Here is a 225,996-nt window from a genome sequence, read left to right on the forward strand (position 1 = left end):
CAGTCAAATGCAAATGTTGCAGCTACACTGCCACTCCTCCACCTCTAGCAATGCTACCCAGGTATTTGTTTACCAGAAATAAATAATCAAACTATCTGAATAAAAAAAATGTTATGTGTGCTTTTTTCTTTTCTTTTAGTAATTATTATTTTTTTTTTTTTGGAATGCTGGTGTGTGTAAAAGTCTTAGACCATTTCACTTTCAGAAGGCCTTCTGTGTGTTCCTGATATGTCTGTCAGCAGTTGGTGTGGAAAAAACACACTTTGATGAACAAATGAACTCCACTTCTTGTTAAATGCATGGAAAACACTTTGACAATGACAACTCAGGTTGTCAGAATGCATTAAGGGCAAACTTTGTGTGACAGAAGGCAGAACAATTAAAAAAAAATAAAAAATCTACAGACTTTCTTTCTTGTTTAGCCCAAGGAGAATACTGACAATTCAAACTGCCATGCTGCATTCCTCCTACTGTAATGTAGGTGTTTTAAAGGTGGGAGTGGAACCTTGTTTAACCTTAGAGGAGATTCCTCTGTCATTCTGAAAATCCCTGTCCTTCTTTACTCAATCAAGTGCAGTGAATCTGTGCATGGTGGAAAAGAAACTCACCAGGTCCAGTGCAGGTCCTCCCCTGATAGGCTGAAGGTAAACGAGACAACCACAGAGCTCTCTAGTGGCCAAATCATGTAACCGCACTGTTATATAAATACTGAAAAGATGGCCAGCACAATGAGATACCTTTGATGAAAAAACATAATTTGAATAAACACCACTCTGTGAATAAGTTGCTTCACATTTCCCATCAAATAAAGCATAGAAAACATTTCAGGTGTTGTGGGGAGAAAGGCTTTATGATTAAATTAAGATTGGTTGGTTGGGTAGACAGTAAAGTCAAAACAGTACAACAGCACAGTTTTTATTTTTTTAAATTCAACATACAGCATGAAAATCACATTTCATTGGTTTAGTTTGCTTTGGAATATCAGTGGTGCAAGCAGAACATTTTGAGCGACGCTTCTTTCTGATCATGTGGACAGTGTTTTCGGAGTGGGACTAAATGCAACGCTAATGTTGCTTTTCCACCAGTGAAGTTCTCGTTCTTGAATTTGCCTCATGTTGCCTACAGATCAGCCCACACACTGTGTCTCAATTCAGAGGCTGCATCCTTGGAAGACTGTCCCATTTCCAAGGCTCATATGCAGCTGAGAAATGCAGGCTTCTTTTCCCGTGTGTGAGAAACCATTGGCTTCTCTTGGCCCAAACTATCCCACGATTTCTTGCCAGCTGGTGACCACTGGAACTTTTCGAATTTATGGCTCCCCAAATAACGCAGTGGCCGAGAATTACACTTCTAAATGTATGTACTTGGTTTCAACTCAGTCAAATAATTAACAATAAATGATAACATTTTAAAACTATGCTCTTTTGATTGTCAAGGTTGCCAGGTGACAGTAACAGCACTTTGTGGTGTGAAAGTAAGGGCAGGAACAACTGCCGAAGCAAACAGGAAGTCCTCCATTGACCAGACAGTCTTATTAAACAATGCTTGGTCCAGCCTTCGTGGTCAACGTTTGCTGACTGTGTCCTTCAGAGAATGTGGGGCCCTGAATTGAGACCGCTACAGTTCCACTAATTTGCAAGAGAGCCTTTGCATCACCATAGCAACTGATTTATTTAATTTTATTTGTTCACATAAACTGTAGGTCGAGGAAAAAACAACCAAGATAGTGGCTGGTATTGTTTACCTGCAAACTATTAGCGTCTTATCATTATTGCTTCTCAGTGCTTCAGTTACATGAGTCAATTGTGGAAGTACATGCAAGACAAATGGCATGTTTTTTTATATCTACTTTTTTTCCAAAGTTTTTTACCTTTTTAATAAATAACACCCACCGACAACATTGTTACGAGTCTGACTTCGGGTCTACCTCACAGCTAGAAGGTCCTGGGTTCACTTCTTGGCCTGAAATCTTTCGTGGAAGTGTGGAGTTTCCATGTTCTCCCTGTGCATTTGGGGTTTTCTCAGGGTACTCCAGCTTCCTCCAACAGTCCAAAAACATGTTGAGGTTAACTGATGACTCTAAATTGTCCGTAGGTGTAAATGTGAGTGTGCTTGTTCGTCACTATGTGTAGCCCTACAGTTGACTGGCAGCCTGTCCAGGGTGTCCCCTGCCTTCACCCTAAGTCAGCTGGGATAGACTCCAGCACACCCACCACCCTACAGAGGTTTAAGTGTTGTATAGATAATGGATGGATGGATGATTCAATCCGTCTGTACAGATGATAGTGCAGCTGTGTGTTCTCCTGCCACACAGGGGTGAGCTGCTGTACAGTGTTATAGTGAAAGGTAGGAATGCTTTCTCTTTATGTTGGAGAACAAACTCTGCTGTCTCTGCAGTGTGTCTGCTGGAATGGATTGTCCATGATGTAAAACAGTATTTCACTGTATCAATATTATTTTTGGGCCTTCCACTGACTTAGAAAAACACTGTTGTTACCTCCATGATACAAATCAAGACAATATAGTGTGCTCTAGTAACCTTTACTGAATCATACAACAGAGCAATTACACTGAGTTTCATTTAGCCTTAGACCCCCATGAAGTTTCTTTATTGACCGTGGTTTGTCCCTGGACCCCAGTTTGAGAGCAACTACGTTTGACAGCTGAATCTCCACTGGAGTTACAGCAGAATTCCACATCGCTATTTTCTTGCCATAAATCGTACCACTTTACTTCGCAATATCTATAAATAAAAGATTTCTTTGGAGAGGAATATTTTATGGCAATTTCACAGAGGAACTGGAGCGCTGTTAAAAAGCTCTAACAATCCCTCTGAAGATTTGCCAACAGACTTTGGGCATGTTTAAATATGATAGCGCACCACATTGAATAATTAAACACAGCTTAATGAGAAGGGAGAGAAAATTGTGTTTTCATTTATTTTGACAAAATCCTATTCAATGATAATTGGATCATATAAGCAGTGATTAGCCCATACTTGAAATGGATTGTGCCAGGTTTTTTTTTTTTTTTTGTTCACTTGCCAGGACTGTGTCAAATATTATCAGGGAAAACTTGTCTTGTTCTGCAGGCGTTCACACCTACACCTGCCAAGTGAAATAGCTGCTGACCATGGAGCACAGCGTCACTGCAGCCTCACTGGGGACCTCTGTTGCATTTCATTTCTCATCTCTCTGTCCCATCATTTTCTGTCATCACTCTACTGTCGACTCACTGATAGCATTCTCACTTTATAGGTGGACAAATCAGTGGATGCAGTTGTAATTAGTTTGTAATCGTTTCAGGGCAGAAACCAACCCAGACGAGCTGTATTCTGTCTTTCAGCTTTACAGAACATATGACTGAAATTTTTGACCGAAAAGGGTTGAAGATGAATCATTGGAATAATGGCACAAAGATTAAATGTTGGCTTTCATTCTGTGCTTTCCCCTGCCATGGTTACATGGGCCAAGATGGCCAGGAACAGAACAGCACCCCCCGCAGGTCCTACTGGCTCAACACAGAACTTTGAGGTTGTTCATTGTTGTTTGTGCTGCTTCCAGAGTGGCACCACCTTTGGATGTGCAGACTGATAATAAGACAATGTGCATGCATGTAAGTGCTGAATAAAACCATAAGGTGGAGTTAGAGAGCATGTGACTGAGCTGAATTACAGCAAACCCACCACTGTATCCTCTGCATTCACCATGCAGATATTCCAGGTACAAGTAATTTACATAAATGTGGATCTGTCTGCAATTATCTAAATATACCTATTCATTCACTGAAGTTAACCTCCCTGTCTTCACTGCTACATTTAAATCAGGCCAGTAAACCTCGGTTTTCTATTTTTGATATGTAGTAGATGGGGTTAAAATTGTCATTTTCAACATTTAGGTTTCCAATAGACTATTTTACTTTATTATTATTACCAAGTAACATGTGACTCTTTTAAACACCATGTCAGCAACCAGCTAATCTATTACAGTATAATTAAAATAACTCAGATGTGTGTTTTGAACCTTTAAATTTTGAATAAATCTCATTCCCATTAAAAATAATCATCGCTGTCTGTTTCCATAGATTTTTAATGCAGTTATGACACATATTTTTCATGTTTTATCCAGATAAACGTTGTGACACTCTGACACATCGACAGTCAAGTCTCTTGTGTCTGGACTTCAAGCAACTGACTGAGTTTGTCTCAGGGCTGCTCTGTTTTTATCATAGCTACATCTCCTCTTAATCCCTCATGGCCAGTCCTATCATGGTTGCCTTGACAGTGCAGACACTTCGCCTGCTCTCTCTGCAACCGATAAGTCTCAGTACTACTATCCTCTTTTCTCACCACACAAAGAAATTGGATTCACAGATACAAAGGTAACATGTACATGAGCAACATTGCAATGTTTCATGTACATGCCTGCTGCTATTAGCACTAACATAACATTTCAAAGCACCTCCTGTTTCTGCGCCTTAATACTAAATTTATTATTCTTGAAAGCTATGTGTTGATAGCGTGATGAAGATTTTCCTTACTTCAGCTCTACAGTTTTAGTTATGATGAATATTCTTCACTTGCTGGCATATCATTTACAGAACTGCAGGCTTGATTGTTGCATTTGGAGAATATGACATACTGTGAGACCCTCTGAATATACGTGCTTCAATATATACAGAGTGTAACCCGATATTTAAAATGTGATAATATATGATGTTGAGTGCAGAAACAGTGATATGTAGCCCTCAGATCCCACTCCAGCTAAAATTACTCCGTCCATGAAATAGAGGTATCCATGGTTACTTCAGGAGCCATGTTAAAGGGTGCCTCAGTTTATTCTCTAGCAGTTTCCACCTTTTCCCTCATTCATCATTTGAAAGAAATCACTGTGCCACCTCAAGGTTTCCGACAGCTACAATTTGGTTTTGCAAATGAGATCTGCAATGAATAATCTCAATAATATTGATGAAGATAGACTGGCTATTAAATATCTCTGAATTATGAATGCAAAGCATATTACATCTGCAGTTACCTGCTTGACTTTGAGAGATTGAAATGCAGAGCTTATGTAGTTCAGTGCTACAGAGGCTGCAGGGTGAAATATTGTATAGGAGCATCCCCAATACGACATGTTTGCAGTCTTCAGAACAACCTGTTACCTTGACAACGCAATTTTATCATTCAAGCCCATTGCTACCTTCTCTCACAGCAGGAATCAAATGTGCCTTAAATGTATACTGCTGCAGGGTTTTACACCTCAGTTCAAGGTAGAAATGAGACATCGGATGGGTTGTGATGTGCAGAACATTTTGAATTATGATTTCACGCTAACGCTGCACAGTGGACAATTTAAGATGATTTTCTTGCCATTGTAATGTTAGGAAGGTGCTATTGGTCTAAAATACTCACCAAAAAGCAGAACTGATGACATGATTAAGCTAGATGCAGGAAGATAACATTATTAAGACTGAAAATGCTGTTGCTTTTTATAGTTGCTCAGCGACATGACGGACATTTAGAGCAGTCAAGATATTCTTGGTATGACATGGCATTATGAGGGATAAACTGCAAGGGATGAGTTCATCAATTCAATCTGCCATCATGTAATTCTCCAAATACCAGTGACCTCAGGATGGTTACTATTTCCAGTGACTTACTTATGCAGTTATATGCCTAATTGTCAGGCCATATTTGCAAGTTAGTCATTCTGACAATTGTTATGCAAGCTACCAGCAAGCTTTTCATGAAGCAAGCCCATCTGCTGTTGTGTCTTTGTCACTGTATTCCAAAGCACCTAGAAAGGACTTCAATTCAATTTAATCTCTTGCTCTATAAATGTTCTTTCATTTTTTTTTATTTTATTGTAATTTTTTTTTTTTTTTAGAACATTTAAGCTCATGAGTGCAGAAGCTGTTGTCAAATATTTTCTTTAAGGGAACAATTTCTTCTCCAGACTATTTTAACAATACACCAAAATTGTTCATTATAATTAAATATTTAATTATATTTCTTTCTTATTATTTACAGGCACCGGTTTCCTACATGCATTAAAAGCCCTCTTCACACCACAAGAATAGCATTTTTGTGGAAAAAATATTGAATACATTTTTTAAATGTCAGTTTCTTGGCATTAATAGGTTCAATTTAAACATGCCAATTCTAAAAAAATATTACACCTTAGGAACCATTGTATATTAAATGTGGAACATAAAAGAAAAAATACTGTGGACATGATCTCAGTAAAGCTACAGTCCTCTGTGTGTGTGATGTCACCTTCCTTGCTTGTGTAGCTGCAGAGCTCAGAAGATTAGGAGTGTATTTGCTGGATAATGAACAAGGTCAAACAGCGTAGGAGGAATGGCTGTGTGCTGGATGGCTCATGGATGTCATTACATAAAAGTCATGTTGCAGAACTTGAACTGTACCCATTAACTTAACTGCAGTTCTATGTCGAAGTGATTGGGACTGTGCTCAGAGCTCATACAGAGTTTGCATTCAGTTATTTGAATTATATGATTTAGGAGTGCATATATTTGTGAATGGGTACATTTGCTTGTACATCAATAATCCTGTGCCAGCCGGGTTCAAGTGAAACCCATTCCAATGTACTGATTAATTTGATTAATGACAGTGTATTTAGGGCTACATTTATAATACCAATATTGGCTTGCATTGAATATTAGGCATTAAACAGGCATATTATCCACCCCCGGCACACTGGAAGACCACGGCTCCAGAGAATTTGAAAGTGCAATCTATAATATTCAACATGATTAAACGGTAAGGGTCTTTTAGTCCCAAAATTGCTGTGTTACTGTATAACACTGCCATAAGGAGCCTTTACCAATGAAAGGTTTTCATTACGCTGCAGGGTGTCAGTCGAGAATTTGAATGGTCTGAGACGGACTAAATGCCTGTTCAGAGGCTTTTCCACTGTAAAAGAGAAACTTGCTGGATCGCTATGTTACCACTACGGCGGCACTGATGACATTGCCAGTTTATTGGTTTGTTGGTTCACCATGCACCTGATTTCAACAACTACTGAATCCGATTCATCGCCTTAGAGAATGAATGGTATGGGTTAGCATCACTGACTGTCTACAAAAAAATGAATGAAGCCAACATAGTAACCTGCATTTTTCCCAACAGCCAGAAGAGGGCAGCTCCTCTGGTTGCAAAAAGAAGTCGATTATAGAAAAGTCTATGAGAAAATTATCCAATTTCTGCCTTGATCTGTTACTTCAGTAAACATTTTCCTAATGACTTTATATTCTCAATCACTAGTTTCTGGATTTTGTGAGTGCATAATGATGTTAATTTGGCAAATGATCGTCCCATTTATAGTTAAATACTCTTTGCTTCAAATTAACACCCCATAAACCATTAAGTGACTGATCCATCTTGTGACTCTCAGATTTTTCATCAAGCATCATCATCATGCCAAAATGTGTAATTTCAGCTTCTTACCAAATACCTGCAAAATTAATGTCATTGTCATCAATCTCAGCTGTAGAAAATATCAGCATGTTGATCCCCTCAACTTAAATGATGAACATAGATAGAAAATACTGGTTACCTGCTAAACATTTGCATGTTAGTTGTCAGTGTAATATGTATATAAAGATGGACAACAGGACAGCTTTCAAAAAGTGACATGAAATGCTTCTTATCACATTGATGCTTGTTAAGGCATTTGTTTGGCATGATTGATAGCTGCTCTGAACACCTGTGCAGGTACCTGTTCACCACTGCTCAGGAATTGTACATAAGAACGTCTCTCTTCCATAAACATGTTATTATCACTATCTGTTTCAAAATGAGTTGCTCAGCAATAAACCTTACTAGCCGATATTCTGAGATATCTGGGGGATCTATTGTACATTTATTCTGTGGTTTCAAGGCTAACATAATAATGCTATTGTAGCTAGCAAGATAATTGCACAAGCAATCTGTTGGAAAAAAAAGACTGGTAAGTTGCTAGTCAGGTACTAATTATTTTTACCTGTAAAACGATAATGTAAAAACGCAAATTACTTATTCTAAAAAACTTTGGTCACATGAGAAGAACAAGATTCAATGACAAGAAATTATTTTTGTGGTACATTTGCATGCAGGGGGTTAGGACTGCCATTAAAATAAATAATTCACTGAAAAACAACAGTACGTCTGCATTTTTGTACCATCCAAATCTTTAACAAAACTTGCAATTCTTAGCATATAGGTTGTGGAAGGTGAGAAGAAAGCTATGCAAAATCCATAGCTCAGAAATTGTCAATCTAGATCTAGTGAGTCAGAAAATGCTTGCAAATGACGTCACCAGTGCTCACTTTTGTAAAATGGGAGATAGTGGCCATACATTGTCTTTCTCACAAACCTATTTACCTAATTAGATAATTAAATCTCTTTCCAGGTTAAGACACTGCTCGCCAGTGGATGGGATACTTGCATCTCCATTACTGTGTAAAAGCAGTGTTGGTCAGGTTATTCTTAGCTTGACTCCAATTAATTAATCAGCCAAAATGAGAAAACCTGCGTGGGTGCGTGTAAAAACAGTGAATTAGCCTCCACCTAAAAAATCTCATAATCTCAGTTTATACTGCAGAGACTGGCTGTGTTTAAAATGTGATCACAGAGGAGACAAACATCTGAAGCTGTTCCTTGAATGCTTAACTGAATCAAACAAAATCTTCATGTCTGTAGATGGACTCTGGCCAAAGCCGCTGCCACTATAAACAAAACAAGCTTTTTACACCGAAGAGCAGAATGAGGTACTAAATGTAGTGTTCAGTGTCTAACACCCTGCCCTCCGTAAACAAACCCGGCTATCAAACAAATTCATGTAAACCAGGTGTGAAATTTAAGCCACTTTTCACCACAAAGTTGTTGCACCTTTAGCTGATTCCTCATTGAGTGAGAATTTTGTCCATGTAAACATAGCGATTGTTAACATTTAATGTGCGCTCAGATTCAGCTCTTCAGAAATCAGTCTATTCATAGAATGTGTTGGTTGCAATTATGTAAACACTCAACCTTTCACTCAAGTGAGACAGAGCAGAGGGACGAGGTGGAGAATAAAAGGAACAGAAGACAAGTGATGTTAAAATGAACATTTATAATGACTCTTTGTTGCCGTCGCAAAAATAATCTTTAAAAAACAATTCAATTATTAACACTGAAATGCTGACTTCACTGGTAGTCCACGAGTCATAAAACACAACTCACTGAATTTCTTTTACAAACACAGTACTACAGTTACATTAAATAGTCATTACCGTTAAATCTATTAATGAATAATGTTCAAATAAACTAATAATAAAAACAATGACACTTTTAAAATCCTCTCATTCCCTCACCAAAGTAGCTGTTGTCTTTTTATCAACAGTGTATCATTTAGAAAATATACTGCTTCTGAGATGTTTCTCTGACAAAAGCAGAAAACAGACTGGCAGCATAACAATAATGGTACATGAGCTCAAACGTTGTACAATTAGGGTGATGTTTTTCAAGGGGAGTGGAAATGGGACGTAACCATTCCAGTGATCTAACATTTAGTTATGCAGGCTGGCAGCCTTTTGGCTCAGTATGGAATTATTTGGCACTCTTGCTGACAAATATTTGCCATAAAAAGCTTTCACACTTTTTCTAAAATGGCACAAGAAGGCAATTTTCCTTTCTGAACATATTCAGAGGACTTTTTCATTTTAAAAGACATATAAATGCTGTCCTAGAAAGCCCTTTAGGTAGTTAACACTGTGGACTTTCACAGATTCTCCTCGCTCATCACAAATGAAAGACAGAACTGTTATCATTAATATCAAAGAGAAATCCACCCAATCAACAAAACATCACTTTGCTTAGGTTGGAATAATTGATTTTATGCTGTCAGTCCATTTTTTTCTGAGATGGAAAGAACAGAGGTTAAGCAACATAAAACCGAACCCCGAAAGAAAATTTTACAATGACATGAAAATGTTTGCAAGGTACTGGCATGCTTTCTTCAGTTTACACTTAAGCAAGCGTTCAACCCTGCAGAATTGTCCAGATAACCAGGAAACAAAAGAACAGTCTGGCAGAGTTTGACAGTAAAAGTGGTGTAAAATATCCAACACATATATGAGTTCTTGGGGATGGAGAAGGTCAACAAAGTTCATGGGAGGTTCAGAGGGTCAAAGACAAAAATGGCCTCATGTCTGGTTGGCAAAGAATCCTGTATTTTCTCAGACGAAAGGGCTCAGAAATACCTTAATCCATTTAAAGGGTGGACACAGTAGCAAGTGCTCGGTGTAATGGAACACAAATCGTGATATTGTGTAGGCTGAGAGAGTGAGACTCAGGTAGAAGAGGTTTTAAGAGAGGAGCGAGCAGCCTTAGCCAGTTTGTAGAGTTTAAAACCAGTCCTAGCCTTCTTGTGAAAGGGCTCCGTGGGGGTGGATGAACGTCCAGAATACATTTGGAGTGAAAATCAAAACAAACATGACAACTTTTGGAATGATACTGCACTTCGTTTGGCGTTTCGATGTGAAGCACTAAATGCAACGACAGGGGTGTGCAACACAAAATAATGAGACAGAAACATCGCTCCTATAACTAGACCTTAACCATTCAACGGTTTCCTCTGTGATTTTCATGTTGAGGTGGCAGAGGCAATCATCAATTTGCTGGTGCCGATTATGTCTCTCAGATCTGACTGTTGTATCAGCCAGATGGTGAGCTTGCATCCTTCAGTCCCTTCAGTCCAGTGCTTGGATCCCAATTTGCTGGAGAAATGAAAACCACTTTAAATTTGGATTTTAAAAGCAAAAGAGGATGCAAAAGGACAAAGATGTACAGATCTGTCCTAATTTCACATATTGGTTCAAAACAGAGCACGCAGTGATTGACACAGACCTCTGCTGAGGGGAATGTGAAGGAGAAGCCTTCGAGTGAGGAAACAGGTGCTACTTTTCTATTTTGTCTGAGACTCCAGCCCTTTCCATCATTCATGAGACCCAACAGGATCAGAAAATAAATAAATAAAAGTCACATTGGAGCAACAGCAAAAATGGCAATAAAATAAACTCAAACTGTTGAAAGCCAACATGGTTTGCTTCATTTCACACCCAAAATGACCCACTGATCAGTAAAGTGCATTTATGCAACACCAAACAAACACGATAATGTTGACAGCGAATCGGAAGTTGTGTTAAAACATATCTGGTTCATGACTATGGCCGTGTGAGGCCTACCTGACTATAGGTGAAATCTGTTATTGACATAGATATTAACTCTACATGTATTTGACATTCCTGCCCTGAATTTACATTAAAGACCGATAAACATTCGACAGAACTTAAAAAAAAAATAAGTAAATGGGTACATTCATAGATTAGATCTGGGCTTTCAAGCTGTGACATAAAAAATCTAAAACCATTATGAGACAGGTTATATGAGGTTTAACCTGTTTGAAAAGAAATGCATGCCTGATATCCTAAAAACACAAGGAGCCAATGCACTGGATAACATTTTCACGTTTGCTTGTTTCACATTTTTAATACTCCTCACTGTACCTATAAATCTAAATATCTTCTCTGATGATGCTAAGAGAAATGAACTTGATTGATGAGAAATTTGATCTCAGATGTGTGTTTGTGTCTGTGTCTTTTTTTTTTGTTTGTTTTCGGGCCAACATGACAATAATGAGCTCCCTCCCAACTCACAACATAAAAAACAACTTTTTTTAACATGAGGCGAGTAAACTTAAGTGCTTTACATTTGACTGCATGCAGCGTTATGTCTTTGAATGTTGCGAGACACCTCGCAAGTTTTTGTAATTTTTTTCCTCCATAATTTACTTTGATACCATGCAATAGAAGACGTGCAAAAAGATAACACCTAACTCCACAAACACATTTTTGATTGTTAATGGCTATGTTATGAATGCTTATAACATGTTATGCTTAGTCCATGCTGGCCTATAGAGACATTTGTGAGAAAACAGCAGTACTTAAGCCACAGGTCAAACAAACACACAAGGGATGCATGGAGTGTAAAACAACATGGATCCATAAAAATCACAATCTTTAACTCTTACTCTATGTACCTATGGGATAAAACAATGCACAAAAAGTTCTTTGTCCTTTGTTTTCTTAAGTAATGTATTTGATTATCTTTTCTTAACTTAAAAGACAGTGTTTGATTGGCACTTGATCAGCACTTCTAAACAAGTTATTGATATCTAACATTTGATCGCACATCTACAATTTCAGAAGCTGCGGAGGTCTAGTTTGGCACAGGTTGTACTATGGAGTCTATTATTACTTTTACTATCTTACCAATACTGTATAGTATTCTATACACCTCGTTTTATGCTCCAGCCTTTTAGAGCATGTTTCTAATCAACAGACCAGACATCTTTTCAACTAAAATATTTTGTATAGTTTACTTATCAAATAGCAGCATTTTCATAACTTACAAAAAGTACATGTAAACCTATTCATTCAAAATCTTAGTAATTTCAAAGGTTCATACAACAGACATAAAACACAAAACAGGACAACATGCTACTATATTGCTTCCAATATTCTTTACATTTTCTTACTGTCAAACTAAATCATCAATGACAGAAATATGGACACCACCAGTCGATGATGAGTCATCATAATGCACAAACAAATCGCGAAGCTAATCTTAATCAGGCTTAGTTGGCACTCTCATCATCCACACAAATATAACATAGTTTCACATTGTATCGACAACGCTGGACTGCATTTGGACTACAAACTAGAATAGCTACAATAAAGTACATATAGATCATATGACATGACATATTGTATTCCACAGAAATGAATTCTAGTCATTTTCAGATAACAGGATATGCATAAAGGATGTCATTGTTTCGGCTTGAGGTCACAAACAATTTCCCACCTTACTCTCGCTATCTTATGCATTCTGTCCTTACTATGCTGTTTGGAGGCTGAAACTTGAGCTCAGCCAGTGTATGAATATTTATTCAACCAAGATTTGCCTTCTTTTGGAAAAACTACATCACTTTTTCTTCCCTTAAAAGGCCATAGATCGCTTTCTAAACCTGTCTTAATCCTACTTGTTCTTCTTATAGAGGGAATCTGATACTTTGAGCTAACTTTGCTGGTTGGTCTTGGTGGGTGTCACAGTTTTGGAGGCAGGTGTTTTCTGTGCATTTTAGCCTTGTGAACTCTACGGCCTGGGAAAATATTTTCATACCCTTATGACCTATAGTGCATAACTCCCACCACCAGCACATCCAACACACCGCCCATGAGAAGACAAGACAGGAGGAAGGAGAAAGAGGGGGAGAGCACAGTGTAGGAAGAAGCACAGACAGAGATTAGGACACAGGAGGAAAATCAGAATGGTGAGAAACAGCAACATGCAGGGGAATAAAATGTTGAGAGAAAGAGGAAAGTTAATGAGGGGCAAAGAGAAATAGCATTTGGCACTATGTATTGAACAGAGAGCTTTGACGGAAAGCTCCCTGCAGTCAAGCAGTCCAGTTGCATTGATAAAACATCCCCTTGTTTTGTGCTTGTATCTTATTATATGCTAAAATATTGGGCAGTAAAAGGTCATCTTATGCTATGATTTTACTGGTGGCCGGATTGTAGTTATGGATGACTGCGAAGCCTTCCAGACACGCAGTGAAAGGAAAGTTTTCAGATAGGAAAAAAGGCTCACTGTTGCAATTGCCACGCATAATGTTCAGACACAACGAGTTGCTTGAAACACTTTCAAATCCATTTACTTTCAAACATGAATTATGAAAATGAAAAGGCTATTCATCAAATTTTCCAAAAAATGGGAGTGGTTCTGATTTTCTTGGACACTACTCAGCACCAACCCTCACAGCCGTGTATTCAGGAAGCTGATCATAGAGCTTGGGTTGATGGGGACAATTAAAAGATGTCTTTAGAGCAGGGGGAAGTGGACATAGCAGGACTGGAGAATACAGTGCAGGAAAATGTGGTGAGAATAATTTGTAGTTTGCTGATCAGAAAATGTCTGCTAATTTAAGTGCAGTGCATTGGTAAACAGAAACATCACAAGACGCTGGAGTATAAATGCTCTTGTGGCGATATCCCTCCTGTCAGTATTGGTAGGTCTTGTGTATGTGACATAGATGTGCACATTGAAATATACTCACATCCCAAGCAGGGACAGACACGCTTTACATTGTGTTCTTAATGTCTCACAGTGCAGTCTTCAGAGACCCAGTGTACTCAGGATGAACACTATGGATAGCAGCACAGAAGGAAGCCAAGGTAATCTTCAAGTGCTTAGAAATGCTCTAGACAATTAGCCTGCCTGCATTAGACAAACAACTGCCCATAAAAGACAATGATGCCAAAACATTTTATGTTTTATTATGTGCTCCACCCGAGGTTATTGAGCTTTAACGTGTTTTGGGAGCGATAACAGGCTGCCTGGTAGAACTGCAGAATGTTTTTATTTAACTTTTTATTTTTTGTCTTGATGCAAATTGGGAAGGACGGCTCACAGAAAAAGTGAGTCCAAGCCTTCTTGTCAAGTGTCATTCTACTTCCCTTTCATTAGTGTATGTCTCTTGACTATTTGGTACCCTTAATGTAAAGGCAATAGTTTCTTTGTTCACAGATATTGGTTCATACAGCTTTTCTTATCAAAATGCTTTTGTAGTGCTTTGTTCCCTTTGCGAACTGAACTGGTTAGACACTGCTTCAAAGTAGTCTGAGCTTTAACGTTATACTTGGGAGATACAAAATATCTGACTAAGGCAAAAATGATATCAGGTAATATCTATTCGAGGATGGCCAATTTTTTGTTTCAAAAAAAAAAAAAAAGAAAGGCCTGCATTGGGAGCAAGAATGGACTTGAAATATTAAGACTGGATTGCTTTGTCATCACAAAATGCTGAAATCAATCATTTGTCATTAGGTGAGAGAGGCTGGGTTAGATCCAATGGGCTACTAATGGCTGGACGCCACATCAGCTATTTTAAATCAAGTATTAGTCGCCAGAGAGATTTTGATTTCATGGTAAAGGAGATATAAACCTAATCCTATAGCACCAAGAAAGGGTTAAACAAGAACATATTTCTGTGTGTTTGGAGCTGTGACTGAATATGCAAATATGTTTCAGTGTTTGTGCGTTTGTGGGAGCATCATCTATGTGTGTTTATGTAAAATATATTTATACATTCCTGTGTGTCTCCTCTATCCTCTCACATTGATTATTTAACCCCTGAACTGTACTTGCAGACAGCAACAGTGAAGTTCAGACTGGGTTTGAGTTATACATTTCTTTCACTGCAACACAATATTTGATCCCTGTAAATAAAAAATAGCATTAGGCTAATATTGTTTTTACATTCAGATCAACCTGCATTCACAGGTTTAAATAATCTATTTGTGTTTGAATGAGACCATGTCAATAAATAAAGGATGAAAATATAAAATACCCAAATTTAGAAACTTCAATTATGATATGAGCCAGAATTCAACATATGTCAACAAAGATGTGATTTTTTCTTTTTTTTTTTTTTAAAGAAATTATACTCAGATTGCTTCCCCATAAACTGAGATGACCTCAGGTGCTTGTCATGAAACCTCCCCCTGTTAACAATGCCTTCTGCATCGTATACAAAGAGCAAGGTTTGTAAAACAGCTCTATTAGCTGGCTGGAACTTCGTCTGACATGCTCAGCTCACCGGGAGCTGAGGTTTGCAACTGAAATTAAAACCAACAAAACCAAACACAAAAAAGGAAAATAAAACAGCTATGAGGTTTTGGAGGAGGGTGAAACCCTGCGGCCTCACCCTTAAATCTGCAGCTTGGCAGTGGACCAGTTCAGCTTACTCTGATCACCATCGTCAAAAGGACTCGACACAAACTTTTAAAAAACATCAGGACATCAGTCCTAAAAACACATTCACATTTCACACACACTTATCTTGGTTGTCTCCCCCACCTCCTCCTTTGTGATTCTCTCATTTGATACTGAAATATTGAACAGATATTTGGACGTTTCTTTTTTTCTATTCATCGTGACTCTCAATTCCCTTCTAACTCTGTCTTCATCCTTTCCTTCCTTGCTCTTCTTTTTCCTTTTAGCCCACCTTTTGTGGGTTGGTAGCACGCACGCCCTGCTCGTAAGTGATCCGCTGGCTGATCAGATACTGCGCTGCTTGCGTAGCGGCCGGCGACCCTGTTATGGTAACTTTACGGTTCCGAGTACCAGGAATGAACTCTCCCTTTTTGGAGATCTGGATGCGGGCTCCTGTTAGCTCCTGGTACTCTACCAGCGTTTTCCCTCCTTTTCCCAAAATGGCTCCCACCAGATTCTCGGGCACAGCTATCTCAACCACGTCCTTGGCCCCATCTGCCAGCTTCTCTGTTGCCAATAGGGAGGAGGCCATCAGTGGAGATGAAGCATTTAGGTAACCGTTGGAAGCCCCGGTAGCAGCTGCTAGAGACCCCAGGGAGAACCCACCGAGGCCGGTAGCGGGGTGGCCAGCACTGCTGGAGGCATCGCTTGCGTAGGAGGCCAGCAGGTTAGCCGCTGCAGCAGCAGCTGGGTTAGCACTAGCTGCTACTGCAGCAAGGACCCCAGAAGCCGCTGCAGGGTTGAGGCCCAGGCCCAGCGTGTTAGTGTTGTAGCCGTAACTGGCCAATGTGTTGAGGGCTGAGGTGATGGCCAGCAGATCATTGCCGGAGAAGCTGGACATGGCGGCAGGGAAGGCGCCCATTCCTGTCAATCCGGCCTGACCCAGAAGGCTGGATGCAGTGGCAGCTGCTGCAGCTGCATTGGGCAGCACCTCGGCCGTGTTAGCGTAGGGGGAGCCGGTGGGGTTGGAGTTGGCCACTGGGCCCGAGACGTTGGAATAGCTGATGTTGAGGCAGCTGCTGCTCTGGGGGTCCTCTTGGATTTTCTGCACTATGATTTCCACAGCCTTACGGTTCTGCTCTGGCTCCCCACTGATGGTTACCACTCGCTCCTGCAGGTTGATGCCCTCTGGCTTCTGAGAGAGCTGCACCCAAGCCCCTGACTGCTCCATCACTGCTTTCACTGTTGCTCCACCCTTGCCAATGATCAGCCCAGCTGTGCTATTGGGCACGATCAATTTGGCCTGTCGAGAAATAGAAAGATTGTGGTAGCAATAAAAGGTAACATGGTAAAAGGTAACATGAGAAAGATTTAAAAGCATAAATGGTCAACAGAAAGATGGATATCTCTCTCTGAGTCAGAGTACTATACCAGCCCCTGCTTTACTCAGCGATTTGTTAATCCCAGGGGTTTAGGCTGCAGCTGCCACACGGCTCTGTCTAGCTATGAAAGACTGTCGGTAAAAATAACCACATCCCCTCACATTTTCCTGACCCTACCAGACTATGGGTCATGGCTCAGAGAACAAGTAAGACTGGCAACTAATAAACAAAGTGTCCTGGAAATGAACTGTTCCCACCACGTAGGACCACACACCCCAGTGACGCCACTGAATACACAAAGTCTCACCTGTTTGACTCGGTCAGGGTTGACCGTGGTCTGTGGCTGCAGTATGCTGACTGGCTCTGGTTTCTGGGCGCTCTGGGGCATCTCGCGGACTTTCTCCGCAATGAAATTGTGGACACCATTGAGGGCTTCGACCGTACCCTGTATCAGACAGACTCGCTCTGTTGTTCCTTTGATGAGAGAGGAAGAAGAGGACAAACACAAGAGATGGGTTACTCTAATGTGCTCTGAGTGGGTACTTGGCAAGCAGATTTGAGGGATTTGCTGGGGGCTGGGCTAAAATCTACATTTATATTAAGATGCCTTGGCAATGAAGAACGTTCCTTGACATTTCACAAAGAGACCCAATTACCAAGCTATTCCTCGCTTCCTCCATTTACACAATCAACAGAGAAACAGCTGAAAGACTGAACCGTGCTTGGTTAGCGAGCCACAGGGGGGGAGAAGGATTCCTCTTCAATGATGTAACACTTTCAGTGCTGTAATACTGAGCCTGTCCTTGCCTTGCAGCTCTAATAGACTAAACACACATTTATTCTTCCCCTAGGCTTCTTTCTACGCCCACATTGATGAACCAACCGGCATTCCGTTGCCATGGTAAAGGGGCCAAGCCGTGGAAACAGGTGATGCAACAGCGAGTCCTTTATACTTGCTTGCAAGATTTTTAAAACACTCACCCTTTTGTATGAACCTTCCTGCCTTGCACTCTTGCAACATTTGACTATTCTTTGGTCAAATCTGAAATGTCTCTTGATATTCTTTGTTGGCCTGACATATGGCTTAAATCTCAGCATTAAACAAGACTAAAAGGCACCATTTTCCCATTGATTGGGTAAAATTTTAAATGGAAAGACCAGCTGAGGAGGTGATCTCGTGTCTAAACATTTCTTCTACTTCATCGCTAGCATTTCCATCTTTAATTCAGTTCTCAGATTTCAAGACTGGGGACACAAACATCTGCATCTGTCCTCTAGCCCTTTACCAGCACTCAGGAAATGCTAAAATGAATTGAGTGAAAATTAGTTTGAAATCAGATCTGATTGGCTCTGTGCCATAGATATGTTGAATAATGGATTTAGACAGTCAATAGGTCAGTTTACACATATCAGGAAAAGCAATAGAAAACCCTAACTAGGCAAAATGAAGGGAAGGGGCACCTACACTGCGTTTGACCTTATTGGCTTAGTTTCCTTGTTAAGTTCCTGATAATAGACATTCAGTACTACATTGTGCATAAAGAGCATCAAATAAAACCGTTTCTGCACATTTACATTTTCAGCTGTCACATTATTTTATACTAGAAGAGACTAAAATAAATCCAAATCGCACTGAAAAACAAGCAGACGATAAATGAAATCTCTTTGGACAGAAGCACATTTGCCGTGTCTTGGTGCTGTGCTCCACAAGCCTGTCATTCGTCAAGTGGCAGTGTGACAGCCTGTGAATACAACCACTTAACCTATTGTAGATTTTGATGTCAGCACCTGCATTTTTTGCAGAACATTACCAACATTTACAAAAAAAATATTAGACACAATTCATCCTATAAACACATGCATAAAGCTTTTGAGATAGGGTCTGTGTGTAAATTAATCAGATACAATAACAAGTGAGTATTATTTCCTATTATGGCTAATCACTGTTATTTCCCACTGTGTCTAATTATGGTATGTATGCTGGACAAGTTAGTCAAAGGATATTAATTCAGAAATTGCTCTTGCATATGCAGCCAAGACCCAAATAACACAGACAATATATACAATACTTAATTATACTGCAGTATATATAAAAAAAGCAGTGACTTTCATTAATGCACGTGATCTGATTTATTATAATTTTCTTAGACTGAGCAACCTCTTTTCTTGCCCTACACAGACGCAAAAACATATAAACTAGGCCAACTTGAGTGACGTAACCCATCCTTAGAAAACATACTGGCCTCAGTAGTCTTCCACATTGCTTTATCTTCACTTTTCCAACATGGATTGCTGAGTAAGGAGTTCCCTCTGCTTTGCACAGTAATATCCAGTTAAACATCCTCGTTAGCAGCTACAAGAATTTCAAAGACTGATAAAAAGTGTTTCTTCAAGGTCACTAGGATAGTTTATTCTAAAGGAGACACCATGTGTTACTTCAACATTTGTCGCTGATGAGACACCATAAAGAGGATATAAAACTATCTGAATGTTTCTCCACTCTTTCCACTTCCTGAACTGCTTGCGTCAGCTTTTGCCTTGCGTCTCTGTTTGAGGGTTGACGAATTTCATAATAAAAGCTGTGCGCTTTGAGTCACAGTAAGAGTGAGCTTGTCTTTTTCTTGGCAGCAGGGGAGCGAATTGTGTCAGTGCCCCAGAGAGCACACATCTCAGCCTTCAGCTTTCCCCACAAGACCAATGACTCCCAGGTCTTCTATCTTGATCCCGAAGTAAGAAAACTTCAACACTTCTCTCCAGTTGACAGAGCCTCCCTGTGATGAGGATCTGTCTCTGCTTTAGCTTGTCCAAATCCTTTGTCTGACTTATTTAGACTGTTAGCATGCCACACTTTAAGTATCACCCATAATTACTGTCATCACATCAGCAGATTTTCTAAGTAATTATTCGCACTACAAACTGAGTTGAAACATTTTTGTTAGAAATCTCAGTTCTGATAATATTCATCCTGTCATGTTGTTGCCATATGGTTTGCTTGTGGAACATGTAAACGCTGATTTTAATTAACTGTGGGAATTGTTTGTAGAGAATCAAAAGAAATCTGTTGGAAAACTTTTACATCAGAACACAACTTCCCACCAATCCGCGTGGTCATTGTGAAAGAAAAGCGACAGAAAACAAACCAAACTTATCATAGTATTTTCCTTGAATTTAGCACAGAGAAACAAGACCTTCACTTACAGGCTGTTTTGCTTTATGTGCCTGGTTCTAGCAGGCTTGAAGACAAATAGTGCTTTTTACTAGTAAACTGTAACTGTAGGCACAAATAGGATTCTGTTAAATATAGCAGTAGTGGAGGATCTAATGTCTGTGTTGCAATAAAATACACCTGGAATTTTACTGTTAAACAGTAAGGATATAAAAGTTTTTGATCAAAGACAGTTAAGTTGAACATAATCTTTCGTCAAGCACTATAATTTACAGGCTTTTGTAAGATAAGCTTGGCGAGATCCTATATTTTTATCATTATCAACAAATTTCTTGAAAAGACTTTCTGACTGTGCCTTATGTTGGTGGCCCCTACATCTTATAAACAGATTATATATATAGTTAGACTTGTGTTTAAGAGTTCACTAGCACCCATAAAACAGCTTGATGCTATGGTCTTTCAGCAAATGTCACCAAAATGAGTGAAAATGGTTTATTAATTCAAATTAGCTGCCCTCACAGGACTTAAAGCCACACTGTATGTGAGATTAAGTAAAAAAGAACCAAACTTTTGTTAAACAAATATTAAACCACTACAAAAGAGTGTTAAATTAGGTTGATAAGTATTAAAAATACATTTCAGAAAAGTTGATCAAATACATCAAACAAATCAAAGGATAGAGAGCTTTGAAAGTTGTGATAAGAAGCAGACACAACTAAAACTAAATGTAAAATGAAAAACAGCACATCATAAGACACTGTTAACTGATCGCATGTGTCAATAACTTGGTATGCAGTGAGTGAGGCAGTGCAATATTTTCTGTAAGTTCAGCTCCATGTCAATCCAGTGACAAATGATAACATCTGCAGACTAAAACTGCTCAATTTGTGACTGTAATGTTCTGTCTGTTATAAAAGTAAATGGAGAAGCTACACAATACGAATACAAATTGTAGCGGGTGGGAATGGCTCCAGGGACATTTTGTGACACAAATCCCAACTACTTTACTCTGTGATTGGAATGTAATCTATGCTACAGTTATTGATCCTCACCGGTGCGTGTCTTGTCTAATTTTCTGTTGTTACAAAATGGCTGCGTAGAACATTCATTTTTGTTTATCTCACTAAAAAGTGTAGAGTCAACATGAGAGATAGCGCATACCTGGCTGCAGCTCTAGTACACAACATGGATTTGCAACACAGCTTGCAGTAATTAAAAGTCAATCAGGCATTTGGTTTTCTTTTTTGCAAAGAACAAGCAAATGGGTTTAAATTAGAACACTGTGCTAACAATTATCAACTAACATCAGCAAAAGAGCACTGCAAAAAAAAGTCTTGTAACATAGCGCCACAGAATAATGATTCAAGTGCACAAAGTTGAAAAGGTCAGGCACAAGCAGGTTGCAGGAGGTCAGGAGTAGGCTCAAAGCTAAATGCTAAATGAAGGAGCTGTTGCATAAGTGAATGAAATCACTGTATTATGGAATTGCTTTCAGTCTCTGGGATTTTGGTCAATAGAAGTGGCTGACACAGCTGCTAATGGTAGCTAGTAAGTAGCAGAAGTAGTAGAAGTCTACTTCTAGTCATGTGCTAACACAATGTAGCATTAGAACACAGGAGTGATGGTTGCTAGAAATGGGCCTCTGTGCCCCTATGTAGATATTCCATAAAAATCAGCCGTTTCCAGCTAGAATAGTCATTTACCACATTAACAATGTCTAGTTTGCATTTCTGAATAATTTAATGTTATCTTCATTGTAAAAAACTGCTTTTCTTTCCAAAATAAGGACACAAATGACCCCAAACTTTTGAATAGTAATATATATATATACACACACACACACACACACACACACACACACACACACACACACACACACATATATACTACTGTATATATGTGTGTGTGTGTGTATATATATATATACACACACACACACACACACACACAGACACACACACATATATACAGTAGTATATATATGTGTGTATATATATATATATATATATATATATATATATATATATATATATATATATATATATATATATATATATATATACACACACACATATATACTACTGTATATATGTGTGTGTGTCTGTGTGTGTGTGTGTGTGTGGGAAGACTATAGGCCGCTATATCAGCTGCATTTTTTACTGCCTAAAATATGTATCAGCATCAATATTGGTCAGCTCCTAGTATGGGTCAAGCTCCAACAATACTACAGTAGCTATATTTCAACTTGAAAGGGTCCTCATTAGAGCCACAAAGAACAGTTCAAACTCAAGAATTCCAGCTTGCAGTGCAGGTTTTGTGCTAAACAATTTTCCAAGCTCAAGTAGAAATATCTGTGACAACACTATTTTCACAGGTAGTATTAAACACAATACGTAAACTGTCTTCTGTGTGTAAAACTGGGGGAGTGTGCCTTTAATCAACTGACCTTTACCAGTCCCCCCAAAAAATGTAGCAGTTGCTCACTTGTGTAATACAATGACACATCCAATATTGTTCTTGCAGATCTGGTCAGGAGAGACTCCTGTTCTCTAACACAACACATCAGCTCCATAAAGCAGAACAGTAGAGACAGAATACTGCATTTGAACAACTGCTTCTGATCAAAGTTGGTCTGTTGTTTACTAGAGACACAGACATCAGACTTGGGAAGTAAGTCTGTGCCCTAAACAGAAGTGAAACTGTCCAAAAAGCAATGCTAGTGTACAATGCATATGGAGATTCAGTTGGGAAACAACAAAGTTTATGTAGGTTCTCTGTGCACTCCTTTCTAAAGAAAATATTTCACCTTATACACGACGGAAAAGTGGTGTTTTCCAGCATGAGTTCACTATTGTGATTTATATTGTATGATCTGATAATGGAAAACATACGCCTCGTGTTTCTATGACATCACAACAACCTCATCTGTTTCGTGCTGTACAAAGTAACTCAATCCATGTACTTGGCTGGAGGCCAGCTGCTCAGAGGGTTTGAAGTTTTGTTTCTAAGTTTGTGTTCAAATCGTGAACTCCCACAACTCTCTTTGCAGCTGCTTAAATATGCGGATGTGAGTAAGTAGGTGTAAGTAGGCGTGTGTATGTGCTGAATGCACAGTACAAGTGGGCGAATACGTAGCGTACTGCATGTATGGGGGCTGCAGTAGTTCAGCCTTGCAACAGTTAGATGGGGTCAAACCAGATAATAAAAACAGGAAAACTTAGTGCCCATGTGTTTAGAAGCCAGCACGCAAACTAAATTTTAAGAGAAGTATGATGTCATCGAATCTGGCCGAACTTTCCCTTCTACCAGGAACCAAAGCTGAGTGAAACAGTGAGTGGGGAGGAGGAAAGAGGAAACTTGGCGTGTGTGGGAGCAGCTTGAGTACAGCTGGGAGAGGGGTCATGTCCACAGAGAGAGATTGAAGCGGGCTATTTCTGGGCCTGCCCCCCTGTCCCCTCGCTCACATACAATCATGCATCATCCACACCCTTCACTATCTCCCCTCATCCATCTCAGTCTGCCACAGCAGGGCCCGGTTGTACAGTTTCCCATCAAGACCTTTAAATTCATGGTTTCATGTCTTCCACTAATGGATGGGTGATGTAAGGAGGGTGGAAGTCTCAGACTGAGCCACCTCACACAGGATTGCAGAAGAAAATGGCTGCATTGGTTGTTGTCCCTTGATTTCTCTAGTGTGCAATTGTGCTGTCGTGAGTGTGCTCAGTCTGCTGCAGGATGAGAGATAAGGGCGTGAACTGTGTGTAAAGGCGTTAGCATGCTATATTAGCCCAAATCGCAGCTGATTCAACACTAAAGGAAAGCAAAACAGATGTAGCTGAAGTTTGACTCGCAGAATTGCTCGCCGCTAACATTCGGGACAAGCTTTTTTACAAACTTCATCGGGTTGCCCACACTTAATACAGCAAGATGTAGCCTCCGCTGACCCCTCAGAAAGCGGCACTCTCAGCTATTGTGCAGCGTACAGTAGCAGTCGTTTCATTTTACTTGTGTGGGCCAGAACAACCACCCAATCAAATCCTTGCCAGCACTCTCTCCCTGAACTCTTCTTCTCACTCATCACGATAATGAGTAGGGGGATGGGCAGAGCAGGTGGTGGCCTATGAACACATCCACGATCCAAAGTGAGAAATAAGAACACATATCACTCCTTTTATTTGTTCCAATGCCAGTGAACTAGCCATAATTCATTCCCTCAAACATAGCTGGCCACCCGTGTGGACAATCTTGAGCCGTGCCCTCTGAACATGTGTCCTTTCATAATGCAGTTTAATGAAACATGGTGGGAAAAAAACACAGGCAAAATATTTGCTAGAACATCCTTCTTTTCCTCTCCTTCAGCACTCAGTAAGTCTCTGGCATGTTGCAGTCAGTCCAATATGTCACATCTAACTCCCAAAACAACAGGCCGTCTTCAAAGTGTATGTATTTTACCTATAGGTAGTGAAATATGTTGTCCTTTACAGCTGATACTCCAAAGGTCACAGGACAAACTGACTATTTAAAGTAGTCAATATGGTGGAAAATGCCATTCTGGATGGACTATAATTTGAAAACATCTGGAGTATTTCTTACATTCATAACCTGTGCTATAAATTACAGCTGTATGTTTCTATATAGACATACAGTCACACAAACACACACACACACACACACACACACACACACACACACACACACACACACACACACACACGTGTGTGTGTGTGTATATATATATATACACATATATACACACACACACACACAGACACACACACAGACACAATATATATATGTGTGTGTGTATACTATATATATATATATATATATATATATATATATATATATATATATATATATATATATATATATATATATATATATATATATATATATATATATATATATAGTAAAAAAGGACACTACAACACAGGCATTATTTGTTTGCATCAGTTATCACAAAAAACATCTGGACCTAATAAGCAGCGAGACGCTCAGCACCTGTTATTTTTCAGCAGGTTGAAGCCTCCTCTGAGGCATGAAGGACAAACACCCAGACTCCTCTACGACTCAGCCGTTTTGTATTTGGAGGATAAGATGGTTCAGCTTTGACCTCCATATGATAGGGGTCACTGAGCTGCACGAACATACTCTTCCTGTTGCCAGTTTTGAGTGACATTCTCCGGCACAATCAGTGCTCTGGATGTACGTCCTCTGCAACACAGGATTTGTACTTGATTTTTGGAGAGGGGAATATAATGGCAGCCCTGAACAATTTTTACTAGAAATGTGAGACAGTTGTAATATTGCACTGACTTAAATACTATCACCCTTCAATGAAGGGTGTTAACAAAGGCACTTTACTGAGCGTGAAATCACTAAGCATCCTGGTAGCCTGATGGTTGGGGCATGTGCAACATGCCACCGTCTGCAGATAAACCTCTGGAAAAGGAACCTTTGTTGTATGTCATACTCCTCACACTCTCTGCACACATTTTCTGCTGAATTTTTAAATCCATTATGAAAAGTGAAAATGCCAAGATGTAATCTTACAAATAAATAAATTGAAATTGCTGCAGACTTGTGTGCAGCTTTAACATCTACATGCATGTTTAGTCCCTCAAGGATGTAAAAATAATTAAGTTTAGAGTGTTCGTGATTGCTGTGTGATTAAAACTGACTGCAATTATTTCTGTTGAGCCAAATGAAGAGGAAATATCAAGCGCTGTCTTCCAGCATGGCATCACTCCTTCAGCTGGGTGATGAGGTGGACGACTCCTCTCATGTACAGACGACTCTATGCTCATCAGTTTTAATTACCGAGCGTTCATTCTTACCTGGGTAGAAGTCTTTGGATTTGGACAGCTTAATGGTGGCACCCGTCTCTTTCTGCAGTTGTACGATGGTCTGGCCGCCCTTGCCAATTATAGAGCCGGCTGCATAGCTGGGGATCAGCACCTTCAAGAAGTACTCACCCTCCTCTGGGGAAGAGACACACAAAGTGGGAAAGGGTCACATCTTGTAAAGCAGCTCTGCACGTCATCATACACACCATACTGTTACCCAACACCCAATAACCCCAACAAGCTCACAAAAAGATCACAATGGGATCGGTAGCTTTGACATATATGCGGAAAGGTAATAATAACACAATTGTGTGTCTGTATTCTGCTGGTGAAGGAAAGGTATCTAGAAAAAAATTGCCTTTTGAGTAGGAGTCTTTGTAGCTTTCACTGCATTCACATTTTATCAGAGATTGGTGACATGTTCTGTGTCCTGTCCCAGATTTCTTGTAGAGTAAATGATGACCTCCTTTCCAGTTTGCAGAGGTCTAATTTTAACTGTTTTCAAGGAGTTTTAGCAACCACCTACTAAATACACAGCTAAGCCCAGCGTTAATAATCAGTCCTCACACATGAATGAAAGGAAAGTAGAATTGATAGTTCAGTCTGAATGTAAAAAAAAAAAAAAAAAAAAAAAAAAAAAAAAAAAAAAAGCATCCTGAGAAAGAAAGTGACACTCACAGGACTAAATGCAAACACATGAACTCATTCTCCATGCAGTTCATGAATGCCAATACAGAGTGATCCTTCGTAATTAACAGACGTGTGGAGAACATATGGGAACCAATCCCACAGATTTGTTCATAGGGTATACTGCCAAGATGGGCTAAATCTCCTCCATTTTGGAGGGGGCTTCGGTGGCTTACAGTGGCTTGTAGCAGTCAGTGATTGACAACACGTCAGTTTAATGAATTAACAGCCAAACATGTTTCTCCCTTTCAGCTGGGAAAGTTATTTTTCCTACAATCCTAATCAAGAATCAATCAACATCAAAGCTGGAAAAGTGTCTGTCCAAGAACACCCTGATCACATGGAGTGCATAATCTACTAAAGAGCAATCAACCACATATTGAGCTTGGGACCAAATACTATTAAAGAACCTGCCAATGACAGATCAAAATGATTGTATTTATAGATATGTGGCAACTGGGATTACTCACTCAATTCTAGATATTATATAGATGACGTCATGTTTAACACTTGGTAAAGGCGCATATTTAGTGTACTAAAGCACTGATACAAATACTCTCCCCTGCATGCTGATGTGGATGCAATGACGTCATGTTCGATCCTTTCCAGCTACTTCAAGGGTGACGTCACTGGAGCAGGTACAGATGTAAAAAGGCACTGTCCATCTTAGTATGACAAGATTTGTGATCTATTTTCAAGTGTGTCCTGAGACAGATTATTCATCTCAGCTGTCAGAGCCACAGTCTGTCACCGTGTCACTGCATCCTGGTGGAGGGTATCGAATGTGGGTGCTTTGACCGGTATGGTGGGGAACGGAGGATGGATGGATGGAGGTGGATCGCCCTGCACTGAGACCAACTTGTTGCCTCAGTCATGCACTCATTAGATTCAGACGTGAATGAACATGGCACTGTGACATTAAGGAATTTCACAGCCTACATGTTAGTTCTTCTCCTTATTGCATTAATATGCCCCTCATGTTCCATTCAGACACAGGCTTGTTTTTCGTGCATATCACCCATAACCAATTGTTCTGACAAATATACAGACAATGACATGACTGTTAATGCAATTTCACTTTCGATTAAGATTAATTAGCCCTACTCACGGAGACAATCCAAAATCCCATGATGCATTATTCGTACATTAACATGAACTCACACACACGGACACCATCAAAAGCTAGTAAATATGGCAGGTGTTGTTCACTGTGTCATTTTTTTTGAGAACAAAGAAATAGGAGGTAAATCTTTATGCAGACATCCCATGACTCGTTCTCGTCATCCCTGGCCATTTTCCGATATTTGGACTTTTGTACGATATTTTAGTCAGCTCCCTGCTTTTCTCTCAACGAATAACAATAAAATGACCTTGGTGAAAAAATAACGATCATTCATGACTGACTCAGTCGCCGTAAAGCTTTGAGACCTCACTCCAATCGCAAAATATCAAGATACCGTAGCCGCACAAAGAATTTCATTTGAATGATGCTGATTGCAGGATCCTAACATCCAAAGACCTGTTGTTGACAGACAAGCCCAAACCCACTGCGTAACTTTCTGCTCATCTTCAGCCAGAGTAAACCCAGCAGGGGAGGAAGCCACTAAGATTCCCTCCATCACCCTCACAGCCACGTTTGCTGTCATTAGTCAATAATTAATTCCGTCCTAGTGTCTGAGATCACAGTAACAGGTTTTAATGGCGTCATGTGGTAGAGTAAACATGGCAATCTGTTGCTGCAATCCGCCAGGGAACGGGATCACTGGGGCACATTGGGAAGCGGAGCCAGTGGGGTGTTAGTTCAAACCCCTGCTTCCAATACTGGAAGGATGGCTTGGAGGAGAGACATGGACTCAGAGCCAAATGTGTTTAGTTAAGTCACTCGAGGGGGGTGGGTCAGGAGGAAATGCCTTGTGACCGTCCTCCCTCCTTCTCACTACCCCACCAAGTACCCATTCTGCATTTCAATGGACTAACCTGCTCCTGACAGGCAGCAAGGACGATGGAACAAAAACGAGCAACGATGAACAAATGAGCTTCAGATGTATGAAATTGCATATAGCCTAGCATGATGGATAAATTCAACAAGTCAGACATAAAGAGTTTGAGGCTTACCCATTCTGAGATCTGCTGCTTCTCAAGTCCTCTGTCAGATCGCCATCAATGCCGCGGCACAATCTCTAAAGGGGATCTTAACATTAGCCTAGGCATAGGTGCAATGGTAGTGTTGAGGAATGCGGCCAGTCGACCTTTTTCACCGAGGTCTAATTCATCAGTGGGTGCAGAAAAAGAGATTTCACCGCAGCATCCGAGCCATGCCTGCAGCTGGCCAGAGCCTCAATTGTCTGAGAAAATGCTAATGCAGGCTCTCAGTGTTTTCAGTGAAAGACGGCACGCATTGTTCAAGCCTGCATCGGTTTGAAGGGGGGGGTCTTCCCTGCCGCATCACCCTTTTCACTGCTCTCATCCATATTCATCGAGTGGCCTGTCCGTCTGCAGCAGCACGCAGGACTGACACCTCGCTCGGCCAATGGGCAGCCTCCTCCCTCCAGAACGTCATGTCCCCACCCCCTGATACCGGTCCCAAAAAATTGAATTTTCTCTCCTACTCCGCCTCTTTTGACGCAGCACTATAAAGTATGGCAGTCCATTCACTCACTTTTTTTGTAGAAAGTGACAAAGGTGAAGTGGCTGAGGGAGCGGGTTTCGGCGGTGAATGAGGAAGCATGTGGAGTGACCTTCAACAGTGGCTGAAGAGGTGTATGGATAACATAAGCAGATGATGAAGGAGGTGGAGGAGGAGTGATCTGAGACAGCGTGCCTTACGCCACCCACCCTCCTTTCCTCCTTTCCCCCACCCCCAATCCCTTAGACGGCCATGTTTGAGAGGGCGGAGGGGCTCATCAACCATTGCAAATGGCAGTGCCGCAGAATGGTGGAGGGGGGTGATGAAGCCAATCACTACGCCTATAAATCTTACACCGAGAGGTATCTTAAGTGACTGAATGTGTGTAAAAACTGCAATGTGCATGCGTGTCGGCGTGCAGACACGGGAGGTCCAGCTTCATTTAACAGTGCTTTCCAGGGAACCTACCAAAAAACAGAGCTGTTTTTTTTTTCTTGGCTGCTGATTTTCACCCACAAACCAGACCTGAACATTGTGGCCCATTTGGTGTTGGAGAAAATGCCTTGCAGAAAATTTTAGCAGTCTCATTTACTGAGAGATGCTCTAGTATATAGACACAGCTTCCCTGTAGACTCCACTCCCTCTCACGGTCTATCTATCTCTCCCTTTCTCTCCGCTTTGCTCTGTCTTCATTTCTATCGCTGTCTCTCATTCTCTCTTTCACTGCCACCTGGCAAATTCACAGTCCGCTCACGTCACATCGCTCTGCAAGGGCACCTGTGTCCTTCCCACCAAAAATAAAAAAAAAAAAAAAAACACAGCTCACATTCCTGTGCCAACCTTTCCATTAGCAACATTACGAGATCATACCTAATCCCTCAGCCACACAACCTTTTGGAAGGCACATGCTTGCCAGCAACATGGGCTCAGAGTACGGGTAATTAGAAAGAGAAATGAATGAAAGATGTTCATTTTGAGGAGAGAAGGGCAACGCTGATAAAAGAGGAGTAATTTCCCTCATTCAGTGTCCACAGCACTTAATGCACAACGAGGGGCTCAGCTTTGAAAGAGCACAGGCTTTCTTCTCTTTGTTGTAACTGCCAGTCATGTTAATGATCAGTTCGGTAGGAATAACGTGATCAATATCAGACGTAGTCAAGGGGTTGGTGATTATAGGGACGGCTGAGGATGATCAGACTGTCTACCACTGGTGCCAGAGAGGCTGTGGGTTTGCATTGTTACATGTAATGAACATGCAATGGAAGGCGATGCTGAAACACATTACATAGAGCACAAGGCGACAAGATATTCATGAAACATTTGTTTTCTGTAGGTCATTACAAATGTGCACTTCAGGTGAATATAGACTCATGACTGTGTTGTAGAGCTCAGCCTGCAGGACCGTGGTAAAATTAGCCTCAAAGTATATTAAACTGTTAGTCAGAATCACCCCCAGACTGTCTGACATTTCGCCTGTGTAACTTTCATTTAAAGAACGCCATTGCTTTTGAGATTATGCTAAGCTAAAATGTATCACAGAAACTGCATTTTGCTGTGAATGAATAGAGCGACTCAATCATAAATTTGGAGAGCAATAAAGGGCCTGTAGACAGTCACTGCAGTGCTACAAGTCACTAAATGAATTCTACTTCATTGAGATTTCATGATTAAACAGTGTAATTCACTTCTGTTGCTCTGAGGTGCCTTGAAAAATCAGAAAGTAGCATATTAAAAATCTAAATCAACTGATAAAAACTATTAATTCTTGTTATGTCATGTTAAGTTTATAAAGTTCCTAAACCTTAGCGTTGATTTGAAAATGTTAACACAGCAAAATGCATATCACATACCACACGCATTGTGATTATAATTTGGAATATAAATTGCACGTGTCCACCTTTTTTTCTAAATTGCACAAAATAGCGGCAGCGTGGGGATAAGACAGTAATGATTACAAATGGGACTTTCTCATTGTTCTCCTTGATTAAGTGATCAGGTATTCTTCACAGATAAGATCTTGTTTAGGAAGCCATCTGGAAAACCTTTGCCTCTGAGAAAACAAGGCAGCCTCTTCAGAGTTAAACCGTCATCAGCACCGTATTAATTGTGCCACTCCAGACTCAGAAAGTGTGATGAAGCTGTAATGCAGAGATGCCTTAAAAAACAGCAGTCCGCCTGATAAAACTGTATGAAATAGCATTCTAGAAATGCCAGCAAAAAAGGTCAGAGGTGTCTGTGTGAAGTATGTTTTGCAGTATTTATCAAGATTTTCCAAGTGTAATCTGTAAACAATCAAGCCATTCATATCTTCCTGGTGCTGGACAAGAAGATTGTGTCAAAGTCTGTGTACCACGGCTGAATGGTGAAAACTCTCCTAGAAGCAGAACACCATGTGACTTCTCTGTTGCACAGAGGTTTTAGGGGTGCTAATGGAGGACATATGAGGGGGTGAATCAGTTTTAAAATACTGTCTGGTGGCACAAGGGTTCTTATGTGCCTTGCTGAAATTACATTTCGGAGGTGCAGTGAAGTGCAGCAAAAGCGTGCTCATGCTGTTAGAAATAGGATATAATGCTGCTGTCGCTGAATGGCGGGGTGTCTGGAACACAAAGACAAAGAAATTTCAGTAACATATGGTGAAGAAACTGCCTATTCTCTGTAGGTGTCTAATTAACATTAAGTTCCTAAATAAGTGGTCCCTGTGAGCTGCAGACCGTAACAATCACAAGCTGAAATAAGATGTACAGTAGCTGAATTCAGCCGTCATCCTCACTGTTGCACCCCGACATCTTACTGACGAATAATAAAGCATGAGCACACACACCTCCCTGTTGATTCTTTATTGGCTGCCACCATTTCTCCTCCAAAAGGAAAAGGAAATTCGGATCAATTCATTAAAATGAGACTGCATTGTTTCTGCACTATTCTCACTATTCCCAGATTTAATGTGAAAGGCTAATGTCTGATCTGTTGTTATCTTTTAATTTAAATAAGAGCATTTGCATTATCATGCAGGAAAATCCTCATCTGACAACAGTTGCACCACCCAGCCCTGCTTGTTGAACACGTACGTGTTAGGAATTCAAGTATTTCAATTTTTTGCCATCACAGAAGCAGCCTACAAGCTGGTATGTCAAACAGGCTAACAAAAATACCAAACAGATGCTGAGACTTGGCAGCCTATAAATAAACAGAGTTTGATAGAAATCAAACTACAATTGGTGATGAGAGTGCACCCTAAAGGGCTGAATTTTCACCTGCTGGTGTGCCTACTTAGCTCACCTTTATACTTAAAAGCACACAGTGGGTTAATCTGACAGCTGTAGATTGCATATTTTAGGAAAATGCCACTAAAATGTCAGAGATCTCAAACACTAAATCTGCAAAGACTTGCATCCATCTGATGTGAACCTCAGAGCGCTGTTATTTCTTGTCCATTTCTTGTCGGTGCTCACACATCCATACTGCATCAAAGAGGGAAATCAGTGGGAAACGTGTTTGTAGAGGACCAGGGTTTACAGGGGAGTGTTCCCAAATTATCTGACCCAAGGCCCTAACAAGATGTTTGCCATCACTACTGATTCACAAAGTTGGTGGCACTATAGAGAAGGATAACGGTTAGAGTCTGCATTGACATTGCTGTCATATGTTCTCCTCATCTGTTTCTGCTACTATAATCTGGTAATGATTTAGTCATTATACAGTGCAAAATGCAGATTTGTCCTTGGTCTCTGCACAAGAAAGTACCCGTCTGAGACTGTAACTGTGAGACAATGACAAACAGAGAGTTACATGTACACTTTATAGTAAAATAGTCCCTACACACCAATCCTCACTTCTCCACTGAATGAAAGACTTCACAGCACACCTCCAGATGTGGAGCCCAGAGGTGACTGGGTTCAAATTCAAAGCTGACCTGAGCTGAAGAGGCCGCTCACTCAGTCAGGCTGCCTGCTGTGCCTGCTGGGATCTGCAGTATATGAAGTAACAGCCATAAACACAGTCAGTGTTGCCAAGTGCACAGGTGCTGCATGTTAGGCTGCAGCCAACATGCAGCTTGGATCTGCTGCTCGGCTGTCCCTGTGCGTTTCAGTGCATTTACGTTGAAGCTGTTAGACTTCCACTACACATGCAAAGGCTCGCACAACAAACAGCTTCGACTTCACATGGAGGAGACAAGGTGGATGAGCTGCTTCTTGTTTCTCTCTTACCTCCAATGTTGGTGCGTTTGGTACAGCCGGCCTCCTCAGCCGGAGTTTCCAGCGGCCGTTTGCGGGAGTCCGGGTTATCAGCCTCCATATGGGGCTGCTGCAGGCTGTGGAGGTTTGGATTCGAGTAGATCCCGTTATGGTCCACGGCTGCTCCGCCACCACCACCGGCCATCATCATCTTTCCCCCGAGGAGCTGTAGATAAATTTGCGCTATTCCCCTCTCTGTCACACGCACAGCGCCCTCACCACCACCACATAGCCCGGTAACGCGATATGAACGGCAAGTTTTTTGGGGGTTCGAAACGGTCTCAAAGGGACCAAAATGTCAGACAACACCGGGATCGGGGTCTCCTCTTCCCGCTGCCCTGCTGCTCGTCCGGCGGGTCCCTCACACAGCTAAATATAAAAATCCCATTGAGTGAAATGCGCTCATTTAATGCGCTCCGCGTCGCTCCAACAGCATGTTCCTTATTGTTGACGCGCACAACAACCCCGCGCCTTAAAATAAAGCAGCAGCAGCTCAGTCTGAGGGCAGCTCTGCCATTGAAACAAGTGCAACAGCTTCTCAGCAGGCAGCGCGCTGGAAAATGGCTTTGTGAACTTATCTCCACGCCATCTTTCTCTGAGAAGTCCGCTCAGATGAGTGCAGCTGTTGTTATTGTTGCCTTTGTGGTGCTGGAGGAGAAATATAGTTTGTGGGCTCCACAGAGGACTACAGTGCCACTGACCGGCCAAAAGCAGGGGCCAGCACAGACACGTCCATCTGATGGGAACAACCACTGTACTGCATTCCACTGCACGCACTAATCCTAATTAATCCTTTAAAAAATAAATAAATAAATAAATAAATAAATAAATAAATAAATAAAAAATTAGATGCATAAATTGGTCAAAAATGATCCAGTGAGGTCGTTTTCATGCAATATCTTTGTAATGAAAAGTTTTTATCATTCCAGTTATTCCTAAAAAATCATTTCATTTAATTTTCAAGCTACCTTTTATACTATTAAAGAAATTGGAATATTTGTATTACAATCCAAGCTCTTCATCACTGATAATATCATACAAGAGGTGATGCACTGCACAAACTTGGAGGGACGGAGAGCAGGAAAATAGAAGAAAAAGAGTAGAAAAATGTCAAGAAAATGGATGTTGACATTATTCTATTGCTGTGTTGTGTAATATTCTTCTTTTTCGGTGATCAAAATGCTCAAAACCTGTTATGACGTGAAAAATAAACATATTTCAAACATGAAATCATTCTTGTGTGGACAAAAATGTAGTACAAACAATACTACAAATAATTATTCTTTACCGAAATGACAAAAATGGCATTAAAACACATTGATTCTTATACGGGTCATTTTTGACCCACTTATGGAAGAGTGTAGGTCCAATCACTCATGCATCTAAGGGTTAAGTTGATTTTAATGATTGGTTTTGTATAGTTCATGTAAAAGTTTCCTGCAGTTTGTTTTGTCAATTTTTTGTTTGTTAAGATGAATAACTATTAGTTCTTGTAAAATTATGCTGGAACATCTCATGTAAAATGACGGTCTTATGTTCAGTCTAAAGGTTAAATTTGAAATTAGCCTGCTCATTAAGCCACAAGAGCAAAATACACTACAAATGTTTAGGGTCAACAAAAAAAAAAAAAATTAAAAAAAAAAAAAAAATAAAGCAACAGTTGGCATCAAACTAGTTATCTTTAATTACTTTAATTACTAAACACAAGTCTATAAGTTCATTACTCATAAAGTTGCTACAACTATGTTTTCTACATTATTACTCCGGCTTACTTAGGTGAGCATTTTTGTCAAATGAAGCTTTATCACTCTTATCCACCAGTTTGCTAAACTGAAGGCCAAACTGAACTGTAGACTAACAGTATTGCAGTAGAGCAACATATTCCATCAACTGCATTCACAATTGTAGCCCAAACTGTGTACAGGATTTCATTATTGATCATAGATGAAAATTTGACCAACATTCAAGTTTTAGTGGAATTTATTTGCAAAAGAGATGATACTCACCTTGAAAGGCTCTTTGTATCATAACGGTCTCATCTACAGGAACTCTGTAACACACAGTCTCAACCATCTGAAAATCCATCTGATAATCCAGGCATGTTTAGAAGGTAGGGGAAAGGACTTGAAATCCTGTACCTAAGGTAAAGAAAAAAAATACATCATGAAGATATTACAACTTGAATTTAGTAAATGAACTAACATCCGGTTTGGAGTTTCAACTAGACAGAATATGAAGCTGATCCTAATCCCAGTTGTATTATGTCGATTCAGACCATCAAAATAATGTTTGCAACTTAAAAAGCTTTGTCTAAATCACTAAATTAGAGGTTTTGAAGTCACACTGAACCAGCATGGCTACCCCAGCATCCTGCAGAGACATGACATCCCATCCTCTTTGCATTTAGTTGAACCATCATTTATTTTTCAACAGGACAATGACCCCAAACACACCTCCAGGCTGTGGAAGGACTATTTGACCAAGAAGTAGAGTGATGGAGTGCTGCATCACATGACCTGGCTTCCACAGTCACCTGACCTAAACCCAGTCCAGATGTTTTGGGATGAGATGGACCACGGAGTGAAGGCAAAACAGCCAAAAGTGCTCAGCATCTCTGGAAACTCCTTCAAGACTGTTGGAAAACCATTTCAGGTGACTACCTCATGAGGCTCATGGAGAGAATGCCAAGAGTGTGCAAAGCAGTAATCAAAGGGTGGCTATTTTGAAGAATCTAAAATACCAAACATGTTTTGACTTATTTCACATTTTTTTATTTGCTACATAATTCCATATGTGTTCATTCATACTTTTGATATCTTCAGTGAGACTCTATAATGTAAATAGTCATGAAAATAAAGAAAAACCCTTAAATGACAAGGTGTGTCCAAACTTTTCACTGGTAGTGTAAATTAAGGAGAGCAATATCTAATATTTGTAACTGATGTACATTTGCAGTAGAAATGAAAATATTGGTATTAAAACTTAGAATAACACAAAATCAGACACAAAGCACTTCAAAGGACTTTGTTTATTCATGTTTTCCATCTGTTTAATTTTTTAAATTTACCAGTCTGATAAATGTCTATTACTGGTGACAGGTAACCAATCAGTGCTGTAGGGGGGCATTACAAGGGTACTTCAAAAAGCTGTCACCCTCACCCACAAAACAAGGAGAGTAAGTCCTATTCTGGGGCTTTATATCACTGTCCACAAAAACTCAAATGTTTAAAGAAATCAAAGAAAAAAGGAGGGGAAAGCTTCCAGCTGTTGCTATATGACAACGTGCCCGTCCACACGGTACAGCAGGCAGAAGCAGCCGAATATAGCCCTGAATCGTTGCCTCAAACACCTTACTCCCCCCACCTGCACCATCTGACTTCTGTTTTCCAAACTAAAATCCCACCTGCGTAGTTGCCATTTTCAGAGTGTTGATGAAGTCATCTATGCTGTTGAGGAGTTTTTCGAGGCCCATAATGTGACCTTCCACAAAGGGATGGTGAAGCTTTAATATTGGGGAACCAAGTGCATTGAAATTAAAGGAGACTATGTGAAAAGATAATGCAAGACAATCTTTCTCCCGTGACATTTTCTGGTGAGGCCGGCAACTTTTCCAAGCACAAGATACCACAGAATGATTACAGATAAAGAGAGGCAATAATCAGCCAGGCTGATCATTGGCCTATGCTCACATTTCTTCTTTACTACTAGCCACATTCAGTTAAAACTAAAAAGCAGGGAGTTCATTTTTGTACAGCAAATGTGGTGTCATCATTATAACCCATCAGGAATCTGAAGCCCTGACAAAGTCCTTCACATTGCACCTTTAATTAAGAAAAACACTTGAAACAGTCTGAGCCGCTGGGACTTACATGTCGAAACAAACTGCCATATTTTTATTAATTTGATGGTGTCTGAGTTGTACACTCCTGTTTCTGAGCTGGCACATCCTCAGTGTTTTGAGCTTTTGCTGATTCCAGCTCAGAGTTGGCCGTCAGTGCTGACACCCTCTGGGCGAGCCGCTGAAGGACCAGAGCAGCGGTGCTGGTAAGACTGTGCTGAAAAGACAAAAAGGAGTGAAATAACAATAGTGAATGAGATACAGATTATGTAAAGTGAGATATTTCATGTTCATCATGGCGATTGTTTTAATCTGGGGCTTGCTGAGGTTGTTTGTAAGCTGCTCAGTGATACAGAATGTTCCTTCATTAGGGATCAAAATGCTGAAAAATTTCACTTTTTAGGAAAAAAATAACATGTTTGAATTATGTCCTTTGTAGAAATTTGTGTAAAATTTCTTCCACTTTATAATCTCATGTATGCAGTTTGTAAAAAAAAAAAACAAAAAACAAAAAAAGGGGGGGTGAAGAGGTTGTAAAATCAGTTATATTACAATTTCTGCTGTTGACCAGTAGAGGTCAACAAGTAGTTGAGCTTCATTGTAGTTATTAAGTTAAAATGACATTTTTTTTGTCAATTCAAGAGTAAATTCACTGAATATGAAGACAGCAGAGACTCAGTGACCCCTAGAGGAGGTATACAGTAGCTCTTATTCCCCCAGATGACTGCCACACAGATTCCTGCTACATACCTGTAAGATATGCAGTCCCTTCAGTGTGAGGACAGCCAGCTCTCTCAAACCATCACCAGTCAGGTCCAAGTAGATGATGGACAGCAAGGGACTCTTGAAGCTCCGCCTCCACTGCAGCTGAAACTGTCCATCATGTCTGCCTCCTGTCGGCTGGAATTTGTAACAAAGAAGTTCCTGCATGAAAGAAAGGTAGAAGAGACAGTTATCGTCAAGATCTCACTACATGGTTCAGGCCTTCTTATCAGATGAATCAAAGTGACACCAAACAGTTGCTCTGCACCTACTGTTAATGTAATCTGATTCATGTGTAGGTCCGCTGTTCTGGATTTTTGCGAAAAAATCTCCCGAAAAGACCAAAATCTACAGTGACAGTTTCCTGTTAACAATATCATGTGTGTATTTCATTTATTCCTTTGAGACTGAGTTGCGTTTTTGTCGAAAAACACACCAGTCAAACTCATTACCACAAACACACTGACTCTAGTTTGTCTTGACTCACCATCTTCCTGCAGCAAATACTCGCTAGATCAAAAAATATTCAGTCACCTGCAGCTGCAAAGAGTCATATCCATTTCATCTGGTTTGAGCAATATATGTTAAAAACTGCAATAACCAGAAGGTTCTACAAAATACTGAGATTTTACTTTTAAAATAAACAGTGATTTATGTCAAAAGAGTTATGACCTCAGTAGGAACTAAGGGCGAGGTCGTTGGAAAGCACCGGAACACGGATTAACACGCGGTTGGTTTTGGTCTTTTTAATGAGTTTTAGTAACACTAAAAAAATACAGACAATCACTCGTGTCCATTCGTAAAGAGATGCTCTCACCTGTCCATAGGTTCCCAGCAGCACCTCCTTCTGTCCATCAAAATCCAGATCAATGACCAGAGCACACAGCACTGCGTCCCACTGGTCACTTTCTGAGAGGCACGTAGACCAAGACAAACCACGCTCCTGGACGTCTCTGAGCAAATACAGACACACAAAACGGGACGATTTAGTTTGTCTTTAACACAGCAGACAGCAAGTCTACATGAAACTGCACAAAACCCCATAATAAGACAGAAGCCTTGACAATGTTGTCTCATTCTGACCTGTAGATCACTGCCATCTCTATATTACTGGTTACAAGGAGGTTGTAGCCTTCCATTTCCATGCCTGGAAAAGACAGAAATTGATCATCTTGAAATATATAGTAGATTCCGAATGGGCAAAATAAAGAAAATCCACAACACACCAGCAACATACTTTTCTCTCCACTGGGCTGGATGCACTCAGTCTGGCAGCTCAGAGGGAACAGCAGCACTGTAGAGATTGGACTGTCAAACTGGACCCGCCAGCTCTGCAAAATCTCTGATTAAAACACACACTACCGTTAACACACATAGAAACACTGGGGGTATAAAAGGATACTGCACATCATATACTAGGGATTACCACACAGTGTAGTCATTCACACAGAACAAGAATGGAGAAAAATACCAGAAATTCTAGATATAATTTTCCAACTGTCCTGAACTGGTCATGTGACATGCGGTTCTGTAGTAAAAACAACCAAATCTAAGCTGAAGATCATGATACTCCTTTAAAATCACTTTATTGTGACATGTGATTTAAATATTCACCAAAATATACCATCTGCACCACATACATAAAAGTAATTCTAAGCTCCAACAGTCATGCAAAGAAAATGGAGGAACTTTTCATGGGAACTGCAGGTTGTATTTACACAGAGCAGAGGAGATGAAGAGAGAGACTGAGAGGAAAATAAAACATACTCGATCTATGAAATAAATACAGCATGGTTCAAAAACAGAATACAGGGGTGCAAGTTGTTGGAAGCTACGTTCAGCATGGTGAAACATCTTTCTGGAGGTGATGTGCAGAGTAGAGAGAAAAACGCAAAGTTTGTAGATGTTGTAAAAATGTAAATAGTTAAATATCTATAAGTTACCATTTTTTCCAGTGTTGGTAACACTTGTTGCACATATCCACTTTTTTAATGTTGTAAAATAAATAAAGAAATTCTACTTTTCTATGACGTATTGCATCATAAGTTTGTTATTCTGTAAACAAAATTCTCCCTCGGCATGGCTGTGCTGTTTCCATAGCGACGCAGGACTTCATTTTGCAGTGAGGAAAAATTTGACAAGAGCAAATAAACGCTCAGAAGCTGCTTGAGGTTCAGAGGGCTGCTGTGTCGAGGCCTTCAGTGAATGGATGAGTCAGTCACTGTCAGGGACATGCAACATCATGATCATTCAAACGCTGCCTTGTTGCCATGCCATTCAAACTAGCTTTGTATTCGTAACAGTTCATTCACAAATAAAACCAGATACACACAATGCGTCTCTGTAAATGAGCTCAACTGATTCCATTAGTGTAACTATTGGAGGGATTTTGTACCTAATTGGCTGCAGTGTTTCCACCAAATGGATGTGAGAAATTCTAGTATCTCCAAATTCCTGCTGCCAGCAATTATGCAATTATGTGCTGATGACGTGTCTTTTCATCAGGTGGCCGGCCTGACAGGTCTGTCAGAATCTGTCAGGCCGGCCACGCCCACCGCCATCCGATGGTCTCTGGAGGAGGGAGTCCCAGGTGTGCGAGAGGGTGGAAGCCCCCTCGTCCCGGTTTATTGAATCGATGGCCCGCTTTCTGAGCTCAGTGGCCTCTTTTATCAACCTCTTGTGCTTGTTGGTCTCATTCCAGTCCATAATGTGGTTGTTTCTCTTGCAGTGGTCTGTGTTGGCTGATTTTTTTCATTTCTAGATTGGCTTTTTCTTTTAGTGTTCTTGTGAGATGACTCACAAAAAAGCACCCCACTTTTTAGGAACAGTTTGTTGATGATTCTCATTTGATATAGATTCCAGTCACTTCCTGGCATTTCCAACCACTTTCAGATTCTGATAGATCTGTCAGACACATCAGATGACGCTCTGAGGAAGACTGTAGACATAGTTGAAACATCTCAGAAGGTAAAAAACTCCCCCTTATTAACTTTATCGGTAAAAAAGAATTGCTAATGTAATATAAGAAAATGAAAAAATGAACATAATTAATCTCCTATCAGTGCTTTAACAGCAGGTGGAAGCACCTGCAGAGCCTCAGCAGTGTGAAAATAATGTTTTTCCACACAGAAGTCTGGTCAAAGGCATGTGTTAAGCATCCCAGGAAGGAAGAAGAGGGACCTCTGTAATCCTTAATCCTACTTTAGAGAGAGAGTGTGTGAAAAGGAATCATCAGATAGTCATGTGACAGAGTTCCACCTCTCTGAATCCCAGAGACTATATTTTGTGTTTGGATTCCCTCACCTGGTCCAGTTTGGTTGACCAGAGCCAGTCCAAGACAGCCGTTCTGACAACCGAACGCTGAGAGTCTCCGGCCGCCAGCTATACTCAACATATCCAACCATAACACACTGCATGGAGGAAAGGGAGACACAAACACAGAGGATTATGGATCATCTTCAAAAGGAAAAATGAAAAAAGAATTTCTTGATGTTTCCAAGAATTTTCACTGACTTTGCTGATTTCCAACATTAATTATTTAAAATATACAATACTGTCCAAAAGTTTGGGGTCACCCAGGCAATTTCATATTTTCCTTGAAAACTTACACTTTTCTTCATGTGCTAACATAATTGCACAAGGATTTTCTAATCATCAATTAGCCTTTCAACACCATTAGCTAACACAATGTACCATTAGAACCAGGGCTGGACCCGAATATCCGGATATCTGAATATTCAGTCATGACAGTGGTATCTGAATATTTATTTTGAGCATTTATTTTGAGATCCGAATATTCGGATTCCACCCACCCCCGTCCCGTCGGATGTTATGGACCGAACCGAATATTCGGATATTCGCCATTAATCGGGGCTGAATATCCAGAGCCCAGAAACTGCTATTCGGGCCAGCCCTAATTATAACACATTAGTGATGGTTGTTGGAAATGTACCCCTATGGAGATATTCCATTAAAAATCTGCCATTTCCAGCTAGAACAGTCATTTTGACAATGTCTAGACTGTATTTCTGATTCATTTAATGTTATCTTCATTGAAAAAAACTGCTTTTCTTTCAAAAAATAAGGACATTTCTAAGTGACACCAAATTTTTTAATGGTAGTGTATGCGGATCCACAAAGAAGACGCAAAACTGTGTTGAGAAGTCCACATCAGAGCCCTCCTACACTTGATGATTTGACAGTGGACGGCGCTGAACACTCACACACTTCAAAGTTTCAAAGTCTTGATTCCTTCATGTTCGTCCAGTGACCTGTACAGGGTTCACCCTGCCTCTCTCCCAATTGACACTGGGGGACGTTTCTGATCTCCACAACCCCCCAAAAGGACAAAATGGCTACAGCTAATGGATGCTGATTAACACACTGAAATAAAAAATGACCCCGCAATGCACACAATCAAACACACAGCCACAAACAGAGCTAGAGAGCTGAAGAGACTCAGAATAACTCACTTGCTGGGCAGCTGTTGCAGTTCAGGGAAGAGTCTCTCTACTGGCTGCTCTTCAAACTGGTGCAGGGAGGCATTCTGTTGGAGACAGGAAAGTCACGCTGAATGATGCTCGGATGGTTGCATGATGAATCAAATGTCTCCCACATATATGCAAAACTCATTACCATTCTGTTTTATCTTCCTTTCTTGGAAGAAAATCCTTCCTGTAGCTTTCATGCTTTTAACACACAAGTCTTCTATTTGGCAGAACGATGAATCTTGTTGTCAGCAAGGTCATGGACAAATTTGAAACTCAACTTTAAATGCAACTTAAATGCTTAAAAAGAAGAAATTTGAACATGTGCATTTCTATAACAGCTGTACAAACTTTTTTTTATTACTAATATTCATTAATATTAAATCAAAATTAGGAAAACATGCAATGGGATTCAATTTAAGCAGAAACACAAAGTTAAATGAAACACTACACTGACATCTTTTCAAGTCTGTCTTAAAATAATTATTAGGTGCCTCAAAGAATACTGAAACAGGAATTACTCTGATCATTCCACCTGTTTATACTGTCCATTACAAGATCCATTTGGAATGTGCTTATGGTGGAAATGATGGGGAACCAGCTCTGCAGTCCTTGTTCTCTGATAATACAAGCCTTCAACAGTCTGAGTGACACAAATCCAAAGGTACAGACCTTTTAGTCCAAAATTCCCTTATGTGTTTCCCCAGTGTGTAACACAAAGAGGCAGTTTGGACAAGGTCCATTTGCTGTAGCTCGACTGAAAGCCTGAAGCTTTGTGTTACTCTCAGATAAATGTTGAACTATACTTTCACAGAGAGGATTGTAGATTTTGTCCCCCATCACTTCTATTAAAAGCAAATTCAGAATTAATCCTTCTATTCATTTTCTGCTGTATTTCTGGAGTGAGGTCACTGTGGCCGCAGGCTAAGCAAGTTAGTCCATTGTCTCTCTCACTAGAAACAGCTAGTCCTGGGGTTTCTGAGATGTTCTCAAGCCAGGTGAAATATATAATCTCTTCAGTGTGTTCTGGGTCTCCTACCACTTGGACAGTCCAGAAAAAAACTCTGAACAATCTACCTTCACTGGCTCCTTTCAACACAGCTGAGACTCTACTTCAAGAAGGGGTCACTGAATGGCCAGTATGTTCACATGGTGCCTGGCTGTGGTTTTAAATGGTCTCGTAAAAAACTGAGATGCTGTCCTTTCATGAAGACATTAAAAGTAATTTGAAAAAAAAAAGTTCAGTAAATCAATTCCAATATCTGCACTACTGTTCAAAAGTTTGGGGTCACCTAGACAATTTCATATTTTCCATGAAAACTCACACTTTTATTCATGTGCTAACATAATTACACAAGGGTTTTCTAATCATCACTTAGCCTTTCAACACCATTAGCTAACACAATGTAGCATTAGAACACAGGAATGATGGTTGCTGGAAATGTTCCTCTGTATCCCTATGGAGATATTCCATTAAAAATCAGCTGTTTCCAGCTAGAATAGTCCTTTACCACATTAACAATGTCTAGACTGCATTTCTAAATAATTTAATGTTATCTTCACTGAAAACAAGCTTTTCTTTCAAAAATAAGCACATTTCTAAATGACCCCAAACTTTTAAACAGTAGTGTACTTCTGAAAAGAGTAACTGAAGGAACTGATAGAACGTACACTACCAGTCTAAAGTTTGAACACACCTTCTCATTCAATGGTTTTTATTTAATTATGTTATACATTGTAGATTAATACTGAAGACATCAAAACTATAAAAGAACACATATGGAATTATGTTGTACACAAATAAAGTTGTCATCTTCAGTATTATTCTACAATGTAGAAAATAATACAATAAAATTAACTGAATGAGAAGGTGTGTCCAAATTTTTAACTGTTAGTGTACATACACTACACACACTAATACACAGATAAACTGGAGGCAGCATTTTCAGATTTAGATTAAAATTTGTTGGTCCAGGCAGTGATCTGACCTCCTTGTACAGGTGGATCCTCTGATCGTGACCACTGAGCAGGAACACTGTCTCACTGCCTCCGTCGGCACACTGCACTCTGACAGAGGGAGAGAAGCTCACTGACATTTATTGTCCAGACACACACAAACATGTTCAGTCAGACACTGTCTGTACTGAAGCTGCTCACACATGATGTTAGTCATAAAAAATACAAAAGTCATTCATGAAGAGTGGCATCGAATACGATCAAAAATGACTGATTCCTGCAGAGACCCTGAGTCACTGCAGGGGTTAGCAATAGAATTTCCATCCATCCATCATCTATACACCACTTAATTAACACCAAGGCACTGTGTAGCCAACAATAGAATGTCAAATGTGAAAATTATAGTTATCAAATGCAGAAGCAGCATGCTATAAATGTCTTTAAAGATTCAATTTGTGATTGGCACTTAAACTGTCATCTCAGTTGCAGCTCATCATATAGCAGTCATGCTGTGTGCTGTAGCTGCAGAGTGGACTGCACAGGCTGGAAAAAATGCAAGACCTGACAACGGGACACGTTGTACTTGCTGTCATATCATGTCTATACAGCATATTCTGCTCAGTCTGCTCAGTGGATCCTCTGATCGTGACCACTGAGCAGGAACACTGTCTCACTGCCTCTGTTGGCAAACTGCACTCTGGCAGAGGGAGAGAACCTTATAATCTTAGTCTTGAGTTAAACTCAAGAAGTCACTGCCATATACGACTGTTCAAAAGTTTGGGGCCACTCAGAGTTTTCCATGAAAACTCACGTGTTAACATAATTGCACAAGGGTTTTCTAATCATCAGTTAGCCTTTCAACACCATTAGTTAACACAATGTAGCATTAGAACACAGGAGTGATGGTTGCTGGAAATGTTCCTCTGTACCTCTATGGAGATATTCCATTAAAAATCAGCCGTTTCCAGCTCATTCACCATGTGAAGGCAGTGTCCCCTGCCTTCACCCTAAGTCAACTGGGATAGACTCCAGCCCCCCGCGACCCTAATGAGGATTAAGCGGTGTATAGATGATGGATGGACGGACTTTGACATGAAGGCAGTATGTTTATTTAACAAACAAATCCTGCAGGGTTGTTAGCAGGACAACCAAACTCAGCATGAACGCCAACTATCTTTGTGGCTTTACAGCAGCAAACGTACTCTGTGTGGTAGAGCTGGAAGGGTGTGAACTGCAGCTCCAGATTCAGGCAGCTTTCTGTTCAGAGAAATACAACAACATCAGTGAATGAAACATCCATTAGAGAGAGCACCGTACACATCTGGATGTTGCTTTACTCACGTGCAATAGACTCTAGGTTGAACTCAGAGCCGGGCTCATAGTCACAGTAGATATTCAGGAATGGAGTGGCTTTGTCGCCAGAATCCTGTAGGAGATCAGACATTAGTAACAGTTAATGTGGTATTATTGTTTCAGATTCATCACTGTCAAGTTGACACATATTGTGACTCCTGGTGGAGTGAAAAAAAATACCTTTATGAAGGTGATGCCCACCACCAGGCCTCTTTTGGGTGGAGATTTATTGAAGGCATCAATTGATACAATCTCTGCATCAACTGCATAAAGAAGACCGGATCAAATCTCAGCACAGGACTGAAAGGACCAAAGTTCACTCTGCATTTACATCATCTATTTAAAAGAAAATCTGTTTAGTGTACTAACACTGAGAAATATTTAATATTCATTAAAAACTGCTGAGAAATAATTATTGTTGTTGATAACAGTGGATAAAGTTCAATCACAACAGAAACAGTACAGACAAATTGATTTTACAAGTGAAAAAATATGTAGACATTATGTATTGTTATGCTTTCAAGTTCATTTTTCTAAGAAAACATCTATATTTACAGTGTCATTCAAATAAAGTAATTTTGATGCACTAACATTTCACTCACAACGTAGGGGCTGAGATCAGTTGTGAGTTAGAATGGGCCTTTCTATTATTATTATTATTTCAACAGGTAAAAGAAACTGGATTATTAGGAATGTAGGACAGAGGGCAGGTACAATAATGCAGAGACATGAGGATAATTACAAAAGAACGATACAACTTTAACAAGCAGCAACAGTAAGTTTTTTGACAGAAACGCTACCCGGTATGTAGGTGAACTGGACTTCTTTGGCCACAGGTCGGACCTTCTGCTGCAGCTCCTGGTACCTGAAACACACCACCTTCCCTTTGAGAGTGGCGGCCAGCAGCTCCTGCTCCCCGGCCTGACACAGCCCGTAAATGTTGCTCTGCGACGGGAAACGGCTGAAACTGTCCTCCACGAAGGGGTACGACTCTCGGAGCATCCTGCAGGACACAGTCCCTTAGGGAGAAATGTCCTAACTCTGCCTGTTCATGCTTGTTTGGAGGCTCCTCTGTTCTCCACTCAGCGTCAGGTTAGCTTCAGCGACAACAGGAGCTAGCAGTCATTAACTTCAACATACAGCCAAGACTCTTCACAGGCTGATAAACTCTGAATTTAATAGTTTATTTAACAAGCACTGATTCCTTTAGTCTCAGGTGCACAAATAGAGTTAGACCAGTTCATTATGAGGCAAAACATCCGGATTTGACAGGAACTGCATTCAGGGTTATTGGATGTATAGCATTTAGCGCTTGTTAGCTGCAAAAAAAAATGGTGATTGCGTGACTGATTTCCTCACTATGTCACCAAAATGTAGCTCAGTGTCGACTAGTTGTAAAGAAAAAGCTCACATCGTGTTAAGTGAGACAATGTTCTCGAGTTAAGAAATAATTTGTCTGGCATTAAACAGCATTAAATCACTTAAAATTTCCGGCTGTGTATCTAATTTCCCATCGACCAAGTGGTTCATAAATGCAGCACGCTCCTTTTCTACTTCGTGTTGTTATTGGCGACAGACTTGACGCGTCACAAACACAATGCTGCCATCTGGTGGAGCTGTCTGATACAGGCTGATTAGAGCACCGCCTGTTTATAGATGATTTCTTTTATCAATACTGCACTGTAAAACATCAGAAATTAATAAAATAAAATAAAATAAAATAAAATAAAATAAAATAAAATAAAATAAAATAAAATAAAATAAAATAAAATAAAATAAAATAAAATAAAATAAAACATATTTTGCTAAGAATATGTTAACTGAACTTAAAATGCATATATTTTTTTATTTTCAGACCTGTTTAGTGGGCTGCTTAAAAACATGACTTCTCATAACGTGAGGTGTTTTGGCTGAAAATGATGAGCTGAATGAATGAACATCTAGGAGTTCACTAAGCACATTAAAATAAGTTCATATGAAACTTAACCAGCACATAAGCAGATTTTCCAGGATGCACTGGTAGAGTTAAAATGCCACAGAAACTCAGACATGGTGCAAACTGTGTATCTTTGTTAAATTAAATTGTGCTTGTTTCTTTTGATAATAATGAAAATAGTTCTAATTGTGATAAAGGTTTCTCGTGAATTCAATCCCTGTAGACTTTTAATGTCATTTTAGCTGGGAAGAGCCTCACATATTGCTTTTGTCCTGACTCTGATGGCTGATATATTGAGATTATCAAGTATTTTTCTCAATTTTAGTGAACTTAACTCATCTATTTTTATTGTTTTGCAATTCATAAGACAATTTTGAACCAATTAATCAACTGAAAGGCAGTTAACGCACATTTTTAAGGCAGAAGAGAACATCTGTTTGTAAAGCTGAATGAACTTAAAGCCATTTACAGTGTGACTGCCTATGGACTCTTAGTTTGTGCTTGTATATTCTTACTTTCAATTTAATATCTTTTTATTAATGAAGTCTAACATATTTGTTCATGATGCATTAAATCTGTATTCAAATAAAGAATAACATGTATTTAAATGAATCAAACTATACCACAATGTATGTTAGATTTATGTTTAACTCTCCTAACCCGATACTCCACTTACATAAAATGATATCCCGGACAAATTATGCAGCCGCAAACCAATCAGTTGCATTTAAACAGTGTTTTCTGTCCACCAGAGGTCAGCGAAAGCTCACTCATCAAATTATCTCCATAAGGGACAGAGCAGATGCAGGATAGGCTGAACAGCAGCATGGCTCAGAGGCTGCTGGATTTGCATTTATAAAAAACTAGTTTACATGTCTAGGTCTGCAAGAATGTTCCTATTCCTTTTTAAAAAATTATTATTCTCTTGAACTTGTAATTTAAATAATTTCTCCATAAAGGGTAGGGCTGCTCTGACCTGAAGAAACTGGCAGCTTGTCCTTCTATGAAAGTTAAATCACACTGCCAGTCAGTCTGTTTCCAAACTTTGTATGATCGTCGTCTTGACTCAGCTTAAACTTGAGCTAATGACCTTTTTACCAGTTAGTAGTATTTTCTCTTTCCCTCTGTTGCTGCTATAAATCTGAGAAATCTGCACAGGTGGTTTGCTCAAAGGACTCTAATGTCCACAGTATCTGGAATCCCCTGGGAGAAAGAAACTGTGTTTATGTGAAGATCAATCACTGAGAACCACTTGTGAATTAGTGAAGCTCAGGTGTAAAAAAAATGTTTGCATGAACTTGAGAGTTTGTTTCCACCTAATATCTAATCACCAACTGTACATGGAGCTACTAAGGATTGTGTTGTCACTCAGAAACTAGACTCTCTTTCAATTGTTTCTGGCCCCAGACTTTACCAATGCAAAATCTACGAACAAAAAGCGTGGCAAGAATAGGAGCCTCCACATACTGTAGTATACTGTACCTGGTAGACATATTTCACTGCAGCATTAATGAGAAGCCTTTAGCAACAGTTTAATAAACACTGTTACAGCTTTGTATCACTGTCTCGATACATACTCTGACTTCTCAAGTGATTACTACTTACCTTCTACTCAAAAAACATGGAAAATCCAGAGTTTTTGAGCTGCATCCAGACTCTCTCAATGAGTCAGTTTTAAATGGTTTTAAATGGCTGACATCAAACCAAACTGTTTAACATTCACTTCACTATCTATTAGTGGTCACTTAATATATGAAATCCAGCCATAAATATATTATCGGAAATAGTTGTACACCATGACTAAAGATTTATTTATACATTTTAAAATTTCTTTCACATCATCATCATCAAAACGAATATCTTGATCTTCTAAATTCACATCTTTGCCTCTGAGTCAAGGCTTGGCCTCCACTTATGAATATTAAAATCACAATAAAGAAATTGTATGCTGGATAACTGACATTGTAGTAGTTTTGAAAATCACTGTAACAATAAGATCATGTTTCAGTTTTGGGCAGTTTTTGCAGCAATGAAGGCATTAATTAGATAGTATAAAGATATCATTGCATACGTGTGTTCTTACAGTACACAACAGAAGTGATATGTATTGAAAATTCATGCCCCAAAATAAAAGAGAAAAAACACAAATAAAAAAAGTGTGATCACTTAAACTGGACTGAGTAGACCTGTGATTTCCAGTTAACTGCATGAACCTGTGCACAGTGTTTATCTACATGCCTGCATCATAGCTCAGCATGGGAAAGAATTGCAAGATTAATTCAAAAAGTCTGACTGTGAGACTACAAAGAAGGAAAACAATACAGGAGGACCAGAGACTAACTAAAAATCTGCTGAAATACAGCTGAATACGGAGGTATAGAATGAGCCATAGTACCACTAATCAGAGTTGCAGTGAGCGTCCTCCTAAAATACACCATCAAGAGTGCACTTTTTGCACAATCTAGCTCTAAAAAGCAGTGGGCAAGTGCTTCAGACTTGACAAAGGGCTTATCACTGAAAATTTGAGCTTCTGTGACAGTTCATATAGTGTAAATTGCTGTGCATAATATCAACTTCTAAGAACAGAATCTTAGAAAAACACCCTTGTTTTCTGTCCAGCACATAACTGCAAGATAAAACGTTTAAAGACATGAAAAGAAACCCGATGGGTGATGGGAGCACATTCTTTCATATAATGAGAACAAGATAAAATTGTTCTGCTCAAATTGGGTCCAGCATGAATGCACAGTAAATGCATGATCCTGACAGTGAAGCACAGAGGCTTGAGTGTGATGATACGAGGCTGCATGAGTGCAAAAGACGTTGTGGAGGTGACATTTATACACTACCACTCAAAAATATGGGGTCACCCACAGAATTTCATGTTTTCAATGAAAACTCACACTTTTATTCATGTGCTAACATAATTGCACAAGGGTTTTCTAATCATCAATTAGCCTTTCAACACCATTAGCTAACACAATGTAGCATTAGAACACAGGAGTGATGGTTGCTGGAAATGTTCCTCTGTACCTCTATGTAGATATTCCATTAAAAAATCATTCATTTCCAGCTAGAATAGTCATTTACCACATTAACAGTCTAGACTGTATTACTGATTAATTTAATCCTATCTTCACTGAAAAAAACTGCTTTTCTTTCAAAAACAAGGACATTTCTAAGTGACCCCAAACTTTTGAACGGTAGTGTAGATGGCACCATGGCTACCCTCCATGCCAAGGAGGATAGAGTCCATCATCCAAAAAAAGTTGGACATATGAAGTACTGAAAAAGTATGTATTGAAAGATTGAAATCTTTGTAATGAATGATGTATCAGCTTTAGTTGTATTGAGGTACTACTGTGTGTGTGTGTTTAATACAGTAATTTTGCACATTAGAAATTATATTTTCTACTTTTGAATTCAGAAGTAAATTATTGTACTGTATTGCAATGTTTGTATCATTTGACATTTTAATGTTATAGCACAGTGTGTTCTCAATTCTGTTAAACACTGGAAGCTACATGGAGAAAGAAACATACTTGAAACCAAACAGCTAAATTTAAAAAGTGATGATCATTATTAAACTAAAGGCAACATTTCATCTGTGAAGATACAAATGATTCTGTCAGTACAACAACTACAACAGCAGCAGCAACATTGTTCTGATGCTAACCCATTCACCGGGTCAGTGCCCTTGTCTGTATTGTTGGACAACTGCACAGTGTGCATTACAGTGTCCGGTCCATGTGTTTCTGGAGTGAAGCAGACGGAGGTGAGGCCTCAGCAAACTGCTGCTCCATATTGTGACAGTTCAGAGGTGGCGTTGTGCTACACCCCCACTTCTCCTAATACCACCTGCTAATCCATCTGCAGGATTACTGTCCACTGTAATCACTCATCCTCCACACTGACACACCTCACCTCACTCTGCAACTCCTGAGTCACCACACACACACACACACACACACACACACACACACACTGGTACGGCCACACAAACATTCCTTGCATAAGAAGTTCTATTCTGGCTATAGTTTTAAATGGAATATACGGTATGCAACAGAAGTGAGTACATCCCTGTGTAGAATCACTTAAACGCCACAGGATTCAAACTCAACTCCCAATCATTGAATTACTTCTAAGTTAATGCGCTCTTGTGTAAAATTTCAAACTGTTCCCTACAGTCATAGTTAAAACACGGACCGGAACTCAGGAACTCAATGAAACAAATGTCAGTCGGCCTTTTATTACGGAATATTTGTGTGTCCATTTTCACTGCTGATGACAGACTGAATCCCCCTCAGCATGGAAACTACCAGTGTTCCACAAGTTTGTGGTGAGATGCTTTGACATTTTTCAGTGACAAATTGTTTTAGCTGCTCTTTGCTGGAGGGGTTGTGTAGTTAAATTTTTCTCTTTCAGATACTCCAAAGGTGTTCTGTTGGATTCAAGTCAGGTGACATACTTTGCCAGCTTGCAGTTTTCACTTTATTTTTCTTTGGAAACTCCTGCGTAATTCTGGCAGTGTGCTTTGGATCGTCGTCATGTTGAAATATTGGAAGCTTCTACAGACTGAGAGTCGTCTTGTCAGACAGTAATTTGGTGTATCCACAGACATTCATGACACATGCAGCATCCATATCATCACACTACCACCACTGTGCCACATTGTCAGGACTATAAATGAAGCCCTGGCTAGGTTCATACCAAATGCGCAGGACCCCAGGTTATCCACTGATTCCATGGTTGGTGGTTCGATCCCCGGCTCCTCCATATGCTGAAGTGTCCCTGAGCAATACACTGAACCTGTCACCATTGGTGTGTGAATGAGAAACACACTGTAAAGCACTTGGAGTACCATAAATGTAGAATACACAGCATTTACCTTGATCTTAACTGATCAAAGGACGTGCTTCTTTACATCATTTAGTGAAGTTGAGTCCTGCAGTTCTGTACTGAAAACCAAAAGTTTTCTTCTTGTTGCTTTTTTCTTGTATGCTCCTTAGATGTTCATGTTATGCAACATCCTTCACTTCACCTGAGCTGTCAGAGGCTATGGTTTCCATTGGTTACCACCATGTCGAGTGTGAAGCACTTCCCTGTCTGAGTTTCTCCTTCGGGACCTCTATCAATATGGTCTTTCTAGAGTATCTGTTTTTAGGAAATGTTCCACTTGTCAACTTAGAAATGATGCAGTTACTGAATTGTGATGCAATTTTAAATCATTTGACATTTAAGTGATTTTGCACAGGGGTTTGCCCACACCTGTTGCATACTGTTAAACATGTTAATCAGATTTATCGTGACTGCACAGCTGATCAGTTATTGTCTTTGCTGAGAAATTCCCTTGATTGATGATTTAAATTGTGTTTTGTTTGTTTAGCACCTTTATGCAACAAGTGTAAAAATAAACCCTAACAAGTAAAATATTTGATATAATAAGAAAAAATACAGAACACAATGGAAGCAAAAGAAAAACATCATAAAAATAGCAAAGTACAAATTTACTAGGTGACAAAGAAGTACCCTGCCCAGTGTTAATCGTTACACTGTTTATTGCCTTTTAGCATTGACTTTTTTCAAGTAAATATAATGTGGATTTTAATTAGTAATATCATCAAATGGTTGTAAAATTGTTCTGTAATCAGAATGCTTTTGGGTGAGTTTTAAATTACTTCAAAATAAAACATTAAAAATGTTGCACCTTATAGCAGAAAATGATGAAGCCACAATATTTGACTTTTGATATTTAACTAGATTCATGAAAAAAAGTTTCGTAATGCTGAAATATATTTTTAAAGATGTAATCAAAACATAATCAAGTAATACTTGACAATGTAAACAGTCCAATTATACATGTTTTTAAATGTAATCTGGGTTGATTATATCATTTTCTGCAATCTGACAGTAATGTTATGTGTTACTACCCAATCCTGTCTAAATACTTTCAAGTTTTGATCTTGCAATGCAAAGTACCTTGATATCACATATATTATGATTTGGTGTTATACAAATAAAACTGAACTGAATTAATTTTAATTAAATTAAATTTAACTGTACTGAATACACAACAGAGAATGAAAAGATGTCTCTGATATATTATAAAAATAAAATATTGATTGGTTTAATAACAATAGTACTGAGAATTTTCTGACAAGGATTTCTTCATATGGTTGAATATGTAATAATCTTTTGCACAAAAGAAGCTTTGATGTTCTGTTTGGGGGATTTAATGTGATGCACTGGATTGACAGCTAATACTAAATGGAAAATACACTACTGGTCAAAAGTTTTAGAATGCCACAATTTTTCTATTTTATTATTGGAATTTAAGTAGTTCATGTCCAAAAAAATAATGTACATTTCAGAATTATACAAAAAGGCCTTTTTCAGGGAACAAGAATTGAGTTAACAACTTAAAGCTGTTGTGCAGCAATGGAGGTTGATCAAGTCTTGAAACTTGGTGCTACCAAATCCTACAGGTGTCCCAACTTTTCCTGATTGCTTACAACCCACTCTGTCTGCGTAAAAGTAGTGTTGAAACACACCGTGGCACCATACCCTCGAGAGCATTATTTGAACAATATTGTAATGCAGAAAGTAGTGTGTTGCTATAAAAATGGAGAAGAAAAGGCAATTAACAATAGAAGAGAGACAGAGCATCATAACACTTAAAATGTAGGTCTATCCGAGAAGAACCTGAAGGTGTCAGTGAGTACAGTTTTCTTCACCATCAAAAGGCATTCAGAAACTGGAGGAAACTGACAGGAAGATGTCTGGAAGACCCAAAGTCACAACAGAATCAGAAGACAAGTTTCTGAGAGTCAACAGCTTGGTGATAGGAGGCTCACAGGACAACAGGAGCATAGCTTAGTAGTGGTCGTAGTAAAAAGTCTCAGTTTCAACTGCAGGTTTGACAGGTGGAGTTGCAGCAAGAAAGCCATTGATAAGACGTCAGAATAAGAAAAAAAGGCTTGTCCGGGCCATGAAACACCACCAATGGACTACTGAAGACTGGAAGAAGGTATTATGGACTGATGAACCAGAATTTGAAATCTTTGGTTCATCACGCAGGATCTATGTACGCCGTCGAGTAGGAGAAAAGATGGTTCCTCAGTGTGTGACATCAACTGTCAAACATGGAGGAGGAAGAGTGATGGTCTGAAGCTGTTTTGCTGGATCCAGCGTCGGTGACTTGTACAGAGTGAGAGGAACCCTGAACCAAAACGGCTACCACAGCATTCTGCAATGCCATGCAGGCAGTACCCTCTGGTATGTTCCTAGTTGGTCAGGGGTTCATCCTACAGCAAGATAATGACCTAAAATATAAATCCAAGCTATTCCAGAACTACCTTAGGAAAAACAAACAAGATGATAAGCTTGAAAACATGGAGTGGCAGCACAGTCTCCAGGCTTAAACCCCATGGAGCTGCTTTGGATGAACTGAAGAGAAGAGTGAAAGCAAAGCAACCTACAAGTGCCACACATTTATGGGAACTTCTGCACCAGAGTTGGGAAGAGCTTTCTGAAAATATTTGATTTCCACTGTCAAAAGAATGCCACGAGTGTGTTCAGCTGTAATATCTGCCAAAGGTGGCTACTTTGAATAATCAAAAGTTTAGAATAAATTTTGGTTTCTACATTGATTTTTTTTAAAATACATTTGCTTTTCTGTTCTATGCCAGTACAATGAGAAATTAACATGCATAATTTTCAATAAAAAATTGAAAAAAGTTGAGGTATTCTAAAACATTTGACCGGTAGTGTATATCAAATACAGCACACAATAGAACAAAGAAACAGTAAGACATGACAGTGTGATAGAAAGTCCAAATATAAAAATAATAATAGAATAAAAAGTTGGAATACCTTAAAGAGATTGTTTGACATTTAACAGACATTGTTTAGCTTTTGTGTCAAGATTAAGATGCCACTGTTTCGGTTTAAGATCCTTTCCAGACACATTTTAGGTGTTTAAAAAAGTCCAGAATCTGTGAATATATTACGGTTGTATGTACATACAACAAACTCTGATTGAAGATCAGACATTTTGATGACATAACATTAATTACATCATCGGCTACATTCTGTTTCCTGTGGTCCTTGGCAGCATTGGTTGTGCATGTCCTCAGATATTAACACGTCCCTGAGATGCAATCCAGCACATGACTGGTGGCAGCAGAAAGTTGAGACAGGAGCAGTTTTAGATTATTGTTGTTCTGGATTACTACAACAATGGTGACACAATTGAATATGAAACTCACCAAGTCTGTCTGGCTGACAAGCCATCAACAATGTTATATTACACTTCTCTCTGCTGTGATGTCAACTTCAGCATGACTGTAATCTCCTCAGAGGTCAGCATGGGATCTTTTCCGAGGAACATATTCTGTTTTTGGTCGGGAATGATTAGGCCCTAATCTGCATTCTACTGAAGAGACTCAGCTTCTTCCGGACGCACACAAACAATGACACTGGGCCTGTGCATTGGGAAAGAATAAATAAAGTCAGCCAAAATAATGTATACACACATCAGGAAAAGAAAAACTTTCATAAATATTTAATTTGTAGAAGTACTTTTATACATATAGATACCTCTTTTGAAGTTTGATCAAATTCTGATAACACTGCATACTGTTGTACGATGTTTTTCCAACAGATGTGCAGCAATCTCATTGGACACTTTGGCCAACGTTGCCCAAGCAGTAGTTCGCCGTACACAGAAATGTCTGGAAGCCAGTGGCCACCACTTTGAGCACCTCTTGTAACCGTAGAGACCAAAGGTAACTTGTATTAATCTTGTGATGTCTGAATAAATTTGATATTGAAATATTTCTGCAAGTTTTTCTTTTACTGATGTGTGTAAACATTATTTTGGCTGACTCTGTGTATCGGGGGTCATAGAGTTTTTCATCTCCTCCGTCACAAAGTGAGATTCATGGGCACAGAACATCCAGCGTTAAATCTGGAGGCCAGACTGTGTTTTATGGTGACTCAGCAGATTTAAGGTGCAAAGGTACGTATTCACAACATCATAGGGTCTGAATCTAAGCATGACGTCCTGCCTCCCTAAAAAGGGTCTCAGAAACAGAGGAAAGTGAAAATGAAACCACGATGTAAGTGTGCGTTGGATATGGTGCTTGGTGTAGCTGACACATGCACACATGTGCCACAGTATGGAGCTCCAACTGGGGTGAGTCCTGGCTGGGCTGCAGGGGGGAGGGGGGGCTGGTTAATGGCGTTCTGTGCTGAGCTGCTGGTGACACCTGGTTTGCACAGAGGAGATTATTACAGTGTGTGTGTGTGTGTGAGTGTGTGTGTGTGTGTGTGTGTGTGTGTGTGTGAGTGTGTGTGTGTGTGTGTGTGTGTGTGTGTGTGTGTGTGTGTGTGAGTGTGTGTGTGTGTGTGTGTGTGTGTGTGTGTGCGTGGTGAGTGATTGGAGCTGACAGCAGCCTCTGTATTGCTGGCTGGCCTGCAGATTTAGCCGACCTGTTTTAGACACTCTAATCTGGATTAACTGCAGCAGTGTGTCAGTGGGGACGTGGACCGGAGCCTCCCCCACCCTCTGCCCCTTCACCTGCTTTCCGTCCATCCCTCTCACTTCCCCTCCCATCCGTCTGGTTACCTGCCTCTCCCCCCTCCTCCATCCATCTCCCCGACTACCTGTTTACTTTCTTGTTTCCCGTCTTCCCGTGTTTTTAGGCCTCAGTCAGCCGATGTTGATCACAGGATCATCATAAAGTACTTGCTTGCATGATTCTGAAAACGTCGCTCAGATTCCAGCTTTAGGGGGGAAGGGCAGTTGGGTAGGGATTATACCAGCTCAGTCCTCTTCCCTACTTCCCTATTTGCTGTTGCAGCTGCAGGACGAGCTGTTCCACCATTGAGCGTCGCCAACATCAAGTGGACAGTGTTTGTACAACATATGAGTTGTTTTTAATCAGATAAAAAAAAAATAAGTCACGCAAAAAACACAAAAAAATAGGCAAGTCCTACCGTACTGTAGTGTCACATGATGATGATTCTACAAGAAATTATTTTCAGTAATCAGAATTGAAAAGCAAAAGTGAAGAAATGGCATAAAATAATTAAAAGAAGTCATCATTGAAAACTTGTCAGATTGCATAAGTGATAAGTTTTCAGAAACTGATAGGAATGAATGAGGTTCACAACGTTACATGAGTTCCCTCTCAGTCACATACACACACATGTAAGTATGTCAGACTCTCTCCTTTCAGCTCTGACAACACTGGTCCATGATAACAAAGTGGAACTGCAAGAATCACATTTTGTCTGGAACCACTTCAGTGTAAACTCGTGTCCAACTGGCCGTTAGGTGTAGCAGCTGTCACCTTATGCTGAATCCTCCTTTCCATGTTCCTCTCTCTCCTTCCTCCTTCCACCACAGATTCTTTATCTTCTGTTGCCTTCTTGTCTTTCTTTCTCATTTAGTCTACACACGGCTGGTCTTTTTACCTCCTCTGTGAAGCTGTACAGTTCTCTCCAGCCTCCTTTCCTGCTCCACCACTGAACGGATTGCTCTGTCTTTCCTCTCTTTATCTGGAGATAAGATACTTACTTTTCAGATAAAGCATATTATGATAAATCAAATGAGCTTTGTCGCTTTTGTGCTTCTGGGTGTGTGATGTGTGTGTGTGTGCGTGAATGCAGCATGTGTGAATGCTGTTGTTTTGGGGATAGATGTCATCTGTCAGTTTTATGTGAAAGTATGAGCAGATGTGCAGCAGGTTAATTGATCAGGATTGTGCAGGGGGTAAGAGGGAAAGGACTGAGCACTCTGAAGAGGAGCTGAAGGAAATTTTTTTCATAACTGACATAATTTCTAAAATAGCATTCATTTTGAACTTTACACAGCTAAATAAGTTAAGTACAATATTCCAGTAATTATGTTTTATGTAAATTGCTTTAAATGTGCACAGGTCAAAAACTATTTTTGCAGTGTAGATTTCTTTTTTTTTTTTTAAAATTGATTGACCCAAATTACTAAGACTTGTTCATAGAAAAGGCGAGAATCAGGAAAATTATTTAAAATTATGACTGTAATAAACTGTGAACGCTTGAGTTCACTGTGTCGTATTATGTAGCCTGTTGCTGTGGTTTAACTTCTGCGCGTGCGTGATTGGCGCGCGCGCGCGCGTGCGTGCGTGTGTGTGTGTGTGTGTGTGTGTGTGTGTGTGTGTGTGTGTGTGTGTGTGTGGGAGGGGTTTGCTGGAGCCACTTGCTCCCTCTAATTAGCAGCGTGTGCCGGTAAAGAAACTCAGTGGAGCGACCTCACCAAGGCGCACAGGCATCCAGGGGCCACTTCACCTGCGGGATGACTTTGACTGTGTGAAATCAGACTTGGAGAAACGGTCCGGATGCTCAGTGCACTGCTGAATGCTCTGCTGCTAAGCTGACAGTCGGCTAAAGCTCAAAGTGCGTTTTTTTTTTTTTTTAAATTTTTTAAAGAAAAGAAAGAAAAACACTCTTTGACGTTTCTCTTGTGAACTCCAGCGCGTCCCGCTTCTCTCCGCTGCGGGTTGGATCGGACGCACTGACTTGTTGCCCCAGCTGAGCTCCGAGGGGCCCACGGCTGCTGTGTTGCGTGTCCGACCTACAAGTCAGCGACAGGACTTAAAAGCCTGCTGCAAAGATGATGTCCTACATAAAGCAACCCCATTACACCATGAACGGGTTAAATTTGCCTGGACCCGGAATGGATGTGCTGCACACAACCGTCGCGTATCCACGTAAGTTTAACCTTTAAGAAATACTTCCATTTTTGAAAAATGACTTTCGTTTTTGTAAATGTTTACTTATTCAAGCGTTTGTGAACGTCTGACCTGGCAGTTTATCGCATCAAGTCGGTCCCATTTGATGCGTAAAAACGCACAGGCGGGAGTTAATGCCGTGGCCAAAAAATGAAATAACCAAGATTAAAAACATTGTTATGTAAAAGCCAACGTGTTGATAATAAGTTTGGATAGAAAAATAACGATAGCAATATGATAAATGTAGTATATAACTATAATTGTAACAGTTATTTGTGCCAGAGACAAACGTAATACGCCCGAATAACGTTCGTTAGTTAGAGATGATTTGATGCAAAGTTTTTTTTATTTTTTTATTTTTTTTAAATTTCGGAAACGCTGAGTAATTATTGATACATTTGTTATAAGCACATGTGATTTTTTTTAATGAACGAAAATATAGATCTTCTAAGCTCATTTGTCAGTCAGATTTCAAACATCTGCTTTTTTCAGTTTTCTCGACAATTTCTCAATTATTCTCACTTTTTGAAAAAAATTATATTGAATAATTGTAGACGGAAACACTTACTTTGCCTAATACCAAATTCCTCTGATTACATGTAAGAATTCCTCACTATACTTGTTCTGATACAAATACACCAGGCATTATGTGTGCACAATGAACGACAGGCTTCAACTGCACAAATTGTCATTAAATACGTGAAGTGTCACTGCTATCTCTTCTCAGAAAAACTGGAACCTTTAACAATTTCATATTCTTTGTTTCCACGCTAGTGGACAAAGCCAGGATCATAAACAACATTACTGTGTTCCTAGAAGTTTCCATTAGTATTTGTTACCATTCTGATACACATATGAACGAAACTACTCAAATAATCAGTTCAATCACTTTGCGTTTCCTCTCTTAAAAGATGTACATCACTCACATTGAGTTGTGAGTGTTGCTCATAATTCATGTCATCTCTCTGCTGCTGCCAGCATGATAATCCCCTCCATGTATCTCTCTGCTTTGCAGCCACTCCCCGGAAGCAGCGCAGAGAGCGCACCACCTTCACCCGGACACAGCTGGACATCCTGGAGGCACTGTTCTCCAAGACCCGCTACCCAGACATCTTCATGAGGGAGGAGGTGGCGCTCAAGATCAACCTGCCTGAGTCACGTGTGCAGGTACAGCAGAAGTAGACTACTGTCAACATGGAGGCTGTTCTGTCTTTGTGGGTTGCTTATAGTGAGAAAGGACACCTTAGGATGTTTAAAGGCAGCAAAGGCTTCCAAAGAAGTAGTGCAACAGCATTTTTTAGTTACCTCCTGCATGTACGTCTATGATGCTACTTTATCTAAGTGACACTTGTCTGCTGAACCCTCTAATTATTTAAACATTTTCCGAGGGCTAAGGATTGCTTTCTGTGCTTACATGTTGTGTCTTTTTTTTGTGTGTCTTCAGGTTTGGTTTAAAAACCGCCGAGCCAAGTGCCGGCAGCAGCAGCAACAGAGCACAGGCCAATCCAAGCCCCGCCCTCCTAAGAAGAAGGCCTCACCAGTGCAGGAACCCAGTGCCCCTGATCCTGTTCCTAACCCATCTGGCTCTTACAGCCCCTCTTCAGCCCAGTCAGGCCCCAGCCTGGCTCCAAGCTCCAGCACTGGAAACACCGCCGTGTCCATCTGGAGCCCAGCCATCTCACCCTTGCCTGATCCTCTGGCCTCCTCCTCAGCGCCCTGCATGCAGCGGCCCTCACCTTATCCTATGAGCTATGGCCAGCCGTCAGCCTATTCCCAGGGCTATGCCAGCACCACCTCTTACTTCACCGGCCTGGACTGCAGTGCCTACCTGTCCCCCATGCACTCGCAGCTGTCAGGCACCGGGGGCGCACTCAGCCCCATCACTGTGCCCTCTATGGGGGGCTCCCTGAGCCAATCCCCAGCATCTCTGTCCTCGCAGGGCTACAGCACTGCCTCCTCCCTGGGCTTCACCTCTGTTGACTGCCTTGACTACAAGGACCAGCAGGCCTGGAAGCTGGGCTTCACCACAATGGACTGCCTGGATCACAAGGACCAAAACTCCTGGAAGTTCCAGGTCCTCTAGAAATTGACAAAGAGTGGCGTTCAAATGTGTCGACATGTCACATGTGTCAATGAGTCCCATATGAGATAGTGTGTGGATCAGTTCTGCCAGAGGACTTATTGTCATGGATACTGAGTTTCTTGTTTGTAAGATTTTGTTTTTATTTTCTAAGAGTGACCTCTATAGAAAGTCGTTTTATTTGAATGATTGTGGAGACAAAGGAACTTGTGACTGTCATCGATGCTGCCTGACTGCAAGTCATGTCTGTTGTCTTCTTCATGCTGTGTTGAATAAGAGAAGAAACGCCTTTGTAGGAAAAGACTGGACTCCTACTTATGAAAAAAGAGCCATCTCTCTCTCTTACCGTCACACACACACACACACACACACACACACCATCTCTGGTGTGTGTGTCACTTCTTCATTTTGTTTTAAACTTGCATTATCATAGAGTGAAAGAGGAGCTGTTTGGACATGAAGGAGCTCTTCGTCCTGTAGGCCACATCCTCCTTCAGGGTTACATTATTTCAAGCTATTTATTATTATTTTATGCCACACTTAAACATGTAATATGATTGCATTTAGATTTATTTTTGAGCATTTGTGTTACGTATTACAGTGTTAGCCTTTAGTGTTATCACCCTGATCTGTTTGACGAAAAAAAAAATTAGATTTTCTGTTTTAGCTGTGTGACATATTAAAGTGATCTAATCTTTACACGTCTGTGCGCTGATCATCATTGAGATGAAATACAGTTTGAAAGTTTAAAACTTATTTGGGATTTGGCTGATACACATAGAAATGGATCCACAGCTGGGGTCAGTATGAACTGGAGTGTGGATGTAAAGTGGCCATGATGCAGTTGGGTCTGGACCCATCATGTTTGTCATATGGCCTGCATGGCTCTCACTGGCCCGTCTTGGTTATTTTAGCTTATCTGATTCTGGGAGTGTCCCAATCCTCTTAGCCTCCCTTCAGCAATGCCCTAAGTGAATTAGTTAGGATTATTGCCCTATCCCCCTCTGTCTCTCACCCACCTCAGCCTCTTCCTCCTCTTCCATTCCTGGCTCTCTCCTTGTTTTCCCTCCATCTTTTCTATCTTTGTCTCCTTCCTTATTCTGTCTCTTCATCTCTGCAGTATTACCTTTTCTCTACCTCTACCTATTTTCTCTCCTCAGGATGTCTTCGTTTTGCCTCAGTTGCGATGTATCTCTCTTGTCTTATGTACCCCCCAAAAGCACCGGAATCACTGGACACAATGCAGTTTAATAAAGTATTTTAACTACACTTGTTCCAGCTTTCAGATTTCTATAGGTTCAGTGGTTCCCCTTCTATCACCCCCACCAGTCTCCAATTTAGTAATCCCCACATGACCTGATTACTGCCACGCAAACTTAGCTATGACATCAAATGTCTCAAAATATTTATACAAGTGTGTAAAGCGTGTGTTTTAGGACTTTTGTTGAGGGGAGGATGGTCACAAATGATTGCCTTTCAGTTACTTAACAAACGCTTCCTTTCCAACTAAACAACCATCTTGTTAATGTCCATTTCACTCTAGCCATGTGTTTAAACTCAACTGAATTACTTGCCTTTTTGGCCAAGTAATCATAAATATAATTAGCCCAAAGGCTTTTTTCTTCAAATCAGAATAAATTTGATCTGGTGATATGCTTCACATTAGCTTAATGAATATAAAAGCCTTAATTTAGTGTCACTCCTGAGATATTTCTGGTGTAACTGATAGAAAAATAATAGAATTTCTAGTGAATATGCAAATAATATCTGATCACTGCCCTCAATCATGGTAAAAGTAGTGTAGTGAGAGAAGTAAACAGGCAGTGATAGACATTTCAAAACATTTTTCTGCACTCAACACTGACCTAATCCCACTCAGTGCCCGCTTTAATCCCCCTGCACTCCCTCTCTGTGGTGCGATTGGTTAATCCCTGCGTCTGCATACCCTGATTGGTTAACCTCTCTTAGAGGGTGCAGTGCACTTGTAATCTTCCCCTCAGCACTGAGTGTTTCAGACAGACATTTGCGCTGTAATCCCAGGGAGGAGCAGATGTGATGGGGGATGGACGGCGCTGAGCAGACCTTGAGGAAGGTGAATTCCGGAAAACTAAAACGACGACACACAGTTTGGGAAGGAAAAGTTTCAGGCAAAAAAAGGAGGAAGAAATGTATTTACAGAGTTCTAAAGTGATTAAAAGTAACTTTTACAGGTCAAAAACACACAAACATCCATCCATCCATTATCTATACACCGCTTAAACCTCATTCAGGGCCCGGGGCGGCTGGATTCCATCCCAGCTGACTTAGAGTGAAGGTAGGACAGGTCACCAGTCTATCACAGGGATACATATACAGACAGACAATCACACTCACATTCACACCTACAGACAATTTAGAGTCACTAATTAACCTCAGCATGTTTTTGGACTGTGGGAAGAAGCCAGAGAACCTGGAGAAAACCCATGCATGCACAGGGAGAACATGCAAACTCCATGCAGAAACCGAGGCTCTTCTAGCTGCAAGGTGACAGTGCTAACCATCGAGCCACTGTGCAGCCCAACACACAAACACTTATTTTTCTTTCATAGCAGGTAAAAGATAAAAATCCAGCACTTAAATCAGTTACCAAGGATACATGAACCCAGTAAGACAGAAGTCTGCACTGAGCCCACTGTAACTATGGTGGTGCATGAAAGAGCAAATTAAGAAAACCAAAGGTCTAAACGGTTAACATTTAGGGATAAAATGGTTGAAATAGCTGAATATTGAATAAATGGTAATTTCACACTGAGTCATCTTACTGGTAAAAGGAATAGTGTAAATCATTAGATAAAGCATAGATTAATAGACAGAGACAGCTCAATAGTTGCTGCTGTTTTTTCCAACTTTGTTCCACTGAAGCAGTGCCTCCTAATTTGTGAACAATACCAGTCAAAAGTGTGGACACACCTTCTCATTTAATGTTTTTCTTTATTTTCATGACTATTTACTTTGTAGATTCTCACTGAAGGCATCAAAACTATGAATGAACACATGGAATTATGTAGTAAACAAAAAAGTGTGAAATAAGTCAAAAGATATTTTAGATTCTTCAAAATACCCATCCTTTGCTTTGATTACTGCTTTGCACACTCTTGGCATTCTCTCCATGAGCTTTATGAGGTAGTCACCTGAAATGGTTTTCCAACAGTCTTTAAGGAGTTCCCAGAGATGCTGAGCACTTGTTGGCCCTTTTGCCTTCACTCTGTGGTCCATCTCATCCCAAAACATCTGGATTGGGTTTAGCTCAGGTAACTGTGGAGGCCAGGTCATCTGATGCAGCACTCCATCACTCTCCTTCTTGGTCAAATAGTCCTTCCACAGCCTGGAGGTGTGTTTGGGGTCATTGTCCTGTTGAAAAATAAATGATGGTTCAACTAAACACAAACCGGATGGGATGTCATGTTGCTGCAGGATGCTGTGGTAGACATGCTGGTTCAGTGTGACTTCAGTTTGGAATAAATCCCCAACAGTGTCACCAGCAAAGCACCCCCCACACCATCACACCTCCTCCTCCATGCTTCATGGTGGGAACCATGCATGTAGAGACCATCTGTTCAGCTTTTCTGCGTCGTACAAAGACACGGCAGGTGGAACCAAAGATCTCAAATTTGGACTCATCAGAGCAAAGCACAGATTTCCACTGGTCTAATGTTCATTCCTTCTATTTCTTGGCGCAAACAAATCTCTTCTGCTTGTTGCTTTTCCTTAGTAGTGGTTTCTTAGCAGCTATTTGACCATAAAGGCCTGATTGGTTCAGTCTCCTCTGAACAGTTGATGTAGAGATGTGTCTGCTACTAGAACTCTGTGTAGCATTTATCTGGTCTCTAATCTGAGGTGCTGTTAACTTGCCATTTCTGAGGCTGGTGACTCAGATGATGCCTGCTTCTCTGGTGAGGTAGTCAAGGAAAAAGTTACAGTGCAGCAAAGGAGGACTCACACACAGAACAACGAAAGGAGTTGAGACAAAAGTCTGGAAATGAAATACCTCTGTTTGATACATGACTGGGCTGTGCGGACAATGAAAAAATGTTCAAAAAATGCATCGAGGGCAAGAACTCTGTCAGTGCAGAGTGAGGCCATGAGTCCTCCTATATGAGGGTCACCTTACAAGTACACAGTGAACGATCACAGGACGGATTAGAAACACATGAAGACAAATGACAGCAGGTCAGCTCACACTAAACACATGAAATAATTCCAGTGCAGTAATACGACCTTGTACACTAACTAATAAACACTTCAGTTCAAAAGTTTTATGGTCAATTAGAAATGTCTATATTTTCGAAAGAAAAGCATTTTTTTCAATGAAGATAACATTAATCAGAGAGAGAGACATTGTTAATGTGATAAATGACTATTCTATCTGGAAACAGCTGATTTTTAATGGAATGTCTCCATAGGGGTACAGAGGAACATTTCCAGCAACCATCACTCCTGTGTTCTAATGCTACATTGTGTTAGCAATGGTGTTGAAAGGCTAATTGATGATTAAAAAACCTTTGTGCAATTATTTAGCACATGAATAAAAGTGTGAGTTTTCATGGTAAACATGAAATTGTCTGAGTGACCCCAAACTTTTGAACGGGAGCGAATACACATATAAATGGTTGCTGTTAACCAGGGAATTGGAAACAGAGTGACAATAAAATAAAGCCACAGAAAACGGGTCACGCATAATTCTTTATTTAATCCACTAGGATTCGCATTGGAGTATAATTTGGTCCACATTAACACTTTGACAATTGCAAACATTATGTTGTTGCCATAGAATGCCAAATCCAAAATAAAATCAGCATCAGCATGGTCGGTGGGACTTTAATGCTGACTGATTCTGAATCTAAGTTGTCTTGTTTTTCTTATATTTTGGATGCCACATTTGGTACATGCAAGAAGGTAGACAACATAATTAAAGCTCCATGTTATCAGTTTTTTTTATTATCATTATTTTTTAAATTTTGTACTCTGTTTTTGATCATAAAGGAAACAAGGAAACAAGTCTGTAGCATTGTTAAGACCTCCCTTTTGGGCAGAGTTTTTGTTGATTATCTCACCGTACCTGTGTGTCCTGAACATTCTTTGCTTTAGAAAAAGAGACAAGTGGAAGAGCATTAAATATATCCTCACCAATGTCCTCAACAGATAAAATGTTACAGTGTTTTCTCACAATATGACATGGATCCCAACCAAGCAGTGAACAGGTGGTGTTAAATACTGGAGACACTGATTTTTTTCCTTTGTGGGTTTACATTTGGTGAATCATCAGTTTCTGTCTTTTTCACAAGGACTTGCAAATGCAAGACATTTTCATGGATGCCATCTTGTCAAAAACTGATTAAAGGGTTTGTGAGATTCTGTTAAGGAACCTTCTTCCCTCGGTGCAGATGTGTCCAACTCTGAGAATGTGACTGTAGGGCAGAGCTTTTTAAGGAGACAGAATGATGGCTTGAGTAGTATACAAGATTGCTAATGTCTGTGGGTTTGGTGAAGAATGTGGCCATGGTATCTCTTCCATTGTATATCACCCATGTTCAAAAAAGCTTACTTTGTGACTTTCATATTCCATAATGTATTCAAATGAATCGAGTAGTTAAGATACTATGAAACAGAAGATCACATTTAGAAGCAGTCCATTAAAGGAAAATCTCAAAATATCATTTTTAAAACACAATGGAGTTCAAAAATGGATTATTATTGTACACAATAAACTTCCAACCAACACGAAAGACGGTTCATGGTGATGCATAGTCATGTTTAGTAGAGTCATGTGTCTGAAGGAAATCTTAACCATAAAGAAAGCAGTTTTGTCTTGAAACTATTTCAAATATAATAGTTAATAAGTTGGCTGGGGGAATGTTCACTGGACTGACATCAGGAAAATCCTTGACGGAAAGAGTTTGCATGACTGTATGATATTGGTAAGAACTAACTACAGCCATAAAAATATATACTACCATTCAAAAGTTTGGGGTCACCCACACAATTTCTTGTTTTCCATGAAAACTCACACTTTTATTCATGTGCTAACATAATTACACAAGGGTTTTCTAATCATCAATTAGCCTTTCAACACCATTAGCTAACACAATGTAGCATTAGAACACAGGAGTGATGGTTGCTGGAAATGTTCCTCTGTACCCCTATGGAGATATTCCATTAAAGATCAGCTGTTTCCAACCAGAATAATCATTTACCACATTATCAATGTCTAGACCAGGGCTACTCAACTTACCATTGCTCATGGGCCACATAGAAAAATATCTCTCTTTGTGTGGGCTGCAACTTAAAAGTACTAATTTAATATGACTGAATTATGTAAAAGATATTTAAATAATCAAGGTAATATTCAATAACAAAATATCTTAAATGCACTACAATAGAAAGACAATTTCATTAGGCTTTTGTAAAAGTAAAATAAGATTTTGTTGAAAATATATACTTGGCCTTATAGATCTATTTGTGGCTGTTTTCTGCATTTCCAGTAAAAGCAAAAAGGCCAAATGTCATGACATAAAAAAATTGTCATATATATCAAATTACAAAATGGGGCTTTATTCACAAAATATGAACAAAATACATACTTACTGCATATTAGCACTTTTTTTTGTAACAAACAAAAGTACTGTTTCAAAGTTTTTAAAATATTTTTCAAGCAATGCTTTTTTGAGAAATTAACTAAATTACATCAAAAAACTAAGTAGGCTTTATTCCAAAAAAAGTAAATAAATTAAGAGATTGCTTATAAAAATTAACTGGCCTACTACTCCAAAAAATAAAGTAAAAATTAAATCTTGCACATCACAAAGAAGTTCATCTGTGGCCAAAAACCAACCATTGTAAAACATACGAACATAGCTCTTTAGGTGACCTACTTTTTTGAGCAATGAGGTATTACCAAATGAAATAAAAAAACATATAGGTGTGCATTATTCACAGAAACCGTGCATCAATAGGCAGCCCTGACAGTAGAGGTCAAAGCTAAAACAATTACACAGTTTAAATCAGGACATTGTATCACATTTCTTAGCATAGAGAAGCAAAGTCAAATTCACGCAGGATTTAAAATAAGAAAAAAAAAACTCTGTGAAGTGTCTCAGTAACAAAATAGTGGCAGTGTAGATGTTGCCACTGGCAAGTTCACCCAAATACTGAACACAGATAGCAGGTTCAAATTAGCCCTTGTCCACACGTAGCCGGGTATCTCACAAAACGAAGATATTTTTCTACGATTCGGCCTATCATCCACACGAAAACGCAGATTTACGTCATCAAAAACGATTCTTTTTAAAAACTCCGACCAAAGTGAAGATTTGCGAATTCTCCGTTTTATGCGTCTGCCTGTGGACATCAGTAACCGGGGTTTTGCGTTTCGAAACGTCACCGCCTGCGACAAAATATGTTCTTACGTCACATATGCGACCTGTGTTTACATTCGGTAACAGTATGGATGCTCTCACAAGGTTTTGGGCGCTGTTTCTTGTACAGGCGCTTTTTACTTGCTTGTTTTTACAAGCCCAGATACTGCTCCACATTCAACAACACAGGCGAAGGACGACGTTAAGGAGGTTATTCTCCACCACCTTGCTAGGATTTGGGGAACTACTGCCACCTAAAGGTCCGGCATGCTTATGAATGTGCTGAAAAACGCACTTATGCGGTTAGGTGTGGATGAAGTTTTTTCTAAAAACGAGGTGGTGTGTATGTAAATTTTTTTCTAGACGGAGGGGGCAGGATATTCGGTTTTACAAAAACCCGGCTACGTGTGGAAAAGGCCTAAGACACTGTGCAACTGACTGACCTGTGAACGTCGGTTTGGGAAGTGTGTGAAGTCATTGTCACCAAGCTGGTCTTGATAAAGAGAGAGTTTCTCCATGAAAGCAGAAACATCATTCACCAAGGCAGGCAGCAATTTGTTGTTTCCCTGGAGCTTCAAATTTAGGGAGTTCAGGTGCTTGGTTGTGTCAACCAGAAAAGCCGCTTCCAGTGCAAACTTCTCATCGTTGACATAATACAGATCGACATGCTTTCTCTGCGCAACGAAGGCTCGAATCACCAGCAGTAAATCCACAAACTTCTCCAGTACAATGCTTCTGCTCATCCATCGCACTGCGGCGTGCAGCGTCAGGTCTTCATATTGTGTCATATTCTTCAACTAAGGTGCGGAACTGTCTGTGCTTAAGAGCATGGCCTCTAATGTAGTTAACAACTTTCACCACTTTACCCATCCTTGTTTTCAGTTCACCACCTTTGAGTTTGCAGCAGAGCTGTTCTTGGTGAAGAATACAATGGTAGGCAAAAAAGTCTGGAAATGCGTCTTCTTTTCTCATTAATGCAACAAGTCCTCTTTCTTTTCCAACCATCGACGGTGCACCATCGGTGGTAATTGACACCAGTTTCCCCAAATCAATCTCTGTCCCTGGTCCCCGGAAAAAGTCAGTGAGTGCCAAACAAATGTCCTCTCCTCTTGTTTGGCCAGTCAGTGGCAAAAGAGCCAACATTTCCTCCATGAATGTGTCACCATTAAAAAACCGAGCCCATATTGTAAGTTGCGCCGTATCCGACACATCAGTGGACTCGTCTATGGCCAGGCTGAAGTGCTGCGTTTTCTGAAGATCGTCGATCAGTTTTATGAACAAATCATCCGGAATGTTTTCCACACGTCTGCTGAGAGTTGAATCTGAAAGCTGTAGTTTGGATATCTGTCGGGTGATCTCAGCTTTGTTTATAAACTCGGCAAAAAGGGACTCACTGCAGTCCAGAAAACACTTTTTATCAGCTCCCCCTCAGTGAAAGGCCGCCGACTCCTTGATACATTCCACGCTACTTTGAATGATGCCTCCGTGATTCTGTCACTTTCTTTACAGCTGAATCTTAAAACAGTTTGTTGACCACGAAGATTTCCAATGAGACCGCATATTCTGTCTTTTCTTAAATTACTGCCTGGTGGAAAGTCAGCTTTGAAGTCTTTGTGACAGCTGTTGTGGTGGCGCTGGAGATTCGTTCGTTTTGGAATGGAATGTTTCTGGTAAAGAAGGCACAATGGCTGTTATTTACCTCCACAAAAGAAAATTCTTCCTCCCATGACTGTTGAAATGTCCTGTGTTCATCACATAACTTGCGTTTAACTTTACCGGCGGCAGCCATGAACTCCACTTCCATTAGTCTTCTTTTGAGCCTTTTTGGCGGTTAGCAAACAACCTTTTGCTGCATTACCGCCACCAGCTGGTACAGTCCCACAATTGCAACACTTACCTGCCTGTTGTCAGTAGGTCAAACATATTGCCCTCTGGTGTAAGCATATCAGAAACTTTTTGTCCTCATTAAAAGTAGAAAAAATATATTTACTGCTTCCAGTAAGCCGTGGGCTGCACCATTACAGCGTGCGGACCGCATGCAGGCCGCGGGCCGCGGGTTGAGTGGCGCAGGTCTAGACTGTATTTCCATTTAATTTTGTGTTATCTTCACTGAAAAAATGCTTTTCTTTCAAAAATAATGACATTTCTAAGTGACCCCAAACTTTTAAACGGTAGAGTAGATGTTACACCATTGACTCCAAGTGCAGTCCTTTGTCTTTCTGAGGCAGGTTTGTCAGACATGAGGAGGTTGTGATGTTGATTAGAGATGTAGCTATTATAAACCTGCTTACTATGTACAACTATTTTTAAGTGTTCAGTGTTATATTTTCTGAAAAAGTGAATATTGTTGTAGAAATACTTCTATTTTTAAAGATCTGTAAAACTTGAATGAAGTCATTATGTTGCATGATTGTGGTTTTGTTGAACTGTTAATGAATGCATGGAATCATTTCACAAACAGTTAAGGTAAAAAAAAAATCATGTAATTTATACACACAATCTCATAGCTGAATGAAGTGTATGAACATGAACTAAACTTCTCTTGAAAAGACCTTACATGTTGCTCAAGGATTAAGGTTTATATCTGTAAAATACAATTTAATACTATTCCTCAGCCAAGGAGAAAGCTGATTGTCATCAAGCATTACCTTTTAATCAGTGCTCTCTAATTAGCATTACTGATGTCTGTTTTAGATATTTACTGTCACAAGCATCTGCTCTGGGCTGTCTGCAGATGTGCAACATTTATGAGATATTATTTATGAATTATTATCTTATTTTGTTATTTTTTTGGTGTTTTTTCTTTTTATTCTGGGGCCGCAAAGTGGCTTGGTGGTTAGCACCGTCGCCTTGCAGCTACAAGATCCCTGGTTCGTGTCCCGGCCTTCCTGGGATCCTTCTGCATGGTGTTTGCATGTTCTTCCTGTCCATGTGTGGATTTTCTCTGGCTTCTCTGGCTTCTTCCCACAGTCCAAAAACATAACTGACTATTCTAAATTGTCCATAGGTGTGAATGTGAGTGTGATTGTTTGTCTCTATATGTAGCCCTGCGATAGACTGGTGATCTGTCCAGGGCATCCCCTGCCTTCACCCTAAGCCAGGTGGGATAGGTTCTAGCACCCCCACAACTCTAACGAGGATTAAACGGTGTATGGATAATGGTCACTACCAAAACATCACTGTCACCACTGAAAATGTGCAGTCATGACCAAATTAAAACTAATGAATCCTTAATGTTGAAGTCAGTACGATCACTGTACAACCAGAATGGTCCATTTCAATGTTGCATTATAATAAATGACGCTACTGGATTATTATGACTAAACAGGAGAGTGTGTACTGAAAGTCACATAGCACTGATTAGTTTTTATCTGTTTTTTAAATGATTATTTCTGTGCTTAATGATCGGCAAAATTCTAAATAAAAGCCAAGCCGTGTGCTTTATAAATGTATGCGTCCTTTCTGACCATGAAAAAGTGAAAATAGTGAGCTAACATGTTCATACTGCATGCCAGTATGCATACACTGACCACTGACAGGTGAAGTAAATAACACTGATTACTCTTCATCATGGCACCTGTTGGCAGGTTGGATATATTAGGCAGCAAGTGAACATTTTGTCCTCATAGTTGGTGTGCTAGCAGCAGGAAAAACAGGCAAGTGTAAGGATTTGAGCGAGTTGACAAGGGCCAAATTGTGATGGCTAAACGATTGGATCAGAGTATGTAAAAAATCTGCAGCTCTTGTGGGCTGTTCCTGGTCTGCAGTGGTCAGTATCTATCAAAAGTGGTCCAACAAAGGAATAGTGGTGAACCAGCGACAGGGTCATTGGTGACCAAGCCTCTTTGATGCATGTGGGGAGCGAAGGCTGGCCCGTGTGGTTCGATCCAACAGACGAGCTACTGTTGCTCAATTTGCTGAAGAAGTTAATGTTGGTTCTGATAGAAGAGTGTCAGAAAATACAGAGCATTACAGTTTGATGCATTGGTACCAGTCAGGGTGCCCATGCTGAGCCCTTTGCACCGCCGAAAGCACCAGCAATGGACACATGAGCATCAGAACTGAATCACAGAGCAATGGAAGAAAGTGGTCTGGTATTCCCAGGTGGCTGTGGCCTCTTTCAGCAGGACAATGTGCCGTGCCACAAAGCAAAAATGGTTCAGGAATGGTTTGAGGAGCACAACAACCAGTTTGAGGTGTTGACTTGGCCTCCAACTTCCCCAGATCTCAATCTAATTGAGTATTTGTGGGATGTACTGGACAAACAAGTCCGATCCATTGAGGCCCCATCTCACATAACTTCCAGGACTTAAAGGATCTGCTGCTAACATCTTGGTGTCAGATACCACAGCACACCTTCAGGGGTCTAGCGGAATCCAGGCCTCAATGGCTCAAGGTTGTTTTGGCAGCCAAAGGGGACCAACACAATATTAGGCAGGTGGTCATAATGTTATACCTCAACGGTGTAGGTGGCTTCTTTCAAAACGTAGCAACATTTAAGCTGAAAATGTCAGATTGCTGATCAGTGCATCAGACTGTACTTAAATCAGGATCTGCAGTCAGAAACTGCATTGTGTCTGTCTGTTAGAGATAATATTCAGACCCATCCTCGTCATTTCAGGAGATCTCTGCTGTAACTTCGCCTGCACTTCAGTGATCCTGCTGAGACGGTTGATAGTCATGCAGTGATCTTGAAGACTGAAATCAGGTGTTGTCAAATGTACAAGAGACCCATTTTCAGTTCATTATTATTCTACTTTATAAACTAACACATTATCAAAAGAAAACAATGTTAACTTTTTTCAAACAGTTCTATCCTCGGCTTCTATATCAAATACACTACCAGCCAAAAGTTTGGACACGCCTTCTCATTCAGTGGTTTTTATTTGATTATTTTATACATTGTAGATTAATACTGAAGACATCAAAACTATAAAAGAATAGATATGGAATTATGTTGTAAACAAAAAAGTGTTGATCTTCAGTATTAATGTACAATGTAGAAAATAATACAATTAAACAAAAAGCATTGAATGAGAAAGTGTGTCTAGATTTTTAACTGGTAGTGTCAGTAACACGAGTTTGTAAACAAAGCGGTCAGTTCACTGAGTTCTCCCTGGTAGAAATGTATCCACCAGGTGGCATGAATTGACCATTCCCTCCTTATCCATCCAACAGACCTGCTTCTCCTGTCTTGAAAATGAGTCATTTCTTTCCTCCTACAAAGTGTCACACACTTATACAGTGAAGCATTAATGCTGCTGGAGCACCTGCAGGCACAGGTAGAACATGCCAACTCCACACAGAAAAACCTCAGGACCTTCTAGCTGTGTGCCAACCACTCCATGGCGCCAGTGTGTGTCTGTCTCAGTGTTGTCTAAGGTCGCCCCTGTGTGGCACAGATGAGCACTGCAGCTACTCTTTCCCAGCTTTCCTTTGGATATCACTGCAGCCTACCAGTGCCAAAGTTAAATATTATAAAGCACATATAACACACAAACCAGTGTCAGTTTGTTTTAACACCTATTTATTACCACCATAATATGAGAAATTTGGAAAATACAAAGATCAGCTTATTTATATGTCTGAAAATCTCGAGGAATAAGAAAAATATAAAAGAAAACAAATATGAGGTTATATTGTGTATCACAAATTTTGAGAAAGGGACAGATTATATGCTCAGATCTACAGAGACTGCAGAAGACACACAGACCCTAAACATGCAGAGTGTAACTTTCACTATAACGTCAATTCAAAGTGTTGTGACAGGTCTAATGGCTATCTGTGGCAATAAAGACAGAAGCATAAAGTTGACTGATCTACAGTGAACAATTGAATAGAGGAGATGGTGAGGCACCACGCTGCGTGGCTGCCATTAGAATGATGTTTCCTTGGAAAACAGAGAAGCCCTTCCTGATTTTCTATAACAAATCACATCACTGTATAAAGAAAAGACTGATAATTATGTTGACAATATCAATTGCTTTTTTCTCCTTTGATAATTTTGAAGTGGTAAAGGAAGAGATGCTCCTCCATGAATTATATGTGTAAAAAAAATAGACACCATTTCCACAACAATAATCAATATTTTTAAGCAACCAAGAGATTCTTGTTTGTTGAGTACAACTGGTTTGGCAGATCAGAGCTCACAGGTCCACACAAACAGAGCAGCAGTCCGTCCCCTCCCAGAGCAGGTAACGCAGGGGAAGGAGGACTGAAAATGTAAGGCGAGCCATGTGGCTGCACCTACAGAGCAACAACAGAGTTGGGGTGCCGAGGGACTGGGCGGGAGAGGAAGGGTGTCCAGAGGGGGCAGAGGCCTCAGGACTAGTTTTAATAGCACCCTGCTGTGGAAGTTGCAGCTCCCCTTAAGCAGACTAGTCCCTTGGCCATGCCCCTCTGCTTCGACTCTGTTCGCCACACAAACTGCACCCACTGACCTCCTACCCTGTAAGAATCCAGGCGAGCTCACGGGTGGGCTTCACGTTCCGAAGCACCACCCAAACACGACGATGCACGTTTGAGTATGTGTGCACATGCGCGTTTGATCTGCCAAACATTTTACATGCACAAAAAAGGTACCCTAAAAACATTTGGTGAAGACAAAAAAAAACCTATGAGAGACCAGACTTCAACATATTTCTATCTCTTCATAATCAGGATTACTCTAAAGTCTACTGAGAAGGTGGGCAGGCTGGGGGCGGAGGGCGATGGGGATGGGTGGGGATGGGTGGCGGGGGTAAGACGAAGGAGCGAAGACAGGGACGGGTAAAGAAAAACAGGACGCAGCTGAAACATCAGAGAGGCCGTCTAAGCGCGCTCTCCACGAATGCGACGTGCCAGCTGGATGTCTTTGGGCATGATGGTGACACGCTTGGCATGGATGGCACACAGGTTAGTGTCCTCGAACAGACCCACCAGGTACGCCTCGCTGGCCTCCTGAACAGACAAGAGGGATGATATGTTTGTAGTAGAACTGTGTTTCAAGTCACACTAATATAGCTTTAGTGATTATATGTACACACCTGCAGGGCTCCAATGGCAGCGCTCTGGAAACGCAGGTCAGTCTTGAAGTCCTGAGCGATCTCCCTCACCAGGCGCTGGAAGGGCAGCTTACGGATCAGCAGCTCAGTGGATTTCTGGTACCGACGGATCTCTCTCAGAGCCACAGTACCGGGCCTAAAACACACAACCAAGCTCTTGGTCAATACACCGTTTCAGGACAAATAAACTGCTGTGGTGTAGGCCACAGGCTTGTGCCAAACGACAATCAGACTGACAATCAATGACTGATGACAATGACTCTTTCTGCTGGGCTTGCATCTCTAGCTGAAGACTGATTTTTAAATCTGATATTTAGTTGAGTGTATATACAGTAAATGACTGTGATTATTGATAGCTGACTCAAAATGTTATTCGACTATGCATTTCACTTGTGACTGTGTCAAGTGACTGTGTTTTGTATACAGCAAAACAAAGAGTTGATGTATATGATTGTTTTAGGGCCCATACCAATCATCCTTAATCAAGGAGATCAATAACCGATATTCAAAAGCGACATTTGTAGTAAAAATGAAAAAAAGGCTGGTGTCAAAATTAAAAGGTACACACTCCAATGCAAAACTTTGTCCAAATCCCTTTGTGTATTTGTTTTCCATGTGCCTGATTAAAGAGGACTTTACCAGAGTGGTTATTTCATTTGAAATTTGTAAAATACACACTACCGTTCAAAAGTTTGGGGTCACCCAGGTAATTCCATGTCTTCCATGAAAATTCACACTTTTATTCATGTGCTAACATAATTGCACAAGGGTTTTCTAATCATCAATTAGCCTTTCAACACCATCAGCTAACACAATGTATCATTAGAACACAGGAGTGATGGTTGCTGGAAATGTTCCTCTGTACCCCTATGGAGATATTCCATTAAAAATTAGCTGTTTCCAGCTAGAATAGTCATTTACCCCTTTGTCAATATCTAGACTGTATTTTCGATTAATTTTGTGTTATCCTCACTGAAAAAAATGCTTTTCTTTCAAAAATATGGGCATTTCTAAGTGACAATACATTTTTGAATGGTACTGCATATTTTTAAAAAAAACAACAATACCGATAATCAGAAAAAAGCTGAATATTGGATCTGATAACTGGTCTGGTCTCTGGCCAGAATTAGTTTTGAGCATATGAGACAGACAGAAGGAGGCAGACAGAATTCTCCTTCAGTAGACTAAAAATGAGAACGAGTTCCCAAAGAGTAGAAAGTGAACACAGGTAAACAGAGACAAAGATCTGCACTGGAAGATGTGAGTAATGTCCCAATCTCAGCTTGAAGATGCAGAAACAGCCATTTTTCAGACTCAAAATGAGCATTACCTGTAACGATGCGGCTTCTTGACACCACCGGTGGAGGGGGCACTCTTACGGGCAGCCTTGGTGGCCAGCTGCTTACGAGGAGCCTTTCCTCCAGTGGACTTACGAGCAGTCTGCTTGGTACGAGCCATTACGACAGAGTATCACCTGAAGGGAGTACAATACAATAAAAGCACAAAAGCTGCTGTTATATACATTTTCTACACATGTAATTACCAGTTTGTCTCTTGTATACAGTAACAATTTATTATAGGTAATATAAGACGCACAGATGAATGATTAGATTTCTACTAAATTGATTGGGATATTTAACAGGCTAAATATTCCTCATAAGCTCACAGTCTCATGTCCTCTCGGTTTAAATTTTACATAACATCTTAATAACAACTTACTGTATTTAGTCTACATGTGAATGCTTATATGTTCTTGAAAAATGGAAAAAGCAATCTCGAACTCAATTTAGTGGGTTGTAGTAATATTATTCTGATTTACTGCCTTTTGTCAGCTCAACATATATGGTAATGCTTGCCGCAGGGTTGCATTATCTGCATAATTTAGATGTAATGCAGTCTGAGCTATATTTATCAGAGTTTTCTTCTCTCCACCTAGCTCGAAGCGTTTGATTTTCAGTAAAATTAGCGCTTCTGGGAAAACTTTTCCCTCAGGTCTGGCAGCTGCACAAACCCACAGTGCCAGACCAATCAATACACTGTAGGCTGCTGATTGCACCAATCACAGGGCATCAACCCCAAATGCACCAATCCGCTGAGCCGTTGCCGTAATTCCGGACCAATGGCGTTTTATCATGGAGGGCTTTAGGGCGGGACGAGCAGCCTTAGTCCCGCCTCATACCGCAAGATTATGGCCGCAGACCGAAATGAACCTACCAATTCACAGGCAGTGAGCGGGGCGCAAACTTTGACATTTTCCCATTAAAACACAAAACATGTGCACATAAGACTACCAACAACACGTAGGAGACACGTGTAGCTATCCAAAAATGTCCACAGTCGTGTGAATCGATGGTTTATTAGAGCAAAGAAGCGAGGTAGAAACCGCCGCTGAAAGTGGAGCAGATATTTCAGCAGTGGAAGTACTGAGCCGTTTTTCTCTCTGCCCGGGCATCGGGGCAGCTGCTTTTTCTCCTCACTCCAACGTCGAAATAACACGTTATTACCACACAAAAACAACTTTATCCGTCCCGTTTTCTTTCCTAAACGGTTAATAATATTCTATAGTTTAAAAAGTATGACAAAAATTTTACGTACCGAGGGTGAATTTGACGCTTTTTCTTCGCGAAGATACAAGTGTGTTGTGGTTGTCTGGCAGTGTCAGATATTTACTATCTCTCACACAATGGAAGCAGAGAGCAGGAGCAAAATGGCGCCCGTGTCAATCATCTGTCTCCCATAATGCAATGCCAACGTTTGTAAACATTCTAACTTCATTTCCTCAACTCTGTTCCCACACCGTGATGTTTGAATCCAGTCTGTACGTACCGGAGGAGGAAACATCTGTTAGTTATGTCATTATGTTTAGTCCGAACTCTTGCTGTGTTGAACAGTTTTTAACGGGTTTTCACCAAAACTTGAAAATATAAAAAGAAAATAAGAAATCAAGCAAAGAAGACAATAACAATCAATGTTAATAAACAATATATTAGTGTAATATTTATTTATATGATTTTTATTTTTATATATATATATATATATATATATATATATATATGTATATATATATATAAAGTGATGCTTAAGTGAACAAATTTATTTAGAGAGTAATCAGATCAAAATCAGAATTTAACTGTATAATAGTTACGTTAAGTTAAAATTTTGAAATTCATTTTTTCCTCAAATCCTAGGACAGATAAATAATAAAATGATGTCAAAATACCAATAAGCAGGGATTCTTAGCTTTCACATCGAAAAAAATGAATGTAGCACCACAGGAACTGTATGAGCCCACAGAGGCTGGTAATAACATGTAAGCTAATGTTGCTACTATTAACCCAACATTAACAAGGCCAGAGTATTGAAAATCATTGGGGGCTCCCTGCCACATATCAGATGGGTATCTTCCCTCAGAAGTTCTACTGCATCACTTTGACATTTTACAGAAGGAACATTTGTGATATTTTTCTTCAGTCTAATGAATAACCCTCCTCTTGACTCTCATGTTAACAGTTAAACACTTTGAATATGCATATTCTTATAAAAACCACAGAGACTTAGTTTGTACTGTCAGAATGTTACATCAACATAGGATATGTTAAAAGAGACACTTTTTGACAGTGACAGATATTTCAGTATTAATGGATATATAAAATAGAGTGCAGATATTTCAGAATTTGATCTGTGTGTTGAGCTGAGAGTTGTGAAATCCAAAGAATTTTTAATGTAGCCATTGCTGTTAGATCAGTATCACATGTTTTATTATTTATGAAGTAGAATCAGTTCTATCGCTCTGATCACTAGTCTGGATATGAAACAGGAAGGAGAGCAGACATATGGCAGAGCTGCAAGGTTCAGACCGGCATGTCAAAGCCATCCTCATAAGTACAGCTCTTGTGACAGCATAATTTCTACACATATTCTCTTTCGTGTGGATAACAAGTGTACATGCTGCAATCACTCATTCTGGCATGAAGGTTATGTTGGAGTGAACACTGAAGCTAAAAAAACAACTGATTCATTATAAATCTTCATGTTAGGATGAATGTTTGACCCTGGAGTAGCTAAATAATTTTTGTAATCATTTGTTCTGGCCCCTATTGGCCTAATTTAAAAAGCCCTGATTTATGTGCTGCTTCTCTTTTTGATAATGTATACAGAATTCTGTTTATTCATGTACAGCCTCACATCACAGCACATATCACTTATTTTTTTTACATTTAATTATTGTCCTTTATTTAACCAGGAGAAATTCCATTGAGATTAAGAACCTCTTTTTCAAGGGAGTCCTGGCCAAGATAGGCAGCAGCAAATACAAAACAGTTATGAAAATTACACGGTTAAAACACGAGCTAAAAACAAATAAAAAGATTAATTTTATAAGCAAGTTATAAAAAATAAGCGCTTGTTGTGGAGTCGGCCTCAAGAACTCACAGTTTGGATTTAAAAGCGCTCAAGGAGATTAACTCAGTTAATTTCTAGTCTTTCTGCAACATATTCCATGCAAAAGGTGCAGAGCAAACAAAAGCCATTTTTCCTAATTCAGTACGGGCATCTGGAACAGAAAGCAACAGATGATCTTGTGAACGGAGAGAGTGAAGATCAGAACTATGGAAGCAAATCAGACTCATCAGATTCTGAATTTTAAAAGCTGCTGAATTTCTTACTTTGATTTTTTTTTTGCATCAAAATTACGTATATGAATTTTTTATGCCTGAATTTAGCTCATCAAAATTCTGAAAACCAGTTAAAAATTCAATGTCTTCAAAATTCGCCATCAAAAAAATTCGATGTGTTCAAAATTCACCATCAAAAAATTCAATGTTCAAAATTCGCCATCAAAAAATTCAGTGTTCAAAATTCGCCATCAAAAAAATCGCTGTTCACATCCGGGGGACTCAGGCGTAAACAATCGTTCCTGGCCAAAATCGAACCAACGCCCAGCCAATCACGTGGTGCTCCTCCGGTCACGTGACGCAGACGGGTCACCTCACAAGACCGGGGTCAACCATGGCTACCAGCATGAACAACGGCGCTTCAGTGAGTGTATTAATCCTTTTTGTCCTGTATGTGGTTTGTTTTTGTGAGAGTCAGTAAGCTGTAATGCATGCCGTTAGCTGCGCTAGCACAGCGTTAGCCCCGCTAATACAGCGCTAGCACAGCGTTAGCCGCGGTAATACAGCGTTAGCCGCGCTAGCCGCGCTAATACAACGCTAGCACAGCGCTAGCACAGCGTTAGCCGCGCTAATACAGCGCTAGCACAGTAATAAGGTCACACAGACAGCACGTTCTGCAGCTGGGTAGTTGAGTAACAATTTTATAAACGCACAAATGGGTGGAAGTGTGATTTATGCGCCCGAAAATGCAGTTAAGTCACAGAGCAGTAGGGTTGCCACCTTTCAGAAATGAAAATAAAGGCCGCCCACCACGGCTCCTTGGGGCCACAGTTCAGTAAAATCAGAAAGATATTCACAGATTCAGAATTCCACCATCAATAACTCATTATAAATGATGCCTCTTTTCCATCGCTGTAAGGTAGACAATGTACTACAAGCCTAGTTTTATCAACAGTAGCTGTCTTTCAAGCTGCAGAAATAACATTGGTGTCAACAGGAGCCAGTTGAAGGCTGCAGTGATTCTGGTGACACTACAGTGTATCAGAGAGAAGCTATTGAATATTTGTGTCTCTCTTTGCTGTTGCAGCAGTTTTGCAATTTGCACACGGTCCCTGTTCACTCCATAGGCATCAATGTTATTCGTGCAGCTTGAAAGACAGCTACTGTTGATAAAACTGGGCTTGTAGCACATTGTCTACCTTACAACGATGGGAAAGAGGCATCGTTTATGTTTTGACCAGTGTTGCCAACTCCTCAGTAAGGAAAGTAGCTATTGGCTGTCCTAAAAGTCACTAGAAGTCGCTAAATGATGTCATCGCCAAATTTGCATAATTTCCCGTTTGCATGTAATTGTAATCAACATTGTGGGAGAGACAAAAAGTGAGTTTAAAATACCCAAAATATGTTTCTGAACTAGAGGCTAAATGCAGTGATTTATTTTAGTGTGAGAGTGAAGAAACATTTTCATTTCCATCCCGCTCTGTAAGCAGGACGGGATCTGCAGCGACTTTGATTCATCTGCCGTCTGGACATGGAGTGATGTGGGTCTCCTCTAATCAGACAGTGGGATGCTGCAGGTCACTAGACTGACCCCCTGTGCTTTGGAAGGGGAGGAGCTCACAGCGCCACCTGCTGCTCGTTGAGGACAGTAACTGCAGAACGATCCCAGCTTTCATGTCAGACAGGGGCGGATCCAGATTAATTTTAGTGGGGGGTGGGGGGGGAACGGGGGGTACAACAGATATTTTGGGGGGGGGTTGTAAGAAAAAATTAAAGCTGCTACCGACCTCTCACTTTTACAAAGTTTTTTTTCATGTTTTTTTTTTTGGCTCTTTAACCCAATAGGAAAGCTGTGTATGACCTTTTCATTTTGGACTGTTAACATTCAAATTATGATGGACTTGTTTCCTTGTTTATGTGAATTACAACATCATTAGCTGCAACATCTGCCTGTTCTGTAAAACTGGTAGCTCAACGACAGCATCCTGAGGGCAATTAAGTGACAAATATTGTGCAAGAACAGCACTATTACAACCCTGTCAATTTCCACTTCTTAAAATGTTTACTGCCAATTATCACACATAAAACAATAAATAATATTCAGTACTAATACTTCTGTACTACCCAATACACAGTGAATAAATATTATCTGAAAGTCGGGTTATTGTTGTTTATCAGCACAATACAAAAAGATTAATGTTAGAAATATTCCAGTTAAGACTAGAATATCATGATTTATGTAAATTTACCTCAATAATATGAATGTTCAGGTTAAGATTGTACAGTGATATTTATTATGTAAGTTTAACTGATTAAAGTTTATGACTCTGCACTGCAATATTTATTATTTAGATTTACATCATTATTATAATATTTAGGGTCAGACTCTACAGTATTAAGATTAAGAAATCAAATATTCTATAAAATGTAAATACACTGAACTCATTTGGATATATTTAAGTGAGACTCTAGAATATTATTTGACACAAATCTATCTAAATCAAAAGTTTAATAACTTTCAAGCCAAACATTTACTGGACTGATTTAAATATTAAAATCACTCCTTTCTAATCCTCTGCTGTACGTTCAAACCTGAGGCCTTAAATAGAAACACACAAGTATCTGTTTGAAGGAACTTCTGCAGAGTCCTGGTTCCAGAACATGATGATAAATTATAGACAAACTTTAACAAAAGCTGCCTGAGAGTTTACAGGTTTTTATGTTGGATTTCTTCAGTAATTTAATGAGTTATCAGCAAAAATCAAGTGTTCATTTGATGAACTTCATTTCCTAAAACATCCAGAATTGGAGCTCATATCTTTGGCAGCTGTAAAGTTTCTGCTCCTTCAAAGTTCACAACACAATGAATGAATTTCTAAAACACTCTCAGTGCTGGAGAACGTTTGATGCTGAAGCAGTGACCAGTTTTTCTGTTTCTTCTCTGGAGATGCACAATGAGGGACGTCTGCAGCGACTGAGAAAGAGTCTCACCACATCCTGACATGAGGAAAAAGACTTTATTGAAGACTACAATGAGAAAAACTATCAGACAGCAGACGGCATGCATTCAAGGTGAGCTCTGAACATTTGATCTGGAACAGGAATTCAATAACGGCAGCATGAGCTTCATTTCAGTCTGTAGCTGCTGAATTCATGGATGAATCATCTGGCACTAGAGAAGAAGACCATCAAACATCCACGTCAGCTGATGGAGGTCCAAGAGTCTCACCGAACAACCAACCTACAGAGTGAAGACCTCGAATCTGATTGGACGGCCTCCTATTCAGCCACGTGTGAACAAATGCCTCTAAGCTGATTTGTTTTCTAAAATAAATCTAGTTTGAGTCCTAATCTATGCCTGTGTGTTTGCTTCTTTACACCGCTGTTAACAGTTTAGGCTGTTAGATTGTTCCAGATAAGACAAGTACAAGATTATTCAGAGCCGTTCTACCATGAGCCTGACAGGAAGAACTCCAACAGCTACTGAATGTTCCTGTGGTCCCCTCAAGGCTACAGGAGGAGCCCTACGAGGACGAGCCGGTCCACCTGATGGCGGCCAGTCGCTGCAGTTCAAAGCCAACACCGACAACGTGGACTTCTACTGGACCACACGGAGGCCTTCAAACCGGACCAACAAGTTCACCGACTACCCGACTCGTGGGTCTGAGGACGCCGCCAAGCCTCGGCCCAGCCGGCCTCCTGTCTGTGGGTGTTTGAGTGCTGAGTACATTGAAGGATTTTGGGTGGAATATTCCTTTGAACGAACTTTTTAAGTTTATGTTCAAGGATGTTGGGTGGAATATACCACCTGTTTTTGTGTTGCTCCTCGGCGACCCTAGACAGCCGGGTCGTAATGTTTTTTGAGCAACACACCATACTATGACGTTTTTACAATGATGGTTCTACTATGAAACCAGTTTGACATGTTCAGGCATTCTTTGTGTGAAAACTCAGAGATTTCAGGTATCAGAAGGTGGTTTTCAACTTTCTTTGTTAACTTTCTGCCTCAACTTTAAACTAAATTTCCTTCACTAACCCAACCCTCTGGACTTCCAGTAAGCTGTGTTCCTATTGGCTGTCCAGGTGGCTGCTTGGTGTTATCAGGAACACCTGAGCAGCTCAGTATCTTCCTGCTTTATGTGGCTGCAAACATTTCCTCTCCTTTCACCACTGAACCGGGTTTGGCTTCGTTGCTTTAGTTTGTTTTTTAGGCGTTGGCTTGCAGCTTCCAGCAGTAAAATAGGCTTTAATGTGTTTCTTGGTGTGTTTTAGGGCTTTGTACTGGATAGCTGTCTTGGTAAATGTGGTTCTTTAGCCACAGTTAGCACATGGTCCTAATGTGTGCAGTGATTAGTGGATTTGGTGCAGCTGAGTTGTGTCTTTATCTTGGCTGTAGTGAGTCTTTAGAGGTTTTTGGTCAGACACATTCTGTGTTCTTGTTTGTGAACCAAAGTTGGTTGTCCAGAAGGTAAGAGTTCCTGTCCTGATTCTCTGTTCTCAGAGGTTCTCTGGTAGGCTGCAGGAGACTTTAGCGTTTGGGTTGTGCTAGTTTGGTTTTTGTATGGTTTCATTTGGACGACTATCTTGAGGCCCCTCCATGTGGTTTAGTGAGGTTTTCTGCAACAGTTCTACAAAGCAACCTGCAGCAGAAGAGACTTTGAGAGTTTTTAGGAAGTGCTGGAGACCAGACTTTAGCACAGCAGAAACATTTGTCAGCAGTTTGAGCAGGAGAAGGTGAGCTTCAGAGTAGAAATGAGACAGAAACCTTCTTGACCCGTGTGGTGAGGTCCTGTACCAAGAGTTTGAGCAGGTTGTGAAGAGTCTGTAGTTCTTTGGTCTGAAAGCACAAGAAGAGTCGACTCATTAAAGGAGAAAACAGGAGATATTGTTGGTTCTTCTGTCGCTCTGCAGTTTCCTTAGACTGAATATCAAGTTTATATTTTAAATGATTTCCCATGTGAGCCCAAGAAGATTTCAATAAACTCCCTCCATCCCCTGGACACAACAGATTTTATTACGATGTTAAATCTTTTTTTTTTAAAAATATGTTTTTTGTTTTAATCATAGTTTTAGCATAGTTTTTTCTCTTTGCTTGTTTAGTTTTGTCATCTGTGTGAAAGGTGCTAAACAAATAAAGCTGAATTGATAAACTGAATAATTGACTAACTCATGATTGTGACAACAGAAGTATTTTCGTTGTGATTTAAGGGTTTGTTTCATTTCTAAGGTTGAGGTTAAAGTCTTGACAGAAAAAAAAGATTAAAGAAATAAACTACATTTTAAAAAAGCAATTGAATCAAAGGAAAAAAGCATTTAATACAACAAAACTTTTAAAAAGAAAATTAAACATTAAATACAACTAAATTATATTAAACAGACAAAATATTTAATTAAATAATTAAACAGAAGATACAAAATGTAATTATGAAATTAAACAATTTATTAAACAAAAATATGAAGCATTAAAGATTAAATATTTTAGATAATTAAACATTTAAAAAATAAAATTAAACAATAATAAACATTTTTAAAAATACAAAACATTAAATTAGATTATTAAACCTTTAAAAATACAAAACATTGAATTAAAAATTAAATGTTTAATTGGAAAACTAAATCTTGAAGACAATAAAACTTTAAATAGGAATTAAACAGAAAATACAATTAAGCATTTAAAAAGAAAATTAAACATTGAAAGGTGGTAAAACATTTAAAAAGAAAAACCTTAAAGATTTAATCGAAAAATTAAACACAGGGAAAGAAAAGGAAATTTTTCAAACAAGCCGATAAAACATTTGAAAAAACAATTAAACATTAAAAAGACAAAACATTTGGAAATCAAATCAGACATTAGAAAAGAATAAAAGGTGAGAAAAGAGCAAAACTAAACATTTAAGAAGAATCAAACTAAAGACAAAACATTTGAAAAGACACCAGTTAAACTTTAGAAGATCAAATTAAACAGAAGAAGCAATAAAATGATCAAAAGAGCAAAAACAGATAAAGTTCTTAAAGTGTTTTCTAGTCTGAAATGAAAACATCAAGTTGTTTCTTCAAACATTTCCTCTTTCTATGTTCTTGGTTTGATTGTGGACAGATTTACTAAGAACTCATTTCAGAAAACTGCTTCCAGATAAAGTCTACTAGTAGTTGAAGGCATTGATCAAACTAATGTTACCTTCTGATCTCCACAAACTTTACTGTTCAGTGAAGAGAATCAAAGTTTGTTGAGTATTTCTAAAAAACCCACAAGTGAAGGTCTGAGAAGAACTCAGATGGATGGTCTAAATGTGAAATCAAGACTCATGGTCACAAGTTTTAAGGCTTCTGTTAACCATAAAGTTCAAACTAACAGAGAAGTACTGAGAAACTTTTAAAATTTCAGTCCTCAGACTGTCTAAAGGTTCAAACTAACAGAGAACTACTCAAGATCTTTTAGGATTTCAGTCCTCGGACTGTGGAAAGGTTCAAACTAACAGACAACTACTCAGGAACTTAGAAGATATCAGTCCTTGGACTGTCTGAAAGTCAAATCTAACAGAGAACTACTGTGGGACTTAGAAAATATCAGCCCTCAGACTGTCTAAAGGTTCAAACTAACAGAGAACTACTGTGGGACTTAGAAAATTTCAGCCCTCAGACTGTGTGAAAGCTCAGGTCCTGAGGACTCGGGAGGTGTGGAGGCTTTGGAAAGTCTTGGAACTGAGGGTTCAACCCTCCAGCACAAAGGCTGAAGTCCAACCTCCTGAGAAAAACGGTCGAGTCGAGACTCGAGTTAAAAAAAAAACTCGAAAACGACAAAAAATAGATGATAAATGCGCAAAAAAAAGAAGAATTAGTATCTGAGCGAATAGCTCAGGGGGATAAGAAAAAGACTACCAAGTGGAAGGTCGCAGGTTCAAGACCCACCACCGGCCCTTTTCTTTCTTTGTTTGTCTTTGTCAGGATTTTGAGAAAATTTAAGAAGTGTCTGGTCTTGAACCGGCGACCTGCAGTTCCATAGGCAAATCCTTAACTCACTGAGCTACAGATCAGATAAAAAGAAATAATTTCGTCGTCCCTTTGACATCGTAGTTTCTGAAGTGACCACATGGGTGGAGCCAAGGCGGAGTCTGGGTGGAGTCAGGGCAGAGAGTAGGCGGGGAGGTGGGTGGCGGCCTCCCCCCCTCTACTCCCCCACCTCCCACCACCACCCACCACACCTTCCCCCGCCTGACGAGTTCTTCGAGTCTCCACGAGTTCTTCGAGTCTCCACAGGTTTTCCCGAGTTTCTGGAGTTTCCACCAGGTCGGAGGCAGAACAAGTTGTCATGAAGAGGTGTTGAAGTCGGCCAGGATGGACTGACTTTTTACAGCGACTAGAAGGAAGACGACTAGAAGAGCAGGTCTTTAACCACCATCCATAAAATCCATGGAGTCGGCTCCAGAGAAATGAAGGGAGGTCAACTTTTATCAACCTCCATCCAGATGTTCAACTTGATATCTTTACTTTGACATTTTTAGCACCACAAACCTTTAGTATCACACTTTATCATTTATTAGGACTTTTACGGAATCCACCAGATTTAGTTTTTGTTGAGAAACTTTATTCTTGTCATTGTGGGACTGCAGTATTTAAAACTGTTCCTTCTATTTGACCTCATGTTTATTCGTTTTAGTGGAGAAAGTTATTTTAGTTGTTGATTAGTCTCTTAAAAATCAAATAATAAATTGGATTAGTCAAGAGGTTTAAATTTCTTACTTTGTCATATTTTAAATATGACAAAAAAATATAAAAATAAAGCGTCTTGAGACAATTTGACCTGTAATTGGCGTTATATAAATAAAATTGAATTAAAATTGTATGTATCTTGTAATGTTGGAGTAATTCAGCCATATATGTTGGAAAACATATTTTCTTTGTCCATTAATCTGTTGATTGTTTTCTGCAGTAATTCATTTCTTGTTTTGGTTTATAAAATGTCAAACCCAAATATATTCAGTTTACTGTCATAAAAACAAAAAAGATTTACATTCATGATGCATGAATCAGGCAGTTTTTCACTTTTTATCTTAGTTTAGTCATAAAGATAGTTGATAATGTGTGAATTGTTGCAGCTTGTGAGCCGTAAAAGGTTTTAATCTTTGGGGCCGAGTGTCAAAAAACATTTAGAAACCAACATCCACGAAACACTCAACAAAGATTTGAACATCATTAAAGGGAAATCCAACTTTTGCATGACAATGTCTAATGAAAGGACATTTATTTCCAACGTAAATGTGTGATATTCATCCTCTGGAGCTTTCTCTTCACATCATCTTCCACCTGGACTGGTTTGGTCGGGAGCATGTGCAACAAACATTTGAAAAACTGCACTTTAACATCAATAAATGACACTGAAGTTTAATCTCTTCAGAAATGAGACTGAGTCTGGATGTGCTGCTCTGTCATTAACTCCTAAGTTTAGGGAAAGTTCAAACAAAAGAGGACAGTTCAGATAAGACTTGAGAATGAGCTTATTTTGAACAAACATCTCAGACTTTCTGAGCTTCAGCACCTCTAGCAAGATATTTTATGAACAAGAAACTCAAGAGATCCAGAAGTTGGAGAGAGTTAGCTTGAGCTGAGCCAAAGAACATGTGGGATGCTAACCTAGCAAACATTTCAGACTTTACTCTGTGAATTCTGAGAAATAATTTCCTATTTAATGACAGAGCTCCACATCTTAACTCAGTCTCATTAAAACAGACTCTAATTCAGTGTCATCTATCCATATTAAAGTGCAGTTACCCAAAATGTTTGTTGCATGAGCTCCAACAAAACCTGTCCAGGTAGAAGGCCACTTTGACAAACAGGAAGTGGAAGATTCCAAGCAGATTTATAGAAGGGGGAACCGGACTGTACTAAGTGTGGTTGAGTATAGAGGAGTGTTTTGTGGGTTTTTAAGGCTGATAATGATTATTAGTGAGACATTTGGAGTAGATATTCATTTGCAGTAAATGAAAGTATTTAAAATCTTGGAGTTAAACTCAGAAGAACACAAACTCTAACAGAAAACTTTGTTGATACGTTTTTGTTTTGTTTACAGATGTTAAGTATATCCAGTATAACCAATCAAATCACTCCAGAAGACAGAGTGACCACAGACAGATTAAGGTTCAGAGCCAAAGTAGCACCATTTTTAAATGTATTTATTACCATAAATCAGTGAAAAAAATAAAATACTGATAATCAGTAAATCAGTCGGCCCACAGTTACTACAATTCTACAATGTATGTCTCTTTCCTTTGACTTGTTATTTGTACAATATACGATGTATATTATGGTGTTTTTTCATACCAAAGGCTATACTATGATGTTTTCTAAGAGACATACGATGCTACTCTGTTTGTTCTGGCCCTGGGCCGTTGCAATCCTCCTCTGTTGTTTTCTGTATTGTACTCAGCTGCATGCCTTCGTCCACCCGGCCTCCATTGACTCGTCCCGCCTGCCGTCTCTGGAGCTGAAGCTGGATTGGAACAGACCAAAGTACAGTCCAATCACGATGCCAGCTGCCTCTCAAAAGGCTCCTTCATCTGGCAGGTGGCAGCACTTCTTCTGAGGGGAAGCTGAGCTGGCCCGGCAGAACTTTGGAGATGTGTTCCAGTGGTTGGTGGATGTGTGGGGACATAGAGAGGGACCTTTGAATTGTTCAGAAAGGAAAACAGGAAACCCATTGGTAGTTTTAGTTTAGGGTGCCACTGCAGTGTGTTTTTGGGTTTTAAGAGGTGAACAGGAAGAGTTTTTTTTCGTATTGATTATCCTTTACTTTGTTCCTGGTTGGAATGCCCATCAATGTCAACGTGAAGTTCACTTTTAGTTCTGTTTTTTTTATTTTATTAACACCCATTTGCTTTTAACCCCCTCACATGTTGTGTTGTTGTAAACTTAGTCTTTCAAATAAATACCCGTCAAACCCTCTGGAAACCAGCGTTTGTACTGTTTTTGTGTTGCTCGTCACCTACTTCAGACAGCCGGGACATAACGTTTTGTGGACTAAAGGCTTTTCTATGACGTTTTTAGAGCGACATGCTATACTATGACGTTTTCTGAGCGACATGCTATACTATAACGTCTTCTGAGCGACATGCTATACTATGACGTTTGTTGGACCAAAGGCTATACTATGACATTTTTTGGACGACATGCTATTGTATGACGTTTTAAGAGCAACATGCTATACCATGACATTTGTTGGACGACATGCTATACTATGACGTTTATAAAGCGACATGCTACACTATGAGATTTTTAGAGCGACATGCTATACTATGACGTTTTCTGAACGACATGCTATACTATGACGTTTGTTGGACCAAAGACTATAATCTGACGTTTTTGGTCCTTGTAATGTCCTGGGATGTGTAAGGTCTCATAGCAGGTGGAGGCTGTCAGGTATCTGCCATTCACTACTTCAGCGAAGAGAGTTCTTGGTAGAGTCTCCCATCCAGTCCAGAATTTCACCAGACTGGTCAGTTCAGACGGTGTTGCTATGGAATGGATTAAAATTGATTCAATAAATGGCTACAACAAATTATCAAAAACAATCTAGGGTACACATACTAAACAGGAAACAGTTGAAAAAATGGGCCACATTTATCACCATCATTGCACAATAACTCTTGATATAGCATGCTGTGGTCAGCTATGAACAGAGCAGTCTAGGGCAGTTCGTTTCAAGCTATTCGCTCACAGTTGTAACTACTTTGACTGCACAGTTTAAAACCTTTCGAGATCAGGAGTAATTTAAAATGAATCAAACCAGGACATTAACTTGAGCAGAAAACACACATAATAAACAAAGTGTTACCTAGACTAATTCAGTTTGCTAGGTGACCAGTTTCTTTACACTGCTCTGTGACTTTGCATTTTCGGGCGCATAAATCACACTTCCACCCATTTGTGCGTTTATAAAATTGTTACTCAACTACCCAGCTACAGAACGTGCTGTCTGTATGACCTTATTACTGTGCTAGCGCGGCTAACGCTGTATTAGCACGGCTAACGCTGTGCTAGCGCTGTATTAGCGCGGCTAACGCTGTGCTAGCGCTGTATTAGCGCGGCTAACGCTGTATTAGCGTGGCTAGCGCTGTATTAGCGCGGCTAACGCTGTGCTAGCGCAGCTAACGGCATGCATTACAGCTTACTGACTCTCACAAAAACAAACCACATGTAGGACAAAAAGGATTAATACACTCACTGAAGCGCCGTCGTTCATGCTGGTAGCTGTGGTTGACCCCGGTCTTGTGAGGTGAACCGTCTGCGTCACATGACCGGAGGAGCGCCACGTGATTGGCTGGGCGTTGGTTCGATTTTGGCCAGGATCGATTGTTTACGCCTGAGTCCCACTGATGTGAACAGCGAATTTTTTGACAGCGAATTTTTTAACATTGAATTTTTTGATGGCGAGTTTTGAACATTGAATTTTTTGATGGCGAATTTTGAACATTGAATTTTTTGATGGTGAATTTTGAACGCATCGAATTTTTTTGATGGCGAATTTTGAAGACATTGAATTGTTTTGATGATGAATTTTGAAGACTGAATTTTTAACTGGTTTTTATAATTTTGATGAGCTAAATTCAGGCATAAAAAATTCACATACGTAATTTTGATGCAAAAAAATTCAAAGTAAGAAATTCAGCAGCTTTTAAAATTCAGAATCTGATGAGTCTGATTTGCTTCCATACAGAACTTTTCTGTGCAGTTAAAGAACAAATGTAGGTGGGCAGTAGTCCAAGTATTGTCGTTCAAAAGTTTGGGGTCAATTTGGAATGTCCATATTTTCGAAAGAAAATCATTTTTTTTCAATGACGATAACATTAAATGAATCAGAAATACAGTCTAGACATTGTTAATGTGATAAATGACTATTCTAGCTGGAAACGTCTGATTTTTAATGGAATATCTCCATAGGGGTACAGAGGAACATTTCCAGCAACCATCACTCCTATGTTCTAATGCTACATTGTGTTAGCTAATGGTGTTGAAAGGCTAATAATTTTTGAATTAAAAGAAACACACAACTTGTTTCATTAATAAAAACCCAATATTAGCCTCAGCTTCTTCACATGTTTCTCCACATGTGGCTTGAAAGACACCCAGATATTTATACACGTGGACCACCTCCATTTCATTTCCCTCAAGTGTGGACACTGAGGGAATCCTCTGTGGCCACTTTCTAGAATTGGAAAACAATATTAGCTTAGTCTTGTCTGCATTGAGAACAAGTTTCAGGTGAAGTAATGAGTACTGGACAGCAACAAAGGCTTTCTGCAGAGATTCAACGGGAACAGAATCCTTTAAAACATAGATAGGTAGAGCCTGAGAGCTTTTGCAAACAGAAAAAGAATTAATAACCTTCCAAATTTTTCTGTGGGTTATGTAGGTTCTCAGTGGTGACAGATGAGTCATATTCTGATTTGGCTTTCTTAATTAAAGAGGAGCATTTATTTCTTAGTTGTCTGAAAGCAGAGCAGTCAGTGGTAGAGCCTGTTTTCCTTGGACTGGACCAAGTCAGGTTACGTTCATGAGGACTATCTGCCAGCTCTAGGGAGAACCAGCGTTTTTTTCACCCTTTCACCCTCTATCTCCTTAATGGGGCATGTTTACTTAAAATTTGCATATAACCTTCCCCAAAGAATGTCCAAGTTACCTCTACATCGGGGATAAGTCCAATCGTCTTCCAATCACTATTTGACAAATCATGATGATAGTCTTGTTCATTCAAGTATTTAAGATTCCTCTAATGAAAACACAAGGTTTAGATTTGGGCATTTCTAATAGCAGCTACAACACAGTGGTTACTTAAGTCATTGTAGAAGACACCCAGAGATGAGAATTTATAAGAATATTCTTCAAAATCAAACAATCAAGGTGGCCTTCTCAGGTGTTTTAAGGTTTGGTTGGGTGGGTGAATTGACCAACTGGGTAAGATTAGTAGAATCACAGAAAGATTTAAAATCATCAGAAACTGATTTAAGCTAGTCCCATTTCAGATCACCAGCAAAAACAAGTTCAGTATGAAGACAGTAATGCATCCGTGGAGGCAGATGGAGGCCTGTAGCACCCAACAACAGTTAAACAAAGGCATTTAACAACTTCCACGTTCAATTCCAAAAATTCCAGTTGTTTGCAGATGGATTCAGACAGAACTATCAAGGCTTCTAATCTTGATTTGACATAAGTAGCAACACCTTCACCTTTCTTAGGCCTGCTGGTACGATACATATTGTTTCCAATTATGTTGATACCTTTATGGGCAATAGATTTGGTCAAATCTCAGAAATTACAACATCTGCATCTGCTGATTTGACCCAAATCCTGACCATGTCCATAACAAGCTGCACACATTAAGATGAACTACTTTAAGACCAGACAAGGATTTCAAACCAGATGGTGTCTAGATACACTGCAACTCAGGACCAAAGTTAGGTTGCACATTACCAGATAACAGCAATAATAAGACAATCAACAATCGCTGCCTTGTACCATCATAAAATGAGTCAGACACTGGATATGTTGAAACCAAGTGAGATCTCTCACGGGATGTGATGTAATTATACAAAGCTGGAACGCTTTGAAGTTGAGGTGAATCTCTGAGTAGGTCAGATGATAAGTTAATGTCCTGTGCCAAATGGATTAGTGGTTGCATAGGTTGTAGAACAGCCAGCATGGAACAGGTGCATCCATGAACAATGTCCCACAGGCTAAACACATTGTTAGATGAACTCACCCAGGAACGGCCGCTTGCCCCCAAGTCCCAAACTATTAATAAACTGAATAAAGTCATAAGAAACACCACTGTCCACAACTCTCAGCACTTCTCAACGTAGAGTGATATAACCAAGGGCTAGGAAAGTTTAGAAAAACATGTATGCATCCAGTTTTTGGTTCAGGGTCTACAAAGATCCATTGAAATTTGTCATCTGCATGTGACCAAGAGATAGTGCTGACAGGATAAAGAGGAGGGAAGAGCTGAGGCACATTCATCAGACCTGGATGAGGGTTTCAGTCCTATTTTTCGGAGCAAATCCACCTTGAAATGGTTCATAAAAGATGTTTGGTTTCATAACCGGGACAGCTTGATGACACATAGAAAGATTTATCAGCATGCTTTTACTTGGGTAATAAAAATAGGCAGTCTGGCCAGAGGCAGGATCTTTAAGTTTAAGCACTTTATTTTCTCAAAGCAGCACTTTGGGATCACACCACTCTACTGTGATGTCAGTAATGATTTAGGATAAACATTTAAACTTCATTTGCAGCCGACTGAAACCCCTTCAGTAGATTTTAATGTCAATGTTTAATGTTGTTCCCTCTCAGTGAGCTGTCAGAGGTGTGCTACAAACATCATGCACATCCACATATTAAAAGCCATGTATTCTAGCTATTCCTGAACAGTTTTATTTATTTCATATCTGACTTTAGACACCTCTAGTTTGAGACGAGTGTTTTCACATTCAAGTACACAGTGCCTTACTTCAACGCCCCATCTGAACAGGCAGAGGTTTAGATAAGGCAAGAGGAGCAAAACCTGCAAGCGATACAGAAGTCAAACAGTTACATAGTACAACCTGGATTTAGACATATTTGAAACATATCCATTATGCTGACCCAGAAGGGTGTGTCGTATAATACCAGATGAATGTACTATACATTAATTCCAGCCTCAAAAAATGGCCCCTTAAGAAACAAACCTTTCCCTCCCTCATGTTTTAAATTCAGTACCAGTGAGGTGATACGAAACTAAATAACCTGTCAACCCTGAACTGTCAAGAATCGTCAAAAGTGATCTTAAACCTAGACATTGCAATGTTTGTGCATTATGACAATGGGCTTGAAGATGACCGTGAACAAAAATGTGGGTCTGTATCAACACAATTTAAGGCTCATCACAGAAATTTCCACAAAGCAGCGGCAACATGTTCCTCACCACATTGCTGGAAAAGACACTGCTTTGAGCTTTATTTAGTGACTCCGGTTTACCAAAATACCATGAACTTGATGGAAAAAAGGAAATTAAAATATCCCCTTACACTTCTGAAGCTACAACAGGCATTCATCCACCGTTCCAACTTTATCCCATATGTGCAAGAACTGTGCCAAGTTGTTTGGTCCCTCTTCTAATGAAGAACTGACAAGTACCAAAACATTCCAATAGAAGTCACTGAAATCTGTCTATAGCAAAGTTACATAAAAATGGCACAGTCACAGAGAAAATAAGACATTGATAATCACTATAAGAACTCAAAATAACCCATTGCAGATCCTTATCAAACCTCACGCTCAATGGAATTTTTCAAAACAAACATGGACACACTGTACCGCCTTCTTGTGTACGTATTAGCAGGGGAGTGTGGTGACCTACATGTTCCTGCTTTAATAACTTGTGCTGTAACATCCAGAAAGAACGCAATGGATAGAGAAGTACACAGAACTGTTCTGTAAGAGATAGAGAATGCATGCATTTCTAAAATGCAAACCTTAGTCCCAGTTTATGCTCATACCCAGCGCCACACCTAAAAAAAAAACAAAAAACCCAAATATAACTAAAAATCCCTTTTTACTATTCATTCTATTCATTCTATTCATATATATATATATATATATATGTGTGTGTATTATATATATATATATTGTACATTTTTGTGGTTCCTGTTAAAAGTACCTCACGTCTTTCATGTCATATACATTTATGACTGGCTACTGTCTCAATCAATCACAATAACATGACCTCATGGACAATAATTTCAGGTACATTCAGGACTTTCTGTATAAAGTCTTATAATATTCTTTACAATTCATTAAAAATACAGAGAAGCAAAAATATTGGTGATACAACAGTCCACTGTCCTGCAGAGGCTGCTCAACCATAGCTCAACTGAGTCTTTCTTCTACACAGCTAAAGAGAACTTCCACTAAATGCTTCATTCTGTACGTATCTCTGTCTCTGGCCTCTGCATGGCCAGGTCAGTCTGGATAAATGCTCCCTGGCCCAGCGCTGTGGAGTATGCTCTGTTACTGTGGCTCACTGTGAATCCTGGGGCTGGGTAGGTGCTGGAGCCTCCACGTTTTTGAGCAGGGGCCTGAGGCTGAGGTACAGGGTGGTAATCGTCCAAGTTATCGTAGTGGGACTGCACCGTTTTAGTGCTGTGTTTCTGATATGAGAAGTCTCTGTCCAGGTCTGCTTTGCCCTGGCTGTAGTGCTGCTGCTCTCGAACGCTGTGCGATCGCTCCAGCTTGGAACGGGGAAGCTGTTCCCTTGGAGCCGACGGCTGGTCGTCTGTACTGTGGTAGCCGCTTGATGTTTTTACTTTATTCTGATGGTGGTCAGAATCAGCGCACTCGTAACGTGGTTGGAAATTCCTCTTGCTGGGATACTCCTGCTGCCAGTGTTTCGACCTGCCGCCGTCTCCACCCAGCTTGTCGTCTCCAGTCTCATACTTGGCCTCGTGACGGCCGCTCTCCTGCTGATGGGAGAGACTGTGGCTCAGAGTAGCAGGAAGGGAGTGAGATGATTGGCATTTCTTTGAGCTGCTTTGCTTGGAAAGCCCGTCTGACTTGTCGCCCACTCCGCTGCCCTGGACATGCTTTTCAGTCTCCATATACATGAGAACATCAGGGTCTGACACCATGTGTCTGGGGAGGTAGCGGCCATCTTTGCTGTCAGTTGCTACCAGCACAGCTTTACCTGGGTCAGATTTACTGCGCAGGTGCAGGGTTTCATAGCCTGATATATCTGCTGGTGTGAACAAGCCCACATTGTCATACTGCGAGAGGACAGGGCCTTTAATCTTCAGTCTGGCCCTGCTCTCCCTGCGGATAGAGTGCATGCGAAGCCTTTCTGACTCCTCTGCGTCCCAGGCGAGGTAAGCAGCAGCTTCCTTGGCGCCGTGACTGGGGGGCATGTCCCGGCTCACAAAGCTGTGCTCCTTACCAGGTGGGAGAATGTGGCGAGCAAGGTAGTGGTACCCAGTTGCCTTTCCACCTGGTCGCCCAGCAACGGCTCCAGGATCTCGGCTGCCATAGGAGTGGAAGTGCCGGACCCTTATAGTGCCGTAAGGGTCAATGTCATAGAAAGGCGCCTCCAAAGGGCTTGAACCAGAGTACGGACTATAGCGATACTGGACCCGCCCGTTTTCAAAGTAAGGCTGTAGCTGGGTGACGTGGTAGTCGGTCTGTGAGGACTGCTGCGGGGGCTGCTGGTAGGCTTTGCACTGGTACACAGGTCGGTGGTAGAAAAACATGTCATCATCTGGAGGAACTTCAGTCCTTTGGATGGGCACTGAGCGAATAGTGGAAGGAACATGGAGTGAATGCACTCTGCGGATAGTGGGATAGCCGTGGGTTCTGTCATGGCTGTAACCCTGATGCCCTGGGCCCGGAGACACATACACGCTCCTGGGGTTTCCTCTAGACTTCATGGAGTAGTGGTATGACCTGGGGCCTAAAGTGCTGTATCTGTTATCTAATCGGGCACTGTAAGGTATCTGAGGCTCAGACTTGGACACATAGGAGTGTGGAGGGATACTATCTGGTCGGTAGTGGTGTGGTATGGGCTGTGGGCCCAGAGGAACAGGCCTCTGGTGGTAGTATGCAGCTCCTGAAGGTTCAATTAAGACAGGCTGTTCTCCTTTAGCATGGTACAGGTAGGCTGGCTGGTGCGTGGAAGATTTACGAGGTGAAAGAGGATGGTGAGGCAGAGCATCTTCCAGATGGCTGGGTGGAGGGCCTTCACCCAGGATATGGAAGGAGGCTTCACTTTGACTGAGTGCTGCTGTGGCCAGTTTGCTCTCGATGGTGCGGACAGGAGGTGCTGGAGGTGTGGGTCCATAGGAGTCATGATATTTCGCAGAATCTGTACACGGCTGTACTGGCTTTATGGCCTCCCAAGGCTTCTCTACAGGCTCAGCAGAGGTGGGTGCTACTCTTGCGCTGGCCTTGGACAGCTGGGACTGGGGCTGAATTTGTGTTTGGGATTGCGTGTGAGTTTGTGATACAGGATGAGGCTGTGCCTGAGGCAGAGGCTGTGTTGGAAGATGAGGCTGTATCTGGACTTGGCTCTGCTGCTGAGTCTGCGTTTGATTTTGGGGCAGTGAGACGGCATGCCTTTTAGGCTTCTGAGCTGTTGGAGGTGGCTGTTCTGATGGTTTTGGAAGGACTGGGGGAGGTGGAGTCTCTTCTGGTTTGACCTGAGAGAAAAAGAAATCACAAGCTGAGCATTGTTGCAGTGGTACAAGAGCCGTACCAACCCCACACACACCTCTGCTGGATGCTGTCCAGTGTTACCAGTCTCTATCGTTACTGAGCTGTCCCACTACAGCATCAGCATAATGTCACAAATTCCTAATGTCTGTTTCACATTTCTTATATTTTTCTTTAGCATGGCACAAAAATTGAAAATAGGTGTAAGGATATCTCCTGTTTATGTGTAAAAGCTCAGATTGCTACCTTTTATCTTGTATATTTCACGACTTACTGGAGTCTTGTTTAATAATCTAAAAAACTAAGGTCAACTATGGTCCTCCAGCAGCCGCACAGTGACAACACGACACAAAGCAGATGGACAGAACAAACAAGATATAAGGTGTTAATATAATGACCTTTAAATGCTGGTAGTATTTTTCCAACTTTTTCCAGTCTTTGCCCAAAGCGTAGCTAACCAGCTGCTGCCTGTAGCTGTATGTTGAATGAAAATTTTTCAGTAGATCCAAATGACTGATTGGTTTCAGCAGAGGCCAAATATTTTATTGTTGGTCCTTGAAAATGAGCCAACAAAAGGGCAACATTCATATTGGGGCCCCAGAAAGTTCCTGCGAGTCTGTATGTATGGATGTATCCACATTTTCTACTGTAACTACAGTTCTTGGTCGAGTTCTGAGGCTGCTGATATCAGTAGTATATGATGTACGGCAAGTATGGCAAATCAAGTTCCCTTTTTCTTGTGATTTTTACAAAGTGGACTCACTTGTAGGACCACAAAAACTGATGTGCATAGTGGTCTACATATTGTCATTATATGTGCAAAATTACAAGTTGCTTCCACGTTGTTTTCTTGTTAAAATTTAGGACACATGAGGCTTATTTTTCCTTGTCAAATGTTGCTGATGTTCTCAATTTGTCTGTTCAGTGTTCATTTCAAGTATATGTATGGAGACATTCAGACATCCAGTAGGGCAAAATAAGCCTTGCATGTTGTTACAAAGCAAAACACTGGAACCTTGAGGTGCCATTCATGCAATTCTACAAATGTTAGAGGCTTTAAAAGTTTGTTAAATTACCAAACGCTGTATTTTTAGTGGGTAAGATTAACATATACACACACACACTTTATATGAGAAAATGTTGCACTTTTTCAAATTTGGCTTCTGTTGGAGTCTTCAATCGCTTTCAGCAAAATGTTTTATAGAACTGAGTTTTAGGCCCCAATTAAAACAGTGAAATTAAAACAAGACTGAGCAAGTGCAGCAATCTATTTAATGAATTCTGTCTCAACTGACATGGAATGATCTAAATGTGAATTGTCTTTATCTCATCTAACTGTTGTCTAAAAAGCAAATAATCCTATTTCTTTAAACACTGATTGGCTCTCATGATGCACTGGTAGTTAATTATTTAGTTTAGATCAAAAGCAAAAAATGTAAATACCGTAATATAGTGTCCTAAGACAGACCAATCCATGTCACCTTTCTAAAATAATGGCCTAAGTCATTTTTTGACAAAAGTTATTGTTTTTTGCCTAAATCATGATGCTGGCCATCTCTTGTAAAATTGCCTATATTCTCAGATGAACACATCATGTGATTCTACCCCTGTAGTATAATGGCCTAGGTCGAGGTTCAAAGTGGTGTGGTTCAGTTTTTTGTGTTTTCTGAAAAACCTGAAAAAATTACATAGGCCAATATTTTAAGAGAGTGTCGATATGGAAGTAAAATGACATTTACCTCGGGAACTACTTGTGGTAAGATTCCAGTGTCTTTGCAGCTGCTGCTGGGGGTGGTGGCTGGAGTGGTAGTGGATGAGCTTGTATGAGCTGCGGCTGGTCCTGTGACAATCTGCTGCTTTTCTGGACTTTTCTTGGTTGGAGAAGTCCGGCTGGTTGAACTGGAGAGAGGTGCACACTTGTAAAGTGGAGTGTCTGGTGAGGTGGTGTCAGTTTCTGGCTGTGCTCCAGCCGGAGCTGTAGAGGACTTGGCACTGTCGGACGGCTTGGTAATTGTGCTGGTTAACTCTCGTGGCTGCTGTGGGACAGAAGGGCTGGAAGCAGAGGCATAAGATGAGTCTGTGATGACAGTCATAGAAGTGCTGTTTGGTGGTGAGTAAATTTCTCTGCCTGCTCCTTCCTCTGAGGAAGCCTGGAAATGTGAGGCCACTGGATGTGGCAAGTCCTGGATGGTAGAGAACTCCTGCGGCTGCAAAGGGGACACCAGTGTAGGAGGCTCAGAGGACCTGGACTGAGACTGAATAGAGACCTGCTGGGCGGACTCAGCGAGGGCCAGGGCCAACATGCGGGCAGCATTTTTAGGAGGTGGAGGAGGAGGGGCAGAGGTGGGAGCTGTAGAGTTGAGGGAACGAGGGGTGAGGTCCTTTGAAGAGTCCGTCGGAGCTACGACTCCTAACAGGAACACAAAAACACAAGGGATCTACAGTTGAAGAGTGAATGAACAAGTAGGTGATGGCGACTGCAGGCAGGCTGGTTTTAAGGTGCTTCAAGAGTGGAAAAGAATGGAAAATTAAGCATAGTACTCAGGCATCATGAGAAAACATTTAAGATGAAATCGATGCAAAGCTGGCACACTACACCTTGTGAAAAAGCACCATATCGTCTTATTTTTAATCTACAGTGTAAACAAAACAAGCCATAAACAAGCTAAAAGCTTCATTTCAAGAAGTGATTCTCTGCTCCCTACCTTGGTGCTCTTGAATGCTGGCAGCTGTGGCTTGTTGCACACTGTCCTCTCCCTTCAGCTCTCGACTGTCCACACTGTCGAAGGCTGCCAGCTTTGAGTGCAGCTCCATTTGAAAAGCTTCACTAAGCGACGGCTCGGCTGCCCTCAGCAGCATGCTGCCCATCAGGGGAGGAGAGTCCTTGGGTATCAATGGAGGAGATAATGGGTGTGGAGAGACAACCTGTCCAGCTGGATTCTTGTCAAGCGTCTCAGCAGAGAAAAGCTCTGTGGCAAAAGGTGTCAAACTGGTGGACTTTCCACATTTAATAGGTGACACAGCCTGTGTGGGTTTGTCAGTGTAGGAATAGGAAGTGGTCAGTTTCTTGCTTTCTGCTTTCTCTCCAGCAGCCAGGTTAAAGTCTGTGGACAACAAGGGTGAAGCTAAGCTGCCCAGGAAGGAGGCAGAGATGAGGTCAGAGCCATTGGTCTTGCCACAGACACTACCAGGGCTCCGCTTTAACGTGGAACCCTCGGCCCCGGATGGTGAGTCATCTAAGGGGAAGGCGTAGGAGGTGTCGGGGAGACTGCACTGGAAAGACATGGGGTCAAAGTCCAAGGAGGCCATGCCAATGTCTGGCGGGCTGAGGTCCACATCTTCACCCCCCGAGCGGGGAGGTGAGATGAGGGCAGGCACACAGATGGGCCCGTCGTCTCCGTCGCTGTCCTCTGTGGCATCCAGGTTATCATAAGAGTTGCAGTGCTGCCGGCTGTCCAGCAGCTCGCCATTAAAGGAGGCTGACAGAGCATCACTGCTGGAACGCGGCCGCCGGGGACGGTACACCTTGGACTCCCCTGAAGGAGGAAAAGAACATAATCAGAAATAATATCCTCTGTATAATAGTAGGCTTCACTGCAGGAAGAGGATTTGTAATTTGCTATGGGCAGCACTGACTGATAAAGCTCATTATGCTGAGTCAAAGTGAACTGAAGGACACAAATGATTACCTTCAACATTGTGCAGGGAACTCAGTGACTCTTCACTTTTGGCTGACCTTAATGTTGCTGTGTCTCCTCTGCCTCCTGAAACACCACAATTAACATGTATCACTATCAGCCTTAATTAAGCTTCTGTCGTTGCACAATTCAAAGTTGCTTAAGACTCTTGTCATTTTGGCTGTGAAACACGGACTCACCAGCGAGAGCCATAGCCTTTAGCTCATTGGGTTCACTGGGGTTGCGGTGCAGCTTGCGTTTGGACATGGAGGAAGACTTTCCCAAGTTGAAGAAAGAACGCCAACTACCCACAGGAGACTTCTTGGATTTGATAGGAGGCCTCTTCCTATGATTAAAAGTGGTGGCAGACAATCAGACAGTTAGTTTCCTTAACTTGAGAAATGTCAACAACTCTGCATGTGTAAAATCGCAACATCCTCGCTGACAGGGTTCAACCTGCTAAATGAGAAAAATAACTCCAGTAGAGGGAGACATATTCCAGGAGATTATTTACTTCCAACTGACTGTTGCTTTGCTTGCAACCATATTTACACTCTACATGTCTAGTTTACATTTTATATTTGTTACAATGAGGACATAATCAACAAAAGAAATTAGAGGAAGAAAAGAAAACAAACCTCTCAGTGGGGAACTCAATGACAGTATGGAACTTGCCCTGCAGGGCGGCAGGACCTTCGCCCACCTCGATGTATTTGCTGTCTTCAGTGACTGGAGAGTTGATCTGAGCTTGAGTCCTGGCTTGGGCTTCCTCTAGACTCAGAAGTTTAGTAGAGGGTGATGAAACCAGCAGGGATTTGGGCCTTGACAAGGAGTTGTGACCTGGTGATGTGGAAGTAATGAGATTAATGGTGAAGTATATAGTATATCTGACAGAGTTTGCACAGTTGTCTAAAGTCTGTTTGTACCTGCTCCTTCTCTTATTAGTGAGCTGAGTTTAGTGCTGAAGAGCACGTCAACATGGTTCAGAATAAACTCCACCACTACTGACTGGATTCGAACTTCCATGAAGGCTGCTGTGCCGCTGAAGCAAGCAGATTCAATCTGTTTTGATCTGAAACAATAAACAAACAACACGTAAAGAGGAAGAATGAGCTTGACCAATAATGAGTTCCAATTAAAGAGAAAGTGTAAATTCTCAAGGTAGTGAACATGATTGGTGGTTAGATGTAAAGTTAGACAACTTGTGTGAAATCATTTAGAGATGCATTTCCAGCACTTGAGTTTATGCTGAACAACATCCTCCCACAAACAGCTGCTTTAATCCATCAATTCAGGCAGAATGACTCATTTCAAACAGGAGACACGGTACTTTCTGCAGCCTGTCATCAAAGCTGATTCAAGTCTGAGCTTTTTAGGGGGTGAAGTATGAAGAAAAAAACCCCCACACAGACATCAAATTAAGAAGATGGTTGCAATCATCTACAGATGTACTCAGTTATAAATAATTACAGGGAAACTGAAATATTCAGCTGGCTAAGAAGACTACCGTGATGATGTACATTGTATTCACCACAATGAAATATATACATCCAAAGAACAGGGAAGACCTCTCACCTCAGCAGGTTGGGGGCCCAGACAATAGCCAGGTTTTTACTGTGCATGTTAGTGATGTAGCTGAATGCTGCCAGGCGGGAGAGGTGTCTCATGAGGAACTCCAGAGTCCTAGGAATCAAACATTCATTTATTCAGATTTAATTGGCATCCACTAGTGATGTGCAGACTAATGGACATAATAGAACTACTCCTTCAGAGCATCAGTGTTTCAGTGTGTGCTCAAATCCCTGTAGAATGGCGCTTGGAAATTTGCATTTGTATGCTTTCACAAAGGATGGGAAATTCAATTCATCATCACCAACGCAAAGGTCAGCCGGGACCTGTTAAATGATTCCATTCAATGCAGCGTGGCATTACATAAAGCCTTGATTCTAACACTAGCAGACACCAACAACTTGATGCGAATCCACAATGCATCTGGAACCTGGTTCTTCCTATGCCTGCCAAAAGGGGGCAGTGTGTCTCTACACGGACCTGTAATGCGGCGGAGGAAGCTGCTGGATGACATCATGGATTTTGATGAGTCGCTCTTCGTCCGTCGCTGCTGATACAGCCTCCTTCAGAGGGAAAATGAAAACAGGGAGAGGGAGATAAACAATGGAATGTACCAGAGTAGCAACATTGGGCTCATTCTCTTGACATCCCTGGTTCTCACTGCTGCATGGACCACAGAGGGGACATCAGTCTGCAGCCACGAAGCCCCCCTCCTCTCCCCAGCTACCATAACAACCAGCAAACATTTACTTCATCCTCAGGGACGACTCTGTTGTGCTTGGAGAAGGTTTTATTTCCAAGTCACACAGAGTGGTTTGCTGCATTTGTAATGACAGGGTGTGTCAAGTGCAATGCTATTATTTTAGGGATGTCTGTGGCTCATAACTGTAAGATGAATTTCAAAAATTCCTTTAAGTCTGAGGAATTTCTTTTATTTTCAATAGCAATCAGGCTGAAATTCAAAGTCAGTACTGCCAATCAAACGCAATCTGAGACCTCTGGGATCAAGGAATGTCTTTGAGGCATTGTTACACGCAGAAAAGCAACAAACAACCCAAATATTGCTGTAATAGTTGGCATGTGTGTGAGAAGTGTTTCATCCTGCAGGGGTTTTGCTTACAGAGAATTTTTCGTAGAGCTGGTAGGTGAGCAGGGGGTTGGGCAGCTCTCTGAAGTAGAGCTTACACAGCGAGCCAACACAGTGGATATCCTGGATGTAAACATCTTTGGTCAGGTCGGGGATTTGCTCCGAATCAAACTCGTGCCTGTTGAAAAGGATAGAGGGCAAAGCCAGGGTCAGCAAACCAACTTACTCTGAAAAAACAACCAAAACTGAGGACGTCTAAATTACTAAACCCCACATACGGAATGGTGTAGTTAACAATGCAAAATGAGTTTCATATTTTAGATTCCTCAAAGTAGTCAGTGTTTGCTTTGATGACAGTTTTGAACACTGTTGTCAGTATGTTTACCAGCTTCATGACGCTGTCACCTGCAATGGTTTCCAGTTAACAAGCAAACTTTTGAGTGGTACAGTTTTTTTTAATGATTTTTATTCCAAAGCTATGTAGTAAATATTCAGCAGTTTTTGAATCTTTAATAGCATTGCTTGATGAAATGCTCTGCTTTGTCTGCCAGCCTGTCCTCACTCTGGTCAGACACACACACCAAAAATCCACAGAACAGCAGAAAACCGCAGCTGTTACAGTTAAAGTAAGACTTAATACAGTCAATGGTAAAGGAGAGATCTTAATATGGCCCGCAGCAGGCGTATGAATATTTGAAGTAACCAATTTAGTGGTCTAGCTGAGTAATCTGATTACTTTAGTGCATGTATACTTATCACCTACAGCACTAAAACCACTGACAGGTGAAGTGAATAACATTGATCATCCATCCATCATCTATACACTGCTTAATCCTCGCTAGAGTCGCGGAGGGGCTGGACTCTATCCCAGCTGACTTAGGGTGAAGGCAGGGGACACCCTGGACAGGTCACCAGTCTATCACAGGGCTACATATACAGACAAACAGTCACACTTGCATTCACACCTACGGACAATTTAAAGTTACCAATTAACCTCAGCATGTTTTTAGATTGTGGGAGGAAGCCAGAGTACCCAGAGAAAACCCATGTACACACAGGGAGAGCATGCAAACTCCATGTGGAAAGATTCCGGGAAGGCCGGGATGCAAGCCAGAGATCTTCTAGCTACAAGGTGAAAGTCTAACCACCAAGCCACTGTTCAGCTCATAACATTGATCAGTTAATTACAAAGTTTTACTGGGAAACCTTGGGTCCTGGCATTCATATGGATGTTACTTTGATATGTATCATCCATTGAAACGTTGCTTTAAACCAAGCACACTCACCAATGGCAACAGCATCAACCAACAGGACATTGTGCCCCACTAAACTGCAAAAGCTGCCCAGAAAGTGTCAGAGGAAAACTACCCAATCCACAGAGGCCTTAATTAAAGATGTCACAGGACCCCCCCAGAGATCAGAGCTGGTCAGAGCTGTTCTGGTGGCACAAAGGGGATGTTGTAGTTCATCAGTGGCGGAGGTTGAACACGGAGGAAAAATCAAAAAGATGGCGTATGATGTAGAGAGACTAGTTGGTGTATTTTTTGATGGCCTGTGTTCTCTGGACAATCAAACTCAAGTTCTAAAAATCAAAATGACACCCTTGCTGGGTCATCCCCACATAAGCAGGTACAATCCCAGCCAATATATAAAGATGAAAGCACTGCATTACCCTTTGAAACTTCACAGCATAGCAAAAACAATGCTTTTCAGCATGTTCTCAACACATACATTGTCTTTTACAAGCCAAAACTGCTATAAAAGCTTTAACGACCAATGTTCTGATCTGTGTATGACACCATTAGGTAGTAAAAGCTCCTGAAGAAAACAACTTAAGAGTCAAAGTCATTTCTTCTGTTACAGATGCAATAATCCCTGGTGGAATTCGCATACTATCGGTTTTTGGATGAGAGCCAGGCTGGGATTAGATGTGTGAGCTCCTCCTATGACAGAAGATATTTGTGCGGAAGCAGCATGGATACCCTTATAGACACTTAAATCAAATTCTGTCAAGCTGTGTACACTGGCCAGCGTGCGTCTCCTTACCGCAGTTTCTGGATATTTGAGGCAATTCCAGAGAGGCGATAAATGCCGTCCACCACGCCGTGCTTCTCGATGAACTCGGTGCAGCTCTTGAGAACCTGGGGCACTGTCAAAAGAGAAAGACAACAGCATGTCATCTCTTTCACTCAATATTTGCCCAGTCCACCTACAGGGTCAAGAACAAGATGGCTTTTGGTTTCTGAAGTGTGAGGTCAGGATGGAGCTCGTGAGCTTTATTGACTAGAAGCTGAGTGTGAGTAACTGACTTTCTTGTGCTTTCTGATGTAAAAGCAGTTTGGGAGCTGAAGGTGGAAATATCTGAACATTGTTAAGTGGACACAAATACATATAGAAATATATACTCAACTGTTTCAAAAATATAGTATTTTATATGTAGTGCTGCGGGGTGGTCTTTAACCTTTTTTTCTGTTTCAAGGCAATTTTATGGATGAAGCACAGAGTGAGATAACATGTCTGCATGTGAGGCAGCTTCAAAGCATCAAGCCAGTGATTGTGTGTTAGAGACGGACAGACCAAAAAAGAAAAACCTCAGAAAAACACGGAGCTTCTTCATTCTCCTTGAGCAGCCATGAATCATAGAGACATGTTATTTATCTGAGCGTGTGTGTGTGTGTGTGTGTGTGTGTGTGTGTGTGTGTGTGTGTGTGTATGGGAGATAAGGACCGTGTATATGTGTCGAAGGAGGTTCCCAGGCCTCCCACAGCTCACACATCATTCAGAGGATGACAGAGAGTGGGACACTAGCCGAAGCAGCTGTTCCGACAAATTCCACACATAGCCAAAGAGAAAACAAGATTTGAGGAAAGTCGTTGGCATCCTCCAGCAGAGAGGACGACTGAGAGGGTGGATAAATCCTCTTCAAGTTCGTCACATGGGAAGATTTTATGAGGTTGTCTTATCTCAGAGATGCACTGTGTGCTTGAATGTGTAGTAAGTGTTTGACACACAACTAGAATGTAATGCAATGTCACCACAACAACAGGAAAATCCTTAGTTTTAGCATGTTGGGTGACTAATGCGGCTAATGGTACCATAAGCTTTAATCTTATGTCCACAGGTCAGAGCTTTGTGGAAAATCGTAAAGTTGAGCAACAATCAGAAATGGTGGAAACTTTACGACTGATAAACAAGGACTGGATGAGTTACTGTGTTTTCATGTAACCTGTTGTGATTCAGTGCTACCTAAACTCAGCTGGTGTTTACATCTTTTCTCGGGAAAGCTATTGGAATGAGTATAACATGACTGAAACTCAGACTGTTAAGACCTTATGTTAACAAGTAGTCAGTTCAGAGGCATTCCCAAGCTGCCGCTACGCATCACTGAAATACAGTTAGTGAGTCATTTTCACTGAAAGTTAACAACTGATGGAGCAGGTATGACAAGTTGTGTTGTTAATAGTTTCTTAAACTCTGTTGTTAAAACATAGCCTCAAATTTCAATGTGTGAAATAATGTGCTAAAAGTGGGCAGACCGACAAATAAACTAAGTAAATAAATAAATGCCTGGAAAAGTACTCAAAGGTCAAGCAGAAGACCTCTGATGATATGAAATGGAATAATCTCATGCGTGTGATTAGCCATAGGACCTATTTAGCTAAATGGATAGGATAGCTTTACTTTTAGCATGTAGTAACTGCAAGTTTTCTATGTACAGGAATACAATAGAGGACACACAGAATGCAGCTTTAATTGATTAACTACAGCTGAATTTTACAGACTTCACTTTTGTCTAATTGCTCTGCAAGTATCCTGAAACACTACTCTGAAATGTCAAATTCTTTTGTACTTTTGGATATTTCTTTTCAATATGGTGAATTAACAAAACTGGCACTTTCTCTCCCAGTTACCACAAGCATTTCAGATCACAGTAGGTCAAGGAATGACTCTATTTCATAGAGCCGAAGCTTTTTCTTCTTACTTTTTTTAAAGGTCTCGACTTTATGAAAAGACGTCTAGTTTCTGTTCAAATTAGAAAAAAGTTGAATATGTACTGAAACTTCTTTGTTGATTATAATTTTTATAACTTATTTGAAGATTATTTTCAACATATGGAGAAAATTAATGGACAATTTAGACACATTTCTTGAAATCCTTTACAAACATTACGGCATTAAAGTGTTAAATGTGGGTTGATTCCTCATGAGCTATCGATCTTTATCACGTGTTTCTTCACTCCTTAAGATCAGTTTCATCTTTAAGTAAAAAAATAATAAGAAACAAATAAAAAATAACAACTTGACCCAGAAAAGTGTGACAGAGTGCCTTATCTCTCATGTCAAGGCACAAGGCATCGAGGTCAAGGATTCAGTCCTTCATCCATAAATTTGTGACATTACACAAACACTGATCCATCCAAATGTACAGGATGCACTGTGATTACTGTGAGCTAATGCGCCAGGAAGACGGGAACCTTTCATGTCCACACACAGAACATGATACAGTAACATGAGCAAATGGGGTTTTAAACTGGTGTCAACATGAACAAAAATTACATTACTGATCAAGGCCCAAAAGCAGAGTAGCCTCATTAAATTGGTCAGAGCTGATGTTACACGGTAATCATGACACCATTATCCCCTACTCTGTCAGAGACCATCACATCAACTCACCTGCCAGACACCAGGCTGCCGAGTGCTCAGAAAAATCAATGTAGCTGTAGCAGATAATTGCATGTATAGACTTTACCCCAACAGACATCTTAATTACAGTCAGATCGCACTGCAGAGTCGAGGTTTACATGCAGCAAGAGGTGAATATTTGCTTTCAGATGGCACATTGTGACTGTCAACTGAAAACCATTAGCTCATGTGTCACGGGGACTATTTCTTATTTGGGCACAGCCACTTTAATTAAGTCTTAATATAGTGTGAGGCTGCCGGTCAGTCTCCAGGAACTCACTGCACCAACTGAGAAATAGTCCTATCCCTCTGTAAAACTTTGTTTTCTTTTTGATCTCATTAAACAAATGGGATTTAACGTGATGAGTTAGTGTGCTCCACAGACATTTATACAGTTTGACAGAGTCAGGTTAGCTGTTTCCCCCACTTCCAGTCTTTCTGCTTAGCTAAGCTAACCAGCTGCTGGCTGTAGCTTCATATTAGTGATATCAAGCTTCTCATGCAACTTTCTGCAAGAAGGCAAATTATTGCAATAAGCGCAATGTTACAGTTATTAGTAAAGCATCTGGAAAAAGTTGTACAGTAGTGAGTATGACATTATTTGAATTAGTGTTCAGAATACAAATCAGGAGGAATTTATCAACTTATTAACAAGTGAATCTTTGAAGTAAGTTACAAACAGAATGAAAGAAAATTAGATAACGCGTAAATAGAACCAGGCAATATTACAGTTATGTAATCAAGGTATCACAGGCCACACAACCCACATTACGCTGACAGACACAGAATGCTAACTGGACAGTGATGGTCATCATGGCTCTGCAAGGTGTGAGTGTTACTCACCATCATGTCCTGAGTTGAGGAGGTGCTCTCCCAGGTCACAGCCAAACACCCTCTCCCGGAGGATGCCCCTCTGCTTCAGCTTCTGCTTGGTGGGCCTGGACTTCATGAAGGAGCGCAAGAAGGTGATCAGCTTTCCGTGCTTCTTAGACACTGAGGAGTCAAGGAGGGCAGGACACATCTTAGATTCCTCTTACAACTGTTTACTACTCCACAGTAATCTCTGTCTTGAGACTGGTTGAGATTGAAGAGAGAGTGAAACCCCAGCCAAGCTGCTCAGAGTTGTCCCATTGTGTATTTCAGCTTTATTCTAATGCAAACCCCTCTTTTATGCATGTGTGGTTTCCTTCAAGCGAAAGCTTCGTTCTTAAATACCACCTCCCAGGCAACTACAAAGGAATCCTGCACATCCAATACCAGTATCCTCCGCACCCCTTCAAAACAAGACAAAAAAAGGAGCAGACCTTCTCAAAAACCCAGCCTGCAATAATCAGATACGATGTCTGGGAAAGGTCGTAAGCTCCTTAAACTACACACCAGTTGTTTTCTCTGCTTTGGAGAGATGTGGAAAGGCTATCAAGTGAATCAAACAATGTGGATTTTTTGGAGGGAACAATGGTGCAGGCCTCTGCTGTAGACATTTGTTTAAAAAAAAAAAAAAATCTTCACTGAAAATCCCACACTGTCAGCCTCTACTGAGATGACAGTAGCAGAGTGTTTTTGTGCTCGGAGGTCAGTTTACTTGACCCAGCTGTGCAGATGAATTAAACTTGCTCATGAAAGCATCTTTTTTTTTTTTTTTTTTTTTTTTTAAACTGAGCAGTTGGTGCACTGTAAGCCAGCTATCAAACTTGGTGAAACAGACACAAAAATCTGAAAAACAAAAAAAGAAAAGCTCTAGTGCTAAAAGAGTTCAAATCCTAAGCTTTTCACTGACTGAAATAAGCAGGGTAGACAGTAAATAAAAGTAATTTGCATTGTGAAACTATTGAACCAGATCAAGAAGCACTGATTGCACCTTCCTCTGTTTTTCTTTATATTTTCACTGATTTGTAAAGCTTTTGACTAGAGCCAAAGTCATCACAGAGAATGAAACAATGATCCTCAACACTCATACTGACAGATGTCTGCCTTTAACTTCATCTCCATCTGAAGTTTACCTTTTTCCTCCTTGTCTCTCTTTGATCCTCTGTGGACACTTAGATTGCACTACCCATCGCACAGAGTTTGACTGACAACTCTTCATACTATTCTGTCTGTCCTAAAACTAGCAGACCAGCAAAAGAAGCTTGTGTGACACTGAAATCTGACACATTTAAACTGACAGCGCAGGCGGTCTCACTCAGGAAAAACAAAAAACATCCAGTACCATATCTATTGATGACTGCCTTCTTTCAGGAGCACATCTGGAACTTCACTAAATCTTTCACACTAACATCTCCTGAGTGGAAAAACTGCTGTGTCACATCAGTTTTGTATTTGTCTTCCAGGGTACATTCCTTTAACTGATTCTAAACACAGTCACGATTGCAGCCCTTCCATTTCTTTCATGTGTTTCGCAGACTTCGTATTTATGTTACCTGCTTGAGACGTTAGACTAGAATAAAAGCACAAGCTGAAATTTAAAGTAGAAATTCAATCAAATAAATGATTAATCTTTGGCGAAATACAGCTTCTGTTTGCCGTCTGCTGCCAGACTGAGCTCTGCTTCGCCTGCAAAACAACTGAAAGTAGGCCACTGCTTACCAAACTCAATCTGCAGAAACAAAATAAGCTGAGTTAAAGAAAGCTAAGTCTGCATTGTGCATTTGGAAGATAACATGATCGCAATTAAAGTGCCTCAGCAGCATCTTTAGTTGCTGCTCTTCAAGCCATGGTTTATCAGAAGTAATGACACTAGGATGACTATTTAGACACGTACACACTATCACGATGCACACATGTGCTGTTATGAATATGATCAGTAAAAGAAGCCGTGCAAACACAGCTGCTGTGTGAGACCTTCCTGCCCAGAGACCATTAGGTAAAGCCTAATGAGAGGCTGCCTGTGTTGCATGGTAAATAGACAATATGAAAGCCAACTGCACACAGCAGACTTAATTGACAGTCCGTCGAGTACCTTTAGAATGCAAACATGAAGACCAGAGTAAAACTAATGAGCTGATGGGAAGCAAAAGTTGCTTTGGAGCTCAATTAATTTAACAGTGTACTCAGGGACAATGTATGAGGAAGTGTTTCAGAAACACTGTGGCATTGACATTTACTATTCTTCATTTACATTTATTCCTTTACATCAAACACATAACAAAGATGAGAAAAAAAAGCGTTTGTGGGGCGAAAACAAGGATTAACATCCAGTTCACTGTGTAGAAGGGGTTCCTCCCAATGTGTTCTATGAATTAGCACTGAATACCGTTGGACAGATACAAGATGACATCTCTCCTCCTGGTAGACAAACCACATCTGAAACAAGGCAAGTCTGTTGTGAGGAATTTTTTAATAAAGACACAGGACACAATCGTCCCTGAATCTACAGCTGGTCTCTGTGCCTGCATCCAAAGAGCCACAATTCACCCATCAGGGAAAAATTCCTTCTGTGCTGCTGTACCCGCACACAAAACCGCTGAGGCAGCTTTGTTTACTTACTGTTGAGGCATCAAAAAGGGGTCTTCAGTGTCATGTGAGGGAGGATGAGGAAGGAGGGGGGCTGACTGTGCAACTGTGTTGGCAAACACTGACACATTGCTTTTATTGAGGAACCCAAACTGAGTGTAAGGCGTGAGGAAGAGGAGTGCAATGACAAGCATGACTCTCCAGAGGACAGACAGAGACTCCCATCTGCTTACTGTCAGAGCAGATGACAGCCTGAGGAACGAGGACGCTCAGCACTGGAGCTGCCTGTGACACACTCCCTGCTGAAACCCAGCTGGGTAAGTGGCTTTTAGTTTTAGGATAGTGGGACTGATAGAGGCTTAACAATCACTTTCTATGATGTTAATTACAAGATTTATCGCTTGGGGCACTTAAGGTGGCACTAAGGGGGTATTCCAGTGATTTAGTATTGCGAGCCGCATAATTTACAACTATGATAGTTGAAACAGCACTTTAATGCTGCTTCTTCAATTCTCACGCTAAGAATATTTTACGGTGGATGTCGGAAACTTTCAAGATGAACATTCCAAATTAAAAGCTCAAAGTCCTCCATGACTCGCAACGTCAAACAAACGATCAACGTGGCTGATCAAGAGAATCTCATCTTTCAAAGGTAAGTAGCATATGTATATTTGCAAAGTCAGCAAAAAAAAAAAAAAGAGGAAAATAAATGCCAGATCCCAAATCTGTCTTCTCTCAGTTTAGTCAGAATATTAGACACAGTAGCCTAACAAAGTACTGTTAACTTTTGGATAGCCTGTCATTTACTAAGCCTAAATAAGCCACTTTTTGTGGATGCTGACACACTGAATAATGTCAGTGTCTGCTCTTATGAAGCTGGGGTACATGAATTTCCAACTTCAGGAACTGTCCTACTTCAAATGTCTTAACATCCCAATTTTCCAATTAAATTTTGAATTTCAAATTTCTGTTGTCAGGAACATAGCATGAGTCACTGTTATGGAACCAACTCCAAAAAGACTGGATGTGGATATTTTCCATGACATACTCTTTCATTAGAGCCCCCCTGCCAGGTTAATGGCCACAGCTTCTTCACATCTTCAGTTTCAATTTCAGGCCTGCAATTGTAAATTTACAGCCTGCAACCCAAACTTTAGGCCGGGCTCACACTGCAAGAGTTTAGGGCTGATTTACCCTCATTTCATCCCTCCTGAGAAGGATGACAAATCTGGTCTTTGATCTCGGTCGACGCTCAACCCAGATTATTTGATAATGTGAGGAATTTACAGATCCAGTCTGAAACCTCCTGAACTGCTTGCAGACTTGTTGGGCTGCCCAGTTTGATATTTTCAAGTATAAATGTCATACCATGAACAACAGACTCTGTTTTCAAGCAACACTATATGTTTCAGCCATTGAGGCCAACGTTGGCGCCAGATAAACCGGTAGTTTAAATCTCTTCACTAGTTCTTGCTGAAGAACAGACAAACTGTGTTGACTGCAACTACTTTCTTATCCAGACTTATTAAGCCTTCTCTGCTTTTGTTTTTCCTGAGTGCAAAGTGTTATTAACATTACAAGTTATTGCACCACATTGTCCGTTTTGACAGCCCTGATTATTTCACACAACCAACAAGATGACAACGTGTAAAGTCAGTGGCATGACATTTTAACACGAACTACTGAGACAAAAAGGTATCTGTTAAATATTTCTGGACATCTGTAAAAATTCTGAACTCTGTTTTAACGTATGTCACTCCAGGAAGAGACTCAGATGTTTACAGACGGGGAAGTGAGAGGCAACAGCCCATTCATGGTTGTTGCATATAAAACAGCTAAAACCGAGATAAAATAAAACCCAGATAAGACAGAATTAAACATAGTGACAGGTTTCAGTGCCTGCCTTTAACTGACTGTATTTGTGACGAGGTTTTTACCCACTGCGAGGCTGGGCTCTGATCATCAGGGGCTGAGCAGAAGGGAGGCCAAACATTACACCAGGAACAATTACAGACGTAATGGCAAACATCATGATCTCTTTCCCCGCTCCAACCCAAAACCGACTGCCTCATTCCTTTCAATTAGCTGGGAGCTTTTTACATGACGCAGATTGGAGGAAAAGTCCAACTTCATAGCAACACAACAGAGTAACACTGCTCCCAAAAGTAGAGCAGTGACACCACAGAGCCAATCAGCAGACTCTAGCCTGAGATATTTGATACAAGAACTCTGCATGTCAGTGTTCCCTGAATACAAAACCAGCAGTAGGTGTGGCTGCAGCTCACTGGGACTTCACAATGCTCTCATCACAGCCTTTTCACTTCAACCAGCACCCCCTTGAGACTCAACAGCTATGCATTCCCATGTAGGCGGCGGGGCGGGAAATTCAAACGGCTCTCTCGTTCTCTGCTGCACTTTCACCAAGTCATTATGTTGATGGGCTCAAAGCATGGCATTTCTGGCTGCAGTCGAATTTACAAATACACAGAAAGCTTTTCCAAATGGACTGCATGTTGTCACACTAAAGCTGAGTCTCTCTGGAAGAAACATAAGTGTCTGTGAACATCGTCATTTTTCTAAATGAGCATTGCCCACCAACTTATTCAAACAGCCCACATCTAAAGACAAAATACTAAATCTTCCTGTATGTTTCTTTTGCCTAGAGTGATTCATCTTTTACAGAAACTTCATGAACTCACAAGCCAACACTATTAACAGTGTTGCTTTCTGATGGCCACCACTGACAGCAGGGCATTTGTCCATAGAGAGGCAACTGCTGCAGAAATAATGTTTGCATTGCTTATCAAACTAACAGAAGGGTGGAAGACACTGTGTTTACATCCATTAACCAGTCTCTTGTTGGTGTTTCTGCAAGGCTGTTCAGTATGTAAACAACAGAGCAGTGTCTGCCTATGAAAAGGCAGTCATGAGTGATAGTGACCTCTGTTTGCATAGAAGAGCCCAAGTGTGCAATGACAGCAGGAGAAAATGCCTTTTTTGTTACCATTTCTGGGAGGAAAGAGAGAACAGAGGGGGCGATATCAGCTGGGTCTTGTCTGTGCAGTCTCCCCCAGTAATTATGCCAAATGGCATAACAACACAAAAAAAGTTAGAAGCATCACTAGAAAAATACATTTTCAAACAAGTGGGCAGGAGCTATTCATATATTAAATTACAAAATTAAATATGAAAAGCAAACAAGCAAGCATACACTCACTGAACACTTTATTAGGAACAGCTGCGCAATCTCATGCAATCCAGTATAATAACTATAATACATTCTCAGGTTTTGTTGACTTACATTACTTTTAATGTACTGTAGTCTACTACACCATCACCGGAGCAACACCTCATAAAATGGGAATATTGCCTTTCTAACAAAGTGCAAAAAAACCTGAAAATGTAAGAGCTTCATTAAAGTAGAACTTAGGCTACCGTTCAAAAGTTTGGGGTCACCCAGGCAATTTCATGTTTTCCATGAAAACTCTCTCCATAAACTGTCTCAACAAGGATTCTGGTTGTGATCCATTTTATATTCTGTTAGTAAAGAATTTCCCATATTTATCTCCAAAACATAAAAAATGCCAGCCCAAATTATGACCTTACAGTTCCCAGTAGACCCATGTTGTGTTACTGAGCCAGAAACTAGAAGAACAACAAACTCACTGTGCACAATTGTGTCTGGAAATTTAGGCATTTGTAAATAACTGATACTAATTTAAGCACATTTTAGAATAGAATAGCTTTATTGTCATCATACATGGGGGCATGACGAAAAGATAAATAGCTGCCACTGGACGGTGCATTGATAACAAGCTAAATGAAATAATAACAATAGTAAAATCAAATGTACATATACTACCGTTCAAAAGTTTGGAGTCGCCCAGACAATTTCATGTTTTCCATAAAAACTCACACTTTTATTCATGTGCTAACATAATTGCACAAGGGTTTTCTAATCATCAATGAGCCTTTCAACACCATGAGCTAACACAATGTAGCATTAGAACACAGGAGTGATGGTTGCTGGAAATGTTCCTCTGTACCTCTATGTAGATATTCCATTAAAAATCAGCTGTTTCTAACTGGAATAGTCATTTACCACATTAACAATGTCTAGACTGTATTTCTGATTCATTTAATGTTATCTTCATTGAAAAAAAACTTTTCTTTCAAAAATAAGGACATTTTTAAGTGACCCTAAACTTTTGAAAGGCAGTGTTCATCATTGCTGCTGCATTGGACTGAGCTAGACTGTACATGTGTTCCTAATAAAGTGTTCTCTGAGGGCATATTCAAATTTCTCTGATGGAGGACTGAGCTGTCCTTACTGACTGGTACTGTCTATTCTCAGTATCTCATCTGCTCCTTTATTATACCTTAACGAATATTTAACCACATGACTGTAGATCCCATAAACTACATATTTCAAACAGTGTTTTTTTTTAAAACTGACATTAATCGGAAATGACACACTACCAGTCAAAAGTTTGGACACACATTCTTATTCAGTGGTTTTTATTTCATTATTTTATACATTGTAGATTAATACTGAAGACATCAAACCTATAAAAGAATACATATGGGATTATGTTGTAAACAAAAAAGTGTTAATCTTCAGTATTGATTTTCAATGTAGAAAATAATACGAATAAATAAAAAGCATTGAATGAGAAGGTGTGTCCAAACTTTTGACTGGTAGCGTACATTATACAGCAAAGGCTCGTAAACACGTGGAAAATGTGGAGTCACACGGGGAAGGAGCAATCATTTTCCATATTTCTACCATAATTCATCTCACATTCCGCATACGTCCACAAATTAGCGAAATCCGTGCGGCAGAAACAGACAACTTCACACGAACTCTAAGGCAGTTTCTTACCTCAGCTCCATAACGCTCGACCTGCCTTCAGGCTTTATGACTGGATTAGAAAAAAAAGGACAAAGTACAACTTCTCTTCTTCCTCCGCTAACTGAAAACCTGCGTAGAATTACGACTAAACTTCCGTGAAAGCAGCGAGCTATCTTTAGGTCAAGTAAAAGAAGTTTAAAGTTGAGACGGAGCGATAAAGCAGCGCCGCAGACTGAGCTCAGACTGTCCGCTGCTGCTCCGATCTGATTCTACTGCCACAGCCGTGCTGCATTCAAGGGCTCCAGGAAATATGGACATTACTAGTTGCTTAACCCTTACATGCGCTAGTGATTGGACCCTACACTCTTCAATAAGTGGGTCAAAAATTACCCATATAAAAATCTGTGTGCTTTTATGCCATTTTTGTCATCTGGGTTAAGAATAATATTTTTTATAATTATTTATATTGTATTTTTGTCCACACAAGAATGATTTCATGTTTGAAATATGTACATTTTTCACTTTTTACCAGATTTTGAACATCTTGATAACTGAAGAAGAATAATAATAGACAGACCAGCAATGGAAGAACATCAGCATCCATTTTGTAGATGTTTTTCCATTCTTTTCCTCCAGCTGTTGCTGTTGAGGAATAGCTGGAATATGAAATGATAAAAACTTTTCATTACAAAGATGTTACAAACAAAGAAAAAAAAACGACCTCACTGGGTCATTTTTGAGCCAGGTATGCATCTAAGAGTTAAATCTCTCTAAAACATTTTCAGGGGATGTGTTAACATTCAGACAAAGGTCACTTTTACATGAACGTTTCACACAGATCCATTCACATATACTGACCACAGTGACAGACAGCGCCACGTTTTTTTGTTATACAAACAAGAATGCAGAGTTCGCAACATTACTCAAAAAAGGGAGCAACGGATTTGGATGAAATTTTCAGGGAAGGTCAGAAATGACACAAGGACCAATTGATTAGATTTTGACAGTGACGCTTATAGTCTGGATCCACGGATCTGTTAAGGATTTCTGTATCATTGCGAGATAGCAGCACGGTGTCACTGTAACTATGACAAGTGAACGCTGGATCATCTGCCTGCTGATGATCACGATTGCGATCCTACTACAAGTCGACAGTTGCGGAACAAGAATTGTTTAAAGATTTCATCCGTGGGAAATGATACGACTGAGCAGCCTTGGCGGAGCGCTGCGCTCTCTGAGTGCTTTTCTTGTTTATGATTTTGACCAGCCGTCTCTTTTCCCACCTGTGAAGTTTTGTATGGAAATGTGGAAAAACTCTTTTCTAAATCACTTACACAAATCAACATATTCCTGCTTATATGTGCCTATTCGTTAGTGTGACGTGATGCAGACTTTCAGACTGTGCTGAAAGTGACATGTACATGTTACTAGGTCTGAGCCAGTAAGATTTCCAATAAAGACTTTTACAGAAAGTGAGCAGAGTGCTCATTCTGACATGAAGCTGAAATATTTGGATGACATGAGATTCCTGAAAAGGAACACACATCTGAAAGAGGCAAGTGAAAAGTACAATTGAAGGAATTTTTTATGTTAAGTCAATATGACATAGTGAGAAAGCCTAAACAATATCTTCACTGGTCATCACTTGTTCACGCAGCTTTCATATTCTCTTCATTTAAATATTGTACACTGCTGCCTGCGTTGTATTTCTTACAACTGTGCAACAAATTTCCAACAGCATTTAAAGGCAACACAGGAGTCAAGCAGCCGGAGCTGGTGGTTCACTCAGTGGAAAATGCTATTTGACACTGCGGGCACACACACACACACACACACACACCTAACGAATAGTATTGGTTCGTTTATTCACTAATGAAAATAAATGCTTTGTTTGTAATTATATACTTGGGTGAATAGACTAACTGTGTAATTGCCTCCTTATATAATGTTCAAATAAAATTGCTACACACCCTCGAGACTGGATTAGGTAGAGTTGAAAAGTTGTGTTGATATGCAGTTTCTCTGAGAGCAGATGCAATTTAAAAAAATGACCTGATCTAATCCCTCATTGGCTGCTGTCAGGACTCGTTTCAGCGACTCTCCACACTGCGATTCAAACAGAGCTCCAACTGGTGTCAGTAAGGAGGACAGACTGACTGATTGACCCCAAGAAGACCACTGTCCCACTGATTCAGTCCAGCTTAGGCTAAATGATTGTAACCTAGCACTGACTTTAAGCCAGCTCTCCCTCTGAAGAACCCCTCGGCCCCCTAAAAGCATTATCTTATTAATTCCTTAACTAGCTTAGTCCCCATGCAGACATGTTGAGTCAAAACAAAGTCCAAGTAATTTGTTGCTGGTCCAGAGTCACAAGACTGTGGTCAGACTCTTCCACTGCATGTGATCACTTCAAGTTGACACGCGTTTAACAAGTTACACATTACTTTTCGATGCAGCACATTTTCTTAAGTACTGCACTAAATTAATTACTAGTACTTTAATGGACATATTCATTTTATGCTAGGTTACACTTTGACTCCACTACAGTTCAGGAAGGTATTTTCGTACTCATGCCATGAGCTTATAACATACATTACATCAGCTTGACATCATGTTTCAGATGTGTCAGTTCGTAGTTCAAACAGAGGGATTTCCTCTTCACCTCCCAGATGTTTTTTATTTTTATAACTGCATGAAACCCAAAGACATTACGGTACAACATTTTAACAAAAGTGCAAAGTTCACTTTAAAGTCCAAATGACAAAGACACATTTGTGTAACAGAACTTTAGTTTTTCTCATTAATCTTCTCACAACTATTTTGTAACTCGTTCAGGGGGACCGAATCCCCAGGTTGAAAACCACTGTACTACACCCCATAACAGTTTGTAACATAATTAAATCTAAGTCCTTGAAAATCTACAATATATACACATTAATGAACTGGTACTAACAATATATTACTGTCACATATATCAGTCATAAGGACCTTTTTTTTTTTTTGCAAAGCCATTTTTTTTAAGTTTCAATGCTTACAAATTGCTGATAATAATTCTGAACCTGAAGTGGGACTTTGAACGCAGGTCTATTGATGCAATAACGAATTTTTGCATTTTAATTGGTCACACTTTTCTTTCCTGTGCAAGTAACATCATGCTCTATGAAACAGTTTTCCCATATTATCACCTGACACTCACTCCAATGCAGAAAATCACTATGAAAATCAAAACTAACTCAAGTGAAACAAGTTTGATCTGCAGAGCACAGTTCATATGGGATGTCCCCAGCAGTGTCACAAACTGAGAATAAACACTTCAACCAAGAAACACGGTGAAATGGTGACCTCTGAAAGCACACGGGGAACTTATTAGCCATTTGTTTCTGAAATGATCATGAGGAGCTCTAATAGATGCCTTGGGGCTGAATAAACAGGGTGAGATTGGAGTTCCCTCTTCTCTAAATCAACTTTATATACAATATCCAATGTTTTGCATTTGTATTTGTTTGCTGTATGATACCTTAAAAATCAAATCATGTAATTACAATTTTGCTGAAACTGTTTGAACAATAGGAAGGCAGTTTGACCGACACCAACATGGGAGTAAAACAGCAAATAGAGTTGATCTTTGGGACAGCTCACCGCTGAGCACACCAGCCATCGATGAAACCCTGATAAAACGTTTCTTTATGTAACGGGCTTCTGCTGGAGCCATTCAATCATTTGGATCTGCTGAAAACAATTCTTTAGGTGTCCTCACCAGACTTCATGGCTGTGGAAGTTACATTTCTGGAGATACAGAACCCTTAAAATGGTAAGTAATCGATTTTTATGAAGGTGAAAATACAACTATTCCCAGGTCTGAAAACCTATGAAATCTCAAATGCTCAGCTAACGTATGTTATAGAACTTAGTTGTGGATCCCAAACAACAATTAAGTAAACTCTGAAAAAATATTTTGTGAAGTCTAACCCAGTTGTCTTTCTATAACTTCAGTCATTTACTCTGTGTAGTACGAATACTGACGAATCCTACAGCTCAGAGATTACAAAGCCAGAGGTCAGTAACTGCAGCCAGCAGCAATATAAAGACACAATGCAGCAAACACACAAAGTACACATACTAAGATTTGCTTTTAGGGTCTATTATGTGGTTAGTGAAAATTTGAAAATATTTTTTCTCAGAAATGACATCTCTATGTCGTATTTTCTTTATAATAAAACAAATTACAGAAATTTACATACAAGCTATAACTCAGTTTTGACCAAATAAGTATTTACTTAGTTTTCCTTTGGAAGCAGGAAGCAGTAAGTTCCTGTTCTGATATCTTAAGCCATATAACAGGACAGGAGCTTTGTGTCAGATAATGCAGCTGGTAGTTTGCATGCATATTTATAATCTATTGGACTGCTGGTATGTGGAAAGGAGGAGGAAATGTATTTTGCAGCTGAATGCCAGAAGAGCAGAACAACATGTTGTTTGAAACCGAAACATAGACATAGCAGTAAATATAAATGCCTACATGCTGGTTAAACTCCTGTACATTTGCAACAACATAGTTAATGTAAGAAACTGGTTTCTCTAATTAGACACCAGTGCAGATCACAATAATGATGCAACACAGTTCAGCATAAGTATACAACTACAGACATTTTTAGCAGATGTTTACCAGTTCGATCGACAGGAGAAAAGATGTAAAAATTGTCCTTTTGCTTTATGCACTTATTCAGTTAGCCTTAGTCGTTAATATATAAACAAAAGTACCCCCCTGTCAACAAAGGTTCAGTCTACAGCAAGTCTCATACTGAAGCTCCAGGACAACACGTTGCACAAGGGATCTCGCTTAGTTTCAAAGTATCAGGAAATGATCTGAGATCCTCAGGAACAGGAGAACAGATCTTACTCTGTCTCACACATTCTCTCCCCATTTCCTTTCCTCTCTGCCTCATATAACCAGCTGTCTTGGCTCATGTATGCACACAGCTGCCCAAATCACTGGTCCCCAGACATGACGAAGCCTGAACTGAGGGGAACAGAGGCGGGTGGGCTCTACATCTGGGTCAAATCTACTGGGGTGTCTGGGGGACAAAGAAGTCTGACCATTATTATTTATTAAAAGACCACAATTCTTCATTTTCAAATTGATGTCAACAAAAGAGTCTATTTTTATTGTTAAGGAACTGGACTCCAATCCCAGCTTCCAGTGCAACACTACACAAGCACCAAGACCAAAGGACCAATGGCTCCACACTTGTATGGTCTTGATTTAAACTGGAGCAGTGCAGCATGTTAAGAATTTCCATCGTTTTACTGGGAAGCAGCAAAGGTTAGTGGTGAGCAGAGTAGATCTAGCCAGAGCAAGCATATTTTTCCAATGCTGTGTGGCTCCCTGCAGGAATGTGCTCTTTCAGTCACCATGGAAAGAGAGACAGAGATTCTTACTGTTGCAGCACAAAGCTTAACGCTCAATGGATGGGTTTACAGGCCCCCTCATTGTAAAAGGATTAAATAAATCAAGGCTGGTCGAGACCTAGCACCACGGCACCCCTGCCGTGGCCTTTCAGCTTCGACCAAACAGACACACACAAACACAGCTGGCCCTCATCCAGACACAGGGTACATTCAGCAGCTTTGAGAAATGCTGTAGTAACCTGGCTCACCCCTGAAGTCATTTGCATACACCTTGAGGGGCCACAACAGATAAAAGAATGGAGGGCTGGAGGGATAAGACTGTTCTCTTTTGAGAGCATGTTTGATTAGTGGGGTACTACATCTATTCACAAAACTTATTAATGTACAGTATTTCTATTCTGTTCTACAGACAGACGGCCTGCAAAACCGGCATAGAAATGTTCATTCAGGCAAGTCTACAACATATCCATAACACATTCACATGATAAGAAGGATCACATAATGAAAAAAGAATATAGACCTTTTCATATAGCAGTTCAAGTGAAACAGAGTTTATACACAAACACTGGAAAAAGGCATATTTCCACACTACTGTGTCATACATGTTTGACTGTTACACTACAACAAGATGTGGCTAAAGGCTTATTAGTCCAAGACCAGAGTGTGGAGATTATGTGGGTAAGTGTGTTAAAGGTCACCGACAGGACAATTTATGAGGCTGTGAAACTTCTTCCTCTACCGACACAACACCACAAAGAGCACAGGATTATTTTTGTGTGAGAGGTGAAGCTATAACCCATACTACATTCCCAGTTCAAATCTACTGTGACAGAGACGCAGACTAGTCGTGTTATAGCTACATAATGCAAACACATCACTCGAGGGTGAGGAGTTAGTTAATGGGTAGCGGTGCAACAGACCAAGAGTTTTTTGTCTACCTGAACTTAGGCTGTAGTGGTTTAGCGGGTCGGCCACCCATGCACTGTCCTGTATTACACTCTCCATCTCCAAGTCTGCATGCATCCCGATGGACAGATGGACCAACAGACATTGGGATGGATGGATGATGGAGACATGAGAGAATCAGCAGAGGGAGAGAAGCACTTCAAGTTAGAGAACAGAACAACTGTGTACTTTGGGGACTTTGAGTGTGTAAAAACTGTACAAATAAAAACGCAAAGTAATGAATTATGCTCAGTGAAAAAACTGTGCATCAACCCTCTAACAAATATTGTATAGTATTTACTAACCTTCAAATGATCATGTGTTCCTCCATGAGAAAAGTTAGAATTCTTAAGATTTTCAGAAAATGATACCTGGTTTTTGACATACAGTAATTTTTATAGTGTGTGGAAGTGTCTGTCACTCAAGAATGAGGTTCAAATAATCTAACTAGACGTAAAGGATGAACAGAACACAATGGAGCATGTAATTCAGCACTATTTTTTGTAGCTTTTAGATCACATGTTTACTGTGCACTCTCCACTAGTACGTGTGAAGCATAGCTAACCAACACATTTAAAAGCTGCATTTTGCTTTGTTTGTGTTTGCATCTGTAATGAAAGTCTAGCTCAATTTTATTCATGAAGAATGGTTGAAAATGACCAGAGCTGAAAGCAAATTCCTGCTGCTTGCAGAACTCTCGAACCTGTACTATTAAAGTGTTGTAAACAGTCACAATCAACCAGGACTGAAATCTTAAGGATTAAAACTTGACAATAAATATTTAAAATTAGTGATACAAAATCTAAAAGTGCATATGTGCAAATGCTTGTGTGTGAGTGAGCCGGTGAGTGTGGGTGGGTGGGGTGAGTGGACAGGCAGGTGGAGTGTGTATACCAACACGCACATGGGGGGAAGAGATTCCAAGAAGCAGGCTGCAGGCCAGAGCAGGGGGAGGCTGAGGCAGAGGAGTCACAGTCAAATGCAACAAATCAAGACACATGCTAAACTCTACTGTGCATCCCTGTGCAGTGAGACAGCAACAGTATTAATGATGCAAACAATGCAAGTTTTATAAGATACACAGGCAGTTGAAACAGCATTCCACTTAGTTATTCAACAGCTGAAAATGAACTTGATCCAAGATCTGCTCATTTAGTAATGCGAATATTACCGACACTGGAGCATCTGCAGGATAAAGAAAACTAAATGGACTTGGTTATTATTATGTAGAATATAAGCCCAAATAATCAGGAACTTAAGAGCTATTCAGTGTTAATGATGAATAACTTTTACCTGTATCTAGAATATCTAAATGATGTACTTGACCTGCAGATACTCGAAAGAAAAATACATGATTAACTCACAAGGACACATGCAAAAAACAAACACAAACCAGCAACAAGCACTGAAACATTGCTTAAAAGCAGGGGAGTGGGCAAGCAGACACAGTCAAGCTTTGAACTGAGGAGTGTGCCATGTGTGCACTGCAACAGTTAACTATTAAGGTGCATTTCAGATCAGTTACAGCCTGAAAGGCTCGAAAACTTTGAAAATGGATTACACATCAGATACTCTGAACATATCATGACACCCCCCCTCCCCATTAATTGTGGATTTGTGGGGGTTGGCGTTTTTTTTAGCTGTGTCATCACATAATCCAGACTCTGAAGTCGTCCACACTGAAGCCAGCAGGACGGCTGCGATACTGAGTCATACTGGTTTAATCAATGTTTGATTTGGAAGCAGTGACGTGGACTAGTACAAGACATTGAGGTTTGGTCAGTAAAGGGCTCGTTCATAGCAGCATGACGTGAGCTGCTATATTTGATGACAGCTGCAGTGTGTAATTCAGCGCATGAGGAGGTGAGGACAAAGTTCACATTCAACTCAAAGCCTCTAACATAGCCGTCAAAAGCTGTTAAGTGTTCTCTTTGATTCGCAGAGGGTTTATGTTATATATTTGTCTTTGACACTCTTCGTAGTGTGCTAGAGAGCTTATCTGCTATAGATTAGCACACTTATTTGCAACGGATTTGCATACTGCTGAGTCAATGCGACATGATTAGCAGGATATTTCAGCTGACGATGTGTCAGAATTATGGCTTTCCTTTCACACTAACATGCTGGTAGACTGAATCATCTTCATACTGATGATTATGGATAATAAATCTGCTCTGAAACAGATGGAGACCTCTCATAGTGCTCTGCATATTCAATTTCATTTATAAAGGTGGACTGACACTGCAAAACATATATAATAGACCAAATGTAGTTGGCACATAGCAAATATCTGTTGTTTTTAACACAAAATCTCAACACTGAAACACACAAACGTGCGCACGCACACACACACACACACGCAGCCAAATCACCCATCAGAGGTCACACCACTTCCTGAAAATATGGCCATATCAGTGAGACCGTAACTGCCATCAGTGATAAGTGCCTTCTAACACAATTCTTGTGAATGGTTTGAGTCGAGGAGGAGGAGCGGTACCTGGTTTTGGCACAGAGTTGGTCATGGACTGCGGCACTTTGTCATTTATGAGCTCCACACACTCACTGGGAAAGAAGCCAACCTAGAGAGAGCACAGTAGTTAGAGAAAACCAACTTTTAGATTATAACATACAAACTGAGAAAGTATCTATACTAAGGTGTGGCTGTCACAACAGCCATGTGATTTATAACTTAGCTGAGCTACACTATTATTATTTTAGACATTTCTATTTCATTGGTAATGCTTGAGATTGATTCTGTCACTTTGATCAGGGGGAATTTAGTTTGGTAGTAGGTTTACTACTTTACTAGACAACTAAGTAAAATAAATTTATGAATGTAGACAGCTTTGTGTTACTTGTTCTGCATTATTTGTATATGTGCACCAATTGCATTAAACAAAGGTTAAAAGTTCATGATGTGAATAGCACTTTGGAACAGTTGTGTTTTGCCTTTAGGGATTTAAAGTTGACACCACACATTACAAGATGGTGATAAAAACACACCACCTCTGGCATCACTGACTGACTACCCCCTAACGGAGAGAGGTGGTACTGCCACTGTGCTACTCTGCTTCTGCTGCATCAATCTGTTGCCTAAAACAGTCCACGATTGAGTTTTACTTTGCCTTTAGTGTTAATTTAGGAAGTGCAAGTCTAATATACATAGAAGTTTAATTCCCAGGAATCAGTGGAACCATAGTCAACATCTATGAGTAGAAAACAGCCTCTGCATGTCCTCATGTGTTCAGAAGAAGAAGCTGTGTAAACCAGAGAAGGCCAACTGTCTGCAGCTGCTGAAATATAACCGAAGGCATCGGTAGAAGCTGCTGGCTGCCATCCTGCCAGTGAGGATAAATGGCATGACTACTTCTTGTTGGCAGAAAGCCAAAAGACACAAGAGAGAGGGCAGCAGGTCACAGGAGGTTCAGGCCTCAAATCCAGGCTTTACAGCAGCATTGAAAGCATTCTGATAAAAACCAAAGACATCTCTTTAACCTTGTCTACTTTTCTAAACAGCTGTAGTTATTCCTACGCTTGCTTAATGCCTCAGTACACACAGGGCTCAGTTTGCATTCAATTTATGCATATGTGCACATGTTTTTCATTGAATATATTGCAATATATGTGTATGTATCTTTTGCTGTACTCAAACAAGAGCTCGTTACTCATTCAGCTCCTGGACTGATTTGCAGTTGCACAGCTCAGTAGCAGAATGTTTCTGAAATCAGGTATGAATGACAGTGAAATGATGTCGAATTCAGAACATTTCCTTTGGAATGCAGTTTAAATCTTTCTGGCACTGCTGTATTACTCTTAGTATTTTTCATAATACCCATCAGGTATAATGCTGTAATCTTGATGTCTCATTATCAATATGATAGGATTCATAGTAAACAAAGAGGACAAAGGTCAAGTCTCGTATCTTCAGGGCGGCCAGTCTAGAAACTAAAGAACTCTCTTTTTTCCTTGGAAAGTGTTTCTTTAGTGTAAAGGAAGGATATTAACTCAAAGAGGGAACGTCACATAAACTTTGGAAATACATGTATTGTTGAATTTATCTTTCTTCATTTACACTATAGCCACATTAGGAAGGGAACTGTTTCAATACACATGTGGGCATATGAACAATGTTAAAAGACAGATGCTTTAATAAACACAACCGTAACACCCAACTGTTGCTCTTAGAGTAATCAAATACTGTGTTCATTTATAATATTTTTCTAGTTTTAACCGCAGTTCTATACTGTAGAGGTCTATATGTAATTCATGTTTCTGTTCATCACTAAAACCTTCTGCCTTGTGTAACGTGAATCCCATCTGCCCTGTATTTACTTTTAGTCCTGAGGAGCTGACAATTTTTGCAGGAAGACCAACTGTTGGAAATTGTGTGACTTAATAAATCCAGCTGAGTACATACTCAGTCTGTTACCATATTTCCTTCTGTAATTTGCATAATTTAGTGCTAAATGTATTGGCAAAAAGTGGAGATGTACGCCTTGCAAACACTCCTGTGATGCGCACACTGTGACGGCTGCCTGTTACATGTGTTTTGGAGCAGAATGTTAAATCTGTGCCTGAAGAAAGATACTAATGTCTGTGGTTGGGTTCAGACTGACTTTAAATGTATGTGAAAAACCACAGTCCCTCTTAATCATTAAAACGGAGCAAGCCAGACAATAGGTGACAGTTTCGCGGGGTCCAGCAACAGGGAACAGACTTGTCAGAAAAAGGTCAAGCACAACGTAATGCAACATCATCCAGCCACGAACTGCTGTAGCTAACTGAAGGCATACAGTCAGGTACATAAATATCTGGACATTGACACAGTTTTCTGCATTTTGGCTCTGTACACCACCACAATGATTTGAAATGAAACAATCAAGATATGCTTTAGGTGCAGACTTTCAGCTTTAATTTGAATGTTCAATTCAATTTTATTTATATAAAAATATATTTTTTGAAGTAAACTCTACACCATTTTTCTGCTCCTTGTAAATGAAATAATGAGGGACTAACACACATCTGGCCATGGAACAGCTGAGTAGCAAACTGTTCACTTACTTTTGGTCACTTAAAAAGGTGGAGGGCACATCTAAAATATGTTGTAATTCCTACCCCATTCACTTGATTTGGATGTAAATATCCTCAAATTAAAACGAAAGTCTGCACTTAAAGCGCATCTTGATTGTTTGATTCCAAATACATTGTGGTGATGTATAGAGCCCAAATGCTGAAAATTGTGTTGATGTCCAAATATTTAAGGACTTGGACTGTAGAGAGGCCCATTCCTGGTTTACCATTTTCTAATGTAAACAACACATTTCTATTTACTTTGCAATTGCTGTGATCACAGATTCTAGATAGTAGTTGCTGCTGTAGGAAAATCCTGTGTGAGAGTATTACAAACTGCTGTGTTTAGGCGTGTTGTAAGCCTTTAAGTGCATTAATCTTTCACTCCAACTAGGCTTCCTGGATCATATTTCACTGTCTAACCAGTACCTAAAACAAAACTAGCACAGCCCCCCATGTAGCTTTAATGCTGGCCTGTTTTCTGCCTCAATGCCCACTTAGCAAGCCTGACCCACAGTATTTTGTATACACTTCTCTGAGTGCACACACTTAAAGTGGACATATCGCCTTCCTTCACGATTGTTAACCTCATTTTCAAAAAAAAAAACTTGCATTTTTTCCCTTCAACACTTTGTTTTTGTATTGTTTCTAAAAGGATTCATGCTGAAAACTCAATTATGCGTTATTCATGATTTGATTTTTCACTGTATTTCACCTACAGGTAAAATTTGAAGTATCACAAGAAAATAAAATGCTGAGAAACCATGATTTTTAGAGTTGATACTGAAAGGACTATGGTGGATTGTAACACAAGTCCTGAACAAAACCAGTTTCAGTGTGTTATAAGATTGCACAGAAGACTGTGTAGGAATATGAATCAGTTCAGCCTTACGGGGGGGAGGCAGGCGCACCCTGTAATCTGCCCAAGAGCTTCACATAAAGGAGGATTTGTATCTTGCTTTGTGTTTCAGCAATCTCACAGTATTTGAAATCTGCTTTACGAAGCAACATTCTCTCCTTGTCCTTGAAAAACCTCACGTACAAATCTAATCAAAAGTCAGACAGACAGAGGAAAAGGCTAACAGACAAAACCTGTGTGTAATGTGTAGGTGTGTGGTTTTGCCCCCAGGCTGTGAGGTGGTTTGTGAGCGGCATACCTGAAAGCCATGTTTTCCCCTCCACCACGTGGTGTCTTCCTTAGGGGGCATGTCAATCACTGACACAATGTCGCCAACCTGCAGTGAGGAGCGCACAGCAGAGGAGATTAAAGTTGTGTCTGACTGTCAATAGATGACAGCAGTGTAACTAAAACTGAAACAGTTACACAGCGAGGCTTTAACTTTCAATTTTGGAAAGGATTCTTCAAAGCAAGGCAGCTTATCCTGAAATGTATTAAGCTGCCATGTTAGTTCACACTTAACATTTGTACTGAAGAAGACATCTTTATTTCTCTAGCAGTTCTTTTTCTCTTTTGTCACTGTCAGCAGATAAATTCAGTGCTACAAAATCTTTATGCATCAAGGAAAAACAGATGAGGATATATCTGTGAAGAATTCTCTCTGCATATTTAGAGACAGGAGAACACAGAAATTTGAGATATCTTGATTTCATACCTCTCACACTGTATTGTATATATCTTGCTACCTTTGCATATATTGTAATTCTTAATACAGTCTTGTTTCATACACTACTGCTCAAAAGTTTAGGGTCACTTAGAAATATCCTTGCTTTTGAAAGAAAAACAGTTTTTGTTTCAATGAAGATAACATTAAATTAATCAGAAATACAGTCTAGACATTGTTAATGTGGTAAATGACTATTCTAGCTGGAAACAGCTGATTTTTAATGGAATATCTACATAGAGGTACAGAGGAACATTTCCAGCATCCATCACTCCTGTGTTCTAATGCTACATTGTGTTAGATAATGGTGTTGAAAAGCTAATTGATGATTAGAAAACCTTTGTACAATTATGTCAGCACATGAACAAAAATGTGAGTTTTCATGGAGAACATGAAATTGTCTGGGCGACTCCAAACTTTTGAACGGTAGTGTATGTACATTTGATTTTACTATTATTGTTATTATTTCATTTAGCTTGTTATCAATGCACCGTCCAGTGGCAGCTATTTATCTTTTCGTCATGCCCCCATGTATGATGACAATAAAACTTTTCTATTCTAAAATATGCTTAAATTAGTATCAATTATTTACAAACGCCTAAATAACCAGACAAAATTGTGCACAGTGAGTTTGTTGTTCTTCTAGTTTCTGGCTAAGTAACACAACATGGGTCTACTGGGAACTGTAAGGTCATAATTTGGGCCGGCATTTTTTATGTTTTTAGGAGATAAATATGGGAAATTCTTTACTAACAGAATATAAAATGGATCACAACCAGAATCCTTGTTGAAACAGTTTATAGAGAGAGTCATGTGCTGCTGTAGTGGATGGTGAGTTTTCTACAACATGGCAAGTAAAGTCCAGATACACACTTCAGTTTTGCAGAAAGACAGATGAAAGATGTGGTAAATTAGACATTGCACTGAGTTACTAAAACTAGTGAAACAGAAATGACACTGATGTTTTTGTTCCTATACAAAATAATGAATAAATAAATAAATAAACTATAGCTGGTGTCACCTCGAAGGACAGCTCGTCTGAGGCCTGGGCGATGTAGCGCTTGATGACATGGGCAGCAGCAATAGCTGGTACATTGATAGACGACTCTTCATGAACCAGCAGATGATTCCCCTTATTGTCAACCTGGTGGACAAACAGACATACACACAAGACTCATCACTTAACAAACGACTGTGAGGGGTTACACAAGGTACAGAAACATGGTAATTTCATAACTTAACACTGGTTTATTTGCGGTTGCTAAGTAGCTGTAACCTTTTACTTTTTGAAGTAAGCACATTTTAGAATAGAATAGAATAGCTTTATCGTCATCATACATGGGGGCATGACGAAAAGATAAACAGCTGCCACTGGACGATGCATTGATAACAACCGAAATGAAATAATAACAATAATAGTAAAATCAAATGTACATATACTACCGTTCAAAAGTTTGGTGTCACTCAGACAATTTCATGTTTTCCATGAAAATTCACACTTCCATTCATGTGCTAACATAATTGCACAAGGGTTTTCTAATCATCAATTAGCCTTTCAACACCATTAGCTAACACAATGTAGCATTAGAACACAGGAGTGATGGTTGCTGGAAATGTTCCTCTGTACCCCTATGGAGATATTCCATTAAGAATCAGACATTTCCAGCCAGAATAGTCATTTACCACATTATCAATGTCTAGACTGTATTTCTGATTAATTTAATGTTATCTTCATTGAAACAAAAAACTGTTTTTCTTTCAAAAACAAGGACATTTCTAAATGACCACAAACTTTTGAACGGTAGTGTATATAGTATATTCTGTAGAGACAAGTAAACTTGTGTTAGTCATCTATTGAAAAGTACTGCACTATAAGACTGCACATCTGTTTTAAAGATGTCTTTGGTCATCATTTTTCTATTTTAACTTCTTGATTGATAAAGGTCTGTAGTTAATATTTCATTATAACTTTCCTAGGAGTTTTTTGCTGCCTTACATAACAATAATAAAGCTCTGCAATTCAAACACAAACCACTGTATGGCTATTGTTAATGTGTTGAAAAACTGGAGTTTTGCAGCAGGAACATAATACTAAAAACTGCTTATTCTTGCTTCACAATGTGCAGTAGCAGTTATGAATTTCATCAATGACTACATAATATGTACGTATGTAATAGTAGTATAAAAAATATGCAACTAAAGCAAAAGCACTACTCTTTTGCAAAAATCTCACAGATCAACTTAAAAGTTTGGTGTAGACCTTAAATACAGAGGACTGAGCAGAGTTACCTCCATCCATGTGAGAGCAGGCCCACAGTTGATCTTGTTGTCAGCAATAGCTGAAAGCCGGGAGAGGTAAGCCAACAACATCTGGGAAACTGACTAAAATGGAAGAAAACAAATACCAGTACGTCATTACATACATTTCACATAGTACCACTGAACACTAATGAATCTAATATTAAACTTTGCTGTTCCAATGCCATCAAACCATGTTAATAATTACCTTACAAGTCTTGTTTCTTTTGCTACGTGTTTGTAGATGGACAAAGGCAGCTAATTAAGGTGCTCTAAGAGTGCAGTAATGTAGTAAATCCCTTGAAATGAAATTTACAGCTAATAACTTCATATTACAAGGGAAATTTAGTTTCATGGTTTTATGTTACAACAAATCTGAACATTAATCTAATGCTGACACCATTACTTTACTCAAGAAAGTATCTGGATTATCTAAATCTCTGTCACACAAATATCATCACCTGATGACCAACCACATGTTCCACATTTAAAACAAAAAAGGCAAAACATGAAAGGTACCCTATGCAGCAACTGGTGAAAGTATTACAGTGTCCTGCAGACAGCTTTGTAAAGCTATCATTCTGAAAGCGTCCATACAAACAATACCCTCTCAGTGACAAACTGGTTTGACTAGTTTGGTTTGATAACTCTGCATTCTTTTCAGAGCCTCAATCTGACCGCTGTGCTTTTGTCTGCTTGAAAATACATTTCACTTGTGGGTGGAAGAAGGAATAACTGGTAAAATATCAAGTTGTGCTTTCCCAAGACAAAAGCCATGCAGGTCATGTTGAATAGCAAAACACAGTAAGTGGAATTGCTTTCATGTAGATAGCTGATACCCTGTTATGTAGTATTTTTAAAGCTTATTGAGAACAAACGCTATCATTTATTACACTTAAGCGTTTTCTAAGCATTGGATGGATCAATGAGAGCACAAACAAAGCAGTGTAAGAAAAATGGTCTGTTATCAAGTCTTTTTAAGTATGGCCACCATTCATTTCAGGTAAAAATGTGGAACAAATGTCTGGTAAAACTTTTTGTGCTTACCTCTGACTGATCAGTCAGACTGTCCAATCGAGGCAGCTCAGGCAGCTGTGAGAAGCGGCGGTCGTAGATGCAGAGGTGCAGGTGTTTGTCCAGAACACGGAAATCCTCATAGCTACGCTTCACAATCCAGCTTCGACCCTTCAGAACAACAGAGAGCACATACCTGGTTGATTAAAGAGCTACACGTTTCCACTGAACTGCAGCAAGGTCGAGGTTGGTACGCCAGTTTTTCGCTAAATAACATGCTGCAAAGGACACATGCTGAGGACACGTGAGGAGAAAAACAGAACCACACAAAAGAATGTTTGAAACTAAGTGTACTGAAAATGTTTGGGTCACCTGTAACGTCTGACTGAAAAATTAGTAATGGAAAACATCTTCTAAAGGCATCCAACAATCCATAGAATACAAGAGAAACATGAAACAGAAAACAGTGTATGTGCAATTCACACTAAGTTATATACAATCATCATAAAACAACAACAAATACCTTTAACTACTTCAGCATGTCATATACACATTAGTGAGGGGGGAGGTAAAAAGTGGGTTGAAAGGAGGCAGTGGGAGTGAGAGGGACAGTAAATCTGGTAAATGTTGTCTATCTGAATATGCTTATTAGCGCAATATCAACAATCGGTCTCCAGAATCACAGCCTTCAACTTTAACACGCTGCACATTCTCCATACAACACTTTACATTTCTGACAAGTATTTCTAAAGTACAGATTAAAGTTGAAGTTTCAGGAACGCATTTTCCAAACTCGCAGGTTGTAATTACACACCATTCATTTCACTACAACAAGACCATCAACTGACTGAATATGTGTAGGAGTGTACTGAATACTCTTCCAGGTTATGATGCTTTGTTTAGCTGTACTACCACACCTGGTTACTTTAGTATTAAAATGCAACTCTGGGTTACTTTCACAATGTATTTGAAATGAAATATTTGATTACAATGATTTCAGACTACTTGACCTCAGTGTGCCTTTTTTTTTTGAATGAATTCTTTACTCTGCATATTCCTCTAGATCTCCAGATCAAATGAGGGAAATTTCACCCTAATCGGTTTTTGAGTAATGTTGCAAACAGACAGACAAACAGACAAAACCAACGCCAATCGTCACATAACTCTGCCGCATTACTTGACGTAGTAATGAAAAGAAGGGTAATTTTTTTATAGACTTCTACACAGTCAGACTTCTTTTTGGTGGAATCACCCCTTGCTGGTTGTTGGAGAGAATCAAACTTCAGTGTTGGCTTCACCTGCAGATCTGGAGGCTGCGTACATATTTTACATACAATCAATGGAACTGATATGTCACCTTCAATGCAGCTCTCATGACTAGCTGTTGCAGAGATCGAGACTAACTTTTTCACTGGCAGCACTGTTGCGACCGACCTTTCCTTTCCACCAGCGTCGTCCTCTCTCTCACTGGACTTTTTAAAAATAATCAGCTATAGATCACTTTCTCATCGGAACACAGCTGTAGCAAAATGGATTGTGTCACATTTCAGGCAAGACTAGACTGACTAAATCAGTGAAGAAGAAAATGTACTACTTCCAACTACGGTGACTAACGCAGTAGCTATGTGTGCTGGCCAGAGGGTTACCAAAACAGCCTGATGATCATCATGCACTTGCACAAACAAGATCATATGAACTTCAAACGTCCATGCTGTCAAAGCAAGGTTGTATATGCGACCATTTTGGTTTCAGTCTGGAGTCCTGTGTTGTGTTCTACAATAAGCACACACAGCAAGTTGTCCAGCTAATCTGTTGCCAGTAATTATGCTTTGTGGATAATATTACAAGAAGAGCGACAGTGTCAGCATATATAGTCCCACAAAACTTTAATCAGCCCACACTGCTGTCACTCTTCTATTTATCGTTTTTTTCTCCCTGCAATCATTCCTTCTGATTGTGTCCACACAGACATTTTTCTTGTCAGGCTTCTAATACAATAGCACCGTCTCACACAAAGATATTGATTGATATTGTCAATGTCTTCATAAACAAAGAACACCAGTGGCTTAGTCAGCCCTTCCTAGTGAAACACAATGATTAAATGGCAACAGTACAAGTGAAAACCAAGAGAATTTTGCCCTCCATCCACCACATTAAATGTAACTTCTTTGATTTTTGAAAATCTAAGAGTGATTCCATGGTTTTGTTGTTTCTTTTTATCCAGTAAGATGAGGCTCCAAACCTCAAAACCTCACTGAGAAAAACTAGTGGTGGAAAAAGTCTTTTGCTTTGATTTGCCCTAGAAAGCTCTGTCTGTACTGAGGCCAGGCTTGTGCGACTGGGACTGCAGTGCACCACTCAGCCCACTGATTCTAGTGCTGTTTTAAAAAGTGCTGGCTGGGAGAGACACCACTGGGAGGGCTCTGTGGGCTCGGGGAACTCTTCATGCGTTCCTGCCCCACTTTCAGACGCTGCTCCTAGTTACCCCTCCTTTCTAGGTCTATGGAACTCAACCAGTCTCACTATGCTGTGCTACTTTCTCTGTTTAAAGCTCTGAGTACAGAACTCAAGGCCATTTCATTGCCCGTCTCTTTTTTCTCAGATGGAACTGGTGTGGATTTTGCAGTTTTCCACTGACTGTAAGAAGTTGGAATTTCCAAGTACGCGGTCACATACTTGTGCGGCATCGCCAACATTGTGCAAATGGAAGATGATCTGTGCAGGGAAACGCATGAAACTGGGACCAAAAATGTCACTGGAGGAGACTTGGGCAAAGCTTCTGAACAGCTGGTGTACATGTGTGTATTCTGCTTAAAGGCTCCGGGTTAATCTAATTTCTTGCAAAATCTTTTACATGATGTATTTATAAATAATATGGCTCCAACTCTACTCTGACACATCTACAACACAAGGAGTTTTGTAAATGAGTAAGCCAATGTTTTCTGCTTTTACAAGACCTCTGGAATAAAACTAAACAATGAATACACAACTCGAAGCATAGAAAACAACATTGCCAACTTTAGGGAAGACTTTGTAGCGTTTTCTCTATAGAATGTCTGCCCACTATTCTAAAAATGATGGTTTGTGGATGCTACCTCCACCTCTGCAGCAAGGAGTGACTCACTATTTCATGAATTACACTAACATTGAAAAAGAAGACATTGCAACATGTTTTCTGAGAGCTTGAGCAATTCAGTTCAGATAATTCTACCCAGGTTTTACCTATATGCAACAACGTGTGTACAGAGGACCTCAAGGGTTTCAATATTTAAGCCCTTTTTATCCAACATTCTTCAGAATCGCTCACCCATCCTGGCATTCATCCACAGTTCTTTTCATTTCCTTCATAACTTACATTTTTGAAATGATAAGCTGGGTGCTTCAAAATTCTCTGCTCAGAGGGAGAAGGAGGCTGTACTGAACATCATTTGGAAAGTAAAACTTTGAAGCGAAAGGTTAAAATCATGAATTCATTTTTACAAATATCAGTGTGTTTTCCAATGACATGAAGTCTATGTGGGAGTTCATATATATAGTAATATATAGCGTATGTAAGTATATATGTGCTTGTGGGAGGTTAGATAACTATGTGTGTACATGCACCACTGCACCATGAAGTCCCCTGCCTTACCTGGCAGTAAATATGAACTAAGTACACCAGCTCCTTAGACTCATAGCCATTCCGGGTCACTTCACACTGTTCATCCCCGAGGGTCAACTGTAAGACACAGAAAAAGAGAGAGGTTCGAACATTAGAGAAGAATTTCTTCAACTCGACAGAAGGGAAACAATTAGACAGTGGTGATTAAGAAGACTGACTTCAACACTTTCAACCTCACAACTGTTTTGACAGGTCCATTATTACAAACTTGTGCCTGGACTGCAATAGGCACAAAACCCACCAAACCCCCCCGAAACTGAACTGACATTCTATTGATGATTCCATGTTTGCAAAACATGTCAGACACAGAGATGTGTATAAGACAAGGCAAGAGAAACCAAGATTTTTCATTTCCTATAATAATACTGCTGTGACTGTTTTAATCAGTGTAATATGCTGCAGCTTTGAAGGAGTGCTGGCTTGACGTTTAAAATAAAGGAAAACTCTTTTATTACCTTGAAGGTACTTAAAGCAAAATTTCAAGACAATATTGGAAATATCAGGTTTCAATTTCTCAATATTGTCTTTACTTCAGGTGTCCAAGATATTTTCACTCAGAAAAAACATCTCTGAGACCATTCTTACTTTCAGCCCTGTACACACGATGAGATGGAATGCAGCTTTTAATCACAGTATTGAACTACAGTACATGAAAACAGCAAAATCCCTCGAAGAAAAAACGAGACACATTCAGACACAGTCCACTGGCAGGAAGCTTCTGAAAATAAATGGATACTAAGATGATTATACTCATGAGTTCCAAGTGAACGGTGCTGACCGCCCACATCTTGATGAAATATAGATGAGGAAATGAGCAAGAAGCTGGGAGCGCTGGCACAGCTGCCATCTGCTTAGATGAAACCACTAAACAGACACATATGGACAGCTGTGTTAACGAATAAGCTGCTGGCACTGGTCTTCTTCAACTGCTTCATCTCCATCTTAATGACGAAAGAAAAGTTCATGTCAAACCTTAATGGTAAATAAACAAAAATGACAGAAAGAGTGACGAAATACTGATAAAACAATACTCAATTCTTGACATTGAGGTATTGATATTTTTCTGATGTCTCACAAAAACAGTATTTGGCAATTTGCCCTATGGTCACACTTTGTTGTAATACATATTTTTTTGCACACAATCCATGGACCAACACTAAAATGCAGAAATTATTATTTTGTTGTGCAAATGCAACAAATTGTTTCTGCATTAATTCATAATTTAGATGTTTAGAACTGTATAAATCTGACCAGTTTTTAAATAATGTCATGTTATTTGGACTCGCCCATTCTCTGAATCTGTTATATATTTGCCTGTATTTCACTCAAGTCAGGTACATTCGAGAAACCACACAGTTAGCTATCACAGAGCTACATATAGAAACTAACAATCCCACATTCACACCTGTGGACCATTTAGAATCACCGGTTAACCTGAGCAAGCTTTTGGATTGTGGAAGAAAGCCGGAGAATCCAGAGAAAACCTACATATGCACAGGGAGAACATGCAAACTCCTGGCAGAAAGATCTGGGGATCTTCTAGCTGCAAGACTAAAGTGCTAACCACCAAGCCACCATGCAGCCTGCTGATATTCAACATTTTTAAAATGATCAGTATCATGACATAAATTAACTATCAAATAAAAAAAGCATGTCAACATAGTTTTGTCTTGAAGTTTGTGAGATTAATTATTATTATAAGTTTGTGATTTTAATTGTTACTGCAAATGCAACAGTTTCAAAAATTATATCAGCATAAGCCCTGAAAAAACTATATCAGTCAACCTCTATTTACACGCTGCAGCAAAGGTTGATCCATTGAGTGTGTTTCATATTTGATATAGCACATCACAGAGCGATGGGGGGCTGGCCTGGATTTATCTTTGCACATATGCAGTTAGTTCCAGCTTGGAGGGAGTTTCCATTAGGAAACAATGGCTATATTGTCAAACTCCACTTTCAGTGACAGTGAAACTTGAAGACTGCATTTCTCAGCGGCTGACAATGTCTCACTAACTGTAGTGCTTCTTGACATTGTTGATCTCAGCCTCCTGTGCCTCACAACTGCTGATAACCTTTTCCTCCTCTATTCTATTTCCCAAATCTCATTAGGTCAAATCTGCATCTGTCTGTTTAACACACACTCTCCAAAAAACAAGCTTTCACAACAGAATAAGAAGTAAAAGCGGAGGTATTTATGTGCTCCAAAGGTCCACTAAACAGATATTGTCGGAGCAATGTCATGGTGCCAGTGAGTAGAGAAGAAACACATGGAAGTGTTTTTGTTCCCGTTTAAGTGGGCTTGATTCAAAGACACTTGTTAATGGAGGAGCAGCAGTGAATAGGGCCTTCACACAACAATAATGTTCTTTTCTGTGGCTGTCTCTCTTCTCGAAGACACAAAGTAGCATGACAGCAAATGACCCAATTACCTCCCTGTTGTTCAATATCATCAAAGACCAAACCACAAATGTTTTGCCCTCCATGCACAACTAAAATCTTTTCTACAAAAACAAACTTCAGAGTGAATCCACAGAGACAGTGTCAGTGCCACAATGCTTTCTCCCATTTTACTGCAAAGGATTACGAGTCTGGATCTAAACGTTAGGAAAAAGGACAGCTGTCCAATCCCCAACTGTAACTGAGGAGACAAGAATGATTGTTTAGCTTTCCGGGGATCATTGCTCTTGCAACAAACTTAGACATTATGTGGAAAAACATACCAAACCAGTCAGTTTCAGTATAGATTGAAGAAAAACTCTTCGCTTGCTGTCAGATAAGCAGAGCTGCGTTAGAAAACAGTGTTTGTCTTAAGTGAATTAAGTGAACGTCATTGCACAGACAGCTATCCCCCTGCAGATGACTTGTAACACTCAGCCTTACGCACAACATGGATCACAGTAATCTATCTTTCCTATGTTATGTAAGACCAAAGAGTTGTTTATTGACTTCAGAAGGAGGTTTGCATTTGTCTTGCTCCTTCCATCATTATTGTAGATGGGAACCTGTGTGCAGTCCAGCAGTACAAATATCTCAAAAATATACTGTTAATGCCAACACTGATTTTATTTCTAGCAAGACAGTCAGCTCTATGAACCTGTACCTACTTTAGTTGAATGCCACCATCAGCTGCTCACAGCAGTAGTAGAATGTAATAAAGTACATTTACTCAAGTTCTACAGTACAAATTTGTGGTAAGTGTACTTTACTGATATTTTATAATTTTGTAAGAATATAGCCATTACTTATTTTTTAGGTAAGATTTTATTTGTGAAAGAAATGTGCTAAATATATAAAATGCAATAATATAAAATGCTGCTTGGGTTCTGACGGTACTTTTCATTTTCTAAAGAAAATGATGAGTAACTGCTGTCTTTCTAGCTAGTGACATATCTACTTTTTCCTCAGATTAGTTGTGCCCTTCGCTTGGTATCAAAAGCCGGGCCTCAGTTTCATGTTTTCGTCAATATTGCACAGACTCTGCTTGCAAATGACGTCACCAGCTCAGCATCACGGTACCTTTTTCCACAAGACTTTAGTTTTACTCTGGGGGAGGTGTCGTGTCAGCCATCTTTATATACAGTCTATGGTATGTAACCAAATGTCATGGAAATCTATGCAACAGTGGTCATGGAATGTCTACATCATGATGACATTATAGGAGAAGTTAGCAAAGATATTAAGATACACCATCGTGGGGCCATTTATGTCAGTAGAAAATGTGATGGTCATCAATAAAAAGTTGAATTTCTGTCTGAACCACAGAGGTGGACCAGTCGATTGAGCAGCAAGCCTTGTAGCCATGACAATAGCATTGCAAAGATGAAAACAAAAGTTTGTTGTTCCTGGAAATCTGTTTTAGAGTTAATTCACGGTTTATCAACATAAATATATATAATCTGCGACCACTTTATCCAGGCAATCAGAGAGGTCCGGTCATCAGCTGGACTCCCAGCAGCCTCTACAGTGACGTTAATGTGACTGTTACTGTCAGTGTCTGTTCTGTATAATTGTTTCTGAACAATACAAAGAGAAGATATGAGGTTATTCATTATCATCATCAGCTATTGCCTATTTAACCAAAGTGTATTTCCTTTAGTTTTTGGCTTCTTCCTTTTTCTCTAGACAGCACTGTGTACTCTATTGAAAATATTACTGATTTCAATTAATTACTATACTTTTCTGTATTTGTTATTACTACATGTCATGCGAACAATAAATAGCCATTGCTCTGCTCCATTGTTGAGTTTAACAGTTATCCTGCACTGTGTTAGCCACAATCATTATTGTGCATTCTGGACTGTGCACTCAAACCCCTCTGGAATTGTTTTAGGTTGTGGTTACGTGTTAATAACAGCATGAAATCAGTATATTTGGGAACAGGTAATTTAGCAATATCTGATTATTTTGCTGTGACGCAAACTCTAAGGCTCCATCCAGCTCACAGAAGGCCAAACAGAGATATTGTAATACATTTTCATATGGATTTCCATATAAAGTGCGACAACACACTATGTTTGAAAAACGGTTGACATGAAAACATGTTGAACACAGCATGTGAGTTCTCAGTACACTCAAAATCACCATGCTGAGTATGTACTTAGCTAAAACTTCAACTGAGGAAACAACTGTCACTTCTAGGAATGATGGCAGAGCAAATGCACGGTTTTAACATGTGAAAGATGCTAGAGTGACTCAAGGAGAAATAAACTCAGAGCTTTTCAGTTTTGGAGTAAAACAGCACTTTGGAAGAAGTATTGTTTAGAGCTGAGTTTCCCAGTCAAACACTTTAACTAATGTATTGTCAGTTCCAACTTCTATATAGAGGACTAATACAAATCCTTCAACACAACCACCAGAGGGTGACATGACAATTGTTTCCCTGTTAGTCCATTCTAAGGTTATAAATTGATTAGCTGCCTACCTCAGCAGTCTACACTTCATAGAATTCATACATCGCATGGATAGAATGCCAACATGTACAGTTCTACCCTCTGGCAGAGAGACACTCGTCAAATTGTGAGAATAAAAATATCTTTGGACATATCTAGCCATTAGCCCCAAGTTCTCACGTGCCTACAGTGCATCTGCTGACAAAGCATTTAGAAATTAAATATGGCATTTAGTCAATAAACGAGTCAGAAAGTCAACGTGTACAGGTACTTTTAGCTACAATAACAACAAAACTGTTGTTGTTGTAGAGTTTCAGTACCTGCAGAGACATTTTCAGTGGTGTGGACCACAGCTTTACCATTTCTTTCTGTTTTAGCCACTAGTTTAATCAAATTACAGCTTATGACAAGAAATCATGCAAGATCCTATGTGCCCAAACTACAATCACTCTGGACGGCTTGTATATTATTCTAGGCCCGTCCTCCGCAGTGCATGCAGCAAACCACATTATAATTCAGTCTCTTTCCAACCTGCACTTGCACTACCACACATTGTCCCTGTAGCCCGTGTAACAGCAAAGGCAACAGCAATTTTGGATCTTCAGTTTTTTTCAGAACTGCAAGACCCAGAACAAGAAAGTAGAAACAGATTGTCTTATACAAAACAGAAAATCAAATATCAAAGGATTAGCCATTCTGGATTATGTTTAAAGTTTAAATTCTACAATATGGTAACAATAGAGACCATGATATAAAGGCAGTGCATCAAACGGAAGAAAATAACTGAGATAACTACACAGTAATCATAACTAGTTTGCTGTCCATAAGCTATATTTGGTTGTACTGGAAACAAAATACATATCAGTGATGGTCTGCGCTTCCTTTGTGTTAACAGTGTTGTGAGAGCAGACTCCTCCTCAATGTGGTCATTTCCTAAATAAAGCAACTTGAAAACAGGTTAAACTGAACTGTCCTTCTAATAAGCGTTTCTGCAGAGGTAACAAAGCCTAACGCAACACCAGTATTTTGGACACAAGGTATTTTGATGAGTCCTACAGACATACAAGGACATGGGGGAGCATTGCTCTGACAACTGCAGCGCAGCAGCAGAAACCAAAGGGTAAAGTCAAAAACACAAAGATTTTCCATACTTACGGGTCAGGTCAAGTCTGGTTTACACTTCCTACACTTTCCTTCCCTTCGTGCTGAACAGCTTGAGCTCAGAATATGCCCCTATTTAACAGTCCAACACCTGTCCCAAGTCTGTTCCTCTGTGCGAGTGTGAGAACGTATATCCAGCCTTGTTTTGCTGCTCTGGTGCACAACTCCCCTCGGCAGGATGTAAATGTCAGCTCTCCACTTTCTTTCACATACAGTGTAAGCTTTCCCAGTGTGGGATTCAGAGAGAGGGAGAGAGAGAGAGAGAGAGAGAGAGAGAGAGAGAGAGAGAGAGAGAGAGAGAGAGAGAGAGAGAGGAGAGAGAGAGAGAGAGAGAGAGAGAAGGGGGGCAGAGGGGCAACAATATCACCAGCAGCTGGTGTTGGAGGATGAGAGCTGGTGGTGGCGGTTTGGTGGATTCCTCAACGGGACAGTTTTCATCTCCTCCATTTTGCCCTCTTTTCCATCCAACCATTGTGATGCCCCATCCTGATTTTCTTGCTTCTTTCTCGTGTTGGCTTCCTTTCTCTGATGCCTGGCACCCAGCACAACTTTAACACCCAATCCGATTTGCAGCAGGGAATAAGATGTGGAAACAACCAGATTTAGTTTTCCAAGAAAAAGCTGTTGTCTTTGTAGTTTTCTTTTTGTCTTGTTCTTCTGCCGACCTCGTCGTCCGCTTTCTGTGTCCCTCCGCCACATGCTATTCTCTCCCTTTTCTGCTCTCCCCTGTCTGACATGCTGGCTCACCCCTCCCCCTTCTTTCTCCTCTTCCCTCTCTCTGGTTGGTACATTCCCAGGACAAAGAGCAGAGATGGAGGGAGAGAGAGAGCAAAAAGAAGCAGAGGAGAGGGCAGGAGGGCTGCACTTGCAGGAGAGCAATTTTCCTTCCTTCCACATGTGCAGTTCTCCCTGTGCTGTCCTCAAGCATTGTAGCATTTTACTGAAAGCTGTGGCCCTTTAGGTGCACAATTAATAGAGTCAAAGGACACCTCGGCATCACACCTCACAGCACGTTCAATTAATAACTGATGCTTTACAAATGCACCAAATGATGTCATTCAGACTCCAGGAGACTAAACCCTGCATTTAAAAATTCAGGCCACAATAAATAACCATGGAGTGTGGTAGTTCGCAGCTTACCACACTTGCAAAGTAAAAATAGAGTCACCAAAAATATAACCTTAACCTTCCTTCTGCCTGCTCTCAGCTCAGGTTGCAGCCAAATACCTCAAAAATGGAAATAGAAGTGTAAGTTTCATCAGCTGTGATGACTTCATATGTGCCATCCACACATGAGATGGATTAAAAAGACCTATTGCTGGAGAGCACAGCGGAAATCCAAGCAAGCGGTCCAGCTCACTGAGGAGCATGTGTGAGTGCCAAGAGAGGCCACAAGGGTACAGAGTTGCATGGGACCTGGAAATCCCTGCTTGAGCTGCTTGAAAAACATGCAAAGCAAAACTGACAACAAAATGGTACAAGCCCAAACATCCACACAGTCCAATTAAACTTTGTGTTGAAATGTACAGACTGAAAATGTATTTTACTTACTTCAATCATATCAACCTTCATTCCTGAAATGGTTCTGAGATCAAATCTTTAATTATGGTTTCCTTTAACTACACCTGCTACTAAACAATTGCAGTGGAAATGGGGCAATGTGACAGCCGTCGTGGCTGAGCGAAAGCTGTCCCAGCTTTCCTGAAAATGCAGAGTTCTACATAAGCTGTGAGCCTTTTCTCTCAGCTGGGATGTCAGCACAGACTGGCTGCTGGAGCACAGCTTCAAATCATACTCTACTACAAGTCTGCTTATGAATATCAAATGATAATCCAATGATGACCCATTTCATTCAGTCCTCTGCTCTGCTGGGCCAATGACAGGATAGACTGATTTTTCACAAACCACATGTAAAAGGTCAGACGTTGTCCAGGAAATGTTACTGTAGCTGAACTTTCAGATACAAAAAGCAAAAAGCTAACAACTACTAGTCAAATATTGGTATGGGATATGGATAAAGAAACAGTGGCAGATGAAACCGTTCTGATCCTACAGTATTAGTGTTTATCTTTCCACGAAAGACTGATTGATTAAAGATTTTCAAACACAGCTGTGACTGTGGACCATTCAGGTGTGCTACAGTACTGATGTCCTACACTCGACCAAGAAGAATTCCAAATCTGAAGACTCTTGATTCATTCAGGCATGAATGGCTATAAATTACTTCTATTGCAATGCAGACCACAATGTTTTACCTGCAAATGATTGCATTAGACATGACAGCTATTCGTAACACACTAGTAATAGTGTTGCAAGACAGATAAGAAGGAAGTTACAAGACATCCCCAACTAACCATGAAAAGAGATATAAGTGGGAGAAGAGTCACCTCGTAAGTTAGATAAAGTTTCTATTTTATGACACTTTGCATGGTTACTTTTGACTCCACAATATTTATCTGGCAGATATAGTTGCTTGTTACCTTTTAGAGTGCAGAAAGGCTTTGCAATTGAAAACCTTTTATCAATCATTTTGGTCATAGCATGAGAGTCACATTGTTCTCACACTCAAACATTTGGTGACCCTTTGCATACAATGGAAAGTCTTCCAGGAAGAGAAAACCTATCAAAGTCACTTAGAAAAGACTCATCTGGACAGAAATGTTTCCTCGTAGGATAAAGGTCATCACTTTGAACAACTTCGAATAAATTTGAGGGGACAAGCAGCCCAAACCATGCTAGCAACATGCCCCCACATCAAAAGAGAGCCACCACAGGGCTGTACGACAAAGCCAGATTGTTGGGTTCATGAGGAATGTTGAGCTTAAAGTCACAGTTTCCAGTGTCACGAATGGCACTCTCCCTTAAACTGGATAAGTCACCATGGTAACAGATGCTATATAGTTAACCTCCTCTGGAGAAGGTTGTGCTCACAGTTTTGGATTTAAATCGACAATAAGAAGCTTCTCTCTCTCACAGATTTATTTCTTGATAATTCTCTATGAGTGATATACATTCTGAACTGAGGGAATGTGTTATATATGCAAACCTGTTGAGTGTATGTTAGTGACCCTACTAAACAGAGCCATGCAGTTACAGATAAAGGACAGTAGGACAGTAAAGAAAGCCTGGCTGTGTCAAACTTGCTCCGTGGTGCAGCCTTACGATCCCCTCACTGTAGAGGTCAAGGGGTCAGGTTTTTACTTCAATTTGACACCCATCTGTAGATACTGAAATGTTACAGCTTCGACCAAAGTGGCAGACAGGTGAACTAACTGAGACACTAATTTAGCATGGTTAGTAAAAATAGCCATAGCATGAACTGCATATTGTAGCTCTGATATATTTACTAATAACGCATGATCCTTTAAATAAAACACCAACATTATATATATTTATTTTTTGTGTTATGTTTTGGGCCTTTTTAGGCTCTATTATATAGGACAGTGGAGAGGGAGATAGGAAACATGGGGACAAGGGGAAAAGAGTGGGGGAACGACATGTAGGAAATGGCCGTGGGTCGAACTCGAACTACTGGGGCCCATACCAACAATATTTTAATCACTCTAAAAAAGAGCAGCAGTGCTTGTTGACTCACTGTGATCCTCTGTGCTTCTAATACATTTCCCATGAGTGTTCTCCTTCACCTCTGCAGCTATGACATAACAGAGCAGATCAATCCAACTCAATTCCACCCTAAAGACACAGAGTTACAATGTCTTTCTCACATGCAAGCTGAGCACTGGAAAACCGGCTAAATCTGTGTGAATTTCTCAGGATTGGTGGACGAGATGGAGGAGAAATATCTATGGCAGTCCTGCAGAACTGCAAGAAACCCAGTTACACAAATCATGGACCTCTGACAGTAAAACTGTTTACTGTGTTCAATGTGATATAAGTAGGCTTTATCTATTTGTCAGAAAAAACTTTGACTTGGGGATTTACTGCTAATTATGAACATACACACAACAGGTTGTCACTCATTGCTGTGTTATTTTCAAAGACGTGGGAATGAAGGTTTGCAGAACATGGGAGAATAATGTTGCAATTAAAAATAAAGTGTTTGCTTTCCCGTGACATTATTTTCACTCTGGTATTTTTGTCAGACTGCAGAACTGGACGGGTTGTGAGCACAGGGCCACCGGTTGGGCTTTGTTGCAGATTTTCAGAGCTGAAGGAGGAAGTGTGAAGGGGCCACATCTAAAATCATTACTAAAGCTATAAAAATGGATCTGGTATGGGACTGAGGAGAGCAATGGGATTTAAACAGAGAGAGAGAGAGAGAGAGACTGCTGAAAGGGGATGAGATCATGGTTTGGAGCAGGTTCACAAAACAAATCCCATTATAAGAAAGGATTGCTTACTGTAGTGTACATGCAATCACACGCAGACTGTACATATAACCACACACACAAGTATGAATAAAAGAGCACAATCAAATGCAGAATAGCCCTCTATAGACAGGGCACTGAGCAGAGCTGCAAATGGATTTCCACCTTATATTGTCAATATGTGCATCCTGCCAATTCAGGCCACTCTGTTGTCATCACACCTCGCTGTTACCAGTCGGTCCATTTCAATCACACACCAGTGTGTCAGACAGGGCCATTAGTCACAAACATGGGTCTTTGGATGAAGCTAAAAAGACTGTATCCTCTGAAGTCTCCTAAGCAATCCAGTTTCACAGAACAAGTGGAATGCAGAAAACACCCAAAACATCTCCATGTCAAGAGGATATTGCAATTGTGTTTTCTCGATCCCCACTTCATTTTCATGAGGCCAAGACGGGGTAATAAGGCGTTCCAAACGTACTTTCAGCGCTCCTGGAGTGCTGCAGTTACTCCAGCAGCCAGCTCAGCAGTTAAAATGTTCCCACATCCCAGGCATTTCCCCAGTGGAGGCCCCCTAGGTCAGGTAAGAGAGGAGAGCACGGTTTGTCAAGTGTGAAGGAGGAAAGGGAAATAAATCAGTCTAGTCAAGCTGCAAATGCTAGAACAAAAGAGTATATGGAACAGTCTGGGCTAGTCGTGTTTCTTGCTGACTGGCTGGATGTGAGTTTAGTAGGCCAATCATAAAAATCAGTATCACTCTGGGAACACTCGTGTATATCTGCATACAGAGTTGATGCATTTGCCTTAAGACAAACATATGTCTGCTGCATAGATGTGTACACATTTGCAGAACAGTTGATGGTGGTCAGAGTTTTCACAGAAAAAGCTTGCAATTTAGATTAGCAGTGAAGTTCAACAGAAAATTTTTGAAATATGAAGTAATGAAGCATCACAGCAAAGTCGTATATATTAAAGTTTGAGAGTCCATATTTCAAAAGCACTAGTGATGACTTTAATCCGCTGAAAAGTGACTGGCCTGCTATAAATTGCTAAAAATTTGTGATCGTCTGACATAAATGCACTATTTTTTTGCCCAAATTTAAATCATTTTGTCACTTCACATGATTAATATCTGTATTATTGCTGTCTCTACCTTGTCTTACTGTTCTGAACTGGACACTGCTTTGATGGAAAGTGACGACATTGTGTATTTTGTGCACAAGTCAATGTTAAGTAACATGTGAATCAAAATGCAATGACAGTTGTTGGGTTTATGGCGATGTTTCAAGGCTAATAAATCAGATCTGATCAAATCTCATTTGCTGAGTTTGTAGATTATTGAACACTACTATAGATACATACTTGAAGGAAGGATGTTTTCAGGACTTCAACTTTGATTATTGCTATTTTGTTTCCCTTAGCGACAAAGCCTTGGTTGCAAATTACAGCATTTCTACGTCTCCACCGTAAGGCTGACATTATATCCCACTTGGTATAAACACAAACACTAAATAATGGGTTTGCTTTTTGTTGCATTCAAGAGTTGTGGTCGAAAGCTCCTCCTTTAGGTGGGTGGGAGGCCATATAATAAATTCTGCTAGAATTATTACAGAATCAGTGGGAGATCTGAAAAGCCTAGACTGCTCTGACAAAAAATTAGAGCACAGATCTGAGGAGAGAAGAGCTTGAAAGCAAAGCAAGTGAAATTACTTCGAAAATAGTCTTGGGTTAATGTGGCTTTTGTGGCTCTGTGAGTCATGTCGACTTTGCACTGTCCACCTCTGTTGTAGAGACTCCGCTAAACCTTTAATATGTATTGTTATCCAGAACTTTGGAGGACCTTTTATTTTTTCTTTTTTTTTGAAATACTGGGCATTTAACCTCAAGAAGCTTTTTTTTGGTCACAATCCAATAGGATTAAGAAAAGATGCTTGTTTTAAGTTTTCTACATCTATTCAGTTTAAATAAAACTTAAAATTCTGTTCAGTTTCGTGTCCAGTTTACTTCTCACCAGCCAGATGCCATTTATCAGTGATTGTATCAAAGTTCAGCAACACAATGTTGACGTACTAATGCCTGACAACTACAACAATAAAAAGGAACATGCTTATTAGTATGCATCATTATCACTGAGCTGGTTCTGGTGAATCCTATACTCGTTGGCTCTCCGTGTCTTTAACAGCTAGCGGGATTTTCTACATTTTTATGATGTACATTGCAGCTTTAAGGGCAATCACATTTCTCAACCTTTTAACAACGCTGTCCAATAATGATCATGAAAGACACGGTAAAAGAGAGGTTATGTGTGTGCATGTGTGTGCGCGTATGTGTGTGTGTGTGCTCTCTGGCTGGTCTTTTGTATTCTCTAACAAGGGCAGAATGAGTCTGACCGTTACGTCACCCTCAGCTCACAAGCAGTGGCAAGAGGTCCTCTCAATAAGCATGTGATAGAGGGTTTGACATCATCTCTCTGCAGACCAAGGCCCTTTCTTTGCTTTCTCCAGACAACCATTGGACCCCAAAAAATGATAGATTAAAAACAATGTAAAAACTGCAGATTATTGTCCTGCTTCTAGTCAATCCTGTGCCTTTAAAGGACAGTCGGCCTGGGTGGGTGTGTGCCCGGTATGGTTCTGCAGTTGATGGATTGGGTCCCATTGGGGGAGGGAATCCATCTCTATGCATCTCTCTTGGTGTCTGTGAGTAAAGGGGGGTGTAGGGGGGCAGTGGGAGCATATTGTGTCATGATGCTAAGCTAGGAGGATGAACGCAGGCGGGCGACGGATGGATGGAGGATGGAAAGAAAGGTGAACCGATAGATGGATGGATGGGTGGCAGGAGCACAGACAAAATGACGAGCACAGCCTCCCCTCCTCCAGCTGAGACACATCAGCTGTACAGCAGCACACACAGAGCTGGCTGGGAGGGGCGTCAGTCTTCATCACACGCATGGTCACACTCATACATGCAGCCTGCTGCTCTCATTCACCCGCACACAAAAATCACACCCTCTGTAACTGCATGCACTGTTGTCAGCATGAGAGAGGGGGCACTCGTTCACAGCTGTTAAACTGATTATGGTGATGATTGTCGGAGGTTGGATACACCGGGTTTCCCTTGTCTTTCTTGCACCCACACAAAATGTCTCAGGCCAATTCTCACACTCCTTGTTTATTACCACTCTATACCCGTACCTTTAAAATTTGCATAAAGCATTTTGGATGGTAGGAAAATTCTTGTTTTAAATTTTATTCATAGTATTGTCTTTGGTGCATTACTTTTCTGTGCACATTGCCATTAGATGTTGGGACTCTGGCTGTGTGTATAAGAAGAAAAATCTTTCATGCTGAAAATTGAAACAAAGGGAAGGAAAGTGGAAGCTAGTAGATGTCAGCTTGATGTTGCAAAGGTTGCCTAAGAACCAAATATTTCAGTAACTTAAATATGAATATAACTATTTACTCTATAATTAGCAAAAATATTTATTAAAAGAGTACCCCGCTGATTTAGCATGACAACCCTTTAACAATGTCATGATGGACAGCTAACAAAAATTGTAACTTGATGCTGTGGAACTAGAGATGAAGTCTTTTGCATTCTTAAATTTATCATTGCTCGTCAAAACCTGATGCCAACACTACCCATAATGCAACACAACCGCCAACATTTTGGTCAGAGATCTGAGAGATTTGAGTGGGTTATGTTAGTAGCAGCTCATGTGGCTGCTTGGTATGGTTCACATAGCTCCCTCGGGAGACACAAAACATGTAGGCACTTCAGACAAATGTTTAGGTTCCTCTGCACTCTCTGAATAACTTAAATGCTGTTAATCATCATACAGCAAACAGTGGTCGACAACTCAACATCGTTTTTGGACAGAACCAGCTTGTGTGGCTTTGAACTGTCCATTAATAGCAAAATGTGTAAGAACTCAAACCTCACTGTGGTTTATGTGCAAAGAGGCAGGGTAAAATGTTAGGTTGCAGATAAACCATATGGAAGAGCAGGGCTGACTGGCACAGTTGGATAGTAGTGATGAAGTCAATAAAGTTGTTTTGCTAGTGTCTGGCTGCAGACTGTATCATGTAGCCACTGGACTGCAGGGCTTGGAGTAGACTGTGGGGAAAACAGTAGGGCTGGACCCGAATATCCGAATATTCGGTCATGATGGTGGTATCCCAGTATTTATTTTGAGATCCGAATATTTGGATTCTGATATTTAGCATTATTCAGACTACAGTATTCTAACTTTTTTTTTTTTAACCAATTCCCAATAAACTGAATTAACTGAAAAATGACTACTGATCAGGTCAGAGGTGCAAACCCCGATGCGGCCGCTGTCGGGCCCTTGAGCAAGGCCATTAACCCTTCCTGCTCCAGGGGCGCTGTACTATGGCCCTGCGCTCTGACCCCGATTGGGCTATGCGAAAAGCAACATTTTACAGTGCTGTAATGTATTTGTGACAAATAAAGGCAAATTATTATTATTGTTTTAAATGCACTACTGTGGCTCAGATGCAGAAACCTCTTTCTATCTGCATCTAAGTCACCACTCTGATCTCAAGCAATGTCCCGTCCACATTCCTATCTTAATGGTTATATACAAAAGATAGCTATTGAAATGCTACACTACTGTTTAGAAGTTTGGGGTCACTTAGAAATGTTCTTGTTTTTGAAAGAAAAGCAGGTTTTTCAATGAAGATGACAAAAAATAATCAGAAGTACAGTCTACTTAATGTGGTAAATGACTATTCTAGCTGGAAACGGCTGATTTTTAATGGAATATCTCCATAGAGGTACAGAGGAACATTTCCAGCAACCATCACTCCTGTGTTGTAATGCTACATTGTGTTAGCTAATTGTGCTGAGAGGCTAATTGTTCATAGTTGGACCATTGTGCAATTATGTTTGTGCATGAATGAAAGTGTGAGTTTTCATGGCAAACAGGAAATTGTCTGGGTGACCCTACATTTTTGCGTTGGAGTCTGTCATGTGCAAATTTGAATGCAAAGATCTTCTTTTTTACAGCAAGTATAATAGTTCCAAATATCATTTACCGCCCGCTCTCCTTGATTACTAATGATTGATATCAGCACTGAAAAAACATTGGTCCACTCCTGATATGTGTTGAAAAATGCTTCTGTACAAAAACCCCCAAAAAACAAACAAACAAAAAAAACCCCAATAAGTGTGGTTATGAGAAAGCGGATCCTTTATTAACTGCATATGCTGGTTACGGCAAACTGCCATCTCCTTCAGCAGCAAACTGCATAGTTCCAACTCAGTATAAACAGTATGTGGACAGGGTCAGCAGGTTCAGTTACTCTTGAAGTCAACAGCAGAATGAGCAACTTAAGGAACCAAGAATGTCACGTTGTTTGATTTTTGTGTTGCCAGCCCCAGCGGTCTCATCATATCATAAATATCTGCCCTCCAGCAGTTTTCATACAATACAGCGAACGATCCAGTAAACCAAAACATAAAACACATTCATAAAACATGCACGCCACAGCAGTTCTATGATCCAAAGCACTGTCAGTGTGCCAGGTCAAAGGAGAGAGGCCAGAGAGTTTCCAGCTAACAGCTAACCCCGTCTTCTAAAAATTACGTTTATGTTACTAATAGTTTTCCAATTACATTGTAGAGGCAAACGTAAACATTGGATGGATTATGTATGAACCAATGTTTTGTTGAATAAATAATGAACTACATTTATGAATTGCACAAGACTCGGCAGGAGGTGGCCAGGATAGAAGGATGGTGGTAGTCTACAATGCAAATCACTGTTAGACCAGAGACTGAAGTTCACTGTCACACTCTGTGGTTAAGTTTCGGCAACAAAAGCTCTTTAGTTAAGGTTAACGAAGGACCATGATTTTTGGTAAAACTAAAAAAAAAAAAAAAAAAAAAAAGTCAATTTGAAAGCAGACCTTAATCATTCACTAATCTGCCGGCTGTCAGCGTCTGAACATAAAATTAAAATACAGTATAGAGAAGTTGAACAAAGCTGCAGTCACTGAACTGTAAATCCATCCATCCATCCATTATCTATACACCACTTAATCCTCACTAGGGTCGCGGGGGGGGCTGGAGCCTATCCCAGCTGACTCGGGCGAAGGCAGGGGACACCCTAGACAGGTCGCCAGTCTGTCACAGGGCTACATACAGAGACAAACAAGCACTCACACATTCACACCTACGGGCAATTTAGAGTAATCAATTAACCTCAGCATATTTTTGGACTGTGGGAGGAAGCCGGAGTACCCGGAGAAAACCCACACATGCACAGGGAGAACATGCAAACTCCATGCAGAAAGATCCCGGGAAAGCCGGGACGCGAACCAGGGATTTTCTCGCTGCAAGGCGAAAGTGCTAACCACTACGCCACTGTGCAGCCCTGAACTGTAAATCATTTTAGTTAATTCAGAATTACATCAACCAGTCAGTTTTTACATTTTGTACCTTTTTGAAAATTTCTTCTTCATTAAACTCTGAGAACTTACACTCTCAGCTGTGCAAGCCATTTTTAGCAACAGTCATTACAAAGACAATCTGTGAAGCTGCTCCCAGTGCAGGGACCGAATTCAGTACTAACCTTCGTTGTGGTTCAAACTGTTTTAAATACCATTAAAATACAAGCATTCATAATTTTAAGTCAAAATACCTCAAATTATAAGAGCTCTAAAGCCATCTGAAAATGAAAAATAAATGAATTTTAAGCTTACTTAACAAGAAATTATCAAAACCCATACATTTACACTGAGTAAAGTAGAAGAGATAAGTTGTTTAGTTCAAAAAGCATTTGCTGTTGCAAATCATTTATGTATACAATTTTCTTGGAACCAGTGCTGTAAAAAATAACAGCTCAGTACAAAAATGATGCGTAAAAAAGTGCATGTAAATGCACAACTCAGAGGATTACAATGGACCATTTTGGATTCCACCACTCTAAGGACATAGATGTAAAGTGGGAATTCAAAAATGAATGATAGAAGAGTGGAAATATATCAGCTTGCTATAACATGCTAGGTTGAGTCAGAATTTAGTGTGAACAGTCTGAATCCATAGATTTCTTCAGCTCAGTGTCCCACAGACCAGTGACAGTGGAGCAATGTGGGGAGTGTTTTCTTGCAGACTTGGAAGACAGAACAAAGTGGACATGCAAAGTACAATACTGACTGTACGCAGACTGCACTGACAATAATGTGCAAAAATCAACAGATAACCACTGCTATGGAGTATGATGCCCTAAACATCTGTTTTTTATTATACTTCAATACAAAGATCAGCAGGGACGTAATCCATTTTTTTGATTGTTTCTAGTCATTGCTAGAAAGACTTTAAATGCAACAATCCATCAAATGTTTTAAAAGTTCGATTTAATATGCTTCTAAGTTCTGACATTCGATTTTCTTCGACAGTCTCAACAATACTGTGCCAAAATCAACAGAAACTTCTAGAGACAAGAATAGCATGAGTGCTGAAATATCTTACATAACTTACATAAATACATAACCTGTAGTTTTTCAGTACATTGTGGATGTAAAATGATGACTAGATTGGATGTGCAATCTGTACAGGATGTATAAACCAGCCTAAAGCAAGCTTAATTAAAAGAAAAGCAAAAATGCTTTTCCTGATTAGAGCTGCAGAGAAAGCACATCTGGAGAGAAGCTAACAGGAGCCAGCCCTCTATCGAGCTTTATAATAGAAATGTCTGCCAAATCACATTATTTTGTCGTGAACAAAAGTTATCATGTATATATGTATATCATGTATATGTATATCATGAAAGTCTTGAGTTGTCAATGACTCCTATAACTTTTCGCGTATTTTCATGTATAAAAACAATTGTGAATTTTATTTTTTTAACTCTTGGAAATTAAATATAAACCTGTGAAATAAGTGAAATTCATGCCCATGACTGAGAGGCTGAACAAAAACATTCACTTTTGTCACAACAACTGACAGGTTACCCATCAAATATTCTACCCAAAACAAAAAAGTCATATGAAAACAGCTGCCAGGAAGTGCTGCTCTGTGTGCAGACGCACTCCTCTTTGGCCTTATGTGACTGTGCGATTCTTGAGTTTCCACAACAAAACCTCTGTCTGACTCAAATTCTCCTTTGGCAAGATTTTTTATCATGGAAATGAAGTAAGATGTCTTCAGGCAGAAGGCCTAATGCCAAGGCTCAGCCAAGTTCTTAATCTGCTTCACTCCACTATACAGTGCACACATTGTGGATTTTTAGTGAAAAAAAAAAAAAAACTTCACCAGGTCCACCTCAGTGATGGATTTTTTTTTTTTTTTTAAATTTAATGCACCTATACAAGATGACAGACAAAATGTCCGTGTACAGCATCCACTGCTGAGTAAATAAGGAACATCCAAACAAAGATGGGCATCATGCAGCTGTAACATGCTTAGGAAACGCTATCTGAATGTTTTACTAGACAATAATGCTTTTATACATCTAAACTGATCTAGTATTTATGTCATGCCAGCATCATTTGTGGACAAAAATACAGAATGCATTCATTAAACAAGCAAACATGTTTGGTTGAGGCAAGATTATACAAATACTATACTGATTGACATGGGAAACAAATACTAAATAATTAATCCCTTAACAAACAAAGAAGATGCGAGTTTCCTTTGGGGTTCCATTCACTCAGGAGACGAGATGGAAGCCACGTAGAATACTAAAACCATACAGCAGCAAACACCCAGGCAAAACAAAGAGGCAAGGCTACTTGAAAGCATTATGAAAACCACAAAGGGTGAGACAGTCATGCTGTTCTGTGCCAGTACAGCAGCCAGCACACACAGCTGGGACAACAAAAGGAGAATCAATCTACTGACTAAAGACAATTCATATTAGCTCAAGAGATTCCTTTATGCATGCAGTGAGTGAGCGCATGGATTCTGTAGTGTAACCTGAGTTATATCAACAAATTACCTGCGGGTGAAGTAGGATAGAAGCTTTTTAGAAAACTTTCTTGCTCTGCCTTGTCAACAGCAGAGTGTAATAAATTTAGCTGACTGCTGACCCCTACTGGTTTCTTATCATAATGCCAAAGGGAAAAGGAAAGATCTAAATACAGTCTGTCGGATGATTACTCTAATCATTTTAACTCATTTTACTCAGCAATGCACTGCCAGAAAGCTGAAATTTAATAAACCAAAAAGTCAGAATTGAAACTGCAGAGGACTACACATCCTGATTTTAAAAACACCCAAAACACTGGATCCTACAGTTCCCAAAATAAGGATCTGCTGCATATTTCATCAGACTATTCAAAAAGGTTCTTGCAAATCACACATTTTCAGTTAATAAAGCAGGCGGTGAGCTGAAGATTTAAAGTCTCAAGCTGATGCCAAGATTACCAAGGTATCTACAGATTCCACAATAGACAACAGATCTTGGAGACTGCATCAACTGCATCAAAACAGCTGCTGCCAAAGCAAGGTGAGAATATGATAAAGTCAAAGTGGCAAAAGGTTCAGCTTGCGACTCCACAGGCAGTAAAGTCAGTGAAGGCCAGACTGCAGCAGCTCCTGAGCTCAAAATTAGACCTTTGAGTATCTTTAACCAGTTCTGAGGCGAGCCAATCTGAAATGAATGAGGTCGGTTTGTAGCTGACGGCGGTATTGAAGAAGCTATCAAACAAATGCAAATCATCAACCATCTCCATGTTATCAACAGCTAAACGAATTCTGCTTGATGTCAGTTGGAAGAGACGTGTGAGTCATACAAACCCCAATTCCAGTGAAGTTGAGATGTTGTGCCAAACGTAAATAAAAGCAGAATAAAATGACTTGCAAATCTTTTTCAACCTATATTCGATTGAATACACTACAAAGACAAAATATTTAATGTTGAAATTGATAAACTGTATTGTCTTTTGGCAAATATTCACTCGTTTTGAATTTGACGCCTACAACGTGCTCCAAAAAAAGCTGCGATAGGCATGTTTACCACTGCGTTACATCACCTTTCCCTTTAACAACACTCAATAAGTGTTTGAGAACTGAGGACACTAATTGTAAGTTTTGTAGGTAGAATTATTTCCCATTCTTGCTTGATGTACAACCTCAACTGCTCACCAATCTAGGGTTTCTGTTGTCATGTTTTGCGCTTCATAATGCGCCACACATTTTCAATGAGAGATGGGTCTGGGCTGGAGGCAGGCCACTCTTTTACTACAAAGCCACGCTGTTGTAACACATGCAGAATGTGGCACAGTGTTGTCTTGCTGAAAAAAACAGGAATGTCCCTGAAAAAGATGGTGTTTGGATGGCAGCACATGTTGCTCCAAAACCTGTATGTACCTTTCAGCATTAATGGTGCCTTCACAGATGTTCCCCATACCATGGGCACTAACACACCCCCATACCATCACAGATGCTGGCTTTAGAACTTTGCGTTGATAACAATCTGGATGGTCTTTTTCCTCTTTAGCCCAGAGGACACGACGCCCATGATTTCCGAAAACAATTTGAAATGTGACCTCGTCTGACCACAACAGGCTTTTCCACTTTGCATAAGTCCATCTCAGATGAGCTTGGGCCCATGGCCCTTTTGCTTTGAATGGCAGAATTTTAACTTACACTTGTAGATGTAGAGACAAACTGTGTTAACTGACAACGGTTTTCCAAGGTGTTCCTGAGCCTGCCTGATAATATCCTTTACAGAATGATGACAGTTTTTAATGCAATGCCCTCTGAGGGATTGAAGGTCACGGACATTCAGTGTTGGTTTTCAGTCTTGCCGCTTACATGCAAAGATTTCTCCACATTCTCTAAATCTTTCGATGATATTATAGACTGTAGAATGAAATCCCTAAATTCCTTGTAGTTCTACATTGAGAAACATTTTTCGTAAAGTGCTGGACTGTTTGCTTACACAGTTGTTCACAAAGTGGTGAACCTCGCCCATCCTTCCTTGTGAATGACTGAGCCTTTCAGGGATGCTCCTTTTACAGTACGTCCTCGGTTTACGATGCCCCCGACTTACGGCGATTCCTGGTTACGTCGCCATCTCCCATAAATTTATTAAGAATGTTTTGTTCCGTTATTCCAACATACGTCGTTTACGACATTAAAACAAATTTCGCTCAGTAACTAGTTGGCGAGTGGAGCAGACGAATACGTCGTCATGCAGCGCTATATGACAAAGACGGCTTTGTTTACATTCATCGGTTGTACACCACATACGTCACAGTATGCGAGTTCCAACTTGCGGCAAAAATCGAGTTACGCCGCATCGCAGGAACGGCATTCCAACTTAAGTCGAGGACCCCCTGTATACCTAATCATTACACTCACCTGTTTCCAGTTAACCTGTTCACCTGTGGAATGCTCCAAGAAGGTGTTTTCAAGCATTCCTCAACTTTCCCAGTCTTTTGTTGCCCCTGATCCAGCTTTTCTTGGAACGTGTTGCAAGCATCAAATTCAAAATGAGTGAATTTTGTAAGAACCAATATAGATTATCAGTTTGAACATTAAATATCTTGTCTTTGTAGTGTATTTGATTGAATATAGGTTGAAAAAGATGTACAAATCATTGTATTCTGTTTTTATCTACATTTTACACAACATCCCACCTTCATTGGAACTGGGGTTTGTGTGTCTGTGTTTACGAGCACCATCTCTCCATTGCTTCCCAACACTGCAGGGGAACAACTACAGAGAACATGCACCTTTGAAAAACAGTGAAGTTCAAAGCTTCACTGACTGCAGGATTGACATCTGTGGTGCAGTAATTTTGTACATCTACTTCCACATAGGGTCACACAATTATTGCCAAATTTACAATTAAATTAAATATGATCAATAATGACATCACAACTATTTATTACAATCTTTGATTGATTTCAGGGATAAATATATTTGTTAAACCTACACTTTTAAAAAAACAAAGAACTGCTTTGTCTTAGATGTTGTGCTACATTCTTACTAATATTCAACTCTTTGCTTCAAAATCAGACTGAAGTCATGACGGACACAATTCTCAGCACCCTATGAATGTCACTTGTTCAACATCACGTCCCCAATCCAAAATATGATTTTTGTCCTGCCCATCTACTCTGTGATGTATATCACCCTTCTACTCTGGACTGCAGTTGCAACATTCAGGAAATTTCTGCACAGGCTGTCACTGCAGGTGCATAGCAGCATAACCCCTCCTCAAAAGTAAGGCCAAAACATCTTGATCACTTCTGGTGGCTGGCTGTTAGTTTGGGAAGTACTTGATTTGATGTGTAATTCTATGAGCAGAACACGTACAGTCAGAGGTCAATAAATATTTGGACTTTGACACAATTTTCAGTATTTTGGCTTTGTACACCAACACATCTGGACTGTTTAATTTGAAACTGAACAGTCCAGATGTGCTTCAAGTGCAGACTGTCAGCTTTAATTTGAGGGTATTTACATCCAACTCAGGTAAACAGTGTAGGAATTACAACATTTTATTGGTGTCCTCCAACTTTTTAAAGGGACCAAAAGTAATTGGACAAAGTAACATAATCAGAAATCAAACTGTCAATTTTAATATTTGATTGCAAATCCTTTGCAGTCAATGACAGCCTGAAGTCTCAAAACAATAGACATCACCACACGCTGGGATTGGTCCCTGGTGATACTGTACCAGGCCTCTATTGCTGCTGTCTTCGGTTCCTGCTTGTTCTTGGAGCATTTTATCTTCAGTTTTGTCTTCAGCAAGTGAAATGCTAGCTCAACTGGAATTGGGTCAGGTGACTGACTTGGTCATTGCAGAAGATTCCACTTCTTTGCCTAAAAAACTCTTAGGTTGCTTTCACAGTATGTTTCAGGTCATTGTCCATCTGCACCCTGAAGCAATAAGTTTCAGTGAGTTCTGAAGCATTTGGTTGAATATGAGCAGATAATATTGCCCTAAACACTTCAGAATTTATCTTGCTGTTTTTGTCAGCAGTCACATCATCAATAAATATAAGAGATCCAGTTCCACTGGCAGCCATACATGCCAACATCACCATACTACCAGCACCATGCTTCACTGATGAGCTGGTATGCTTTGGATCTTGAACAGTTCTTTCCCTTCTCTAGACTCTTCTCTTACCATCATTCTGGTACAAGTTGATCTTTGTCTCATCTGTCCATAGGATCTTGTTCCAGAACTGCACAGGCTCTTTTAGATGTTTTTTGGCAAACTCTAATCTGGTCTTCCTGTTTTTGAGGCTCACAAATGGTTTACACCTTGTGGTGAACCCTCTGTATTCACTCTGGTGAAGTCTTCTGTTAAATGTTGACTTCTACTTCATGGAAAGGATTCTTGATCTGGCCAACTGTTGTGGAGGGGTTTTTGTTGATCAGGGAAAGGATTCTTCTGTCATCCACCACATGTTTCTGTGATCTTCCGGGTCTTTTGGCATTGCTGAGCTCACCAGGTCGTTTTTTTCTTTTTAAGAATGTACAGTTGATTTGGCCACAACTTGTGTTTTTGCGTTCTCTCTGATGGGTCTGTTTTGACTTTTCAGCCTAACGACGGCTTGCACCACTGATAGTGCCATGCTCTGTGGACTTTATATTGAGAGTTGACCTCACCAGATTCCGAATGCAAATACCACACTTGAAATGAATTCTAGACCGTTTATCTGCTCCTTGTAAACGAAATAATGACACCTGGCCATGGAACAGCTGAGCAGACAATTGTTCAATTATTTTTGGTCCCTTATAAAGGTGGAGTGCACATATACAATGTTAGAACTCCTACACCATTCAGCTGATTTGGATGAAAATGCCTTCAAATTAAAGCTGAAAGTCTGCACTTAAAGCACATCTTGATTGCTTCATTTCATATCCTATGTCCAAATATTTATGGTCCTGACTGTATTTTACATATCACTATAGCAGTCGATCATGTTCATTGAATTGAAGATCATAATCAAGATCACTCTTTAATGAACTGTGCAGCCCTTGTGTCACCAAACTTTTAAAACTACATTGGTGATGCACACGTTACTCTAAATGCAATCAGTCCTGCCTCAGCTCCAGTTCTTCATCTGTTTGCAGAAATGTGATACGCCTAGACATGATTGTGGAGTAGAAAGTCAGAAGACAAGCTTCAAGACTGTACCTGGATTGTACCAAAGTCCACGTTTTCATAATGGAAGTGTGCGCACTCTGCCAGTTTTGGGAAGTGGCCCTTGGTGAAGCAAAGTCTGTAAATGTAACACACACATACACAGTTTAGTTAGCACTTCATCCTCTGCCCATGGTAACACCTTGGAGTGTGTGTGACTAGCATAAGAGGCAGAGGGCAACGCTAACGGAGGGAGTGAAAGGAGGAGGAAGGCACAGAAATAGACTCAGGGAATGGAAGGAACTCGAGCAGCAAACAGAGGCGATAAACAGCCAGTTAAGAGCAATAAATAGAGACGAACAGAGAGAAGGAGAGATGTGAGAGGATTGTGTATGTATGAGTTTGCCTACTCACTTTTTGACATTCTTGACCTTCATGCTGGCTGTGCTGCTGCTGCAAGAACGCATGAGGGGCTCTGTCCTCAGCTCAGGGATCTCTGCGCTCCTCGCCTAAAAACCACAACACACAAACATCAGCGACCCAGCTGGTGTGTACAAACAAATCTCTGCAACTGTTACTCTGTGGCTTTGCAGAGGCATTCACACAAGTGACAGACTTCAAGTATGTTGAGAGTCTGCTCGGTGTAAACACCACTGATTTCTTTAGGGTAAATTGTAGAAACTGTCTGACTTAATTTATCATGCCTGGCTTATGTAAAAAACTGTACAGTATATCCAGGGGTTAAAGTGGGCTGTAGCCCACCGGAGTAGAGCTCAGCTTTCTGATACACAAATCGCATCCTCATGGAGGTCAGTTTTACACATAGTCTATGGTCTTACAATATTATAGAAATCTGCTTTCAGATTCAGTCTTGCACTGAACATAGCACGGTGTCTTCTTGTCTTTGACTTTATTAAACAGCTGCAGCATCAAAGCAGAAAGATCCTGGGAAAGTCTGCAGTTTGCCTATGAGTGAAACAGTAGCAGTAATTTCTTCTGATGTGTCATTGTGATCCAACTTATCCTTATTAAGAAAAATGTTTTTCTATAATCAAACAGCTGACTGGCTCTGCAGTTGAAATAATTTGGAACAAAGCAAGATGAATTAGGATGAATACAAGCAAAATTATTATTATTTTTTTATTTTAAGCAAAAATCCAAAAGTAGTTTCCTATAATATCTTGCGTATCAGGTGGATCATTACCGAGAGCTTTAAAGGGAGTTTTCAGTTTTCACAATTTAATGGAATATCTGCGGCACTGCATTAATACAAGCAAGAAAATTTCTCTAAAAACTTCAGTAAATTTAAAAAAGGCAACAGTCGGTATAATAATGAACAGTTCCTAAGCCACTATGTTCTTGTAGATACTGAATATTCAGACTTGTACATTTGGGATGTGGTACTATCCTATTGTCTGTTGGAACTTCACATTGCTCCGTGGTGGTGAACTCTCTATTCTTCATTGAAAATGCATGGTACAAAAAGCAAAAAAAATAAAATAGATTTGATAATGATAATCTTTGTATGTGGTTATTTAGATAATTACATTAATTTGAGCCATTTGGCTTTGATAATGGAGGTGAAAGGAACTTTGAATTTGTCTGAAAAATGACATTTAGAAGTTTTAACTGCAAAATTTCTTTTCCAAACAAGAAATGTAATAACTCTAGACAATCCACTTTCACTGAATACAATGTGTAGTTTTCAGTGGAACTACTTTCTCACTGCACAAGTGCTCCCCTCATCACAAAAAAACCCTTCAATTTAACCCCTGAATGGCTTCTACTGCTTGATTATTTAAAGCTGAGCTGAGCCATCACCTGCTGAAGAAAGTAGATGATTGCTTTCCCACACATTCACAAGCACCGTTACGTGAAGCTTTTAAGCTGGACAACAATATGGCATTATGAGTACCAGTCTCCTTTTTCCTCCAGCTATATTCCCTTCCTTCACATCGCTTTACACCTGCACGTTCCTGTCTGAGGCTTGACTTGCTGCACTTGTTTCCATATCGACGAGGACAATAACAGCAGATTGACTCCTTAAGCTGCTCAGTGGAGAGGAAATCCGGCTGCAGATACCAACAGTGCAGGTTCTGATTCACAGTTTAGCTTTGCAGCACTGGACGTAAGTATTGTCTGTGGCAAGACCGTATCCCTCTTTAATGATATTTCTCAAAGTCACCATGTTGTATTTACTTTGTCTATTTTGAATAACTGGCTATTTTGCGTGGTCACTATTAGAGTCTTACAGACCAAGACAAACAAACACAGTTCTTGTATTTCCTGCAGAGTGTTTCTATCACCATCACAGTTCAACTGATAGTAACACAAAGACAACACCTGGCTCTGCCATGGCTTCACACAATGAAGATCTGTGCCAGTCCTCGAGGAGGCAACATGGGCTAGTTAAAAGTTAATCAGTATTTCATGACCACAGTAGGAAACAATAACAGAGTCTCCCACCAGGTAACAGACAATTTTTGTCTGAAAAAAAGAGCTGAAAAAGCTCAGATGGAGCTTTGTGGAACTGGTCAGCATGATTGTTTTCAACCCAAATGAAAAGTGTTGGCTTTCTCTAGTAGTACCAAGCTGTAGCGACGTCTAGCGGCAATGCTCAGACTGTAGCTCAGGCTTCTGTTTGGTCTATTCCCGTGACACACTCCAGAACACAAAAACATGTGACACATACTTGTTTGTACTTATGTGAAGTACATCACAGGCCAAACACAGAAGAAGTATAAATAAAACAATTCCAGTTACTGCTTCACTGCAAAAGCTGAAAGCAGGTATAGCACTGAACATCACCCTTTTTCTCACCAGAAACCTTTACTCGGATCCTGCAACAGTACCCTGGGATACATTTTCAGACAGAAAAACACCTGGCTACCATTATCTCTGCGGCAAGGTCTTTCTGCACAATCTTATTCCACAAACAGCCATCAGCTCAGCATGTGTAACACAGATTGTTGTCTGAAACATCACATTCAGTTTAGTTTGATATATATTTCTGCATTTACTGCTGCTGATTCGCACATGATTTTTCAATGTACTGTTTGTTAGCTAGCATGGAGTCAGTGACTTTGGAGATGGAAGTGTTGGACACCAATGAAAGACAAAATCTGTAAGAAAACTGCACTGAAGAGCTGCTGGCAAAGTGTCATTTAAATAAGATAAAAACTAGGTGGCCGAGAATTGTTGACGTTTACTGTAGTCAGCATGTGACTTGAAACCCAGCCAGTCATTGACAGTAAAGGTGCTATGCAGATGAGGTTAGGTGTTTAAGCTGGCTGAGCCTTCCTGTACCCCCTCTGTCCAAGGTGTTACCTGGACAAAGCTGACACAGGCGACAGCCGTTGTTAAGATGCAGCACTCATTTTAACTGTTCATTATACAAAAGGCCAGCAAGGACTATTGGAGTAATTAATTTGTTGATCAACAGTAAAAATAATGAACACTGGCGGGCTATTTTGACAATCAATTCATTGTTAAAGACATCTCTCCGACACGAATGCCAAACATGGTTTCAGCTTCTGACTACAAAGGATTTGCTGCTTCATTCTGGTTTATGTTATGATAAAGTGAATATCTGGTTGCTGGGACTACTGGTCAGGTAAATTAAGACGCCAACTTGGACAATTAACCCTAACAGCCTGAAAGGCACACCTTGCCTCCTAATTCATATCCCTTCTTGTCAGTTAAATAGTGCTCAAAGTATTGACTATTTAATTGCACGGTGCAACACATATCAAATGAACCAACTCAACCTTTCCAGCAATGCCAGTTGCTTGTCTGTGCAACAAAGATCTGGTTTTTAAAATAAAAAAAAAAACTTACATCAAATTTAATTTTACTCATGAACTGCTCAGATATGGATCTAAATATGTTAATATCGATGCTATGCAATCAGATGTGATGTGTTAGTATCATATCACAAGAGAGAGAAAGCAGCAGTCATAAAGGAGCATTCCTACCAATTTCTTACTTCTAGTCCCTATCATGTCATGATGCCAGCCTCCTGCATACAGAAATAAACAGCCGAACTAGGTCTGGCATTACATCCCACTCTCTATGAAAAATAAAAGATATAGGTTTAACTATATTCGCTTTTCATTGCAAGGATTTAAAAGTTGTGGTCAAAAGACATATGCAGTTCATATGCGCGCATGTAGGCAGGGACTATCTGGGGGTCCCTTGTTTTGGGTGATCCTTTTTGCCACCTCTGCAGTAAGCTACAGTATATGAACATGTTAACAAATAAAATAACTTGTTTTTTAGATCTAGTTGCCCACTATCATTTTTTTGTTATTGCCTAATTCCAGACAATCTCCTGAACACAATTACAAAAAAATATCTCTACTGCCAGCAGTTTATGGTGAGATACATGGAAACATATAGGAATTTTATAAAGAGATATTATTCTCTTGATATTAGGAGTCTGAAAGTCTGCAAAGTGGTGTCACGCCAAATGATGGCAGATCGATATAGCCTCTACTGTTCTGAATTTTATCATTATGTTGCGGGGATTAATGACAGTGTTTGTGCTTTTGTGCATTGCCCTGCAGTCAAAAAAGCAAATGATCTACTCTACACAGTGCAACAGGGCGTTGTGTGACAGCTTACACTAAGTTGCTTAGCGCTTCTCATCACCTCCTCAAACCACCAGAGACATACATAATACATGCCACTCCAGTGCACAGTCCCCCTCGTATCAAATATTGAACAAAGAATAGCAGACGTGCAGTATTAAAAGCCCCGCCTCAGTGATCAATATTCATCAGCCTGGTGAGATTGTTGTTTCTCTTTCTCTCTGTTGCCCGATCGAAGTGAGCACTTGCGATAGGGCTCTAACCACGCGCCGACCACGGGTGGCTCGGCATGTTACCATGGAGACGGCCTCATTTTCACCGTGCTGTTGATGCAAGAAGCAAGACCCAAACCAAAAAAGGGAGGAAAGGAAATAATGAATGATGCTGTCTGGTGAATGAGCTCCGGAGCTTTACAGATGAGCTGAAATAAATAGATGACAGACACAGGAATAAACAGACAGTGGGTAGATGACTGATTTCTGTAAAGAGTTTGGAGTAGGGTAGTTTTAGGACACCAACAAGCATCTGCATTAATCATGAATGTGTGACTGTGCTTCAGGAGCAGAGGAGACACATTTTTGATAGGAGAGAAAGACACAACTAATCAACCCATTGGCTTGACTACTGACACTGATAAGAATGTGATAGGTAACAAACACGCTGATCAGGACGGTGTGGGGTTACCACTGAGTCAGGAATGACGGTCAGCATGAACTTTTATAGTCCTGAGATGACTGCAGAAGTAATGAGGGCAACTTTACTGAAGAATGCTGCGAAACAAATAGCCAGTAGTCTAGCTCAACCTGTTGGTGTGATCGTCCTTCATGTGATTCTTCTCAAGGTTTTACAGATTACATTTTACAAAAACAGACTCAACATGCTGGCACAGATGGCACATGCGAAAGGTTTATGCATTTTTCTGCAGATCATACTGTTTTGTTTAATTCTTTCCCACAGATAACTGGGTTTGCTTTTGGTACAGTTTTGTCTAAAGCTGTTATTATTAAGCTGTTTTCCTGAATCTCCGTCTCTTGATTGGTAATCGCGACCGAGCAAAGGATCCTCTCCTTCTGCTATCTTCTTCTTCTTCTTTTCCTTTCGGCTTCTCCCTTCAGGGGTCGCCACATCTGCTTCCATCTACCTCCAACTCTGCCTCCTGTCTTCTCCTCAGTGCCACTGTCTCGAAACATCGCTGGTCTCACCACCGTTTTGCACACTTTTCCTTTCATTTTTGCTCATAATCTTTTATATCACATCACTCCAGGCACTTTTCTCCACCCGTTCCAACCTGCTTGCACACACTTCTTCACCTCTTTTCCACACTCTCCATTGCTCTGGACTGTTGACCCTAAGCACTTAAAATACTCCACCTTCTTTATCTCTACTCCCTGTAACGTCACCCTTCCACTTGGGTCGCTCTAACTCACACACATGTATTCTGTCTTGCGGTGGCTAACCTTCATTCCTCTCCTTTCCGAGGCATACCTCCACCTCTCTAGATTTTCCTCCATCTGCTCCCTGCTCTCAATACAGATCACAATGTCATCTGCACACATCATAGTCCGTGGAGGTTCCTGTCTAACCTCATCTGTCAGCCTGTCCATCACCATAGTGAACAAGAAGGGGCTCAGAGCTGATCCTTGATGCAGTCCCACCTCTACCTTGAACTCCTCTGTCACACCTCATACTTAAATACATAAATACTGCATCTGTAGTACTCTTTCTTGGCATGAATCCATACCTCCTTAGTCTCCACTACTCTTTCCCGTAACGTCATAACTTCATTGTATGGCTCATCAACTTTACTCCACTGTAGTTGCCTCAACTCTCCACATCTCCCTTGTTTTTAAAAATCAACACCAGCACACTGCTCCTCCATTCCTCAGGCATTTTCTCACTCTTTAAGATCTTCTGAACTTCCTAGTCAGAAACTCAACTACCGCCTCTGCTAGACACCTCCATACCTCCGCAGGTATATCATCAGGACCAACTGTCTCTCCACTCTTCACTGTCCTCAATGCCCTCCACACTTCACCCTTGCTAGTCTTTGCTATTTCCTGGTCCACAACAGTCACCTCTTCTACTCTTTATTCTCTCTCATTTTCCTCATTCATCACCTCTTCAAAGTACTTTTTTCATCTTCCCTTCACACTTCTGGCACCTGTCAATACATGTCCATCTCTATCCTCAATCACTACCTGCTGCACGTCCTTCCCACCTCTATGTCTCCCTCCTTACTGTCCAACCTAGCATACAAGTCATTCATCGTAAGCCCTTTGTTTGGCCTTTCCACCTCTACTTTCACCTTACGCTGCACCTTCCTGTAGTCCTGTCTACTATCTTCAGTCTTCTCAAAGTCCCACTAGTTCTTAGCTAACCTCTTTCTCTGTAGACACGCCTGCACTTCCTCATTCCATCACTAAGTCTCCTTATCTATTTTCCTTCCAGATGACACACCAAGTACTCTCCTACTTGTCTCCCTGATCCATTAGCTGTAGTTGTCCAGTCATCTGGAAGCACCTCCTGACCACCCAGAACCTGCCTCAACTCCTCCCTGAAAACCATGCAATACTTCCTTTATCAGCTTCCACCATTTTGTCCTCTGCTCTGCCTTTGCCTTCTTCATCTTCCTCACCACTAGTGTCATCCTACACACCACCCTCCTATGCTGTCTGGCTACACTCTCACCTACCACTACTTTGCAGTCACTAATCTCCTTCAGATTACACCGTCTATACAAGATGTAGTCTACTTGTGTGCTCCTACTTCTGCCCTTGTAAGTCACCCTATGTTCCTGCCTCTTCTGGAAGAAAGTATTCGCTACAGCCATTTCCTTCCCTTTTACAAAGTCTACCACCATCTGTCCTTCTGCGTTCCTATCCTGGATACTTAACCTGCCTATCACTTTTTACCTCTAGAATATTCCTAATAAACTCCTCTTTCAAGATAACTCAATTTCTCTTCCTATCCATGCCATGATAAAACAGCTTGAACCCTGCTCCTAAATTTCTGTCTTTGCTACCTTTCCACCCAGTCTCCTGAACACACAGTATATCCACTTTCCTCCTCTGTATCATGTCAACCAACTCTCTACCTTTTCCTGTCATAGTCCTAACATTCAAAGATGCTACTCTCAGTCCTAAACTCTTGACTTTCCTATCCTCTCTGCCTACAAACACGCCTTCCTCCTCTCCTTCTCTATCAAGAGTAGCCCAATTTTCACCAGCACCCAGTGGGTCAACAGCACCAATGGTGGTTGTTGTTAACTCGGGCCCTGACCGATCCAGTATGGAAGTCGTAGGATTGATTTGCATATTTATTTTGGCATAGGATTTACGTCGGGTGCCCTACCTGACACAATAAATTTAAATGCGCACGTTTTTCCGGGCTTGGGACCAGGACACGGAGGACACTGGCTTGTGCCCCTTTGAGGCTGCATTTTCCCCCTTGAGGCTGCAATATCCTCCCCTTCTGCTATTGATGTGTTATATTTGTTTAAAAATCCTCATCATGGTGTGAATCAATAAGCGATAATGGTTAGAAAAGTACTTGTTAAAAATTTCCAGTTTTCTTGAGAATTTGGATCAAGCAAAGATACCCTTGCTAATTTTATGTTCTGTTAATTATCTGTTTCAATTGCAGTGTTCACCTTCCTTTATGCAAATGCTCCACCCAAACAATTCCCCCATCACTTTTTAGAATGAGCATTGTCACTACATCCTGTATTTATCTCTGCAGAAGGCAGCTGTGATTGATTTAAAGAAATACTAATACGCCAGACCTTTTTATCCCCTTAAGCAAAATGATACTGAGATGCAGTCAGATCATTGTACACAGTGCAGTGTCAGCATCAGACAACAGTCTAGCTATGTGAGACTATACTAAAATAGACAGTTGTTGTGGGTTTTGTATCACTTATTGGTTGAAAGCATATTATCTTTCTCTGGAACAATTGAACCAATTCTATCTTAAGCTTTTTTCTTTGGCTTGAGAACTTGATTTTTCTGGATTTAGAAAAAAATGTTTAAGAGAGTCCTTCAGTTGATTTTACAAGGGATGACACTGTGATTATTTCATAGATGACAACTTTTCTGGTTAAGAGTATTGTCTGACAAGCAAGCCTTACTGAAATGCTTTGTTTTGCCATTCCAAAAAAACACCCTTTTACTGATATTCTGTACATAGGGAATGAGAAGGCTGCAGGGTGATTATTCAACAGATGACGTCAAGAATGCATGGGTGTGTTTTGAGTGGGTGGTAAAAAAAAAAGAAATATATGTACATCTCTGCTATACCACTGAATAATGTTTCCAATACATATTGGAAAAAATGCATGTCTTACCATTGCACTGATAGTCTCCTCCCAGTCAGGTCTCTCTCTGGGATGGATGTGAGCCAGTTCAGGCACAATGTCGTCGTCCTCCAGATGACGTCCAGGCCTTAGGCCCCTACACAGACACAGAAACTTAATTTATCATAATATCACTGCTTTGTAATTAACAACTACTTTCAATAGTAACTCAGGTAACAAACCAAAGTATCAGATGAGTCAATCGCAACTGAAGGGACTGCCAGAGGGTTAAAAAGCAATATAAACTGGCATTGAGTATTTAGAAACTGAAATAATACAAGTCATTTTGTTTACATTTTAATGATTTACTCTGCAGTGGACGAGAATAGGAAGCTTTTGTATTTTGATACACACCATGAATGGACAAGCTATTTTAGCCTGTTAAACAACCATATAAAAAGTTATTCTAACCTTACGACCATCTCCTGAAATGGGAGGATCTGCTACTTGTCTCTATTTTATGTCACTGTACATTGGGTATCTATGGATTCCTTCCTGCTGCTCAGATACAACAAGTAGTGTACATAATGTCTTTGCCATCTTTCAGACAAACAATGAACCATTTAATTAAGAAAATAATCAGTAGACTGAAAAAAATCCCATTTCAAGTTGTGTTGAACATATTGTAACCAGGAAATAAAACAGGGCACAAACGCTGGATAACTAGATAGCGTCAACTCAAAAGTAAATTTGAGTTAAGTTTGCTTTCATAGAACAACTTAAAATCGATGGGACATTCAGACAGACGTCTCATCAACTTCAAAGACTGCCCTTGTTTGAGAGGCTGAGAGCAGCAGAGAAATGAAACAGATTTGCACAGACCCACACAGACACGCAAATTCTGTTAAAGGTGCTTTTAACCATCATCCTGAATTCAGTAGTGATGCTCCATCTATGTGAGTCTAATAAACTACAGCAGACAACAGAGGAAATTGAAAGAGGAGTTCCATTTTGAGGAGAATGGAAGCATCTGACGCAGCTACAATTACATCAAGGCAGAGACAACAATGTCTCTGCCTTGATGTAATTGGACTTAAGGGCCAGGAACGTCGAGTCAAGATGCAGGGAAGTAAGGTTTAGTAATGAGTAATTCCCTGTAATCCCTGCCCTCCCAAACCATTGTACACTACTACTCACCAAACCTACTTTACTTCATCATTCATCATATTATGACCCTTTTCTTCTGAGTAGTAATTTCATGTAAACCAAGAGATAATAATAATAATAATAATAATAATAATAATAATAATAATAAAATAGACTAACCAGTATAATAAAATTACATTATATTTACTAATTTTCCAGTTTGTCTTTATAGATATTAGAAATTCACTTCAGGGGTGCAAAAATATAACTGCACCACACCAATATCCATTGCATCTAAAGTATTTGTAATGTATTTGTAGTAGGTACTAACTATTTTGATTTTAGAAATTGTGACCTTTTCTTCCAAAAAAAACCCCAAATCTTCTTTTTAAGAATGGCCCAACAACAATAAACATATCAACACACTCATCATCCATCAAAAAGTAATGTATTACCAAAAAATGTGACAAACTGAAACAAAAATAAAAGCAATCACATTCTCTGAATGTACTGTAATTCTTCCAACTGTAGCAAATCCCTGACAAAGGTACTAAACACACACATAAACACAGATACAGCCTGACTCCCAGTGGACCTTGTTAAAGCCAGTGAGGCTGGAGAAGATAAGTGAAATGCTTTAGAAACAGTGCGGCCACATCACAGCTTTGGAACCCAAAAGGTCATTGGCATTACCTTGATTAGAAGTGACTGAAAAAGAGGTCAGAGAGAAAATAAGTGCCTCAACGTGAATGTACTGGGAAGTAAACATGCACCCATGTTCTGAAAGACTGAGCAGGCTTGACTTTCAAATCTGGCATTGTGGAATGTGATGTTGGCCTTTTAGATGATACTCCATTCATTGAGGGCGCTACAGTACCTGTAGTCAGCTCAGAGTTCTGCCCATGGATTCAAATAATGGCAGGAGAGTATCTGCAGTTGGTAGTCCTAATTCAAAAATAAAAACTATCTGATTTCAAGCAGAGTGATAAAACTAACTTAAATTAACACACCATTCAAAGAGGCAGTAGTTATCACTGATCTACTGGATTTGACTTGGGTTTCTCTTGTTAACTCACTATGGATTAATAAAGAGGTAGATGTACACTGATCAGCCAGAGCATTAAAACCACTGGCAGGATCCTGGCATTCATTTAGAGGTTCTGATATTTGCTGAACAGTAGTGGATGGAAACACACAACAATTTGCATTTTCTTTTGACATTTTCTATTCTCCAAAACTGATTCGAGATTTTGGCTGCATTTGGATGCAAAGTAGCCATGATAAGATAACCATTAGAAGAATGTGTCAGAAACCATGCAGAGCAGAGATGTCATAAGAGCAACAAGGAATCTGAGAAGGTAGTGTCCACAGAAATCCATTTTTGTTTATTTATACGCAGTTAGTTTTTATTTCTGAGTTACACTTTGTAGAAAAAAATGTGCTTGCAAAAATCCTTTTATTATGTGAACTGAAGCATAAATGTCAAAGTCGTTTATCCTGTAGTGTAAGAAAGTCCTCTTCTCTGTCATGTGGTAAATGCTAAGAAAAAAACTTGTGAGAAGGCTTCCAGGGTTTCTGGGCCACTGACTGACGTCCCAAAGCCACACTGACCCTAATGACATGCTTCAAGCACCACTTACCAGGAAAGGCTTGAGAACCACGGACAGTGTAAAACACTTTAAGACGCCAGCAATAAAGGCCATGTTTCAACAGTGCCTTTCACTCGCCAAGTATCACCTTCTCTCTTCAGATGCAGTGCACTCCTGGAATTCCCAGCATTCCTTGGTGAGCAGGCATATAGGGAGAAAGAAACCACTCCTTCAAGCACCTGCTCCAAATACTCTCATATCACTGCAGCCTGAAAACCTTGCTCATCTTGAACTTTACTCTCATATGCTTTTTGCCTGCCTTCCCCTCTTCTAGAAAAGTATATGAAAGTAAAAATAGACAGAAGACTTCCCTCAGCCCTCTTAAACTTCCAGCCTACTGAGTCAAATGTTACTCGCACCAACCTTGTAAGAAACAACATGAGGGAACCTCACATTCAAAAATGGAATGAAGGTTTCAATCTTGACTGCTTGTCAAGCAATTTCATCAGTCTTGCAATTTTGGCCCAGAAAAGCAACAGCAGCTCAATTTTTGCTCCGAAATGAAAGCCACGAATTCCTCTGCATTTATGCTCAGCCACTGCTTCCTCACGTCTCTGCTATTAGACTGCCTCACCACTGGAGCCACTGAATGTCTGACTCAACATGTGCTCAGAATGTGAGCTTTATGAATTAATATTTGATTACAGATGCCACAGTCTGCTGAGTGCAGGTCTTTGTTTATATGTGGACATACAGGTATGAGGGTAAAGGAGATGCACCGCGAGCACAGAAACAACAAGAAAAGCACTCAGAGAGCACAGTACTCCGCCAAGGCTGCTCAGTCGTTGTATCATTTCCGATGGATAAGTCTGCAGCAGTCGATTTGTAGTAGGATCGCAATCATGTGAGGCAGCTGACGTAGTGTTCACTTGCTGTCACTTGGTGCTATCTCTCAATGTTACAGAAATCTTTAACAAACCCATGAATCCAGACTATAAGTCACATCACTGCCAAAACCTAATCACTTGGTCCTTGTGCCATTTCTGACCTTCCCTGAAAATTTCATCCAAATCCATTAGTCCGTTTTTGAGCAATGTTGCGAACAGACAGACAAACGTACACTGATCATCACAAAACTCTGCCGTTCCTTGGCATGACAGCTGCTTTTCCAATGAAAGAAAGCACAGTATTAGTATTGAAATCAATGTGCATACACAAGCCTAGTGCACAACTGAATTTAGAATCATACTTTAAAGAAGTCACAACGACAAAGTCAAAAACACAAATCATGTAGAACATTTCTCCGTGACTGAAATGGACACTTGCTGTGTATGTGTCTGATAATCTTCAAACAGGTCCTTTACATTAGCTTTAGTTTACAGAATAAGCCTTTGATGATGTAGATGTTTTTCAGATCATAAAACTACTCCTGCAACAGCCAGGTTGTGCAGACACAGACCTACAGTTAGTATAAAATGGGGAGGGCTGATAGTTCATTGTTATTGAAGGGCTGCAGATAGGAATTAGTTTCATTATTGACTAACTGCCACTATTCTCTCAACTGATTGCTCATCACAGCTTCCCCAGACTCGTGTGACATCTTCAAATTCCGTTTTCTGACCAACTGTCCACAAGCCAAACACTCAGTTCAGCTTCTGATCACATAAAATCAAAGAAAAGTGCAAAGGTTCATAACTGAGAAGCTAGGATCATGCAATGTTTAGAATTCTATTGATGTTTTTATCTGCAGGCATAACTAATTACTCGGCTAATCATTTCTACTTTATATGACCGACCAATATCATAGTAAGTGAAGTGAATCCAAAAATCTTTGAGAACTTCTGTCTGTCTCAGTGTCTCCTGTCTCTTCATGTAATCCAGATTGACTCCATGATGTTGAGATCAGAGCTCTGTGGGGGTCAGACCATCTGCTGCAGGACCCCTTGTTGTTCTTGTGGCTGAGGATAGTTCTTTATTACTTGGGTTGAATGTTTGGGCTTGCTGTCCTACTGCTGAATGAATTTGGAAAACCTTCATGTCAGTTTCATATGATGGATAAAAAGTATCGGAAATACCTTTTCGGCCTTGGGGGCAATTGAACTTTTACAAGGCTTTTACAAGGTGTGCTGTGTGTGTTACTGGTGGCAGTTCATTGATCTGACAGCCGGACAAAGAATAAATCCAAAAAGAGAGAATGAAAATAATTTGTACATATGAAAGATAAAAAATACTTCTTTTTGTAACCTTTAATTTATTTGCGATTGATGGTCAGTTTTAACCTAATAAATGGCACAAATCCAGTTAGGAGAGGAGAAATGAATAAATGCAGCCAAAGCATGGTGACAGGATCTGCCAGTTTGGGTGGCTGTGATCACTGTTTATGAGAGCAACTCTTAAGTGCATAGCATGTTTTCTGTACTGGACTGAACACACATGGACACATGCCACTTTTAGAACTGCCAATAATATCCTTCAGAGAATATTATGGCACTGGTCTGATGAAAGAGATATCCAATGAGTGGTGACTCAAGGCTGCAGGGAGTTTAGCGCCTCATGTTTAGCTCTACAGGCATTAAATAGAGTTTTGTTTACTCGCAACTGTTATTTGTTGTCAATAATTTATCAACAAGGAAGAAATTACTGAATGAACTCATTACTGCTGTAAAGAATGAAAGTATTCATTTCAATGAGGATTCAGTTAAAATAGAGCAGACTGTTATATACAAGGATTCTTTCGTCTCTTTATTGTTTTACAACTGTGATCTTAAGCATTGTTACAGTAGTTTGAGTTGGTGTGACACTGGCTTATCACTGAAGCAGTGGCATAAAATGTTTTCTTTCATTTCTGTCTTTGGCAAAAAGATGATCCTGAGCTCACACAGCTATTCACCTGGTTGGATCCTTTGTGCTAATAAAATTACTGCGAACATGAATCTTCAAATGCTGGATTTTGCTTTACTTACATAAAATGACAGTCAGACCCTCGGGCCTTAGAAGCTGTTTGAGCTTTAATCCAGATATATGATGTACTATAATCCAAAAAATACAATAATCCAGTTTACATTTGATACAGCAGCTCCAAAAACACTGCTTGGTGACAGTTTGTTTGTTCCTGCTCTGGCAGATATAGTTTGGCATGCTATCCAATGTCAGAAGAATTACCAGTAAAAGTAATTTTAGGGTGAATGTTGCTATAATAGACCCAAGTTTCTATTAGTTGCCTCTGGCTGACTGGGAGAAGTTTTGAGGGTGAAATTCAAGCTTGGTTTCGGGGTCGCTGAAGACATTCAATCAGTGCAAGGCAATGAATGTGCTGCGCTGCAGAAAATAACAGTAGAAACAGCTGAAATAAGTCAAACCACTGTGAGGGAAATAATTAATGGGCATGCTGCAATTTACATCAACGGCAAAGGGTTTTCAGTCAATGTAATTCTTTAACATAGTGGAGTCTTTTCTAAGACTACAAATGTAAATGAGCCCTGATCAGCATAAACTGCCATAAAATAAGATCAGATGCTAAGCTGCTTTGTTGGAAACATGGCTGGAAGGGAACAGAGCACAAACTAAAAGTCTATTCTGCTGCAGAATGTGTGTATTTTAACTGACAAAAGGCCATTTTAAGAGTATTATCCCTGCAAGGAAAAGGCTATATGCATGTGGGGAAACAGTCTGACTGTGAATAGTGCCTGGAAGAACACTCAGGTAAGGAACATTTTTTGGGAAAAACTAACTGCTTTAACTATATTCTTTCTGCAAAGTAGTCATGTAACGGCATACTTGTTAAATATTCAATATTGTAATATATTGGCAATATTGTTAAATATCAATGACATTGCACAAAAATGAGGCTATATATGCAGGAGGCAGGTAACATTGAAAAATAACAGGCTTTTGCGTTGCTGTTATCACAGTTCGCAACGATAAGGTCCTGGGATGAAATCTCAGCTGGGGCCTCTTTGCCTGCATGGGTTTAACTGAGTGCTCTGGCTTCCTTCCACAGTTCAATATGAGGAAGGATACGCTTGGGTTAACTGGTGATTCTAAACTAGGCGTAAGTGTGAGCACGAGCGTTTAGATTGTCGGTCTTTCTATGTTGGCCTTGTGAAGGACTTGTGACTTGTCCAGGGTGAACCCTGCCTTCACCCTAAGTCAGCTTGGATAGACTCCAGCCCCCCCAAACCTCTACAGGATAGAGCCGTGTGTAGAAAATGGATGGACGTCTCATGGTTACCACTGAACTAAGCACTCTGTTTAAGTTACTTTCTGTCTTTTAATTTGTGTTTCCCTGTCTGTTACTGTTCTGACCTTGCTGTGGTCACTGTCCCTCTGTGTGTGACAGATAAAATGGTGCTGCAGATTTTACTCAATTTAGCCAGACATTACATTTCAGAAAAGCAAATTCCTGCCATAGTGCTCAGTCAGCAGTGATAAAACCGGTGCATGGCTATTTGTGTCAATTTCAATTTCTTCCTTTAATATTTAGCACCTTCAAATGGGAACATCTTAAAATACATATTGTATGACCAAACACTTTATTTTTACCTGTTCAAAAACTTTGGTGAAGTCTTTCTGCAAATCAAGGTGTATCATAAGTCCTAGACTGAGGCAATGTTTGGTTGTTTGGATCACCATCAAGTGCTCACTATTAATAAAGCATTTACATTTTAGAGATTATTACAGTTGCTTGACACAAACCAACACCTGAGCAATAATGATGAAACTTAAGCAGTTTCTAGATATCTTTTGCTTTTGTCACATTTTTCCTGACACGGGGCTCATAACGTTTAAGTCATGTGACGATCGGTGTACATTTGTCTGTCTGTCTGTCTGTTAGCAAACTTACTCAAAAGCAGACTAATGGATTTGGATGAAATTTTCAGAGAAGGTCAGAAATGTCACAAGGACCAAGTGATTACATTTTGGCAGTGCTGCAGCTTATAGCCTGCATCCAGGGATTTGTTAAAAATCTCTGTATCCTTGCCAGATAGCGGCACGGCGTCACTGTAACTATGACAACAAGTGAACACTACGTCAGCTGCCTGCTGACGATCACGTGATTGCGATCCTACTACAAATCAACCACTGCGGACTTATTGGGACTTATCTGTCAGAAATGATACAAGGAACAATTGATTAAATTGTGGGGGAGTTTCCGAGTCCCGTCAGCTCCCGCTGCCCACTACATATTTAGGTCACGCGATTCTGTATCCGTACATAACGTACACATGCATAACACACGCCTGTTCAGCGCAAGGTAATTGTTTGTGGGTACATCTGCATTTAATGACCACGTTCTATGGTGCCATGATTTCTGCCACAATTTTTTTCAAGATTTCAGCCATCGAAAATGATTCAAGTGCGCAGCCTTGGCGGAGTACTGAGTATTTTTCTTGTTTTTACTGCAATATCAAGTCCTAGTCCTTTATGGAAATGGCACAACCATGGCTAAAAGCAAAAAAAAAAAAAAAAAAATATCTAAATGTCTTCTGTGCGGTATGACACAGTTACAACACCAAAAATTATAAAAAAACAAAAAACTAAAGTTGAATTCCCTTGATTATTCATTTTACAAAACTGAAGCAACGTGTCTATCACAGTGCCCACAGGTGTTACCAACACTGGAAAAAAGTCACGCTACATACAACAGATATTTTGCAGTTTACTTATGCTGCAGTTAAACCTAGTGCATCTGAAGAGTAATTTTTTTGTCACATGACTGGGGTCACAGCTGATTCATGAATGGTTTCGGGGTTCAGATGGTTTAATGGTAATTCTATGAGTTGAAGAAAGAAAATAAGAGAAATCTTGACTGTTGCCTGTTTATTGTCCTCAAGTTTGATTGTTGCTGTCACATTGTAGTGAAAAACAGATGCTATTTTGTAGGATGCATTATTTGTGACAAGTGACAGACTTGTGGTGAAGAGATTTCAATTTTGTTAATTTGGTACCAAATCATACAGTCTTCCAATATCATGGTCATGGTTAATGTAGCGTTATTAGAATCTCCCAACAAACCTTTAAAGCACCATCATACCATACTTTAATATTACAAAATTTAGGGGGGTTGAATTTAGGTCTTTTGGAATCAGAATTGTTGAGCTGTCTTTCCTATCAGTCTGTGAGACTCACATTAAAGAGAGCAAAGAGCTGTCGACATTCTTTTACATCTCATGATTATGACAGAATATTTTTCAACAATGTCACAACTGTCACAAATCTAATATTTTAATAAATTTGAGTTAAATTTGTGTTTTTCTCTGGAGCACAGGGGGAAATTGGCTTCTCTCTGACTGGCTAAAACAAGAGTACCCCCCTGGCCAAGCAACAGCATTTTAGACTAAATCTATTATTGTACAAAGAAGGCTTGTGATAATGTTCAGCACAGTTATTATTACAATTGATCTAAATGTTAAAAGGGCAATTTGATATTTCATTTATATCAATCAATAAAAAAAGTGAAGACTAGATGAAACAGCCTGAGGAAATTCTTCTAAGGATGCATGCAGTGAGTTTATTGTAGCCTGTCCTCAGTAAATAATCAAAACCTAGACTCATTGTGGAACCTTCATTGCAACAAAAAAAACCAAAAAAAAAAAAACAAGAACTAAAAACCTTGAAGGCAACAAACAGCAATAAATAGAGAGAGAGGAGAAAAAGGGAGGAAGCTATTAGTAGGCAACGCACGGGATTTCAACCTTATGCATGTTCTGGATCGTGTCCACGGGCTGGAAGTCTCTCCAGTCAGCCAGCAGTTTAGCTCCTATTCCACTGAGAGGGTTTATCTGTGCTGCATATGGCACTGCAGACAAGACTTCCATCCACACATTACTGCCAGTTACTAATGAATTGTTACCATCCTACAAGAGGAAACTGCCTAAGCAACCTGATCTGGTCTGTTGTGGTGTTCCAGTTGCATTTAAAATCAGCTCAGACAGTCATTCATGCTCAACTAAAATATGCCTTAATGTCTCCATAAATATTAGTCTGCAGTTGATGCAGAGTTACAGAAATGACTTAACATTTCCATGGACACTGAGTATAATGATCATTTCCCCTTCAGCGGAACTCAAGCACGGATTTAATGGAAAGCTATATTAGTGACCCCTCATTGAATAGCAACATAACTGCTGTCAAGAACTGTTGATTAGAAAACTAAAACATGGAAAAGCTGTATGGGAGCAAAATCATTTAGGATGTAGCCAGGGAACACTGATGGAAAGGACACATTCTAATACAACGCTGGAGTGCCATGTACCTCACAATATGTTCTCTTCTGCATGTTTGATATTCAATTTGTGTTACTACATTGAAATAATAGAAGACAAAGTATCTTTCCTTGCCTCAGCAACGTTCTCTTTGGTAAACTGCGTGAGCTGTAAGTCAAACCCTAACCCTCTAAACCTAACCCTCACATGTCAGAATAGTCAAGCATTTATTCCAGTAAGCCTTGTCTCACACTCATATGATCACCTTAATGCTGAATCTAAGAATACATTCAGCTGCAGCAGGGAAACTATTGGATCAAAACTCAGTAAATACAAAAAACTATCATGTGTATATAAAATTTTCCATACAAAGTTGTGTCTTTAAACCTTTAATTTACTGATTATGTGTTAGCAAAAGCTGTAGAACACACAGTGACAGTGAACAACAATATCCACTGAGTATTACAGAGAGGGTTTTACATTTCCACAGTCGAATGAGATAACAACAAATGTCATTATTCAAAATCAAATTACATTTCTCTCTGCAGACAATTGTGTCAACTTTTATTCTTTCACCCAAGAGATTTTGCTTAAAGATGTAGTCCACTGATTTACTATGGCCCATAGAGTTGAGGGACTTGTGAGAGACAAAATGGTGCAAGTCAAAGCAGCAAAGTCAGAGTTATAGTGACATTAGCTCCAACAGTGCTGGATCCTTCATTTCCCATAATGCAACTCTATATTGTCTTTCATTATACCTTTCATGCCTTGTAAATTCCCACATCATTCAAACTCTGTGCTCTAGTTTGTAAAGCAAACTTTCTGTTTCAATCGGCCATTTTCCACTAAAGGGCAGCGTGAACCTTTTGAGTATGTTTGGGCCGCAGGAACCAGCCCTGTGGAAACTCTTTCAGGGCCATTTTAAGGAGTGAAAAAGTACCCTCTCCAGGGTAGATACTTCTATAGCACTGCAAAAATTGCTGTGCAGGTCTGAGTGACAACTGGTTAAATTTGAAGAGGACAACGAGCGCCATTTGTTCTGCCCTCTGCCATCAAGTTCTCCTCTCGAACGTTGTCATCTTCAACGTATACGTCGCTATCCAGGCTAATATAACAATTGTTCTATTTCCTATGTGCTCATAGAGCTGGAGTCACATACAATAACTGCCACTGGTCATTATTTTTATACACTCTTGAGTTAACATCATAGTCAAAACTGCTGGATCCTATGCCACAATGGAAACAGAAAGGCTGAAAGGGGAGATTATGGGCCTTTCCTATAAACTAACTTGCCACCTCAGGGTAGGTGAGGGTTTTTTGCTGTCTTGACAACGCAGAAAGACAAGGGAACAGACATAGCTGTTTTCACATGCTGACTACAACTAACCATGACAAGGAAAGTGATCTTCATGTGTAAAACTGATAATTGGTAGGTAAACATCTTGCTCATCTCACTGTAACTTTAGATACTAAAAACATCAAAATCCCTACAAGCTACACTCCAGCAGCATTTGCATACCTGAAATTAGCAGCTACATGATCTATTTAGTGACAAATTCACAGGAGCTTGCTTGCTGGCGTGAGCCTTCTCCTGCAGAGTATACTGCTCTGTTGTTTGCTTGCCTGCCTGACTGTATTACAGAATGAGAAAACACTATGCAGCTTTACAGTGTTTTTGTTTTATTTCAGTGTCCCGTCATGGGGGCCTTGTGTCCCCAATCCTCCCCTTTCAGTCCCGGCTGCTGATCCTCTGATCCATCTCTGTCCTCCAGGATTCACCAGACAACTTTTACAATACACCAGCCCTGGCCAAATGCCTTCCCCTGTTGAATCTGATAAAAGAGGTAATCTGGAGCAGCAGAATGAGCACACACAGCCACAAACAGGTACTGTTCACAACATGATCCACAAGCAATTTAGCAGATGAGAAACATCTCTTTCCATTTCTCAGTTTTACCCTCCATTACCTTTCTCTGTACTCTTCTCTCTTCTTTTCACTCACTCTCTCTTGGTAGTAATATTGGACTGCTGTCTAATGTATGCTAAGCTGTTGCTGCCATGGTAACCCTGGTGCAGGATTCAGACCCAGTTCAGGACTAGAGGGGCGGTGAGTGAGGGGCAGGTGGAGGGGCTGAACAGCCTCAACTTTAATCCCAACCTCCACCACCCTCCAAAAAAGATAATATAGAGCAGCACACATTGCAAAACACAGATGCACACAACATGCTGCTAATCCAGCAGTGAGAATAAACCCAGATCACGCTGCCATGGCAGTAATGCAGCGGAGAGAGGCCACTAGCTGCGTGGTTGGATTGAAAGGGAGCAGCTGTATGTGTAGAGGTGTATTTTAGTGTATTTCAGAGAAGGCTGGTAAAAAAATTATCCATGCCAGTCAGAATGTGTGGTGACTAACAGAAATAGTAAGGAAATGACAGCTAAATGAGTCACAGCCTTCATTTCCATCTGTGATTGTACAATGTGTCAAAGGAGATCCCCGGGACGTGTTAGAGATTAGTTGTACCTCATTGGCAGAGTGCAACAACTGTAATGTAGAGGAGGAGATAAGTGACGTCCCAGCAGCACCTGCTTGCGGATGAGGGAGCTTGCCGTGCACAGGGAAGCATGCTGAGGAGCAATGGTACAACACTGGTTGATGAATGTTTGCTGTGTGTGAGTTTACTGCGAGTAATATTTGTCCTAAAACACCCAGGTGAAGCATGTATGTTAACAACATCCAAGGCCATATGTGTTTTTGTGAATGTGCATGCTTGAGGCAGGGTCTGTGTGTGATGACAGTGCACGGGCATGTGGACGTGGGTGTACAGCTGGAGCGATGACGTAACTAGCTGAAAGCTGATACAATCTGCCCCTCGGTGGGGGCAGTGGTCGCTCGAGCTGGGAGTTGGAGCAGAGTCCGTGAGCAAAGGAAATCTGAATGAAGGGTTTCCAGGAGTGACGTTAAGTGATGGCGGTCGCCCAGTTGCTATGGGGGTTGATGGTGTGGGTGTCTATGCGTGTGTCAGGAGGGGAGTTAATAGAGGATGGGATGGTGACTGTGCAAACTCACCCTATCGGCTCAGCTATAGCGCTCAGGCACGTCTACTGATGCCTCCCCCTCCTCCTCTGCATGCGCATACCCTGGTGTCATTTCTCCTTGAGGCATAGAGGAAGCCAAGTAGCACCCCCTTCTATCATCACCACACATTCCAGCACATGCATGCGCACACACATGCACACTCTCAAGCACAAACCAGATTCTCCAACTGTCGAAACCAGGGCATTTGTCTCACATACAGTGAGAGTAATGATACAGAGGTAGACATACACAAGCACAGAGAGCACTGGAAGGTAGGCTTTTTGTATGTGAGCAAACACGCATGTTCCCCCCCCACACATGCACATTCACACACTTTCCACACCTCCTTCTCCGACTATAAACAAACTAGCATGCTCACTAAAGCACTACCTTAGGTGTGGTCCTTCTCTCTATATACTCACACAGAAAATCACACACACACACACACACACACACACACACACTTCACGCTAATGGAGAACGTCCAGGTTAGTGTGTCCCTGAGTGTGTGCACCAGCCTCGTGCTGCTCTCTTACCTGTCCAAGATGTCATGGCTGGACGCGGCTGTGGCTCCCAGCAGTCCCAGTGCTGCACTCCCCACCGCTGCGGCAGCCCCGCTGCCTGCCTCCATGATACTGACTCACTGCAATGAGCAGCCTGCCAGAGAAGCAGAGAGGGAGGGGAGGGAGAGTGGAGGAAGGAGGGAGGGGGAGGATGGAAGGAGGTCTATCAGGAGGGAGAAAGACGAATGAGATAAAAGAAATCACATGTAGAGGCAAGAGGGAGGATGATGAGGGAAAAGAGCAAAGGAAGAGAGGAATGTGGGGAATAAATAGAGAGGAGACAGGACTGAAAACGATGCGTGGTGAAAAGGATACAGAGGAAAACGATGTGGAAGACGGGGGAGGGAGAGAGGGGGGAATCATTAATTGTGTGTGTAGTCTATAGATCAAATAAGTCATTAGATTTGCAATGCAGGATTTCACTTCAGTGTTAACACATGGAGATTCTGGCACACACTTTTCAGTGTGAATCAACAGTTAAACACCAACATCGGCTACCCTGTTATTCTGTGGTGACTGTGCTCTCTGAGGTCTCTGTGCTCAAACCAGAAATTCAATGCTCACATCAGTCATTTTACAGTCAATTCATCATTTTGATTCAGAATTACATTTTTCCCTCTATACTAGTGTTATGTTCACATATTTTCTGACATACTGACAAATTTAATAAAGAAAATACGTGCTTGTTGGTTTGAAGCCATCAGCAGTTTTGAGCAGTTCCTTTCCCAGCTATAGCACCAATGAATGGAAGACCATCATAAAAACACAAGCTTGCTAAGTAAAACTTAGACCCGAAATACAATAGAAGCAGGTTGTAGTCTTGGTGCAGAAATGCTAGATATTAATATATAAATTAGACCAATCAGTGACGTTCAGCACTGAAAGCTACACCCCAAAAGTTTTCAGAATCTACACAAAGTACTTTTTTAACCCTCATCAGTACACGTGGCAAAACCTACTTCATCCGTACACTTGGGGTCCAGCTAGACCCCAGCAGTATTTCATCTCTTTCACATTTCTGTACCTGTCCATATCCTCTCAATGTATATTTTCCTAAAACGTGTGTCGTCTATAGATACAAATATGAAAGAAACAGTGAAATTACTATTGATGATTACTGACGTGTATTGTTTACAATATTAGTGTAAGAACTCCTGAATTGCAATGAAACACAATGCAACTGAAGCAGTCATCACAAGAGCAACATAACACAAACATACATAAATAAAATATGCACAGTCCAGCTGGGATCCGCATGTACCCCAAATGATTTTTTTATATATACACCACAAACCTGGTTGGAATCAAATAAGCTTTAGTGTATGTGATGGCAACTACATGGGTGACAACTACCTAAAGGGACTGAAAATCCAACTTACAAATAAAAAAAAATATGACAAGTTATATACCTCGGGGGTCTGCATGTACTGATGAGGGTTAAGAAGTAAAATCATCTACCTGGAGCTTGCCGGACAATGGTTTCCCACTCAGAGTCCCTTAACAGGTTGCTATTCCGATGAAAACATTTGATCGGTGAACTTTACAATACTGTGGCAAACATACGGTAAAGCATAAAATATAAAATTTAGGGATGCTAATGATTACCAAAATAATTGTCATTAATATTTTAACCAATTAAAATAAATTAAATGATAAAGCAGAAGATGGCAGACATGCATATCAAAAAAATTTATTGTACTGTAGCTGTAGTACTTGGTTGTGCCACCAGGTGAATCCTCCTAGGTTTTAATGAGATGGAAACTGCAGCTCTGTTGCTGTGTTTCACCATATAGTGACCTGAGCAGGTGCTCATTCAAGCTACAGTCAATTCTGTGATGGCAAGCTGATCATATTGTGGGGTTTCATTAGCAAAGACCACCAAGACAAAGGCTTCTGTGGTGGTTAACGTCTTCTGAACAGTGGTTGTATATTGAGATCAAGTCTAGGTTTACCAGGACAGCATTCCTATTGCCGAGGGGCTAATGTACCTAAACAGGTTATAGAGCAATTTGAGTGTCTGTGGCTACAGCCTAATCAGCATAGAGACAACCATCCACTGCCTTTCATTTGTTCTGACAGTTAATCAAATACTGATAGATATCGTCGCCAACTACCAATTAAGAAAATTGTTCAAAATGTGCATCCCAAACAAAATTGTACATGCAGTAAGTTTGTGCAATTTGTCCCAGCAATAATGCTTGAAAAGCATGTTAGCATTTTCTCAGTACGCAAATCTCTGTCACCAAAAATCTCTTACAGGTGAATGAATGCTCCAACTGCAGAGTTCTCTCAGAACTGCAGCAGGTAACGAAACAATTTTGTACATTTATGTAGCTACAACTAAAAAGCAGCTTTATCATGTATTAAATGTTTCCCACAGAGTTGAATACCTCAAGTACAACTACAGAGTAGAGGCAAACCAATTTGTTTGTTTACAAATGTCTAGTTTTATTTCTGCAACAGTCCAAATCCCAAAGATATTTAATTTTCTGTGCAGTAAAGACAATGACAAGCTGCGAATCCTCATGGCAGAGAAACCTGAAGTAGAAAAATTAAACTGCTGTGCTTGAAAATGACTTCAGAAAGAACTACATTTACAAAGAAAAAAGACCAAAGCAATCAAAAATGTAGACCTCAGTATGAGCGGTTGGTGTATGCATAAGCGTGTAATGTAAAGAGCATCATAGTTGTAACTAGGGCTGTCAAAATTAATGCGTTAACGAGGATTCATCCATCATTATGATTAATTTGATTTAAAAAAAATTTGAACGTAATTAACCCATCTGCAATGGAGAATGACTCAAAATCCCTGAAACGTCTCTGGCAATGCATTTTGGGCAGTTTGTGCAAGTAGACTTATCGTCGCGCATGCCGCTGCACATGCGCAAAAGGGCAGTTGATCCGGTAGCGGCAGAAACCAACCAACTCGAAATGGAAGACGCAAAACATCACGTGATTCATCGAAATTAATCCACATCAACCATGTGATTAATCTGATTAAAACATTTAATCGTTTGATAGCAGTAGTTGGAACTAAACTAGTATTTCTGTAGCTAAATATTCCACCAATTTGTTGTTTTTAATTGTTTACGCTGTAAAATGTTTCAAAAATAATGACCAAAGCCCATAACAATTTACTGTTCAAGTCCGTTTCATCTGACTGTGAAAACCCAACTATAAGAGCAAATTTGCTTATTTGAGAAAATAAACAAATATTTTTTGGCATTTCTGATTGAAACTAGTGAATTTTTAAAATGCTTCAAATTACTTTTTCTGTCAATTGTTCATGACTGGAGAACCAGCTGGCATTCCTTCTCCTGTTCTTATTTGTCATCACTCAAGTACACACACTGCTTCAAACACAGTAATTGCATTGTTTAAGACTCAAGTTTACTGTGATTAACGTTACTTTGGGACCATCAACAGTACTTATCTCATACCCACTGAATCGTCACTGCGCCCATAATCACAGCAGAGAACACCCTGTCTGGTATTATTGCTGTAATACCACCCACCACATGACAACCTCCCGATGAAATCCTAAAGTGACGTTGTCAGCAGACGAAAATACATGACAGCAACACAGCAGGAATGACCCAATAAAACAAGAGTCCATACAACCAGATTTCTGTGGCAATCTATGGCTATGCTCTGTAATCCCAGGAGGATGAAGCCAAGAGGAGAGAGATGGAGGGAAGGTGGGAGGGGAGGTGAGGGTGTAGAAAGCGTGGGAGGAAGAGGATCCTGACAGGCCACACTGAAGCAGCTGCTTCTACATTTGAGGCAGACTTACTGGGCATGTGTAATCCCCAGGGCTCTCTTATGTGTGTGGTTTGTAGTCTAACCATAAAAAGTACCATGCATAGCATACACATCGCCTATAAAGATAGAGACAAAAGTTCAATATCAGATACAATAAGGATAAGTCCCTTATTCTGAATTGCAAATATTTGACTGTATCCGGGATCGCTCTAAAATGCTCCAGTTCAACACCTCTAAAAAAGGTCATCATTTAAAGTGATTCAGGGAAATTTGTTCAAAAAATAACAAAGCAACGGTATGAATCACAAGTGATTAAGCCTCCCTCTGGACCAATCAGAAACTAATGCGTCACCTTCTTATGACCTGTGATGATCCGTGGTGTGAGAGGCAAGTCTAGCTGGAGAGAAGATCAACTTCTGTGGGTCTGTATGTGTGGCAGCTCATCTGTTAAAGCAAACGCTGTATTGACCAGACAACTGCTGCACATGGGAATATCGACTGCTATGTACAAGTAGAGTGGAGTGATATAAACAGGGTGAGCTGTGGACAGAGACACAGACTACATGTTGAAATTCATCCCATGTCCTGAGCTACAGCAAAGTCCTGCTCTGATATCACACACAAACGTGACATTAACTGGGTGTTTTTGTATCAAAGTGTCAGCCCACATATGCTGTGGGTGTGGAAATACACATCTCTTTTGTTATTGTGTGCAGAGGGAATGAAGTGTGTGCATTAGTTAACAGAGGAAGTGAGTTTGTGTATGCCAAGCAGGCAGTCACGCACAGCAAAGCAGGCTGAGCTTCCCACAAATACCTGATGCAGCAGAAAACCCATAAAATGGCCGACCTTGAAAGAGGACAGAGACTCAGCTCATCTCGGAGGAGATTAAAAATCAAGACTGAATAGTCTCTACACAGTAAACATCCTCACTCTCATCAGGCTGGTAGCTTAACTGAAGATAAAGATGAGTCAGGAAATATTTAGTTTGGTCTCGCTTAACGGTGTATGAAACAGGCATTATGGAGTTTTAGTCAAAAGATTAGAATAAACTCAGGCTTAATTATTTGAAATTTAGTGTTAAGCCCCGCTTAGACATGTACTTCTTTCCATTAATGTGATAGCAACTCAGCGGGTTCATGTCTGAATGAGCACCCTGCTCGCTTTTCAACAAAAGTCTCAACAGCAATTTTACCAGGTTGGACAGAGTAACACTTCCACAACACTATCATCATGACACAAGTCTGAACCACATCCTGTCACATGAAGGATAGATGCACACAAGCTCCACTATTCTGATTTGTGTGATGCAATTAGGGGAAAGGATGTTCCATATTCCAGCATTAATATTGGTCCACAGACATCATAAGAAAACACAAAGCCCAGTTTGGCCAAAGTCATAAACACCCTTTTCATTCACTCTGCTCGGAAATGTAACATTTATTATAAACTGAAATGTCCATAATATAAAAAGTCTATCATGTAATTAATTATAAATGATCCCTGAAAAGAAGAAAGGGTTGAACAGGATGTATTGGCAAGTCACACTTTACCTCAAACAGGTGAGCTATCACACAGAGTCACAGTATACCAGCTGCAGTTAAATAAGGTGATACATAAAAGATACCCTGAAGTTGAGTCACAGCTGTGGGGATATTCTTGTTTAACGGTTGGTAAAGTAGTAACTTTATCAGCTACAGCTGATCAGGGAGAATTTTCAGTTTTTATGGAATCATGAAGAAATTATGGTTGTTAGTTATTTCAACAGTTTGATAAATCTGCTAATGGTTTACATTTAGCCTTTTATTTATTAGTTTTTATTATGCATTATATATCACTTGATGTTCCATCCAATCTCACCAGTATGACAAATATCACAGCGTGCTGCGTCTCTCTCCATTACTGTGGTGGGTATGTCTGAATGAAGACATTATTGTAAAAATGACCTTTGTCTGAAAGAGACTGCTGCCACTTTAACTGATTGATGAAGCTGAGATGTTTTGTATCCCATGCCTGAAAGGAGCTTTACATGGTGACATGCCTGTTAGCTGTGTTTGCAGAAATGAGGACATTTTTGATGCTAGTTTTACTGTCAACAACAAAGAAACAGAAAAGTAATCGACAGCATGTGCACTTGGCAGTAAAAATCTGACACTGTACACTACTTCACTGAAGCTAGTCAAATTAACTTCAGCAGGAAATTGTCACTTTTTTCTGTTATGTTTGGATTCAGTTATAGTTTTCTGCATGTGCGAACAGTTGACTGAAGTCACAACACACCTACAGGCATGTGGCTCGAACCTGGCTTGGTCTGAGAGGCTCCCTATAACTTCGACTGAATTTCATATGAAAACCAGAGTGCCAGGAAGCACTGGACCTCCTCCTCAAACCACTGCTGTTTGAATTTGGCGCCCATATTTACCGGTTTTCAAAATACTAACACTAAACACTTCTACTACTCCCTTGGCTGTTTAAAAATGGTGGTTCTGCGTTTTCACCGTTGATCATTGGTCACTGTAACGTACTAGATTCTTAACTTTGGCCCAGCAAAGAGTTGGTGCCTAAAAACCACCACTTTTTAGAGCTTGGAGCCGGTGCTTAGTTGGTGCAAACACAAAGAACTGGTGCTAAGTCAGGCACTGGCTCTGAACTAGCACTGGAACCAGCTTGGTCGAAAAGGGGCCTGTGAGGCTGTCAGTAGTACTTAGCAGTGACCATGTGAGCATGTTAACATGCAAGTTTGGCAAGTCCATTATATGCCATGTTGATTATCTCAGCTGAATATGTTAGCAAATGTTAGATGGTAGGTATGCCTGCAGTAAATTTCATGAAAATCCAGTCAGTAGCTGTTGTGACATTTCATGCAAACCACTATATTCGATGATAATTTATCCCATAGCTGCAGAGAATTCACTGGTAAACTGGATGGTGGAGGAAAAGTTAAAGGATCTATAAAATCATCATCATATCCAAAGCCATGTCCCTAGTGTGACTAAAAATACTGAACAGAAGCTACAGCGTGATGGTGAGCAGTTTGTGCTGTTCCACAGTTGTGACACCACCGACATCCTCCTCCTTTAAACATGCAAAGAATGATTGTAGCCCCTCTCTCCCTCAATGGAAAGAGCAGACCATTCAAACTTATTGATATGCAAATTAGCCAGTGATGTCAACCTGAGCACTATTGAACCAGGTCTTGAAGGACCCAGGAAAAGCATTCAACTTTGCATGGAGCTTTCCACTCCTTTCTATAGTGTTTTCGACAGCTCGCTAAAATACCAGCAGTATATAGTCATTTCATGGTTTCTGATATGGACAGCAGAGTAGCAAATTGTAAGGCTTGTTCTGCTGTAATATCAAGAGGGCATTAAATCACCACGGAGCTTCTCCAACTACAAACTTAATTTATCACCTGAAAGAACAACAACCCTAGCAGCAAGCAGCCGGAATTCATGCATGTGTCTGTGAAAGTGCAAAACTAGAAAAGCACTCAGAGAGCGCAGTACTCTGCCAATTCTACTCATTCCTCATATCATTTCTGACTGAAATATGTAGTGGGCCGCGTGTATGGATGCAGGCAGCTGACGTAGTTCACTTGTTGTCATAGTTACAGTGACACCATGTCGCTACTTCACAATGATATAGAAATCCTTAACAAATCCTTGGATCCAGACTATAAGCCGCACACTGCCAAATCTAATCAATTGGTCCTTGTGTCATTTCTGACCTTCCCTGAAAATGTCATCTAAATCAGTTAATCCTTTTTGAGTAATGTTGCTAACAGACAAACCAACACTGATCATCACATAACTCCACCGAGGCTGCATTTCCTTGGCGGAGTAATAACATTTGAGGGTTTTTACGTCTCTGTCATCACTACATGAAAACGGTTTCAAAATGCACAACCTGAACCAGTACATTCTACCAGCAGGCTGAACCCCCAGGTTAGTAATTCATACTGACATCTGAATGTAGAGATAGATAGAGTTAATGATTCCACTTGCCATCACTTATTACAGATTACATATTTATTTCTCACGCTGACCGGATATAACGTAAGTCCCACTTCCGGGCCCCTGCAGATTTAAGGTGTGCGCCCCCACATTACTTTCTCAGTCTGCCGCATCCTGTCTCCCTGGTAAGTCGATCGGCATAAGCTCTGCAGAAAATGCTAATTAAGTCTATTTTAGTGGCTAAACTTCTGGCTTTTCGGGGCTTTATGTTTATAAAATATATGCCAAATGCTTTTATGAGATTATCGGCTTGTTGTCGGCAACTTTACTAGCTTGCGTTTAACTTTGCTAGGTACCTCTGTGGTGTCGGTGAATGAATGATTTCTTTTGTGTTTGTAGTATTATCTGGAGTTTTACCACAAGTGCGACTGTGAGAGATTTAACATCAGTGTGTTTGACCAGTGTCCTGCTCCTGAAAATAAACAGCAGATTTGGTGCCAAAGAGAGAATGCTCTGCTTGATTCTTAACACAAAGCAAGAGAGAGAGTGCACAACCGCGACATGAACATCTGATTTAGAGCTCCACAGTAATTAGGATACTTGAGCAGTTCAGCGTTTGCCACTTAAAGTAACACATTGCAGCACTACATAGTAGATATGAGTGTGAAGAAACTGAGTGCAGGAGACTTATTTTGCTGAAAGGCTAAATGAACTCTACAGTGACAAGAGACTCAGTCAAATGGGTGATGGATAAAGTAGGATTAAAATAACTTGAATTACCTTTCAAGTAGTAGCCAACTGGGATTAACAATTTCTTTTTTATATATGCAGTTAAGAACAAAAGTGTACATACACCTGCAAAGACCACGTATATTGCAGTAGTCTCGAGTTTCCAATGACCCCTACAGCTCTTAATTTTCTACAATGGAATCAATGAAACACATTGACAGAAGAATGCAAATAGGCAGTTTAACTATAAATACTTGTTTTTTCTTCATTTTGAGCACAACTGTAGTTGCTCTCTAATCTTTTTTTATTCTTTTTTATTGTCTCCTTTCTGTTCCGTTTGCTGTTTGGTTGCAGCCACATTACCACTAGATGACATTTATGGATTGAAAACATACGCTATAGTCACTAAAATTCAAATGCCAATGATGGAGTAGGACTCAAATTCAGGGAAGACAGAGTTGTAATGTCCCATTAAAGACAAAGATCAATGTATCACACTGAGATTTGTCGGATAGGTCTGAAGTTTTAAGTTCCAAAGAGTTGCTAGTGATAGTGTTAGGGCACTGTATGTTGTTTGTAAAACATATACATTAGTTATCAAATACATTACTGACTCAGGCCTTCAGAGACACACTGGTGAAGCAGGTGCCACTGGCAGTGAAGTGCAGCAGAAATTTACATCTTCTACCAAACAAAAGGTGCCAGTGGTGGTCAAATGTGAAGTAACCAACACCAAGACTTCAGCCAATGATCTTCCCGGCTGTGGTGACGACCCTCTGGAGTGCTTTCTTGTCTCCAGCCGTGTAGCTGGAGAACCATGCACACATGCAATAGGTCAATATGCTCTCTATGTAGCAGCAGTAAAAAGAAACTAAGTTTTTGACTGAGGTGGTTGTTCCTCAGTGTCTTTAGGAAATACAGTCTCTGCTGTGCTTTCTTAATGACTGCAGTAGAGTGTGCGCCCTAAGTCAGGTGTTCCTCTACGTGGACTCCCAGGAATTTGAAGTCTGACACCCTCGTCACACAGCTTTCACAGATGAACAGGAGCTGAGTGTCCACTTTATTCCTCCTGAAGTCCATGGCCATTTCCTTGGTCTTCGCTGTGTTCAGGGCCAGGTTGTTCTCTGTACACCATGCTGACAGATGCTCCACCTCATCCCGGTGTGCAGACTCATCCCCCCCAGAGATGAGTCCCACCACAGTAGTGTCGTCGGCGAACTTCAGGATGCTGTTGCTGGCGTGGGTGGGGATGCAGTCGTAGGTGTACAGAGCACAGAGCAGAGGACACAGCACACAGCCCTGGGGGGAGCAGGAGATGTGTGGTCCAACCCTGACCCTTTGGGAGCGGTCAGACAGAAAGTCCTTAATCCAGACACAGGAGGAGTACGGCAGGCCCAGGTCTAACACTTAACATAGTAAGGTACAGGCCTTATGAATTTTAAACAGAGAGCACAGAACCCAACAATCCAAAGTTACCTTTGGATTCACCATGAGCAAGCAGTCAGGGACGGTTGGAAAGAACACACAGAAAAAAAAAAAACACATCGGGAGGGGGAAAATAGTTAATGTTAGTCACAAGCAGTAACCCTGCAGTAAAGTAGTCTCCAGCTTCAATAAAAAGGGTAAGAACATCAAGTCATAATCATCACATTGTCTTAAGATCTAAAAATAAAACACAGCACGGGAACGGAATGGAACAGGAGTCATTCTTCCAGGAATGAGATGACACAAGTGAAAATCCTCTCTTGCTGTCACCCTCTATTCTACAGCTGAGATCAGCATGAAACTCCCCTTGTGAAAATTGTCAGTCAGCAGGATGAGCAAGTGTGTAAAAAAACATGCTTTTTTAAATAAAAAGGTGAGGGTACAAGCCTGCATACATCAAAACTTAGAGAGGTTAACTAAATTCAGAAAGTACATTTTAGCAATAAACTCTGAATTACTGAGCAATAAATATTGTTACATGCACAGCCTGCATACAGCCCACACAGTGAACACAGCACATCAGCAGAGCAGCAGCAGCTCTAGTCACTTAAATCAGTAAATACAAGCAAAGCTTCTTAGTTTATGTAAAATGCAAGTGTAAAACACATTAAAACATATAGGTGAGAGTCTTTAAGAATCTTACTATTTGACTAGAATTCTGGATACACAGTTTTTCAAAATACACTTCCATTTAATTCAAAAAAGAATTGTGGAGTTATTATTGTGCAAATGTATGTTTATAAGAAAGATGTGTTGGCATTTGCAGAGCTGCACTGTTCACATAATTGTTGAAATTTTCAAGCAAAGATAAGAATTATATGTAGTGAAAAACCATGTCCTGCGTAAGTCATGTCAAAGCCCTTCATCAGTATTCTGGTTTAAAAATTCTTTTGAAGAACATGTCTTTAGATCAAATAATCTATCTCGGCAGCATGCCTATTCTGTGATCTGCTTGACTCTCAGTCTTAGCAACTACCATGTGTCTGTCAGACCTTGACATTTACACTGACAGCCAGTGTTTTTTGTTTAATGAGGCTAGAACCACTCTCTAAATTCCTCTAATTGTGTCAAAGCCCATTCTATGCAGTCTCTTGAATACTGGTAGCAGCCTTGAACCCTTCACTTACTGCCAGCAGCAATGTTCAAGTGAGAAATGTCCTCATACAACCATTTTAAAGGGTAGAACGCGATGCACAGGTGGCAACAATCACACTGATGTTTAGCATCCGGTATCTTGGAAATAGCTAATGAATGTGCTTATTCATGCTGCACCTTGTCTTTATTCTCTATTCAAGCAGCAGAACAGCAAGTAGCAGGGTTGCCTGCTGATTAGAGAGAAACTATTCTGAAAGGTCACTAGCACAACTCAAAGGTTACAGGTTCGATCCTTGAGAACGCCATCTGTGCTGTCAAAGTGTCCTTGAACAAGAAACTGGAACTCCACTCATACAGTGACTTTAAGAGCAACATGCTGGCATGTAGAAAGACCTGTGCAACATTCTCAAGTATGCGATGTGACAAATGGTTTGCTATAAACTGACTGCTCGGTCTTGCATAAAACAGTGTGACTGAGCAGTTTGACTATTCACAACACATACATCATAGGGAGGATAGAGTGTGACCTGCAGCATAAACTATTTATATACCATTGGGAAGACAAGGCCTTTTGGAAGATATGATCTGAGGTTAGATCAAATAAATGACATATCTGAACAACTCATTATGAACATAAAACTACAGAGAAGAGTCAAAAATACTTGATTATCACTCTAAAGGACGCACCAGTTGACTGATCAAAGTTGGAAAGTTATGAGTGGTAAAAAAAAAAAGATGAGTAAGATGCAATTAAAATATGTGGAGATACTGCGTATTCACTTGTGTAATGTCCCTTCATGAAGAAAATCTCTCTCAAACTGGCATTCTACAAGTAAGACACACAAGATGTTGGCTCAGGTAGCTGAAGAAAGGCCTTGAAAATAAAGCTGCTAAGTGTGACTCCAGACTGTTTCTCCAAGTCTACTCTTTGGTGCAACCACACTTCAAGGTATACGTTCAAAGCCATCCTAAGATCTTTAGCCAGTCATTGTTTGGTCTTATCAGATTCCTCCATCTGAGGCAACAAAGCAGATAGTGTGAGTTTGAGTAAACGTTGAATTTAGTTAACAATGGGTGTGGAACAAAGTGGTAAATCAAGGCTGTCACATTCAGAATTTAGAAACACTTAGCTTTGAAGTTGATTGAAAACAACAGCCCTCCTCTACATAATACCATGCTTGAGTGTTTGGTTAGAAAGCCCTGTTAGTCATAAGAGTCTGTTTAATATGCTGGTATGAGTTTGGGTCTCAGAGGACTGTCTTTGAGTTAGCTTAAGAGAAGCTAATCTCACGTGCAGCAGAACATGTGAGGTTGCCAGCAAAAGATGGAGCAAAACCACTCTACCACCATGTTAATAGTGGCGTACATAATGGAGCCTGAATTCAATTGTCTTCAACTAATCCTACATTGTACAGAAGGAAAGAGAAACAGATATTACAGATATGTACAGCTATTATTTATCAGCCTCTTTCAGCCACAGTGGCTGATGTTTGGCAGAAGCTGTATCGTCTCGCTTTAACATGAGATTTCTGATAAAAAGAAGTCATGATCACATCAAAATATTTCCATTCAGTTGATGCCAGTAAATGCTTATTATTTTTAATTATTTATTCCAAAAAAATCAGTATAAATTACTTAAAAAGGCCAGGTGAGAAGAGGTGTATTTCAAATTTAACCACTTTAACTTATTTAGCAAGGTGCACAGGTAATAATTTTAATGTTAACACAACACACCTAGCCGATGTTAAAGTTCAAAGTGCTGGTTTGAAATGGGTGTCACCGGATGGAAACTTTTTTTGTTTGTAAAATGTTCTCCCTCCTGTTTATGAAACAAGGAGGGAGAACATTGGGACTTGTTCATACAACCAAACTTTGTATTTTTGCTATTTGCTTAATGGCGGGTTGCATCTGCGGCATTTAAGTGAAACTATCAGACATTACATTAAATTAAACAATACAGTACAAATCCATCATTTTACCATCCAGACCTAAGTAGAACACAGAGTAACAGTAGTACAGGTAGAAGCGACTCATGTTCAGTGTCAACTAACTGGTTAAGTAATGTTACAGAGAAATATCTACCTAAACTTTGCTAACATTACAAATCCTATCATATCATCATATTATCATATCAGACTAAGACTGTAGCAGCAAAGACCTCAGAGTAGCCACTGAGCTGAGAAAGGGTGCATATTATTGCTTGCAATACTACTTTTGATTATCAAGAAGGTGTTTGTTCTTCAATTGTAGTGTCACTTCAGATTTTATACTGACCAACAAATGCATTAACTGACAAACTTTTGCATATCTACTTGCCACTTGCCATAAACAGATAAAAACAGTTTTTTGCTAACTGACTGCAGAACTTCAGCGATGACATCATGAGGCTTTTTATCCCAAATGAGGCTGACTTCATCTGAGTGATAGTCAGATGACTGCTAGACACACACTTACAGGGAAGTGTGAATCATAGCTGGGGATGAGATCATTAAAAGAGAATTTTTTGTTCAGTATTGGTCCCTCAAACCCTTCTGTAAGTGTCTAGTAAGACCTTCCAAACACAAATTCCTTTTCACTTCTAACAGACTGTCATGGAGACATAGTCCTAAGAAAGTTAAGATGTGAGTCACTTTGCCCTTCAAAAAATGTATCCAAGTGATCAGATTCTAATGAACTAAACAGCCAAAGAGCAGATGAGATGAATGACCTTGAAGCTGATTTAGAAGCTCTTGAGTAGAGCTGGGTAATAAAACTTGTCTTGGTAATAAGCAGGCTAAAATCTGATAAGGTTCCCACTCACAACAGCACACCACAGGGTGAACACGTTTAGTGAATTACCAGAGAAGATAATACAATAGAAAGCAAGATGTGGATCTAAATTACTGAGCTGAAAAATGAGCAGACAGGAGAAGCAGAAATAACAGTAAGCGCTTCCATCTGTACTATAATGATACAGCTTTAACTAAAGGAAGGTAATAGTGATCATTTCAATTGACACATAAACATCTTAATAGAATCAAATTAGGAATATCCCAATTACCAACACTGGGCTTTCTGTCAGTCTTTGAAATTACTCTTGCCACTTATGCTCTTTTGTCTGGTTGCTTCCACTGCTTCAAATCTTCACATGCACACAGAGATGAGGATACAAAGTGGTGTGTTTGAAAGAGAATTAGCTTCACCTCCACATCACATCTCAAATAGTAGGGCATTTACATAGGTAAGATCATCAATCAACACAACAAACTAACAAACAGTGAAAAGGGGACTACCACCGAGGCCAAAGTACTTGCAGGACTTTAATACCATAAAAATAACAACTGTTCAGTTTCCGGAATTTCAGTAGCAACTTGTTACCAAAGTATTGGTTCTTGTGACAATACTGTAATGACCTGCAGGAAATTGAGGTCACTGGGGATTAACCTGGATATTTACAGGTTTCTAAGTCTGTGTGTGATACAGACAGGTGATAAATGAAAGTAGGAACCAACATAAAGTTTCTAAATAAGGCGTTGGGCCACCACATGCTGCCAGAAGAGCTTCAGTGGACTTTGGCATTAATTCCTGAGTCTTTGCAACTACACTGTATGGATGGAGCACGATCCATAAGATATTCCCTTATTTTGTGTTTGATGATGGTGATAGAATGTGCTGTCTGAAACATCAGTCCAAATCTTCCAGAGGTGTTCAATGTGGTTGAGGCCAAATGACTGCAAAGGACATAGCCTATCATTCACATCATTTTGAATTTCTTCTTGAATTTCCCTCGGGATTACTTTCTATCTATCTATCTATCTATCTATCTATCTATCTATCTATCTATCTATCTATCTATCTATCTATCTATCTATCTATCTATCTATCTATCTATCTATCTATCTATCTATCTATCTATCTATCTATCTATCTATCTATCTATCTATCTATCTATCTATCTATCTATCTATCTATCTTCACACTCATTTAACCTTCATGCCCTGTAGATGGGAGCAATGTTATCCTTGAAAAGAGCACTCCTATCGGAATAAATATGCTTCTTCATATTATAAAAGTTATCACTCAAAACAATTGTGTATTGATTTGCAGCGACTCTTCCCTCTACAGGGACAAGTGGACCCAAACCATACCTATAAAATGTCCCCCACAACATAACAGTGGCACCGGATCCCCTCACTGTAGGTTAAAGCTTTGTCTTTAATTTGCTGTTATTGACAGACAGGTGCATTATAATGACCGTGTAAAAGAGCTAACGTCACACCTCTTTCATATCAAGATTGTTTGGCTCTCTCAGGTGTGACAAAGCTAAGGGCACTGCTCCATGCAAAATGTGCTGACAGCCTGTGTTTATCAGTTGACGCAGATACATTAACGGGCAGAGAATCCTGTTTACTGTCAACTGCTGTTAAGTTGTGTTTTCTTGCAGGAGAAAACAAAACTTCTTGATGCATGGAGTAAAAAAATCTCAGTGAAAATCAATTTGAAATCTTTTAGATCTGGTCCAAGTGTTGACCAAAAGTAAAATGAACAGTTCTAAGTTTATGGGGTTTTTTGAGGTTATTGCACAAATGTACATACATACAGTAAAAATCTGCAATGCTGTTACACTTGATGAATGAAGGCTACAGAAACAGCTGCCGCTCAGTAGAGCTGAGAGGGTTTTCTCTGTGCTGCTTTACTTTTGGGACACTGTGGGCAATCCTCTAGAGAGATGTTTTTTGTGTAAATGCATTTTCCACATAAGCACATAGGCAGTTAATACATCTAGTATTTGTTAAAAGTTTGAGCCTCCAGCATTGACTTGACCCCTCACAAATAAGTTAAATGGGAAACAGGAATCATTTGTAAAGCTTCTCATTAACTCACACCGATAACAGCGAGCAAGTTAGTTTGATCATCACTACCAATTTAATGTTCAGTGTCTTGCCAAAAGACACTCTGATATGTGGGACTGAATGACCGACCTTTTGTTTAGCTGATAACCAAATCTACCTGCCGATTCATGTAAAGGCATGAGAAACCTCTAAAGGTCTAGAGGGTGAAAGCTGAAGTTAAATCTGAAAAGTACAGATCAAATACACAATGAAGAGACAATAAGACAACATTTATAAATAATAAAAGTAAAAATTATGAAGGAACAAGCAGAAAGTCTTACCCAGTAACCCATATAATAAATGAGAAGGGCAAAAGAGGGCTTCACAGATTTCAGCACCCGCACAGCATTACAAATTATAATTCGGTGATCACAATTCATTCAGAATGCCAGTAAAAGGCTGTAAGCATCATCAAGTGGAATAGCAAAAAAATAAGAGTTGCTTTTGTAATTCCATTTTTAATTATTGAAGCAGACTTATCACCCTACAGCCACTCCATAGCTTTATGAAAAACTATTGTTTTAATTGCAGAGTTCACTTGGCGGCAGCTGTACATTCTAATCACTTGGTGTTCCAGAAACAAGGCAGCTAAGACAATGAGAGAGGAGTGCTAACTTCACTTAATCTGTGGCTTCATATTTATTTTCTATACACTCTCGGGAGTACATCTGTGCAATGGCATGCCATGGAATAATTCTGCCTGAGTTGTCACCACTACAGTATAGAGAGGGTAGGTGCAAGAGAGGGGAAGGCAGCAGCCTGCTCCCACCACAACAAGCTGACTCACTGTGACAAACACCAATAAATAAGTGATTTATCAGGGAACCTTCAACATAAATCTCCTGGAAAGCTGTGCTGAAAATGCTGGTGGGTTCAGCTGAAACTAATCCTCTGTCCAAGCGTAGCATCTCTACTGTCAATTATCTCTGACAGTATTTGCAAAAACACAAAGACATGCTAGGACAAACCCATGGCTCACTGATTGGATGCATCCTTGCATGTATTGTCTTCATTACGTTTCCTCCTGCCCTGATTAATGAGACAACACTGGATTGCCAGTGGTACATTCTGTCAGCAAACATCCATCACTGACCAGGCTCTCAAACCACAAATCATAAAATGCATTGTTTTCCATGTGCATGTTTCAGTCCATTAGTCTCAGACAGTTTATTTATAGAGATTTACTAATAAACAATAAACATCATACAAAGGAGCCAAATAAATCAACAACAGACCACCGATCTATGACTCAATTTGCAATTTTTTGTTTCACATGAATTAAATCCAAAATCCAGATGCAGTTATGCATATTTATGCCACACGCCTTACTAGTCAGCCTGTTTCCAAGTCACATGTACCAGAAGCTCATAGCTCACAAAAGCACTAGAAATAGACCTTGTGCAATCTTACAGCTTATTGCTATTCATCAGCTAGCACAAACTCGCAAATTTTGCAAAATCATACTTCTGAATGTTCCAAGGAAGTCTGTGAGTAATGGCTTTCCAACTCAACAATTTATCTTGTCCACAAGCCTGAAGATGACAATCGTAGGTCAAGTTCACTTGTCTCTAAGACATTTGGAAAACTAATAATGTCAATAAATAAATACCTTGATATAAAGAATTTATATTTGAAGACTTAAAAAAATAAATAAAATCTGTCGTTTACTGCTGTCTTACGTTTGCACATCCACAATATGAATAAGCTGAATAAATTCTTATCATCTGAAAAACTAGACAGGCAAATGCTGGTCCATTTTTGGTGTGAGAATCCTCAGTTGAGAGTTTAATGTTGATATACTATTGTGTTTGACAACCTATGTAAACCTGTGTTACAGCTGTTATGAAATGCACATTTTCTTTATCAATATTGGATAAAAACTGGAAGAAAAATACTTAGAAATGAGGCACAGGGTCAGGAGTTGACGACAGTGAACATGTCAGTGTATCTATGCTAAAAGTCAATATGGAGCCAGTCCACAACTCTGAAAGGTAGACATTTGGATTCAGCCAAGTCCACCTACTGTCCACCAGAATGCCACTGGACACATCCCCACAGAGGTCAATGTTCTTTGAGGTCAAAGTTGAACTGTGGGTCTAAACCTGGCAGGTGGTGCGTGCTGCTTTCACTTGCACAGCTGTTTGAGTGAGTGTGAAAACAATGGCGTTTTTCTTCAAAGGCCTCAGCTGTGAAGGCATGTTAATGTTACATCCTAGTTTAGGAAAGACTGTTCCATATCAAACTAAAAACGTCTTCTTATTTCTGTAGCACACCTGCTTGGTAATTTATTTCCTTTGAAATCCTATTCTTCACAACAGCGTTCTCTATCCATTACTGGATGAGCTGCTTGTGTGGGCCAGATGTGAGATACTGAAAAGCCATTGTGTGCAACACGCCAGAGACGAGATGTTCTTAGAAGCAGGGCTTTGTGAGGGGCTTTATAAGCAAAGCACGCCCATCGTTTAGACATGACTTGCATTTCTGTCACGTAATAGGAAAATACCTGCTTTTGAAGGACTAGCCACTTAAAAGTATCTGTTCCCAACTAGTAGAAGAAAGAAAAATAAAGTCAAACTACTTAATTTTGATTTCAATCTTACCAGTGGAAGAGATTACCAAAGATGGTTTCAATCAATAATGGCAGAAAATAGTTTTTAATCTTATGTGTAATACCCAAAAGAGGCAATCAAACAATTAAGTGAATATTTAGGTATGGTGGGGATAAAATTAACAAATGAAAAGTCGGTTTAATTTTCTATTTGGAAACTAACCAAGTTTAAATGCCAATGTTTTCCATTCTCTAATGGGGCAACAGATCAAGCCATACTTTATTTGTATTACTTTCTTGTTTCTAAATATCAATCTCTGAAATAACTGTATTTAAATTCTATCCATGAAATGGCTAAATCAAAGTCTGACAAACTTGACACCTAAAACCAAATATAATTTGGGTCTGTTTTTCACAGAGGCCTCAAAGCTGTAAAAAAAAAATAGCTCTAAGCCATTTCTGCATCGGTAAAACCTGTTTTGGGGGAGCCTGGAAGCTCTTCTGGTAGAATACGTAACACACTGAAAAGCTGGGTCATTACAGCGGCATCCTGGGGTCAAATTTAGCCCAATTCTTTTGCTGTGCGTCATCCCACTTCTTTCTCCATTGCTTTTGGTTTGACTCTAATATTGCCAACAAAGAAAAAGAAAGTTTTTAATAAATGACCTGTTTCGTAGGCTTATTCAACATGTATTCTACATGTTTAATTTATAAAGGGCTGCCAGTGGCCACCTAAAGGCCAGGCCTTTAAAAAAAAAAAAAAAGAAAGAAAAACTCTCATGAAGACAGAGCTCTTCCAAACAGGTTATTGCAAAAAATTAAGAAGGAACTTAAATAGCAAACACTATAGTTTCCTACAGACCTCTTCATTCAAAAGACCAGCCCACTATAGCTGAAGACTGCAAGAGTTATAACTTTCCATTTAAGAAAACTATTTTCAAATAAGAGATTAAATAGGCGGGCAGAGATACAAGCTATAAAATTAGCCTGATTAAATCAAATAAAGATGGGATTTAATGTAGAAACAGGACTTTATGGCATTTTGCAGTGACCGTGCAAATACAAGTGTCATTCCACTCGTTTGCGATGATTGCAACTTTAATCTGCAACAACTGATCTTTGGGGAACGTGGGGATTTCAGTGAAACCAACTGTCAGCTCCTTCTAGAAACAATGTTGATGAGTGCAGTCAGAATGGACCAAAAGTCGTTGTGGACAGCTCATGTCCCTCACAGATAGTTAATATATTTATTTTTCTTTTCAGAAATGTATATTTCAAGCTTGGCCCTGATGACATCATCAAGTAAAGGGGTGGAATAAAACAATCCATGATCTTAATTGGCATACGGTTGCCTGGATAAACAGCCTGTCACTTCAATTTAAGGTCAAAGGCCTAATTGACAAATCTCTAGGGCTGGACTCGAATATCCGAATATTCGGTCGTTGTGGTGGTATCCGAATATTCATTTTGAGATTTGAGTTTGTTTAAATGCCCGCCGCCACCAAGTAGCTGCTTTATTGTCATGAAGCATTGGTATGTCTCAGTCTTGTGGACTACAGTGACCTCTGGGGTCAGCATTACTTTTGACTGGCCAGCAGGCTGGCTGTATCACGCAGACCTACTAACTCCGATGTCACGCTTCACTTCGCACGTGTTTGTAAATAGAAAACAGAGTGCTGAAGACGGAGATATCCATGCTAATGCTGTCACACTCTGACAATGAACACCTTGAGGAGCAAGATCAAAGTGCCAAGCAAGAGATGGGCAGCAAAACTGTGACCGCTATTCTAAACTGTCATTAGCTGCCAAATACTGCCTGTACGTTTCGGCCACTTCCACCCCATCAGAGTGCATTTTCTCAAAGGCTGGCTAGATTTTGAACAAAACCAGGAGCTGACTCTTGCATGAAAATGAAGATATGCTCTACTTTCTGGCACATAACATGACAAGAGTGTAGGCAGGCTACTGAAATGTCCGTTGTAAATATATGCTGCTGTTTCATTGCACTACTTGTCTTGTTTAGATTTGTTTTATAGAAATGTTTTCATTGTTGTAAATATATGCCACTGTTTTGCACTACCTGTGTTATCATTATATTAGAATGATCTTCTCCAAGTGACAAGTGAATTGAATTTCATGTGTAAAATCAATGAAGATGCCCTTTAAATGATGTTACTGAATGACTATGTGACTATGGTACTGCCATATTATTGACTGCTTTTACTTGAGAATCGGTTCTTAGTTACTACTTTTAACCTTGAAACAAATGAGAAGAAACTGTCAAAAAGAACATAAGATAAGCACCTGCATTAGAGAAACCCTGCAGTGCAGTTCTAAAGGTTTTCTTACTGTCATTTTGCTTATATACTAGCCAGCCCCTTATGACATTGACCATACTGACAGGCACTGACCCTAATTCTTTCAGTGGTGCATATTCATGAGGTAACTTGGAGCTTTACAGGAATCAGGCCATGACAAGGCATTCTGTTCAGCATCCTTGAGTGGCATTACCCTGATGTAGGGTTTAAAATGCAGCATTTTAGTAAATGCACATTTACTGAGATGACAGCTTGTAATCTCCTAGTTTACTCTCTCAGATGATTTCCAAGCTGGAACTCATCAAACAAGTGAACCTCAGTCCCAAATTGTTGTAAAAGTGCAGTTCAAACATTTAGGTCACGGTCCTGTATTAATATCCGCATGTCCAGCCCTGCCCACTGTAGTCAGCCGGTCGGCAATTTGCTGTCCCAGGATAAACGAGACAAAAATCAATGTGTGACGCAGCCTTTAAAATTCTTTGTTAACACTGTGTCTTTCTCTGCCTCCTTGAGCTTGTCATCTGATACATTCTTTAAAATGTATCCAGTCTCTCGAGCCGAGATGTCAGAGATGTGACCTTGTTAATTCAATTCAGCTTCATTACATGAACACAAAGATAAAAGGTCTGTCGGCCGAGAGATGGTGTTGGACAATAGAAGCACCTTACAGATCCTGGTGGTGTGTGGAACATGAGCAGTGATTTTTTTCTGTTAATCAGTCATTAACACTCCTTAAAACGTTTTTAAACACTAAATCAGTTCCTAGAATTTGTAATGTTGATCTCACTGAGAAGCAACAACTCGGTCTCCTGAAATGCCAATTTCAGGCATTTTTGGGTCACTAACTTGCATTTTTAACATATTAGAAAGCCGATTGATTGCTCACTACATGGCACAAAACGGCATCAAGCAGTCACCAAGCAGTCAACAGCATGGTGTGTACATGTCCTATGGACAGCATTTTTGAAGATTGGTGGGAGCAGTTAAAACAATTTCAGAAATACTGGAGTTGCCTTACAACTTATAACAGTTTGCTATTTAAATAGGAATATTAATCACCTAGAACAAATCGCAACAACACCAGATTTATTTGAATTGATAGAGTTGAAAATTTAGAGATCTGGAGCCTAACTAGATTTAACTCAGAGCCAAAAAATAATCAAATTACATTCCTCAAGCGGGAAAGAAGCAAGCAGGCTGCCGTTATTACTATGACGAATTCCTAACATATAAGCCACTAGAGCAGGGGTGGCAAATTCAATCTAGTTCAGGGGCCACATTCAGCCCAATCTGATCTCAAATGGGCCAGACCCGTAAAATCACAACATAATAACCAATAAATAACGACAACTCCAAATTTTTCCCCTTGTTTTTGAGCAAAAAAGCGCATTCCGACAACGTTCACATTTAATGAACTAACTTTTTACAAAACATTATGAACAATCTTAATTTTTTAAAGAAAAATAAGTGAAATTTCAACAACATTATGCTTTAGCTTATTATTTGTGTATCACAACTTACAAAACATTTAGTTGCAGTTATCTGGAACTGAACAATATAGTATTTTACAACTAGTCAAGATCTAAAAATTATTTTAAATTCCCATTCATTTCCACATCCGTGTAGTAATCCTGACACATCACACAAACTAAAGTGGGAACTATTAAGGAAGAAGGTTAAGTTGTTTCCGTGTCTTGTAAATGTAGAAAAAGTATATATAATAAATGCATAAATGTCGTGGCAGTACATCAACAAGGTTCCACCAAACCAAACTCTGTCGTACTGAAGCAGCTGACTCACATTATATTGCACAATGTTTAATGTCTAAATATTTTTCACAAGAAGCATTCATTTTCACCTCTGTAATTTTTTCACTTTGCAAGGTCATCCTGCAAGCTGGATTGGACCCTCTGGGCGGGACGGTTTTAGCTTTATGTTTGACACCCCTGCATTAGAGCCACTAGCTCTAGATAGCACTAATTTAAAAGTAGTCAGTCAGGCTCCACTAAAGATTTAAGGAATCTCTGTCAGACCATTTTACATATTTCATTATGATGTGTAAAATAAGAACTGTTCCACTGGGTATATGAAGTGTTTTCACCTAGAGTCTGTAAGTGTCCACTTTGGTCACTTCCAGCACATGTAGTGTTGGAGCATGATGAGACACACAACAAAATCCTCCCATTTCCTATTCACAGGATGTTGAGTGAACTGTGTACCTACCATAACTTTCTAAGCCTTTGTCCTTAAATGCACTGGCTGCTTAGCAAATAAACAAGTCTTGCAGGAAAGAAGAGACGAGATCTTCATTTTGTAGCTCATAACATACAATATCAACAACAAGCATGCTTGGAATCCAAAATTTATTCTCTGCACTTGAATCATTGGTGACAGAAAAATATGTACTTACAATTGTGTTTCTTGGCAAGAGGTGTGAAATGAATTTAGAAGCCCCAGAAACTTATCTGGCAGTTACCTATGAGGCAACATCTATTCAAACAGCTTTTTATTGTTTAATAGCTGTTACCTATGCTAAGCTGTGCAACTCCAATATTGCATTAGTTTTATTTATCTTGGAGGGAAATGATTGACAACACTGTTCCACGCTGTCAGAATAAAAAAAAGTAACAATAGGGACAATATTCTAGTGGAATTACAATTAAAAAAGGGTGCATGCAAAATCAGAGGGCATCAGCTGAACGGGTGTCAGTACGTACTCCAAGGAATACAAGTTAATCAGACTAGCTATTAAACTGAGTCTTAAATATGCATAGAATAAAAATGTTCAAGGCCTGCAGTATAGAAGAAGACTTCAAATTCTTTCAACGAGAAAGACACACTATAAACAGAACAGGAGGGAGGCACAATGTGCTTCACTGGCCAGACAGTTTAATTCTGTCTGCCTCATGATAAGTCAGTGAATAGCAGTGACTGCTGCCAACTGCTGCTGTTACAATGAAATCAAGTGCTGCTCAGCCACAACTGCACAGTCTATAAACATTACTCACATGGCATTTCAGACACAGACTCAAGGACAGGAAACCGTACCATCACTGTTCATGTACTGAGCACGTACAATCTTAACGGTATTGTAAAAGACCCTCATTCAGTGAGCCTTGGTTAGCCTGCCGGGTCACAGTTACAGGGAAACACTGCTGAGAAGGACACTTCAATAAATATACTGAAAAGAGAGCGTGAGACTGAACAAAAGAAGACAGCATGTCCCGGGACACTTTACCTTTTCTCAGTCATAGAAAATGTTGTCTTCAGATGAAACAGTCCTCTCATAAAAATTATCCTGTAGGTTGTTTGTGCAAGCAGCTTATTATGACCACGTCAAGTTTAATTGTTGCAGGATCATATACTGACCAAAGTACTTATGACAGGAGCAAATGAGGCAGTGAGGTGACGTGTAGGGAGGGGGTTGGTGTGGATGGATAAGTTAACAAAACACTAGACTTTGGGAAAGTATGGGAGACGGCTGTTTGTGTCCTGTTAGTCAGCGTTTTGTTTTGGCCTTAAACATTCAATAAACCTACCCATGTGTATTTTTGTAGCCATCACAACAAAGGTACTCACTTTAACCAAACATGTATAAATTCAGCACAGTAAAGCTATATTATTGAAGAAGCCTAGTTATGTATGATAGGTTCCCTGCTATCACTTGCTGTCAATATCCAACATTCAATGTTTATCGGCTCAAAATATCGGTCATCGGCCTTCCTCAATTACCAATAATAAATATCAATGTCAACCCTGTAAAAAAATAAATAAAAAGGAAAAACATCAGTTGATGAAAAGCCACACTCAAAGTTGAAGTGGTGAGAAAGTGATGCGCATATTGGAAAAGGCTTTCATGTTGCTCTAGAGAAGAATTCAAACTGGTCTCACAACACTGTACAACTGCTGCATATGGTGGGCAAGGTTTTTTGATGATACGTTTCAGAAGGTTTGTGTAGAGTTTAACGATTAGTGAGGTGTTTCCATAGGCAAAAGGCCTTATGATATGGCACACTAAGAACAGCAAGCAAGAAAGGTGCCCTCCATGTCAACGTACAACTCTCCACACTACCAACAGCTGATTTTGGTTGTAAAAAGTGGATGAAATGGATCTTTGGTTGACGGTCACACTGCATTGTACTGGTATTTATAGTGTCAAGTGGATGTGTATACGATTTTAAATCTCAAAAAAGTGAAATTTTCCCTATGAACAACTGTACTGAGTATTGGCAAACTTGTCTGGCCACCACAGAAAAATTTAAACTTGCTTTGAGTAACAGTCCTTGCACAGATGCACTTTTATACATAAATGCTGCTGTACTAATAAATACACATTAGCAAAGTAAAGCAAGCTGCTGCTGTAATTTTATGTGTTTTGGCCACAAACCTAAGTGCGCTGCCAACCTTAATAACCTCAAAAAACCTTTAGCCAGTTCTGTTTCAGTGAATGAGGCTTAAGTGAAGAAGGTTTCACATTCAGAGAGTTCTTTTCAGACAAATGGGCATCATGGTACATTTCAGCCAATCATGTGGTGAAAGCCTTAAGAAGAGGACAGAGACTGAGAACAGCTGCACAGACGCCACGACGGACAATAAGTGAGGACCAACAGAAATGAATGGCATAAAAACATTGTGGTAGTTTGCCCCGGTAGCTCAACAGGCAGAGCGGGTGACCCATAAACAGCGACCCAACATGGGTTTGAATCCAGGCCATGGCCCTTTGCTGCAGGTCCTTCCCTCATTCTTCTCCTCACTTTCCTGTGTCTCTCTCACTGCTGTCCTATCAATAATAATAATAATAATAATAATAATAATAATAATAATAATAATAATAATAATAATAATAATAATAATAATAAAAAGAAAAAAGACTGTGATATCTGGATTTTTGGGGCAAAATTTTTATGGGAAGCACATTAGAATTATTAATAAAACCAAACTTGAATCACAATGTTTACCATAAATAATGAATGAACTTTTCAAATTTGACAGAATGCTTACCACAGAACTCATCAAATATCAGATTTTAAAGGGTCAAAAGCAAAACCGACCACCTGCACTTAACAGTTTGCTTTTAATCAATCAAGCAAAGCTCCTAAAAGTGGTTATCAGCAAATATTACCGCAAAAAAAACAGATGAACGCTAGGCTCAGCCTTACACTAGTCTGACTAAGACGATGGGAAGAGCCCTTGTTTTTACAAATAATCTATTGACAGGCGTCTCGTTACAACACGATAGGTAAATCTGACCCTAATGCACCCAGACAACATGACACCCATCAACCTAATTAGTGGAATGGGGAAGGGGAAGTGGGGGTAGGGGACGAGGGGTTGCACAGTGAATGTCCAATGAACAGTCATAGCAAACATACAAGTGTGACCCACTAGACAACTCCGCTTTAGGGGTTGGCTTTGCCTAACTGGGCCTTTGGTGTCTGAAGCCCCCAGGGTTTAGAGCATCCTGGAGCTCCAAGGCGAGGCTAATAACCAGGCTACGGTTCGACAAAACACAAGAGGAGCTAAACAAACACACCTATAGATGAGTCGATCTACTACGCTGACATCGAAAACTGTACAAAATATCTGGAACGGTCTGGTATTAAATCTCACGCTTCTAAATTATTACTTTAACCTTGGATTTGATAGCAAAATCTTGTGTGACTATAACATAGAGTCAGGGCTAGAATGCAGGAAAAACCTATCTCACTCTCAACATGCAAACACACTACCCCATTAGAGCATATACCAAACATGTTGGGTTTAAAGTTTAACCCAGGTTACTATTTTGCTCATCTAGCCCACAATAGTTGCACTTAAAAATGATACATGATGGTTATGTATTTTTGTTTTTTTGTTTTTTTGCAAAAACATAGCCTAGTCAACCAAACTGAATCTGTAGCAGTGGGTGGCGCACAGATAGCAAAACATGTCAAGTCAGCAATTTAATCTTAGGATGACTATAAAAATACGTTTAGAATACATGTTTTCTGTGTTTTTAGCATTTCCTTCATCAGATACCTCTCTGTAAGCTGATACACTGGATAAAGAGAGGAGGGGCGACATATGACAAAGGTCAGTGACTGGACATGAACCCTGAACATCACGGTTGCTCACATAATCATTTTAACAAGTGCATTAATAATTAACAGCAGCAGTGTCTTGACTACTTGACCTCTAAAGTTGAAACTCTACTGGATGCTGATGTGATACCAGCAGGGATAACAAAAACTGACTCATCATTCATTTTTTTTATTTCTTGAAAGAGAGCCTTGATTTCACAGACAAACAAAATCACGCTTCTCATTTCTAGCCTATCACTGTCAATTTTACTTAATAAAATGATAAGTGATTTTTCACCAGGAACAACTGATTCTCCTAGCTTTGGAGTTACAAGACTACACCGAGACAGATTCTTCTGAGTGAGCTGAAAGCTGTGTGAATAAGGAACTTGAAACGCCACATAACAATGTCCTTAGCTAATGATATTCTCCTCGGCCTTGGCAGTAACACTGGTTTAGGGAACTACTGCTATAGTAAACCAGACAAGGTAATGTTTGCAGTTTATTTGCCTACATTTTGGTTTTGAGAAAGACATTTGAAAAAAAAACTTCATATAAAGAGTATTACGGTTACTACAGCTCTGAGGACACTGCTTCAATCAGAGCCCAGCTTCAATGCGAAGCTGTGATTGGACACTCACTGTTTGGGGTTTAGGATTAAGCGAATCCTCAAAATTATAAAAATGCTGAATATCTTCTTTCTAAGAATGGTTTGGCTGCACCTCATTATGATTCTGCTATAAAGGAAAAATCTCTGGCTTGTTTGAATTTATTTAAAATTTATCACAATCGTCTTTTGCGGCGTTAAGCTCAGGATGTAGTGATGGTGTTGCTGGGAAAATACTGTCAGGGAGAATTGTTTTGGTGGAATGGTTGCACTGTGATTCAAATGGGTCATTCCTCAAAACAAAAGAAAAAAAAAAAGCAGGACTGCCTTATGGGCTGATCCAAATCTCCATCAAACTTGTCATTTTCAGTGGGAAAGTTGCCGCTTCATGGAGGTTTTTGTTGTTTTTATTCCCAAAGCCAAGGGGATTTTGAAAATGGTAACATGCAGATAGCAAAAGAGAAGGAGAATGCAGCATAAAACGCATGGTTCAATTTGGCTGTCTTCGACCCTCAGCCTCCATCCAGTGAGTCAGACTAACCTGAAGAAAATAGTGTAGATCTTGATAAAGTCCAACCACAAAGAAGATCCATATCCAGCTGGGTCAGTATATGGGCCGTCACTTATTTTAATGTTGTTTAAAATGACTTAAATGATCGCACACACTCGCTTTTTTAACAAGAATCTTCTCATTCTGATTCTTTTAAAATTCATGTTGCTCTATTAGTTCATTGCTGCTGGAAGACATCATCTGTCAGAGCAAATGTTTTTGTTGGGTGTGCTACTTGTCCAAACTGAATTATTCAAAATTACTTTTATTAACTTTACTTCCTCTTCTTAGGAAGCAGTGCCAAATACATTATTCCTTTTTTTTTACTCAGTCAACACTTAATATAATGAAGGTACTATATCTTAAATATTTCACTTCATTATATTTTATATATGTCTTTTATCGCATTTTTGCTTTTTACTCACATTCTTTAGAAACTTTTTCCCTTGGCTCCGTTCTTTACTGCAATGATCCAATTTCCTCTTCAAGGATCAATAAAAATTTAGTCTGCATCCTGCTAATTCAAACAGTGAGTGCAAAACTGGAAACTGAGGCAAAACATAAATCTGTGGCACCACACTTTCAGCAGAACCTGACTGTAACAACTCGAGGGAAAAGACTTTAAAACTGCTGACAGAAAACGTAAGTGGCAAATCTGTGAACCTGGGTACACACAGCTCTGACAGCTTCCAGTGCTTACTGGATGCTTTCAGTGCCTTGTCAGACCAATCTGTTGAATTTATTCACTTTTGGTAAGACAGCAACCTGACACGGCTTGTCTAAAGTCTTCCAAGTAGTTTCACACAACTTTTTGCCAACAAAGTCCTGAATGAGACCTCCATTTTGCAGTTCCGATCTCATTATCCTCCACTGGGCTATTGTGGAAATACCCTGGCAACTCGCTAATCAGCGCCCATGTCAATGCCAGGATTGTTTACGGGGGAATGGAATCTCCTTTGGGAATGTCACGGCATCCTCAGAGGCCTGTGACTGTGCACTGAGCTTGGAGCGAGGTGCCTTTTCACACCAAGAATGAAAGAGTCTGCGGCTCTGTGTACGAGTCGAACAGGGCCTGAGGACAGCAGCGTATGCATTATACATAATTAATGAACATACGGAAAGGAATAACAATGGATGCTTAGCCCCGCACAATGCATCAGTATCTGCGGCTGGGGTCGGAGGTCATGTCTGGCTTTGTGCGTGGCTGTCGATGATGGAGACAAACAAGGAGACCTTTGAGAGTGCGGGAGGTTTCATGTACATAACAAGACAACAAAAGAAAGCAGTTGGTTGCATAACAGGAGAATGAGGACAGTCAGACTGCACACTGCTTTGAATTTAGTTTGATTTAAATGCCTTGTACTGAATTAATTATGTCCCAAACCTGATAGTGCTGTCAATAGAATGTGTTTCGATGACTTATTTTTGTATATCAATGTACTACTCCTTTGGATAAACTTCACATTTCCTTACCATTACCTTTCTGTGTACAATATGTGATAAGGGCTGAAAACATGTCAAACTAAAGCTTGCTTTTGGATGTTATTGAGGATACTGTCATATTATGTGACAGTATATTTGTAGAAAATGCATCGTGCCATGTGCAAACAACCTACCTGAATGCTATGACTGGTCATTAAAAGATGCACAGGTAGCATTCATTTTGCAACAAAAAATGACAACAGTCTACTTAGTGGCAGGAACATCATGACATGCCTGATGATGAAAAACAGCAGGTCAACACAAGAAACTGACAACAATCATCAGCAAAAGCTCAGCCACATGCAGGGCTACCAGTTCCTATGCCTTCAAGCATCCACACACAGTGAAGGTCAAAGGAAAATCCAGAATGCTTTCAAATATGATCAGTTACAGCGCATCCCTATTTGCTGCTCATTGAATTTTGAACAAGAGTGTACATTCACTCAACACTCTGTGTAGGCAGAGTGTTGAGTGAAATGTTAATGGAACCTTGCTAACATGCTGTTGCCAATTCAAACTGGGTAAATAATAGCAAGGATTGACAAGTCGCTACCATATCATCTTGCATAGTGTCGTCATTTAGATCCACTCCTTGCTTGTTACATTTGGTCATACTAAACGCTTGTTTTAAGCACCACTTGTTTTTTGTGTCAGTGTGCTTTTTGTGTGGATAGTCTGTACTACCACAAATTTTGGGCTGCATGCAAACATCCAAGTCCAACTTGTGTGGATAATGAAATCTGGCCATTAAGCAGAGTACCTGACTCATTAAAATGCTGACCCGATGATGAATCTAAAGGCAATGACTTAGTGCAGTTATCACAATGCAGAACAAAAACACTAAAAAAAAAAACCCAGAAGTGCAAAGTGGCTGAATATCAATCTGTACAAGTCAATTCATGGAGAATCATCTGATAGTTTTTGGGATATTTCAATTTAGACCGAATTGTTGGCCTGACAGACCGCCATATGCTGAGTCATAGCTAAAAACTAGTCAGATTTTGGAGTCGGCTGGCTAAGTTAGAATGGATTCTCGATGATGGACTCTTAAAATGAAGTTTGCGTTGAACACAAACATCCTCATGAATACTGAGAGAGGAAAAAATCTCAACACACTTCAGCCTACAGATGTTCTGAAATGATCTCCGTTTCACTCGGCCAACTCATACTCCCAACCCACCCAACATCATTGGCCCTAAGCAATCGCTGTCTGGTAAGATATGACTAATCCTCCAGGTACTACAGCAGTAAATCTGAAATCTATCAGGTCTTATCTGTTGCACCACAGAGTGTGCTGTTATTTCGGCTACAGCTGAAAACTTGTAACAGCAATATTAGTTTGCTCACTTGTTTCCACACAGCACTTAACCTTGGAAATGTGAACAGTCTTCTCATGATTTATAAAGGAGTCAAAGCTAAAACAGTTCTGCAGTCTGGCATTTCACCATCTTATGCTGGACTAATCTGCTCTCTCCTAATCCCACACCGGCCTGGTATAAAGCAAAGAAACTGGCCAATAATCAGCTGCCACTGACACCAAACTGAATACAGACAGAGTTTACAGTAATAACCCAGAGCAATGACCTGAAAGAGTTGGAGAACATGGCTGCTTGAAAGTACCTGTTCTAAAAGTAGGTAAATATAAATCTTACTGAGGCATATATGAGGGCAATATGAGGACAATAAAGCGATTAGTCCACAGTGGCTTGTTTGATGAGTAATTTATGATCTGATTTTTTTTTTTTTATTTAGCTGTAAAATTTCTCTTCAGCGTGAAAAAAAAATACAATCCCAATAAAAACGAACACAGAAAATGAATCATCTGGCTACAACAGCTAAAGACAGATACTCATCACTACTGCAATTACAGCACTGTTTTGAAGGAATCCTGATCTAAACTCACAGTGAATGGAGCAAATGCGAGTTTCTGAATCAAAGTTATCTCCATCTAGAAAGGACATTATGACCGACAGGAAAACTGCCCGCTATGAGGAAAGTGTATCTAGCTTGGCCTGAACTTTATACAGACATCATAGGTCAGTGGAATATTTCATTCTGATCCTACATGGTCAAAGGCTGTCACGTTTCACTGGAGATACTACAAACAATTAAATTTCTACGTGCAGTTTCCCGGACAGGAGTACAGGTTAGTCCACTGTAGACTCTTCTTTGTTACCACTCATAAGTCACTCCTGCAGACATTAACGGAAATTCACTAAAATGAAAGCAGACATCCTGAGACAAAGAGCATTATTTTTTCATGTATGAAACTGTAATGAAACAGAGCAGAGCACTAGATCAGATAACGCATCAAGCACCAACATGCTAAGAATGCTAGTCCAGTTTGCAAAATGCAGATAAGAAGCTGCTGTTAGTTTCCACAAATACACGTACATGAAAAATCCAACTGGCGCAGCTATGTGTTCTCCCACTGCAGTGAACCATGACCCTGAAGGCAAAACACTAACGAACCATGGCTTGTAAAGTGTTCCACCCTAATCATGGTGGAGGCAGAAATGTGATAGGATTCAGAGGTATGTTGCTCCAACTAATTAGTCAAGCTGACCGGGAAATGTTTCACAAGGGAGATGACTGGAAAACACTCGGCCCTCCAGAGTATAGTATACTGAAACTACCCTTCAGCGGGGCATTTACTTCCCGAATGTTGCAGTGATGCTCAATGCTGTGGATGTGTATATGAGTGATGTGTATGTGTACATCCTACTCTGTCTGTAGTTAGTTTGCCTAGTTAAATAAGGATTAAGGGCCTCCATGCATGTCTGATTAGATCGTAATCTAATACAGGGAGTGAATCAGGAGTGCATCAGAAGACCATGGGAACTGTGGATCAAATAACATGTGAGGGAGTGGGGAGCTTTCAGACACTCCCTTGTGAATGGCACCTAATTTAGGATTCAACATTTCAAATGCGATCACTTTAAAAGAGAATGCCAAATGGGAAAGCTAGAACCAACACTTATTTTCTGATAGGAGCACTGGAGTTCTTGAACTACATGTAATAAATCTCCCAGCAAATGAATGATGTGCAGCCAGGACAGGGTTTTTTGTTTTTTTTTTTTTTTTAAAGCGCGCACATGCAGTTCTCGTGTGGAGAACACGATAAGCCAGACTCCATTTAAAAAAAACGAGGAGTTTAACGTTGTCCTCATTTGATGGTTAGCATAAACAGGCACAAATACGAACCAATCACGACTCGACATGGTCTCCAGGCGAATGTGGCATCACCGGGTTCACCAAACGGCACATCATGGAGACATGATTAAACTTTAAAACCGGTGGCAATAGTTCACCGGGCTCCTTATCAAGTTTGATGGCAGTTAGTTCTACAGCCGAACAGAAACAAAAGATTAAATATCACTGAAATACCATAGTTATACCGGCGTTAGGAGAAAAGTGAGGAATTGGTGTTTAATTTGCTCCTTTTTTAAACCAGGTTTTGTGTACAATTCTCTCCCCAAGCGACTGGGGATACTAGCCAACCTAATGTAAGCCACGACTAGCCGGGGAGACGGCTACCCTCCACGGAATACCCTCTTCAGACACACACAGACACACACACAATACACATATGTAACATTAGCTGACTACACTGCGGCTCCATATAACGTTTTGTGGCAAAGTACCGTGAAAGAAGGAAAAGCACACACGGCGAGCATGTAGCATGAATGTGCTAGAAGTACCTGGTCTGTGGTCGGGGCTGCGGTCGCTGACCACCGTCGGCTGCTTAGATAAGCTTAGCTTTCGCTGTCTCCGTCTGGCGCTTCACCGCTGTTAAATTCCCTCCTCATCACAGCTCAGCCCGGTACACTCAGACACGACGGGCTCAAAGTGTTTGCGAGTGTTTTTCAGTCCGTCCTCGGGCTGAAGGAAAGCGCGCCAGTGTTGGTCTCCACGGTGAGTGAGGTTAACCCCAAACAAAAAGGCTCCCCCGGGACAAGAAAGCGCACCAGCAGCCTTTCACTCACTCACTGTTGCTTTTCTGGAGGGGAAATAAAAACAGCTGTCTTCCCCGCAGCATTCCTTCATATTTAAAACCAAAGTCTCACTAAAGCAGCCTTTCCCTGAAGTCACGGGACGTTATTTCCAGATTAAAACTTGTGAGGAGGCTCTGCTCGGTGCGACTGAGCGGAGACACACGGTGGATCCGGACTGAGCGGAGGAGCAGCGCTGTCCCCGCGCTGCGTTCACGGCCTGTCCGTAATGTTGGAAACAAGCAAACCAAAGCGGGGAAAAATAGGACGAGGAGACAGGAGATTTGCTCATCATATTCCAGTAGTCCAGACGTTCCGGGGTGAGGACCTGTCTGGCAGTGAATTAAAAAAATAGACACAATGCGAGTCACATAACGGATTAATATAACCCTGCATAGCTAACATAGATAAAGAGCTTTTGTTTTGTTTCGTTCATGCTGCCGCAGCAACATCCTAAAGGAATCCAAGTAACAAACCAACCAACCAGGGTCACATTCGTTGTTGACATCTAATGTCCGTCTAAAGTTTAACCTTGTCATGCATGAATTATTTTTAAAAACTGATGAGCTTTCTGTGTTTTCGTAATCCCCGAACAACACTTAAAACATGACCTACCTTTCCATATCTATTAAGACGCGAGCTTTGGTTGGGCTTGCATTTTAGATTTCATCTAGTTATTTGGAATAAGGAGTAACCAATAAATATAATAATCGGCCAATATATAATATATTATTATTATTATTATTATTATTATTATTATTATTATTATTATTATTATTATTATTATTATTATTATTATTATTATTATTATTATTATTATTATTTTTATTATTATTAACAATACGCTTTTCTTTTCTTCTTCTTTTTTTTTTTTTTTAATGATGTCAACATATGTGGATGCCAGGTCTTAGGAGGTAGAGAGACACGCAACTGTCCACACACATCAGCAGTTTTAAATACTACTGGTCCATAGGGAATATCTTTAGATTAACACATATCTCCATGAAACTTCTTTTGGATAACAAGTTTTCAGAAATGTTACTTTAAAATATGCAAATCAGGTGCTTTCTCGTTAAAATGCACCAATTAGCATAAACCTGCCAAACAGGAAACTGAACGTTGGACAAGCTTCCAGCTTCAAAATTCATGTTTCATTAATCTGAATACTGTCAGCAGCCAGAAGAAGAAAAATCCTTCCCTTTCCACCGTGTTTTTATGAATAACTGTTATCTAATAAAGCTGTAAATGATATATATATAGATTTCTGGTTTTCAGAAAAAAAGAATTTAGTAAAATTCCATACATTTTTTATATTTTTTTGGAAACCACTATTTGCAAATAAACATTTGAAATAATATAATAATTTTATAATCATGATCACCATCAAACTTCCGTTTACTTACTTTTGTCTATTGTTCAGTACACATGAGTTACAATTTTTTTCTATATACACTACAGTTAAAAAGTTTGGAGTCACTTAGAAATGTAATTATTTTTTAAAAGAAAAGCTTTTTTTCAATGAGGATAACATTAAATTAATCAGAAATACAGTCTAGACATTGCTGAATGACTATTCTAGCTGGAAACATCAGATTTTTAATGGAATATCTACGTAGGGGTACAGAGGAACATTTCCAGCAACCATCACTCCTGTGTTCTAATGCTACATTGTGTTAGCTAATGGTGTTTAAAGGCTAATTGATGATTAGAAAACTCTTGTGCAATTATGTTAGCACATGAATAAAAGTGTGAGTTTTCTTGGAAAGCATGGAATTATCTAGGTGACCCCAAACTTTTGAACAGTAGTGTACCTATCAGATAAAATGTGGAAAACAGCACTACTAACAGCACTGTCATTATAGAATAATTCTATTATTATTTTTTCATTAAGCTGCCACACAGGGCCCTGATAAGCAAAATATAACCACTTCTGTAGAACACCCAGTACAGTGGATAGATAAAAATATCAAAACCCATATGGGTTGATTTTGATCAAAGTATTCTTACACTACATTTAACTGGGGAATATTCTTTTATCTGTGCGTGTTTTTTGTCGAATTAAACTTTCAACAGATATACCACATGTGACGGGCACATTTCCACTATCCACCATTTTGTATTTCTGATGCAATATTTCAGAGTAACAAATATTACAAAGACTCTGATCGTATAAGTGTAAATAACTGTCCATTGTAGTGGATGCCATGTATGAAAGGGTTAAGTGTATTTGGATGGTGCCACAGTACCAGAGGCTAACAAAGGGCCACTCAGTTGGGTGTCGCTCATCTTTCAAATGATCTGTAACATAAATGCATTGCATGAAGCTGTGTTTAGCCAACTAAATACACGACAATGAGATGAAGTTAATCTTTTTGGGGAGATGTTCAGTTACCCACCAGATGCAACACAGCAATGAACTATGTGTAGTCACTTCTAGCCATGTACAGATCATGTTGCCCCTGCATATTGTTGGCGGCTTTAATGGCCAAGAGCTGCTGGCTTTTAAAATGGTTGCCACAGTGCACATTACATCATCTAAAAGGTTTTAAATAAAAGGCAAGTCATATGCATTCAATCTTAAATCAGAATGCAGGAGATGCTTCCTGAAGGCAGCACTGAAGTAGTAAAGTGCACACAAGAGTCCATTTTTATTACAGGAGGCTGATTCACCACTACAGTACAGCTTCCATCAGCTATAAAACACTTAAACTGTCAGGGAGGACCAGGGGTACAATTGGTTTTCTACTATTCTCGTAAATGGACCTTGAGTTAAGATTCTTTTCATGCCTACTCCTGTTTTTTTTTCTGTCTTTCTCATCAGACGTGTATTGTAGCCATCCAAGAGACTTCCCTTAAGATTAACTACCGGTAAATAGTGTTGCAGAGCAAAAAGCCACCAGCTCTCATGTAACAGTTACTTAGTATTACAGTGAGTGGGTTCTATGAACTGACCAGAGTGTTTAAATAACCACTCAGCACTGTCACTCATTGCTTACCTGGACTGACTGCTTGGTTGGATTTACTGAATTATTTTTTCCCAAAGGCTCCATGTTTGTGCTGTGTGGCTTGTTCAGCCACGATGTGAAGACAGCATATGTAGGTGGTCAGATAAACAGTTGGGCACAAGAACTGGATAGCCAGGAATTGGAAGAAGATTCTGTGGTCAGATGAGTCCAGTTTCCAGCTTTATCTTCCTCCTGCTAATGTGAGGGTACGCAGAAAGCCAAGTGAAGCATTATTTCCAGCACGTACAGTATCTACTGTCAAGCATGGTGGAGGCAGTATCATGGTTTGGGGATGCATCTCACTGTCTGTGATGACACACTGAACTCTGCCAAGTATTGGTCCATTCTCCAAACCCACATGCTCCCTTCTGCACGTTCACTGTTCAGTCGAGGTCAAAACTGGATGTTTCTACAAGATAATGCCCCTTAAACACATCCAGGACCAGTAGAACTTGGCTGCAGGAGCTCAGTATCCAGGTCTTAGAGTGGCCAGCTCAATCCCCAGACATGAGTCTCATTGAAAGTCTGTGGCGGATTATCAAAAGGTCTGTTTTAAAGTGTAAACCAAAGAATTTAGAAGAATTCAAAACAGTAATTCAAGAAGAATGGGACAAGATTAACCCTCAACAGTGTGAAAGGCTCATGGGGAACATGAAAGCCAGGATTAGAGCTCTACTGTGTGCTAATGGAAGGACTACTAAATGTTAATTTGATGATGTGATGGTTTATTTATTTTTTGTTCAGTTTTGAACACATTCTGTTATTTGTTGACTTTGATACAGACAATGTTGAGAACTGACATATTGAAACGGTCAAGAATTTAGTTTTGTTAGTTTTTCTTGTGAACAATAAAGAAAATCATTTGTATTTGTTTGTGTCTGTCTAATGCAGCCACACCTTCTGAAACACAAACGTGCTTTTTCACAAATATTTCATGATAATATTTGAGATTGAGTAAAATTTTAAGGGTGTCCAAAAACTTTTTTCCACCACTGTAGATAACTGAAAAGACAGTGTGATCCTCTGAGAGTGATGTGCTTCCCCTCAGAGGAGAGAAAATCCAGCAGATCAGGCTCTGAGTAGCTTTTGGCCTCAGTGTCACCTCAACACTGACACTCACACATTAGAATTCATATCTTAGTATGTCCAGTGACCAGAAGCAGACCATTCTTTCAAGATGTACCCAATTATCAATGATCTGAAACAGGATTATACATAGGAATGGTCCGAAATACACTAATTAAGAAATATTTCACGCATGTCATATGTAGCTTGAAGGGTAGAACCTCCAGCATTGTATCTATGAACAGCAGTTAGGCAGGCTGGTCGATGAAGATGTTGCCTGTGGAAAGATGGAGTGTTGTGGAATTCCAGCGAGGTCGACAGGATGAGGAGGCGGACACAGAGATACACACTGGAGACTCAGATGACTGAGGTTGTGGACAACTAGAACCGACAAGGCAGCAGTACATGCAAGCAGTGCCAGCATCAGTTCTGAGGAGTCTCTCTGATCTTTGGGTATATATTGTAGTTGAGAGAAGGTCAGATTTAGATTACAGACCATTATGGAGACAACTAGTCTGCAATATCTAATCTCCTGCAGACGCTGCAGGAGATTATATTGTCTATTCTGACATGACCAGGCAAAGGCCACTATTACCTTAGAAAGGGGAAAGAGCAATTTTTCCTTCACATGGAGGATCATTACAAAATCCTTCATAGTTCCAGGGAGTTTCTTAAGAAGAGTTAAAGTAAGGAAGGAGGAAATTTAAACCTGGTCACCCAATCTCATCCCTCCTGGCTCCTGCTGATCCTTCTCTCAGACAGATGATCCCAGGCCTGTTTTAGTTCACTTTCCACCTCGCAGGCTTCGATGACAGACTGTCTCAAAGTGAGGATAAAAGTGAAGCACCTTACTGTCAGTTCTGTCAGCTGGAAGAAACATCTACCTGTGAAGGAAATGACCTGAAGCCACCAGTCAGACACAGTCCAGCAAAGGATTCCTGCATCTGTATGTCATTGTCTGGATATATAGGAGTGATTTTGCTGGTGTGCTTTGGACCATTATCATGGTGGAATATTCCTCTTCTTCCAAGCAGCTGGCCAGGGAGTCATCTTGTCCACCTGTATTTTGGTGTATCCAGAGACATCCATCCTTCCATCTATAAATGTCATCAACATCTTTTACTCACACAGTCCCATATCATCACACTCCCACCTCTGTGCCGTACCATCAGGACTATGCTTTTACTGTAGCAGTCCTGGTCAGTCCAGCATGCTGGACTCCATCTGAGCCAAACAAACTAACCTTTGTCTCATCTGATCAAAGAATGTTCTTCCAACAGTAATCAGGCCTCTTGTTATGTTTTTTAACAAAGTTTCATCATGTGTGGAAGAGGAAGCAAGTTCTGCTGTTCAAATGTCTATTTTAACTATGTTCAACAGTTAGGGTAACTGGAAATCACAGGTGTACTCATGTTTCAGTGATTTCCAAATTGCTTTAGACCATTTGTAAGGGAACATACTCTTAAATAATTATATCTATATACCATATGTGCTGTAGGTTTCTTTGAAGAAGAGCGATTTAGCTCAACACGTCACCATGAGCTGCTAATTACATAAATGTTGCTGGGAACATCTATACTTGTGTTTTTGAATTTTCCTGATGATGACTCACACATATTTTTGTCCAGCACCCAGAATTGTGCTTTTAATGCACTTTCTATAGCACAGGATGTACAAACCTTGCACATACAAAATAGTGTACACTACCGTTGGAAAGTTTGGGGTCACTTACAAATGTCCTTATCTTTGAAAGAAAAGCAGTTTTTTTCAATGAAGATAAAATTAAATGAATCAGAAATACAGTCTAGACATTGTTAATGTGGTAATTGACCATTCTAGCTGGAAATGTCTGGTTTTTAATGGAATATCTACACAGAGGAACATTTCCAGCAACCATCACTCCTGTGTTCTAATGCTACATTGTGTTAGCTAATTGTGTTGAAATGCTAATTGATGATTTGAAAACCCTTGTGCAATTATGTTAACACATGAATGAAAGTGTGAGATTTCATGGAAAACGTGGGATTGCCTGGGTGACCCCAAACTTTTGAACGGTAGTGTATATTATTACATTTTGTCCATGTACATGGCATGAACATTTCATGTTATTAATCCATTACATACAGTAAAAGTCTTTCCTCATTAAAACTCTGCTATTATTAGGAGCACATACACACTTAAAACAATACTTAGATGCCCCTAAAAATACAGACACAGGCTTTTCTTGCTGTTCACATTGGTCATTAAAATATTCCCTCTGAATGAATGCCACAGTCTTTGTTTTGTACAAAAATGCATTGAAATATTTATCTGAAGATAATACTGCACCTCAGCAGTATTGCAGCTCAAGTGGATGTCTTCCAAAGTTTATGCATCTTTACAAATTCTCTTTGATTTTCCACAGAACTTCAGAAGATCTCCTCTCAATCTGACTTACTTTAACTGCTGAAGCTTCGTATTGGCTTCAATATAATCCAGAGGCTTGAAACAGTGCAGGTATAGAACAAAAGATTGGTGTTGTAGATGGTCCAGATTTGGAATCAAGATGGGGTTGTAAATGCTCACAGGGTCTAAGAATCAGACTAATTCCTGGGTATGTTTTCTGTGGGTCAGACAAGGAAGAATCTGGGGTACCAATGAAATCATAATGTGAGGCATAGCCTCCTTAAACAGTTTTCATTTTTCATTTCATTTTTGACAGTTTGGTCAATATTTGTGCAATACTTCTGCCACTGAAATAGGAAATGCTCTTTTAAGATACATCTTTACATTGAATTTCTTGCACAAAGTTACTTTCGTAATGTTGAATACACTCTTTTTAATTCCCTCACCCCCCTATGGTTATTGTCTTGGAATATGTTTTTGTGCAAGAGGAGCACTGTGAATTTGTCCCCCATCACCTCTACTAAAAACATATTATAAAAGGATGTTTAATGAACAGGAGAAAGAAAGCACAGTTGGGCTGACTGTCTTAGAACACATTTGAAAAATTGTAAAACCAT

General features: G+C 40.0%; 5 protein-coding genes and 1 long non-coding RNA gene across 14 annotated transcripts; 2 read left to right on the forward strand and 4 right to left on the reverse strand.

The window, feature by feature from the left end:
• Window positions 1-9,093: 9,093 nt before the first annotated feature.
• Window positions 9,094-34,394, reverse strand: nova1 (NOVA alternative splicing regulator 1). 2 transcript variants are annotated; one of them, XM_023273365.3, is made up of 4 exons: window positions 33,736-34,394; window positions 26,203-26,346; window positions 17,507-17,673; window positions 9,094-17,120 (listed from the first exon to the last, which is right to left on the reverse strand). In XM_023273365.3, exons 1-4 carry the CDS (start codon window positions 33,911-33,913, stop codon window positions 16,101-16,103), a joined length of 1,509 nt encoding a protein of 502 aa, XP_023129133.1. In that variant the 5' UTR covers window positions 33,914-34,394; the 3' UTR covers window positions 9,094-16,100. The 2 variants fall into 2 exon arrangements, with proteins under 2 accessions (XP_023129133.1, XP_023129134.1); XM_023273366.3 differs by lacking the exon at window positions 33,736-34,394 and adding an exon at window positions 29,014-29,389.
• Window positions 34,395-36,775: 2,381 nt separating this feature from the next.
• Window positions 36,776-47,424, reverse strand: kptn (kaptin (actin binding protein)). The gene is made up of 12 exons (XM_023273373.3): window positions 46,959-47,424; window positions 46,339-46,421; window positions 46,147-46,231; window positions 46,008-46,062; window positions 44,838-44,916; window positions 42,835-42,908; window positions 41,666-41,772; window positions 39,600-39,704; window positions 39,446-39,509; window positions 39,180-39,315; window positions 38,351-38,524; window positions 36,776-37,817 (listed from the first exon to the last, which is right to left on the reverse strand). The coding sequence occupies exons 1-12, from the start codon at window positions 47,158-47,160 to the stop codon at window positions 37,659-37,661; spliced, it is 1,323 nt and encodes a 440-aa protein (XP_023129141.1). The 5' UTR covers window positions 47,161-47,424; the 3' UTR covers window positions 36,776-37,658.
• An 11,942-nt stretch (window positions 47,425-59,366) lies between these two features.
• On the forward strand, window positions 59,367-62,647 carry crx (cone-rod homeobox). Of its 2 annotated transcripts, XM_055017548.1 has the most exons (4): window positions 59,372-59,533; window positions 59,612-59,847; window positions 60,884-61,035; window positions 61,313-62,647. In XM_055017548.1, the coding sequence occupies exons 2-4, from the start codon at window positions 59,751-59,753 to the stop codon at window positions 61,949-61,951; spliced, it is 888 nt and encodes a 295-aa protein (XP_054873523.1). In that variant the 5' UTR covers window positions 59,372-59,533; window positions 59,612-59,750; the 3' UTR covers window positions 61,952-62,647. The 2 variants fall into 2 exon arrangements, with proteins under 2 accessions (XP_023129146.1, XP_054873523.1); XM_023273378.3 differs by having other exon boundaries at window positions 59,367-59,847.
• A 12,205-nt stretch (window positions 62,648-74,852) lies between these two features.
• On the reverse strand, window positions 74,853-79,138 carry h3f3c (H3 histone, family 3C). Its single transcript, XM_023273364.3, has 4 exons — window positions 78,981-79,138; window positions 77,716-77,859; window positions 76,368-76,521; window positions 74,853-76,281 (listed from the first exon to the last, which is right to left on the reverse strand). The coding sequence occupies exons 2-4, from the start codon at window positions 77,841-77,843 to the stop codon at window positions 76,153-76,155; spliced, it is 411 nt and encodes a 136-aa protein (XP_023129132.1). The 5' UTR covers window positions 77,844-77,859; window positions 78,981-79,138; the 3' UTR covers window positions 74,853-76,152.
• A 2,232-nt stretch (window positions 79,139-81,370) lies between these two features.
• Window positions 81,371-84,349, forward strand: LOC129350472 (uncharacterized). Its single transcript, XR_008603883.1, has 2 exons — window positions 81,371-81,422; window positions 83,946-84,349. It is a non-coding gene; the product is annotated as an uncharacterized LOC129350472 (long non-coding RNA).
• A 10,829-nt stretch (window positions 84,350-95,178) lies between these two features.
• Window positions 95,179-219,108, reverse strand: arhgap32b (Rho GTPase activating protein 32b). 7 transcript variants are annotated; one of them, XM_055017200.1, is made up of 25 exons: window positions 218,634-219,108; window positions 185,447-185,567; window positions 171,946-172,051; window positions 163,429-163,523; window positions 163,069-163,153; window positions 138,533-138,619; window positions 134,935-135,072; window positions 133,879-133,971; window positions 132,611-132,733; window positions 131,125-131,202; window positions 127,395-127,476; window positions 125,802-125,852; window positions 124,891-124,965; window positions 111,082-111,231; window positions 107,603-107,705; window positions 105,590-105,734; window positions 104,950-105,032; window positions 104,476-104,583; window positions 103,827-103,972; window positions 103,539-103,740; window positions 103,101-103,246; window positions 102,913-102,987; window positions 101,929-102,759; window positions 100,963-101,633; window positions 95,179-99,210 (listed from the first exon to the last, which is right to left on the reverse strand). In XM_055017200.1, exons 2-25 carry the CDS (start codon window positions 185,539-185,541, stop codon window positions 96,946-96,948), a joined length of 6,033 nt encoding a protein of 2,010 aa, XP_054873175.1. In that variant the 5' UTR covers window positions 185,542-185,567; window positions 218,634-219,108; the 3' UTR covers window positions 95,179-96,945. The 7 variants fall into 7 exon arrangements, with proteins under 7 accessions (XP_054873175.1, XP_054873174.1, XP_023129137.2 ...); XM_055017199.1 differs by having other exon boundaries at window positions 185,447-185,636; XM_023273369.3 differs by having other exon boundaries at window positions 185,447-185,759.
• Between the last annotated feature and the right edge of the window lie 6,888 nt (window positions 219,109-225,996).

This window comes from Amphiprion ocellaris, chromosome 14, assembly GCF_022539595.1.
Source record: "Amphiprion ocellaris isolate individual 3 ecotype Okinawa chromosome 14, ASM2253959v1, whole genome shotgun sequence".
NCBI classification, from domain to species: domain Eukaryota; kingdom Metazoa; phylum Chordata; class Actinopteri; family Pomacentridae; genus Amphiprion; species Amphiprion ocellaris.

Excerpts from the sequence above, each read along its gene's own strand:
- nova1 (XM_023273365.3), bottom strand. The coding sequence starts at position 33,913 with ATGATGATGGCCGGTGGTGGTGGCGGAGCAGCCGTGGACCATAACGGG. Across the intron at positions 17,674-26,202 it reads ATCCAAAGACTTCTACCCAG|GAACAACAGAGCGAGTCTGT; the intron begins GTAAGAATGAAC and ends CTCTCATCAAAG. Across the intron at positions 17,121-17,506 it reads ACCCTGACCGAGTCAAACAG|GCCAAATTGATCGTGCCCAA; the intron begins GTGAGACTTTGT and ends ATTTCTCGACAG.
- kptn (XM_023273373.3), bottom strand. The coding sequence starts at position 47,160 with ATGCTCCGAGAGTCGTACCCCTTCGTGGAGGACAGTTTCAGCCGTTTC. Across the intron at positions 46,232-46,338 it reads TGGGCATCACCTTCATAAAG|GATTCTGGCGACAAAGCCAC; the intron begins GTATTTTTTTTC and ends GATCTCCTACAG. Across the intron at positions 44,917-46,007 it reads TTCCAGCTCTACCACACAGA|AGTGCAGTGTGCCGACGGAG; the intron begins GTACGTTTGCTG and ends TCCCTCTGTCAG.
- crx (XM_023273378.3), top strand. The coding sequence starts at position 59,751 with ATGATGTCCTACATAAAGCAACCCCATTACACCATGAACGGGTTAAAT. Across the intron at positions 59,848-60,883 it reads CACAACCGTCGCGTATCCAC|CCACTCCCCGGAAGCAGCGC; the intron begins GTAAGTTTAACC and ends TCTGCTTTGCAG. Across the intron at positions 61,036-61,312 it reads TGCCTGAGTCACGTGTGCAG|GTTTGGTTTAAAAACCGCCG; the intron begins GTACAGCAGAAG and ends GTGTGTCTTCAG.
- h3f3c (XM_023273364.3), bottom strand. The coding sequence starts at position 77,843 with ATGGCTCGTACCAAGCAGACTGCTCGTAAGTCCACTGGAGGAAAGGCT. Across the intron at positions 76,522-77,715 it reads AAGAAGCCGCATCGTTACAG|GCCCGGTACTGTGGCTCTGA; the intron begins GTAATGCTCATT and ends TGTGTGTTTTAG. Across the intron at positions 76,282-76,367 it reads CTGCCATTGGAGCCCTGCAG|GAGGCCAGCGAGGCGTACCT; the intron begins GTGTGTACATAT and ends TTGTCTGTTCAG.
- arhgap32b (XM_055017200.1), bottom strand. The coding sequence starts at position 185,541 with ATGGAGGCAGGCAGCGGGGCTGCCGCAGCGGTGGGGAGTGCAGCACTG. Across the intron at positions 133,972-134,934 it reads GTCTGACTGATCAGTCAGAG|TCAGTTTCCCAGATGTTGTT; the intron begins GTAAGCACAAAA and ends CTTCCATTTTAG. Across the intron at positions 131,203-132,610 it reads CAGACGAGCTGTCCTTCGAG|GTTGGCGACATTGTGTCAGT; the intron begins GTGACACCAGCT and ends TCCTCACTGCAG.